Source organism: Anastrepha ludens, chromosome 2 (genome assembly GCF_028408465.1).
Source record: "Anastrepha ludens isolate Willacy chromosome 2, idAnaLude1.1, whole genome shotgun sequence".
Lineage (NCBI taxonomy): Eukaryota > Metazoa > Arthropoda > Insecta > Diptera > Tephritidae > Anastrepha > Anastrepha ludens.
In genome coordinates this window covers 127895720-128184077 of record NC_071498.1, presented here as the reverse complement: position 1 = coordinate 128184077, position 288358 = coordinate 127895720, and the positions used below count along the sequence as shown (strand labels likewise).

The 288358-nt window shown below is 38.1% G+C and overlaps 3 protein-coding genes and 3 non-coding genes across 9 annotated transcripts; 2 read left to right on the top strand and 4 right to left on the bottom strand.

The window, feature by feature from the left end:
* Nucleotides 1-104359: 104359 nt before the first annotated feature.
* On the bottom strand, nucleotides 104360-104432 carry Trnak-cuu (transfer RNA lysine (anticodon CUU)). The gene has a single exon. It is a non-coding gene; the product is annotated as a tRNA-Lys (tRNA).
* Nucleotides 104433-109613: 5181 nt separating this feature from the next.
* LOC128859527 (serine--tRNA synthetase-like protein Slimp) lies at nucleotides 109614-111597 on the top strand. Its single transcript, XM_054096437.1, has 2 exons — nucleotides 109614-110040; nucleotides 110122-111597. The coding sequence occupies exons 1-2, from the start codon at nucleotides 109720-109722 to the stop codon at nucleotides 111205-111207; spliced, it is 1407 nt and encodes a 468-aa protein (XP_053952412.1). The 5' UTR covers nucleotides 109614-109719; the 3' UTR covers nucleotides 111208-111597.
* A 6353-nt stretch (nucleotides 111598-117950) lies between these two features.
* Nucleotides 117951-212899, bottom strand: LOC128855317 (transcription factor IIIB 90 kDa subunit). The gene is made up of 7 exons (XM_054090124.1): nucleotides 212111-212899; nucleotides 211944-212048; nucleotides 130220-130369; nucleotides 125281-125507; nucleotides 118716-119485; nucleotides 118524-118648; nucleotides 117951-118449 (listed from the first exon to the last, which is right to left on the bottom strand). Exons 1-7 carry the CDS (start codon nucleotides 212550-212552, stop codon nucleotides 118301-118303), a joined length of 1968 nt encoding a protein of 655 aa, XP_053946099.1. The 5' UTR covers nucleotides 212553-212899; the 3' UTR covers nucleotides 117951-118300.
* Nucleotides 122119-122191, bottom strand: Trnak-cuu (transfer RNA lysine (anticodon CUU)). The gene has a single exon. It is a non-coding gene; the product is annotated as a tRNA-Lys (tRNA).
* Trnak-uuu (transfer RNA lysine (anticodon UUU)) lies at nucleotides 125625-125697 on the bottom strand. Its single transcript has one exon. It is a non-coding gene; the product is annotated as a tRNA-Lys (tRNA).
* Nucleotides 161441-207058, top strand: LOC128855316 (BTB/POZ domain-containing protein 6-B). Of its 4 annotated transcripts, none has more exons than XM_054090120.1 (7): nucleotides 161441-161606; nucleotides 191765-192331; nucleotides 203268-203789; nucleotides 203854-204004; nucleotides 204086-204302; nucleotides 204488-204945; nucleotides 205009-207058. In XM_054090120.1, the coding sequence occupies exons 2-7, from the start codon at nucleotides 191944-191946 to the stop codon at nucleotides 205544-205546; spliced, it is 2274 nt and encodes a 757-aa protein (XP_053946095.1). In that variant the 5' UTR covers nucleotides 161441-161606; nucleotides 191765-191943; the 3' UTR covers nucleotides 205547-207058. The 4 variants fall into 4 exon arrangements, with proteins under 4 accessions (XP_053946095.1, XP_053946094.1, XP_053946098.1 ...); XM_054090119.1 differs by having other exon boundaries at nucleotides 161441-161950; XM_054090123.1 differs by lacking the exons at nucleotides 161441-161606; nucleotides 191765-192331 and adding an exon at nucleotides 201386-201773.
* Nucleotides 212900-288358: the final 75459 nt, after the last annotated feature.

Genomic DNA, 288358 nt, shown 5'->3' with positions numbered 1-288358 from the left:
TTAAAATATTTGCCCGACGGTAGCAGAGCAGCTGGAAAGAAAGAAAGAAGAAAGTTGAGATGATTACACCTCATCCTCCACACAGCTTCTGCAGCGTGGACTTGAAGCAATCCCGAGCCTCATCACATAGACACCTAACGGACAATTTCCGTTAAGGATACCCATCAACTTCGAGAGCTACGGCTTTGTTAGCCTTAGAAATTCCCTCGAGTGCTCCCCATTCATCCATTGCCAGAAGGAATTACCACAATTTTGCGAACTAACCCAGCGATTCTTAAGGGAACCCCAATCCGTCCCTCCAGAATCCCCTGTTTAGCCAGCTTATTAGCCCAGTAGTTTCCCTCTATGTCGATGTGACCCAATGAATTAAAAATCAAAGTATTCGGAGACGATTGGGAGAGAAGTCTGGCATTCCCGACTAATTTCGAACACGCAAACAAAGAGCCCAAGGCCGTAAGTGCCGCCTGGCTGTCGGAGTAACTAAAGAAGTAAGCCACCAATCCACTGCTTCCTTAATCGCGGCTACCTCCGCTTGGAAAATACTAGAGTGGTCCGGAAGCCTACAGTTGAGCTTCATGGGGAGCTTGTCGTAGAATACTCCCGCTCCAAGCCTTCCGTCTAACTTCGATTAATCCACTAATATGTTTACCATGCCCTGACTCCAAATTTCGCACCTTGCGCACTCCCCCTCTAAGGAAACATGAGTGGAAAAAGATCCGCTCGGACCCAACGTAGGTGTTCAATAATCCAGCACCATGGGGATAAGCTCAAAGTTTTTAAGAGCGCTAGAGTGTACGTCGCTTAAGTCAGGCTTATGGCCTCAACACCTCAATCTGATTGCGCGCGTGCAGCAGCAGTTTTCTCCTGTGATGTCCACGTGCACTCAGCATAGCGTTAAGCGCTAGAGTAGAAGTCCTCCAAAGCGCCCCACTAATTTCAAGGCGGGCAAACCTTTGGACCCTCTCCACCTCTTAGGTGATGCCGTCCTTTCCCGTGAGTTCTACTAGACAAGGACTTCATACAACAAAATTGGCTTTATAATTGTGTTTTGTAAGGAGAATATAACTTTAGGCGAGAGACCCCATTTTTTGCCGATTACATCCATGCAATGCAACTGTTTCCTTCCTAATTCTCTCTTCAGTGTTGGGTTTTCACGTTAGCCCTCTATCAATCATGAATCCCAGGTACTACACCCAGTAAGAGTTCACAAAGGGAGCGCTCACTATTCAGGGGAGTTCAGCTCTAGGTATTTTGCTCTTTTTTTATCCTTCTTCACTCCGCTCGGGAGCATAGGGCCTCCATAAGACTCTGGCGTCGTACACGGTTGTGGTCTGTTGGTTCTGGGCGCCGTTCCATATGATGTCATCATCTGCTAGTTTGCGCAACATCGATCTTGGCCAAGCGATCTTTGGCCGACCGCGACCGCTGCTCCCTTGCGAGTTCCAATCTCGTGAGACTATCTGGCGGTTTTCTAAGCGTGTGACCTATCCATCGGTTCTTTCTCCGTTTGATTTGTCGTAGGATGGACTTCTCATTTATTACCTATTCAGCGCGCCTTTGCTGGTGGTGTTTCTATTCAATTCTATTCTACAGTTTGTAACTTCTGTGTGATGGTGTTGCAGATCAGCCATGCTTGACTTCCGTACAGCAATACTGACTTCACACATGAGCTGAATATTCGCAGCTTAAAGCGCCTAGAGATTTGCGAACTCACCCATACTGTATGCAGTCGTCCGAAGGCCGTCCTTGCTTTTTTTAGCCTGCAGTTTACATCTTCAACTGCGTCGCCGTCTACCGCGATAGTGCAGCCGAGTTAGCAGAAGCTTTCGCGAATTCCTCCGAGCACTCGTCAACCATTATAGATATTGCTTTATTATGGTTGACTCTCACAGCCTTCATCTTGAATATACTGACCTCCAGTCCAACAACGTGACTACTGACTAGTAGCAGCATGACTAGTCTGCCCACCTTCGCTTGCATGTCAGTGAGTTTGTGGGAGAGGAGGCAGATGTCATCACCGAGGTCCAGGTCCTCAAGAAGACTTGTGAAACTCCATTCGATGCCTCTTTTATGTAGGGTCAATTGGCTCATAGCGTCGTCTTTTTTAGGGTCTGGGTATTAACCACTGTTAATTTATAAACTCCTACAATATCTTCTTATACACCTATACACTCCGTTGCAAAATTATAAACGCACACCTTTAAACTTTTTAACCAAAACTTTAAGAATGTTTCTGAGTATGTCCGTGAGGTAACCAATATTACGTCAATTGAACAATATTTACATATAATTTGTATTGACGAACCTATCCATTCTACCAACCTATCTATCTCTCTACACATATAACGCTCTGTCTGTCCACATAATATAAATATTAACCTTGCGGAACAATATTTTCTTTGTTTTGTGCTTTTTACCTTTTAAAAATGTTTACTTTGATTTCATTTCTTATTGCGAAAAGTGTAAAAAAGAAACGACAACAATCTGAATAATGTATTTTCGTTTTCCAAACGCACTCTACTTCCGTAACCACAGTGACACGCTTGTCAGTTTTGCTCTTTCTCACTTTTTACAGCTTTATTGCCTGGCGTGGAGCAGTTTGCAATTCAAGGAGTTGAAGAATGAGAATTTACTAGCTTTGTTTGTTCGAGTGCGTGTATGAGGACTTATTTATTTACTTTTTTATTATTATTTTTTTTTATTATTATTTTTTACTCACGTATGTTGACAGCGTGAATGTTATTCAGCGCTTTAACACATTTGTTTTTTCAAACTGTTTTCCATTCTTTATCTCTTTTGCTTTTGTTCGCTTGAATGTTAAATGTTTTCCTTAGGCTGCTTTTGCTTTTATTTGTTTGTTTTCCATCACTTTCATGAGCATTCATGACAATAGATTCAACACGTGTTGCTTTGGACTATTATCAGTAAAAATTTTACTTCAATTCCATTGAGAGATATTGAAGGGCTACGAAGAGGGACAGATTTTCAGCGCGAAATGTTAAAAATTGGATGCTAGTGCCATTGCGTGGCAAACATCGATTTCGCTAAAAAATAAACTTTTCCATTAATTGGGCCTAGATAGGCGATTAACACAATAAAATGTGTAGAAAAAAAGTAAATAAATGTCAATAAAAATTAGCACTTAAAAAATTTAATCTTGATAGCGCGAATGTTGCGAATATTTGTAGATTTTTAGCAGCAAGAGGCGAGAAACTTGAACAAATAATGACAATGTATTAAGAAACGGCGTCTCTTTATTGTCCAGTAGTATTTCTAGCACCAGTTCCGTTTTGTCAGAGTTGACTCGGAGGCCACTTGCGGCCCAGCGACTGAGTACAGGCAGTGACCTTTCCAAAATCTCAGGCTTGACTGGGGAAACTGTCCCGATACCATTAGGCCCAGGTCATGGGCGTATGCTACTGCCTTATTTAATATTATCAGAACTTCGTCAATAGCAACTAGGGAAAGGACCAAAGGTCAAAATATTTGGAAATATTAAGAATTAAAAAAAAAATCGTGTGGAAGTTATTTAAAAAAAAAGTTCAATATTTTCAAAACAAATATTTTCATCTTTTTTTTCTATCCTGCTCTTTCTCATAACCTGTATCTTTGTCGCCTTTGCTATCCTTTTCTTTCTCTTTACCTGTACCTTTGTCTCTTTTCCTATCCCATTCTTTCTCTTTACCTGTATCTATGTCTCTTTTTCCATTCTGCTCTTTCTCATTACCTGTATCTTAACTTTTCTCTTTATCTTTATCCTTACTCCTTCTTCTGCGGGCAAAAAATAAGGTGAATTTATTTGTCAAACTTCGCGGGATTAAAATTTCTCTCTAGTTATTTTTTTCATGAGTTGGCAGCACTGTTATAACATCTGGGCCAACTTTCATGTGAATGTCATTATCAGTAATATATTTACGCTTGTGTTTACCAAATGACCAATAGTACATTTTTCGACTTTTACAATGTCTGATTTGATTGAGCAGAGAAGTGCCATCAAATATTGTTTGCGGAATGAAATTTCGGCTGCGGAAACGTCTAGCATGTTGCAGAAGGCGTTTGGTGATTCGACCATGTCGCAGAAAAATGTTTATAAGTGGTACAAAGACTTCAAAGAGGGTCGAGAACGTGTTGATGACTTGGAGCGCTCCGGACGACCATCTACGTCAACTGATGACCAACACGTCAATAAAGTGAAGGAGTTAGTGCTCAAAAATCGTCGGTTGACTGTTAAACACCTTACTGATGTGATCGGAATATCAGAAGGATCTGTGAAAACCATTTTGAAAGACCATTTGGGCCTATGAAAAGTCAAATCTCGTTTGGTACCGAAAACTCTCAATTTCTTGGAAAAAAGAATGTGTGTGAAACATGTGATGTGTGTGAAACAATGCTTTCTGACTATCAGGACAAGCTCAAATGCATCTTTACGGGAGATGAGACTTGGATTCATGCTTACGACCCTGAAACAACCGACCAATCAAGCGAATATCGTGCTAAAGGCGAGGCCAGACCGAAAAGAGCACGTCAAAGTCGTTCAAAAATAAAGGTCATGATGACAGTTTCTTTCGATGCACTATGAATTATGCGTCGTTTACGTGAAGCAATTCATCTGAAAAGACCGGAGTTATGGGCCAACAACTCTTGGTTTTTGCATCACGATAATGCACCGTCTCACACTGCACTCGTTCTTCGTGACCATGTCGCCAAAAATTCCACGCATATCGTTCCGCAACCACCGTATTCGCCCGATTTGGCTCCGTGTGACTTCTGGCTATCCCCAACACTCAAGAGACCACTCCGGGGAATGCGTTTCGAGTCGATTGAGGAGATAAAAGCTGAATCGAAAAAGGTGCTGATGGCTAAACCGGAAACGGACTATTTGGCATGTTTCGGGGATCGGAAAAATCGTTGGCATAAGTGTATTTCATCGAGAGGGGATTATTTTGAAGGGGATGAAATTGATTTACCAGAATAAAGATTTTTCATTTTACATCCAAATTCACCTTACTTTTTGCCCACAGTAGTATATAATACCTATAACATAATATATATTATACGAGGTGTGTTCAAAAAGTATCGCGAATTTTGAATTTTCGCAGGTTACGTATATCCGAATTTTGATTCTTTTGTGGCCGACGAGTTCGGTCATTTTGAATGTTCAGTTAATTGTTGACAGCTGCTTTACTTGCACGTGTTTCGGCTCGTCTTTGATTTTTACCTATTTAAAAAGATGGATCAAAGAACCTGTATCAAATTTTGTGTGACGAAATTAAGGACGCGGATGCATTCCGAATGTTGACTGTGTCATACGGAGAAGCTACTTTGGACCAAAGCAACGTTTATCGGTGGTACAAAATGTTCTCAGAAGGCCGAGAAGATGTGAACGACGAAAAGCGTGCCGAACGCCCGAGCACTTCAACAACAGAGGAAAAAATTGATGAAGTTAAGAAAATGGGATTGGCCAAACCGTTAGAGAAGTGGCTGAGGTCCTAGACATATCGATTGGCTCGTGCAAATCTCATCTAATGAGATGTTGGACTTGGTCCGCGACGACCCAAATTTGCTCCAGAGGGTCATAACAGGTGACGAGTCGTTATGACGTGGAAACCAAAGCTCAATCATCTCAATGGAAGCTGCCGCACGAACCGAGTCGGAAAAAGGCGCGCCAAGGAATATTACCTGCAAGTTATGCGCAATTTTCGTGAAGCAATCCGCCAGAGGCGCTCGGATTCGTGGAAGGACACGATAACGCCCCTGCTCACACATCGCTGCTTGTGCACGACTTTTTGGACAAAAACAACACACTTATGATGCCACAGCCACCGTATTCCCCAGATCTGACGCCCTGTTCCTTTTTCCAGAGGCCCATGAAAGGACGAAGCTACGCTACGATTGACGAGATAAAGACGGCATCGAAGGAGGAGCTGAACAAGATAAAAAAAATGATTTTTTGAAGTGCTTCGAAGATTGGAAAAAACGTTGGCACAAGTGCATAATATCGCATAGGAATTAGGTTGAAGGGGACAAAATAGATATTAATGAATAATTATTAATATTAATGAATAAATAAATACTTTTTGGAAAAAACACAATATTCGCGATAGTTTTTGAACACACCTCGTATACAGCAATTCTTAGAGCAGTACCAAGGTTGCGATTTGTTCGAATTACATGTACGGCTGCCATGACGCGTGAGGCTGCATTAAAATCTTTAGCATCTCTTGACCGAAGTCTTTTTACAGCAAAATGTATGTCTTCCTTTTCACCTAAAGCTCAATCATCTGCTCAGTTTAGCTTATTATTCATTTTTTATTCTCAGAACTTTACTATTTCTTGCTTTTTTAATACACTCTTTCATCATTTTCTTACAACTAATTTGCTCAGCAACTAAGCAAACCTTCTTTTGCTCGTAATTCTATGCTGCACTTCTTCATCCGCCTCTTAGCTGATAACTGTACCTTCAGTTTCTATAAATGCAGCCCACAAAGCGAAACTCTACAAAGCTCTCATTGGCAATAACATCAGCACACATACGTATAATTTACTTGTGATTGCACTTAACGAGTATGCAGCCATGCTGCTGCCTCTTTCATTACAGAAAAACATCAAATATGACGCATTGCTCGCTTCTTGAACTGCTTACCTTCATCTTTAGAATCAACAGCAGCAGTAGTGGCAAATTATATGCGGAGTGAATTGCAAGCCATATTTTCCTAAAAACCAACTGACAAGATGTTGTCGATGCAATTGACTCGTATTTCTGTTGCTTCTTTGAATCTATACAATAAAAGGTGGCTGTGTGCTGCACCTTTTATTCCATTGGTTGCCATAAACAACCATCTCCAGCAGCAGCATTTGTTCTTTACTGGATGAATAAAGAGGCTTTGAGTGAATTTCTATCGTAACTATTTTTATGGCTTATCTTTACACTACGATGACTTAAGAAGTCGTTATTGTATATGTTTTTATGGAAAACTTCTACAGGCATGTGTAAGTGATGAAGATAAATTTAGAAATAACTTGATAACCGTACTTACTGTAACAACAATTGCAACAACTTCTATATTTTGAAGCTTCTTCCACCACCAAAGGGAACTTCATTGGGTGCGTACTTATTAGAATACTGCCATCAGGACAGCCACGGTATGCCTCTTGATGCCTCATCTTCAAAGTGAGATGCTCAGCAAGCTATTCTTGCTGGATTGCTAACGCAGAAATCATACCTTCAGGCACTTGCTGGAAGCTGCGCCATCCCGTAGAGGAGTCTCGGATTGAACACAACTACAAATACTGAATCAAACAGTTCACAGAAATAAATTAGAAGGCATTTATCGCGAGTCTCTTACAGCTCTTCTAAGCCCCCGACTCTCGAATGCCGCCATAGCAGACGATGAGTTACCTCGTGAGACCCGCATAACTTTGGCTCAATCACGTTCTGGATATTGAAGTTGATCAAACTCCTACCTATGCATTCTGGCACATCGCCTAACCGAACTTAAGGAGATGAGCTCTGCGCTTTAAGGTCTGTCGGGCTTAAAATCAATTTATGCCTAGACGAAGGTGATGAATCTGGCAAATAAGATGGGTGGGTGTGTGGAAATTGCAGCTAACCGTACCGAAACCGTGAAGGAATTTACTTTTCTTGGCAGTAAAGTAGCCCCGGGCGGATGTAGGCATGCGCGCCCGAATCGAAAAAGCTATAGGGGCATTCGGCTTGTTGTACACTGTATGGCGAAACAACAACCTAAGTTCCAGTTTAAAGGTTAGTCTCTTCAAGTCGGATGTACTGTCGGCACTGCTGCACAATAAATATATCTTTAAAACCACTACCGAAATTAACCAACCGCTTACAAATTTTTGTCAACCACTGTCAAAGGATTATATTTCGAATTTTCCGGCCAAAAATAATGCCATACAAACAATTGCTCGAACAAGCAAACATGGAGCCGCTAGATATTTGGATTAGAAGGCATAAATGGAAGTGGATTGGTCAAACTTTACGCAAGGAGGACGGTAACAAAACTGGTCAAAAGAACTGTGGTTCACGAGACGGCTCAACTTGGGTTAAGGTGGAAGCAATTATCCAGTGATCGGACGAGATGGCGGGTAGGTTGTTGGTGCCCAATAATCCGATTGGGATTCAAGGAAACAATGATGAGTATGAAGCGTTTGAAGGAATAAGTTAAAATTTATAACAAAAGCAAAACATAGGAGGAATTATGAGCTGTCTTGAAACGATTAACACAGCAAGGTTTTTATGAGCGCAATTATACTGTAAACAGGCAGCTCTGTATTTATATATTCATTTATTTTTCGCTAAATGTTCACCCTCTTTCTCCAATTTAGCATTCCTATCAACGTGGAAAATACTGCGAGTCGGCACTGCAAAAGCTTGTTGCTAGCCATCTCAAGAGAGACTACGCATCTTTTTGTGCAGCTCTGCTAGTAGGCACGGCCTAGACCGGGTGCTAGTGAATTGGATTAGTTCGATGCTGGCTCAAAGAATCATTACGATGCGAACAGGAGAACATCTTTTAGTGTCATCCGAAGTTAATAAAGGCTGCCCCAAAGGCGGCGTGCTGTATCCATTGCTCTCGAGCACGGTGATCGAACCTCTACTCACCACCTAAAACGATGCTGGATTGCACGCACAAGCATATGCGTATGACGTTGCCTGTTTGGTAACAGGCCCTTCGCTAATGAACATCTGTAGGAAAATGTAGAAAACTCTAGATGTGATTGACACTCTGCGAATGGGTTATCGGCAAACTCTACCAAGACTGGTATTGTCCTCTTCCCCAGAAGGAGGAAGCTTGATGGACTCGTTCTGCCTGAGCTAAAAGGAGTCACAATCCAACGATCCAAAGAAAGCAAATATATTGGAGTAATCCTCGATAGGAAACTCCTTTGCAAGTCGCACGTTGAGAAAACATAAGGTCTTTCTCCTATCAAGATCCTACAGGTCTACGCAGCTATGATGAGACCTATTACCACCTATGCTTCAGTGGTAAGAATGAGTTGACTCTCTCTCGTGGGAGTCAGGAGGACCTTACACAATACACTGTGGCCATCTAGTGCACCGGACCTTTTCCGACTACTTCAGGCCCGGCACTAGATGCTCTGATTGGTTTACCACCACTTGATGCTTTCATCCAAGGAGAGGCTTTGAAGGCCGTCTACAGGCTGAAACACAATGGGAATTGGTGCGGCCACTATCTGGCATAGGGCAACAGAGTAGGAATGGACTTCGACCCAACGATCCTTGACATGCCCCTTGACTCCATGCTATCCAGAGTCGTGCTTGTCAAGAGATACAGTGTGGTGCTTCCAGAGGCTCAACTGTGCTCAAACTCAGAAAATAAGCCCGGCAAATACTATTTTCGCATTTTCACGGATGACTCCAGGACCGAGCTCGGCTCCGGCTCTGGAGTCTACGTGAAGTCCAGCGGGACTAAACTGCATTTTGCTCTTGGAATGCATACATCTGTCTATCAAGCGGAGGTGTATGCTGTTTAAGAACCGATGGACTTCGTTGTGGAAAATAGATGGATAGGCAGATCTATATGTGTCTGCAGCGACAGTCAAGCTGCGCTTATGGCCTTAGACAGCCTTCCAACCACTTCAAGAGTAGTCGAGCCCTGTAAAGCCAGGCTGAACTATGTCGGTAGATATAATAGCCTGATGCAAACATGGGTCCCGGGACATGTGGGTATCGCGGGTATCGCGGGTAACGAGATCTCTGACACTTTAGCCAGAATGGGCTCTGAGGCCAACTTTCTTGACCCGGAGCCCGTTCTGCCACTCCCTTCTGCAGCTATCAAATCCACGGTTAGCAAACGGGTTACTCTAACCCCCAAGCGAGCTTGGTAGGCTGAGAAAGGCTGCAGATGGACAAAACTGATGTTACCTGTCATGTCCGACAGACTGTCGTAGTTCGTTTTGTCGCTAATCAGAGACTGTAGGAGGCTGGTGGGACTGTTGACACTTTCTATGGCCAAAACACATGGAAAAGGTGGGCACCTTAGACAGTGCACTCAGCTCAGCAAGTGGAGAGGAGGATAAGACGGCGGACAACTTTCTGTGCGTCTGCCCCGCCTTCCCTCGAATCAGCCTTGAGGTCTTTGGCACTGATTTGTTAAGAAGCGACCACCATGGCTCCTTGCCACCACAAAATCTACTCAGATTTCTTCGGAGGTCGACTTAAAGAAAATTAAAAGGGGAATCCGAGAGCAGTACGGTGGACTTAATGTTGTCTGAGTGCTGTACTTGCTAGTTTGTGCCGACAAAAAAAAAAACAAAAATGGTTCGTTCAAACAATAGTCTATAGGGTTGTTTGGACCCATATCGAGCATTATGGCCGAATGTTGCCCTTAAATTTAGGGTGGTGAAGAATAAAAGAGTATTCAGAGCATGAAGGGGTGTAGTTCTAAGAGCGCCGCTGATGCATATAAGCGCCTAACGCAACTTAACAAAACAAAAAAAAAAAAAACGAGCTCAAATCAATGGACTTAGCGCGCGATATGACGGTTGTTTCGGGAGCTTTTTGACGAAGATGGTATAAGCAAACAAACATGTTTGAGTATTATTACCAACTATGCTATGCATGCCATAGAAAGTTTTCTATTTTTTGTTTTTCAAATGAATAGCCATAAGCTTAAATTGTAACAATGAAATTCCATGAAAGCAACACCAGCCACATACATTGGCACGCGCTTTCTTGAAAGATACTGAAAGCTATGCCCTGAACACAAGCAATGCTTGGAAATTTTCAAGAATTACTGCATCTCTGTCGCTACTTTTATTCTAACCATGTGAACCATCTTTTGTTGCTGATTATCCTGCCTAGGAGTTCAAGTTGCTTTATTTCCCCATACAAATGCTCATTTGGCACGACTTGTCTTTGTTGTTGCATTCGTTGCATTTGTCTCAAAAACAAAAGTGCTTTGACTCTCGCACGCACTTTCCAGATGTCAGTTTCTACTCGTATGTAGTTAGTTGGCACTTTCTTGCTGCTGGCATATAACCGTTATTGCAGGCTGTTCTTAGCTGCCAGCCTAGGTAAGCGACGATCGGCGGCGGTCATGCGGAAAATACTTTATGTCTAATGAGAGTTATTCAGTGTAGTTCAGAGTATAATATGTTGTAAAGGTAGGATTTAGTGTCAAAGGAGTTGAAGAGGAATTTAAAAGTACGGGTATTCTCTATTTGAAAATACTTTTGAATACTTGTGGATATGAGACAAAATCAAATCGTGGGTTTGCGTTAGAAGCAAATAACTTGCATTCAAATAAAAAACTACGTATATATATATATATATATAATTGGCGCGTACACCATTATTGGCTGTTTGGCCGAGTTCCTCCTCCTATTTGTGGTGTGCGTCTTAATGTTAGTTCAGGAATGGAGGGACCTATTGTTTCAACCCGACTCACAATGGCAGATATTTGTTATGAGGAGCTTTTTTTATGGCAGAAATACACTCGGAGGTTTGCCATTACCTGCCGAGGGACGACCGCTATTAGAAAAAACTTTTTCTTCATTTTGGTCTTTCACCGAGATTCGAACCTACGTTCTCTCTGAATTCCAAATGATAGTCACGCACCAACCCATTCGGCTACGGCGGTGTATTATTTACACTTACTATAATATGAACTATGACATACATTCACTTATGCATACACACGCACATCGAATGCAAGATCTTTGAAACCACCTAACCAGAATTTACGCCTCTTTAATTAACCTTTTTCAAAGGCTTCCCACTTTTTTCAATATATTTTTGCAAAACATTTTGCTTCACTTCAATTTCATTGCTACACTCACGCTCGCACACACACACACACGCTTGCCCTGAAGTGCACTCATCTATCTGCATGACACAAAGCCATTCGAATTATCTTGATTGCAATTTTATTCATTCATTTGTCGCAGCGTCTCATTCAAGTGACTCCAACGCTTACAAACGAACGCGCACAAACGCATACATATAGTACAAGTAGACATGGTTGTGTGCAGAGAACTGCATGCACATACGCGCACTGCAAAAAGACGTCGATTGCTTCACTGTACAGCAATTCGTGAACGCGCATTCACTCAGTCGTGCGCAATGAAGCTCTTCAACGCTGACTTTTCTATTCCGATGCCGATTTTAATTCCAATTCGAATTGCTCTTACCCTGACTGAGCGGCAAAAACTTCGCCTACGTTAAATGCAATGGCGGTATTTCCGCTACAACCACTTCCCCCCACTTCCCTACTAAATACATAGCGCCTCACTACACAGCATTTAAGTTTGCCTAAGTAAGTGAGTGTGCCTTTGTGCATCGTATTTTAAGCTAAGCGCTTAATTGTCTTTTAAGCTTCTTCTGCGAAAGCATGTCTCTCTCTTTGTCACTGCCACACTGCTGGCATATGCAATAGCAGTAAATCAGTACATATATGCAAGTGTGTGTGTGTGTGTTGTGTGTTTACTTAGTTAAAGAAATATTTTTCCTTTAGCTCTTTTCTCATTAAGTGGCGACTCTGAATTGCTGCCGCCGACGTCGCTGCTTCAACGACAGATTTAGGCATTCGAGATTGAAAATCAACTTTACTGCTAATGAGAGTGCGGGGGCGATCGCAAGTGCGTATGTACGAGTATTTAGCATCAGTGAGTGTAGTCGAGTCAGCAGCACTTGCCTTGCACTCGCACTTTGTTAATTTGGCTGTCATGTGGCGCTACGAAAATAACAAAATCGAAGTAGTGGACTTTTTACTTCTCCCATTCTGCTGTTTCTGCCACACAAACAATCTTACTGAATAGCTTCAATGCAATGTGAAAAATTAATTTTGTGCAGCTTATGTGACAGTTAACCTAAATTTTTTTAGTAAAATTAATTAATTAAAGTCAGAAGAAAAAAAGAAGTTGTGTGGACACACCTCACAGAATGAAAACGGAAATTTATAATTGTTTACCATAGAAATGCATTGAAAAACAAAAATTTCCAAGTATATCTTCTTCTGTTTTAAGCGTTTCTTCCACTCAGTTCCAGGGGTTGGATGCAACGTTCCAAGCAAAAGCTGCCTACGTCGGCTCAAGGAAAAATAGTTCTATGGAATAGAAAAAACTCACATAGCCAACATTTTCATTTAATTTTTTCTAAAAATGTTAAACTAGAAATATCAAATTTTGAGTTATGTGATATTGGTTGGAGTATATCCTTTGTTTTTGTGACAATATAAAGAAACAAAAAAATCAAACAATTTATTTTTTTTTTTGGTGATTGAGGTTCAAAGTGCCACCACACAGCCAGCTTTCTGCTATAGACTCGCCTTCTTATGTCTCTGTCTGTGAGTCCTCGTCTTTTTGTACGACGTCGAGGTCTATCTTTTTTCTCCGTAATACGCCTTCAACGTATCTTTTAACCGCATTCCAGTTATCCTCGCGTTCAAGCAACTTTTCGATCACATTGGTCGACGCAATTTCGCCAATCTGCTCCCTCAGAGCCTCCACGAGCCATCCGTCGCAAATAAAGAACGTGTATGCACCTGAGGTCACTAACCTTACCCATGCGCTATTGGTATTTCCGGAAGTATTCGTTGCCCGAAGAGGAACTGTGCCATGAAATAGTTCACTTACTCGGAATTCCTTTGAACCCACGTACCTATTGCAGGAATGAGCTTCGCCGTTCATTTGTCACTCAATTCAGTGTCCCATCGGCTTTGCCACCCATGCATGGTTTAGCCGCTCTGTCCAGCAGTGTTAGTGGTGACACTTATAATCCCACGCATCCACTCGTTCTCGGGCCATGAGGTCGATAGTTATCTCCCCGCTGATCACAAAAACTGCTGCGCCTGAGATAATGCGGTAGACTGAAGTAACTCTAAATGCCACTGTTCGTTGTACAGCCTCCAATAGGTTAGGTTGGCATGGTTGCCAAAGGAATGAGCACACTTGGACGAGGAAAAACGGTTTCGACCTTTGTGGTATCATTATGAAGGAGGTGTGGTGAAAGAGAAAGACCGATGGGATGCAGGGAGAGGGCGGGGAGAGGTGGTGCTGGGATGATTAGGAGGGTGGGTTTATAGTGTCTGGACTACGGACGATGACTGTGTTGACTGTTTGCGTTAACCGCTTTGTGCTGCTGATCAAATTCATCAGATTTTTAATGTCAACGCCAGCTATATCAGCAGGCGTAGCAAAGAAGTAAGACCCACGATGCCTGGATCTTAGCCCCGCCAGAGCAGAGCAGCTAAGGAGAAGATGCTGAGATGATTCCACCTCATCCTCCACACATCCATCGCAAAGAGACTTGAGGTAATTCCAAGTCTCACAGCATGCATGCCTCGCGCGTAGTGACCTGTGAGAAAACCCACGAGATTTGAGAGCTGATGTTTTGATGTCGCCCGAGCGCCCCCGGTCCACACGTAGCCAGAAGGATTTCGCGACCTTACAAGTTTGTGTACTTGCCCAACGCTCGCTGAGTTGGCGCGATATCCATCTTTTCAGGAGCAGACCGCAGGTAGTCAGGGTGATTCCAATTCTCTCCCTTCGCGGGGAGATCACCTCACATGTCCCTTGTCTGGCCAGCTCATCCGCCTCGCAGTTTCCCGCAATGTCGCTGTGACCAGGAACCCAGATGAGGCTAATGTCAAAGAATTCGGATGCAGTCGAAAGTGAGGTCAGGCATTCCCTGACAAGTTCCGAAAGGTGGTGTAGGGCACATCGCCTCCGCGTGGTGCACCTTGGGTAGCGCTAAATGATCTGCGGCCTCAACGGTCTTCCCCGCTACGGCACAGACAACCATGGGACCCTTTAAGGACGACTACACACTACGGGTTTGGATAGCGGCTTCGAGCGGGGACCCACTCAATAAACAATGAATAACAGAAACACAACAACAGCCTCCAATCCTTTGCAGTTTAGCGCATCTACCCATAATTCGCTGTCTGGGCTGATCCCCCGATGTTCGCCTTAGTCTGCTCAGCATTTCCGTGATCTTCGTTGCTCATAAGCGTGCCGTATCCTAGGGTTTTTGAGGTCATAGGGATGTGTCGCCTAGTTGCATGCTGACCTCGAGTGTCATGTGGGTTCGTATGATCAGTATTACTTCAGTCATATTTTTAGCGAGCTTCAGGCTACTGTCCTCAAGCCAATATTGGGTCCTTAACATCACTTTGTTCAGCTTCCTCATGGCATTCACAAGATATGTGTCTTTTGGGAAAATAAAGCAATAAACATAACAAAATTGAAAGCCATGAAACCATGTGAAGGCCATGTATCACCAAAAGTGATCAGAAAGTTCCCAGAATAACCACCAGGTGGTGCTCTAAGTAAACTACTTTTAGTTCTGCTTTCTTTTTTGAAATTGACATTTGGAAAAGTTACGCCGTCAACAACGAGCCTGAGAGTACTAAATTGTTTGATGATACTCTTAAGGAACCAAGCTACAGCGTCGGCCATATAGCGTTTCCTTTTTGAACCACCTATTTTTTTGAGAATGGTAACACAAATGAAATGTCAAATGTGTTCATAATTTACTTAAAGGTTTGACATTTACGAAATGGAACGCTATACGCTTGAACAAAATTGGGAAATATTGAAAACCTATTTCCAAAGTTGCGAGTCTTCTTCTTCTTTTCTGATTTTCAAATCGGTGGCTACGTCAATAAGCAAAAGTGTCGGATTTGGGGCTCAACAAATCCACACGTTACTGTAGAAAAGCAAATGCATCCACAACGAGTCACTGTTTGGTGCGGTTTTTGGTCTGGCGGCATCATCGGCACATTTTTTTTCGAAAATGAGCGAGGAGCCGCGGTTACAGTAAATGGCGAGCGTTTCCGTGACATGCTCAACGAGTTTTTGTTTCTAAAAATTGAAGAGGATGACATGGACGACATTTGGTTTCAACAGAACGGTGCAACTTGTCACACTGCCTAAGTTACACTCGAACTTTTGGCTACCGTTTTTGAAAACCGAATAACACTAGTCTACAAGGAAAAGTATCCGAAATAATTTAAACTAATATCTGCTTCTCTGTCCATGCAAAATTCGGATTGATAACTAAAATTAATTTATTAGTTTGAGTTTTCGAGATATCCTAACCTAAAAGTGCAAAAAACCCCATTTTTGCCCATATTTGAGGTTATGTAGCCTTGCAGATGTTTTCTTTCACCAAAATTAAAGGATGGCATCTTTAAATACAATCCTTCTTTTTTCAAATGGCGTTTTGTTTGCTCAAATATCATTTTTTTTCGCAGAGATATCGCATTTTGAAATTTTCATGTTTCGAAATTTTCCTACACCTGAAAATCGATTAAGATAACATAGACATGATATAGTCGCTTACTAATTTTCTTGGGTTTGAGGGCCTGAAATATATGGATTAATAGTATGTAAATTTGGAGTTTGTGGGTAAGCCTGCTTGCGGTATGATAGGGGTGGTTTCTAGGGGTTAGGGCTGTGTGTGACTCGGTACCCAAAGGTTAGATAGTGTAGGGATGTGGTGAGTCAGCACACTTATGGTGTGAGACAAAATTTTAAGAAAAATAAGACTAATAGAGCAATTCTGAGACCAGATTTGGATTCAGCGCATCATAAACCTTCGGAAATATATAGTCTGGTTTCTGGGTCTGAATGTTGGTTAAATTTTGTCGGCCTGTGTAATCAGCCGAAATTCCGATATCAATTGGCCGCCTCGGAGCTGTGATTTAAGCCCGTTGAATTTTTTTTTGTGGGGAGCTGTTAAGGACAAGGGCTATCAAAAAAGTGCTTACAAATTGGGTTGATCGAATGGCATACTGTAAAGCCAGTCGTGGCAGTCATTTGAACATTATTATTTTTCATTCATAAATGACAATGTTCAATCTTCAAAATAAAAAAAAAAGTTTGCAAAAATATTGATTAGTTTTTGTTTTTTATAGCCGATTCAAAAAGCAAAATTTACATGGCCATTTTACGTGTGGCAGAAAATATTGTGAGATCGTGAGTCCATCAAAGATGACAAACGTAGTGACAAACCGCCAACATCAAAGACTGATGAAAACATCAATAAAGTGAAAGAAGAGTTGATCAATAACCGCAAGCTAACCATAAGACAGCTGGCAAAGGACTTGAATAGTATTCAACATTGCTTATAAGTCAGTTAATGATTTAGGTTTGTGCATGTTGCTGCACCTGAATTTCATGCAAAAAAAAGAACCGCGTTGATATCGGCAAAGACATGATCTCTAAGGCTGGATCCCACCCAACATTCATCACAGGCATCATTACTAGAGACGAGACGTAGGTGTGTGAGTACGCAATCCAGACAGCAGGCGAGTGAGTGGAGAACTCCGAATAAACCAAGACCAAAACAACTCACGCCTCTTTCAGTTAAAAAAGAAAGCGATGCACCACGGTCTTGTGCACCACAAATTTTTGTCAGAAGATCAGACATTTCATAACGACTATTATTTGTGCGCTATGAGACGTTTACGTAAATAAAATTCGTAATTTTTTTAATAACCAAAATATTCCATTAAAAAATAATTTCGGCAAATATATGGCAAAACAGCAGATCCTGTGGTCAGCGCGAGCTTAATACACCATTTGGTTTTAAAATTCTTGGCAAAATGCGACTTGCCTGATGAACTGAAAGAAGGTGTGACCTGAAAATCCCTAAGAACGGCAATCTGATGGAATGTAAGAACTGGAGAGGCATTACCATGTTTAGTATGATTAACAAAACAATCGCACAAATCATAAACAAAAGACTTTCAGCGATGCTGAAACCATAACTCAGACAGGTACAGGCGGGGTTCAGAACGAACTGTTCATACATCGACCACATCAACAGTCTCCGAGTTATCGTTGAACAGTCAGTTGAGTGGAGAATTTATAGACATCCAAAAAGAGTTTGATACTTTTCATCACGACGCTATTCGTAACGCACTCGAGTGCAAAGGGGTCCTATCGACCGGGGACCGGACGCAAGTTGTCGGATAATGCATAAGAAACTTCTGAGTGATAACATGAAAATATTAGCAGGGGTACGACAAGGATTTGTTCTCTCGCCACTATCTTTAACATCGTTTTGGACGTTGTCATGAAAAACGCCTCGTCATTTGGAGGCGGTAGTGCCTGGGGACTGCAAGGGTGCCTAGTGGATCTTGACTATAGAGGCATGGAGCCCCAGCGAGGATTCAAGCAGTGTGAGAAGCAGTTGAGAAAGACGGCCAGAATATCAATATCCAGAAAACACACAGGAAATACGCAAAATTTCTCAATTTATGTTGTCAATATCGCAGATGTAGAATCTTTCTGCTATTTAGGTAGCGCGATATCGGACGCTGGCAGCGTTATATCGCTCGAACCTCGATGATATCAAAAGCCGAATAAGGAAAGCTGTGGCGGCGTTTGGCTCTCTGCAAGCAATTTGGACCGCATCGCACATTTCACGGCGCACAAAACTGCGAATTTTTAATGCCAATGTAAAGTCGGTTTTACTTTATGGTTGTGAAAGGTGAAATGCGATGTCAGCCGACACAAGCTCAGTACAAGTTTTTATAAACAGATGTCCTCGAAAAATTCTCAAAATATTCTGGCCAAATATTATCTCGAATGCTGACTTATGGGGCAGAACCCAGCAGAAGCCAATACAATTAGAGATCCGAAAGAGAAAAAAAAACAAAGGGGGCTGGATTGGCGATTATCTACGCAGAGGAAATGGTGGCTTAACGAGGGCCGCCATTGGCAAGAACCCCCAAGGAAGTCGCAGACGGGGAAGACCAGCGAATCCTGTAGACGAACGCTGTAGTCAAAAACCCGCGCAATGCAGCTTAACTGGAATGAAGTTAACAGATTGACGCAAAACAGACCCGAATGGAAGACATTCGTTGTGGCTCTCTGTTCCTCACTGGAATTCAAGAAATTTAGGATGATAATGGCAAAAGAGCCTATGATGGATCTGCTAAGTTAAAAGTAGACATACATATTTTCCTCCTTTTAAAGTGTTTAAATAAAATCATGCTTTAAATGTTAATAAATTAATAGAAAGAGTTTATTTTTTGTCCCTCTATTTAAATTACTAAGTCGAGGAAAAATAATCAAAATGCGTACAACATACTTTTTGACGTGCATGAAAGGTTTAACTGTTCCTAATATCTTACGTTTTTCAAATGTACGAGTGATTTATATCTACAAATATACCTTCAAAAATAAATCCCGCTTGCTAAAATCGTATATTTATTCAAACAAACTTTCAATCCATTTCTCTTTAGTAAACTAGACAACCGCTTTGTGCCCGCTTTCACGCCCCATTTTCCAGCAATTAACAAAATGACAGCACAAACTTTTAGCTAATTTGGAACGGCATCAAAAATCCAACGCATAGCGTTTTTTGTTATTCTCCAGCAAAAGTACTGCATCTGCTGTGACTGTGCTTTGGCTGCGAATGACGACGAGCTGCCCGGCTGCGTTCATGTCCATCCGATATCATCAACACACACACACACAAACACTTTGACTCACCAATTGGCGTGCAGCCGCTCTTTCTACTATTTTTATTGTAGCATCAGTGAGAAGCATTTCTACACAAAGATATGTTTATGTGAATTAGCATGCAGGTATGTGTGTGTGCACTCAAGGTTGGCACTCTGGGAGGGTGTTAAATTCGGGGGTCTGCTTTAGCTGCTGCAACTATAAGTAATTTTTCTCGGCATCAAACTGAATCGGCTGAGAGTATTCACATTGATTTTTGTAAATATTTTTTTTTTTTAATTTTTTATTTAAGCTAAATATTTTTTTAATTTCATTAATTGCTTTTTATGTATTATGCAATATTTACTGATATTTTATCTATTTTATAATATCTGAGCACTTCTACACTGTACAGCATTTTTTGTTTTCGGTATAACTGAAAATTGAAGAACGGGTAAGGAAGGTGGAAATTGCTCTGTATGCCAGGAAATGTAGGCTTAAAAGAATATGGGGTATATAAGGCGGTTATACGATCAATTTACCCCGCATTGGACACCTTTTTTAAAACTTTCCGCTGGGCACCCAGGGTGTCTGGCCTTTTCTTCCTGTTCGAGGATCCTATTTAAAAGATTACAGCCATAAATTTATAGCAAATTTAATTTTAGGAAGTTACATGGAAGTTCAATTCGTTAGCTACAATAGAAATATGTTAAATTCTCGTCCAAAGTCGAAAAGCCAGTCTGGTCATACCCGGATCGATAGTTGGTGGAAAGCTCTAGGGAGAGATTACAATATCAAAATACTTGGCAGAGTACAAAGATCAGCCTGTACAATAACGGTCGGTGCAATCAGATCATACCCTAGGGAGGCTCTTAACGCACTGACACTCGTTATGCCAATAGATCTGCATATCAAGAAGACGGCAACGATGAATGCATTTAGCTTTAATGAACCGGGCCACTGGAAGGAGAAAACTTATGGCCATACCAGTCTATTACTGTGACAAACCCAGTATACCTCGAAGAGGACTGACTACATCGTCCCAGCGGTGACTTTTTATAGGAATTTTGCCACACTCTTTTCATCTCGAGACGAATGGAGTAAGAGACTTTTATTAAACCCCTTCAACACTTCAGTTTACACAGATGGTTCAAAAATGGCCCGTGGTGTCGGATCTGGTATATATTCTCTAGGCGGAAGTATTGGCAATAGGAGAAGTTATGGTTACTAATCGCATACTTTTCTTTAGGGCTAAGCTGTAATTCAGGCACTGACTTCAGCCACAACAATCTCTAAACTGGTGAAACAAAGTAGGAATAGCCTTCCCACCTTCATATCCTCGGACCGGCAAGCGGCAATAAAAGCGCTAGAATCTAAAACACACTCATCAAAAACAGTCTTAGAATGTTTTAAACTTCTAAATGGCGTATCTAAGTGCTATAAAGTGCCACTTATTTGAGTGCCAGGCCACAGGAATATAGCAAGGAACTGCAAGGCAGATGAACTTGCTCGAACCGGTATAACGCTCGATCTCCAACCGGATAAGACGCTGATACCCATGCCTATAGCCACTCGTAAATTACTTATAGATAGTGAAACCATCAAAAAGGTAAATACAAGTTGGCAAAACCTCACAACATGCGACAGACAGACTTGGCCGAAATAGAACAGCGGTCGATCGAAGATCTTGTTAAGACTTAACAAAGAAGCTATAAGAAAAATGATAGGGGTATTAACTGGTCATTGTTTAATAAGCAGCCACGCTAGAAGGTTAGGACTCCCGTACTTCGTTTTCTGAAACAGTCAGACATATTTTATGTGAGTGTGAAAGCTTAGCTATGAGAAGGCTGCGCACTCTTGATACAGCATTTTTAACCAATGTAGCGGACATAGCCCATCTAAAACCAACGAAGCTCTGCTCGTTTATTAAAGCTACGGGATGGTTTGAAAAGGAACCCGTAGGGTAAGGATAAGCTTCCAGTGGTATCACAATGGACTTGCGAAAGGTCTAAGTGTGTCGTTACGACAACCACCCAACCTACTTACCTACCTACCTTACCAGCTTGAGTTTAAACCGTAACAGTACCTTAATCTGGGTCATTGGAACATTGAAAGTAACGAAAAAGCAAATGAAATGGCAAGAGCGGGATCTGTCATGAAAAAAAATTTAGCACAATCGCACAGTCAAAATCGGTATCTTTTGCAATATAAGAGTATCCTGCCATAAATGTAGTCAACCGGAAAAAAAGGAAACTATCTTCCACTTCGCTTTTTAAAAATCTCGAAGAGCTGGCCGGTATAGACATAAACAACTTTATATATTAAGATTTCTTAATCGCACAGACTGGATATAGTCGTGAATGAATAACCTGTATAACTTGTTGCTAACGTCGATGTGGCAACATAATGTCGCGGAACCACTAATTGGGTTTTTGGTGAATCACCACTTCAGCCCACCAATAAGGTTGAGATATAAACCATTTGGGGTATTTACTTTTTGCTTGGAGTATTTGTTTCTTCTTCTCGATTGACGCGATAACCGCTTAACCGATTTTGTCCGAGTTTAACAAAGTGCACTAGTCGGTTCTTTCTCATGCTAACCAATGCCAGCTGGAAACACCAAGTGAAGTCAAGTCCTTCTCAGCTGATCTTTCTAATGCATAGAGGACTTTCTCCCTCTACTACCACCGGCTGGTACCGCATCAAGCACTTTCAGAGCGGGAGCCTTTGTATTCAATCTGACGACACACAACTAAAAGAGGTCAAAACATTTTCCCCAAAATCTTTCTCTCAAACACGCCAAGTCACACCTCATCGGATATTGTCATCATCCAAGCTGCACTATACGTTATGACGGGCGTGATGAGAGCCTTGCAGTGTGTTCGTTTTGTTCGTCGGGATAGGACTTTACTACACAATTGTCTACTTAGTCCAAAGTAGCACTTGTTGGCAAGAGAGATTCTTCGTTGGATTTCAAGGCTGACATTGTAATCGGTGTTGATGCTGGTTCCTAGATGAAGGGAGTCTCGTACAACCTCGAAATCTCAATTATCAACAGTGACGTGGGTGCCGATATGCGAGTGCGCCGACTGTTTGTTTGATGACAGGAGGTACTTCGTTTTGTACTCGTTCACCACCAGACCCATTCGCTTTGCGCCTTTATCCAGTTTGGAAAAGACAGAACTAACAGCGCGGTTGTTAGATTAGATTAGAATATTTATCAGGTTTGTACTTCGACCTCATAGTCTTTTGTGCACTGTACTCATCACAGTACCTTATCCAGACCCAGTTCCCTTTTTAAACTCAGGATGGAGCTGGGTTAGATTGAGCGTATGTGCGTTTCATCTGACTGCAGTTGGCCAAGATGACTCAACTTTCTCCGCGCTATAGCACTGCATTCCAGGAGAAACTGCATTGGAGTCTGCTGAGATTGGTCGCAGAAACGACAAAACTCCGTAGACCAAACTCCGATCTTGTGCAGATGACTTCGCAGTCTGCAGTGGCCTGTGAGAATGCCCGCGAACATTCTCAGTTTAGCCTTGGGGAAAGTTATAAGTTTTTTAAACCTCTTTTAGTTGTACCCTCCCAGTAAGGATTTCGCCCAGCGTCGCCCCATAGTTTGGTGCCAGCAAACCTCTTTAGCCATAGTTTTTCACTCCTAAGCTTCATCTTGGTCGTGTGTTGTCCCAGGGCAAAGAAGGCTTCGAGTCCTATTAAAGGCGAGGCGCAGCCTCTTTCGCCAATGTGTTCGCTATTTCGTTGCCCGTTATATCCCTGTTTCATGGCTCAAAAAGGTTGTTAAGGCCTATAATATCAATATCATCGGCATACGCCAGCAATTGTACGTTGGTAGTTGGTATTTGGTGTAATGCTGAATTTTCAGAAGTTCAAAAGAATCCGAATGAAATACAATTTTATAGAACGAGAGTACAAGTTTTCATATTTGAAAAAAAAATATTAGGCAAAAAATATCATTAAAAACCCCCTTCCTTGCTAACAAATTTCTGGTTACGCCAATGTGAATGTACCTAAATACAACAGTGTATACATTCGCTTTGTTATTCCTATATTGTCACGAATATTTTCGGCGCCAAGAAACCATTCTCTTAATTTGCTGCATTTATCAAGACGCAACAGCAACAATATAACCGAACAACAATAATAAGCACAGGGAAAAAAATCGTTTTGCCAACAAAGCATTGGAAAGGAAATTCCCTGCCCCCTGGAACTAAATGAAAAGCCCGTGCAAAAGCAAGCGAACGAGTCGCTCTTCCATTTCTTTCAACCTCTGCACATTTTCGAGCTGGTGATGCATTTGTTTTTGCACACGTCGCATGCAAATAAAGTTGATACAATCTGAAATGAACGAAAGAAATTTACGAATAGAGTCGTAATTGAAATGAAAAAGATGTACTAGGGAATAGCTTAGGCAAGCAGCTGGAATATGTACAACAATGTACCAACAACAACTCAGTAATAATGCCTTGAGGCTGCAGCTATCACAGTTTAGCAAATTACTCGCCACATACAATTCACCATTCACTTCGCTCGAAGCAGCCGCTGTTTCAAACTGCTCTGATTGTTTTTTGGCTGCAAATGAAATAATTGTTTTTGCGCCTTAAAGTAGGCTAAACGCATACTTACTGATTTATATGGCAAACTTTTTCACACATTAGTTTGGCAACTCGCAACTTTGAAGTTGCACCAACTTGGAAGCTGTTCATATTTTCCAACATGCATTCGAACGCATACACGCACACATACACAAATACCCTTGCATGCACACGCAAAGTGTGTCCACTTGAAGACTTAGCTGGGCGTGTGGGTAAATTCTCAGTTGCCGCATCGTTACAAAAACTTTGTTGCCTCACTGTGGCTGCTTTGGTGTCGCTGCTCGGCGTAGCTGCTGCTGCTGCTGCTGCCGCTGTTGTGTTGGAAATTAACGATTTGGCAGGCTGGGTTGCAGTAAATTTTGTGTCATTTGGAAGTTATGGCGTATTTCTTGCGCTGCGCTGCTTCGTCACTTCAAAATAGTTGTAAGATAGAACAAAAAAAATAATAGCGAACACACACATACATACGTAAAGGGGGATAAGTACTACTACCTCTATACACAAAATGAAATGAAACGAAAATGATTAGTTAATTCGTCCGGTGACGCAAAGTTACAAAAGTTTCTTTCGACGTATGAAGCAGACAAAAAGAACGCTCCTAAACTAATTTTGGCACTCCAATAATTTTTTTACCAAGCAGAAAGAAACATCGCAGTTAGTGTTCGCTTCGTTAATTTATTATCGGCAGTAGCCTTTTTACTAATAGGACTATGAATAAGTTCGTGCGGTTTTTTTTCGAAATTTGAAACTTTATTGACGTAAAATGGTTACAAATTTAATATTCAAAATATTGTCCATCGCTTACTACTACTTTTTCCCATCTTTCTGGCAATTCACGGATTCCCTTTGTGAAAAATTCGGTCGGTTTTGCCGCAATCCACGAATCGATCCATTTTTTGACTTCATCGTAATTACGGAAGTGCTGGTCAGCCAGGCCATGTTGCATCGATCGGAAGAGATAGTAATCGGATGGCGCAAGGTCTGGACTATACGGCGGGTGGGGTAGGACATCCCATTTGAGCGTTTCTAAGTATGTTTTGACCACTTGTGCAACATGTGGCCGAGCATTGTCATGTTGCAAAATAACTTTGTCGTGTCTATCGGCGTATTGCGGCCGTTTTTCTCGCAGTGCTCGGCTCAAACGCATCAATTGTCATCGGTAGACATCCCCCGTAATCGTTTCATTCGGTTTCAGTAGCTCATAATACACAACACCCAGCTGGTCCCACCAGATACACAGCATAACCTTCAGGCCATGAATATTCTGCGCCGACGTCGATGTTGAAGCATGGCCAGGGTATCCATACGTTGCCCGACGTTTTGGATTGTCGTAATGGACCCACTTTTCATCGCCAGTCACAATTCGATGCAAAAAACCCTTTCTTTTGTGCCGTTGAAGCAGTTGTTCGCATGCCATAAAACGGCGTTCAACGTCTCTTGGCTTCAATTCATACGGCACCCAATGGCCTACCTTTCGGATCATTCCCATGGCTTTTAAACGTTTGGAAATGGTTGATTGATCAACTCCCAAAGTTTTTGCAACCTCTTCTTGCGTTTGAGCCGGATCTTGATCGAGCAATTCCTCCAATTCGGTATCCATGAACTTTGGCGGCGCACCCTCGCGTTCTTCGTCTTCCAAGCCAAAATCACCACTTTTAAAGCGTGCAAACCACTTCTGGCACGTTCGCTCAGATAGAGCATGCTCACCATAAACTTCCACCAAGATACGATGACTTTCGGCTGCTTTTTTCTTCATATTAAAATAATGAAGAAGAATTCCCCGCAAAAACACATTATTTGGCACGAAATTCAACATTTTCAAGTGTGGTAAAAATATTGTTGTTTACGCTTCAAATAAAAAACTTATACTGACGTTTGTGCCTTACGACAGTAGCTCTCCAATGAATGTTTGGAAATGTGGATCGATGGAATAATAATCAAGTTATGCCATCTGTTGTAAAACCGCACGAACTTATAAATAGACCTATTAATTCCAAAATATGTTGTGTTATTCTTTGTTTCGTTTAAGCAAAAGTGAGGTCGAAAATGTTGCAACAAAGGCATCGATACTCAACGGCCTTTCAAAAAATGCGCCTAAATAAAAAAAAAATAAAATATACACAAATTTAGATTATTTTAGATGTCACTATTTTTATTCATAATACGGCCCTCGCTATTCCAGAAGCAGGCCTTTGGGAGACCATACCAGGAGGATGGGGTGGCCGTACAACGATAGATGTAAAAGCTGCATTCACGGAGAATCGAAAGAAACAGTGTTTCACTATCTGTAAGAGAGCCCACGACTGGGTGCTCTACAGCATAGAATTCTGGGAGAATTTTCGATGGATAACTTGAAAGAATTTACGGAAGAGAAAATAGACGACATAAACTGATTCGTTGTCAAATAAAGATGGTTCGACTTATAAAAAGCAGTGGTTCTACAAAAGGTAATATATATCAAAATAGTTTCGAGATTTGTTCATTCCTGCAAATTTTAATGTAAAAGTGTTTAAAGGGAAATATCTTCAATTCTTTTTAATACTTTTAAATATTCCTTTTTTTTTAATTTTTATATTAAAACTATAACATCAAAACTACAAAATGTACTTTTTGAAAAATTTTTGGAAAACAATATATTTTTAGTTAAAATTTTCATAAAAATTTTTGTTTAGTAATTTGGGAAAAGTTTTAAAAAATATTTCTCAAAAAAATTTTACAAAAAAATATAATTTACTTCAAAAAAAATTTGTATTCTAGGATAGGTTAAAATGGCTGCCCAAAGAGTGAAGAAAAAATCGTATAGGGTGTGCTTTTTGTAAAAAACATAAAAATATTTTCCAAAATTTTTAACAAAAAAATATAATTTTCTTAAAAAAAAATGTTTATTCTAGGTCCATTTGTTCATTGCAAAATATGTAAGTTGAAGGAAACTAATATAACGGAGCAGAGGGTTAAGACAGGGTTGAGTATTACAAACGATAACTGAGTTGCGGTAGTGTTGACTGCTTTGTCAGGTGGTTAAAACCCAGGCCTGCTATATCAGTAGGCTTAGCAAGGAAATTAGAGCCAACATACCTAAATCGTAGCACCGCGTCAGCAGGTCAGCTTTGAAAAAGGTGCCGAGATGACTTTACCACATCTTCCACACAGCGATGAAAAATACAGCATGCATAACTCACGGATTGTGTCCTGTGAGAATACCCACTAAGTTCGAGAACTAAGATTTTGGCAACCTTAAAAGATCTCCCGAACGCCTCCGGTCGACACGTCGTCAGAAAGATTTCGTGTACTTACCCAGCGCTCGCTGAGTTTATGTGAACCACACCCTTCCAGGAGCAGACCGCAGGTGGTCAAGGCGATCACAGTTCTAGCCTTTCGCGGGGAAACTACCTCACAAGTTTCTTGCATGGCCAGTTGCTATAACCAGGTACCCAAAGAATTCGGATGCGATCGAATGTGATGTCAGGCATTTCCTGATAAATTTCCGCTTGGTTATCGGAGTAAACATCGCAAACTGGCTCAACGAATGGATCAAGTTAAAAAAACTCGAACTTTTCGTCAGAGGAACCCGTATATTGCCTAAAATATGGAGTAAAGTTGTAGCTTTAAATGGCACATACTTCACATAATATTATGTACTATTTGATTGTTTAAGTAATTTCTAGCTTTGGCTAAGAAAGGATGGAAACCTATTCCCATACCCAATATTTACATTCGTGACAGTTATTACACGAGTGAGCAGCCAATCAACTACTTCTTTAATCGTAAAAAAATTTATAAAAACGAATAAAAACCGAAGATATTTGATTTTAAAGATCTATGCCACAATTTCCAACCTTGAACGATTGAATATATAAACATTAACAGTTCGTTTCGAAACTCTTTCGGTTTTTTTTTTTTAAATCTTACGTATACTCAAACCCACAAATAAACCACTTTTTAGAGGAATTGACGACAATGTTCAAGTACTAAGATCACTTGACACGGAATCCCTCAGGCGTGACGATATATTAGTTTTCGTTTCAATTACTTTTGCTTGTGCAGAACTTCTTCTCATTTCATAACCTTTAAAATGGGCACTTCACACCTAAGAAAAGCATCTTAAAACACTTTTTTCACAAGTGTCTTCTGCATATTCTAGGAAATCGGACTTGCAACTTTCCTTGTTTATTTTCGTAGATTGAAAATTTGTTATGAAATTTCGCTTCATATCCCATTATCATTCATATCAGAATAATTTTCGATAGCACGAAATGAAGACATGTCTACACTTGTTATGCCTGCAAAATTCACACAGCTATTTAAAATTACAATAACTGGAATGCTGTTGAGCAAGATGCTTTAGGCGCTCATACTCTTTTTGGGTGTTTGACCGAGCTCCGCCTTCTATTTGGAAGTTGAGTCTTGATGTTGTCCACAAGTGGATAAATGTAACGATATTAGCTGCATTAAAATTAGAAGAGACTTAACTGTGCCATAAAAAACCTAACGAGGTTTTAGAAAAAGCGATCCACCTTCGAGCGATTTATTCAATTGGCCTTATCTAAACCTAATTTTTCTATGTCTGCCACACTGAAAATATATATAAAATAGATGATGGACATCAGGTTGCCAATATTGTTTCGATCAACAATGGACTGACTAATTAAATTACTTGCTATATTTTGCTATAGCGGACAGTTTAGTTTTTAGCACATTCTGGGGCTTATTATTCCGTAATTTATATGAATACACGGTAATACTAGTACCAAAATTGTGTACCCTTTTTTCCTGGCTAGTGCCGGACAAGAATGTGTTCTGAATTTTTAGTAGGTGATATCTCCTCATTTTTGTTTAGGTGATATCTCCGTGACCTGTAAGGTAACCAGTTAGAAGTCTTAAGTCTATTCTGCCGAGCGAAAACATTTCATCAGAAATTCCTTTGTCTGGCATTAAAATTGTTTGGCTTGTCGATGGCTTATTGAATTTCCCCAGTGTTCAACGAATTTCTTCTCCTCCAACTTTCTGCAAAATTCGTTAATGTTGCCTTTTGTAACTCTACAAAAAGACCCAGGGCCACTTAGAAGCATGTTTGCCCCTTATTTAACTAGATGATCAGCCATTTCATTTTCCTCATGTTCAGGAACCTAACCTAATAATACTGTGTTTAAGTTCTCCAACGTGTTAAGAAGGTTGAGACAGTCATTTACTTTTTTCGAGGCGATTACAGTTTTTAAAAGGGCTCTCAAAGCCGCCTGACTATCTGAAAATATTTAAATGTGGATTTCTCTCACGCCGTATAATTCTGGTAAAAAGCACTTCAAATATCAAATATTGATGCGAGTTATCTACATTTTACTTGAATTGGCCGTAAGTGAACCATTTCGAAAGCTATTGATTTCAGTTCTGATACGGCAAATGTTAAATATTGATGCATTGCTTTTGTTGCTGGGTTTATTGAATTTCATGTTATCACTTTATTGAGTTGTAAGCGAAAAATGAAATACATTTCGTGCGACTTTACAAAGGTGATCTAAAAATATTATAAAATTCCGCAGTCTAATATTCATTCGTTTTTTGCAACGAAGCCATACATAAATGCATAAAGGCGAAAAGAATTGGCTGTTGTGAATACGGAAGCAATAAATATGCAGGCAAGCAAATGTCGGCGCTCTACAAAGCCAAACAAATATTGGCATGCGTTCATGCAACACACATGTAGATATATATGAATGTGTGCATGTAGATGTAAGTGTGAAATTATGTACGTATGTCAAGTGTAATATTCACGGATGAATCTTACCTTTAGGCGACGAGTTGCATGCGTCGGTTTGGGTGTACTGCTGGTACTCGACAACGGTCATTTTTAACCGTAAAGGGCTTTTATTGATCATTTTTATTAATTTAGAAACCTTTTAACTGTAAGTGGAAAATAATTGGACTTTTAAATTAACATTTAAAAAAGTGGTTATACATGCCAAAAAACTATTTTTTTGTAAATAAAATATTATTTGTCCTAGATTAGGTTAAAATGGCTGCCCAAAGAGTATGCAAGAATGCTTATGTTGTGGAGATCGTGTCATATAAACAAATTAATTATAAGTTACCTAAGTAATAATTTCCCCGGTGGTCTAGAGCTCGAAAATTTAGGGTAGGTTAGGTTAGGTTTGGCCGCCGCATCGCACATAGAGACAGCGATGCCACTTAGACCTCGAAATGGGTGCGTTGTGAGCCGCAGGGACTGGGCTACATTTCTCCTTCCATATTGAATCATCCTGAGCTTTTGGCAAAGCGTAAAAGGTTGTTGATAACTAAAGTGTATACAGGGTTGGATTGAAAAGTAATAAGCCTTATTTTTTTAAGCAGTTTTATTAAACCTTTTGGCTTATACAACTAATATTCTTCGAAATAGGACCCTTGAGCGTCAATACACCGCTGATAGCGGTCCTTCCACTGCAGGAACATTTTTTAAGCTCATCCGCCGGAATCGCGTTCAATTCGGCTGTCACAGTTTTTTGGATCGCCTCGATGGAGTCGAAACGCCTCCCCTTCAGCTTTATTTTCAGGCGCGGGAACAAGAAGAAGTCCGGTGGAGACAGGTCTGCGCTGTAGGGAGGGTAGGGAAACACCGGAACCCCCATCTTGGCCAATGCAGAGGTGCAGAGGAAGGCGGTGTGCGCCGGCTCATTGTCGTGATGAAGGGTCGTGGACGATGCCTCGAGAATCGAAAAAGATGATCAGCATGGTTTTGACCTTGGATTTCAACATACGCGCCTTCTTGGGTCGTGGCGACTGGCTCGTGTGCCACTCCGCACTCTCGCTCTTGCCCTCAGGATCGTACTCAAAGTATCAGGTTTCATCTCCTGGGAATTTTATCGAGTACCGTTGCTCCAACGATCGCTGCATTTTCGCCACTGCAAAATCCTAACACACTTTTAAAACAGCTTTCACGCGCGGAGCGATATTGACTGCACCGCTGTTTCCAGCGAACTGGGACCGGTTTCTAGTGGAAGGGGAAGTTCCAACGATCATTTTCCCCTACCAGCCGATTCGGTTGATCGCTTGGCAGACGCTCCGCGTGGCAAGGCTCATTACTTTTCAATCAAACCCTGTAGATTATCTATATTCATTAAGAGGTAGGGTCTTAAATATCGGTTCCTGCTTCTGGAGTCGGACATGTGCAAAAAAGATGTAGAATTGTTCCTCCTTCATTTCTGCAGCTACGACAGAAATCATGAGTGTATGCGCCTAATCTCCTTGCATGATTTCCTATGAGACAATGTGCTGTGAGGGCCCCTACTAAGGTCCTGATTTGAAGTCTACTCAATTTTCTAATATTCCGTAGATTTAACCTTGGCCATGTTTGCCTAGTAATTTTACAGGTATTGGCACTAATCCACGTTTGATTAACAGAACTGATTAGAGCGTCCATAACAAGATGCTTGCGAGAGGTAGCTCCATAAAATTAATTATGTTTGGCATACAGGTACCTTCTCTTGCAAGTTGGTCAGCCCTACAGTTCACTGGTATATCTCTGTGGCCTGGAACCCAGCAAAAGATAATACAATATTGTTTGTCCATCTCATTAAGAGATTGTCGACAATGTAAGACACTCCTTGATTTTATTTGGAATGCATCCAGAGCCCGTAGGGCAGCGTGGCTATCTGATAGAAGGCAGATATCTGTTGATGATGTTCGGTGTATCTTTAAACAATTTAAGGCTTCATGAATAGCTTTTATTTCCGCTTGAAAAACACTGCAGTGATCCGGTAGTTTAAAGGATTCACTGATAAAAAGCTCTTTGCAACATAACCCTGATCCTACACCGGTGTCCATTTTAGATCCGTCCGTGTAGATCTTAACGGGTAAGTTGGGTGATAGGTCTTATTCAAGCCATTCCAATCTAGAAGGGGCTTTCATTAAGAAATTCCTTTCGAAGCAGAGAATGGGAGGGTGATAATCACAATCACTGGGTATATCCCTATAGGAGTTTAAGATGGTTGAACGTCCATTGGAGACAGTCGTCCATTGTGAGCTCGCTCTGAGCCTTAAAACGGAACAGGCCGCTGAGTATTTGCAGAAGAGATCTAATATGTAGTATGGGCCATTGCCATTGATGTTGTGAACAACATATTAAAATTTCAGACGGTTCTGGTGAAATGGTTTTTGTTTTTTTTTTTTGACAACACCAGGCCGAAAAAAGTACTTTCGAGATAAATGAGTTTAAAGTTTGAGGTACAGAAGCGCGCGGACCGCTCTCTACCTAGTCAGTGGGCTGCAGAAGTTATAATATTGGGAATTTCTACATGAAAATTTCCTGGTATATTCTTAAGATATTACACATTCGAAATATCGAAAGAACAAAAACTTCATCATCATCATCAGGTAGTGATTACAACTCAGGGTAAGCTTTAGCTTCATCCACAGTCCTCCTCCAATCTGCACGGTTCATAGCAACAGATCTCCAGCTCTTAACTCGTAGCTTTTTCAGGTCGGCTATGGCTTGGTCAAGCCAGGTTAACCTTGGACGTCCTCGGGCGCGGGTCATGAGACAATTCGTTGATAAAAAAGATTTTTAGGGCGGCTGTCTTCTATGCGCACAGTGTGCCCTAACCATCGAAGCCTTTGGGATTTAATGTATTTCACGACGTCTTCTCCCTGGCATAAGTTTAGCAACTCATCGTTGTAGCGCATTATGGGGCCAAATACCATTCGGAGTACTTTTCGTTCGAAAACTCTTAAGCTACTTCCGTCTTCGCTTGCCAATGTCCAGCACTCGCAGCCGTAGGACAGCACCGGTAGTATTATTGACTGGTGGAGGCGGAGTTTACATTCACGTGTGAGCAGTTTGGACTTCAGCAATTTTGTGTGGGCGTTATATGCTTTTTTTTGCCGCCATTATTCTGTCTTGTATTGTGTCGTAACTACTGTTGTCATTTTTTATTAACACTCCCAAATATTTGAAGTGTTGAACACCTTCAAAGGTTAATGTCCCGATTTGGATGTTTTCAGGATTTCGTCTTTCTTCGCTGCGGGAGACCTTCAGATATTTAGTTTTGCCTTCATTTACGAGAAGTGCCTTTTATATTTCGGGAGTTGGCAACCCTGGTGTTGCAATCTGGCAACTGACAGCTGTATCGCAAAGTTTGACATTTTTTGGCTTTTACGTACTCAGAACGTTTTGAAATACCAGCGCTATTTGTGTTGTTTTCAGTAACTTAAACATTCATCTCGGTCCAAAAATGGAATTAAATCGTGGACATTTTCGTGCGATTATTTTTTACAACTTTCGACGTGGATTAACTCAGCAACATTGCATGGATGAACTTAATTCATTTTTTGGCCATGAAGCTCCATCAAGGACCAGTGTTTATCGAAGACATGGTGGTCGTAGTTCACTCCAAGGCGAATTTCGTGAAGGTCGTCCAAAATCAGTTGTTGTTCCGAAAACCATTGATGCTGTGCGCGAACTGATATTGCAAGATCGTCATGTGACCTATCGTGAGATTGAGACAATCTTAGGCATTAGTGGGACCAGCATACATTCAATATTGCATAAACATTTGACTGTCAAAAAAATTTGTTCGCGTTGTATCCCACACAATTTGTCAAATGGTCGCCTGTTTTTTCGGAAAAACTGGACATTTCGCAACCGTACCACCATAACAACGCAGAACAGTAAATTCTGAGTGGTACACAATCATTTGTTTGCCAGTTGTCTTCCAAGAAATTAGGAAAACCAATCGCCAAAGACGGATCACTCTTCACCAGGACAATGCGAGCTCTCACACATCGGCTCAAACAACTGCATTTTTGAGCACCCAAAACATCGAATTAATGGGTCATCCGCCGTATAGTCCTGATTTGACACCGAATGACTTCTTTTTATTCTCGTACGTAAAAAACAAACTGAGAGGTCAACGTTTTTCGACACCTCAAGAAGCGGTTGCGGCATTTAGAATGCATGTTTTGGGAGTACCTCATTCAGAGTGGCAAAAGTGCTTCGACAATTGGTTCAAACGCATGCAAAAGTGTATAGATCTTCGTGGAGAATATTTTGAAAAACAATAAAGTGATTTTCGATGATTAAAATTTGTTTTTGTTCTCTAACGCCGACATATAAAAGGCACCCCTCATATTCTAAGGCCTACTAATTTTGCACGAAGTTCAATATTACAGAAGGTTTCAATGAGATATCTTTTGTTCCTTGCCACTATTGCGATATTATCATCATGATTTTTTGAAATTTCTATACCACCGGGTGCCCTTAAGTACCGGCGATGACTTTCCCAGTAACCGTGTGTAAGTATGTCTGGTTGGTCTTGATTGCTCTATCACGTTTCTTTCCGTGGCTTCCAACACCATACTGCAATTCGCTAATAATTTATTTAATTTTATGTGAGATAAGAAAATACTAAACACACCACCTTGAGTGCTGAGGTAAAATATTAAATAGGCCATGTAATACAATATCTCAGATTTCAATATATTAATTAACTAAATTTTGTATGGATATTTAACCACGAAAACTAAATATTAAATATCAAATTTTTCATATTCCAAAATGCTTGATTTATTTGTTTACTTCATACAAAAGTAATAAATTCAAATTATTACGTAAGCAATACTTCACAGATGAAAGAGAGATGCCAGCGGTGGCGGTAATTAACCCCAATTACATTTGAAGCCACACCAACTATGCCAAATATGAGTACCTACACACAGGCATTTATACATATATATGTATTTTATGCTTTAAGCACAAAGTGCAAAACGATTATGGCAATTTATTTCTACATAACAGTACAATGCGGAGCCAGTAACTTTGCATTGTCTTATTGTGCAAACAAATGCGTTGTCACCTGCTTTGCCACCACTCGAGCTAAATGCGGCGAAATCAGAAACTCAACTACAATACACCTGCAAAAGTATATTTAGGTACACAAACGCACACACACTTAATCAGAGCTAATGCGCACAGAAATACAGGAGTCGCAACAATTTGCATAATCAAATAAACGCAATGACAACTCACAAGTCGCAATCCAGAGGAGTGCAGATGTACATACATATTCGCCTATGCACCCTGCAGAGAAATTTCGGATTTAGAAGAGAGAAGTCAACATTAGATGTAGTCTCTTTAGCAATCCAGCTCGCAACGAATGCAATCAGCGGTAGCCATTCGCTAAATGGGACCAAAAGTCTTTTCTTGACTCTGCAAAACGGGCAAGAACCTTATATGCCCTAGAACAAATTGAAATATCCACGTAACTGAGGAGAATATCGCGCATGGCCGAAAGCTATGGTACAGTACATCAAAGGGACGAAACAGCGTTGCAATCACGAGTAGTGTTCCACAGGGCTCTGTGCTCGGACCATTTCTATGGAATATACTGTACGACGGTGTTCTCCATGTCAGGATTCCACAGGGAACTAAGGCTCTGATTAGTCTACCACCACTTGCTGTTGTCATCCAAGGAAAGGCCTCGAAGGCCATCTGCAGGCTGAAACACAATGGGAATTGGTACGGCCCCTGTCCGGCATTGGACAACAGAGTAGACATGGGCTTCGATTCAATGATGCTTGTCATGCCCCTTGACTCCATGCCATCCAGAGTCGTGCTTGTCAAGAGATACAGTGTGGTGCTGCCAAAGGCTCAACTATGGTCAAACTGAGAAAATGAGCTCGGCAAACACTGTTTTCGCATTTTTACGTGCTTCAAGACTGAGCACGGCTCCGCCTCTGGGGTCTACGTGGAATCCAGTGGGATAAAACTGCACTTACCTCTTGGCTTGTATGCATCTGTGTTTCAAGCGGAGGTGTATGCTGTTCAAGAAACGATAAACTTTGTTGTGGAAAACAGATGGAGAGGCAGATCTATATGTGTATGCAGCGACAGCCAAGCAACGCTCATAGCCTTAGACAGCCCCCCAACCACTTCAAGAGTAGTAGAATCCTAATAGACTGATGCTAATAGACTGATGCTAACATGGGTCCCGGGGCACGTAGGTAGCGCAGGTAACGAGATATCTGACTCTTTAGCCAGAATGGGCTCTGAGGCCAACTTTTTTGGCGCAGAGCACGTTTTGCCACCCCCTTCTGCAGTTATCAAAACCACGATTAGAAACGGGTTACTCTAACCCACAAGCGAGCAAAAAAGTAGGCATCTCAGCCAGTGTACTCTACCCAGCATATGGAGAGGAGGATCAAACGTCAGACCACTTTCTATGTGTCTGCCTCGCCTTCGCTCGAATCAATCATAAGGTGTTTGGCACTGATGTGCTAAGAAGCGACCACCTTGGCACCTTGGCACCTCAAGATGTACTCAGATTTAAAGAAAATTATAAAGGGAATCCGAGTACAATGGATTTAATTGTGTGTGAGTGCTTTTCTTGCTAGTCTGTCCCGACAAAGTAAAAAGCACAAACAAAAAAAGGTAATTGGCTTCGCCGACGAAATTGCGATTGTGATAACTGCTAAAAGTTTAGGCGATATACGCAAGAACGCGATCCATGCAGTCCTAAGCGTGCAATCTTGGCTAGCACAAAATAGTCTAGACTTAGTGCAACACAAGACCAAAGCCGTCTTTATATCCAGCCAAAAAAAGCCAGAAGATGTCTCTTTAAGAATCAGAGGCTCTATCAAGGCTGATGTTAAACGTACGAGGACCAAAATAAAATCGCCGTCAGCTTCTGGCTAATGTCGCCAAATTTTGTGTGGTGCGTCAATTTAGGCGTGCAAAACGCATCATGTATCATACTTTCGAGGTCTACAGACTATCTTCTGGTTGTGTCCGACGTTGCAGCTTTAGTAATATTTTTTTTTAGTTTGCTGGATGAGGTAGGGTTCCAAATGCCTTCGTACTTACAGCGACCGTAGTCAACTGCGTCGTGTGGTATGGCCACTAAACGATCTCTCCTCTCCTTCTGGGGAGACACCCTTCCCGGAACTGCTTTCTATATAACTTCGGGAGGGCAGAAAACGGCATCCACAAAAGACTAATTCTATTCACCCACGTCTGGGTCCACCACATTTGTTGGCAGCTTTCATGCTATAGGCTCGTCTTCTTGTGTCTCTATCTGTGCAGCTTCGCTTTGTTGCACTGTGTTCAAGTCAATCTTTTTTTCCGTAGTACTTTCTCGATGTATTTCTTTACCGCGTTCTAGCTGTCCTCGCGTTCGAGCATTTTGCTGATTATGTTGCTCGGTGCGATGTCCAGTATATGCACTTGGAATTGATTCCCTTGCCCATGCGGTATAGCTATCTCCGGAAGTATCCGTGGCCCGAGAGGAATTGAGTTAAGAAGTAGTTCACTTCCCCGAAGTTCCCTTGGTTCCTTAATTCCTTAGTAAAATCTGGCATATACTCGCTACACGTATTAGCAATGGAAGTTGCCCAAATAGCGAGAACATGGAGGCCTATAATCTCGTCTACTTGTGCAGCATTCCAAGAGAATTGCATCGATGAGTGGCAAACAAGGGGGGATAACTCTGCAAAAGGGCGTTGGACACAGAAATGCATTCCCTATCTAAAGCTTTGGTTGACGAGCCCACATGGAGAAGTGGACTTTTACCTGATCCAGTTGTTGGTTGGACACGGCTGCTTCAAAGTATATTTATACAGGTTTTACCACGACGGCAATCTCTACTGTGACGAAAACGTAATTGAGAACGTTCACCACATATTCTTCAGATTCTCGCTCCCTGCAGGGAAAATAGCAGTTGTGAGCTTGAAACCATTCATTCGCTTTTCAGCTTAACTGGTTAGTGTTCTATCTTTTTTCTATGTTAGCAAGTGATATTTTTAGCAGGGCGATGTTCTACGAAATATAGCGCAGTCTGGTGGGCACATAGTGGCTTCACAAATGCTTTTCAAATCATCTCATTCATCTCTACCCTGACTTGAAACCACGTCGTACTAAGTCCGGTGGCGCTGATCTAATTACTTACATTCTGCGGATTTCGTAAGTAGGTTTCCGTAGTGTATGTCCTATCAATCTTCATTGGAGCTCTCGTGTTTCCAAATGAATCGTTTGTTGTTTACTGCGCCTAAGCAATTCTTGATTTACCACCCAAGTATCTGGCCACCACATAGAAGGAATGACTCTGAGACTTGAAATGATAAATGTTTGAAGCTTGTTTGTGCTTTCCACTAGCATGTGCCATTTTTCGCTTCCATAGAGTAAACTCGATTTCACATTAATTGAAAATACGAACTTTAGTTTCTTTCAAAATATACTTAAGACGCCATATTTTCTTTAGGGAGTCAAAAGTGCTCCTTGCTTTGCTTATTCTGCTCTCAACATCTTGGATTGCACCTCCGTCCTGTGTAATTTGGCTGGCTGGATATAAGAACTCATTGGCTCTGTCCGGCCATGTGTAGCAAAATACAAGTCAAAATATTAGTTTCTAAACATCCATCCTATTCGATTCAAGCATTTCAAAAAATCTGTTTAATAATAAAAGCATATAAATAATTTTCTTTTTATTGAAAGTAAATGAAACTTCTTTCAGGTGCAGTAATTGGCTGAACATTCAAAAATGTATTCAAACTCTTTAAAGAAACTAATAAAGACTACTAACAAAATTTAAGTGACTCACTTTTGGAACACAAAACATTGATCCTAGTTAAATTTCGGATTAATTTTTAACAGATTACGCGTGATTACTGTCAAATAAAATATATAATATTTTCAGTATTCATTGCCATTTCATTATCTCATCGCCTCAAGAACGTTTACATATCGCAAAATTATTATTATTATTATTATTATTAAAATCGACGCTCTGTGAAAAGTGTTCATCGCGCACTCAGGTCAACTTATAGCGTTCAGCAATTAGGCCTAGTTTTGGCTTAATGACTACGTCAATAAGCAAAATTGCCATATTTGGACTGAAGAGCAACCCAAAGCCATTCAAGAACAGCCATTGCATCCATTGAAAACAACCATTTGGTGCGACGTATGGATTGGAGGAAACATCGGCCCATATTTCTTCAAAGACGAGGCTGGCGCCAATGTAACAGTGAATGGCGAAAGTTATCGCACCATAATAAACGACCTTTTGATACAGGAAATTGAAGTCCGTCATCTCCACAAGACGGCGCCAGTTGACATACAGCCCATACAGCCCGGAAAGCAATGGTTTTACTGCGTCGTCTTTTGGTGCGTAATTTATCTCTCGTCTCGGACCAGTGGATGACCACCAAGATAGTGTGATATCACACCTCAATGCAACCTCCAGAATACTTTCCCGATAATATTTCGCGCGCCGATCTGCGGTTACAGCTTCCTCCTGGTGGCCAATCGATGACTCAAATTGTCGTATGAACGGTCGGTCATAGAAATCCTATCGTTTTGGGAATTTACAAATTGCTCAATTGGAAAAATCATCTCGTCAGAAAACGCAATGTTCGGAAATTGACCGCTTTCGGCCAAGCGAAGCAAGTCCTTCGCTCTCTCAAAACTGACTTGTTACTGCTTTGGTGTGAGATCATGCGCCTTTTAGATCTTGTAAGGCTTGACTTTGAGATCGTTTTTCAATATGCGGCAGATGGTATGGTCAGATATTTTCAGTTCTTTCGCCATTTGATTGGCACTTCATCGGCGATTTCGTTCAAGTCGCTTCTTCACTTTTTGAACCATTTCACGTGACGTTGCAGTCTTTTGATTGCCACCTCCATGACGTTTCGAGATGCTATCAGTATCATTGTAACGAGGAATGGTGCGATAACTACAAACTTTATTTACTGTAAGGTGCTCGAGCTCACGAACAATCGCTGGTTGTGATTTTCCACTCAAATATAATGCAATCACACTTTTACGTTTGAAATCCATTACTGAAAACAAACAAATACTCTGGGCTGACATTTAGCAAACTAATAGACAGCTGATGCCCGTGCATAAGCTGCGTGAGCGGTCTGAAGTTGGTTACACTTCGAGTGCCGGGCCCTGTACAGTACAATCCGCGATTCGTAAGTATAATCAGAAGATTGCATTTTTGAATTCAACCACTTGTTTGAATACCGATTCTGCAAGAACGTTGCTCATGGCAGATTCCCCTCTTTCCAGTTCGTCTACTTTTTCGTTTTCCTCAATGCTCCGATGCACGGCACCCACATTAAGGAAACATTATGGTTTTCACTCAAGCTGGTAAGGCTATTGCTGCTTTGTTCTAAAGCTTTAAGGGAGCTTCTCTATTATATTAAATAATATTATAAATCCGGTCCTCTAATCTCACTGGCTTCTGTTGCCAGGCTACATATAAAATGAATCAATTTTACGCAAATAATAATTAATGTTGCCCTTATATGTTAGACTTGGATATGGAGATTTTCAAATATGTGAATACTTTAATCAGATTCTACTTATACGTACTCCTCTAATCATCGCAATGCATTGATGCACCCAAGTACGAGTTTTAAACTTTGTTATCTAAAAAAATATCAACTATCCATCATCAACTAGCAAAAATCAAATTCAGACAAATTAGTAATTTTACGACTGGTTTTATTCTAGTCAATGGCAAACTAGTATCATTTCGTTTACTTTCAATTACAGTCTGGATGGCACGATATTGAAAAAAATATAATAAGATAAAATAAAGGGTGTTTTTTTTAGAGGTTAGGTTTTCAAGTTGGCACTACTTTTTTCGTAGATGGTCTTTTTGACAGCTGTCACTTGATTTATGCTCAGTTTGGTTTGCCATTTCATAATGAATAGACTTACACCTGAACAACGCTTGCAATTCATTGAATTTTGTCATAAAAATTCGTGTTCTGTTAAGAAAGTTTAAAGTCGAAAAATTTTGTTCAGCGATGAAGCTCACTTTTGGTTGAATGGGTATGTCAATAAGCAAAATTGTCGCATTTGGAGTGAACATAATCCACAAGCCATTGCTGAGACGCCGTTACATCCTCAAAAAGTCACTGTTTGGTGTGCTCTATGGGCAGAGGGAATCATTGGTCCATATTTCTTTAAAAATGAAGCCGGCCATAATGCTACAGTCAATGGAGAGCGCTATAGAGCCATGATTAATGACTTTTTCGTGCCAGCCAACGCAACAATCGATTTATTGAAGGAAACTTTTGGTGAGCGCATTATCTCGCGCCGTGGACATGTGGCGTGGCCTCCAAGATCGTGCGATATAACACCGCTGGACTATTTCTTGTGGGGCTATGTGAAGTCGCTTGTCTACGCAGATAAGCCCGAGACGATTAACGTCTTGGAAGAAAATATTCGGCGCGTTATTGCTGACATACGGCAAAAAGTGGTCGAAAATTGGGCCTCTCGGCTGGAATTTATTCGAGCCAGCCGCGGCGGCCACTTGCCCGAAATCATTTTTAAAACATAATGGCAAACCCTTATCTTTATAATAAAGCTAAATTCTTGGCCATAACATTAAATTATATACGTTTTATTTCATCTTGAAAACCTAACCTCTAAAAAAAACACCCTTTACTTGAAAGAAACTAACTTTTGTGGAGCATGTGGACCATATTGTGGCTAAAGCATTTCCAGTGAGTGGGTTTATTCATAGAAACTCCGAAGATTTCTCTGATCCAATGACTTTAAAAGCGCTGTATGTTTCGTTGGTACGCAGTCTCCTAGATTGTTGTTGCCTACTTTGGAACTCTTATCACAAAACTCATTCAAATAAAATATAAAGAGTGCTAAGAATTTTCACTAAGTTTTCATTATCCAAACTGCATTGGCCAAATGGTTTTCCCGATTATTTGGTTAGGTGTAAACTATAGGGTGGGCCATGTAAAATTTGCTTTTTGAATCGGCTATCAAAAAAAACTAATCAATATTTTTTTTTTTTTTTTTTTGTATTTTGAAGATTGAACATTGTCATTTATGAATGAAAAATAATATCGTTCAAATGACTGCCACGACTGGCTTTACAGTAGGCCATTCGATCAATCCAATTTTTAAGCACATTTTCGATTGTTTGGGCGCCAATTTTATGAATGGCAACTTCGATTTCGTGTTTTAAAGCATCAATCGTTTCTGGATGGTTCGCATAGCATTTGTCCTTAACGGCTCCCCACAAAAAATAGTCCAACGGGCTTAAATCACAGCTCTGAGGCGGCCAATTGATATCGGAATTCAAAAACGGTAGCCAAAAGTTCGAGTGTAACTTTGGCAGTGTGACAAGTTGCACCATCCTGTTGAAACCAAATGTCGTCCATGTCATCCTCTTCAATTTTTGGAAACAACTCGTTGAGCATGTCACGGTAACGCTCGCCATTTACTGTAACCGCGGAAGAAGAAGAAGAAGACTCACCACTTTGGAAATAGGTTTTAAATATTTCCCAATTTTGTTGAAGCTTATAGCGTCCCATTTCGTAAATGTCAAACCTTTAAGCAAATTATGAACACATTTGACATGTCATTTGTATTACCATTCTCAAAACAATAGGTGGTTCAAAAAGCAAACGCTATATGGCCCACCCGTTATTAGGCTTGCAAATCTTATCTCATAGAAGAAGTTGCTATTCAATAATGTTTCTATACATATAATGTCCTTAATGGTTTAGAGGAGTGTAGTGAAATTTACGATGAGGCAGGTTATAATCTTTAGGGCAACCAGTATTTGAACTAAAATATTTTCATACTAGTTTGGCTGTACCCTGCAGGGTAGTAAATAAATAACTATGTGTTTGTATATGCAAATAAGTGCAAAATCGTTTCGCTTGTTCATGCTTACGTGTAGTTGAAAGCTAGAAGCATTTGTTTTTTAAATTTTTAAATCCTAAAAGCAAGGAATTTTGGAGCAAGAGCTTCTAGCTTTTGTATTGAGTGAAACAGTCAGCTTGGAGATGTGCAATGTGAATGGCTTTCTCTGTATGCCATACACAGCTTCTTGTATATAAGAGTTTGTTATGAAATTGTGTAGACAGTCATACAGGCTCACCAAAATTCATCACTATTAGTATCTATTTTCTCGAATTTATAAATTAAGCAAAATTCTTTATTTTTAACTTGCATCTCTATACTTGGTCGGCCATTTTGAGTTGGATGTATCTGTACATTTAAGTGTATGGGTATTAATGCATTTTTGCATTCAACTGCTGCAAACACAACGATAAGACTTGAGCATTTCCACATAATTACTCTAATCGCAATTGGTGATATTCGAAAATTCAGTAAACAAGATTAATTATTCGGAAAGGAAGACCGCATGACATGAACATTAGGATGCAACGAAATATATTTTAAATTATTTTTATCAATTTTTATATTATTTATATAATTTTTGTACGTTAAGAGGTGCCCGCGACACTCTTGATTTTTGAAAAAGCCTTAACTTCAACTTTCACATATTAATTTCCCAAAGTCACATATGCAATTATGAAATGTATTGATAGTTGTATACGATTCCGACTATTTTCCCAAATTTGATTAGACTGGAGCACCTCGAAACCTATACCAAGGAGGTAATTTTTTGTAATTTTTATTAACTCTTTTAATTCCAAAAAATATATGGAAAAAAGTGCTTATACCACCGCGCACCACAATGAACATTCTTGGGCATAAATATTAGTCAATATACATAGATATTTGTCTAATATATGAACTTAAATATGGCAAAGTGCTTATACTTTAAAATGGATGTGCTAAGGCTGATCAAATATAAGATATGTAAAAAGTTTTGAGCGTTATTTTGGTTATTTTAAACTTTTTTTCAGATACGATTTCATCTTTATTTTAAATATAATATAAAACTCTACCCATTCATTTCCACAGACCTCTTTAAAATTCAGTTTTTACGAGCATACCATCAAATAAATTTTCCAAAAGCCTGAAAAGGTAATAATCGCCGGTGCCAGGTCTGGTGGCATCATCCGTTTGGATGCCTCGCCAAAAATAAATGCGGTTTGACAGTGTGCCGATAGAACAGAACACTTTTCCAAATCTCGTCTCTTCTTGTCGATTGTTTGCTTTAATCTATTAATTGAATAAATTATTAATAGTAGAAATTCGTATTGAATCGTTGAGCCCGACAAGAGTAGTTCATAGCATCAAAACCTTCTCGGAAATTGATTCAGGCCTGACTTATTGCAATTTACCGACAAATAAGAATTGCAAGGTACAACGGGTCGTTTCTAATGGCACCAAAGTATTGAACTTCTTCTTGACTCCAGTTTCTACTCAAATTCTCAATGTCGGCTTGGTTTTCAGAATAGTTCAGTCAACAAAATGATCCACATTCATATGCAGATTGAAAAAAACCCAGCGGAATACTCGTCCGCTGTTGCTCCTGAGTTAGTGTAATGTATTTTTGGAACTCATTTTGTACTGACAATATAAATGGCGGATGTTTATTTCTGCATTTTTTTAAATTTACAAATGTGCATCTTCGCGAATGCCTACCTGTTGTGCAAAATTTATAAAAATTCGTAAAATGTTCAAAAAAATTGCAAAATTTGTGATCACAACTTTCAGAAAAATTTCTAGTAGCAGTTTCTTGGCCCATTCAATTTTTGGTATAACAAAATGCAAGCTTGAAGGGGCTCAATTATCTCGCATTAAATTTTTGGTATTTTTTCCCCCCTTCACAATGTTGTTTATTTTTTCCGAATAAAAAGCAAATTTCGTATATTTCTTATATGGAGAAATTGCGTAGCATCGTTAAAGAAAAGAGTTACATGAAATTAACGAAATTTTTCACGAACCTCTTTGAACGAACTTGCACTTTGTTGGACTACAATTTAATGCGCTATGAAACTACTAGTTTAAAAAAATGTTTTTTTATTTATCTTAAATTGTTTTGTTCTCTTATTTTTTTTAACTTTCAGTAAATAATTTTTGCATTCGTTTTTTTAAGCTTTTCTGTAAATTATTTTTACCAAATTCTTCAAATTTGCTATACTTTTTTTTATTACTTTATTCCTCATACTGTTATATTAATATTTTTATTCATAGAATTTTTTTTTTTGAACTTTTTTTTTATCAAATTTCTTAAATTGATAATAAATTTTTATTTACCGGAAACTACTTTATTTTTTATATATTTTTAATTTTCGGTAAATGAAATAATTTACATCAATTTATTAATATTTTCTGTGAATTATTTTTACCACATTTTTTTTTATATTTTCTGTAAATTATTTGTATATTAATTTTTTCACGTTTTTTGTATATTAATTACACAAAATTTTGTATAGGATTTTGGCTTTATTTAGTGTATATTAGTTTATTTCTCGTACTTTTTCTAATTTTCGGCAAATAATTTTCAGATAAATTAATATTTTCTGGAAATTATTTTTTTAAGTGTACTCAATATTATTTTATACAAAATTTCTTTAAATTTAATATACATTTTTTTATTCATCCCAAATTATTTTATTCCTCTTATTTTTTTTAATTTCGAGCAAACAATTTTACATTACTTTTTTTTTAAATTTTTGTAAACTATTTTTATCTTAATTGTGCAATATTTTCTGTAACTTATTTTCATCTTTATGTTTTTACGTTTTCCGTATATTATTTTTACAAAATTTTGTCTTTATTTTTTACGTTTTTTACGTTATTATTTTACCAGATCTCTTAAATCTTTACATACATTTTTTTTATCGCAAACTATTTTGTTTTTCTTATTTTTTTATTTTCAGTGAATCATTTTCTCATTCATTTTTGTATTACATTCCGCAAATTATTTAAACCTACTTTTTAATATTTTCTTTTTAAAATTTAAAATATTATTACCTCATTTTGTATTATTTTCTGTAAATTACAATATTTTTACGAAATTTCCAAAATTTTCCCTACATTTTTTTTGTTATTTATCATCAATTATTTTACTTCTCTTTTTTTTAATTTTCACTAAATAATTTTCGGCAATTTCGTTTCCTTCAACACCGGAGTGTCCCGGAACCCATATCAGTACAAGCCTGTTTTGCCTTGCGACAGAATTAAGCTTCTTCTTACATTCTTGAACAATCTTTGAGGTTTGCTTCGCGTTCTCCAGGGCCTTCAGTGCAGTCTGACTGTCCATTGCTCACACAATGGAAATCTGACATCAAATTTCCTTCCAAAGGGAACTATGGGTATCAGATCGTCTTTAGGTGCCAAAACAGTGGATACTGCTCAGATAGCATCTTAAAGATTTCTCTGTGTGTCAAAGTTCCATCTTCGTGCCAGAAACCATATTTATGGAGTCTACACATTGCTTTTATTGCTTCCTGTTGTATCTTAAGATCCAAGAGGAGCAAATCAAGCATAGCATTTAGGGCATCGCCAGAGGTTGTGTTCATGGCACCCGTGATGCATAAACATACACTTCTTTGCAGCCTGTTTAGTTCCCGGAGTGTGGACTTAACCATGCTCCGTCGCCACCAGACCACAGAAGCGTAAGTGATGATTGGCCTGATAAGTGCTGTGTATATCCATAGGACCACATCAGGTTTCAGACCCCAGGTTTTACCAAAGGCTCTACGGCATTGCTAAAAAATCCTCAATGCGCGATTTACCTTCAGTGAAACGTATGTCTCCCAAGTCAGCTTCTTATCCAAGATTACTCCTAGAATTTTAACTTCATCGGAAAGACCAAAGGTCACACCTTTCAGTGTTGGAAGACTGAATCCATCCAATTTCCGTTTTCTCGTTAACAAGACTATGGTAGTTTTGTTCGGATTAACGGAAAGACTTTGTTACATGCACCAGTCATCGAGTTTATCCAGAATTCTCTGCACTTTCATATAAAGCCTTCTTAAGGATTTATCCGATGTTAGCGCACAGACATCGTCCGCATATGCTTGGACATGAAAGTTCCGAGTTCCTGCATCTCCGCTAGTAGAGAGTCCACGACCAAGCACAACAGCAGCGGAGAAAGAACACCTGCTTGGGGACATCCTTGCTTGGCCCTGACGGTGATATGTTCGTCACCATCGGTTAACAGGCTAAATATTTAATTCATTTTACAAAAAAATTATAAAAAAATGAACCAACTTTTTCAGCAAGTTCAAACTTGCACTTTGTTGACTAAAATTTAATGCGCCATAAAACTGCTTACTTGAAATTTTTCTTAAAATTCGAATCAAAAAATTAAAAATTTTGATAGAAATTTGTCGAATTTTTATAAATTATATATAAAGTTTTGAGCTTGAATTATTTTGGTATTTTTTGTAGAACAAACTATATTTTTATAGAAAAATAATTTAAATTAAAAACTAAATAAATAAGAGCATAAATCAAAGCTTATCAAAATATTGAGTTCCCACAAATATTTATTTCGCTGGCTGTATACATATAAATTTACATATGCAGAAGGTACATCTACAAAATGTCATCCATAACTAATGATAATTCGTTATTAATCTACGTAAATTGAAGTACTTAATTACTGAAGAAAGTAAAGCAACAAAATGTTAATGAGGAGTAAGACAAACAGCCAGAATCTATTTATAAATAAACTGAAAGTGAATGTGAATGCGAAGGTAAATCTGAATGCGCCTGTGAATGTATCTATGCGGCAGCAAAACACTACCATCGAAGCCTACCGCACTCTAAGAACTATTTATAAACCGCTAGGCACTTTGTCACTGGGGAAAACGTAAAATATACGAATAGTCTTATCTCAGTGGCGGCAAATCCTAAATGTATTCAAGTGCAATAATTAATCAAAATGCGAATACTTTGCTTCTAGATGACCTGAGGGTAAATGAGAATTACGCAGAAGCACCTTTTAAGGGAACAACCACACGTTAGCGTCCATGCTAATTAATGATAGTAGAGTAAATTAATTGGTAGTTAATCATTTCAGAAATATTTGTAATTAAATGTGGGATTACTCCCAATAGAGGCACATCCAGTTGCAGGCAAGTGATTCCAAGTGAATGTGTAAAGATTTGTGGATGTGCATATATGCCAATTACAGCCACATTTTTAAGTGATTGCTCTGCTTACTGCTGCAGCACCAACCGCTCGTGCAGAATCGACAGATTTGCTGCAGATAATAAATCTCAGTTTAGGAAATGTTGCGGACCAATGCACGACAATACATCATACACATATTTAAGCAAATAAATTTTAGTAAATCGAGTAAGAAGTAAAAAAAGAGCGGTCAGTCAGCCACTGCTCAGCCAGCCAGCTACGGATGTCAATATGTACGTATGTGTATGCATGTGATGCGTGTGACAAACGGCCAAACTATTAACTGCAAAGCATGACCCAAGTGAAAACCAAATACATACATATAAGCTAAGGTAGAAAAAAAAGCAAATAGAATAAAAGCAAAACCTACATAAACATCGGTTAAGGTAAAGTAAAAGTAGCACAGAGTTAAGAGGATTATTTTTTTTTTTTTGTTTTTTGCTCTCAACTCTCCTCTAACTCAACTGAGGATAAATGAAGGCAATTACGTAAATCGATACCTCAAATGAAACCGAGCAAATCGAACGATTTAACTGCATAGGAAACCAAAAAACCGAAATTGATATGGACGAGGTGCACCGGGAAAGCCAGACTATTTGAACTATTTAATAAAAGGATGAAAGCTTGACAAAAAGAAAACAACACAAAAAAAAAACAACAACCATAACGAGAAGCTGACCATCAACGGCAGCTGGTAAAAAGGTAGCAGCGTAAGGAAGTCATAAAGTGCGGCTGTAGATTTGCATATGTATGTGCGTAGGTGCCCATGTACTCATATGTGGAAAAGCAACCTTTGCATGCGCTCTGCAATGATGAATCGTCTATGGGGTCGATTAAGAAAAAGCGATTGACCGCAGCTAAGGAGCAAATATAACGAAGCAAAAAATAAGCATAAGAGCAAAAACCTGCTTGAAAGCAAACAAAAAAAAAATAAAAAATACAAAAATACAAAATATAAAATAGAAAAAAATAAAAAATAAAAAATAAAAATTTAACTCAAAGGGTTATAGAAAGTTGTTTACAGACATATGAGCTAGTTAAAGATTTGTTTGCAACAATACATATAGGATACGTGTGAATACAGTTATGGACACTAAAATCTGGACACTTGAAATTCTCATAATTTTTATTGCAATTTGCACACCTCAAATCTTGGATGGGTATGAATAGCTACATATGCTTTAGCTATTTTTATATAAAATTCCGAAAAAATATTTACTTATTGAATTTATTGTCCCCACTGCACTCTGGGTTTAGACCTAAGCATAGCTGCTCTACGGCTATGATAAAAATATGCAGATGCAGTTTGACAACGGTAACTTTTCTCTGTTTTGCCCTCGGGATTTCTCTGAGACATTTGATTCGGTAAATCATAAACAGCTGAAGCACTTTTTTGGATTTTCTGATAACTCTGTCAAACTTATTATCGGGAAGAACTCAAAGCTTAGTGTGCAAAGCCAGCTTCTCCATGTCTTGTTTTGCTGGCTGCGGTGTGCCGCAAGTTTCTGCCCTTGGTACCCTTTTGTTTAGTCTTTTTGTGAATGATTCATTCGATGTGTGTCAGTGTTCCTATATTTATTTCTAAGTTTATTTCAACTCCTAATAAGGACACTTACTTACGCACCCTGCGTCCAGGGTCGCCTGTTTTGAGAAACCTATGCCCAATACCATAGCTCGCAAATAACTGTTGACACTTTTTCGTTGTCCGCAAATAATCAGTTCACACAATAAAAAAGGCTCAGACAGAAACTGTTTTTGTCGCGTCTGGCTTAGCTCGCTCGCGCTCTGAGCGAGACAGTTATTTCTGTTTTCCTTTCGCTCAAATCACACACTGATCGTTTGCTTGAGTTAATTGTCTTTTGCGTATGTATGGGTAAACATACGCGATTGTTGCGTTCTTTTTGTTTGCATTATACATATTAATTGCATTTGTGAATTCAATGTGTGCGGAGCATTATATTTTTTGTGAAAAGGGAAGGGACGAAAATAAAAAAGTTAATCATTTTTTTAGATTTATTGTCGAAGAAAATAAAGAAAATGTTCTAGCGGTTGAAGCTCCTGCATCTGAAGATATAAACTTATCATTATCTTCAACTTTTTCGACGGCATCCTCGGCTAAAGAGAAGACGCTCTTGTCGGCATATTTGGATGATGTCCAGACAGTGTCAGAAATCAAAGAAGATAATGTCTCTGCAAAACTTATAAAAATGTATGCTGAAATTGAAAGTTTTGACGCAATATATAAAATATACACGCCAATATTTTGGAGTTTTTTAATGATCTCAGACTTAAGTTGCCATATTTGAGTGCACTCGCGCAGGTTGTTCTAGCACCACCGGCAACTCAGGTCTCTGTAGAGCGAGCATTTTCTGCCCTTCATTTTATTTTAAGTGAAAGACGAAGCTCTATATCTGCTTGTTTCTTTTTTTTTTTTTAATTTAAAGCTACCGAAACTTTAAGTTAAAAAAGAAACTATATTATTAAACAAAAAAAAGGTTAAAAAAGGTCACTCTGAGAAGATTTTAGTGCTAATGAAAATTTTTTTATTCTTATAAAATTTGATAATTTGAAAGAGCAAATTTAATTTTTGGCTCCATTTAAGGTTATGCAAAAATATTAAATGCCCCTCTCTCAACTCTTCTTAAGATTGAAAACCTTTTTACACATTTTAAAAAGCCTTTGAATTTATTGAATGCGAATTAAAACCATAGAGGTGTAATCGTTTCTTCCGGTCATCAATCCTTAGTGAGACATAGGACATTAAGAGTTATATTCATTGTAAAAATAAACAAGAAAATACCAGAAAATACTAAAGAAACCATACTGACATTTTTACAAAATGAGTACCTTATCTAGTTACATAACCTCAACAGAGCAAATAAGTCATTCCCTTAACAAAAGAGTCTCGCTTAACAAAAAAAACTCATAAATTAAATTGTACATAAGCATAACACATTTATTTAAGAAAACGCACATTTCAAAGACAATTTGTCACGCATACAAAGTTCTTTAAGTGATTCAATAAAAATGTGTTGCGTTATTTTCTTTGAATGGGCATTTTAGTGCGTTTTTATATCCAAAGCTAGGCAACACTGCAGTAGCGAGAGAGAGATTTGACTGCCGAAAGCAGAAGAACACCAACAACACCTGCAATCGCGGCAATGTCACCAGATGTTAAAAAAAAGTAAAGCTAAATAAAACTGAGTGAATTATTTAAATAATTATTAAAAAATGTATATTTTACAAAATTATAAACATGACATTTTAATTAGAACAGCTAGAAAAATGTCATGAAGAAAGAACTAAAACTCCGAGACAAAAAAAAATAAAAATAACAAAAAAGAAATGCTAAATCAAGTTACGAAAATGGTAATCTGGCCATACTGGAGCTAAAATCACATAACTAGTTGTCAAATTCGCTGAGCGCAAAGTAACGGGACCACGATAGGCGCCATCTCATTATTCTTTCCATCATGAGGAAAAACGATCAACTGTCATTTGCGAGCTATGCTCAATACTCTTCAGCATAACTTTCCATTTCACGCTTATTTTTGCGGCTAATATGCTCCACGAAATTTGCGACGGCATTCCATTTTCTTCGTCTATCATCATTTTCTCGATTATTTTTCAGGTGTAAATCCACCAATAGCTCGTTGCAGACCTGTTCTCTCTATTTTCCACCTCTCGCATTTAAAGAAGGTGTGCTGCGCATCATCGTACTCAGTATCCCCATATATTCAGTTTAGTAGGCTCACTTTTCCCATTCGCCACAAGTACTTGCGAAAGGACCCATGTCCGGACAAAAACTGTGTGAGGTAATAGTTAACCTCATTGTGCTTGCTTTCTACCCACTTTTTTAGATCGGGTATTAGTCTCGCTGTCCATCTTCTGTACCCTTCAGAATTCCCTTTTGTTTGCCAAAGTGTGAGCGTTTGAGGTCTTATATCGGAGAAGCATGGTATTGGGATTCATGAGATTTTTGCCTCCCATCTCCGTTTGCGCTCTTGTGCTAGAATATCTATAGGGATGGTTGCGCTGATAACTGACACCGCTGCTTCAGATACTGTTCTGTAAGAAGAAGCCACTCTGAGAGCGCAGGTGCGTTACACAGATTACCGAGTTTTCCGCCGGCATTGTACCCTTAGCGAATCTGCCCATATTTCGCATCCGTATAAATTAATCGAGCTCGTCGTATCCATTAAAAGTTGTCGCTTTTTCTACGTTGGACCTCCAAGGTTTGTCATGAGCTTACTTAACATGCCGCTTACTTTGGCAGCTCTTGTCACAGCATGGTTTATGTGCGCCCAGTAAGTTAGCCTTGCACTCCTAGGTATTTGACCACTCTTTTTGTCGATAAAGTCACATCGAGCTCTTGTACATCTACTTCTAATGGAATACGTTTGTTCGTTAGAAGGATTAGCTCTGTTTGTGGCCATCTTCTAGCCATTTCTGAACTCGGATCATCACCTGTAGCTTATATTCCAAAGTTCAGATCCGAGTATTGATCCATGGGCCGCACCTGCTGTTATTTGTTTAGTCTTACATCCTTCTCGCGTTTCATATAAGAGCACGCGATTGGTTCGATAGCTTCGAATAATCTTTAATAGATTATTCGGGATCTTGAATTTTACCTTTAAGGTTTGAATTAAGTCGTTCCAACTTAAACTGTTGAAAGCATTTCTAATATCCAGTGGGGCTAGTAATACTAAGCATTTGGAGTCTCCAACGAGCATTGGCAGCATTGATAAGGTGCCTATCTACTAATAATTTTCTGTATGTTGTGTTGTGTTGTGCCTTTCCTTGCAAGTTCATCTGCTTGGCAATTACCATCAATATTTCTATGGCCTGGCACCCAGATCAGGTTTATTTTAAAATATTGCGATATTTCACTGACTAGTACAATTTCAGAGCTGCCTGACTATCCGAGTAGTTATATATTGTACTTTCCTCGTAGTTAGGGGTATCTTCTTTAAGAGCAATAACCTCTCTCTTCTGGCGATACCTTTTTACTGAAAGACAGTTCAGTGATTAGGCAACCGAAAGGATGCACTAATGCTGAGCTTTTCAGAGTGTACACCTTCACCAACCTGCTCATCAAGCTTAGATCCGTCGGTAAATATACTTGACTATTTTTTTACTGTCCGAGGCGCTTTTTGAAGGGAATATTGTAGTAAAGAATCTTATAAAATGAAGCCCTACACGGTTATAGAAATATGTATCAGGTCAGTCCATAAATTCGTGCGTTTTTTAAAGTTGGTTTTAAAATTAATAAAAAAAATGTTTAAAGTATTTATTATTCACTAATATATTTTCCTTCATTATTTACAATGTCTTCCAAATTTTTAATTCCCTGCTCAAAAAAATGTTTGTCTGTTTTTCATCACCAGTAACGATACGGTTAAAAAAACTTTCATTTTCAAGCCGTTGCAGCAGCTGAGAACACACATTCACTCTCTGCTGAAGGTTGGCGACGGAAAGTCTATGCGCAACCCATTTTCGCAGCTTTGAAACCTTTCTTAACTAAACCAGGTCCTGTGAACTGTTCCATGCGATGAATTTAACCTCTTAGCTATAATATCGACTCTCAAATTTGGCTCAACTTCCACGAGTTCGAGCAAGGCGTCGGAGTTAAAGACGACCAGCGCGCGGGGCATCCTCCACGTAGCTATTAGCACTTCGGAATTTTGAAAACCACTTTTGTGCAGTCCTTACACTCACGGTATCCTCTCCGTGAACAGCTGCTGCTCTTTGAGTACGAGCCAATCTGTTCACAATAATATTTGTACAAAGTGTCGGCCACCATATTAAAATTTCAGTACAAACGGTCTTACCACTGCTGAGTACAACCAATGTACCATTTCGGGAGATAAACCCCAAGTTAACCCTATAGTTTCCTTGCATGAGTAAAGTGTGTTGAGGCTCTCCTCACTCTGTCTGCTACATTTCATTTCCACTTTAGCTTTTTATCTAATGTCAAACCTAAATAGCAAACACTCTCGCTGAACGACAAGGTGACTCCATTCAATGTCGGAGATCTTACATCTAGTAAACGATGTTTCCTAGTAAATAAATCCAGTTCAGTATTGGTAGCGTTCAACCTAGTCCACATGACGTCGACCATTGGTCTTCTTCTTTATTGGCGCGATAACCGCTTAACGATTTGCCAGTCGTTTCTTTCTCGTGCTAACCGGTGCCAATTGCGACACACCAAATGAAGTCAAGTCCTTCTCCACCTGATCTATCCAACGCAGAGGAGGCCTTCCTTTTCCTCTGCTATCATCAGCTTGAAATACTTTCAGAACCGGAGCATTTGTATACATTCGGACACCATGGCGTAGCCGCTGAATCTTTATTTCAAAATTTTCCGTAGAATCTTTCTCTCAAAAACTTCGAGGGATGCCTCATCGGATATTGTCATCGTCCAAGCTTCTGCGTCATACTCAATTGTCTACTTAGTCCAAAGTAGCACTTGCTGACAAGAGAGATGATTGGGCTGCTTCACTTAATAAGCTCTGCATAATTTCACAGAGTACTGCGGCCGCCGTAGCCGAATGAGTTGGTGCGTGACTACCATTCGAAATTCAGAGAGAACGCAGGTTCGAATCTCGATGAAAGACCAAAAATAAAGAACAAGTAATAGGGGTCGCTCCTTGGCATGCAATGATAAACCTCCGAGTGTATTTCTGCCCTGAATAAGCTCCTCATAAAAAATATCTGCCGTTCGGAGTTGCCTTGAAACTGTAGGTCCCTCCATTTGTTGGCCCAAACATCAATTGGCATACCACAAATAGGAGGAGGAACTCTGCCAAATACCCAAAAAGGGTGAATATATGTTCAGAAATGTTCCTCTTACAGCTAAAGCAACAGCATCCGCGCAAACAACAACGCACGATCTCCTCTCTTCAAGGCTCTTGACTATAATTAAAAAGTCTTACGGATACAGCCGCATTTTAATAATAAAACGAATTTTTAAGGTCTTTAATATCCTTCAATTCGAATATTTTTAAAGCAGTATTTTTGCTGCTTGAAAATTGATACTAGTTCGAGGAAAAATTATAAACTTCCTTTATCTAACTTTATCGCTAATTTTGTGAAGTGGTGTAGTTTTTGTGTCGAAAAGGTAAAATTTTAGTTTTATCACATTCGCTAATTTTTTCATGATTCGGCATTTTCCACACACTAAATTATGGCAAAAAAGTTATATGAACTAAGCCTCTTGATTCCGACAAAATGAAATTGTAATTGACCGCTACACAAGTGTGCGGATTTTAATGTCCACTGCTGTACTGTCTGTACTTGTGCGTATATGTATTAGAGACGCATTTATGAGGCTATGTGTGAGCGCAAATACTTATACATATGTATATGTATCACTAAAATCAAATACCAAATCATTTGCTTATTGTCAAAGCATAAAAGTGAGTGCTTTGCTGTGTCGCTCTGAAACTTTCATGAAACGAATATATAATTTGTTCATTGGCACTTAGAGAGTCACATCTATTTACAGTGAGCGAAATTTGCTTAGCCGCGATTGCACACCGAGAAGAAAATTACTATTTATGTGTAGGCTCTTAAAATTGTTGTTATTGTTAAATTAATTAATTAGTAAATAATAAGCAGTGAGTACAACTACATTAGCCCAAACAAAAACCTAACTGTAGCGAGATACTAAAATGCTCGCACTAATTTATAAATTAATTTTTTTTGGTGGTAAGTCATCCGCTCTTTTTGAGTTTTTTTATGAATATATTTTACACTTAAGCTTACAGGATCCGGTACCCGAAGTGTAACCAACTTCAGACCGATCGCGCTTTAGTTGGCTAAATGGCAGTCCAGAGTGTTCACAAGCCGAGAGTAAACGCGAAAAAAAAATCAGTAGTAGATTTCAAATGTAATAGTAGATTTCAAATAGTAGTAGATTTCAAATGTAATAGTGCGATTGCTTATCCGTAAATCAGCACGACTTAGTAGCTGGTAGATCAACCATCACCAATCTTACAGTTTTCTTCAGAATTTTGTACGTCTGCTTTTAATGATAGGCTTCAGCCGATGTCCTGCAAACTTCGCGCAGGCTTTTAGTAAAGTCAGTCACGAATATGTGTCCTGCTGTTTGTGGATCTGTTAACTGGATTTACCTATCAGCTCATTTCGCACATCCAATCGCTTTCACGAAAATTCACACTAAAATTCGGCAGAAAAAGTAAAAGTTTCCTATATCCGGTTCTTGCCTACTTCTACACCTTTTTTATGAATGCTTGCTTGTTTTTTACTGTTAGGTTAGTATGTTGTTGTTTATCTGCTTATTTCTTCCCTGAATGATGGTGATTTACGGTACGGTAGCAGGAGCGTGGCATTAAATTTATGAGCGCACATAATTTGCATATGTCTCACGGGCGAAACACATGGTGACCAACAACAACAACAACTATCAAATAAATATGTTTAAATCCCTATACCATCACCATTAACACCAGCAATGTGTGCCGCAACAACAACAACAACAACACATGCAATTAATCACTCTGCAACTGATTGTTTGGCGGAAATGTGTCGGTTGCTCCAAATGCCTTGACATGGCCCCAAATATCTGCACAAGGAGTTGAATTTGTTTGAAATCACATTTGTTGGTTTGCCTAACGGCTTGCGGTAAATTAATGGTTCCAGCAACAATATTTTCACCCACACACACACATTTTCGCCCATACGACCACAGGAAGGTATCAGTTGCTACAACTTTCTAACCAACACTTTTGCTAATGAGCAACGAAGTTAGCATCGTTAGCTGAAATTATCATAATATCATAATTTCTCCATTTGTAAAAAACAAAAAAATAAAATTAGATAATCCAAATTTGTTTGTTGGAAGTTCGCAGAGCGGAAGATTAATTAATATTTTTGGAAAACAGTGAATATCTGCTGTGTGACACAGTCTGGTGAATGTATTGTACACACACACACACATATGCCCATCCACACATGCATGCTGGGCTGAACGACTAAGCTGGGCTCTAAGCTACCGTGGGGGTCGGCAGGTTGCGGATAGCCGGAATGCCTGTAGTAGCAGGTTAGTTGCGAAATAAGTTTAAACGAATAAGCAATCCCCGACAATGAGCGGCCAGAAGCGGAGGAGGCGGCTAAATGATAGCCCATCCGATGAGGCTCCCGGTGACAAAAAAAAAAAAAAAATCCAGGCGCGGCGGTTTCCATAGTGGACGGCTTCCTGGTCAGCGTCTGTTCACCATGTAAGGTGCGGCTGCTAACTGACCGGTATATGCCGTGGCGCACTGGGAGTCTCTCATCACTTCAAGAACCATCTCTGTTGTTGAAGTGAAGGGAGTGATGTGAGCTTGCTCTGCCGAGGTGTTAGCTGCGGGGTGTATCAGTGACCAGCCCCTTCGGGCCCTAGTCAGGGAGTGTGTATTGGACGCAGAGGTAGTAGTATGCGTTGCCCCGGGTGAGCTCCGGTCCGTCCGTGTTTTCCGGGACCGGTAAAGCGAAGAACAGGCCTCAGGGAACTGGGGTAGGGGCACCGTCCCCAAGGGTATACCCGTTCCTGTTTATTTCGGCCCGCCCCCCTACACACGATGCGCTGGTAAACAAAAAAAAGAATGGAAAAATCTATGGAAACACAAACAACAGCAGTAATATTTATGGAGCCATTATGGGCAGCGAAAATGAAAGCCTGGAAGAGGCTAACAGAAAGGTACCAGGTGTAAGTGGATCGAGTGATCTACTAGTGGACCTAACTGAGGAGTACAAGACCCCCAAAGGCCGTATAATCACGGGGGCTGATCCCTTTAAGCGTGCACCAAATCTGGGACGGAGTCCTATCAAGACGCTCAGTGTAGAAAGGCCTGAGAGAGCAAAATCGTCGCCACCTGCGCTGCAAGAAAGCAATGAGAAAGCAGCACAATCGAGTAATGATACCTTAACGCTTCTTGGTGAGATGATTGGGAAGTTGACTGAAGCAATGCGTCTACCGCAACGCTCGATTAACAACAACATAAAGGAACTCCTCGAAAAGATCACTAAGCTACACTCGAGAGCCCAGGAAGAAGCGAAAAGCAAGGAAGCCAAGCGAAACGTTCCTGGAAGTGTAATGGCTGAAGGCACACCGAAAAGACCACGCGACGATAAGCAGCCGGGCAGAAAAACGCCACCCAAAAAAAGCAAGACTACACACGAAGAAGAACACAAAGTGTCAGCAAGTGCAGACAAAAAAGCCAAAGGAGAGAGTAATGCCAAGAGGACAAACGGGGTTATGGAAAATGGCTGGATGAGTGTCAAGGGCAAACCAGCCAAGAAGAAAGTGACAAATAAACCACCCCCGAGGCCGGATGCGATTGTCATTGCGCGTGCCGGAACAATGACATACAGTGACATTCTCAGGGCGGTTAAAAAAGATGGTGCCCTGCAGGAACTCGGGAAAACGTTACGCGTATAAGAAAGACGGCCAAAGGCGAAATCCTGCTTCAATTGAAAAAAGAGCAGATGGCCAATACAGGAGTCTACCAGAAGAAGATTGGTAAGGTGCTAGGTGACCAGGCGCAAATCAAGGTCCTAACCCACGAGATGTTGGTGGAGATCCGTGATTTAGATGAAATCGCAACCAAAGAAGACATAGGTGAGGCAATACGAACGCAAGTTAAGGAGCTTAACCTATTTAGTGCAAACGCAATAAAAAGCGTTAGAGCGGCGTATGCAGGCACGCAAACAGCGGTGATAAGCCTACCAGCACTGGACGCAAGGCGACTGCTTGAGAAACAAAAACTCAAAATCGGCTGGACGGTATGCCGAATAAGAGAAAAGCCTGACTTGAGGAGGTGCTACAGATGCCTGGAGTATGGACACCTAGCGAGGGCGTGTACAAACGAAGACGACAGAAGTCAGAACTGTCTCAAATGTGGAGAAAAGGGTCACCAAGCAAAAGTATGCAAAAAAAAGGCCTTCTGCGGAGCTTGTAAAAGGAATGGAAGAGAAGATACAAGCCATCAGATTGGAAGCAGAAAATGTCCCCTGTATCAAGCGGCGTATACTAAAACCAAAAAATGAGGATTGAGCAGATCAATCTAAACCATTGCGAGGCTGCACAAGAGCTCTTAAAACAAAGGGTATACGAAAATAAGGTGGATGTTGTGCTAGTCAGCGACCAGCATAAAAACCTAAACGCCGGAACGTGGGTCTCGGACAGGAAAAGTAAAGCTGCTATTTGGGCCTGTGGAGGAAATACCCTGCAGGACAAACCGCACACCCACAGTGATTACTATACCCGAGCAAAAATATGTGGCATATATTTCTACAGTTGCTACGCGCCACCGAAACTGACACAAGCAGAGTTCGAAAACCTGCTGGATGAACTTGTGCAAAACGCTCGTGGTACCACACCAAACGTAATTGCGGGTGACTTCAATGCGTGGGCCTTGGAATGGGGTAGCAGATACACCAATCAAAGGGGAGATGCCTTGATCAAGGCATTCTCACTGCTTGATGCGGTTCTGCTAAACACTGGGGGAAAAAACACCTTTGAAGTGAATGGTCGCGCATCAATAATAGACATCACTTACGCCAGCAGGGCGCTAGTACGATCAGCAAGCTGGCAAGTGTGTGATTTCTACACAGGCAGTGACCACCTTGCCATTCAGGTGGACTTTTCGCATGGAAAAGAAGCCGTACAGAAAAAACAGAATAAGGGCTGGAGGGTGGAGACGCTTGATGAAGAAATGTTCCAAATCATGCTAGAAGAGAACCCGACTAACACCAACGATGTGGAACTACAGGCGGAGCTGCTAGTAAAATATGTTAGCAGAGCTTGCGATGCCGCTATGTGCAGGAAAAGACAGAGCGCTCCCAGAAAGCCTGTATACTGGTGGAACGAGGAGATCAACACCCTAAGAAGCGAATGCAAAAAAGCAAGGCGCCTTTCCCAAAGGAGTTATGGGTTGGCAGAACACTGCAGGCTCCGCGAGAACTACAAAAAGAAGCGGAAACAATTAAAGAAAGCCATTAAAAGTAGCAAGGCAGCCAGCTTTAAAGAACTGTGCCAGAATGTGGACGAAAACCCGTGGGGTGATGGCTACAAACTCGTTATGGCCAAGGTCAAAGGAGGCAGGGGACAGGCACCAACTTGCCCCATTCTTTTAGAAAAAGTTGTACGTACACTCTTTCCAAAGCAAGACATGCAACCAAGCCAGACACAGTCCCACGCAGCAGAACGCAGTGTCACAATCAGTGAAGCAGAGGTGATTTTGGTGACGGAAAGTCTCGGCAATGCTAAGGCACCAGGACCTGACGGCATTCCGAACAAGGCACTGAAGATAGCTGTCAGGCGCAATGCAAAGCCATTTGCAGAACACTTCACCAAGTGTATAAATGAAGGCATGTTTCCGAAAGTATGGAAGAACCAACAACTAGTCCTACTTCAGAAACCGAATAAGCCAGCGGGTGACCCAAGTTCTTATCAGCCACTCTGCATGATAGATACTATGGGTAAAATCTTGGAGAAATTAATCTGCACGCGCCTGGAGCAGCATCTGGAGAAAGTGCCGGCTGAACTATCCGAACATCAGTTTGGTTTTCGAAAAGGTCGTTCAACCATCGACGCCGTCAGGAGGGGGACAAACATTGCAAGCAAGGCTATTCAGGGTGACAGGTGGATGCATGGTGATAAAGAATACTGTGCAGTTGTCACTCTGGATGTTAAGAACGCATTCAACTCGGCATACTGGCCACATATTATAAAGGCTCTTGAAGAAAAAAAAAACCCAGCATACTTAGTACGGGTTATAAACAGTTACCTGTCGGAAAGAGTACTTCTGTACAATACAGATGAAGGCCCTAAAAGATATGCAGTGACGGGCGGAGTACCGCAGGGATCTGTGCTGGGCCCGATCCTATGGAATGTACTATATGATGGGGTACTGCAACTCCCAATGCCGAGGGAAGTGCAAATAATAGGATACGCAGACGACATTGCGTTAACCATAGTCGCCAAAACAATCCCTCAGATTCAGAGTATCTGCAGCGAGGCCACAACGAAGGTCAAACAATGGCTAACGGCGGTTAAACTACAGCTAGCAGGGCAAAAAACAGAAGCAGTTCTCATTACGAGTAGAAAAAAGTTAGAAACGACCACACTAAACATTGATGGGTTTAACGTCACAACACAAGCGGCACTACGATATTTGGGTGTAATGATCGATGCTCGACTAAGCTTCAAGGAGCACATTAAAAAAGCATGCGGAAAGGCAGCCATGGTGACGGCGGCACTGTCAAGAATCATGGCCAACATCGGTGGTCCCACTCAGAGTAGAAGAGCGCTCCTGGCTAAAGTTACCCAGTCTACGCTCATGTATGCAGCACCCATATGGGGTAAAGCCCTGATACAGAAAACATACGCGAAGAAGGCTGAAATAGTTTTTAGACTTATTTCCCTTAGAGTTGCCTGTGCTTTCAGGACAGTGTCGTTTGAAGCAGTATGTGTCATATCGGGTATCATGCCACCAGATATAATGGCCTCTGAACTGGGTAGAGTGTACGACAAAGCCAAAAGCCTAAACAGGAAATTAACGGCGGAAGAGCGTAAAGAAGAAAGACTGGGGAGCATAATTGAGTGGCAAAATCGCTGGGACCTAGCGACAAAAGGGAGATGGACGCATAAACTCATCAGAAGCGTACAGGCTTGGGTTGAGAGAGGACATGGTGACACAGATTACTACCTCACACAGTTCCTGACGGGGCATGGATGCTATAGAGAGTATCTCCAAAGACTCGTTCACGAGGACGCAGCTGACTGCTCGTTCTGCGGCAACGGTAGTGAGAACGTGGAACATGTCTTCTTCTCCTGCCCGAGATACGCATCTGAAAGAATGTGCATTGAAGAAATCATAAAAGAAAAAATAACCCCGGGCAACATTGTAGATCACATGCTGCGGTCGAAGTTGGTGTGGGCCAAGATGAGAGAATGGTCCGCAAATGCGTTACAGGAACTGCGAAAAAAGGAATGGGAACGCAGTAAAGAAAGAAGACAAAGAAATAATGAAGGCTAGACGGAGAAAGAGATAAAAGTGAAGAGCCATAATGGCCAGCTTGGCCCTGCGATGCAATGCTTAAACGGCGGTACCGCAGGGCAAACTAAAGCTACAGAGGTCGGAGTTAGGGTTTAGTACGTAGGTGTACTGTTTCGCAAGTCCAGTTTAGTAGTAATACTGACTGTGCGTGGTCCCGAATGAGGTGCACCCTTAGCGATCAGTATGAATCGTGCATGCCATCTATATTGACGGTATCTATGTAAGATTCCCCCTTCGGATCAAAAAACAAAAAAAAAAAAACATGCATGCTTAAGAAAATTTGTATGTGATAAATTGTGTTTTTCAGATTTGACGGGCTTTAATGTAAACTACAACATGTGGGCATATGAGGCGAGTGGCAACTCGTAAGCATCGTTAGAAGTTTTGAGCAAAGCGTTTCTTTTCATTTTTAAACTGCCAACTAAAGTTAAAACCAGGGGCTGAAAATGTGTACTATTTTAAAATTTCGTAGAACAGTTTTGAATATAGAACGCCACATTTTTTGATGTTCTTTATGAATTTTGTAAAATGTAAACATTTTTGAGCGATATCTAAAAAACTATTGTTAAGAAAGTTTAGACCTTAAAAAATATGCCCTTCAACGCCTTTTTCAAAATTCAAATCATTTTCGGAGATACAGCGGATTTCGGGACGTGGCTCTAAGCCGGCCGAATGGAGCGAATCGTACAATGAACGCCAGATGTTACCGGACGACTTAAGGACTCGTTCTTTCCAGAAAATTTTTGTATCCCACACAACCCTTATTAATTCTATACATATATATATATACTTTATATAGGTCTATTTATAAGTTCGTGCGGTTTTACAACAGATGGCGTAACTTGATTATTATTCCATCGATCCACATTTCCAAACATTCATTGGAGAGCTACTGTCGTAAGGCACAAACGTCAGTATAAGTTTTTTATTTGAAGCGTAAACAACAATATTTTTACCACACTTGAAAATGTCGAATTTCGTGCCAAATAATGTGTTTTTGCGGGGAATTCTTCTTCATTATTTTAATATGAAGAAAAAAGCAGCCGAAAGTCATCGTATCTTGGTGGAAGTTTATGGTGAGCATGCTCTATCTGAGCGAACGTGCCAGAAGTGGTTTGCACGCTTTAAAAGTGGTGATTTTGGCTTGGAAGACGAAGAACGCGAGGGTGCGCCGCCAAAGTTCATGGATACCGAATTGGAGGAATTGCTCGATCAAGATCCGGCTCAAACGCAAGAAGAGGTTGCAAAAACTTTGGGAGTTGATCAATCAACCATTTCCAAACGTTTAAAAGCCATGGGAATGATCCGAAAGGTAGGCCATTGGGTGCCGTATGAATTGAAGCCAAGAGACGTTGAACGCCGTTTTATGGCATGCGAACAACTGCTTCAACGGCACAAAAGAAAGGGTTTTTTGCATCGAATTGTGACTGGCGATGAAAAGTGGGTCCATTACGACAATCCAAAACGTCGGGCAACGTATGGATACCCTGGCCATGCTTCAACATCGACGTCGGCGCAGAATATTCATGGCCTGAAGGTTATGCTGTGTATCTGGTGGGACCAGCTGGGTGTTGTGTATTATGAGCTACTGAAACCGAATGAAACGATTACGGGGGATGTCTACCGACGACAATTGATGCGTTTGAGCCGAGCACTGCGAGAAAAACGGCCGCAATACGCCGATAGACACGACAAAGTTATTTTGCAACATGACAATGCTCGGCCACATGTTGCACAAGTGGTCAAAACATACTTAGAAACGCTCAAATGGGATGTCCTACCCCACCCGCTGTATAGTCCAGACCTTGCGCCATCCGATTACTATCTCTTCCGATCGATGCAACATGACCTGGCTGACCAGCACTTCCGTAATTACGATGAAGTCAAAAAATGGATCGATTCGTGGATTGCGGCAAAACCGACCGAATTTTTCACAAAGGGAATCCGTGAATTGCCAGAAAGATGGGAAAAAGTAGTAGTAAGCGATGGACAATATTTTGAATATTAAATTTGTAACCATTTTACGTCAATAAAGTTTCAAATTTCGAAAAAAAACCGCATGAACTTATTCATAGTCCTATACTTCTACATATTATATATACCTGGAAATAAATTGCCGATTAATCCAGAGTGAGTAGACTTCGCCGGGGCCCGAAACATGGTAGTCTGCAGCACCAGATTCCAGCATAAAAAGATACACCAAGCTACCTGGCTCTCCTCTGATCGAAAAACGCGAAACCAGATCGATTATGTTGTGATAGATGGAAGACACGCTTCTAGTGTGTTAGATGTACGTACGATCCGAGGACCCAACATCGACTCGGATCATTACCTTGTTGCAGCCAAACTGCGCACACGCCTCTGTGCAACAAAAAACGTGCATCTACCTACGCAAAGAATGTTCGACATCGAAAAGCTGCAATCACAACAGACAGCCAGAAGATTCGCCACTCGACTCTCACTCCTGCTCTCAGAGAGCACTGCCCAACAAAACGACATGCACGAGCAATGGAGCAACATTTATCGTTCCCTACGCACCGCCGCCGAAGAAGTAATCGGATTTCGGCGAGCCCAAAAAACAATTGGTACGACGAGGAATGTCATGCTGCAGCAGAAAGAAAGGGTGCCGCCTGTAGAGCCACGCTGGGGCCACGATCGGGTGCAACGCGAGCCATGTGGGATCGCTACAGAAAGCTAAAAAAGGAAGAGAGACGTATTATCCGAAAGAAGAAACGAGTGCGAAGAGCTTGAGATGCTGGCCAACAGGAACAACACCCGAAAATTCTACCAGAAAGTTCGGCGGCTTACAGAAGGTTTCATCACCGGAGCGTTTTCCTGTAAGAACAAAGACGGCGAACTGGTGACTGACATCCAGAGCAATCTTAAATTATGGAGGGAACAGTTCTCGAACCTGTTAAACAGTGATAGCTGCGCATGTCACAGAGAATGTGAAGATCCCGATACGACAATCGTTGACGATGGAATTAACGTTCCGCTACCCGACCATGATGAGATGAGAATAGCGATAACGCAGCTAAAGAACAACAAAGCCGCGGGCGCCGACGGACTGCCGGCGGAGCTATTCAAACATGGCGGCGAGGAGCTGGTAACGTGCATGCATCAGCTCTTATGCAAAATATGGCCGGATGAAAACATGCCTGCTAATTGGAATTTAAGTGTGCTCTGCTCAATCCATAAGAAGGGCGATCCTGCAATCCAACATCAGATTAAAGAAGTCTTCTAAATTTCGCCTATAAGGTTCTAGCGAGCGTATTGTGTGAAAGGCTGAAGCCCACCGTCAACCAACTGATTGGACCCTATCAGTGTGGCTTTAGACCTGGAAAGTCTACCATCGACCAAATATTTACAATACGCCAAATCTTGGAAAAGACCCATGAAAGGAGAATCGACACACCCATCTTTTCGTCGATTTCAAAGCTGCATACGACAGTACGAAGAGGAGTTATCTGTATGCCGCGATATCTTAATTTGGTATCCCCACAAAACTATTACGGCTTTGCAAGATGACGTTGCTCAACACCAGCAGCGCCGTCAGAATTGGGCAGGACCTCTCCGAGCCGTTTGATACCAAATGAGGTTTTAGACAGGGTGACTCGCTGTCGTGTGACTTCTTTAATCTGATGTTGGAGAGCATCGTATGAGCCGCAGAACTTAATCGCTCAGGCACAATTTTTTATAAGAGCGCACAATTGCTGGCGTATGCCGATGATATTGACATCATCCATAACCGCACTGTTAGTTCTGCCTTCTCCAAACTGGATAAGGAGGCAAAGCGAATGGGTCTGGGGGTGAACGAGGACAAAACGAAGTACCTTTTGTCTTCAAACAAACCGTCGGCGTACACGCGTATCGGCACCCACGTCACTGTTGACAGTTATTATTTCGAGGTTGTAAAAGACTTCGTCTATTTAGGAACCAGCATTAACACCGATAACAATGTCAGCCTTGAAATCCAACGTAGAATATCTATTGCCAACAAGTGTTACTTTGGACTAAGTAGGCAACTAAGCAGTAAAGTCTTCTCTCGACGAAGAAAACTAACACTCCATAAAGCTCTCATCATGCCCGTCCTAACGTATGGCGCAGAAGCGTGGACGATGAGAACATCCGATGAGGCGTCACTTGGAGTATTTGAGAGAAAGATTCTGCGGAAGATTTTTGGTCCTTTGCATGAGCTTTAGAAGGGAAGGACTTGGCTTCACTTGATGTGTCCACCTAGCGTTGGTTAGCACGACAAAGAAATAATTGGCGTAATTTGTTAAACTAGGCCAAAGTCGCGCAAGCGGTTATCGCGCCAATCAAGAAGAAGAAGAAGCCGGTAAGTGTAATTAGTCACAGAGTGTATAAAATTTCTAAAAATCCGTAATTGCAGACACGAACCTTATTTCAATCACTAATACTCTTGCAAAAACCAGTTATACCTATACTAAATAAAAAAGTACGAATAGCATCCCAAACTTGAACTCACACAGTAGATTAAAATCTCGTTTTGATGCTTATAGTTTTGAGGTCAATGTCACAGTGGCCTGCGCTCCACTCAAGCAACCTTTTGATAAGCATTTTTGAGAAAAATTCTAAGCATACCAAATCGAGCTCAAGGTTGCATAAGCTCAACATTTACGCCAATGAGCCCAATAAAGTCATAACTTTTTGCTTAATTCAAATATTTTATTATAGATTTATTGCTAAACAAATGCCCAAATGCAGTGTTGAATTTAACTCGTATTAAATTAATATTTGCGCTTTAGCTTAGTATGAAATTTCAAAGGAATTTGGCCGGGTTCAGCAAAGTTACTGCCTGCCAACTTTATCGCATAATAAGTATAAAAATTAATTAATAACACAATAATCGCATCAGCAGATTTTTATATTTCATATTTTCCCCATTCATTGATTGTATTAATTTTTGTCATATTAATTATTATTTTCACCTTTATTAATATTATTCATACATCATTTATTTACATTGCCTTGAATACACGCACGATATCAGTCAAACTCCAATGGCTATCAACGGGAAGTTGTTTAAAATAAATTCATAACTTTCTCCATCAACCAATCAAAAGTCAATATAATATGTAATAGGTATATAATACACACAGTTAAGCCGTCAACGAGCATGTGTTCGACGTGCAACGTCCATCAATTAAACGTCACACGGACATATTATAAATGCCCAGTACACTCCCGATAGGAAATTTCTAAGTTGGTGAGTGGAACTTATACGTCTCTGTTATTGTAGTTTCTTACCGGAATGAGAGTGGTGTAAAGGTGATCATATTAAATCACGTTATCTAAGACCAATTTTTCAAACATTTTATAGCAGTTATATTTTTTAAGCAGGTACTTAGAAATATAATTTTTAACAGTTTTTTTTTAATTTTACACAACTATTACTGTCTATCAAGTAAAACTTTGCATGGTTTGACAAAATCAAAACTCAACTTAATTTTTTTATACTTAATCAAATTAAATTAATACTCAAATGTCTTAAAAAGAATTGTGTTCTGGGCAAAAGTTTTAAATCAAATAGGATTGGCTTACAATTTGAAATGGGACGAAACGGTATTAAAATTACCAACAGGCTAAAAATGTAGAACACTTAAAAGTACGGAAAGAATATATAAAGAACTGGATCATGGTGTAGGTCAAAGTTATTTAAAGATGACATAGAAAAATTGTAAATTTCATGGATTTTTACAGCCAGAATTATTCACATTATTTTTAATGGCCTTTACAATAAAAACTGCTCCATAATATGTTTCAAAAAAAAAACAATTTCATTTTTTGGTTTCAGATCGATAGATTAAGAGTAATAAATAAAGGGTTCTTCAATTGGGGCGGGTCGATTTTGGCACCCTGTGGCAGCCATTTTGTTTTGGTGACATCTGTCAAATCTTTTGTTTATTATTCAGTTGTTTATGCCAAATCCTCATGGCAAGTTACACGATTGAACAGTACGTTCAAATGATAAAACTTTATTATCAAAATGAGTGTTCATTAACGCAAACGTTGCGCGCATTTCGCCCATTTTTTGGTAGACGTGGTGGCCCTTCAAAGTCGACTCTTCAACGTTTGGTGGCCAAATTTGACACGACCGGGTCAGTAAACAATCAGCCGAAACCCGTACGTTCAAGGAACGCAAGATAGGCAGAGAACATTGCCGCGGTCCGTGAAAGTGTACAGCAGAACCCGAGGCAGTCTATTCCTTGCCGTGCACAAGAACTTGGCTTTTCGCAGACTTCAACTTGACGAATTTTGCATCGGGACTTGGGCCTACACCCGCACAGGATCCAACTGACCCAGGAGCTCAAAGTTGATGACCATAGACAACACCGTTTGTTCGCTGACTGGGCTTCGAATCGTTTGGAAGAGAACCCCAGTTTTGGGCGAAAAAACATCTTTAGTGAAGCGGCGCATTTTTGGATGAATGGCTGTGTTAACAAACAAAATTGCCGTATATGGGACGACACCAATCCACACGAGGTTCACCAGGTGATAATGCATCCTCAAAAAGTTACCGTTTGGTGTGGATTTTGGGCCGGCGGCGTCATTGGTCCGTACTTTTTTGAAAACGACAGTCAACAGCAAGCGCTACACAACGATGATAACCAATTTCTTATGGCCCATATTGAACCATATGGACCTAGACGGCGTTCCAGCAGGACCGCGCTACGTGCCACACAGCAAACGCCACGATTGGCATTCTGCATGAACGATTTGAGGGTAAGGTTATCTCTCGCAGGGGTGATGTGAATTGGCCACCAAGGTCATGCGATTTGACCCCGCTAGACTGTTTTCCTGTGGGGTTTCTTGAAGTCTCAGGTATATGCAAATAAACCACAATCGACCGATGCTCTAAAGGTGAACATAACACAGGCCATCGCTCAAATTCACCGGATCTATGCGGATGAGTCATTGAAAATTGGACCACTCGGATCCGTTCCACCGTAAGAAGCCGAGGCGGGCATTAGAATGATGTCATATTCCACACTTAATGGCATATATGCGCCTTTCAAATAAAAAATAATTTTGTCAATAACTCACACACAGCTTGTTTTATTCCATTTCAACATCTACCCGCCCTTATTGAAAAACCCTTTAGAGCAGTTTGGGATCTCGCTCCGTAGGCAGCCGGCAAGAAATGATCCTGAGCCGCCATTTTGGAAAAAAAATAAAAAATTTTTTTTTGTACTCCCGAAAAGTTAAATAAAGTTTTGTAAAAGCTTCAAAATAATAAAATTATATTATTTTATCACCTTTAAAAATATGTTAAAAAATGACCGATTTTGAGGCTTCTACATGGACTTCCCCCCTTAAGGGGTTATATACAGTTAGAAGGCCGAATTTTTCAGAATTTTTTCTGAGAAAACTTTTAAATTTATTGATCTAAAAATGTGTACCCATATTATGTTATCTTTTAACTGTATTTTAAGACTTAGTATTAGTAAAAATACTTATTTAGAAAGAAGCTACAGCTGATCTCCAGGAGCTCCTCTGAAAAAATACGTTTTGCGGTGAAGACTATATCTTTGAACTGAATCCACTGAAATTAAAAAACTAAACAAATTTCGTTAAAGTAACACTAAATCTAGAAATTAATCGGGAGTAGGCAAAATAAATTTTTTTGACAAAACGGCGGTTTCTTAAAAATATCCATTTTTGATAAAAATTTCGGCCTTAAATTGTTAATAAAAAAATATTTATCGGTGAGTGAAAATCGTCGATTAATTACTAAAAAATATATTTAAGAAGCTCGTATTAAAATTTGAGACTAATCGGTTTAGCGCTTTTCGAGTAATGTTGGTCACCGACTTTGAAAACACCATTTTGAGAAAAACGTGTTTAAAGTTTGACTTGTACTTTCAAGCACTCTAAAATGCCTTTTCAAATTTGCGTGTAACTTCGAAAATATTCTCCGGAACGATATTAAATTTTCTGTGTGTATTCTTAAATATAAGTATGTGCATTAAGAAAATAAAATAAAAAATAATCGATACATTTAAAATTCTAATATAACTCTATATAACCCCTTAAATGAGAAGAAAACAATCCAGCAGTTTCTGGGATGATGCCCAATATTAAAACAATATGGCTGTATTTTCTTTGGAATAACCATCCTTACTAATACCGAAATAGTTCGTGCGCTAAAGAGTGTAAATGATTTTTACTGGTGCTCTAAAATATAGACAATTTATTATAGATTAATAGTTTTGTAAATATATATAAACCTAGTTTTTTCGGTAGATGGCTTCTAAAGTCATTCCCGTGGGCCCATTTAAATGAAGCAAGAAATATTGTAAATAGAGTCTAGCGCAAGCGTCATCTTGGTGCCCGTTTTGCATGCTGGACAGCGCCGGGAAATTGCTTCAGAAACTCATACAGCGCAGACTTACAGTGTCTGCTGAGAGTGCAGGAGGTATTACTCAGCAATTGTGCCACGGACTGCGGTTTAAGTGTAAGCCCGAGAAAAACTGAACTGATGCTATTCACCAAGAAAACCAAGGTACCAAACTTGAATCTCCCAAAACTAAACGGCGTCAGTCTCACGCTAACCCAACAGGCAAAATACCTAGATGTTATCCTAGACCTCAAACTCAGCTGGAAGTCCAACGTAGAGTACAGGGTAAAGAAAGCGAATATAGCACTTTACACGTGTAAGAGAATGTTGGGTAAAAAATGGGGTCTCCAACCAAAACTATCCAACTGGTCCTATACAGCCATTGTAACGCCAATACTAACATATGCGGCACTAGTGTGGTGGCCTGCAACAGAAAAGAAATACAACAAAACTAAGCTGAACAAGATACAAAGAGCAGCGTATATCTTAACTACAGGAGCACTTAGCACCAGTCCTACTGAAGCGCTCAGTGTACTAACTCATCTACTAAAGATAAAGAATTTGCTGCTATACTTGGACCTCGCTAAATGGATCTGAGTTAGATAACGAAAAAAGAACATCATCACACCGGTCACTTATTAGGATTATTTCAGTGGAAATACTCAACCTCTGCAACAACAACATTTTGTTATATATGATTAATTTTTTACAAACTACAATTTTCACTAAAATTCATTTAAAATTTTTTTTTATATAACATAAGATTTTTTTATTTATAATTTCATTTATAACTTCACACAATTTTCATTGAAATTCTTTTATTTTAATATGAGATTATTTATTTAAAATTATTTTTACAACTACTCACAGTTTTGACTAAAATTCATTTATACATTTTTAACTAAGCACAATTTCCACTAAATTTTATTTATAAATTTTGTTTATTAATATGCGATTTTTTATAATACCTTTTAGACTCCTTATAGTTTTCAATAAAATTCATTTCTAAATTTCTTTTTTGTGGAAGATAACACTTGTTTATTTGTAATATACCTTTTCAAATACCTACAATTTTCTCGAAAATACATAATAAAATTCTAAAAATTTCAATTATTTTATTTCATAGAAACGGATAATTTTTACTAATAAATACAAGTATTAATTTCATATTCTACCACTCGGAATTCACAGAGAGAACGTCGGATCGAATCTCGGTAAAACACCAAAATTAAGAAAAAGATTTTTCTAACAGCGGTTGCCCCTCGGCAGACAATGACAAACCTCCGAGTGTATTTCTGCCATGAAAAAGCTCCTCATAAAAATATCTGCCATTCGGAGTCGGCTTGAAACTGTAGGTCCCTCCATTTGTGGAACAACATCAACACGCACACCACAAATAGGAGGAGGAGCTCGGCCAAACACCCAAAAAGGGTGCACGCGCCAATTAAAAAACAATTTTTTTTTTTAACCAACAATTGTTTTCTTTTTCTATTCTTTCTTGATTTCATATAAGGATAATCTATAAGTGCATATAACTTCCCAGGAATATCCGTTCTAAAAATCTCACACAGAAACTTATTAGGTAGGACCAACACTGGAAATTCGCTCTAGACGTGAAACACCAAATGAAAGATTTTTGTTTGTCGGCATTCAGTAGCAAACCTTTAAGGGGTTATATACCTTGTGTTGGACTAAAAAATCGAAAACTTTTTTATACATTAGCATATTCTAAAAGTACATCATCTTAAAAGAATAAATTCAAAAAATCATAATGATCGGAGCACTAGAACGAAAGTTACAGACCGTGGAAGCGCGCAAATTATCCATAAATGAAGTGCACGCAAAACTTTAGACGCGATTATCTCGAAGTCGCGTTTTTTGAAAACTACCGGCGCGGTGATCATTATTTATCAAAAACGATTTGACCGATTTGCATGAACTTTTTTTTTTAATTGTTCGAAGTTCCAACGTCGTAAATCTGAACAGTTTACTTTTGATAAATATTTGTATAGTTCGCTGGAATTAATTTTTTTAAATTTTATAACCACTCAAAAATCATTTTTTTTTTTTTGGTGCAAAGCGGTTTTGATATTTTCATATTCATAGAAAAAATTTTTTGGGTAAATATACCGTTCAGATTCACTAAAAAACATTTTTTTTACAATAATCATACAATTTTTTTGATTTCAGTTGAGCTGCTCATGCGCTACCGTGATCACTACAAGCCTCTTCTAAAAAACAGCGTTTCGGGGGAGGGGCGATATCAACAATAATTTTTTTTTTGTTTTTTTTTTTTGTTTTTTTATTGAAACGTTATAAATATTTAAATACATTTCATTCTATTACACCCAGTTCACAACTATCAAGTAATATTACAATATTTTATTAAAATCGACAGTATTTACAGAAAATACGTATATAACTGGAAGATAGCTGACAGAAATTTACATATATTTGTCAGTCATCAAAATTTCTGGAACAAGATCATTTGGTTTTTTTTGGTCATCTAAATTGGCAAGTCGCCGAGCCTCCGGGTTAGTATGTTTTTCGAGCCCTTCGGTATGAGCTACAGCGTAATGTTTGACAACTTCTGATACTAATAACGTCTTGAGGCCACGATGTAAATCAGTGTTCCTCACATACCATGGTGCGTTTACTGCGTTCTTTAGAAACTTGTTTTGAAATCGTTGTATTTTTACGATATGAGTTTGTTTGGCACAGCCCCATAAGTCCGCACAGGTTTCAATACTTGTTTATAAATTAAAAGTTTGTTTTGTATGGAAAGAGGAAACCTCCTTCCAGTAAGCCAGTTTAGTTTTTGCATTTTGAGGTTTAATTCCACGAGTTTTATTTAACGTGCTCTTTCCAGCATAGTTTGGCATCAAGCGTCATCTCTAAGTACTTCGCCGTATTGGAGTAAGGAATTTTCGTGCCAGAAATATATACAGGATGATATTGAATTTTTTTGTTTGTAAAATCCACATGAAGTGACTTGGCTTCATTAAGTTTTATACGCCACTTTGTAGTCCATTCGGTGATTTTGTTAACATCTTCCTGAAGTTTGCGAGAGGACTGTGTCTCATCGTCTCCAATTGCTAAAATGCACGTATCGTCAGCAAAGGTAGCTATAGTGCTAGTCTCAGAGACCGGTAGGTCAGATGTGAAAAGCACGTAAAGTATAGGGCCAAGGATACTGCCTTGTGGAACCCCGGCTTTAGTTCGCTTTAGGCTTGAATAAGAGCTATCACACTTGATCCTGAAATCTCCGTTATTTAGATACGAAGTAAATAGGTCCGAAAACTCCCTTGGAAGCAAGATTTTCATTTTATGGAGTAGTCCGTTATGCCATACTTTGTCGAAGACCTGAGCAACATCGAGAAATACCGAAGAGCACACTTTTTTCTTTTCGATTGCTTCTTCTATCACATTTGTGATCCTATGCACTTGTTCGATTGTTGAGTGCTTTGCTCGAAATCCGAACTGGTGCGCAGGAATAAGGCGTTTGTTTTCAATCAAAGGCTTTAACCGCTGCAGAATTATTTTTTCGAGTAGTTTGGACATTATAGGTAGCAAGGTGATCGGACGGTATGATGACACTTCGTGAGGACTTTTGCCAGGTGTTGGTATCATTATTACCTCTAAAATTTTCCAGTACGTTGGCACATATTTTAGCTTAAGGGGTTATATACCTTGTGGTCCGGTGAAATTAGCGAAAGTTGGGTTTTTTTTAAAGATATGTAGCAATAATTTTATTGTATAAAAGTTTTTATTATTGGATATTACAATGTTTAAAGAAAAAAAAAAGGCTTTGTTTGTGTAAAAATATTTAAAAATGGCGGAGTTATGGCGTCTTCCCCCAAGACCCTTTTTTTGGAAGAGGCTTGCGGTGGACGCGATTCAAGTCCACCAAGTCAACTGAAATCAAAAAATCGAAAAGATTTCATTAGTATAGGGTTATATCTTCTTAGTGAACGATCAATATATTAAATATTTTGATTTTTGTGAAAATAGGAACATGTTTTTAAAAAACTCCACTTCTACAGTCCTAAAATTGGCATTAAAAAATTCATATCTGCAAAATAAAAATTTATACATAAAAAGTTGATCGTTCACTAAGAGGCGACATCAATTACGAACAATTTAAAAAAAAAATTATAAAAATCGGTTGAATACTTTTTTTGCAATCGCGTCCACCGCAAAAGCATTTTTGGAAAAACACGTTTTTGAGATAATCGCGTTTAAAGTTTCAAGCGCCGCATGAGGCCGTACGCTCAGGACGTGACGACGCACAATTTAAAACGCTGTAACTTTCGATCTATTGCTCAGATCTCTATGAAATTTTTGGAAAATATTCTCAAGGGATTGTACTTTACGATAAAGAAATAAAATTTATTTTGATTTTTTTGAAAAACACAAGGTATATAACCCCTTAAGGCATGCATTTATAATTTTTGTTATCTTAATCAATGTTTTTTGAGGAATATTATTTAAGGTTTCAGCGGTGATAAGATCGAAGCCGGGTGCTTTCTTAGGTTTCAGGAGATTTATTTCACGCTTTATCTCTGCAGGCGAAGACAAACAGAACTGGTTTTCAGCTTGATGAATATCTGTAAGCAATGGTGGTTGATGTGCTTCATGAGGCTTAAATGATTTTTCTAAGTGATCAGCAAAGACTTACGTTTTTTCAATATCGCTCTTAGCCCACAAGCCATTGGGTTTTTTAATTGGAGGGTTTTGTATAGTTGGTATTTCATACATTTCCACAGGTAGTAGTCAGTACTCTTTTCCACTGTTAGTTCCTGTATACAGTGATTAAAGGATACATTTTTTAGTTTATTAATTTCTTCTCTTAAATGTTGAGTCATTTTATTTAACAAAGTTTTTAGCGGTGGTTGTCGGGTTCGTTGCCACTTTTTTCTTAACTTTCTTTTTTCGGCGATAAGGGAATATATTTCATTTGGATAACGAAGTCCAGCTTATTTGCTGTTTGAGTTGGTGTGCTATACCATGCGGCATTTTGGATTTGTTGGGTAAGCAATAATACTTCTTCGTCAATATCATTATGTGACGAGAGTGTATTTTGTTTTTCAATCAACAATAAATAATAACATTTTTTAAAATAAAAACACCAAAATGTATTCTTCGAGAGTTATCCTTCAGTATGATATATACCTCATTTGAATAAAAGTTCTAGAATATATTTAAAAAAATTATGACAATCGTCCATTTTGACGGGCTCACAAGGTATATAACCTCTTAAGCGTATTTCTTACACGAAAGAGTTTCTCATAAAATAAATATGCCGTTCGCAGGTGGCATTAAATTTTAGGTCTACCTTTGATTTTTAATTTTTTTTTTTTTTTTGGTAATTTTTAGACATTTGTGAAAAGTTAAGAGAGAGGATTAAATAAGATCAAACTGTAAATATTTATACCAAATTTGCGGGAAAGTGCAGTTATTCCATGGGAACATTTCCTATTTCCTGCATGGCGGTACATTTTTGTATGTGTGAGTATGTGTGTGTATGCGTGTCAACGTTAGTAGCTGGCATATTTGCCAACGGCTCTGTGTCATCACACGAGCTTTATAATTCGTGCATTTCGCAAAAAACAAAATTGGTTTAATGAAACGTATGCGTATACATATACATATGCAACACACACACATATATATACACATACATACAAGAACTGCCTTTTATCTCGTCACGGCTCGGCTTCGACGTCACTTGCGCCACTTAAATGCAATTTAACGTTAATTACTTAATGCGAAAACATAAATAATATCAAACAATAACACCAACAATGGAAGCGTTCAGCTATTTAGTTTTTTGGTTTTTTATTTTCGTAATAAATTTTCATGTAAATGTGCGTTAAATTCCATTTACTCATCAACAGCAAAAGTGGTAAGCGGAAACAAGCGAATACACACACACACGCACAGAAGAGGCTACACATAGGAAAACACACACACACACACATACATTTATTTATGCGAAAAAGCACGCACTTACTAGTTTGCAATGCAATACTCTGACCGCTCACACAACAGCCAATCGCTTCGGTCAAGGCTTCAACACTTACCGCTACTCAGCCACTCTGGCGTATGAGTGATATTTAAAGCGGCGCCCTCGTTCATGCAATGGTAAACATTTTTTTTCTTTATTTCCATTTGGAACATTTACCTGCGGTTTAAGATTTCTGCCTAAAGTTGAATTTAAACTCCATTAATAACGGAGCTGCACTTGCGCCTGCAACTACAGCAGTGGCGACGTTGAGTACTCTCGACCGCACGTATGTATGTATGTATGTGTAAAATGCACATTCCCTTATTGCATATTTATTTATTTATTTATTTTAATGCATTTAAGTCGTAAGCATGTGGTTTAAGCAATACACACATAAATAAATTTTTCACGCACTTATTAAAAGAGCAAAACAAGCAAAAAAAACTGCTGCTTTTGGCCCTGAGTTGCCCTTTTGCACTCACTTGTGCGGAGAAACGCTGAGTATCCACTCAACTACCAACATACAAGGGCAAACCGTTTGCCTGTGTAGTGGAGACGAGGTGAATGGGTTAAGTGTATGAATCTTTAAACGATGCAGCATTTCAGTGACTGCGTAATACTTTAAACTGCTTAAGTCTACGAGTATCCATAACTGTCAGCAAGATTTTCAGCAAAGCACTAACATCGTTTATAATACGAGTATATATACCAGTAAAGTGCCTAAACACACAGCTTTGTAGATATGGTAAATATATATGTGAATGTGTGCATGCATGAATATACCCCTAAGTGAAGCGCTTACAGCTGAGCTCCTCGCTTAACTTCACTACCCTATACACTCCACTCGTCTTCTCTCTCGGTTTTTTGGCCATTTAATGCAAATGCAGTGAAAATATCACCTTTTACTAGGTCACATATGCATCAGAGGATCCACTTACATTTGAATTTACATTGTTGTTGGCATTTCATGGCCACTGCACGTTTGTATGATAATTTGCATCACTCATACGCCCTGTGCACCCGCCCGTCTCTCGCCGTGTATACCACAAAAGTTAAGCGCCAAGGTTGGGTTTAGAATTGATGCTTTTGAGGGAAGCAAATATTTAAGAATTTTCGTTTTAGTTTTTAATATTTTTTTAGGGAAATAAGCATACAATTTTTTCATGATGCATGTTTGCACATTCTAAAGGTATTTACTTGTATACAAACATTAACGCTCAGCTTAGAGAAACACTGAGTAACTAAAATAAATAAATAAATAATTGACGCCTACACTTCTGTTCGGTGCTTGACCGAGCTCCTACAACTATTTGTGGTGTGCACCTTGATGTTGTTCCATAATTTTGTTACAGGGACCTACATTTTTAAGCCGACTCTGAACGGCAGATGGTTTTTTATGAGGAACTTTTCCATGGCAGAATACACTCGATAGCTTGCTATTGCTTGCGGAGGGGCGGACTTTTTCTATAATTTTGTTATTTCATGCACGAAGATTCAAACCTACGCAATCCCGAATGGTAGTCACGCACCATCCCATTCGGCTACGACGGCCACTGAATAACTAAAAATACAAAATGCGCTAGTTAGTATACATTAGAGGAATTTGGGACGGAAAATCAAGCACGTAAATGTTAATTCAGCTAATTTTTCTAGATTTAACTTGCAATTGGAAATCTCAAAAACTATTCTACAACTGGAAAGGATTCATAAGTTGATAAAAAATTGGTGCTTTCATGCATCAATGCCCGCGTGAATGTAAAACTTTCCTTCACAAGTTTCAATTACAATTCCAAATCCCACTTACTGACCAATAGATTCAGATAAGACCCCAGACTTAATCGAATTCTTTATTGTCAGACGAATTTCGATCAGTTTGGTAACTGCAGAAAATGGTTCAGTTCTCAATTCAGACCATTCACCCATTTTTATGAATATCAGCAGTGAAAACAAGACTAATGAAAAGAACTGTGAACTATTAAGTAAACGGGCAGAAATTCTCGGGCATTTAACTAGATCTCAGACTTACGTTCTGGGCCCGGATACGGCACGCGGCTACTAAAGCAGCGAAAATCACGTGAATGCTGAGCAAGCTAATGGCGAATATTGGTGGATCAGCCCAGAGTTAAAGAAGGTTGATCATGACCATCCCAAAACAGCAATACTCCTGTACGGCAGGTAAATATGGGGAGTTGCACTAAACTGCAAAATCAAACACAAAGCACTGGAGGCTGTACAACGAACAGCGGACCAGAAACACACATATCAGAGAACAGCCTAGGCAGCAATGAACTTGCCGAAAGCCTTCGATGATATGAAAATTACCTGAATGCTCGACAATCTTTAGAAACAGTCTGAAAATCATGAAGCTAAAAGCATTAAGTGAGAAATACCACAGTATTGTAGCATTTTCCCACGATTATTTAACTTCTACATCTCGATGTTCCCCTTTCGAAGTTTCTCTGGACCTCATATACCAATGACTTTTTTTTGAAAGGGATTGCTTTTTTACTGGATCGCTTATAACTAAACTCAAGATCAATAGTAAACTTTAATCCGTTTTATCTGCTCTTTATCCCATTAAGTAAGTTCGTTTTTGTCTGGTTAGGTTAGGTATATCTGGCTGATCTGAATAGAAATCACATGGACCACAAGGGTTCGTAGTGTTACCAGTTTTGTTGGAGTCCTGTTAAACACAGTTCGTGATACATGTTTTGACGAGTTTTAATAAACAGTTGAAATCTTTGCCACAAATATCCATCAGAGATGAAAAGTATAGCGATCACAGGCAGTTGTAACGAGTTCTGTTAGAACAGAACAGTGGCAAGGGAGGTGTTCGAGCGTACCCCTTTCTACTTCGCATAAGTTACACGTGTCGTTCTGGACCAATCCCATTTTAGCTATGTGATATGGAATGAAACAATATCCCGTCAGTACTCCAGCCAATATTTTACATTCCTTCCTTGGGAGTGATAAAATAAAGTTCGTTGCTTTCGTGTTGCAAGTCTGTAGCATTATTTTGCCAATCCTGTGCAAGGTCAAGGCTGCCGTGCTTCCAGAGTTAACTCCTCGTTTAGTTCGGTCTTAAAAACTCATCCTTAAACAAGCGGGTGTCTGCCTTAGCAAGCTCGCCTCTATTCCCTTGTGTCCTGGTACCTAGTAAATTGGGACCTGACTGTTCTCCCAGAGCTCGTCCATTTTGGATGTACAGTGTTGCACACATTCCGAGCTAGTCATTACAATCATTTTTACTTTAATAGAAGCTTAACTATCCATGAAGATGTTTGTGCGAGTGTAGAGAGGGTAGCAGCATAGATTTGAGCTTGAAATATGCTACAATGATTAGGACGCCTGAAGGACTTTTAGATATCAAACTGCGGATATAGCCGCTCTTACTCTTGCCGTCATTTAGGATCCATCTGCTGAGAAATTGTATGCGTGGGGATCGCATACTAAACCCTTCCGCCAACTATTCTATTGTACTGTGGGCAAAAAGTAAGGTGAATTTGGTTGTAAAATGAAAAATCTTTACTTATTCCTGTAAATCAATTTCATCCCCTTCAAAATATTGTAATCCCCTCCCGATGAAATACACTTATGCCAACGATTTTTCCAAACCCCGAAACATGCCAAATAGCCTATTTACAGTATAGCCATCAGCACCTTCTTCGATTCAGCTTTTATTTCCTCAATCGACTCAAAACGCGTTCCCCGGAGTGGTCTCTTGAGTTTTGGGAATAGCCAGAAGTCACACGGAGCCAAATCAGGCGAATACGGTGGTTGTGGAACGATATGCGTGGAATTTTTGGCGAAATGGTCACGAAGAACGAGTGCAGTGTGAGACGGTGCATTATCGTGATGCAAGAACCAAGAGTGGTTGGCCAATAATTCTGGCTCAAATAATATTCCGTATTAACAGTTTGGCCAGGTGAAAGGAATTCATAGTGCACCACACCAAAAAACTGTCATCATGACCTTTATTTTTGAACGATGTTGACGTGCTCTTTTCGGTCTCGCCTCGCCTTTAACACGATATTCGCTTGATTGGTCGGTTGTTTCAGGGATGTAAGCATAAATCCAAGTCTCATTTGAGCTTGTCCTGATAGTCTGAAAGCATTGTTTCACACACATCAACGCGACGACTTTTTTCCAATAAATTGAGAGTTTTCGGTACCAAACGAGATTTGACTCTTCGTAGGCCCAAATGGACTTTCAAATGGTTTCATTTCCTTCTGATAATCCGATCATATCAGTAAGGTCTATAACAGTCAACCGAAGATTTTTGAGCACTAACTCCTTCACTTTATTGACGTGTTGGTCATCTGTTGACGTCGTTGGTCGTCCGGAGTGCTCCAAGTCATCATTACGTTCTCGACGCTCTTTGAAGTCTTTATACCACTTATAAACATTTTTCTACGACATGGTCGAATCACCAAATGCCTTCGGCAACATGCTAGACGTTTCCGCAGCCGAAACTTCATTCCGCAAACAAAATTTGATGGCACTTCTCTGCTCAATCAAATCAGACATTGTAAAAGTCGAAAAATGCACTCTTGGTAATTTGGTAAACACAAGCGTAAATATATTACTGATAATGACATTCAAATGAAAGTTGGCCCAGATGTTATTAACAGTGCTGCCAACTCATGAAAAAATAACTAGAGCGAAACTTTAATCCCGCGAAGTTTGACAAATAAATTCAAATTACTTTTTGCCCACAAAACCAGGGCTCTTGGCAAAGTTTACTTGTCGAATAACGTAGTCTGACCTACCGTTTATGTTCACTATGTTACTGTGACCAGAAAGTCTTTATGAGAATTGTCCAGTCATCTTCATGGAGCATTTTTTTGGTGGTGGATGTGTAGGGCTCCAGACTAGCCACTTTTTCTCTTTTTTTTATTATTTACATTGTAAGTAGTCAATAAATTATAAACTAAGAAACAATTTGGATTTAATTTTGTCTGCACTGCTCAAAGCTTGCAGAGAAGTGATCTACGGCGTGAGTTGGTGCGGTTTTTTTCGTTTCAGCCTTTCTTTCCATTTACCGGGATCAATTAGGGTTAAGGTTTCGCTATTTACATGGTGGCGTAGTCTTTCCATATGAGACTTAGCGTTGATGTTGATCGAAGTGGCAACCGATTCGATGCCAAGGTCGCGTTCGATATCGGTGTTGCGAACGTACCAAGGTGCATTAGCGCATCGTAGTACCTTATTTTGGAATCCTTGTATAGACTTTATATTAGTTGAGCTTGAGCAGCCCATAGCTGTATCCCATAGGTCCAAATTGGTTTAAGCACCTGCTTACATAGGGCCCGCCATCTATCGTTACGGAAGTAGGTATTATTTGAAGAATGGTAACACTTAGCTGTCACCTGATTTGACGGAAAATTAGTTTTATTCTTCCGCTGAACAAAAATGGTTGTGTATATGCTCAAAGAACGCTGGGAAATATTACGACATTACTTTGAAAATTATGGTAATGTTGCAGAATGTGTCAATCTTTTGCGCACTGTCTTCGAAGATCGCATTATCAGCCGAAATTCTGATATCGTTTGGCCGCCTCGGAGCTGCGATTTGACGCCGTTGGATTATTATCTTTGGGGTTGCGTCAAAGACCAGTGCTATGCCAACAAACCAGCAACAATTGATGCACTGAAGACCAACATACGCGATGTCATAGCTGAAATACAGCCGCGTACAATCGAAAATGTGTTGAAAAATTGGACCGATCGTATGGGATAGCGCATGACTAGCCGAGGCAGCCATATGAATGAAGTTGTATTCCATCATTAACCGGAAGGATTGTACTTCAAAATAAAAATACAGTTTGGAAAAATATTGAGTAGTTTCTTTTTTATAGCATTTTGAATTCCGTAATGTTATATGGCGGACCCTTTATAAAAGAATTTTATTGTATAGCGATAAGGCTGATTGGTTGCCCATAAGCCAGTACATATTTCGAAATCTGATTTCTAACTGTTCTTTTTAACGTGAGCATTCCATCTAAGGTTGGGATCTAGTGTCATATATACCTAAGTATTTATCGTTGTTGTGATACGGGTTTTGCACGCCGTTTATGTATTGTGGCAGATATTGGATTTTCTTCTGTGTGAAATCTAAATGAACCGATTTTGTTTTGTTTAGTTTTATGCGCCATTTAATCGTCCATGGGCTCCATTCTCTAAAATTTCCTCATTTTTCTCCCTTCTTCACCATCGGGAGTCTCTGCTCTGCAATATCAATGGCTACGCTATTTACAACCAGAATTCAAGAGCTCAAGCTGAAGTTAGACATTAAAACAACTTTTGCCCATCGTTTGATCTAGTGAGCATCGAATATAGGAAAATCGAAATATTAGTCCCTCATCAGCTCACTCCTCTACGTTGGTCGCCAAATCTCTGCTTTAACTCACGCTCCGTATGAACTCTATGAGCTTTTACAAATACAAACAACTACAAGGCTGGCGAGATTTGCATACATACACAAGCACCGAAAATCTCATAGACTTTGTATAGACAAATTTTACAAAACTGCAAAATTTCTATATTATTTAAACAGCAAAGTATCTACCTTTCTCAACCTTAAATCTTTTCTTGCTCGTAAAAATTTTAAGTGTTTCAAAATTACTCCATTCCGAAATTAATGAGCAAAATCAGAATATAGAGATAATTAATGCTGCCTGCTACAATTCGCCCCGAAGTTGCCATTCAGTGCTGATCACGTGCTTTGGACGACCCAAGCGATTTAGCAAGACTGCTATGCAGGTGGTAATAACTAAGTGGCAGTGATGTACGTTTGTACCTGTGCAGGAGACATCTATTTTGATGCTGCTCATCATCATCAGCAGTTGAATCATCGTACATTCTTCGCCTGTGTCAGCTCATTTGTATGAGTCACCTGAACGTGAACACAAATAGGTCTTCATTTACACACACATACGTAAATACATTCAGAGACATTTGCCGCTTGCGATGCGCGTGCGTGCACTGGGTGAATGCGAGTGAAATGTATTGGAGTGTAGTGGTGTGCTTTGCAGGTTTGTTGGTATCAGGGACGTCAATTTTCGAGGCTTTGTTGATTCCGGGATTCCGGTACGCTCACAAAATTTAGGGGTTTTGATTTTGTTAATGTTTCTTGCTAGGAAGTCTAACAGAATCAAGAGGGGATTCTCGGTTTCAATGTATGGGGTACATAATTTACAGAAGAGCTGCCATACAATTTTTTTTTTTTCTTATTGTGAAGCAGGAAAGACTTCAGAAAAATTGAAAATTCTAAATTTTAACAAGCAGCCATTTTTAATTTTAAAAGAATTGGTTCAAATTTTATTGATTAGTTTTATTCACTGACATATTCTTTAACTAAAACCAGAAAAAAAATCGAATCCTTGAACTAGCATTTAACCAACTTGCACGTAGAAAACATTTTTTTTTTAATAATCTTTAAAATCAAATAACTGAAAAATGCTTAGACTATGGACATATTGTCATATAATTAAATGAATGAGAAATTACGAAAATAATATGTTTAAATATCTACGATAATTTTTTCGGGAGCCCTTTATTTCACAAATTTTTCAAATTCTTTTTTTCCAAAAAAAAATTTGCTTGTTTATTCTATTTACGAGTGGCATAAACGCTTCAGAAAATATCGTGGATCCATCGAGGATGGCGAACGAAAGCTGATAAAAAAAGTTGATGTTGAAGTTAAGCAGCTGCTGGCAGAGTATTCGAGCATTGCTTATGGATCTGTTCAGAACATTATAGATAATGATTTGTGTTTGCGACGTGTTGAGACAAAATTGGTCCCAAGGGAACAGAATTTCATGCAAAACAGGACCGCGTATCATTATTCGTGACGATCACGAAATGAATACCATCCAACAGCTCCCTACAAGTCAAAAAAACCACTACGGGGAACCAGTATTAACAGCCGAAAGAAAGTAATGGAAAAATCAAAGACGGCTCTGATGGCTTCACCGAAAATAGAGTTCCAGAGAAGTTTCGAGATCTGGATCAAACGCTGGCGAAAGTGCGTTGCAGTTGATAGGGAGTACTCGGAATGGGGAGAATATCACTTTTGAGGAATTAACTTTCATTTTGAATTTTCTGAATATATTCCGGGAACTTTTTGATCAAGATGTACGTACTCATAAATATTTTAAAAGTCGTTTTTGTTTTTACTTGTTTTTTTGAAATTTTGGTTAAGAATTCTGGATAGGCCTTATTCTTATTGCCTTAGATAAAAAATGTATTAAAATGTTTGTTAGAAATGGAACTCTAGAACTTTGAAAATCCTATAGAATCGTACATATATTTCTCAGTTAAGAGTTCAATTTGCCCGAATCAACACGGATTTGTATCGAGTTGTTCTACACTTACAAATCTAGCTGTCTTTAGTGAGTATTGTAGCTCTGCATTCTCTTCTGAGTGCCAAGTTGAGTGCATTTACACTGACTTTCCTTAAGCCTTCGACAAATTTTCACGCACGGTGTTGATCGAAAAGTTCGCTTACCAGGGTTTTCGTTCTACTTTTATGCAATGACTTAAATTCTATTTGATGGGTTAGGAGCAGTTAGAATTTTAAAACAATCAAATTTCTTTTTTTTTTAATTTACTTAAGGTCGGCGGACCAATTAAAAGGTCAAAAAAATCGATTTTTTTTTTCCTGAAATCAATAGCTTAGATATTCAAGAACATGAGACACAAATATTCAGAGTTAAATTCCAAGTATTTGCAGAGCTACAGAGCCGAGCGTAGTGCGGCGTCGAGCAACCGTGCGCTTATTGTTGTAGTTTGAAGCGCGTTTTCTCGGCTTTTCATTTTCACGATTTTACCTAATTTATGTACACGATTGTAAAAAAACTAAACGAGCTATCCATTTCATTCAAAATGCGTTATCTTCAGTATTGTTTTCTCTTCTATGTGAACTAAAAAAAACATCCAAGAACTTTTTTTAAGCGACTTTTTTACCCAGTTGAAGAGTTTTTTTTTCCTTGAAAAACCACTTTTTTTCTACGTTCCCCAAAAATTCGAATTTTACGTGTTTCTCCCAATTTTCTTAGTTCACATCGAAGATAATTACATCAAAATTAATAATCTTTTTTTTTTTTGTTTTCAGATGAAAATTGCAAGTTGTATCTTGTACAGAAGTTGGATACTTCAGTGGCAAGGCGCTCTGGGAATCTATTGATAACTCGGCTTACAATATATTGTTGGAGATTGTACAAATTTTTTTTTTAGTTCAAATATATATTAAACTATCCCCAAAACTTCATTTGGCTAATTGTTTTTTTTTCTCATCCTACAACGCTTCGCGAAAACTACTGAATTTAGGACATCTAATTGGCCCGCCGGCCTTAAAGTATGATATCTTAAATATATTGTGTGAAAATTTGAAGTGATTCCGACAAATACTTTTCAAGTTATTCAGCAATTAACAAAGGGCGCTCGGGTGCTGATGAGCTCCATAGCAAAACTTTAAATGCGTTTTTTCAAAAGTATATTTTTTGAACTGGTGATCACTGTATCTTAAAAACCGCTTGGTAGATTTCAATAAAATGTATACTGTTTTTGAAAAACATAAGAAACTCGTGTCGGATCGCAAGATTTGTTTTTTCAAAAATTTTGATTTTTTTTAAACAATTAATTGTCGTTTTTTTCACGAAAATCTGATAAATATTACCTGAGGCCGCCATGTTAATTTTGAAAAAAAAAGCTTCGATCAGGCACAAGATTATCTATTAATAAAACTAATTTCTGTTGCCCGATTGATTTTAGAAGGATATCCAAGGACTTGTGATGATCACCGCAAGACATTTCTGGGACAACTTTTACAATTATTAATTTTTTTTTTGAAGTTTTTTAAAATCAAGTCGAAACATTATATATTAATGCTATGCTGTTTTTTTTTTTTTTGTAAAATAAAGCAATTGACTAGCAAAGAACAATTATTGAATATCATCATTTTTTCGGGCCTCTGACTACCCCTAACCCTTTGAGTCGAAGGCGGTGTGTTGTCACAATCGATGATGTTCAATATGAACATTTTTGTGCCATCCCTGGATGGATATATTTGATTTCTGACAGGGTAGATGCTTAGCCTGCCGCTATCAGTCCTAACGAGTGGGAATGCTCACCTGTGGTTGCTTAGTAACACCGCCTTCTTACTGCTTGGAGCGCCATCTGTGTATCACGTTTTTCTACCAGAAGAATCGCACAGATGGTTGGGGACTTCGCTAAAGTGGTGTGTCTGTGCTATTACCGCGGCTACCCGCTTCCTCTAGCTGGCGCCACTCAACGTTTTTGCTCGTTTTAGCAGCCACAACAAAGCAAACAATGCTGGCTATTGTGCGGGATGTAAAGGATGGAAAGAATAAGTTTTTGGGTTTGAGGAAGGAGTTTTTTTTTTGGTTTTTAGAAACAGAAAAAGTAGATAAATTTTGAATAGTGCGAGGATTGCTTTACGTGGGATTCGTGCACTTACGCTTGATTGCCGTTGGTCAGTCGTTAAGAATACTGCTGATATAATGAAATTCCAATCCGAACTGGATGAATTATATTATTGATGCTTAAGATCACATCTATCTTTAAATATTAAAAAAATCGTTCATGATTATTTTTCAAAATCACGCAGTTTATTAAAAACTCAGTACAGCTTCTCTGGAGGAATCTTGCAATACCTTCAAGAATTTAAGGATCTTGCCGTTTTCTTTCATAATTAATTTTCATTCAACAGTCATATTAATTTTGTCGTTTCAAGGGCGTACGCTATATTTGGTTTTTTTTTCGCTCGCATCTGGAGTATGCTGCAGTAATTTGGCACCCTTCCCCCAGTTCCACATTGATAGGATAGAGCGCGTGCAGAAGGTGTCTCTAAAATTTTTCTTACGTTTATTACGCTTCTCGGATTCTAGCCTTCGTTTAGCACTGATCAATTTGAAATCGCTGGACAAAAGACGGTCAATATTATCTTGAACTTTTACTTGTTGCATTATTCAAAGAGTTCATGATTATCCGTCACTTTTAGAAGGAATACATTTTAATGTTCCGCTGAGGCAGCTTGTAATTATTTTAAGCTTTTCACAACTTTGACAGCAAAACATCGACAATCTCTGGATTTTAGTCGTCTTTATAAACGTCTTTGGTACTTACACCCATTCGAAGTGTTTGGCCGATGTTCTTTCACAAATGGAGTGACCTACAGTTTTAAGCTGACTCCGAACGGCAGATATTTTTTATGAGGAGCTTTTTCATGTCAAAAATACACTCGACCATTACCTGCCGAATAGCGGCCGCTTTTCCGCTGTTTATCATTTGGTATTTCGTTGCCGCGGTTTCGAAACTGTGCACTTCCGAATGGTAGTCACGCACCAACCCATTTGAATCAACTAGTCCCAGAATTAAAAAAAAACCGAGACCTCGGGATTGAAATCTTTAGTTGGTATGCCAGCGGCACAAACTTATAACAGTACATACTTCTATGTCAGTGTGCCAAATGTAATGTAATAAAATGACGAGCGCCGGCTGCCTGCATTCGGCTAGTGACCCAGCCAGTTGGCCAGCCAGCCGTATCTGCAACTAATTTCCTACTACGTTTGCTGCTTACACTAGCCATTGCCGCTGTTAGAGCGGCTTATGTTTGCGGCTGAGGCAAATGCAAATTAGCAGAGTTGAACAAATTGCACACTTCATTGTTTGATACGACACATACGATGGCATCGTCATAATGCCGCCAGTAGACACACACATACATATATATACATACATACATGCATACAACTCTCACAAGGATGCAACAGCGCTTTCAAGTAGCTGTTCATGTTGACGGGTGTTTAATATGCCAACGCCACACGACACTTAGCAAGCCAGCTAAATGGCTGCCAGTCTGGCCAGCAGGTTCTATTTGATCATTTACATGCACATACACATACACATGTACTTGTGTATCTGCTTAAGCAGTGCGTGTTTGCTTACTTGTGCAAGATTATGTTAATTATATACAGCATAAAATTGTTGCAAGTTGCCAACTACAATTGTATTATAATATGGAGATTTTGGCTCGTCAACTGACTGTGTGCCACTAAGCAAAATTGATGATTAATTAGGCAAATGAATGACGATTTGGACAATTTGAATGCTTTGTGTGCGGCATTCTAAGCGCTTTACACGCAGTTGCACATGGAAATAAACTGTAATTCATTTCGTTTTGAAACTTCAAGTGAATGGACATGATTGTCAAGAAATCTTAACTATTTATTTGACAGATTGATCGAACTAATTGAGACAAGTTAAACGCTTTTGGATTCAGTACAGCATCAATTGTAGGCAAGTGGTGAATAAGGACGGCGCGGGGGGATGTCTTAAACATAACTTTAATGCATTAATTGTTACTAAGCATTCCAAATTGCTTGTAATAACGGTCACTAAGAAGACTGAGACCATAGAAAGGACATTGCGCGGTTAAACAGGACTGGCAATAGGTTGCTCACTAGTTACTGAAATGGTCTCAATTGGCTGCGTAGTCACATGTACCGTTTGTATTAGTGTACTGAGGCTGAATGCTGGTTTTTGTTGAACCATTTTTTTTTACTCAACCTTGATTAAAGATTGAGAGAAGTGAACCCTCGTATAGTTGAACAACTAAGTGTAAGGAGATCGTCTACAAAGACCTTTACCATCCGTTAAGAATTCTAAAAGTTCGGTGGCTGGGTAGATAGAAGAAATTCGTCAGAGAAAAAGCTCCCTTCATTCTCACTATACCAATGTTAAATTCAGTATAGCGGTACGCAGATGACGTCTTTTCTTCCTACCGTGAACACAATACTCGCTTACTCGGCAGACTTTAAAGAAGAAAGTGCAATTTGACATTGAATTTTAAGGGGGAGTTGCGAATTCGTGCTGCGAAAATTTTAGACAGAAACGAAATCCGCTAATTGTGGCATGTGTTGGCATTTTTGTAAATAAAGTAGTTTTAAAAATGGAAAGTGTGCAGTTCAAAAACAAGATTCTTACTACCGTCATTGTGACGATAATGGACTTTTCATCATCCGACAATGCCGACGATGGAGTAAATAAAATGTTGTTCAAACTTGAAAGAAAAAACAAACCGGTGTGTATACAAATACTCTTCGAAATTCAATTAAATACGAAATGAAGCAAACAGTGCTAGCTTACACAGAAAATAGTTCGAAACTCATTTTTATATTTCAAGAACTGTAGCATCGCGAATTTTACAGCAATTTTTATCTGACAGAGGACTACCAGAATGCGCTTCACAACTATTTCTAAACTAATAAATATGTATGAGTATAGTAACAATGCTACTCAGGAAGTACTCCACAGTAAGTCCGAAAATTATACAAAGAAAAATATATGGAACATCGCTTGATGTAATTGAAAAAAGTAAGGCCTAAGTTACGCCGGTGTGCAAGATAATAGGAACGGGACGACTTACCAAATACATTTTTTCTTTGTATTTAATTTTTTCTTTTTGTAGAATTATATTTTATAAAATCATACTTTTTTCAAAATTCACAAAAATTTACCTAACTTAAAACAATGCTGACCAAATTTGCTTAATTTTAAATATAATTTTCAAACTTATTCTAGGTATGCAATTTTATAGCCCTTCGAAGTTTAGTATAATGAAATATAAATTCAAAGATGGTAGAAAATCGCGTTGTTTCTTGGATTTTTTTTTTTTCATATTCTATCCAGGTGGTGGATAGGGAAGCCCTGGCATCACACGAGTGACCTTCACTGATGGGTTAGGTTCCAACACTCGTGTGATGACTCAGAGTTCGCACAAAATCAGGGTGCCGTCCGCGAACCAAACTGGCTAGGGAGGAGTCTTGAATTAAAACCATCATCTGCAATGGGCAACAGTAGGACGAATACTCCAGGTAGAACACACACAAGTGGCAATCCACCCGCTTTAGCGGCATGGGGATGGATTCTAGAGGCCCCAACCAGTACCCAAGTCTCTCAGCTGTATGAACGAGGATGGCTTTCGCAATCTCCTCTTCTTCAGAGACGGAAAGTCATTTTCCAGTTACAGAGGGCCTGCGTTGTGAAGTCACTGCGGTGGCGGCACGACCTCCCAAAAAAGCCGGGAAATCGAAGAGCTTGGCAAGGAGGGAAAGGAGAAAGCGGCTGGCAAGGCTCATGTGACTCTGCCGGTCCTTCTGCGTTTGTTATCTTCCAAAAACCTCGGTCGGCGGAAGTCACATCCACGGAAGCTATAGAGTCCTCGGTAGGCCCCGGCGCTCCCAGACTGTCTGGCTCTCGAGGTAAGCGAAGGAAGACGGTGGCTGAAAGTAGTACACCTCCCTACGATCACAGTCTTAGCGCCACTCAATGTGACGGGACATGGGTCCCAGGACACGTAGGTGTCGCGGATAACGAGATCACTGGCTCATTAGCTAGAATGTGCTCTGAGGCCAACTTCCTTGCCACGGAGCCCGTTCTGCCACTCCCTTCCGCAGCCATCAAAGCCACGGTTAGCGAACGGGTTACTTTAATTCACAAGCGAGCTGGGCAAAGTGCTGTACTTACTAGTCTGAACCGACAAAAAAACACGTAAACAAAACAAAGGCTGTAAAACCACATATGCAGAATTCTTCTAAGAACTCTGAATAAAAGTTTATATATTTTTCTGAAATTTGTTAAATTTTTATGAATTTTGCAGGAAGAGTGAAGTTTGAGTTATAAGGTTTTTGTAAAAAATTCCATATGCTTTTATAAAAAGAAATAAAAAACTTGAATACAAAACAAATTTCAAATTTGTTGTTCCGCCGCTCTCTTATTATTTTGATGAGTTACAATCACATTGTACAGAATCTAAAGGTAGCGTCATCCGAAAACCGCTACTTTATTTTTCACGATTTTAACAACCGTCATCACCATCATCATAGTGCCTCGAACACCGTCGCGGAACATAGAGTCAAAACAAAATTTTTCCACTTCGTTCTGTTCCCTACTTCTGCTTTTACTTGCTCCTAAGTAAGGTTTTTCTTTCACTTTCGATGAAACGGCGCCATGAGGCTCCAGGTCTGCCTCGGCTCTGCTGACCATGGGGATTCCAATCAAGAGCTGATTTCCGTGCTTCCCTTGTGTAGAGTAAGGCTGAGCCACCACCACTTGCGCTCTCTGCTTTCTGCTTTTGAACGGTTTCTGCTAATAGACACCATATTTCACAAGCATAGAGAAGAACAGACTAAATATTTGAATTGAAGATTCGAAGTTTGATATGCACGCTGATTTGTTTAGACAGCCACACTGATCGGGGCTAGCAAATGCATTTCTTGTTTTCTGTAGCCTTATGAAAACATCCCTTTTGCACCCTCCGTCAGTTTCAAGAAGACTTCCAAGATTTTTTGGTTGACGTCATCGCTTGAAATAAAATAAAACAAATAAGCGAAACAAACAAAGGACGAGCGATTACTTGTTTGCGAATATTCAATGAATGACTTGATAATATTGTGACTTCAAAATGTGCGACTTTCAAAGTAAACAAAATAACGAAAATGAAGTGCCACTTGTTGAGTTGGGAAAGCACGAATTATAAAAATATAAAATAAATAAACATGACGCCGTGGTGTGTATATAATTTCTTGAATTTCCTGTCAGTTTACTCTTCCTTTTTACGAACAAGTAAATCCTCTTCTTTTTGTTTGTGCATTCTCGGGGCATGACGTCACAGCGGGTTCGGAAAGCGCAATTCAAGGCGAATCTTTTAAAAGTTGTATCGGTAAATCAGCTGATTTGTTCTTTTTTCGCCGTGTCTAGGTGACTGTCAGCACAGAATGAAACACGGCGAATTCATTTCTTTTTTTCTATTTTGCCACTACTTTACCGTAAAAATTAAATGTAGAAAACTTTATTGTTAGTCTAGTGCCACCGCCTTTAATGAATGCCCCTTGGCGCAATCTTGTTTTCTATTATTCTTGGGTTTAGATTAGATTAGATTTGTGGGGGATTGGACAAATCCTATTCTTGGATTACTATGTGGTGAAAGAGAGAGATTTGCTTGTCCGTAAATGAAAAAAAAAATTAGAAAAATTAGTACCTTTTTGAGAAAATTGTTTTCTTCATTTCATGACGTGATTGACTTTTAATGTCTTTTTGAATGCACAGAACTAAAACCTTCCACAGAAGAGTTTCCCTCAAAAGTATAATTTATGAAAGTTTGATTTCTCGATAAATCTTTTTGCTTTCATGAAAAAGTGCTGCGCTTCAAAATGTTACATTAATCAGTTACAGCAACCTTGATTTTAATTAAACTTTTAGTGGAATTCCTCGCGAACGTAACTGTTCATTAAGCACATAAATCCAACGATGTGTCGCTTAACAGGCTCTTAGCAACGCCAATAAATCATTTTACCCAACTAAGCCTCATAATAATATTCGCTCCGATGCATTACGATAAATTTTCCGTTTTTTGCGATCATTTATTTCACTGATTTTTTTTTTTTTTTAATAAGTCTCCCTTTAAACCACTTTCTAGCAATAAATTTGTGTGCGCATTTTTTTACCAAGCATTTTTTGTAATTAATATGTAAACTTACTTTGCGAAAAAATTATAATTTATGTATGTATTTAAGTAGCATAATTAATTAAATGTGTTGAACTTACGCATCTATGTAGATATGTAAATAGTGTGTGTATACTCGTAGTAATACACTTACCTATACATACACAAGCAGTTAATGTACATGTAAAAAGCCTCAAAGTCAATATTTGTCAGCCCAATAAAAAATCCAAAAAAAAAAAAATTAAAAAAGACGAATGTTACGGAGTGCATAAAGTTTTTTGTTATAATTTTTAATTAAAAAATATATGGCGAATGTCGCTACTAGGCCAGTATGGGCGCCAATCTCATTACAAATGCAAACAAAAACAAAAATTGTTGAGTAATCCAGTTTGACATCGCTTTAGTCATGCATTCGCATTTAATTCGCTGCAGTATTTTTTACCACATACATTTTTTTTTTGTTTTTGCATATGTATGTATGTATATTTATTCATGGTGGTTACACAAAACGAAAACACAACAAAAATTATGCACTTTTATGCGATTATGTAACTTTATTTGCGCTGGACCATTTACTGGTTCATAGCTGATGTCATTCTAGTGAATTAGGGGCGAAACTAAATCGCTGACTTTCACTTTCCCAAACAAGGAACTAACAAATTTTCTGCGATGTTCTAATACTCGTACATAGAAAAAGCCAATTAGAAAATAATGAGCATTTTTTTCATTGGCAGATGCTGCGAATTCAGTGAACCTTAGCTACTTAGAGTTACTATGTAGGTATCATAGTTAGATAGGTACAAGTTGCAAACCGAACCTTGAAGGGTGGATGAATAGGAAGCATAGCGATATTGACTACTACCTAACTCAGATACTCACCGGGCACGGCTGCTTCCTTGAATATCTACAACGTTTTCAGCTGGCCAACAGCCCTTTTTTCCCCGAGTTGCTCGAATACAGTCGAGAGCGCAGAACATGTGGCCTTTCACTGCAGACGATTCAGTGAAGAACGAGCAATGATGGCGAAGGCATTCGAACACCCGCCATCCCACGCAAGATTCGTCCAGGATATGTGCTCGACCATCACTAAATGGGACGCCGCAAAAACGTTCACGGCTACAGTCGTGACGAGGCTCAGCCGCATTAATTGGGAAAGGAAAGCCCAGAAACGACAGCAGCAGTAGACGCAAAAAGATAGACTAAGTATTCAATACTATTAAGATACTAAATTAATTAGGTATCAAGACCAGCTAGATTATTTTTTATGCAATGTGCTTAATTCAGCCAAGCCATAACCCGACAGTTCCTAGGAAAAAAGGAAGGAAAAAAAAACAAGCAAACAACCTTATAAATATAAAGCCTATTCGTTGATTACAAAGTTTTTGGTACCTTTGCTAGCAGGTGGACAGTGGAGATGAACTGTTTTAGACAAACCGACGACAGACACAAACGCTTGAGCCAAACACTCACAACAGTACCGAACTGAAGACAAGACAATAGTTTGTGAGGACTATTGCATTTTCTCAGATGTTTAACTCCCCCACAACCGCTTTTGAAGCCAGTGGGAGAAGAGAATTCTATCGATGGCGTAAAATCTCCATACGCCCACAGGAGCGGAACCTGGACGCAGGAACCTGTTGTGTCAATAGACATAAACGCGGCTCCACCTTGAAGAAATGCTAACGCGGTTCCAGGGTGGAAATCAGTCGAGGAAGAGGAATTTTATAGTGTTAGTGGGAGCATGCCCCACATACCATTGGTGTGACGGCACCTTTGATGATGTTTCAGACATTTTGATTTACACCTCCTGACTAAAAAAAAAACAAAAAACAAAAAAAAAAGGTAGAAGTTGCAGTCGGTCTTTAAACCAACTCACTTTGACCATTGCCGATCCATTGTGATACCACAGTAGCAGTTTACCTTATGCTTCTCGTGAACCATTTTGTTTTAAGTGCAAACCCTTTGATCTGGCTGACGTTTGTATCCCTGAGATCCTCAATATAACTCAAGAACAATGAGCCAAAGTATCAAAACGCATGCCATGCGTGACAGTAACAGAGAAGATGTCTGACAGCTTCCTCCTTCTTTTCATATTCTGCAATAATCGAAATGAGGTGCATTTAATCTTTGAGCATATCGACCTTGTAGCGAGTGGCCTGTGATTAAGGCCATTAGCAAAGAAACGTTCTACCTTGACCGCCTTTAAGCGCCTGACGACCCATTCTGGTTAAATTCTTTTTGTAGCATTACATGTCAGACTATCAAGTGTATACCAACAATCCCCATACCAAGAGGAGGGCGAGTGGTAGTATCTTACATTTTCCTGGTATGTTATGTTCTCCGAAGTTCATCGAGGGACGAGCAAATTTAATGAAAGCCTTTTGATTTCATTAGATTCCTCTAATGATGTAAAAAATTATGAGGAGCAAAAGTAAACGACTTAGCAACTAAGTACTAAGTAATTGATACAAGTGCTAAAGTAGAAATAGAGTAGATATTGATAAATACGTACTAGGTTGTTCAAAAAGTTTTGCTGTTCGATAAGAGAGAAAATGTTACTAGCCTAATTTTTGTCTTTTTTCTGTTATGTTGGCAAAGGTTTAAAAGTCTTAAAGACAATCCACGTCAATGGCGTCGAAAAACAGCAATAACACCAGGAATGGTAAAACACTTAGTTTATTTAAGAACGAAGAGCACCGATAATAACGTCAGCCTTGAAATCCAATGAAAAATCTCTCTTGCCAACAAGTACTACTTTGGACTAAGTAGGCAACTGAGTAGTAAAGTCCTCTCTCGACGAACAAAACTAACACTCCATAAGGCGGTGGTCCTAACGCAGAGGCTTGAACGATGACAATATCTGATGAGGCGTCCCTTGGAATGTTTGAGAGAAAGATTCTTCCGACGATTTTTGGACCTTTTCACATTGGTGACGGCGAGTATCGTAGACGGTGGAACAATGAGCTTTTCTTTTTTTTAAGTAGTGGGTGTAAATCAAAACATTATCAAAGGTGTCGTCACACCAATGGTATGTGGGGCATGCTCCCACTAATACTATCTATAACATTCCTCCCCCTCGGCTGATTTCCACGCTGGGACCACGTTAGCATATCTTAAAGGTTGCCTCTACAGTGGCCTGAAAAGGCAGGGAGGAGTGAATAATATGGCGTAAAGTCTCCATATGCCCACAGGAACGGAACCTGGACGGAGGAACCTGTTGTGTCAATTGACATAAACGCGGTTAAGTGAAACATCGAAAAATGTGCAATAGCCCGATACTCCCAAGCTATTGTCTTGTCTTCTGTTTGGTACTGTTGTGAGTGTTTGGCTCAAGCGTCTGTACTGATAAGCGTAATGTATAGTATACATAAACTGTGTTATTTATAAGGTTTTTTTTTGTTTTTTCCCTCCTTTTTTCTTCCTTTTTAAAACTGCCATATTATGACTTAGCTAGATTAAATGCACTACTTAAGAAATAATCTGGCCGGCCTTAATACCTAATTAATTAAATATTTGAATAGTATTGAATACTTAATCTATCTTTCTGCTTCTACTGCTGCTGTCGCTGTTAATGAGCTGTATGAGCTTTACGACGACATAGACATAGTGCAGCGAATAAAGATGCAGCGGATTTGTTGGCTGGGTCATGTCGTCGGAATAATAAACGGAACAGGAAGGCCTTTTCTGCATTCAAAAGATCAGATGGAGAAGGACTTGGCTTCACAGAAAAATACAGGATATCGTATTGAAAAATCGTCGAGTGAGTGAAAGAGATTTAGTGGAATCCCAAGGCATCTCATTGGGTAGTGTAAGCAGGTTTGAAAATGGGAGCCGCATTCGCTAGCAATCGAACAAAAACACATTCAAATGCGTCTTTCTCAGCAACATTTAGAGCGTTGACAAAAAAAAAGTAGATTTTGTGCGTCGATTCATGACTTTTATATGAGACCTGGATCTATTACCATGACCCTAAATCACAACAAGTGCCTAAAGAGTGGTGTGAACCTAGTTCTTCGGCTCCGAAACGAGTTCGTGCTCAGAAATCGACAAAGAAGGTGTGCTAGCATCAGGTTTTTGGGATGCAAAAGGAATTTTATTTGTGGTTTACTTGCAAACTGGTGAAACAATAAATTCTGAATATTATTGTAACCTTTGAGAGCAGCTGAAGGAAAGAATTGGTGGAAAAAGACCCAGTTTTTAAAGGAAAAAAAAATATTTTTCATCATCTCAATTCACCATGTTGCAAGAGCATTCTCACTATGGCTAAAATCCATGAATTAAAGCCCCAATTGTTGATGTATCCACCGAGCCCACCAGATTTGGCCCCTAGCGAACCCCATCTGTTTCCAAACTTAAAAAAGAATTCATGCGTGGAAAGCGTATTTCATCAAATGATGAGGTCATAACAGCTGTGGGCGCGTATATTGCAGCCCTTCCTGATTCTCACTTCAGGGATGGTATTCATAAATTGGAATCTCGTTGGAACACAGTATGTTGATGTTCAGAGAGGCTACATATAACGAATAATAAAGTGTATTTCAAACCATAAAATTGTGTTTTTCTTATCGAATCGCAAAATTTATTGAACAACTATAATATAAATTCTTTAGCTCACACATATTTCTGAAATGTATAAAAGTTCGTGGGAAAGGTACTTTGCTTTCTCAAATATTTTTCTTTTATTTAGTATTAGAGCCGATATTTAATTTTCAACTACTTTTTACTATCTTTCATTTATTCTCCGTAATTTGATCAAATATTAAATATTCTCAACTAACTTCAATCAAAATACAATAGAATTAGTCTTGAACTAGAAATTTGTAAGTCTAACTATCGTATTTCCCGTTTGTCCTGCAGGGTATTTATGCACAAAGAAATATTCAGACATGCTCACACTCCTGAGTTTGCTTATACCTAAGGGGTTTTTCTACATTTTAATTCTTAGTTTGTATTCATAATTTAACTGATTTTAGGCGCCATCAATGCTGTGGTTATCGAATAAAATTTATCGCTCTACAATAATGAATTTCAGCGATAAGCAAATTAGTAAATGCGTTATAATTAAAATTAAATCATAAATGGAAGAAGTAATTTTTTTGTTTCTTTATTTTACAGTTTTTGAAAATCCAATACAATTTTTTATAGTAACAGCAAAGTGACGACGATTTTGTTGTCGCAATCTCTGATGTTTTGTGCGAAATGATTTTCCTTGGTTCGAGATTCGAAAAGTTAGTGACCATTCCTGCATCGGAGAATTAAGAGGCTAACTAATTATTCCATGTAATTTTAAGGATAACTTGATTCATACTCATATTAACTTACCTATGTCTCATTATTTTTTAAATGAGCAATTCTGGATAAAACTTTCCTTTATCCGTTTATCAAAATAAAATATTACGTGTCAAATGTAGAAATGAAGAAAAGTTTTTACTTTTTAAATTTATCCATAAAAATTTGCCACCATCTTTTACTTATACAAAAAATGTATATATTGCAATATTGGTATCAAATGTTAAAAGAAGAGTCTCTACCTTTCAAATTTAAGCCGCCTTTTGCTTATCAGAGAAATCGAAGCTATAAAAAACAAATGACGGCTATAGACGTATACAATTTTTTAAGAAAAAATGCAAAAAATATAAAACTTTTAATTTGTAAGCATGAAATCTTCATTAAACTCCTCAAGAACTAACTAACTTTGTTTAATTTCAATTTTTTTTTTTATTATATTAGTATTTTCATTGCAACTAGTATAACATTACATATGTATATACATATACTAACGAGCAAGTTTTGTTACAAATAATAATAACAATAATATGTTAATCCTCAGCAAAATACAATTCATACTTTTAACTGATTTTTATTTATTTATAATTTAAATCGAGAGGTTTTACACGTTTGAGCCTTCGTTTCTTTTTGTATTATCGTTAAGAATCAAGGCTTCATTGTTCACATGCTTGCTTAGTCGCTCTGCGAGCGACGTTGCAAATTTCTTTATGGTTGCCGTAACCGAATCAATATTGAGGTCACGTTCTAGATCTTGCGTCCTAATATATGATGGAGCACAAACTGCATGCTTGAGTGCCTTAGTTTGAAATTTTTGTATTTGCAATATGTTAGTATAGCTGGTGCAATGCCATAGCTGAATCCCATAGGTCCACATAGAAGAGATAGAGATAGAGAACTTGTTCGTAAAGCAGTATCTTATTGTGTGCGGATGAAGCTGATTGCTTACCCATTAGCCAACGCATATTTTGGAATTTTAGGTCCAGTTCTTTACTTTTCTTTTTCACGTGCGCACTCCACCTAAGTTTTATTTCGAGTGTCATACCTAGATACTTTGCTGTATTAGAGTATGGTACTTTAATGCTGCTTATGTTTATTGGCAGGTAGTTGCTCTTTTTGTTTGTAAAGTTGATGTGTGCAGACTTTGTTTCCTTCAGTTGAATGTGCCATTTATCTGTCCAATTGTATATTTTGATTATAGCAAGCTGTCCAAATTGGTGTGTTGGTATTATTTGTTTATTTTTTATGATATTGCTCAGGCGCTTTATCAAACATTTTTCCAAAAGTTTTGATAAGTTGGGCAACAGTGATATTGGTCGATATGATTCTACATCGTTTGGAGGCTTTCCTGGTTTTAGAATCATGATGACATCAGCTATTTTCCAATAGATTGGAAAGTGTTGCAGCTTAACACAAGCATTCATAACACCGCTTTACACACATTCTGTGCTATGAACCAAATATACTTTTTCGGAAAGGGGATAAAAAATAAAAATACACGTATATCGTCGATTTTCATGTACACGTCACAATTTTTTTTTTGTATTTTATAACTTTAAACGAGCAATTCTTGTATGCATATCTGTATAGCCACACGATCTCAGGATTAGCTTAACGGATTTGAATGAAATTGGGCACAAAGATAGTGTATCACATTTCTAGACTTTTCACCTAGGTGTTGCCACTGACAATGGTTCACAGGGTTGCCACCTGTTCGAAATTAAAAAAAAAATTGCATGAGATATGCCGATGTGGGTATCAAAAGAAAGGTATTTCACTCCGCATTACAATAGAGATATAAAACCCCGAATTTTTTTATTAATTTTATTATATTAAAATTAAAAATTGTTACATTACAAATTTTAATGCTTTTAAAGAAACTTAGGCCTTTTATTTTTGCGTTTGTAAGCATTTGTGTCAGTATCGCGACAAATAGACCAACAGTATTCGCCAAGCATATGCGTAATGTCTTATCCTTTAAAGCGCTTTTCAATAGCCGCAATGTCCTGATGGAACCTTTCGCCATGTTCATCGCTACAAGCTCCTAAACCACAGGGAAACAATCTAAATGATTGTGAAAGAAATTGATCTTTAACGACATTAATATGCCCATTTCGCCATATACCGAAATCATTTCTGCAACAATATTATTATAATTGTCAGCTCGTTTGTTGCCAAGAAACTGCTCAATAACGGTAACTGTGCCTTTCCATGCACGTTGTTCGATAGCATTCTGCGGACCACTGAAAGGACCTTAAATTATACACATCCTTAAAAAAATAAAGTTACTAAAAGCCTTCGTAAAAAAAATACCTGCATGAATCTTTGCGCCGCTCAGTTTCGGAAAAATATTGCGCAAACTTGCAATCGCCTCGCCCTCACGATCCAGTTTTTTATCAAAATTTGATACGACACCGAGCTTAATGTGTAGTGATGGCAAAATGATGCGAATAAGCCACAAACGTAACAAAAGTTATTTCGAGTCGGGCACTGCATTTTTCGTAAGATGAAATATACAGAAAGACGTTTTCGCGCAACAGAACTTAAAACAATTGTCAAAGTATACGTCTCCTAGTAGCGCAACTGTCAGATGATCGGAACTTCCGGAACTGTAAAAACATACAAACGACACAGAGTGTGTTGTATGAAACAATAAATTAAAGGTTAATAACTTGTTTAAAAATTTGGAGTCCCTTCAAGTTATGCCGAAAATTTAGAAAAAAAATTTTTTTTAGAAAAAAAAATTCAAAAAAATCTGAGAATTAATAAATTTTTTTTTTTTAATTTTACATAATAAAAACATTTCCACGAGTCTGCCTGCAGAAATACAGAGCGATTTGATCACGGAAAAAGGGTTGAAAATTGATCCAAAGTTTTTCACACAGGCGGACTACGAGCTCTATATTTTATACATAAAAAAAATGCTGACGTGTACATGAAAATCGCCGATGTACGTGTATTTTTATTTTCTCTCCCCTTTCGGAAAAAGTATATTTGGTTCATAGGACAGAAAAAAGTTCGTTTTTGTAACGCAGTGTTATGTTTGTTAGCTTTGTTTGAGGACTTCGGCAGTTATTAAATTAAACCCCTGAGATTTCTTCGACTTTAACTTTTGTATCTCGGCGCACATCTCATCTTCAGTTATGGGTACTATATCGTCATAATTGTCATTGGCTATGCCATCATTATTTAGTATTGGTGATGTGTCGCTATTGGGTGTAAAGATTTTTGCTAGATAATCTGAAAATATGTTTGCTTTTTCTATGTTGGTTTTCGCCCATCCATTATTGCCTACTTTGATTGGTGGATTATGGTTAGCTGGCTGTTTAAGCTTTTTGGTGCATTTCCATAGTGAGTAGTTTGTGTCTCTTTTATTATTTAATTGATGTGCGTAGTTTGTAATTATAGTGCGTAATTTCAAATGAAACTTAGTACTTTAAAGTGTATTTAATTAATATAATAAAAACAAATAAACTTGGATTGCTAGCTGTTAAAAAAAAACACTTTAATTTGTATGGAAGAAAACATCAGTACTTGCGACAACCGCGAAACTTGCACCGATCCCAGTTTTCATTACGTGCAAGAATCGAATTTCTACTGTATACGAGTATATGTATATAATTAAAATCAATCTCTTTTTTTCCTAGGTGTATACGCATTTTTTTCAAGCTTATAAATATAAGTAGTTCTTGTCGCTATTAATATACGCACATATAAGTGTATATGAATTCTCCCGTATTATTTACACATGTGATAAATGCAATTGCCGCACACTGGCCAGCGAGTGCAGCAGAATTGCGGATAAATGGTTCAGGAGTGAATAAATCGCATAAAATGTATTGGCATTTATTATTTAAATTATGATTGAGTAAAAGTAAATTGAATAACGATGAGCCATTGTGGTCGAAGTGATCACAATGGCATGAATGTATGCTTATACTCGTATGCGTATATTTGCGTGCTCAAACAAAGACATACACAAACCTGCATCCAAGGATATCATAAATTCGAGTATGAAAGTATGTATGTTTGTATTGTGCAATAACAGCTATGTGCCCGTAAAGCACATTGAATTAAAAATATTCCACACTGCGAAGCTTCGGTATTTTTGTTTTACCAAAGCAAAGAATTGCACTTCGTTGAGGATGTGAGCTTCGAAACTCGTCAGTATAGATTAACCAATTAAAGTAGTATATTTTGGCTAACAAATTTTATTTTATATATCTTCAGCACTTTTATTAAGGGGTTAGGGGTAGTCAGAGGCCGGAAAAAATTATGATTTTAAATAATATTTTTTTTGCTATTGTGTTGCTTTATTTTACAAAAATATCATACCTCGCTATTATCTCAAATGCTACGACCAATTCAAGTCATAATCGGCAAAACTACTGAACTGGGAAAACTGGAATACCTATAATCGATCTCGTATTATGCAGAATTTTGCTTTTTTGTAAAGTTCATACTCTTCCTCTTCCAGATCTCTTAAGATTCATCAATGAATCCAAGAGATTTGTGGAAGAGTGACCTCAAACAAATTTATCCGTCCTACCACCCACCTTTTATCTTTCCTATCTCTATTCTTTCTACTAAAATCTATCCGGGTGTAGTACAACGGTCTCCGACTTAATGCTGGGACTTGCCCAACCTCCCACAAATCTAATCTAGAATAAAGGACTTTCACATATTTTCGCTAGAAACTGCTCCTCATTATAGGCTTTTACCACAAACATATTCCATCTGCTGCTGATTGTTTTGACTGCTAATGAAGCCCTCCATTCAGTACTTCTATTTGTTCACAAGCTTCCACTTTAATAAAAATGTATGTATTTATGTGCAAGTTGGTGTATTAGTTGACACCCCCAATAAACTACCAACAACATGCGCACACACCTACAAACAATTTACCCCACGTGAAAGCTACAACACAATCCGAAAAACTGATCGGAAAAAAGTATGCTTTGATATGTAACAACAAAACCTGAAAAACTGGTTGAAAAAAGAGTAAAACTATGAGAGTTTTTAAAATAAATTCAGAAAACATAAATTTGGAAAAATTCAGAAAAAATTAATTTAGAAAAATGCAGGAAAATTAAATTTAGAAAAATTCAAGAAATTTAAATTTAGAAAAATTCGGAAAAATAATTTAGAAAAATTCATAAAAATGTAAGTGGTGAACAAAAAGTTTGAATAAAATGTGAATTCAAAAATGAAAAAAGTGTTTTTATTTAATAACTTAAAAATCAAGTCACAAACACAAGGAGATTAAGGACTTGACTTGATATTGACTTACAGGGGCTCGAGTTTCCGCTCAGCTGACAGACCAGCGCAAGTTTAGAACGGAAGCTCATTACTGGCACTGAGTTTTAACTACAGCCCAACTCCCATTAGTGCTGTAGGGTCTCCAAACCGCTCTGACCAAAACTAAATCTTAAAAGCACAAAATATTTGCTTGGATTCAACAGATCAACTACCAGCGTCCTCACAAGTGCTATAACGGGTCACTGCACTATTGGCACCCTAGCCAGTAGAAATGGCGTATCTCACAATGATTTCCGCAGGAGATGTGGAGATGAGAAAGAAATTGAGTCGATACAACACCTCCCTTGTGAATCTCTTGCACTTCAAAGAAGCCGTGCCCAATATCTTGGCGCTTATTTCCTTGAAGGCCTGGGAAATTTGCAAAATGCCTCACCGGAGCAACTAATTGCCTTCTTGAAAAGATCTAAGAGGTTTAGGCAACTTAGTTAGGGGATGGAAATCAATTGCAGGTGTAACAATAGACCTTAGGGCTACTTAGTATTTTGTCTAAGACAAGCTGCCTGGCTAATCAACTACCATTAAATGACAAGGTAGCTGTTCGCCTTGTTTCCGAAAGCGTTCCACATTCGGTGTTTCAATGAAGCGTAGGTGCAGATTTTTGGCGATCAGCCCAGCATAATTCACCTCTCAGCACCATTTAGCGTGTTTTCTTGAGTTATACCTGTACAGCTCAGTAACACGAATACTCAACAAACTTTTTATATGGAAGAAAACATCCAATTCCAACAGCAGAGCAATTGTAAGAAGACAACGTGATTTTTGAACCACTTCATACATATGTATGTACATATGTACACATATGCATGTATATACTTAAGGTAAAATTTTGTACCAAAAACTATTTAAAAACAGCAAAATATTAAAAAAAAATATAAAAAGGAGTCGCGCCCAACGTGGGGCTCGAACCCACGACCCTGAGATTAAGAGTCTCATGCTCTACCGACTGAGCTAGCCGGGCAAGTGAAATCCAATTGCCAAAAGCTTCACATAACACTAGGCAGAGTTGAAATATTTTGCACAAGCATTTTTCTTCCATGATCTCTTCTATTTATAGATCCTTTTAGTGCTACCATATCAATGATAAAATTAAAATATTTGTTAAAATTGAATTAAATAAAAATATAGCAATTCTTTTTATTAGGTAAATATAAATATAAATTATTATTATAATTCTGTGATATTACCAAAAGCAAAAAAGAAAAACTGCGTATTATGCAAGGTGGTGCGAAATTTTGTTTTTGATTACATTTTTAATTAAATAAAAAATTTTATTTAGAGTGGCGAAAATCTTTATTTTGACCTTTGCCTTTATGTATTCTTTACAAAGTCTAAGTTTTCATTAAGTATAAATAAATTTACATACGTGCAAGACGGCGCAAAATTAATCATCCAAATTTGTTTTTGAATAACTTTTTTACTGAATAAAAAACAAAATTACAATATTTTAAGTGGAGGAAATATTTTTTTATTTATTTATTTAGAAGAGTAACAGTTATTAATAACTATGCCACCTACGAAATAAGCACTGGCTACCAGGGCCTTCGGCTTATGATATTTTAAACTAAGGTAATAAAATAGATAAGTTAGTTAGGATGAATTGCGTTTCCAGTGTATTCCAATACTGGGCAGGTGTCGAGGAGGTGTGTTGACGTTTAGTCGTCTGAGTTGCAAACAGGACAGTCTGGTTTGACAGTGCCGTTTAGGATATGAACATCGGTGGCTATAGTGTGACCGATTCGAAGGCGTGTAAATACTTTGAGGTTCTGAGAAGACATGTCGCACCCTAAATACAAAAGGGTCACAACTCAAAATACTAAGATTTTCAGGAGAGACGAAAAACGTTTTATGTAAAAATTATTGTAATATTTAAAGAAAATATTATTCCATCATGAAAATATATAACATTGAAGAAGGTTCTACTATATTTTTTTCAATTTTATATTATGTTTGCGAAAATAAAACAAAATTTTGATTTATGACTCTTTAACTGAAATTTTTTCGATTAACTAGTGATATTATCTTAAGTTGTGCCTTTTTAACTGATAAAATGTTTTAATTTTATAAGTTTCCTAACCTAATTGAACTCACTTTTTACAACTAAAGAGGCACAATGCAAAATAATATACCACGAAATTTATCACTTTTTACAGTTATAGAGGCAGAACTCAAAATAAAACTCTTTATGTGTAATAAAAGTAATCAGCTGTTCTTGAGCCCATTAACGCAACTAAAAATAGTTCTCTTTAGTTGATCGTGCGAAAGCAACACACTTGACATGAAAATAGACATAACTGTATTTTTCCAGTTAAAGAAGATAGTTATGTGAACGAAATATTTGCAGCAGTTAGAAATGTGCACTCTGAATTAATTTATGCAAAAAGCTCAGTTTTGGAAAATTTTGAGTTGTGACCCTTTTGTATTTAGGGTGCGATGTGTGTAGGATATATGGGTTTGATGCTAGTAGGATTGCACTTTTTGTAGTGGTGTTGGTAATTAACCCATTGTACTATTGTACGTTTCCTGAAGAGATTTTAGTATAATTTTCCGAATATCTTTGATAATAAAATGTGCACTAAAGTGAAAGGGTTCTGGGGCGGCTTCTTTGGACCTTAACGCCCTCCATTGATTACCATTTTGTATACTGCTGCTGTCTAATACACAAGTGTCTAAATCCTCTGATAAGGTGATTCATTTTTATATGATAATGCGCCTCCTTGTATAAAGCAAGTCTAATTATTATTATTACAACTGGATCGGGCTGATTTTATTTATTATTAAATTTATTAGAAGGATCGGTTCGATAACTTTTTATGAGTAATTTGATAATTCGAAAATTTTATAATTTACTTAAAATTTTAATATTTCATATATTTTTCAATTTGACGCTGATCAATGAAAGAGTGAATTTTGATGACCAGAACAGAGATGTATTCTATAAGAATTTTTAGCAAATTTGCCAAAGACACTATGGGTCTAAGAAAATTCGAATATAAGTTTCTAAGCTTTTACTTAAGCAATTTTTTAACGATTTTTTTTGGGAATTAATTTTTGTACTTTAATTTTTCAAAAGAAAGCTGCGAGGGAGTGCAACAGTGAACTTTTATTAATATAACATTTTATTTAAAATAAAAAATTTTTTTAAAATTACTTTTTCATTTAATTCAAATACTTATTGCTGTTAATTTAATTTATTTTTCATTCAATTATAATTTTCATTCAATATCTGATGATTATAGCTGAAAATGCAATCTCTCGCTTCGATTAAGATTTAAAGTAAATTAAAAATCAAAAGATGGCATACCTATTAAAATGTTTATTGTTCTGATTACAAATAACAACAAGTTTAGTAGTAGGCGTTTCGAGAAAGAGTTTTAGTGCAGCATTATAACTGTAAAAGATGCTATTTATTAAAAAAAAGAAAATTATTTTTTATTATTTTTAAAAAGATATATAACTTTTGTACATTAGCTAAGCTACAGATGATGAACACCGTCTGAGGGCATGTTTTACAAACTTTACGAAAAAATTACATTGAAAACAAAAACAACTATCTCATTTTATGTTGCTGCAAAAAAGAGTAAGAAACATAAATTAATAGTGCAGTTAGATGAGTGTCCAAAAAACGAACTAGCATTATGGCAAATAAAAAAATGAAAAATATAAAAAAAATCGGTAAAGCCGGAGCATAGGATAGGATTAAATGGTTTCAGTCCAGAAATATTTGGTGAACAGAATTTTAAGTCCTCGTAGCTTTGTGCTGAGGCAAAGAATCTTAACTCAGCGAATAATCTCTTGTTTGGCATAAACGCGTCTCGTTAAGGGGTCCCGGTGGTCTAGCGCTCGAAAATTTAGGGTATTTTCAGGACTTTTTTACAATAAAAAACTGGAAAAATTAAATTTAAATTTCTTAGGCTTTTTATTTAACTTCTTTTACAAACAAAAAGGAAAAAAATGTACAGTACAGAATATAGCTATGTCCCGCTACTAGAAAACAAAAAATATTTGACAAAATGGTGCGGGTTTGAATTTGACACTCGAAAAATTGGTTTTTTTTCAGTTTTTTAATAAAAAAAATTCGAAATAATTGGAATAATAATAGGATTCTAGTACGGACGACAGCCACTATGTTGTCAACAACATACAACATATTAAAATTTCAGACGATTCGGATGAAAAATTTTTTTTTTTTTGAAAATTTGTATGCCACCCTTTATGTATATAAACTACACACGTTCGATATAAGGACATCAGATTAAAAAAATATACAGTAGTCAAACAAAACTGCCGTTATTTCAGCTCACACTGAAGAGTTCCAAGCAGGCAGACATAACAAAATGCTGCGAAGCATTTATTCGTACACTTTCAGCTCATAAAAATTTTGCTGCAAAAGTAATAGTAAATATAGTTTGTGTTTTTACTAATTACTAATATTGCTGGAAACGAAATAAGATTGGATTTTCATTGAGATCTCATTTCAGATATTAACAGAAAGAAGACATTGGAGTTCCCCAGACGCTATATAAATGAGCCAGATTCTTTTTGCGAAAATGTCATATTCAGTGGTGAGTCGAAATTTAATGTTTTCGGATCAGATGGCCCTCCAAAAGTTTGACGAAAAGAAAATACAGAGCTGAATGAAAAAAATCGTATTCCTACAGTTAAGCATGGAGGAGGAAATGCAGTGGATTAGGGGGTGCATAGTTGCATCTGGAGTAGAAAAAATTATTTTTATTGATGATAAAAAGAACAAACACCTGTATTTAAGTATTTCGAAGAATACATGATAGTGCCGTTAAATTTGGACTGGGTGTTAAAGGGTTCTTGTTTAAACAAGACAATGACCCAAAACACTCATCTTAGGTATATTGTGCAAGAATGGTATATTTACCACTGTAAACAGCTTAAAACTCCAGCTCAATCACCGGATCTGAACTCGATTGAGCATGTCTTGGAGTTCCTAGAAAGGCGAATCAGAAAGCACAAAATACCATCAAAGGCATCATTAAAGATAGCTTTAAGTGTTGAGTGGGAGAAAATTGCAGCTAATAAAGCCAAGGTATTGGTATAAAGTATGCATCGACTTTAGGAAGCAATTATAAAAGCTAAAGGTGCCCCAAAAAAAATACTGAATACTCGTTTTTTCTTTAATTTTTTTAAGTGAAACTTCAGGCGTCGTCGATGGGCGAGCGAGAATGGGGAGTAAAATTTCAAGGCCATGCAACGTTTTGGGCATTTTCGTTTTGGGCATTTTCGTTCTGCGAGAGAGAAAAAAGATATAACGTAGTGGAAAAGGAGATATACTTTAGGCTATTTTTCCTGAGTTTTTCCTTGTGGTTGCTAATTTCTAGTGAGAAATAACACTGCCTACTTTTTGGAGCTTGTTTGTTGGTGCAAACTTGTGGGTAATATATTTTTGGTGCCTACTTTTTGGCGTTATATTTCCTTGGTGCCTACTGTTTGGGGCGTTTTTGGTCCCAATTTTTTTGGAGTTTTTTTTATGGTGCCTACTTTTTGACGCTTATTTCCGTTCCCTGGCTAGTGCTTGGTGCTTGTGCGTACTATAAAGTGCTATCCATTCCGGCGTCGGATTTATTGGTAATGCCTTGCGGTAATTTGTGCCGTTGCTGCGGTCCTGGAATCGCTGCGTTTGTGCGGCTGATAAACGCTCGGAGTAGTGCGCGTTGTTGCCACGGCTTGTGCCCGGCGTTTACCTACACCGCTCGACCGTTCTCCGTTTTTTGTAAATTTTGTCTATTTGTATTCTCTGCAAATGTTGTGAATTTATTTAGATATATATTCTTTGTCTTTCTCTCTCTCTCTTATTCACTCTCGGATCTCTCTCTCTCATTCTCTCTCGGGTCTCTCCCTTTTTCTTTGTCTGTCTTGAAAGTTTAACTTCTATTATGCGCTACACGCACTTTTTATTTACTCTGTGCCCCTTAATTAAAATATATTTATAGTCTCATTTAGTTTATAAGTATTCCATAATAAATTTTGTTCAATTTAGAAATAATTTCTTTTTACACTCTCAGACCATAAAATCCTAACTTACATGATAGTATTTTTCCCCCTTTCTGACACAGTCTGGCAGCACTAGGATTGCATAAACAAAAATCAGCTGTTCACATGGAATCAAATCAGCCAAATACATAGTTACGAAGCATGCCGGTGCAATTACTTGTATAACTTTATTTGTAAATAAAAATTATAGCGTATTAGTTTTGTTATAAACGTAATAAACCAAAATGGTGCATTTAATCACATTCTCTGCTAAGCGTTTATTGACAAATGCCAAGCGGCAGGCAATTCAGCGTGGCATTTCTGCGCTGTACATAACCGGCGACAAGGCGAAAAAGAACTACGCGCCTCTTCAGCCGTATATGGATTTTGAAGGCACACTTAAAAATTCTGCTCCTCTCGAAAAGAGTATAAAGGCTCGAGAATTACAGATAAATCTCAATGAAGTAAGAGGCAAATACGAGAAATTTCACAGCTTGCAAAATCAAATAAAACAAGTGGAGACTGAGCGTGAGGCACTGTCTAATAAGTTGAAAGAACTAAATAAAGTGAGTAGAAACATAATTTTTATTCATGATGCAATTAAAAACTTTCCCCGCATTTCTTTTCTTTTCATTTCTTTTGCTCAGGCGGGCAATGCAACAAAAGACGAAATCGAGAAATTGAAAGAGAATGGCATAGCACTTCGAAATCATTTAAAAGCCCTGAAAACTCAAGGCTATCCAATCGAAGAAGATTTCGTTCACTCATTCTTAAATTTGCCAAATATCTTACATCCGGATTGTCCGCAAAACAATGTCGAAAAGGTGCTCTATCGCAGCCCAACACCTCGCTGTGAGGAACACCGGCCAACGCATTTGGCGAACAAAGAAGAGATAATTTTTCAAAACAATGATCGCTACTACTTGTTAGGCACGCCAGCAGAGTTCGATTTGTACAGCATGCAAGCATTGGCCAATTACTTTGCTGAAAAAGGTGGTTTTCTGCCAATGGCAAATCCAGATTTTGTGCGTCTAGTGCTTTTAGAAGCGAATGCAACGCCACTGGAAAAATACCACCTAGTAAAGGAGGAAGATCTTGTCAGTGAAGTTAATCGTGCTTATTTGACAGGCGGTGCTTCTTTCGAAAGTTTTTTAGGTGCCTTTGCGCGTTTAGTGGTATTCCCCACGTCTTTGCCAATACCGTGCGTGGCGGCTGGTAGAAATTACGAAAAAATCAAAAGTACAAATGAAGGTACGCAAAACCTTTTCACTGCCACCCAAAGCAACGCTGTACAAACGTTTGTGGCAACGCGAACTGCTGAAGAAGCACACGAAAAAATGGAGAATATCTTAAATTTAGCTGTAGATTTTTACAAGGAACTGGGCGTACATTTTCGCATAATCTATGCGGACGCTAGCGCGCTGACGAATTCCGAATGTCTGCGTGCAAATATTGAAATGTATTCACCGGCGGAGCAACGTTACATATGTGTGGGACGCGTTAGCAATTATGGCGATTATGTTTCGAAACGGATAATGTTTTGTATACGTGAAAAGAATAATTACGAGTTTCCGCATTTAGTGGGTGGGCCAGTGCTGCATACAACACGATTAATAGCTATACTAATGGAGAATGGATTAAAGCTGGAAGATTGCAAGTTACTTGGGGATCCAGGTTGCCAACTGGAAGCTAGTAATACGGCTATGAATGAGTTTAAGGATTTATTCAAATAATTTTTAATACGAATTTTTTTCAATAAGATTCTTAAGACTTAAAGTGTCTGCTGTTGATGAATTATAATTAATTTGTGCGCAGTTTTTCTAGCAGCCCCACTAATCAGACCAATGCAGTATAATAAATAAATGCAACAAATGCACTTAATTGCTGTCGTAACTCTGCATTCTGATTTATGGCTGAATGCGAAGCAGGTTACCTTCATAGAATAGTTTCTGTGTAAACGAAAAAAAAAAGCAGGTAAAAAATGGTAATGCATACGTCATACCTAATGCAGTACGTGCAGGATAACTGTTATATTTTCAGAGTATTATTGCTTTAAATTTGCTAACTGGTTTGTTGTTGTGTTGCAGTACATAGTAGTCAATAAAATGTATTGATAAAAACTATTTCATGAGACTCTCTTTAAAGGGAATTATGAAAATCAAGAAAAGTTTTATACTAGTGCGCTCGGCGGTTTATCAGGGTTAGAAATACAACAAAAAGTTACTATTTGCGTGTGCAAAATATTTCGTTTCCAAATTTAGATTTTTTTTATGATCTTATTAAAATCGTAAGTAATTTTTATTGAACTAACACATTAGTGCTTTAAGAGTATAGAAATTAGTAAATATTTGAGTGTAACTTACCAAATGATAAGCAAAAAAACTTTGTAAAAAGTGGAGCTTATGCTATAAGAAATACTGTGAGAGGTTACTAGTTTTTAAATCTTTTATAAATAAATCAGTGCTGCCAATACCTCGGGAACAAACGACTTGTTGTTTAATAGGGCTGTCACAATGGTAACTTTGCGACCGTTGGGGCAACGCATATGACTGACGCGACGTGTAAAACGTACCGTTGTGGGACAATGAAAGTATTGCCGCATATAAACAAAAAATAAGATGTTCTTGTCGTGAAAGCAAATATTTACTTTTTATTTTTAAAAGCTTAAATGATAATAAAATTATTAGTAAACTCAAGCAAACGCAGCGCTAGCAGCAGAGGCTTTCGGCTGGCTGGTGATGTGTGTTAGATCAGATACGACGAAGTAGGTCGGTATCCTTTAGAAATGTGTAAATTTTTTTTATAATATGTTGTCTTCCGTGGCATCTTTTAAAAGTTGAAGAGGATCTCTATTGCTGAATTGGTGATGCCTTTGAGAAGCAAGTTGTGGGCAGGATAGCAGTAGGCGATGCGCACTGGCTGTGACTTGGCAGAAGGGGCAGGTGTAATAGATCTGCACTAGTTATTACGCTGTGCCCAATATGGAGCCGTGTGTGTGGGGTAATGTGGTTGGTGGGTACCGATGATGGATAGTTCGGTTCTGTACGTTTGGGGTTAATGTTCGAATAATATAAAACGAATATTCACGAAGTAACTTAGTTTGCCTCTGTTTATGAATAAGTCGGTATATATCGCTGGGTAGTATGACTTCGGATGTGATTGTTGGTGTAACGGTAATGTCCTTGGCAATTGTATCTGCCAGTGTGTTACCCTGGATGCCGGAGAGCCCAGGTATCCACATGATTTTGATACTGTCCGATAGGAAATTCGTATGTTTTTACTACAGTCGATGATTTTGCTTGACTTGTTGTGGTTTTGGGTGGCTTGGAATCAGGACAAACTGTCGGAGCAAATTACGTGATTACCCTTGCTTTTGGCGCAGTATTGAACGGCTTGTTATATAGCGGCTGCTTGAGTGGTGAAAATCGAGCTGAATGAAAATAGAATGCCCAGGTTTCCACGACAGTCGGTTCTACGTTATCGAAACAACCCGGATATATATCCGGCCAGGGACTGTCACTCCAGCAGCATTCCCCGTATGTAAGTATGGGGAATGTTTATGCGGTTACAACAACACTAAGCAGGCCCTAACTTAATTAGCACTCTGGAGCAAATATTATATTTCGTTGTGTATAAGGAAGTTTTTGTTGATTGTGAAATATATTATAAAATTAATGCGTATTGAAGCGAAAGAGAGCTTCAATAGAGTTTATAGAAGTCGTAGAACGTTAGTGCAACCATAACCTAGAAATAAGGCCGCACATTCATTTTTCATGACAGCTTTGTTAAGCCTAGCCTTTTCTCTACTCTTTCAAGCTTTTATTGAAAAAAATTAATTAAATTCCATTTATTTTCTGCACTTAATTTCATTATGTGTTGACGACGCACTTGAAGAAAATTCGACTAGACAGATGCAAGCAGCCATTATTTACAACATGTTAATTAAGGAATTAATTAATTAAACATGTTATTAACAATAAAAAAATAAGATTTTTTTCTCTAATGGAAATACATAAAATATATTTGATATTTTCATAATTTTTTTTGGCTTCATCAAAAAGGCGTGAGTCACTGTACGTCGGCAAAGCGGAAAGTGAGCTGCATTAAATTACATGTTCTGGTAAGGCGGTGCGACCTAAAGAGCTATAACCACACTCGCTAGCGGCAAATTTTACTCGATAACTTTGTTGTTGCTTTGGAGCATAGAGATAGCGAGCGAGGAAATGGCGAAAAGAACAGGCCTTTTGTCTGGCGGCAGTGATGTAGCTGGCTACAACAAAAAAAGTGCGTGTGGGCTGGTATACATAATAGAAGTGAAACTTTCAAGGCAGACAAAGAAAGAGGGAGAGACCCGAGAGAGAATGGGAGAGAGAGAGAGAAAGGATATATATTTAAATAAATTCACAACATTTGCAGATAATACAAATAGACAAAATTTACAAAAAACGTAGAAGGGTCGAGCGCTGTAGGTAAATGCCGGACACAAACTGTGGCAACAACGCGCACTACTCCGAGCGTTTATCACCCGCACAAACGCAGCGATTCCAGGATCGCAGTAGCGGCACAAATTATCGCAAGGCAATACCAATAAATCCGAAGTCGGAACTAGCCAGGAAACGGAAATAAGCGCCAAAAAGTAGGCACCAAAAAAAACGCCAAAAAAATTGCGACTAAAAAGCTCCCCAAACAGTGGACACCATGGAAATATAACGCCAAAAAGTAGGCACCAAAAGTATATTTCCTACAAGTTTGCACCAACAAATAAGCGCCAAAAAGTAGGCAGTGTTATTTCTCACTAGAAATTAGCAACCACAAAGAAAAACTCCGGAAAAATAGCCAAAAGTGTATCTAAGATATATATAAGGTATAACTCTCCCACTCCTTATCCTCTACGTTACATCTTTTTTCTCTCTCGCGGAACGAAAATGCCCAAAACGTTGCATGGCCTTGAAATTTTACTCTCCATTCTCGCTCGTTCATGAACGTCTAAGAAGCTTCACTTCAAAAATGTTACCCCTCATGTGCAGAATCTTCTATCCCCTTATAGGGCGTGTATGCTGGGTCAAGTGGATTTATGTTGCATACGTGCCGGCGTAACTTGTAGAATGCAAAGAGTGTCTAATGAGAGAAATTAAAAATTTTCGTAGCAATATATTTAATATATTCATTTTTCATTTATCGACAAATTCTTTAGACTTTTTTGCTATAACAATATGTATGTATTATTTTTATAAAATTTGATTGCATGAAAGTTGTTCTAGTGGCTTTTAAGTAATGACTCCATAAATTATTTATTTTTTATTTGAGATGGTCCGTCATATTGTAATTTGTTAGCCGTAGGTCTACGTTAAAAAAAATTCGACTAATCTTACTTTTAAGGGTCGATGATTTTGACCCTTATGTATTTTGTACATTGTCCATAAAAGAGTTTAGGCCCTTTAAAAAATTGCATCTGTCATGCTTTTTGGGTTGCGTTGGAACCAATCTCGCATGCTTGGCAGGTGATGAATAAAGTTCTTCGACAGGATTTCGCCCCATGTCGAAGAAGTTGGTGGGTCACATAGCATTCTTTGAAGATGTAATGCTCGCTCCCACGACAGTCGGTTCTACGTAACCGGAACGACCCGGATTTATATCCGGCCAAGGACTGTCCCTTGAGCAGCATTCCTCGTATATGTATATGTGGGGAATGTTTACGTTGCTACAACAACAACAACATGTAAACTTTGAGTAGACTAACAGCAAGATCACGAAAAAATTTCTTACGACTTTGCTTGCCTCTTCAAGTTTGATAGTTTGGATGAAGATTTATATAAATTACGAAAGCATTTAACGCAGAAATATCGATAACATTGGGAAAAGCACACATTGGTCAACGGTTTGTTTTTCGTTTCGAACTGAATCCCCAAACATTCTGTGGGCATTATCAACACCACCTTTCGTTTTATTGTAATGCTTCTTCTATTTTTTTGGAGTGTACCAACCACAGTTTAATTCCTCTCGAGTGATTTCTTTTTCAATTTGTACGATGCAAAAAACTTGTCCGTTGTGGCGTTGTGGTCTTTAAGTTCTTCAACTAAATAAAACTACGCGTTCACCTCGATTCCTTTCAGCCACAGTTCCGGCTTCTTTTCACAAATGCGGTTGAATTCGCCAAACGTATAAAGACTCAGCATAAGTCAAAGCGCATTCATTAAAGTTGGTGGCTCTAGGCCAACAACAATGTTCTGTACTTTGATTGTCAAAACAAAGTATTGGGAAACTAGAAAACAAATAATGAATTCGCATGGTTTCATTCCGGGCTGACAACCACATGAACACGGCGAAAGAAAAAAAATGAGAGCTGATTTACCGATACCTCCTTTAATAGATTCGCCTTGGCAGAAGTACAAACCCAAAATTTGGAAGCTTATTTCTCCATTTACTTGGCATATATTGTCTGCATAAGTAATGCGTCGAATAAGCAACGAGAAATTGCTCGTCAACTGTAACACATGAAGGTGGATTATAGTAAAGAGGAGCCAGTTCAATCCATTTTGTAATACATTTAAATGTCTCTTTGGACATAAGGCGGTCAAAACCTGCGTCAAACAAATCTTTGATTTGTTCGGATTTAGATCTGTGAGGAACAGTAACTATTCAAGAGTTTCGGAACAAACTCTGCTCCACTTCCAGCTGATAAATCTTCTTTACGCAATTCTTCTAGCAAACGCGAAAGTTCTTCATTCGACAATTTGTTGTTGTTGTTGTTATTGTAGCAGCTTACTAAACCTTCTCAGTGCAATGCAGATTACCGGTCGTCAGCATTTAACTCATCTAACGGTAAGCCCGGGAAACTTGCTGTTTCGACAGGTTGGGTCCAGAGGCGGAGAGATGTGGGTTGGGTTGATCGGGTGCCCGAGTGGGTTTGATGGGGCATGTGAGAAGGTGGTTAGTATGTTAGGCTTGTTCGAGCTTCAATCACAACCGCAGTGTTGAATGATTGTGAAAGTATCACGTTCGATGTAAAATTCTGGCAACATTGTCAAAAGCATCACGTTCGAAGTGTCAAAAATTCGGCAAATATTGCGCGCGAATACAAATAAATCGGCATCAACAATTTTTTGTTTGCCGAACATCAGAAAAGTATTGGTTGAGCAATTGCAACAGTGTTGCAAATTGTCATCAGTCCAGCAGTATTGCCGCTTTTATTACGTGCCTCGAATAAGCCCGTTGTTGTTGTTGTAGCAACATAAACATTCCCGATACTTATATACGGGGAATGCTGCTGCAGTGACAGTAACGTAGAACAGACTGTCGTGGAAAGGAAGGTGTTTAGTATCGTGCGAGATGCCTTCACATGCTGGACATATATTGAGTATGTGGGGGGTGGTTTATGGGCTGGAGTTATCATTGGACCGTACTTCTTCAAAATGCTGCGAATCGTTACGTATCTGTGAATGGTGAGCGCTACCGTGAAATGATATCCAACTTTTTTTTTGCCCAAAATGCAAGAGCTTGACTTGCATGACATGTGGTTTCAGCAAGACGGTGCCTGCCACATGCCACACAGCACGCGTAACAATGGACTTGTTGAGAGGCGAGTTCGGTGAACATTTTATTTCTCGTTCGGGACCTGTCAATTGGCCACCCAGATCGTGCGATATGACGCCTTTGGATTATTTTTTGTGGGACTATGTTAAAGCTCATGTCTTTTCAGACAAACCTGCATTTTACGCATTGGAAGACAACATTAAAGCAATTATATGTGAGATACCGGCCGAAACATTGGAAAGAGAATGTCAAAATTGGACTAAGCAGATGGACCATTTGAAACGCAGTCGCGGTCAACATTTGCATGAAATAATCTTCAAACATAAAATTATATGGACTGTACTATGGATTTAAATAAAAATTTCATGCATTTTTCTGAATTTTACGTGTGTTTTTTTGAAAAACTTTCCTATAGCTCTTAAAAAATCACCCTTTAGGTGCTGTATGGGGGATATCTGGAGGCAACACGTCGCTTTCCTAATAGCAGTGTAATGGCATGTCTAGAGCTTTGTCCACAGCGTATCACTAGTCTCGGGCGAGCAGACGGGCGCAGCGTAATTTAGAACTGGCCGGTTAATCGCTTTAAATGTCGCCAGCAACAATTTTTTGTCTTTGTCCCACGTACTGGCGGCAAGCGATTTAAGGATATTGTTGCGGTTTTGGACCTTAGTAGTAACTTCGATTCTCATGAAAATGACAGCAAATTATCAAAGCTGACGCTCAAAATTGTGGCATTATTTACAGTCGGCATTGGTGTGTCGTCGACTTAAAGCTTGAGCTGTAGTTTGACCTCCTTTGTCCAGGTGGCAAAGAGGGTCGCTGTGAGCTTAGTGAGGGAAAGTTGTAGAATCCTCGCAGTGAAAAAGCGAGAAAGACTGATGAGGTAATCGTTAACTTTGGCGCACAGGCCATCAATGCCATCGCCCGACACCAATATCGTACAATCGTTAGCGTAGGAGACCAGGGAGATAATTTTACATGCGTTTACAGATAAACCACGTGGATATAAGAAATAAATGAAATTATTATGCAAACCACGTCAAAATATGGCGGACCCAATATGTCAAAACTAAATATAAACAAATATTATGAGTAGTTTCAAAAATATTTAAGTTTAAAAAAATAATTTGTTCGAAATCGAAGTCAACGTAGGTCTACGGCTAAGCATAAAAACATTATTTATCAATAGCTGCTAGCAAACTTTCTGTAAAGTTATTTTTTGTTTGTTCGTAACGTAAATACATAGTATTCTATATGTAATAAATAAATCTAAAAGTGTTTCTTCTGCCATTATTAGTAATTGTCCTCTTCATAGCCATAGTAATCGTCCTCTTCGCCATCGTTCAGCATATCCTTGAGTGAGGAATATTCGCGTTCTGGTTCAGGCTCCACCTCGGCATCGGCATCTGCCTCAGCATCGTCGACAAATTCATCCAAATCATCTGTAAAAATCAAAATAAGAAAATAAAGACATGCATATTTTAATACTTTCAAATTGAACTCAAAAATAATTCACCATTCTCCACCACCAGCGGTTCCTGTTTCGTGGGCGTAGGCGGCTCCTTTGCCACTGGCAGGCCCATTTCAAGTTTAGGCACTTTGGATGCTGGCCCACCAATTGTGTAAGCTGGCTTGCCGCGGCTGCAACAAAACAGAAAAATTAAATTAAATTCGTTTTATGAAACAGCATAAATTCATTCGAAGGCACCTATTCTTTTGTTGAATCGGCCCTGTTTCCACAATGATCGGCACATTCTTTACATCGACTGCTTCGGACGCACCAGCCTCCGCCTGTATTGTGGTGCTGCTGCTGCCACCAGCTGCACAGCCCTCCGTCAGTGTACGCAAAATGTCATAATTAATTTTGTTTGAGATCTTCTTTTCCTGCAGCATCTTCTCGATAGCCTCGCCAGCGGTGGTTGAGGGACCGATAGCCTTTCGACGTGGTCGTCGCTTCTTCTTCTCCGGTTTACCTTCTTCACGTTCTTTTGCCAAACGCTCCTCTTTCTCGCGCATTTCTTTTAGGTATTCGGCATTTAATGCATTCCACATATTGTTTTTGTACTCGGCCTCTTCGTGCGTCAAAATGTAATTGTTGATCTCCTCATCGTCTAAGCCTTCCAAATCTAAATCATCCATGACCTCGTTCTCTTTGGACCTTTCCGCTTCTTGCAGTTCGCTCGGTGCTGGCCGGCACATTGACTCGATGTCTGGTTTGAGGCCATTTATAACAATTTTCTCTGGTATTTTTTGTGGCACTTTAACTTCGGGTGTGTCGGCCAAACATTCTTTGATTGCCTCGAGATTGGATTCTTCAATGAAATTTGCCGATTCGACATCTTCGAAATCGACATCATTAGCGATATCGCCCACACCGCCCGTCAGCCGTTTAATTGTGTTTTTTTGCAAGCGTTTGAGATCTTTTTCGAGGTGTGTATCGATTTCCTTTTGTAATTTCGATAATTCATGTTCTCCGATCTGTGCGTGAGCGACAAAAAAAAACAAAGCAAACGCATTAAAAAAATAAATTAAAATATATATATATATATATATATATAAAAAAAAAAAAAAAATGTTCTTGATCGATATACATATGAAGTGGGCAGTATTGGGAAAAGGAATCCGTCTTCCAAATGTTCATATTTATGACGTCAGGATTTCGAGATTTTTGAACATTTTTGAAGTGATTTACTAATTTTTTCAGCAAAACTGTCTAAACCTTCATTTAGCGTTCCCACACACAGTCGGTTGCGTTAACGGAACGACCCGGATTTATACCCGACCAAGGACTGTCACTTCAGCAGCATTCTCCTATATGTTTGGGCGATGTTTATACGGTCACCACAACAAACCTATATTTAGGATTCGCTTTTTTTTTCAAATTTCACAATTGACAGAAATATAACGCAGAAATGTGATAATAAGGTCGACCCTGATTTATTTTACTACTTCTTCTAGGGTCGCTATAAAAACTGAGAAGGAACTTGGAAACATTCGAAGAGGACTTTTAAAAATTTTTTGGTTAAAATTTTTGATATATTTAAAAAAAAATAAATAAAAAAACAAAAAAACACAATAAAAAAATAATAAAAAAATAAAAATAATAAGAAAAATAAAAAAAATAAAAAAATAAGAAATAAAATATTTTTTTTTTAAATACAAACAAAAAATAAAAAAAGCAACAAAATATACTATAAAAAATAAACAAGAGTCTTGAAAAATACAAAAAAAAAAATTAAATAAAACAAAATAATATTAAATAAACAAAAAATTTATAAAAAATATCAAAGAATATAAAAAAGAACACAAAAAAAAGAAAAAAAAATTAAAAAAAGAGTACAAAATAAAAAATATACATATATGTATATAAAAAAACAAATGAATATAAAAGATTATTATTATTATTATTAGAAGGCCACTATGCACTGCGACCAGAATTGATCTATTGCGCAAGGCCTATTTTTGTAACCCTAGAGTTTTAAGCTTTTTACAAATTTAAGCACAATTTTGGGTTTGTTGTTCCAAAGATTGCATGGAGATACTGCGGTACCAATTAAAAAAAATAAAAAAAAATAAAATTAAAAAAAAGTAAAAAAAAATAAAATAAAAAAAAATAAAAAAAAATAAAATAAAAAAAAATTAAAAAAAAATATTAAAAAAAGTATTAAACCAAAACAAAAACAGTATATTAGAATAACAAAAATTATTAAAAAATAAAACAAAAAAATATCAAAGAATATAAAAAAAACAGCAAAACAAATGAATAAAAGCAATATAAAAAAAAAACAAATACAAAAAAATACAGGGTGAACGATATGAAGTGTTACCTATTCAAAACACCAAGAACAAAATTGTTCCAAAATTATTACAATTTTAACATTGTATATTCACTTTAGCTCGATATGACCACCTTTTGCCTTGACTATAAGCCTTCAAACGGTCAAAAAATGAGTTGGATGCTGCACGAATGTGATCTTGAGGTATTTTGACCCATTCTCATATAATCGCTTTTTTCAGCGCATCCATACTGGCATATTTTTTAGTCCTCACCTTACACTCCAAAATGGACCATCGGATTTGCGTCTGGCGAATTCGAAAGCCATTGTGTGGACGAAATGAAGTGTGGAACACGATTTTTCAACCATTCTTAGTTCACATGAGCTTTATGAGACAGTGCCGAGTCCTGTTGGAACGTCCATGGTCTACGACCGAAATGTTTGCGTGTCCACGGCTCTAAAGCAGCTTCTAAAACATTTTCCCGATTATAAGCCGCATTCACTTTGACACCAGGCTCGATAAAAACGGTTCGAGAGCGTCCATCAACGGTCACTGCGGCCCAAACCATTACTTGCGATGGGAAATTGCTTCGAGTGGCCATACGTAGGCTCAAATTCTGGTATGAGCCTTCGGTCAAGTAAACACGATCGTCTTGAGTGTTTATGAACTACTCAATTGGGAAATTTTTTTCATCAGAAAACACAATGTTAGGAAATTCGCCATATTCGTACAAGCGCAACAACTCCTTTGCTCTTTCGCACCGAACTTTTTTTGCTGGGGTGAAAGATCGTGTGCTTTTTGGAACTTGTAAGCCTTGAGCTTGAGCTCAAAATTCAACAAAACTGAGACGCAAATGCTTTTGATGGCTTATAAACAATATATTGAACTGTCATTAGAACAATTTTGACGTTGATGTCATGAGCTGTTTTACACAAACAAGCAGTGTGAAGTTGGTAACACTTCATATCGTTCACCCTGTATATAAAAAAAAAATTAAAAACAAAATAGTATGAGAAAAAATTATAAAAGCGTTAACGCCAAAAAAGAATCAAAAACCAAATGAAACAAGTACACAAACTACTAGCGAGAAGTCTGGATTTAAAAATAAAAACAGTTTCTCTAATGATTTACCGTTAATAGATACCTCGAAGAAATTTTTATGAAGACCAACCGAACATCAATTCTGCATATTTATCTCGAAAAGCTTTGATTTCCCGGAATATGAGTCTATTCCAGTAAAACAAGATTTAGAATAAGTAAAATGTAAATAAGAAAAAAATGCTAAATAATATTACCGCTGTGGAAAAAAGTTGTTTAAATAAAAAAAAACTATTCGCCCAACGTGGGGCTCGAACCCACGACCCTGAGATTAAGAGTCTCATGCTCTACCGACTGAGCTAGCCGGGCACTTAGAGATCAGCTGGCAAATATGCTTTAACAATACTAGCCATCATTTCTACTACCTACATGATTCTCTTAAACGGCACGATCATATGAGAGAATCTAGTTGGCTCTCTTACATTTGTGAGAGAGAGAAAATGTATGCAGAATTAATTCCTATAAGCCAAAACAATTAAAGGCAAAATAGTTTAAATAATAACTAAAATAAATAATTATTTACAACAAAACCGACCGTTTCATAATAGGCACGCTTGACAAATTTTGCTCTTCTGCTTCCGAACGTAACTCCACAACAAAAACTGCGCTGCTTTAACACATACATGCATACAATAGTGTGTTCTACGAAGCAGTGATGCCGACGCTTATTATCATGCGAAGATCTGCTCAACAGTGTTGCCGTTTTGGTTACTTTGAACCAAAGTTGGTTATTTATTATTTTTTTTTTGTTTTCAGAAGCATTTGGGTTATTTGGCTATTAGCTACTATTTGGCGAAAATTCGTAAAAGTGCATAGTTGAAATTGTTGGACTATATTGAATTGTACATTTTCATTTCACACTTTGGCAACATTTTTATATAATACAATGAATTGTAACGCATGCTTTGGCAGCATTTTTTATCGAATGGTTGGCAGAAATGAATGGCAATAACTTTTGAATCTGCAAAAATAAATTAGTAGATGCAGAACGTAAGTTTTCGAATCTTACAGGTGATAAGACTAAGCCTCGAAATAAATTGAAGATAAAAACTTTTCCAGGCAAAATGCTTTCAAAGAAACTTGCTAAAAAGTAATTTAGTGGATGAAATTTAGACCCCTCGGAATGATTTATAATACATTTTGAACTTCGCACCAATATTTCTTTTTTCATTTCATTTAAACGAATTGCTTTTTATAATTTTGTATTTAAATATTTGATAACTTGGAAATTATAAAAAACGTACTTAAAAAAAAAACATGAATTTACTTTACCTTAAAAATGGATTGGAAACAAAATTTTTATAGTTCGCACCGCGTAACTACAATTTATTTATTAATCTATTTTAACTTATAAAAATGCAGGCTGTTAAAGAAATAATTGGCGCGTACACTTCTGTTAGGTGTTTGACCGAGCTCCTCCTCCTCTTTGTGGTATGCGTCTTGATGTTGTTCTACGAATGACGGGACCTACAGTTTAAGTCGACCTCGAACGACAAATGACTTTATGAGGAGCTTTTCATGGCAGAAATACACTCGGAGGTTTGCCATTGCCTGCCGAGGGGCCAGCGCTATTAGAAAAAAACTACTTCTATTATTATTATCAAACACGGAATGCAGGTAGTTACAGGACTATATTTTCTCCGCTATGCCTCAAATATGAATTTGCAAAATTTCCAATTTTGAGTTAATGGATTGACTTGATGAACCTTAAGCTTTTCCTTTTGCACGAAAACCCAGAAAACCATGTGTTAAAAGAACCGCAAATAATTTTTTATATTAGAAACCAAACCTTCTAATTTTCATTTTCCAACATTTGCATTTTCACACGTTCATGTTTATGGCATATGGGTTACGATATGTTTTAACATCGATACATTATTGTTGAGCTGCTTATTATTTTCACTTTGCTTTGAGTTTTTAATAAATACTAATTTTATCATTGGAGACGTAACATAATTTTTTTTCCTTTACTGTACTTTAAAAATACATAATTATGGTTGAAAATAAGTTTTTGTACACAATTTTAATATCCCGGATATTAATTTTACATTATTTTGTCTTTTAAGAAATTTGAAGCCAAAATCAATTTAGGCTGTTTAAAATTTTATTCAAATTTTTTCCATAATTTGTATCCAAAAAAATACTGTAAAGCAAAATTCAGGACTGCTCTCCTTAAAAATTAATTCTTCAATATAATTTCAAACTTTTATATTTCCATACATAATAATAAATTTTCTTTTAGGTGAAATTTAAACTTCAATTTATAAAATTTAAATTTCAATTTATTAAAAATTAAGTTTTAATTTATTATTTAATAAATTCCTATTTTGTCATTGAAAACGTAACACAATTTTTTTCTTTATACTGCTTTAGGAACTACAGAAATATGGTCCCATATACACAGAATATTAATTTTACATTATTTTGTCTTTAAAGAAATTTAAATACACAAAATTAAAGAATATTGTAATGCAGAATTTTGGACTGCTCTCCTTGACCCTCCTCCCGGGTTTGGCCAGAGGGGCTTTTTCGACTTTGGACGTGAATTCAACATCATATTTTTATTATAGCTAAAGACTTGCGATTACAGGTAGCTTCCTAATATTAAATTTTCTATCGATTTATGGATAAACCTTTTAAAATGGATCTTCGAATAGGACAAAAAAGGACAGACCCGGGCGCTCAAGCGATGGTTTTAAAAAAGGTGTGTTACGGAGGGTTGAATTTTAATTTTTCAACGTAACTTCGAACTTTTATATTTTCATACTGAAAAAAATCATTTTTCATTTAATTAATTTTTTGCTTTCTAATTCTAACTCAAATGTTAATAAAACTCTAAGCAAGAAATTAAGTGAATTAAAGTACCTATCGCTTATTTACTTCGATAGCCTTTAAACTAACAAAAAACAAAAAAAAAAACAAAAAGTTGAGAAAAACCACTTCAAAATTTTATTATCTCCCTATATACATATATAACCATGAATTTTTCGCCAGCATAAAATAAAAACTTTTGGAAATTTCAGCATAATTATCTAAAAAAAAGTTGTTTTTGTTTTTGGATTATGACACTATTGAAGTAAATGTTCGAAATATTAAAAATTTACTGCTCCAAAACAATATCTACTTCCACTTCTTCACCTATTAAAAAAAAATCCCTTTTCCTTACAATTTGCAACTCAAATGCATTGACAACACTGTTTGCATTCGACGCGTGAGCGATTTATTCTCTTCGTTCTCTCATCGTTTAACAAATTGAAATGCGTGACTGTGTGAATTTCAGCCAGCGCTGATTTACTTACTTACATACTCGTACACACAAACATATGTCAAATAAATATACCGCTGAAACCCAATAAATGCACAGCTGTAGCTGTATTCCAAATTTCACTTATACTCACATCTTTGATACGATCGCGATCCTTTTTACGTGCCGCTTTAAATGCTGGCGGATCTTGCTCAGCCTCCAAATCGACAGACATGAATTCATCCAGAGTCAGAGCGCTAGATGGAGTGTCGGCGAATTCAATCAATCGCTTGCGTACGGTAGATTCGTGTATTTTCACAATGCCAACAATATCTAAAATCGTACGGCTAAATTCGTGCATGCGTGCGGCAATCAAAAGTGCTAGAAGAATTTAAGATTATATTTTATAAGTAGATTAGTAATTATATTTTCTATTTTGTGCAAATAATATTTTTTTTCTGGAGCTGCTTCATATTTAATTATAAAAAAGAGAATTGCCGCCCGAGCAGGGACTTGAACCCTGGACCCTTGGATTAAAAGTCCAATGCTCTACCGACTGAGCTACCCGGGCACATAGAATACTTGCATTTTCTATTTGTTAAGAACGATCGGCAATGAGTCACAACAGTTCAATGATATTTGATTTGAAATGTGTTTGTTGAATTTTGGAATTTGTAAAATATTTCCTATATTCATTTATAAATAGTCATATAAACTATTTAAAAATTTGCGCTTTTCCTGAATCAATGTTTATGATAGAATTGATTAATGCAGACAAATACCGTGTGATGGCCGGTTTTTAGCTTTTGGTTTCTTAATGAATTCAATTCTTTATTATAGATTTATTGACAGACCAAAATATTTTCAGACTAAAATCTTCATCATAACAGGGCAATTCACAATTAAGTGCAAATACCATGGCATTTATAAATTGTGATTGCAAATAAAAAAAACTCGCACCCTTTTTAATTCCAATAGAATTCTCGTAACTGCACCAAATTTTGCGTAATTTGATTTTAGAAATTGTATGTAAAAATATATTCATCCAAAGTATGAATCTATACCAGCTTTATTCGATGTCTCGAATTGCAAAAACATTGTAATTTCGGATGCTTCGATATTTTTTCTGCTGCTGCTTACATCTACGATACTGGGCAATTGAAACAGGATTGGCTTAAATCAACTTTCATAACACTACCAAAGGAATTAAACGCGAAAAAATGTACTGAATCCAGATTAATCTGTTTAATGAATCATTCACTAAAAAATTTCCTTAAAATAATACACAAACGAATACAGAGTCAACGCCAAAGGTGTCAAAAAAAAACCATTCCATCTAAATTGACCCGCCCAAATATACATTCTGTCAAAAATTATTCATTTAAAAAGCGCGCGCTACACAAATATCTAAATTTTTTTTGCTGGAATGTTGAAACAACTGTCCTCTATAGTGTTGCAGAGTTTGAGCGTGATCTTTCAATTAGCTTGTTTTTGGCATTTAATTATATCAGTCAACCGCAAGTGTGCTCTGCGATTTTCACTATGGATAAAAATATTGAACAAAGATTTTGTCTTAAATTTTGTGTTTCGAACGGAATTTCCTGTGCCAAATCATTGTAAAGGTTGCAGAAATCCTATGGCGAGTGTATTTTATCAAAAACACGGGTCTACTAGTGGAATAAGGCTTTTGCAGAGGGTCGAGAAATCGTGGAAGATTTGCCTCGATCTGGTCGCCCATCAACGTCTCCAATGGATGAAAATGTCGATCAAAACTAAAAGTCAAGGAAATGATGCTGGAAAACTATCATTTAAGTTTGAGGGAGGTAGCTCGTGACCTTAGCGTATCTCACGAATCAATTCCCAACATTTTACACCATCCATTGGGCATGGGACGCGTGGCTTCTCGACTCGTTCTTAGAGAGTTGAATTTCTTTCAGAAAATTCATCGGAAGAAGATGGGTGAAGACATGCTTGAGGAAGTGAATTCGGATCCAACGTGTATCCAGCTCATCATAACAGGTGATGAAACGTGGGTATATGAGTTTGACATGCAAACCGGTCAACAGGCGGCTATCCGCATGAGCCAAAATCCAAAAAACCACGTCAAAGTCGGTCAAAAGTAAAAGTTATGCTATTTGTTTTCTTTGATTATCCTGGTGTTGTGCACTCGGAATTCCTTCCAAATGGTTCTACGGTAAATAAAGAATATTATGTGGTAGTTATGCGACGTTTGAGAGAGAATGTGCGTAGCAGACGGCCCAATTTATGGACAGAAAACTCATGGATCTTGCATCATGATAACGCAACGTCTCACAAGGCTTATATTGTGAACACTGTTTCGATCAAAAACTTGACAAAGATCATCGAACGATCACCGTATTCACCGGATTCAGCTCGCTGTGACTTTTTCCTTTTCTTAAAACTTAAATTGCCATTCCGCGGTCGCCGCTTTGAGTTGATAGAGGCCATTAAGTAGAATTCACTGAAGGAGCTGAAGAAGATCTCTTCAAACGCGTTTAAAAGGCTGACTGAACTAGTCGTTGGCATTTGTGTATTGCTTCGAATGGAGCCTATTTTGAAGGCGACAAAATAAATTTTGATGATTAAACAGTTATTTTGCGTTTTATTGCACAATTTCCGGCACTTTTTTGACAGAATATACGCATAGTATGCATATGTGTGGGTATATATTTATATATGTACTAGCGGACCCGACAGACTTCGTTCTGTCAAATAGATTTTGAATGTGGCAGTTTATATTTCGACCTTAAGACATTTTTACTCTGCTGACTCACACACACCGCCCTATCATCATGGTGACGGTTCTGTTCAGGAGAATTAAAGAAATGGGTCAGCTCGGGTGATGGATGTCTGCCAGAGGGCTTCAAACTAAGAGGGGAACTTAAGGTTCAAACCTGATTGAAAAATAATCTAAAGGGATAGTGGGAACCTAAAGGTGACAAATATTTATAAAGTGGGTGATTCAATGACAAGTCATAGAGATAATTAATTATTTATTATTATTATTATTAACATAGGGTTAATAAACGATATAATAAAGAATCATGAAATAAAACGAATATAAATAAGTATTTTCAGTAATCGCTTTGTTGTAAATCAAGTGAATCATAATTATTAACAAAAATCTGTTTTATTTTTATTGTAGTGCTTTATGATAAACAATGTTTTTTGTATGATTACCCGGTGAATATACAAACAAATCTGATGGTTTTCCAACATGGGAACAGGCAACATACAATTGACTACGTAAGAAACATGGGTTTTCTAGATTAATACCACAAACACCTAATGCTTGCCCCTGGGATTTATTTATCGCCATAGCAAAAGCAAGCCGCACTGGAAACTGTAGTCATTTAAATTCAAATGGCACATCAGTCGGAATCATTGGGATGTGTGGTATCAAAAAATCTTCTCCTTTATATTTACTTTCCTTTCAGTATAGTTGCTCCCATCACGTTGTTCAATAATTTTTTTATCGCTAACCGTGTGCCGTTGCAAAGACGTCGTTGGTTGATATTTCTCAACATTATAACTACCGATCCAACCTTTAATTGAAGATTGTGAGGTGGCAATCCTGGTAAATCCAGCGATTTTAAAAATTCAGGCGGATAGTTGACGACATCATCTTGGTTTGTAGCCGAATCAACTGATTTATATATCCTCAATTCGCCTGTAATTTGTTCTTGAATTTCGAAATTTAATTCATTTACTTCTATGTTTTTTTGCAGCCAATATAACCCGTTCGCTCAACCAATCATGGTTTCTGTAATTTTAAGCAGCATCTGGAAACACCGTTTGAATAAGTTCATCTTTTGATCGAGTTAACTGACAAAAATTTTGAGCAAAGTTAATGCAACCAGTCAAGGTGTCTATAGGAAATTCGCCATTACCAATGTCAATGAGTTGTTTAGAGAATATGTCTCCATATTGGTCATTTTGCAACTCGACACGTATACTCTTGCTTAAGCGTAATACCTTGACATGTTTCCACAAATTGGAGGACTTTAAATATGCATTGAGTTCATCAGCTGGCGATGATTGTGGAATCACTGGCAATGTTTGACGAAGATCTCCGGCTAATAAAATCATTGCACGACCAAATGGGTTATGATTGCTCCGTAGATCTTGTAAAATATGTTCGTCTTCTGTTGTTCTTAAAATATATATGGATTTTTTCAGCTCTGCATGATTATTCTTAGAATTTATTTAACTATTTGTGAATGAAATCATTCCTTAACTAGTTCTGAAACTAAAACAAAAGAAAGAATATTGCGAGGCCAATCAAATCTATAACTCTTACATTTTCTGACTTTTCAATTTGGGCTGGTTCACGATATTATCACTTTTGTGTGAACGCATTAGATCCTCCAACGCGAACGCGCATTATTTGTATGGGGAAAAGAAAAGGGCTGCTTTAGGGGTTTCCCGGAAATTATTCTAATTTTTCTCGCCGTACAAACCATCCTTGGACTTCAAGGAACATTAAAAAAAAAGAATTGTTAAGATTGGTCCATGAGTTCTTGAGTTACGCGCTTACCAACACATTTTGCGATTCATTTTTATATTATAGATTATATATTTTATGACTTGTTCAATACAGCATATTTTCTTTGTCCTACTGAAAATAATAAGCCAAATACGTTTATTTTTCTCGCATTAATAAAACGACCTTTACTGATATATAATGTGAATAGGGACGTATAGTTTGCCGCAAGTCGTAGGTACGAATTCTTAGCTGAATGATATGTAAATGTTTAAGGAATCAGAAAATATGCTTAAAATTCCAGGAATTTGTGATAAAGCCACGCCTACAAGAGAAGGTTTGTAAGTATGTAAGTATGCAGTTAATTTTAATTAAGGTTCTTAAACAAAACAACCGGTAATGCCATCGATTTCAACCCATCAAGCTTTGATAAAAATAGATTTAAGCGACTTGCTAGGAATGTATGCACACATACATAAGTATGTAGTATATGTATGTATGCATAGGAGTGTTTTAATTTTATTTATGTACATACATACACGTGCATGTGCATGCATTCACTCAATTAAATTCACCGTCATTAACTTACCAGCGCCACATAAACCGGTCGGTCGGCGACCTGAGTGTAGCGAATCCTTTTTCATGCGTTGAACGATGCGTAACGCTGTCATGGAGACCTCGTGGGTTTTGGCGCCGAATTGCAGCTTGTTTGCGAAGCGCATGATATACAAGCAGGGATCTAGAGGAGAGAAAAAGAAGAGTGAGTGGTGAGGTGAATTCAACAGATGGAGAAATAAATAAATAAAGAAATTTTTATGTTTGTCTTGTGAATGTGTGTGTGGGTGTGAGTATATACAAGAAATACACCAATACGGAAGTTGCGGAGCCTTGAGCACGAAAAACGCACAATAAAAACAAACAAACGAAAAAAAAGTAATAAATAAACATAAAAAATATAACAAAAAATCAATGATAGCCAGCCATTTGTGTTATGGCGTTATACAGCATGAATGATTAAGCAATTTTTCGAATTTTTTTTTTTATTGAAGTATTCTGCTATACTTCTTTTATTGAAGGGGATTCACAGCTTATATTTATTTTTATATAATTATTTTTTAAGTTTATGTAACCGTACATGTATCAAGCATCTGTTCAACATCTTGCGAATCGTAAGACCTTTTTATAAAATTTAAAATTATGAGTAAACCTTTCTTGGACTTAAGAAACACAAAAAAAAAAAAAAATTAAGGAAATATATTTGATATGATGTAGTCGCTTAAAAGTGGACTTAACTGTATAAGAGCTATTTGTGTATATATAAACATATGTATGTATATAGCCTCACCTACTATGTGGAGTAGAGTAAGATTTTTTAAAACTCCCTTTATTGGCTTTTGAATCAAAAAGAATGAAGACTTCATACCATATCATTTCTTTTTAGTTTATATTTTTTAAAGATCATTTATCTAATAAGTGGCTAAAAGGTTATGATTTTTTCCGCTAGAAATCTTTGAGGTTAGGGGTAGTCAGAATTAAAAAAAATTGAATTTTTTTTGCATTTTCTCGGGCGCTCCGAAGCGTTCGAGAGCTAGTAGCTGGCAGCAGCTGCACTTTAAATGCGTTTTTTTTTTCAAAACTATGTTTTTTGAACTGGTGATCACTGTAACTTAAAAACCGCTTGGTATATAAAATGTATACTACTTTTGAAAAACATAAAAAAGTCGTGCCTGATCGAAGGCATTTTTTTTGCAAAAATTTCGATTTTTTTTTAACAATAATTTGTCGGTTTCTTTCTTGAAAATCTGAAAAATATTTCCTGAGGCCGCCAAATTGTTAAGTTTGAAAAAAAAGACCGATCAGGCACAAGATTATCTATTGATAATTAATAATCTCCAAGGACTTGTCATGATCACCGCAAGGGACTTCTGTAGAAACGGGGTATACACAAATAGCGATAACTTTTACAATTATTAATTTTTTTTGTATTTTTGCTAAAGTCAAGTCGAATTATAATGTATTAATGCTATGTTTTCAGTTTTGTAAAATAAAGCAACTGACTAGCAAAAAAAAAAATCATTGAATATCATCATTTTTTTGGCCCTCTGACTACCCCTAACCCCTTAGTGAGGCACGTCTCTCCATGCACTTGCATAAGTAACATCGAGTTATACTAAAAGCATCGATTGAAAGTGATACTACGCTTTAGAGAAAGTTCAGTGATTGACCAACTGAGTGCTTCAGCATTCCAAAAAGAAATCCATTATTTTCTCGGTGGATATCTCGTAAAGTATCGATCAAACCATTCACAGTTGTCAAGGTAACATTTCACACTAAAAAACGGTAGGCCCTGAAATGGTGCTGTTTCGACTGATTGGGTACAGAGGGAGAGAGGTGTTAAGTGAGTGGGTTTGATGGGGCATATGAAAAGGTTGTTAGTATCATGCGGGGTGCCTTCACATGCTGGACATATATTGGGTATATCGGGGTCGATTAGAGAAAAGTAGGAGTTTAACCCACTACAATATCCAGAATGCAATAGGGCTAAAGTTGTGCGGGTTTCGCGAGGTGGCTGAAGCTCTTCACCTGCAATGTGTGGTGGTTGAACTCCAATAACGGGAGCTTAGGAAGGTGATGACGAGTCTCCCGATAAATTTGGTTTATATGTCAGTATAGCGGCAGTTTTGCCATCAATATTCTCCGAAAATGCCTCTATAACCCTGAGCTTTTATATATATTAAATGGATATATTATTATCATAAACCCCCGTAAGATAATCTACATTTTTTGTTTTGCATTTCCTTGTCTGGTTGTCTGTCCGTTAGAGCAGAAATTTTTTACTTGCATTAACATTTCACACTTAGCCGTTAAGGCGTTAAACGACCTGAAACGCTTTGCTAGTTTCATCGAAAAACCCATATTTTCTTATGAGCATTTGATTTTCGTGCCATTTTTGGAAGGTTACAATTCGCAAAAATTGTGTAGCTTAAGAACAAAAAGCTGTTATTGTCATGTAAACAAAAATAAAATAAGACAAACAAAAACAGCAATTCTTCATTAAGACAAGATACTTGCGAACTTTTCTTCAAGCAGCGCCAAAAAAGCAGAAATTTATTACAATCGAACCGGCCGCCTAGTGCGACAAAAAAGTAGAAACTGAGTGTCAATTGCTGACTAAGTTGAACACAAGTTCGTTACTGAAGTCTTTTGATCTACGCTCACTACAACATTTTGAGCTTTCAGATTTTTGCAAACATCCGCTTAAATAGGCAGGCGCTTCTTTGCATAAGTGAATTTAGTTGTTTTTCTTTTCGTTTTTTTAACGAAAAAAATGCAATTTTTACTCAATCTGTCTTTTTCTACTTTTTTCACAAATTCTTTTTATATTTTTATTGCTGTCACTTTACCCACTCGCTTGTTTGTGTATGTTTTGCATGTTTTCGCTACGAATGAGTAGAAGATTATCGAAAAATGTATTGAGAAGCAAACAAAAAAAAAACAAAAAATATTAATGAGTGAAATAAAAACAATTTCAAAACCAGTCTGCAATGTTGCATTCATTTGGTTTGTTGTTGCGCCTGGTTATTCGGCGATGGGCAAGCGACGACTGCGCACTTGCTCAAGATCGGGTTCAAGATTTTCTCCGCTGCAAGCGGCGACTGCGGCTGCAATCAAGCGGCAACAGCGCAGCCCCTACTTTAACATAGGCTAAGTACTGGCCGCTGGCCTGCAAGCAGCTGCTGCGCCAAACATTACTGCAAGTGTCTCTCTGCTTGAGTCAGTTGCTCTTTCACTGACGTGCATATGCAGTTGGCGGGTTGCTTAGTGGGTCGGCTCAGCCGCCGCATTGTCGATTCGTCGTTCGAGTTAATGCCTTGACGAGTTTGTGCGTTTTTGTTTGTCATTCAAGGTCAAATTCTTGTCTTGCCTCTTGGCTTTTTTGACTGACAGTGTCGACGACGACATGTTGTAATGACACATAACTGTTAAAATTTTGTTTATTTGTATTACGATTTTTTTGTTAACAGTGAATTTATTGCGTTTGCGAATATGTGCCTAAAAAAAATTATTTTATTAACTCCAATTCAAATCAGGCTAAAATAAGATAACAAGATGATTAAGATATTTTTTGGAGAAATTTAATTTATAATTTACAGGGCCGTCGAGGTAAATCCGGAATGTTGAACTTAAAAACGAAACTATTGGATATTTACTCAAAAATAATTTTATTTGCACTTAACTTTGTATAATGTGAGTACACATATCATAGTTGAAAATTATTCAATGTAACTTCCATCTCGTGCAATTACCTGCTCCAGCCGGGACCTGAAGCGCCCACATGCGCGAGCTACCTCCTCTTTGTCCATTGTGGTCATCACTTCCTCGATGGTTGTCTTCAGAGCGTCCTTAGTGTTATGAGGCTCCGCGCTAACTTTTGCTTCAACTGTGCCCCACACGTAATAATCAAGAGGATTACAGTCTGGGCTTGAAGGTGGCCAAAAATCTGGTGACCAGTGGTAGGGTAGGTTGTTCTGGAGCCAAGCCTGAGTCTTCTTTGCCTTGTGAGCAGGTGCGGAGTCCTGCTGAAACACATATTCACACACAGCAGCCACGCGGTCCATCCAGGGTTGCGTTTTTTTGCAGCCAAATCACTCAATTATCTCTTTGGGGCTTTTTCCGGCGCGAAGTGACTCTAGTATCGCAGCTCTTCTATCCTGCTCTCGACTCATCGTTTCACTAGCACTTACTCCGGCACTCCAGTGTCAATCAGAAAACAATACACTAAAAATATGTCCCTTTATCAGCGGTTTTAGACTTAACGCTACTGCTCCAGAGCTTTCGAAATGTTTTCCGGATTTACCTCGACGGCCCTCTATAATATATAATTTATATATGCGAGTATATTTATAAATATATATTTCTATTCTTTATGTATCCTCATTTAAGCAAAATCTGTCCAACAAATTACGAGTATTAACAAGAAAATATTGGATTTATGCCTGGTTTGTGCTATAAGTCATGATTTAAAAAATTTTTTTTTTTAGTATTTTCACACCCCTGATTCAGTGCATCCTTTTTGCATGCCTTTTTGTTCTTAATATTATGGAAAAAAATGTAATCTATACAAGGTGGTGCAAATTTGATCATCGAATTTGGTTTATGAATAACTTTTTTACTAAATAAAAAAGATTATTTTGAGTCATCGAAATTCTTATTTTGTTCTTTACGAATTCCTTTGCTTGTCTGTTTCTATACTGCAGCTGTCTAGCTCATAAGTGCTACGTACCATTTGCAAAAAATGTTATAAATCTTCCGATAGGGTGATTAATTTTGCGCCACCTTGTATATATTCGTTTGGAGAAAAAGAAATCCATTAATTTTGCGTAAATGGTTTGAAACTGTTTTTTGGTCGATCTTAAGCTCCTGAACGATGCTACGACTGCTAATATGTCGGTCAACTTCGAATATTTCTGTGATTGTATTGACATTTGCGGCATATCGATATTTTCTTTAAAATCAAAAATGTCTGAACGAAATCGACGAAACCAAAATTGCTCGTAATTAGCTATTACATCATAATAGTCCGGGAGCCAGGGGTCGATTTTGGACTGCGTTTTTATACCGTTAAATTCTTGAAGACTAGCATCTACCATCGAAAGCATTATATGCGACATTAAACCTCCTTCCGGTAGATCTGCAGGCAATATATAACGCACGCAGTGCGGCAATAAGGCTGAACACTCTAAACAAGTGGTCAAACACGGATTATGGTCACGGTAAAATCCTGGCTGGCACTTTGGGGCTTCCCGGACTGGTGGACTATGCACTCCCGCCTATACTTGCCATTACAGCGTTTACGACCCTCCTACCCTCAAGGGAAGAGTGGGAACGGGACGATGTGAGACAGGGCGAGTCCATCCATGTATACACAGATGGCTCAAAGCTCGAGGGCAGGGTGGGCGGAGGTGTATATTCCGAACATCTGGGGATCTCTTTCAGCAATAATAAATGCGGTATCCGGAAATGATATCTACATTTTCACTGATAGCCAAGCGGTGATAAAATCCCTCAAAAAAAGTCGACAACCTCCAAGGTAGCCAGGAAATGCCGCACATCTTTTAACGAGATGGCTGAGTCATTTCACCTAAAAGTAACATGGGTTCCTGGCCATTGCGACATTGAGTGTAACTGCAGAGCCGATGAACTAGCGAGACTTGGCACCAAGTTGATCGATGAGTACATATGGTAGACAATTACAAAGGCATACCTTTACAAACATGTAAGCTACATATCCTTGAAGAAATCGTAAGGAAAGCAAACAATAGATGGCACAATGAAGCCACCTGCAAAATCACCCATCAACTGTGGCGGACTCTCAATGCTAAACGCACAGAATCTTTGCTAAGCCAAAATAAGCATAGTCTTAGCACACTGATTTCAGTCATAACGGGGCAATGTCTAATAGGTAGGCACGCCCAAAGAATGGGTGTGCAAGCACATGACTTCTGTAGAAGTTGTCTTGATGAGACAATTTTTGAACGAATTGGAATTGGAATTGGATCTGCAGAAATAAGAGGTATTCTAAAATTTTTGAAAAACACACACTGGTGTTAGGAGAAATAGGGAAAGCTCCCACGCGGCATCACAAGGGGCTATGAGCCTGAGTGTGTCCCACAGGACAACCGCTTCAACCTAACCTAACCTAATGTCAACAATACACACAAAAAATTTGAGCCGGCATTAAATTTTTTTTTCGACACGTTTTGCACGATCCCATGCACGTACCCACCGCTACTGGATCAGCTGACGGTTGGTTTCGTCACCCTTTGGATGGCGTCTGCCTTCAGTAATATATTAAAATCAATTGGCATGAAAAGATGAGGTCAAAATGACCCCTGGTTTCCGGACTATAAACACCATTCATAACTTTAACGGCCTGGCTTGCATTTTCGAATTTTCGCATTTATCAAAGAAAAACCGTAAAATCTACGGAATCCTCTCTTTGTTGACTTCCATTATTGACACCCTGTAACTCACAACTGAATGGAACAAACAAAGAACAGCAAATGAGTTTTTCAGTGTGAAATGTCACCTTGACAACTTTAAATCGCCTGATCGATAATTTACGAGATATCGATCACTGATGTAGTCAGAAAATAAGGGATTTCTTTTTCGAACTTATTACGATATATTCAGCAATTCGTGAAGAACACAGCGGGGAACATTTTTGTGGAACCTTTTAACCCTCTAACTCCTCAAAAGGTGGTCACTTTTTGTCTCTTTTGTGACAAGCGACCAAAAATACTCATAACAAATGGTTATAACGGGTTTAAATGTGCTACACAAATATTTACCTTACAATTCTACTAAAAGCCTCTAAATACAAAGCTCAAAACTAGTAAAAATCAAAAATATGGCAAAACAAAAAATATGTTTTAAGAGTTAATTTCGTGCGTGTATAAAAAAAATGTTTGATAAAATTTAAATTTATGATCATACATGGTTGCCAGGTTGCTTGTCTAAGACACTCGGTGGCCCTAAGGCCCATTGTGATACTTGCATTTGATTTCTATCGCCTAACTAAGTAGCGTAAATCACTTAGATTTTCTTAAGAGGGAAATTGTTACCCTCAAATGAGACATTTTGTACAAAGATCTCCCAGACCTTCGAAGAAATAATCGCTAAGATATTTGTACGGCTTCTTTCAAGAGCAGAACATGCACAGTGGAGGTGTTGTACCGACTCAATTTCTTCTTCATCTCCTGCAGCAGTCATTGAGGTACAGCCATTCCACTGGTTAAAGTGCCAATCGCGCACTGAGCCGTTATGGCACCTGCGAGAACTACATCTCTTGAATCCAAACAGACGTTTTGTTCTTTTAAGATACAGTTGTGGCCAGAGCGCTTCGGGGACCCTGCAGCCAGTAGTCACAGACCAACTTCTATTGGTGTTCGCGATTACGCTCAAGTCCATCGCAGTGTATAGTTCATTTACAGGAATGCTTATGTCTGCTACCACTCGCTGTAGGTCAAGCTTAGAGCTTTTCCTTGCACACTCATCCCTTCTTTCATTTCCCTCCACTCCAGAGTGACCGGGGGCCCAACAAAGTGTGAGGCTGTGTTATTGGATAAGCCAGAGCGACCTCCCGAATTTTCTTTAATACATCATACAGTTGATGTGGTAAGGTTTGCTAGATCAGTGGGGGATCATGCAGCCAGACTCAACCTCCTCTTCAATGCCATCTGCAGAAGCTGTCAAGCGGAGGGTGTGAAGGAAAGTCTTTTCCACTACTTATGTGAATGTCCAGAGCTAGCTAGGGCACGACTTCGCTCCTTCGGAAAGCCTTACTTACAGCAAATTAATGACATCTCAGACAGCGAGATAGAGAATTTTCTGCTTTACTTGGACTTCACTAAATGGACTTGACTTAGAAACAAAAAAAAAAAAAAACACATTATCACACGAGGACACTGGTGGTAAAACGGTGCTGGTCACTAATTAGGATTATTTCAGTGAAAATACTCAACCACTTCAACAACAACAACAAGGTTCGCCGGAGGTAAGTAAGTCCATTAGTCTTATCATTTTTGCTGCTTAGTCAAAGTTGCCGTACACTTTCAAATCGCCGATATACGTAAATTTTTTTTGGCCTGTAACCTTAAAAACTAGATTTTGTTGCAGAGGGTTATTTATAATTGCATTTCTTTTAAATGAATAGATGTACGCGTATATGTGGACTTTTTTGGTGACTGATTTTCATGTTTGTGAGTGTTTCCGTTTTTTTTAAGCTAAACAAGCAATTTTTTCCCCGTGGATTTTAACTTTAAAATCATTAGTGTGCATGAACGTGCAAAGAAAAAAACGTAAATCCAATCTAAGAGCTCTACAAGCGGAAATATTTGCCACGCTCACGTATTTTTAATTTACTCTAATGCCGTTTTTTCATGTTCTTATACCCGTATCGAAAAAATCACAGCCTAACCTGACCTTGCCCAACAGTGTTTGGCCATTGGACGCACACATACATGCACATACCTACGCACGCGTTTAAATATATGCTCGTATGTGCTTAGTGGCATTATTTTCAGGCAGACTACGCAAATTACCTTTTTTCTTTATTTTATTTTTTTTTTCGAGAATATATAACCTAGAATGACTTTTTGACACCACAATTCGCACGGCGCATGCATAAATTCATCAATGCTAAGCCAAACCACAGCGATCAGCGATATCTACTCAATGACAATATGGACAATATTAGTCGCACTACTTCGCTTGAATATTTACTTTTGATTCTTGAACTTTAGCAGGTAAAACGAAACCAAAGCGCGAAGCAAGCGATTTGCCTCTAAAGAACAGAAAACACAGTTAATCGCTGATCTCTACGTGTGGCTGACTGTGTGTGTGTCTGCGTGTGTGTGCGTGTGTTAATTTCTCATGCACATGACAGAATTTTTCAGGGTCACTGTTTTTCGTAGCAGAAAAAACAGCAGCAGCAGCAGCCACAATAGCAAAAACAAAAACTGAGCAGCTCAAATGCAATTATTTCGAAACACACGAAATAAAATGCGAGTTTTGATTTAAAGACTTTGAAAATATAAAAACCGATTTTGTCTTAATGTGTCTACAGTGCTATTATTGGTAATGTTGTTAACGGTACATTTTTTTGTAATGCAGAATAATTGGTTTTTAGATTGACATTGAAATTTCGATGCCGTTGAACTCGTTTTTTAATTGTAATAGAAGAATAAATTTGGGCAATCGACTCAGAATTATTTTGTAAACTTGAAGTGAGATGTATTTAATTTATTTCATTTCAATTTATTTATCATTAAATGAGTAAACAATATCGTAAGTTCGAAATAAATTGCTTTTGAATTCATAACAACAGCTGAATACTACAAAAAAGCAGATTAGGAGAGGTTTTTGAATAGGCATAAAGCGGGTAGAAATAAAATCGTAAACCTTCACAGACATACTCGCAACAACAACGCAGTAAAATTTTATGGCAAACGGATAAACTGGAGTCAATAAATTAAAAAAAAAAATTAAATTAAATTAAAATTAAGAAAAAACAAGCTTTTATAAATAAGATTAACGGTCGGTCAGGTAGTTAAAACAAGCGCTGAAAAGTCCCGGGCCTAACAAAGAAAACAAGTTTCTTTTTTTAATTCAAAATTAGCTTTAATCATCAACTTAAATTCCATCAAGAACAACGCAATTATTCCAGCGCCGCTCTAACATTTCAATACCATTTTTGTGGAGCGATTTATCTTTTGCCTCAAAATAGGCTTCAGTTTCAACGAAAACCTCTTCATTCGAGTGAAATTTCTTACCGGCGCGCATTTTTTTTAGATCTGCGAACAGCTAGTAGTCGCTGGGAGCCAAGTCTGGCGATTTGGGTGGATGTGGGAGTAATTCGAAGTTCAATTCATGTTGTTGTTGTTGTTGAAGTGGTTCAATATTTCCCCTGAAATAATCCTAATTAGTGACCAGCACCATTTTACTACCACTGTCCTCATGAGATGATGTCTTTTTTTGTTTGTTTCCAAGTCAAATTCATTTTGTGAGACCCAAGTATAGCAGCAAATTCTTTATCTCGATGTCTGAGATCTCATTAATTTGCTGTAAGAAAGGCTTGCCGAAGGAGCGAAGACGTGCTCTAGCTAGCCCTGGACATTGACATAAGTAGTGGAAAACACTTACCTTCACCCCATCCGCTTGACAGCTTCTGCAAATGGGATTGAAAGCGAGGTTGAGTCTGGCAGCATGATCTCCTACTTTCCAATGCCCTGTAAAGGTTGCAGTGGCGCGAGAGGTGTTTGGTCGAGAACATCCGAACAGGTGATTCGTCCTTTCGATTTTGTATGACGGGCATGTGTTTTTTGTTGTAGGCCATATAGCGTATCCTTTTTGAACCACCTATTTTTTTGAGAATGGTAACACAAATGACATGTCAAATGTGTTCATAATTTACTTAAAGGTTTGACATTTACGAAATGGGACGCTATACGCTTGAACAAAATTGGGAAATATTGAAAACCTTTTTCCAAAGTGGTGAGACTTCTTCTTCTTCCGCGGTTACAGTAAATGGCGAGCGTTACCGTGACATGCTCAACGAGTTGTTTCCAAAAATTGAAGAGGATGACATGGACGACATTTGGTTTCAACAGGACGGTGCAACTTGTCACACTGCCTAAGTTACACTCGAACTTTTGGCTACCGTTTTTGAAAACCGAATAATCAGCCGAAATTCCGATATCAATTGGCCGCCTCGGAGCTGTGATTTAAGCCTGTTGGACTATTTTTTGTGGGGAGCCGTTAAGCACAAATGCTATGCGAACCATCCAGAGACGATTGATGCTTTAAAACACGAAATCGAAGTTGCCATTCATGAAATTGGCGCCCAAACAATCGAAAATGTGCTTAAAAATTGGGTTGATCGAATGGCCTACTGTAAAGCCAGTCGTGGTAGTCATTTGAACGATATTATTTTTCATTCATAAATGACAATGTTCAATCTTCAAAATACAAAAAAAAAAAGAAATATTGATTAGTTTTTTTTGATAGCCGATTCAAAAAGCAAAGTTTACATGGCCCACCCTGAAAAAAATCGGGTCTTTCTTTCTGACACAGACTGAAATATTGAAAACTTTAATTAAAATTATTTTTTATGTCGTTGCCACCTAACATTGCATAAACAGATTTAAAATATTGCTTTTAGCGCAGCGAGAAAACGAAATTCCTCTCGTCATTAAACAAACAGTAGGCGAATTCGCGTATAAGAGACTTCGTTTGTCTAGAAACTAGCATTAACACCGATAACAATGTCAACCTTTAAATCCAACGGAGAATCTCTCTTGCCAACAAGTGCTACTTTGGACTAAGCAGGCAATTGAGTAGTAAAGTCCTCTCTCAACGAACAAAACTTACACTCTACAAGGCTCTCATCATGCCCGTCCTACCCTATGGCGCAGAAGGGTAGACGATGACAACATCCGATGAGGCGTCACTTGGAGTGTTTGAGCGAAAGATTCTGCGGAAAATTTTTGGACATTTGAACGTTGGCGACGGCGAATATCACAGGTGATGGAACGATGAGCTATATGAGCTTTATGACGACATAGACATAGCGCCGCGAATAAAAATCCAGCGGCTACGTTGGCTGGGTCATGTTGTCCGTATGGATACGAACGCTCCGACTCTGAAAGTATTCGATGCGATACCAAAAACTTAATTTTAGAAGCAAGCGAGGCCGCAGCCGCCTGTTACTTATGGTATAGGTTAGTTTAGTGAATCCACAGCGATCTCACATCGATCCGAGAATTGATTCTAGTATTGTCTAAGATTTCTGAGACTGTTCGTCCTTCTTACACACAAAATACGTTTGTCACCATAGACGCTGCTGTTCCTGATCACAAATACTCGTGTAATTATGTGATGTGATCTTTAGCAGACCATTATTCGGCTATGCGCGAATTTGACAGAATCACCTGATGGGCTGATGTTACTTGGGATATCCCATCCCAATCAACGCAGAAATCAACCGATTACACTTCATTGACGTCTGAAAACCGAGTGTGTAAAATGATTGTGCAGAATTCGGCCGAATCTCTCAAGTGACGCGGCAGCCGAAGTTATCTCACAATTTTCTTTTTCACCATAGTCAAAGAGCAAACCAGGTAAATCTATCGCATTCAAATAATAGCTTTTGTTTAACTTATTAGGCAATCCCCTTTAAAAAAGAATATTAATTTATTTCCAAAATACCCGTCTTGTTTTTGGTACTGTATATCATACGAGTAAATACAATACGAACTCACGGCCTTCAAACTAACAGCACTGCATAAACGCAGTCGGTCTACGTTTTCATTGTATTTAAGATGACCACTTAAACTATGCATTGCACCCACTGTAATTACGCCTTCTAATTAAAACATTTGTTTAAGCAACTGTCTTTAAATAATTTCCGCAGCAATTTTATCTTCGGAAAAATAATACAAAAACTAATTATGTATTTAGAAATAATAGGATTGTAATTACTTTTTCACTGGCAATAATTAGCTTCTGAGAGTTTTTAGTTATTTTAAAGATGTTTGTAGCTGGTTTGCTTACAAAGTAATCGCTGCCCTATGAGGTATTTGGTACCAAAAGTAATACAATTCGTAAATATTTATTTATTCATTTACAGGGTCCGGCACTCGAAGTGTGAATTAAAAAGGGCATAAATTTAGTTTGGAAAATTACTTTTATTCAATTCAAAGTAAAAAATGTGTGAAAATAATACAAAATTAAGAATCAATTTACTTTCGCTCGATATGACCACCTTTCGCCTTGAGACGGTCCAGAAACGAATCGCAGCTGCCCGAATGTTACTTGTAGGTATTTTGGGGAACTCGCGGACAATAGCTTTTTTCAGGGCCTCGGACCTTGCTCTCCAAAATGGCCCAAAGAGAATACTCTACCGGATTCGCGTCTGGTGAATTCGAGAGCCATTGTGTGGACGTTATGAAATTCTGAACGCTGTTTTTTAGCCATTCTTGGTTCACTTGTGCTTTGTGAGACGATGTCCTGTTGAAACGTCCATGGTTTGCCACCGAAATGTTTGTCTGCCCACGGCTTCAAATCAACCTCCAGAATACTTTCCTGATAATATTTTGCATTTACCTTGACGCCAAACTCGATGAAAACGATTGGAGAGCGCCCATCTGCGGTTACAGCGGCCCAAACCATTACCTGTGGCGGATGCTGTCTCCTGGTAGCCAATCGATGACTCAAATTCTCGTATGAACGGTCGGTCAAATAAACTCTTATCGTTTTGGGAGTTTACGAATTTTTCGATTTGAAACATTTTCTGGTCAGTAAACACAATGTTCGGAAATTGACCGCTTTCGGTCAAGCGAAGCAACTCCTCCGCTCTCTCAAGTCTGACTTGTTGCTGCTTTAATGTGAGATCATCCGCCTTTTGGATGTTGTAAGGCTTAACTTTGAGATAATTTTTCAGTATGCGACAACTCTTGCTAACAACTTTTTGGCAGATTTCTGGATACGAACTCTGGATACCACTTTTTAACACCTTGTTTTGATTTAGGATCATGGCGATAGACCTAAGTCTCATCCATAGCGATGAATCGACGCACAAAATCGACTTTATGATTACGAAAACTTTCTAAATCTTGCTGAGAATGTCGCATTCGAATGTGTTTTTGTTCCATTGTAAGCGAATGCAGTACCTATTGTGCACGCAAACCCAATCCTTCAGTCAAAATATTGCTACAATGAGACGCCTAGGGTTTCCACTAAATCTCTTTCACTCACTCGACGATTTTTCAATACGATATCCTGTATTTTTTCCACGATTTCAGGTGTTGTTGTTTTACGTCTGATTTTGGACGTCCTTGACGTGCATCATCTTCAAGACTTGTACGGCTACGTTGAAAATCAGCAAACCATCTTTCTACTGTACTAATTTATGGCCAAAAGTGCTTATACGCTTTCAACATTCGTTCATAAGTTTTTAAACCTTTTAAACCTTCAATAAATAACAATTGAATCACCGCACGATACTTGATTTTTTCCATTGTAGAAAATACTGTGACACGTCGATGCTACACGGCTTGTAAACAAAGAATGAATTCACAGATTGAAATAAAACATAGCAAAAAATATTTTGGATAGTAGCAATGCCTTCTTTGATCGAACAGCAAAAACTAATTAAACAACCAAGTATACGAGTACGTAGTGAAGAAGTAGCGATTAAAAGAATTAAACCTTAAACCAAGCGCATTCGTTTTCCATATTTTATTGAAGTGAAACTTCTGAGGCGCCGATGGACGAGCGAGAATGGAGAGTAAAATTTCAAGGCCATGCAACGTTTTGGGCATTTTCGTTCCGCGAGAGAGAAAAAAGATATAACGTAGAGGAAAAGGAGAGAGAGAGAGCTATTCTTTATATATATCTTAGATACACTTTAGGCTATTTTTCCTGAGTTTTTCCTTGTGGTTGCTAACTTCTAGTAAGAAATAGCACTGCCTACTTTTTGGCGCTTGTTTGTAAGTACAAACTTGTAGGAAATACAATACATTTTTGGTGCCTACTTTTTACGTTACATTTCCTTGGTGCCTACTGTTTGGGGCGTTTTTTTGGTCTCAATTTTTTTAGCTGTTTTTTTTTGGTACCTACTTTTTGGCGCTTATTTTCGTTTCCTGGCTGGTGCTTGTGCGTACTACAAAGTGCTATCCATTCCGATGTCGGATTTATTGGTAATGCCTTGCGGTAATTTGTGCCGTTGCTGCGATCCTGGAATCGCTGCATTTGTGCGGGTGATAAACCCTCGGAGTAGTACGCGTTGTTGCCACGGTTTGTGTCCGGCATTTACCTACACCGGTCGACCTTTCTCCGTTTTTTGTAAATTTTGTCTATTTGTATTCTCTGCAAATGTTGTTAATTTATTAAGATATACATTCTTTCTCTGTCTGTCATCCTCTCTCGGGTCTCTCTCTCTCTCTCTCTGTCTCTCATTCTCTCTGGGGTCCCGCCCTCTTTCTTTGTTTGCCTCTCTCTCTCATTCTTTGTCGGGTCTAGCCCTCTTTCTTTGTTTGCCTCTCTCTCTCATTCTATCTCTCTCTCTCTCTCTCTCTCTCTCTCATTCTCTCTCGGGTCTCTCCGTCTTTCTTTGTCTGCCTTGAACGTTTCACTTCTGTTAAATGTACTACACGCACTTTTTAATATAGTTAGTTTTTAAGAAAATTTTACTACTATATCTGCAAAAAAAAGTCAAAAATCAGAGAAATTTTCAAGTAAAACTTGCATTTTGTTAAACTTATATTGAATTCACCATAAAAGTGTATACCGAAAATTTTTCTAAAAATTCTGCATAAAAATAACGAAATTTTAATAAATTTTTTTTTTCATTTTTATGAACTTTTTACAAAGTTTGGAGCATTGAGTTATATGGTTTCTGTTGCAGAATCCACTACAATTTTATAAGAACATAAAACAAGAAAATAGTTAAAACTTGGTAATTCGGCAAATGCAGGCGTAAATGTTATGCAATAGCAATTTGAGAAAATTTAGCAAATTTACAACCAAATTTTATACAAAAATCATTATAAGCGGGTAAGCGACATTGCAACATCAGCAGCAGTGGCATATGGTGTATGTAGGTATGTATGTACATATGTATATAAAAAATTGTGATGCAAGAAAATGAAGCGAAGACGAAAAGCACGCGGTGAGCAAGGCAAGTGCTGCAGTGGCGAAGTGGCAGCATTAAAAAGCCATTAGTAAATAGAAATGCTTAAAATAGCATTTACAATTTCATCACATGCTTGTATAAACACACACACATACATATACGCAAATACAACTACACTCGCTGCTGCAAATCAGAATATTTTCCATCTTATATGAAAGTCATAAAACATTTTTCAACGCGACTGAGAAAAACGGAATAAGAAAAGTAGAAATAGAAAAAAATTTCCAAACCGATTGAAAGAAAAGTGCAATTCATTTAAGTTTAATAAATACTAATGAATGTAGAGGAGAAGTGGGGGCAAGAGAAAGTCCGCATATAAGAGCATACTCTCAACAACAGCTGAACGAGACAGGCTGGCCAAGTCGCAAAGCAACAAAGTTCACTACTTAAACGATTATCAAATTAGTGTAAAGTGTTCTGCACTAAAATGCAGTAACTTTCACGTCAACATCAATGCCAGCAGCTGCAGTCAGTTAGTGGTGGATGGATGAAAATGTTCCAGGGCAGCCGCTTACTAAAGTAACTAAATGCGAGTTTGAGCGCCTCAAAGTATGTCAAGCATTTGACATGCTTTTTGACAAACACAGCCGTTACTCCAGCACCAGCCACCACCGCCAAGGCTCTGCCGACTGGCAGCGCTAACTAGACGCCTGCCACATTCATACAACTCAAAAACATATATATATATATTATATATAAAAAAAAATTAAAAAAAAAACGTAACAAAATGTGAAATGAACGGTACGCCGGCGGACATTGAATGCAAGTACAATTCAATATACGTAGTGCAACCTTAGTTGTGTGAATGAGTAGCTGCGCATGTCAGGCGCACTTAGTTAGTCAGCCAGTCAACCAGCCAGCAACCGAAGACACCAACGACTTGCTGTGTCATTGCCAATAAAAATGCATTCACTTATATGAACTTTTGGCGCTAAGTGAGCTAAAGTGCCCAGCAGGCTTCGTCTGTCATGAACGTCGTTTGCAGCAGCATCAAGCAGCCAGAAAATCTGTAGCAATATGTTTCCACCAACGCACAATACAAACTCACACACGAATACCACAAGCAATTTGCGCGCATGTAAAATTTGTGTTCAACGTCCAAACTTCCTTCTTCCACTACATTCCATCTTTTTTTTCGTGCGCTGTAGTGGGAAAAGTTTTAATTTTTTTCCTAATCTCTTCAAAAAAAAATAAATAAAAATAAAATCGGAGAAGCAGTCAACAGTTTTGTTGCAAATTGATGACGACCTTTGTAGATTGAGTGCTGTAAATAAGCAGCAAAAGCAACTTGCAGTTTCAGGCTGATGGAGTTTGCTAAGTAGCAATAAATTTGGAAACATTTTTTTGTTTATTTGTTTGTGGGAAAAAGTGGAATACGATTTGTAATAGTTCAGAAACTGAAAGTAATGCGCCACTTTCTCGTCTTCTTAATATATACAATATAAGTAGCGGGTGTTCTTTTAGCTATCGATATTGATAATTATGGTTTCACAGCTGAGAATAGGAAACCGTGTCGACATTTCTGTTCTGTAAAGTTTGGCAAGTTATCATGAGTCGCTTAACGCTTCCAAATAGTGGAAATTTACTTTGAACAAACAAAAACAACAATCTCTTCACGAAATTCATTGAGCGAAGTGTTGAAGAAGACGTCGAAATGTCGACTAGTAGTCGTGCTCAAATTGTTGGCCTTTGTGCGACGACTATATGAAAAATTTTACTTAAAGATTTTTGGGTTGCATGCCTATAAAATACAGCCGGTGCAATAATAGAAGCCAAATGACCGTCGAATGCATCGCATTTTTGCTGATTTGGCTCATTTAATGGTTTGAGGAATAAGTTCATAGCGTTTTTATATTTGCGTTTATTTTACAACGATTTGTTTGCTGTTTGGCAAAGGGTAGGTATTCAATCGATAGAACCTTTTTTGCTTCACAAAACTATGTTAATTGTATTTTTGAGTTCTTTAATTTCATATTAGTTTTGTGGCTTAGAAATGGAATACCCAGGAGACAAAAATCAACATTTTCGACACCTGCTCTTCTTTGCTTTTCAACGAGGTCAAAAACCTGCCGAAGCAGCCCGGGACATTTGCGACGTGCATGGAAAAGGTGTCGTAGGAAATGCAGGACGTGCAAGGAAACGCAAAGTTAAAAAATGACGACTTTGATGTCGACGACACGTCCCGCAGCGGAAGATCTTCTGAATTCAATGAAGAACGTCTCAAATTACTTCTGAGAGAGAACGGTAGCCAAACCGGTCCTTAATTGGCGGAAAAAATGAGCTGCGATCATAAAACGATGCTCAATCACCTTTATTCAATGGAATTTATTTCAAAGTGGGAGCCGGGGTGCCTCACGAGCTCAACGAAAAAACAAAAAAAAAAACCTTCAAATTGGTTCTCAGCATCTCGCCCGCCATCGAGCAACATGCGGTCATAAACAGCGCTTTTTGTACCGCATCCTAACGGGAGATGAGGAATGGTGTCTATACGAGTACATCAATATGAAGCAAAGAAAGGACTGGGTGGCGGCAGAAGATACGCCAAATTGGAGAGACAATCGGGATCTTCATCCAAAGAAGATCATGATATGTGTTTAGTGGGACTGGAAAGGCATGGTGCACTGCGAAATGCTCGAAAAGAATGCCACAAGGAGCTCTTTATTGCCTAGCAACACCGCGTGAATGAGGATATTCGACTGAAAAGACCATACTCCTTCACGACAAACCAGGACCCATGTTGCACAAGTCGTCAAAGCCACACTCCCTCGAATGGAAGGTCATTCAGCATCTGCCGACCGATTACGACCTTGTCCACTCCCTGTCAAATCATACGAAGGGCGTTACCTTCGATAACAAAGAGGTCCTTGAAAACTGGCTCAACAACTGCTTTGACCCCAGACCAGGCGATTTTTAGCGGAACGACATCGAAAAATTCGTCGAAAGGTGGGAAGAGGTTGTAAACAGCAACGGCGAATATTTAAGTGATTATCTGATATAATTATTATTTTTTGTTTAAATAAAAGTCTTCATTAAAAATGCTACGAACTAATTCCCCAAGCTAATAGATTTATTATTCAGATTTATTGAAAAAAAATTGTCAAAAATCGTACTTTTCGAATGGACCACAGCACGTAATAGTAGCATAGAAGCCGCGGTGGATATATGTATGTAGGATATCCTATTAAAAAAATAAATGCCATGAAATTATCTACCAAATTATAAAACAAATATGTTTATACCAACAAAATTTCTGTTTCGTTTTATCATTTCAAGTTCTGAAGCTCTTAAAAAAATACCCGATATATATATAAAATTATGTTCTTCTATTATAAATACAACCAATCGATAGTTCAATTTAGTTCAAGTCCAGTAGTTTGTATGAAATTATGTCGCACCAAGGAATGTTGTAAATAATTTTGCTTATTTAGCTATAAAAAATGTGAAATAAACCTAAACTTAATTCTGTTTACAAATAAGCTACGAAAAAGTTGCATATTTCTCTTTGCATTCAACTAGGAAGGTTAATATTGACTACTGATTAACATAAAAAATTCTTCGAGTGCATGCAATTGAAAGTATTGGCAGTTTTTGTGATGTAAATTTCAGCTTCAAAAGCCAGTCAGCAAATTAAATTTGTAGGATATAAAAATTTTTGTAGACATTAAACAAAATGTATTTCTCTTATTAAGGCATGCCATAAAAGGGGGTTTAGTTTTAGATACTATGCGGCCGACATAGCTGATAAGGTTGGTGAGTGGCACCACCAGTCGGTTGAGCATCGATCTGAATATGAAAAAACAAATGAAAAAGGCGAATTTCTTTAATAACAGGCAATGGCAAAACTACCAGTACATATCTGTCAAGAAAAAGCTGCTTAGCGTCTCAGAAAAAACCATTTCTCGGCCTTAAACTGTAGATCCCTACTTTTGTAGAGCCATATAGAAATTGAAGGAGAAGAAGCTGCTGTTTTCAAGTGAAATAAAAAGCACTAAAATCATAAGTTTTTTTGGAAAATCTGTACCACTAGAGAAACTTAAAACCATCACTTCTAAGTGGTAAACTAGCATTTGTTTGCTAAAAGTGCTCTGTTAAACTTGATGCAGTGATATCTGAACGCAGTTGTTAGATAGGCAACGGATTGCGGCCTGTCTGTGAATCATCTTAAGACGGAGCTCGTCTTATTTACGAGGAAATATAAAATACCCAGAGCTCAACTTCCCTCACTAAGGGGCGCTTCTCTGATGCGTTCTGACACGGTGAGGTACTTAGGTATTATCGTTGACCGCAAGGTTATTGAGGAAAGAGTGAGGTGAGAGAGAATAGAGTTGTTTTTTTAGCTATATAACACTATTGTAAAGCCTGTCTTCTTATATGGAGTGATAGTTAGGTGGAACTCACTAGAGAGGACGACATTGGTTAAGAAACTGGAGAGAGTTCATAGGTCGGCACTCATTGGAATCAGTGGGGCGCTTCGAACGACTCCTACTCTGGCGCTCAACGCAATATTAAATGTGGTATCCGTAGACATCGCAGGCAGAATTGCCGCTACGCGTACCGCAATCAGACGTAGGGGATCGGGCTATAAGCTCAACCTCACTTATGGGCACCCAAGCATCCTTAGAAACTTCGACTTCATCTCCCTGTCAACGGATCAGTGTGTACTCTCGCTTAGTCCCACCGGAACCTTCTCCACTCATATGCCATCAAGGGAAGAGCGGACGGGGGGGCTACACTTGGGGACAGGGTGCGGTGAACTTGTTCACGGATGAATCGAATCTGGAAGGAAAGGTTGGCGGAGGAGGTTTTTGCGAGGAGCTCCCCATCAGACTCAATTTCAGATTAACGGACCACTGCAGTGTGTTCCAGGCAGAGGCAGTCAAGGAGGTAGCTGATTGGCTGCTCGCATGGATACTAACAGTCAGGAAAATAAATATTTACTCCAAAAGCCAAGCGGCAATAAGGGCCCTTGGGTCAGTGACATTGCATTCGAAACTTGTCAGGGAATGCCTGACCACACTTTCGACTGCGTCCGAATTCTTCGACATAAGCCTCATCTGGGGTCCTGGTCCCAGCGACATTGCGGGAAACTGTGATGCGGATGACCTGGCCAGACAAGGGACATGTGAGGTGATCTCCCCGCGAAAGGAGATCATTGGTATCTCCTTGACTACCTGCGTCCTGATCCTGGAAAGATGGGCATCGCGCCAATTCAGCAAACGTTGGGTAAGTACACAAACTTGTAAGGTCGCGAAATCTTTCTGGCCACGTGTGGACCGAGGGCCCTCGGGCGAGGGTGACAAAATATCAAATATCTCGAATCTCGTGGGCTTTCTCACAGGTCACAATGCGCGAGGAATGCATGCTGTGAGACTTAGAATCACCTCAAGTCCTTTTTGCGATGGATGTAGGGAGGATGAGGTGAATCATCTCAGCACCTTCTTCTTGGCTGCCCCGCTCTTGCGGGGCTAAGATCCAGGCATCTTGGGTCTTACTTCTGCTGATATAGCTGGCGTTGACATTAAAAATCTGATGAATTTCATCAGCAGCACAAAGCGGTTGACGCAAACGCAGCACAGTCATCGTTCGTAATCTAGACACTATAAACCCACCCTCCTAAACATCCCAGCACCATCTCTCCCCGCCCCCTCTCCGTATCCCATCGGTCTTTCTCTCTCCCCTCACCTCTTTCATAATGGTAACACAAAGGACGAATCCGTTTTACCTCGTCCAAGTGTGCTCATTTCTTGGGCAACCATACCAACCTCACCTAACCTCGCTAAAAGTTTTCGGAGAATTAAAGAAAACCAACCGCCATTTGATATTTTCAGCTAACATTACTGTCAATCTGAAACATTGTGGGAGTCTCTCTCTCTTTATGTTATGCTTCAACCGAACAGCGAAATGGTGTTCTATTTTCTCTCGGCGTAATCGAAGTGACTCAACATCCAGTCAACTAACTATAGTCAACACCTTTTAAGTATTCGATTTATTACACAAAAAAGAGGTTGTCTGTAAAGTCGGTTTACTGACGATAGTTTAACGTGACAACGTCATAAGAAAATATTGATGGAATGGTTGCAATTTTCAAAACAAAATTTTAATTTTATTTGTTTGATAGATATTTTGTATGGATATAGAGGAGGAGGTAAATGGAATTGCAATGAAATAGGTCAAGTTACATTTACACAAACGTGAAAAATGACGAAACATTTATCAAATTCATGAAAGATATCTTCAATTTCGATTGTGCATCAGACGTTAATAAGTCAACAACACTAAGAGGCACCATCATCGATTTGCCTTTTTCAAGACACTTTACACTCGAAACACTCCCTTTCATTTCCTACTTTTTCTATATATTCTCAACAGAGAATTGGTTCATTACCATGCACACAGGAAGAAGGCATATGCAAATACAAGTATGTGAATTTATTTACAAATGCGCATATACATACATATACATACATATATATGTTCACTCAAGTAGGACAGAGCCAGATGTCACACGTTACCGAACGCGGGGACCGATTGTGCTCTTTGTCGTTCGTTCCGCGCTCTCGCTTGCAGTTCAAGCACATTAGTTTACATTTGCTTGCGTACGGAATAGATTCGTATATTTGATATGTCCATATGACTTGTATGCATCTTTACATATAGATTTGTTCTTTTTGAAAATTGCGCGAAATTGTATATGTACAATATATGCATGTTTATATACATATATTAGTATACAACATATCTTATAAGGTATATGGTAAATATTACCATACATCTTTTCCTTCATATATAATAAAAATAATAATAATAATAACATTAAAACAACAGGTATTATTAACAAACTTGGTTTTATTTCGAATTCTTCAGGTAAATCAAATTAATAATAATCAATAAGAAGGCATATGCAAATACAAATACGTGAATTTATATATATACATTTGCGCATATACATACATATATACGCTCACTTAAGTAGGAGAGAGCAAGATGTCGAACGTTGCCTTTCGTTTGCTTTGTTGTTCGTTCCGCGCTTTCGCTTGCAGTTCATTCAAGGTAACGACAATAAGCAAGGTAACGACAAATGAGCAAGGTAACGGCAATGAGCAAGGTAACGATAAATAAGCAAGGTAGCGACAAATGAGCAAGGTAACGACACATTTTTTCGTGCGTGCAGCCTGTTAAATCGAATTATAAGACGTTATCACGTCAAAAAGTTTAAATCAAAGTAAATCATTGAAAATTTATCTGTTTTACAATTAGATGACTCTCTCGACTCAGCAGTGACAAATATAAAGGTGTAAAACTTACATTTGACATTTATTACGCAGCGCGAGAGCACCAATAAAATGTGTGTGTAAATCAAAGCTGCGTAAAATGACTAAGGTAACGCAGAGAATATGCCATTGAATCAGAGCTGGTCATTTCATAGGCTCCTACGTTCACACGTACACGACAAAAACTGCGTTGCTTTAACACACACATTAGCGTAAATTAATTCTTTTTAGGAATATAAAAATAAGTTAGTAACACTTAGGCTATGTTCTTCATTATTCAAAGTCACTAGTCACTTCAAAAACTAACTAACTACCAGAGAGTATACATAGTTAGAGAGTTAAAATAACTACAGTTAGACTTACTATGATACATATATTCGTAATTTGAGAGGGAGAGCGAAAGGGGAAATTACAATTAAATATATATGTAACTCGTAATCTTTGAAGTAGTGATACCGACGCTTATTGGTTTGCTGTAATGGAGATCAATGAATACCAGACTCTCACGCAATCAAGTAGCAACAACTATTTGACGGATGAACACTTACAAGATCTCTTAAGGATTACTAGAAATGAACATGAAAGTAATATTGTAGCAATAATTAATAATTTGAAAATTAATGCATTTCAATTTCATGGTTTAATTTACATAAATGAAAAATGCTGAATTTAATTGCCTTAAAATGGATTATTTATTTTAAGTTCGAGCTTTTACACTTACATACTTAAAACTCAACTCTCAATTTTCATTTATTTATTTCATTTATACACAAATGAGCCTAAGTCTAGTCTTCTTTAAATTATTTAATTCGTTTGAATCAAATTTAAAAGATTAATAAGTTTTAATTAAACTTTTCGCTTTAATTCTAATACAAATCTGAACGCTTTAGGTACACATTTATTTCATAGAAACTCTGCGTTTGGAGCGAATTTAATTTTGTGGGCAATTAAAAGCATTCGATTTTATGCCACAATTCATTAATTTCATATTATTCATGATATATGCTTCTAGATTATATTTAGGTAACTTTAGGCAATTACTATTAAATACAAAAAAAAATTAAACAAATAAATTTCATTTATAACAAAAAGCAAAATATTAATAGTTTAGAAAAATTGTGTGTTGCAGTGTTATATCCCATTAGATTTTGGTATAATAAATCTCAAGTTTGTAGTGGCTCAAAAATCGCGTCGATTTTTGTCATTTTTTTTTTACAATTGAAACCCTTTCTTGCTCTCACAATGTCTTCTAAGAAATATAGTTCAATTATTTTTGTTTTATTTTGTAAATTTATGAGGGTAACAGCAGATAATAAAAATGTATATTAAGAAAAGAAAATATTGAATTTAAAAACGAAACTCGCACTTGAAAGACCCTACTCTAGAAAATCAAAAGAGACAACCACAAATGCTATGTGATAAGATTGATTGTACGCGATATCAACTAAATCAAGGTTTTAACTGATTTGTAAGACTAACGAGCGCACATAATACACCTCAACCAATACATATGTACCTATACATATATACATATATGAATGGGTAAACAATGATTACCTGCAGTGCATATGAGAGAGCAACTATGCTAATGTAAAACCGGCAAAAGGAGACCTATGTAAAAACTGATGGCGATAATAGCTTCTCTTATTAACATTTCCTGTAAGTAATTTGTGTTACGAGTGTAACAGAGAAAACTGAAGAAATTTAGTTGCCGAGCGAAAAATACTAGAGTAAATAAGTGAATCAAAGAAATCAGGCAAATTAACAGATAAAACATGATAAAAGAGAGGAGGTACTTGAGTTAGGTATTAATGCTAATATATGTAGCTCTTTGTTTATTGGGTTGCACATTAGGTCAAATGAGCGTTTTTGCTGTGCAAAAGTGCTAAGAATGAAAGCGCCGTTTTTTTTCGCAATTATAAATACTTCAAAACAAAGGTGCGTGGATTTTATTTTCACTTAATAAAAAACACTCTTACACAGCACGCGTCAAAGTCAATCGACGTAATTTTTCGTATAAATTTGTTTGCGATGCTTGGTGCAGCGCTTGGTGAACTTTGTGTCCGCGTTTCTCGAGTTGTGTTGAAAATAATTCATTTGTGTAAAATGGAAAATAAAGGGACATGTAAGTATATATATGTATTTAATTAAAACGCTTTATATAGGGTTCTTCAATAGGTGTGCTTCAACTTTTTTCCGATAGGGAGGGCGAACGACGCAATATTTTTTATTTTTCGCTTGTCATTTGTAAACTTCATTAGTATACATTTCATCATGGAACGCTACACACTTGAGCAACAATTGCAAATCGTGCAAATTTTTTATGAAAATAATCGTTCTGTTGCTGCTACTTTAAGAGCATTACGGCCATTTTACGATCCATTTAACAAGCCGTCCCGTTTTGGGGTTATGTGAAGTCATTGGTCTACAGCAACAAGCCGGCGACGATTTGTGAGCTCAGAGCCAATATTGAACGCGAAATTGCTGGAATTTCGGCCGATTTATGCAAAGGAGTGGTCGAAAATTGGGTTCAACGATTGGACTTCGTAAAACGTGCACGCGGTGGCCATGCAAATGAAAACGAATTTCATACTTAAATGTATATGTTCAAAGTCGATAATAAAAAAAAATTAGTTAAAAAAGTCAAACCGTTTGTGTTTTATTCAAAAAAGTTCAAAAGTTGAAGCGCTCTTACTGAAAAACCCTATATTTGTGTTGCTATATTTGTTAATAACTTATTAGCCTAGACTCTATAAAATTTTGATCCCATTTGACCTCTTTCAAATTAAAAAAAAAGGATGGGATGCTATTTAATGAGTTATTGACAATTTATTTCAAATTGCAATTTTTTGAGTTTTAAGAGTAATTCCACTTTTCTTCAGGCATATTTGGTATAAAAAAAACACGTTTTGATTGACATTCAAAAAAGAGAAAAGATTGATGCCGTTTTTAATCATGTTCTTAGAAAAATTAGGGGCATTAATATTTCTGATGAAATGAAGAATGATTTAATACAAAAAATACATTTGTTTACTGTAAAATTAACGCAAAAGTGGAAAAAATACCACAGGAAGATCTTTAAGGATCAAAATCATACCATCTTTTTTTGTCAAATTATGAGCAGATTTAATAGAATCACTAAAAACCACTAAATGCGGCCGCACTTGTGCTCAATGCATTAAAATTTACAAATATTGAAAATGAAAAACTATTTTCAAAAACCGAAACGATGCTCTATATCAGCAGCAGAGCTAAAAATCCTTAACTTAAGAAGTCTTAGATATTTTTTTAATCAACTAACTCCTTTGATTATTATTAAGTTCGACAGCCCGGAATACTTCGTTGGATATAAAGGGTTTTTCAGTTGATGCTAACCTTACGACCTAAATCCAAATCGAGCACGCCCAGAAGCTAAATTAGCTCTACCTTAAGGCTCGGTTCCCTCTCCTTCTCTAAGCTAAACATCCACACATTAGAGACAACTGAATCTGTGACCGATGAAGCAGTGCCACCTACGATCATGGGAGAATTTCGGCGTCATTCGGAACAGTGTACAAGAAACTTCAAGGCCGCGCATTTTGCATTGTGTATAAGATTGAGATATTTATTCAAACGAAGCTCAATCCCATAAGATCAAAAACCAAAGCCTAACGGTTCTACGTTCCCATAACAACCCGGATTTACATTCCCCATGCATACATATTTGGGTAATGTTAATGAAGGTACAACAACAACCACAGATAGAGACGAGTGTTCGCTTACTTACTTATATGGCCTGATAAAGGATCACAACCCGTTACCAACTGCAAAAAAACGCGCCGACGTCTCTGCTTTGCGCGCCCCTTCTCCAATTTATTACATCAAGCGATGATAGGGCTCCCTTGAGCTGGTTCTTCCATTGGAGGTAAGACCATCTGAACACCTTCTTTGCTGCAGCTTCTGTTCAGCATCCTCGCCATGGCCCAGCCAGCTCAAGCGCTGTTCGCTAATTGGGCTTTAGAGAATCTGACTACGACAGCCGTGAGAGTACTTTTGGCTCAGACGTAACAATTGGGCAAGCAAGTGAGAGAATGGCGTATACGGTAAATTCGCTCACAAGAATGCCTTGCTTAAGCAGTCAGTGAGTAAATTTGTTTATTGCTTCCAAAAAGAAATTACCAATTATCACGTCAGTTCATAAGCTGATTCGGTCAAATTCATCGAGGGCTTTAGTATCCCCTCCATCGTGTGTAAAACCAGATATTCTCCATGTTCGCCCCAACGTCACAAAAATCAGTAGGGGACCATGCCATGCCAAATGTTTACATTAGTGGAAATATCAGAAAACCTTTCTAAATTGCAGCAGATCACAGTCTACGTATTAAAAGTTTTTAATAACTCCTTCACAATTAATATTTTTATTGCAGTTTTATTTATTTATGAACTTTTTGCGAGCAAAAATCACTCAAATATTTCTTCAGCAATGTTTGTTGTTTTAGGTTTGAGTTGGTCAAAAATGAGAGATATGCATTTGAAAGGCAGCAGAAATTCGCTGCTCTTTCACTTTGTTACGCTCCCTCTTTTGCTTACTCTTTAAAACTCTGCGAGTACCCGAACAATTTTAATAATTCGCAAAAGTGTTTTTGTTAATTAACAAAGTTAGTGTAGATGTGTTAATTCAAAAAATTAAGAAAAAAACTATATGGATAATAGCAGAAAGAGAGATGCCATGAAGAAGAGTGACGCGAAAGACCAAAGCAAACAAACGCTTGCGCACCTGCCTAAGTAACAAATTTTATAATCAACTAATTGAGAAGGTAGCTTAGGTGGTGCAGCGTGACGTATGCGTGTCGTAGAGCGCACAATCAGCTGTACTATTGACTGTGTCGCGTTGCCACTTAACATTATTACCAACTTGATTGATTTTTCTAAGAGTGTGAAAAGAAAATCTTAATAATTAGTTGGCTTGTTTTTAAAAAATAAATGATTGGCGCTTAAACCGCTGTTAGGTGTTTGGCCGAGCTCATCCTGCTTCGGTGATTGGCCATTGCTTGCTCTCGTTCATATTTGAGCAGAAGGTATGTGGTTCACAACATCAATGGCTATCGCCCGTACTAGAATATTCAATTATTTCGTATTTTTTTGATTAAAAAACTGAAAAGCATCAAATTTTTCGGGAAGGTCAACTTCAGCGCCGTTTTTAAAATTATTAACCCTTTATAAGGCAGAAGGATTCAGAGTAATAAAATAACTTGCGCTTACATTTTTGGCATGTTTTTATTTATATAACAAAAATAAACTTAAAAGAAAAACACTAATTATTTCGGAAGTTTTGGAAAAATAGGTGGTAAAAATATTCCCACTGCCCGTCAACAGAACCACATGCAAGCTGAATTTGAGACATTATTTTCTATGAAATTGTGCAAAACAAGGCGTGATGCAAAGAGGGACATTACACTTGCTGCATTTTATTTTGCTACGCTTATCTTTGACCTTTGTGCTGCACAATTTACAGCGTCGGTAAGTCTCCAACTCTACTGGCATATGGTCACCTACGTTTACAAACCGCAGTTCTTCAGGTACTGCATTTACAGTTTTTTGATATACCTCTGGGCATGCTATGCGTGATTTCTTGCAGATATATCTAGGCCAGCTTGATCTTCTTTTTCTGCTGCTATATCCACTAATCAATCCTCTGGCAACAGCCACCCGAAATTCTAAGTTGGTAAGCTGTTCTACTCTCGACGTTAGGGAATATAAAATGAAAGAGTTTGTCAAACTTGCGTCCACCAAGAAGTAGAATATCCGCAACCACCAGCGTTTACTTCTCCTTCCGACAGCATACGTCCCCTTCACTTGGTCAAAACGGTCGACACCGCCCATTCTTTTTGTGTATTCTTTCACTACCGTAGGACAACTTACAACTTCCCTGGTGCCATTTTTTTGCGTTCTTTGTACAGTTGTTACTTCCACTTTAGGATGAAATGCAGTTGTCAACAATAAAACCTCTTTAGTATATTGCCACACAGTAAATGCTACATCTTGTTTAGTTCTCTACTTGAATGCACCTTTTTTCAACTTTAGGCTTTTGTTTCTGCCGTTTCTTTTTGTGTTATTTTTTATTATGGCACGTAAAATTGCTTTATTTCTTCTTACTGTTCCAGTGGCATAAATATTTTTTTCATACAAGTACTGCATGAGAGAAAAATCGCAAAAAAAGTTATCGAATGTAACATGAGACTTGAAATCTTCCTGTGCTAATTTACTTGACAATTTCTTTACGACATTAGCCCCTAGACCCTCTTCTGTTCCTTGTCCTGTTTTACCTGTATATATAATATTTCATAGTTATACAAGTACCCTGTGCTACTATCACAACAGCACCACACTTTATAGCCCCTTTTTATGGGCTTTAGCGGCATGTACTGCTTCAAACTGGACCTTCGTTTGAATAGTATCATGCTCTCATCGATACAAATTATCAAAATTTACATCTTCTCTACTTGGTTGTTGACAATTATCGTTCAAATGCAAAGTCTCTAAAACTTTCTTGAAGAGTTTTACTGGCATAACTTCAGCTATTTCATTCACACGAAATCCAGGATCCGATGACCAATATAAATCGATATGTGGAAGAATATGATAACCCATTATAATGAGAATACCTAAAAAAGCACTAATTTCCTGTGTGTCAACAGGCTGCAATTTTTTTATATTTTGCTGCTCCGCATACAAGTTTGTCTGAGTAACAATCAAATCGAAGACTTCATCACTAAAAAATTTTTTAAATGCGCTACTGGACGTGCTCTCCTATTCAATAAATACCGAGGTTTTATTGTCACCTTATCAAATTCATCGGGATCTGGCCTGGATGTCCAGAAAACCTTGCCCCATGACTCAACTTCACATTCAGATTCATCAGTCAATTCTTGTTCTAAGGGTGATGATGACTACTATCAAAGGCTCTTCTGGCTGCGAATTATCTAATTGTGAACATAGTGCTATTGTAGATGTACCTGACTCGGAACAACTGTTAGGTGTAGAATTCAAATGAGTGGGAGAATTTTGTAAAAGGTCACTTGAATCAACAAGTGCTTGAAGTAACCGTTGTATTGTATTCACGTTGAACTCTTCTGCCTCATCAGACTCAAATCCGTCTTCTGGGCCATCATCGGGCATGTCCAACATCTGCTCAATATCATTTTCATTCAAATAGCGCGGCATTTTTCATGAAACCCTGAGAAAAGAAGGAACTAGTTCAACAAATGTACATAACACGCCACGGGCAGAGGGAATATTTTTCCCACTGAGTAAAAAGTCTTCTCACATCTAAATACGATAGTAACTTGTAAGGTAAAGCAAACAACGTGTAGAATAAACATAAATACATAATAAATAAACAGTTTCTTACCTCCTTTCAAATAAAAAATATGAAGATTCACGGAGTAACAAATTTTCTTTCAAAATTACCGCAATTTTTGACAGCTAGTGCCGCCAAGAAAAAATATGTCACACAAACGTCATTTTTTTTTTTATAATAATAAACCAGACCTTCTTAGTTGCCAGTGCAACAAATTAGGACTCCTTTGATAACTTACATAAAAAGATAAACAAAGTTTTTGTTGGTGGTAAATATATCGCCTCTGCCTTAAAAAGGGTCAAAGTTAAAAGAAAAAAAAATGTTTTTTCATTTTGTACTTTTTTTCCTTGTTCACTCCTTTCGGAAGCATAGGGCCTCGACAAGACTCAGTCGTGCGTTAGTTTTGTTAAACTACAATAATTTGATTTCTGTTAGGGTAGGTGATTAGCCTGCCGCTGCTTTCGTATATAAAAGAAGTTAAATAAAAAGCCTAAAAAATATCGTTTTTCATTTTTTATTGTAAAAAAAAATTCTGAAAATACACTAAATATTCGAGCTCTAGACCACCGGGACCCCTTAAGTCAAATATCATATCTTCTATTTCTATTTAACGTAGTAAATAAATGATGTGTCAATGATTGCACTTAGCTGACTCAAAATTTCACGCAGACTTTCCGGCGAGTCAATCCAAAAAAAAAAGCAACAACGATAAAGTCAATTCAAAATCAAGGTTTTTTGGCCGCTTTCTTTGCCTGCTGTGTTTGGCCACAACTGTGGTAAATAATGAGTATTTCGCGAGCGTACCGATGCGTTTGTTTTTTTGTAATTAAACAAAATATTTCTGCTTTGGCAACGCTGTTACCTAAACACACTCATACTCGCTCTCTGTTTCTGAGCTCAGCACAATTTCGTGCTCAAGGCAAATCCACACTTCAGTGTCACACCGATCGCAGCGGCAACGAAAAAGTCAGCAACATTTTGCTGCTATCTCAGCATTGTTCATAACGAAATCGTACGTTGACTCGAACGAGTCGTTGGATTGGTGTTCGATCAGTGGATGGCGTGATCAAATCAAACGCCTTAAAATCAAATTTCGAAGCGCATAGCAAAGGTGAATGATAAAATTAAAAAAATACACATCAAATTTATTTTTAAAGAAATAGTGTAGAGCAGCAGTAAAACGAAGCGCCGCCAACTGCAAAGCTGACTTCTATGCGCCGGTCGAAGCAAGTTTAAATCGAAAAACCAAACAAAAAATCAGTGTCGAATCGGGTCGAGTGCGTGCGCGCCTGCATACCCCAGACGTGCAGACGTGGTCAAGTGCGTCGAGTGCAGCGGCGAATAGGCGGTCGGTCGGTCCGTCACTCGATCAGACAACACCAGTCGGGCATTTAGTTACACCGATTTTGATTCAATCTATACACCCAGATAGGCATTGTAAAGCGGAACGAACGGGTTAGTTGGTGTTATTAGCATTTCCATGTAAATGCAGTTTTGTTTTTGTTTACAAACATTTACATTTGTATGAAGTTTACAATCCAAGTTTACGACCGCCAAATATTGACTCGGTTAGATGTTGCTATTATTGTTGTGGCAGTGACAAGTGGTGCAAATGGCAATTAGTGTCCTATTGTAGCAAAAAAGGTGAAAAACTGTAGGCGGGTAAACAAACATGAAAAGTGCAGAAATTTTTAAATAATTAAAAACTCAGAAATGTACTTCGATCAAACAAACGTAAGGGTTTAAGTGTAAGTTTAAATTCTATGCGGACTTTAAATGTGCGATAAAGAGATCGGCTTAGATAAAAAATTACAAATTAAACATTTTCGATAAAACTTAATGAAGCTTAAATGAATTTAAAATGAAAAAAAACTATAAATAAGAAAAAAATAAAATGTATTGTAAATAAAAGAATATAAAAAACAAAATATATAAAAATAATGTAAAATAAAATGGCATAAAAAATGAAGCTTTTTTGAGTTTACAACGTAAAATAAAAACCAAAAAAATAAGAAATCAGTAAAAAACAGTAATAAATACAAAAAAAAAATAAATAAAAAAAAATTAAAAAATATATAATAAAATTAAATAAAGTAAAATAAAATGGACTAAAATCATGACGATTATTTACTTAAAATAAACTGAAGTAAACTATAATAAAATAATAAAAATTTTAATTAATTAAAAATCAGTCTGATAACTTCAAATAAAATAAAATGGAATGAAATAATGAAGCTTTTTTGAGTTTACAACGTGAAATAAAAACCAAAAAAATAAGAAATCTGTAAAAAAAGTAATAAATAAAAACAAAAAGTAAAAAAAAAATTAAAAATATATATACATAAACATTAAAAAAATATATTAAAAAAAATTAAATAAAGTAAAATAAAATTAAAAAATAGGCCGAAATAAAATCATGAAGATTATTTGCTTAAAATAAAATGAAGTAAGCTAATATTATAATAAAATAATATAAAAAATAAATTAAATAAAAAATCAGGCTGATAACTTCAAACAAAATAAAATGGAATGAAATAATGAAGCTTTTTTGAGTTTACAACGTAAAATAAAAACCAAAAAAATAAGAAACCAGTAAAAAACAGTAATAAATACAAAAAAAAAAAAATAAATAAAAAAAAATTTAAAAATATATAATAAAATTAAATAAAGTAAAATAAAATGGACTAAAATCATGAAGATTATTTACTTAAAATAAAATGAAGTAAACTATAATAAAATAATAAAAATTTTAATTAATTAAAAATCAGTCTGATAACTTCAAATAAAATAAAATGGAATGAAATAATGAAGCTTTTTTGAGTTTACAACGTGAAATAAAAACCAAAAAATTAAGAAATCTGTAAAAAAAGTAATAAATAAAAACAAAAATTAAAAAAAAAAATTAAAAATATATATAAAAAACATTAAAAAAATATATTAAAAAAAATTAAATAAAGTAAAATAAAATTAAAAAATAGGCCGAAATAAAATCATGAAGATTATTTGCTTAAAATAAAATGAAGTAAGCTATAATAAAATAATAAAAAAATAAATTAAATAAAAAATCAGGCTGATAAGTTCAAACAAAATAAAATGGAATGAAATAATGAAGCTTTTTTGAGTTTACAACGTAAAATAAAAACCAAAAAAATAAGAAATCAGTAAAAAACAGTAATAAATACAAAAAAAAAATAAATTAAAAAAAATTAAAAAATATATAATAAAATTAAATAAAGTAAAATAAAATGGACTAAAATCATGAAGATTATTTACTTAAAATAAAATGAAGTAAACTATAATAAATTAATAAAAATTTAAATTATAAAAATCAAGTCGATAACTTAAAATCAAATAAATTGGAATAAAAAAAAATAAAAATCATTTTTGAACTTACAACGTAAAAAAAAAATACAAAACAAAAAAATAAGAAATCAGTAAAAAAGAGAAAAAAATAAAAAAAATAAAGGGTGGTTAAGTTTCAAGGGCCGGTGTTGATTTTGAATTAAATACAATTTTTTTAAGGAAATTATTGTAATTTCTCTTTATTATGATAATAATGGTATGGCTCAATTACGTATGGAATAAAATATCGGCCAAATGGCCGCCGCGGCCTCGATGGCACACCACCATCCGATGGTCCAAATTTTCGATGAGGCATAATTGAGGTTCTATGCCGTTAATGTGCCGAATTATCTCATCCTTTAGCTCTTGAATTGTTGCTGGCTTATCGTCGTACACCTTTTCTTTCAAATAACCCCAAAGAAAGAAGTCCAACGGTGTCGTTGACGTTTAGGTGTGGTTCACATTCAACATCGGCCCTTGAAATTGAACCACCCTTTATATAAAAAAAATTAAGTAAAGTATTGTAAAATAAAATCAAATAAAATAAAATAAAGCAATAGGCCGAAATAAAATGGAATAAAATCATGAAGATTATTTACTTAAAATAAAATGAAGTAAACTAAAATAATGACAATTTAATATCAAATAAATTCCGATAACTTAAAAAAAAAAAAATTGTAAGAAATAACAAAATGCAATGAAGTAAAGTAAAGTAAAATAAAATAAATTAAAATTAAGAAATAAAATAAATAAAAGTAAAAAGAACTTAAATTAAATTAAAATACACAAACAAATAAAATATTATACAAAATAAAGTATTTCAAGTAAAATAATATTAAAATTCAGGCCGCTAGCCACTTTTGCTAGTTGCCTTTATTGTGTAATATAACCAGTTACAATTAAATCTCATGTAAATAATTAACTATATTAAATAATAAATAAAATAAATAATGCAGGCGAACAAAAAAAATATAAATCCAAAAATATATCGAATTTTATAATAATAAGAAAAAGATGAATGCAAACAAACCACGATTTAACCGCACAGCATCAGGGAAGCCCCTAAGAACCAGTTTGAAAGAGTACAGTACTCCATCAAATCACGAGAAACACCAATAAATTTGTAAATTGCGCAAAATGTTAACATCTTCAAGCATTAAATACAATTTTTTTAATATATTATCATGTTGAAAAAAATTTTTTATACAAAAGGAGTCATTTATGAAACTGAAATTGAAATGAAATTCAAATAATATTTTCGGTTTGATAAAATGTTTTTATTATCATGTTGAGAAAAATTGTGCTAGCTTCAGAAGTCCTCACTTTTTTATACAAAGGGCGCCATTTATGAATATATATATTAATATTTTATTATGGCATGTCTTTCGGAAATATGCACGTATGTATGTATATATTTTGCCACTAATAAGTAGTTTTCTTTAATGAAGAGATAAAATCGGATTTTATTCCAATGTTTCTAGTTGCTATTTTTATCTACGTATGAAAATTAGTAGGTGTTAATCGGATATACTTTTATGTGCATAGAAGTGTATATATGTATATAAGCACATACACACGGACATATGAGTATTGATACTTATTTGCGGCATTGTGTATAAAAATGATAGACTACGAGTGCAGGTATAATAATTTAGAATTAAAGTGATGCATTAGGATTTTTTAATTAAAGTGTTTGAGTAGCAATTTGAGCAGCGATAGCAAATTACTTCACAGAACATAAAAGATTATAAAAAAAATATATAAAATATAAATGTATATATAAGTACATATGTTTATCTTATTTTCGGCTCTGAAGATGTTCTTTACTGAAAACTGGAGCTTAAACTACGAAGCTAAGAAACGCTAATGTCATTTTGAAAATTTGTCCAACCAACTTGTTTGGCGCTATTAACTAATCACTATGAATAGATGGTCGTTGTTGTTGTAGCAGCTTACTATGTATAGATGGTCCAACAAATGGCTACAAAATAATATGCATAATTTATTATAATTTTTTATAAGGCTATTAAAGCTAAAATACAGATAAGTAGCTGCGCTTGAAAGGGGAAATTTTAACAGCTTCTGCTCAGTGGTTGGCTACCGCCGTAGCCGCCTTTGTTTGTGTGTTTTGATATACAGAGAGCAAGTGATGGGATTCATCGTCACTTCGGGCATAAAACACCAAAATCATAAACAAATGTGTGTGTGTGTGTGTTTTTTAATAGCTGTACTATTTATGCCGTTAATGGCAAAGTTCAAAGTGCCTAAGCACATAAAAAGTGTTTTTTTTTTACGAAAATTTAGCTGTATTTTGAAGTCGAGCAAGTAGCGGGGAAATTAAGAAGCTCACTAACAAATTAGCGGAGAAGTTCAGCTTGCACAGCTGCATTGGTTATATGGTTTATACTTCATTGTTATTGCTTTCGGATTACATTCTTGAGAAAAGATATTTGATTATTTTGTAAGAGGTGCTGCACTTGCCAAGCGTGGCAAGGAAGTTATTGGTATCAAAAAAATCAATCAGTGGCAAAAATCATTGCTGGCATTTGAATTGGGTCATCGAACGTATGAAAGTTTATAAAGCGAGTCATACTATATGTAAAGGGTTTTCCAATAAGAGGTGTTATTTTGATATTCAAAGAAAAATGCTATTTTTTAGTATAAATTATCAGTTGTTTATTTAATTATAAAGAGGGTGGTATGCCGTTAGTAGTGGAAAATAACATCAGGCAAATGACCACCACGACCACGCTTACAGGATAATATCCTTTCCATGAAATTTTGCATAACCGAATTGCAAAGTGGCCATATGCCCTCGTTAGCCTCACGAATTCCATCTTTGAGGTCTTGAATCGATCCTGGGCTGTTGGTGTAGACCTTCTCTTTTACGTGGCCCCAAAGAAAAAAGTCACAAGGTGTTAAATTACAAGTTGTCCAGAGCAATGCCTTCCAATTCCGGCCATAAAAAATCGTTAATCATCTCTCTATAGCCTTTTATATATTTAAATAACACCTGTTATTGGAAAACCCATAAGTTCTCTATTGAACAGAGTAATTGCAGGATAAAGATACTTTTTATTTGGATAATATTTCTATTCCAATACTAATATAAGCTAATAAAGTTTGTTGTGAGAATGCTGACATAAGAATTTATGTAGTTACGAAAGCTTGAAAATTTTCAAATATGTGAAAAAAAAACCGGCAAAAAAATTTTGAAAAATCAAAGTGATTTTTGGGCCACTTGAATATATATTAGCAATATATCTATAAATTGATTCAAAATGAAAACGCAATACGCTTTATAAAAATTCAACGAATCAGATAGCTAGGCACATTTACAGAATGCCCAAATGAAGAGCTGCCAGTATAGTGTTCCATAGGCAAGTGGTTGCACAGAGTGGTCGAGGTAGACCAAAAACGCTGGATTGATAAGGTCACAGCCGACTTGCGGAAAATGGAGTTCGCAAACTGGAAAGGCATAGCCGAGCATCGATCGGAGTGGAGAACCGTGTGGTGGAAGCAATGATCTGCACACAACTGTACTGCTATTGATGATAATATCTATAAATGTTTTCCTTTAACTCCCAGTGGAGCATAGGGCGCCATGGCCATGTGGAGTTGCCTGTATCTCCAGGGGGCGGATAGGGGAACACTCGGCAGACATGCAAGGTGGGTGGAAAACAAAATACCACTCGCCACATTTGGGCTGCAGGGCAACCCGAATTCCCATTCAAGAACAGCCACTACATCCATTGAAAACAACCGTTTGGTGCGGCCTATGGGCTAGAGGAATCATAGGCCCATCTTTCTTCAAAGACAAGGCTGGCGCCAATAAAACTTTTTCACTCCGGATAGTGAAGTCCGTAAACCCCACAACATTTGGTTCCAGCAAGACGGCCATTGCGGCTACTTGCCATGCATCCCGTGAAACAATGGGTTTAGTGCGTCGTCGTTTCGGTGCGCAATTTATATCTCGTCTCGGACCATTGGATTGGCCACCAAGATAGTGTGATATCACATCTTTGGACTTTTATTTTTTTAACATTCGAGGCTAAAGTTACTAAAATTATTCACGAGATACCCACCGAAGTGCTCCAGCGAGTCATTCAAAATTGGCGTTTACGGATGGCCCAATTAGGGCGGAGTTCCAGCCCACATTTGAAAACGATTACTTTTAAAAAATTAATGTCATTAACGATTCTCTACAAAAATAATAAAGACTGTCCAATCAATTTGAATTTTCGTTGTTTTATTTCAATTTAAATTCCGATACCTCTAAATTGATCACCCTTTAGCAGGTATGTTCGATGAGGAAGAGCATGAGGAAAGAGGAAGAGACAATCTTACACCTTCTGTGCCCATGTCCTGCTCTATCCAGACGGAGATTTGCTATTCTAGGCAGACCTTTTTTTAACGAATTGGAAGATCTCAGTTCCGCAGAAATAGGAGATATTCTAAAATTTTGAATCTTTGAAAAATACACAATGGTTTTAGGAGAAATAGGGAAAGCTCCCCACGCGGCACCACAATGGGCTATGAGCCTGAGTGTGTCCCACAGGACAACCGCTTCAACCTAACCTAGCCTAACAGGTATGTCAGTAGTTGCCGTAATTGTTGATACCGAAATTATTTCTGAGACAAAACCTTCTTAAATTCATGGAAAATTCAATAAACCTGTTGGTGCATAATCATAGTCCCGCGCTAAAACCAGGTTTAGTTAGATTTCCACCATTCAAATTATTTTTTTTTGTGTTACTTAGTAAAAAAGTTATTAAAAAAAATTGGATGATTAAGTTCGCGCCACCTTGTATGTCTATAATAGGTGGCAAAAATTTACCAAAAATGTTGTTCTCAGATCCAGTGTTTTAAAAGGGATCGCGCTGCTGGATATAGACAAAAATCGGTCAAAGTTAGACTGACGGCCTAAATTCCAATTATAGTTAATAAAAGTTAAACCTCTAACCAAATATCTCGCTATTTCTGTATTATGTTTAAGCATACGAGGATCGTTTGAGAAGTCCGTGGAAACATAAAAACTGTTAAATTGCTTGGCTTGAACTTTTTTTATTTTTCGAAATAGGAGACTATTATTTTGTGTATGAGCCACTTCGTCCAACGTTATTCCAGTTTGTTGATCCCTTCCGAATAATAGGATTCGTCCAAGTCGGAAAAATAGCCATCCGTTTCTGCAATCACCTGCGTGATTTGAGTAAAATCTTTTTCACACCAGCAATTTCTTCAAATCGGGGAGCAAATAGTAGTCCAAGGGATTCGAAGGAGCCAAGTTTGGAGAAAAGAGTGCATGCGAAACGAGTTTTAATGCCATTTCCATTAATTTTTGTGACCGCAACAGCTGAAGCGCGAGCTGTCGGTGGGGTTGTCGTAATAAAAAATTAAAATCACTCGTCTTGCTCGACTCCAACGAATGCCAAACATAAAGAAATCGACCGACCTGGATGAAACTTGGTGTGTGCGCTTCCAAGAGATGCTAATAACTGAACATAACCTCAATACACGTCAGTCTCCGTCCATTTCTCTGACCTTGCACGGACTTTTCACACAACCCTGGTATGCACCTATACCAGTCGATCAGTAAAGTCCACAAGCCATGAAAATTAGTATTCTTAAGAGACTTTGTGATTATGTGATTGTCTGAAAGGCAGTGATTAATAAAAAAAAAAAATGAAAAGAAAAAAAAAACTACCACTCGATGGTACAAAGTCTCACATAAGAAGCAGAATTAGGAGCGATTTTTTTCTATCATACATTTGCATAAACTTTAAAAATGTGATTTTTAATTTTATCAAAGAGAGAAGGCAAGAATTAGCATAAGCATAAACTTGTGTATGTACCTACGTTTGTGCCTTTATGGATTGGTAAACAGTCAATCGCTCAATGGCTCAATAACTCAATAAAAATCGTCAAAGTCAAGGTGAGCGCAGAGCAGGTTTTTCCTACTCAGCTTCTTGCAATGCGATGGAGTCCATACCATGGCGCTGAGCGTTTGTGTTTGGTATTTAAATGCTTTAAACTATACGTTGACAATATCACGTGGCTACTTAACACAAACTGACCGTTCAGAAACAGACAAAATTTGTGTGGTATGCTCGTGCATGGTAGAAGCTCACCGTGAGTATGCCATGTATGTGTGTACATATGTACTTGTATATACATATACACGCATGCACATATATGCCCTTCAGTAACGTTAGCTTGGCTTTTGGTTATTGGATTCTATGAGTTAATTAAGAATTTAAATAAGTTAAAGGCCACTCTATAAAGAAAAAGTAATCAGCATTTGTTCACAAATTATCAGCCAGCACTAAAAATAGTAATAAAAAAAAAAAAAAAAAAAAAAAATAGTACAACAATGCGCTGAATATGCTGAGAACCTTCGCTTTGCCATTTAACTTGACAACTTTCAATACAAATGCCGCAAGAGAAATTACAAAGCAAACAACAACAAAAAAAACAAAAAAATATTTACAAACCGAAATGCAGAATATTTCGCACTTTGCTCGCCTGCATGAATATGCAATTATGCATCGCTAACGGCCACTTGAGAGCGGCAAGTGAAGAGGCCACTCAGTGCAATTGTGCATATTCCAAACCGTATAGCGTTTTTCTTCCAGTCCCATTTGGAGAACCTTCACTTAGCACACACACACACAGACGTATTAACGTACTTTAGTACTATGTACGTATGTGCATATGTATGTGTCTGTATGTATGTGGCGTGATTATTTTAGCAAATCATTAATTTTGTTGCAACATGACTTTAAGAAAAAATCATAATCAACATTTCACACACACACACACGACTTAAGATGTGAGTGGGAACAAAAAATTGTTTAACAGTGATTGTTGATAAATCGAATGTAAAAGCTAAGGGTTCATTTGGCAGCTGTGATTAAGCAGATTTTAGGGAAAAATCTAACATTTGCTGTAGTTTTTCAACGGCGGCAAGACCCCAAATTACACAATGCCGTTACGGCACTTTAAGTCAAATCGATCAAGTGATTTAGGTTGTTGACAAGTGGCAAATGCGGTTGGCGCAAATTAATCGTTCAAGCGTGAAAAGAGCGCAAGCGCTACCTTGTGATTATCCAAAATGAAATACATACGTACATATGGAGTGGCGTTAGTTGGTTGCAGTACTCAATAAATTTAGTACTTTTGTATAAACTTTAAATGGCGCTTTGCTATTAGAGACAGAATTTGGACAGCAAACTCTGGGCGCTTGTATTGAACACTAAACACTGTTGACTATTTTCTTAGACTATTTTCTAAAATCATGCAAATTTGTGTGAAAGCATACTAACACGACATATTTTAATAAGAGTAAAGCGAGTGCACTTTATACACAGTGAAACAAAAATAAACTGGGGCCCTTGTTTCTTCTGACTTCAATCCTTTGTAACTTGAGAATGGTTCTATCAATTTTCAAAAGGTGAAAGACAATATAAAGTATGCAATTCAGTGGTTGATAGTCCCCGTTTATTTATTTCATCAACAAACAAGAGGCTTACAGACTATTTTATGGGTAGATACAAATTGAAACCTTATGAAAAGAGTCTTATAAGTAGCTTCTTAAAAGTAAACTTAGAGTAAGAGAAATCATAGACTAAGGAAACCTAAGACCTTCTGAAAGGACCATTCATTCCATAAAAACTTGTGGCAATACCCACAAAAACAAATCATTACAACGGAAAATGCGAAGACCAAACACATCAACAGGAGAACACGCCTAGACTCTAAGGACATTCGATTTATTAATAAGCAACGAGACCGATAAGACGGAATGGGATCAATGAATTTCATCGAGCGCAAAGCAAAACGCATAAAAGCTCTCTGAACAGACTTTAATCTATTAATATAGACTGCAATGAAACGGTCTCTAAAGGAATACCGCGTATTCTAACCTGGACCGAACTCAGGATACGTACAACAGATTGAGAGTATAGGGATCAGAAAACGAAGAACTATTTCGACGAATTAAGGCTAACATTGCGCACGATTTAGAAAGAATAAAGTTTATGTGGGTGGGATGAAGTTGAACTTGGAGTCAAAATAGACACCCATGCCTTTTAATTCACTAATTGTCTTTAGCGGCGAGTTTGAGATAAAGCTTCTGGACATTTAATTTCATAATAGATTTCCAGATCGTCCGGGTATAGAAGAAAATTACACAATGAAAAACAGGAAGAAATGTCGTTGAAATTTTGAAATTTGAAAAGGTCGAGCCAAGTAGCACCACGAGATTTGGTGGCTCCTAAAACACTCAGGCTAAAAAGCCAATTGTATTTAAAGCTCTGGAAAGGGGGTTGACAGTCAAGGAGGGAATGAGAAAAGTATCAGAGAAGGAGATAGGAAAGAATAGAGACAGAGATAGAGATAGTTAGTCCTGTAAGAATTTTCCAGATTCTTTGGCAAATCTGTAAATATCCTCCAATTTTAGAGAACGAGTATTACTCATTCCCATGACATCGAAACCCAAAACTCGTAGCCGTGCTTTAGCAAAGGCAGGACACTCACAGAGAAAGTCTCAGTGCTATCCGCCTCCTGCAAGCATGACAGGCACACTGGGTCCTCAATGATTCCAAGGTGGTCATATGCTGACCCCATGGATTGTGCCCTGTAATGATACCGACCATCAACCGAATGTCTTTCCTTCTAAGTTTAAGAAATATCGTTAATGAAGAGAATAAATAGTAGCGGACCTAGGGCACTACCTTGCGGAACACTACACGAAGCAATAAAAGAATAAGGCGATACATTATCAAGTCAAACGACACAGTGCCTATTATTGAGGTAGGAAATTAACCACTTAAGAAATTGAGAGTGAAAGCCGAAACGCTCAAGTTTAGCAATAAATATTGCGTAAGATACCCTATCAAAAGCCTTAGAGAAATCTGTATAGATCGCATCTATTTGACAGCCTCTTTCAAATGTTTCCAAACAGTCCTCTGTACACATCCTTTAGTTACACATCAACTAACGAGCAGTACAATTTTGGTAATATAATGAGAATTTTGTGTAGAGATTTTCATAGCGCCTTTCTTAAGTTAACAGTCATCATGCCAGATCATGTGGTTTGATTCGCTGGACTCATCGGGTTAGGCCTGAGGTGTTAACTTAGCTTCCTCATGCTAGCTCCATTCCACCTCAGTGCTCAGATCTCAATCCCATTGAGCACTTGTAAGACACGCAGGTACCTTTGAAGCCTGATGAAGTGGGCTTCTGCTTGTTTTTGAATTTCTTCAGCGACTGTAGGGATCTCGCGATGGGCACGATGAATATCCTAAAAGTGCTCAATGGAATTGAGATCCGAACGCTGGGAAAAATTTTTGGGGCAAAACGTTGCTGGTAATTGTAATTTTTCGACAGTTTTGGGAATATTTTGCTCCAATATTTTAAGATGATTCATTTTAGTAATGTTGTTGTTGCTGTTGTAGCAGCATAAACATTCCCCATACATACATATATGGAAATGCTGCTGAAGTGACAGCCCTTGGCCGGATATAAATCGTCCGGTAACGTAGAACGACTGTCGTGGGAACGTCATTTTAGTCATAGTGCCATTCGCCGTCACTGCTCCCCCAATCTGCACATGCCCGCCACCATGTTTCACAGCACCGACCACCTCAGACGGATTGGGCGCTGTACCTGCTCCTCTCCAAACAAAACTGCGGCCATCCGACCCAAATAAGTTGAATTTCGAAATTTTTAAACGTCTTACACACATTCATCCTTGAAAGAAGGGACTTTTTTCTAGGCTTTGCGCTCTGTACAGGTTACTGTGCAGAAAATTTCTGATTGTTTGTGTGTGTACGTCCACAATTGACGAATTCCGAGTGGTTTGGCAAGATTAACTGCAGAACTTTTCGGATTCTCGTTTATTAAACGTATAATCCTTTTCTTGGTCACATCTGAGTTAATTTTAGAAACTCTTTCAGTACGACTTTTTCTAGTTAAATAATGGTTTTCATTATATTTTTTTCAATATATTAAATATTGTCGAAGAGCTCTGGAGAATTACACACCAAAATAGCATCAACAGTGAAATAAAGAAAAGAAAATATGGACTGATAGGGCATACTCTGCATGCCGCCTTGACTTGGAACCCGCAAGGAACGAGAAGAAGAGGCAGACCATTGATGACTTGGCAAAGGACTATCCGTGATGAAACTGGCAAATCGTGAACTGAGTATTATGTCTAGAAATAGAAATGTTTGGAAGAAATTAAACATATTCAATGCAAATGATTTCTTAAAAATCTGTGAAAAATTTCCCCCAGTTTTTTTTTTTTTTTTTTTTATCACTGTGCCTTATCATTTTACCTTTGACACGGGACATTTATATTTCAAGGAGACACAATTTAGTAATCCTTCTCACAAACTGTGTTAGAAATGAAAGAATATTAGCATAAGTGTTCAGTTTGCAGCCAATGGTACCTGATAGCGGTTATAAGTCAATAACAGTGACTGTTGATTGTTAGCTGTATGCGGGCGTAACTAAGTATTTATTATGTCAAAAACTAGTCACGACTCGTAATTTACGTTAATGAATATTTTCTGATAAATCACAAATGTAATTGAAGAATGTCAAATTAAATTAATATTGACACTTGGGCGAATTTGTTCATGATATGGCGTATTTTTGTTTTTTTTTTTATACTAAAAATTGTAGAAGCGCAAATAATTTTAGTAATTAGAAATGCATTATAAAAATGCGTAAAGATATATGCACTTATCTACTTATTTTTAGATAAAAAAATATTATTTTTTGTACGTATTTTTGGGCAATAATAACACAGGTCAACAACGTTTTGTTTTGGAAACTTTAAAATGCGATATCTCAGTGAGAAATAAAGATATTTAAGCAAACTCAACGGCATTTAAAAGAGGAAAACTTATACTTTAAAATACTATGTTTACTTTTTTATGAAGAGCAAAATCTGCGTAGCTACATAACCTCAAAAATGGGCAAAAACAGCGTTTTTTGCACTTTTAGGTTAGGATATATCAAAGTCCTGACGTGATAGAGCAATTTAAACCCCGGATTCGGATTCTACGCAAAAAATTACTTCGAAAATGACCCTACACTTTCCTAGAACATTCCGAACCCATTTTTTTGCAGACCTGTGTAATTTAATGCCACAGGCTGAGAATAAGAATTATGGTTTAGAATTTCAACTAAAAATAATAAATAAAAATAATTAACTAAAAAAAATACTTTTAAATAATAATAATGATAATAGTTAACATGTAACGCAGCATGCAACTATAGCACCGGGTAGGTAGGTGAAGCAGTTGAAGTACCATTCTGGCACTATCCACTAAACCGCCGGGACTTATAGACAAGTTTTGACATATATCTATTTTTTTTAACTAAATTTTTTTTTCTATGGAATTATAGAGCATTCGCTTCCAAAAGTCAAAGAAATCAAAGTATCAAACTTAAAAAAAATTAAACAAATGCCCTTCAAAATGTCTTACTATTTAATCCTAATTTTTAGAAAAATTTCGAGAACGCAGTTTTATAGCCCATTAATAGAATAAAATGTTGGTCTGAAGTGGCTCCAAAATCGCGTTGATTCTTGATACTTTTTTTTTGAGTTTCGTAAATTTTCGCTATATAACGAATAAAAGGTTGTCAATAAGTCGCGCACAACTATTTAAGGAATGGACACGAAAAATAATATATGTATTATAGATATATATATATTATTGAAGTGAACCTTCTTAGGCGTCGATGGACGAGCGAGAATGGAGAGTAAAATTTCAAGGCCAAGCAACGTTTTGGACATTTTCGTTCCGCGAGCGAGAAAAAAGATATAACGTAGAGGAAAAGGAGAGAGAGCTATACCATATATATATCTTAGATACACTTTAGGCTATTTTTCCTGAGTTTTTCCTTGTGGTTGCTAATTTCTAGTGAGAAATAACACTGCCTACTTTTTGGCGCTTGTTTGTTGGTGCAAACTTGGAGGAAATATATTTTTGGTGCCTACTTTTTGGCGTTATATTTCCTTGGTGCCTACTGTTTGGGCGTTTTTTGATCCCAATTTTTTTGGCGTTTTTTTTTGGTGACTACTTCGCTAGTGCGCGTTGTTGCCACGGTTTGTGTCCGGCGTTTACCTACACCGGTCGACCCTTCTGGGTTTTCTGTAAATTTTGTCTATTTATATTCTCTACAAATGTTGTGAATTTATTTAGACATATATAATTCTTTCTCTCTCTATCTCTCATTCTTTCTCGGGTCTCTCCCTCTTTCTTTGTCTGCCTTGAAAGTTTCACTTCTGTTATGTGCACTACGCTACACGCACTTTTTTATATATATATATATATATTTGGCACGTACACCCTTCTTGGGTGTTTGGCCGAGCTCCTCCTCCTAGTTGTGGTGCGAGTCTTGATGTTGTTCCACAAATGCAGGGACCTACAGTTTCAAACCGACTCCGAACGGCAGATATTTTTTTTGTTTGTTTTTGCTTTGTTTCTTATGAGGAGCTTTTTTTCATGGCGGGGGTTTGCCGCCAGCTGAGGGGCGACTGTTATTATAAAAAACTTTTTCTTCATTTTGATCTTTTACCGGGCTCGGAATCCACGTTGGCCATGCTAAACAAAAAACTCATATGAGTTCTTGTCTTTATAAATAAAATTGCGCAATGTAGATTTGACTTCGCTCATTAAGCGAGGGGCATAAGTTTTTGTTACGGTATCGGCTGCTCTCTGCCAATTCATTTTAAACTGCCGCTTATTTTTAATTTTTAGTAATATTCTTTTAACAATTGCCCAATATTCTTCAATGGGTTCCAATTGTGGACAGTGGGGCGGGTTGTGGTCCTTTTGAACAATATTTAGCCCGTAGTTTGCATACCAGCATATGGCAAGAGCACTATAATGACACGATGCTAAATTAGGCCAGATCCGAACTGTTTTATGAATGGGAGCAAACGTCTTTGCAAACACTCCTTCAGATAAATTTCTTGATTTATAATGTCCATGGTAATGAACTTCTAGCTTTTCATGCCATACTGGCAGATGTCTTGCAAAAGCAAATATTTTTTAGGGAACTTTTAGAACACAACATGCCAATTCCGCTTCGGGTCGCTCGCTTGCTTCTTGTTTTCCTACGGAAGTACCATTTTAATAGGAACTTTTTGTTGACAAGTTATTCGTGTGGTACTGACAACATCTGACTTTTTCGTGAGACCGGACTTATACAAATATCCAGTTTTCTGGCTTATCTTCACTTCCTCTATCCCACCTCCATCCTCGGCCAAACACGTAACAGAAGTGTACGCGCCAAATTTTTATTTATTTTGTTTTATCCTTTCACGTTCTTATTACGAGAACATAACCCACCACTTTGCTATTATTATTATTATTCGACACTGTATTGGGTCCACAAACATTTTTAGTCGCCTACTTCGACTTTTTTCTTTGGTCGACTTTGGTCGTAGAAGTCCCAAATGAAGCATCAAGTTTTCACTTTTTACCTGTACTTTGAATCGCTGTAACACACAAGTGGTGGTGCCACCCAACACAAAACTGTTAAGGAACTTTTCAACCTTCAACTTTTCAATAAAAATTTTTAGAATTTTTCTGGGTATGCAGTTTTAGAGCTCATTGAATTTTAGTATTCAAGTGACTACAAAATACCGCTTCCATACAAAATCCATGCTCGATTTTTTTATATGAAAGAAAAGGCCTTGTACAGTCAACAATAAAAACAAAATACGAAAAATCAAAAGTAATCACTTGAAACTTTCATTTTGTTATACTAAAATTTAAGGGATAGCCCATACCTGCAAAACCTAACTCACAACCATAAAATTTCCATTTTAATTATGCAAACAAAGTACTTCCTTTAAGAGAGAACTTAATCTGATAGTAGGTTTGCTCAATTCTAAAAAGGTTTCATTGCAACAGGGGTCTCATCCTAACAGTAGGAACTATAATTAGCCTCAGAATTCTCGTTAGAGACTTCTCGCAAACATAGACGCCATATTAAATATTAATATTAAACACCTCTTCTTCTCGTATTCATTCGACTACTTTCAGCTGCATCTTTTCTTTGAATCGAAAAAGAAAGCCAATACTTAACGCAAATGCTGCTCTTTTGTTACGCACACATTAACAAAATTATAATGTTTACACTTCGGCCAATGGGCACATATTAGTGACTAACTAAAGCCATACGGTCAAGCATTGCTATTGAGAAATACAGAATGCGGCGACCGCTACACGGCTCTCAGATGGCTGACAGCATCACGTTGCCAACCTAGGCACAAAAGATATTAATCAAGAGTGGAAACAATTTTTTAGCTGTTCTGTTTATTTGTTGTTGATTTAACCCATTAAATCCCAACCTTATATAAAACAATTTTTTTTTTAAATGCGTTTATAAAACGTTTATTGAAATAGTGTAATTAAGCTCCTTAAAAAAAAAAAACACGAAAAAAAATCAAAGAAATGCATTTTTTGGGCTGTACCCAATCGAGTACAATGGGATAATATGTATATACATTGTCTGTATATGAAAATATGGAGTATTAAATAAAAAGACACTTTCAAAGACTTCCTTGGTTATTAGTTCGGTTAACAGTATGGAAGTTTTTGAAACATTCTCTCTCCACGCAAAGGGCTACATTGCATAACTCGCAAATCCATCGAATTCTTTGGTGGCACTCCCTGCACCTCAGCTGATTCGATATCCTTTTGGGAAAATGGTTATATGAGGAACCAGCTATTGATGCCGTTGTCGATTGTTTTGAAGATATGTCCCGGATATTATAATTGCGTAAATAATTTCGCACAATTTCACGTTGGTATTGCAACAAGTCGCATTGACTCTTACTTGCCATTTTATAAAGCTTCCATGCGTTTACTACGCACGAGCTTATCATTGTGGAGAAAAGAGGCCACCACCATTTCTTTCCTCTAAACTTTATATTGTAAGTATTCAAAGCTTGGTCGTGGAGGTCAACTCCTCCCATTCCTGAGTTGTATTCCGCTATCAACTTCGGCTGATGGGCATTCACCTTGCGCCTCTCTTGTCTTGACCATCGTTTGACGGTATGTAAAGGTTCAATTCTATCAAAGTTTGTTCCCACTGTCACAACGCTATTGTCATTCCACGTCACAAAAAGTATTCCTGAGTCAGAAAACCTACAAAATTTGATACAAAACAACTATTCAAATAAATCATTATGATAAACTTACATAAAATCAAACGGGGAGACCGTTGCTTGTTTTGTAGTTCTTTGTTCGTTTTCAGAGGACATTTTTTGGTCCGCCGTTCACGAACAGTCCCAGTAGCCTTAAATCCTTGTTCTTTCAAAATTCTAAGAAGGTCATATGACGTAAAGAAGAATCGAAAAATACGATTCCAAGGTTGGAATATCATCACGCAATATATTATCCTCTTCAATGTCCTCCTCGTCTGTGTCACAGTGGGTATTTGGCGGTATAATAGTGAAGTCGAAGTGACTACGGTCGCTTGATTCAATATAGTCGGTGGCCGCAGAAAGGTTATGAAACCTCTTTCCGTAAAACTTTTTTACATCCATTACCAAATCTACATGAAATATGCACACAAAATATATATGAATGTTCCCACTGTACCCATGCGAGTACACTAGAATTTAAACCTACCGAAATGCACTTTTCCACAACTTTTTTCGTTTTTTTGGTATAAAGTCTACAAATTATATGTATTATGAATATTACAACACTGACCTTTTTCCGTGATAACTTAGATTTTGTCAAACAGAGAGCTTATTGCAAACTAAACCATGAAAAGAAGAAAAATAGCAAAGGTGCACGCAAAGACAAGTGAATAACGGATAACGGGACTCAAAAAAAAGAAGGAGAAACATGTGTATTCCTTTTCGACATTGCTCTGTGTTATAAAGTGGCGAGTACATTTAAAAATTTGTAAGCGTTGGCTTTTGACGTCGTTTCGAAAAAGATGCTTTTTCTGTACTCAAGCGAGTACAATGGGATCGAATGGGTTAAATGCGAAATCATGTGACACGGGAATTATAAAATGAAACCCAAAATACCCAAACAAAATAATTTTACCTACATAAATCGCTACCAAATATTTTCTTATATTTCTAACATTGCCATACAGAGAGACTAAGTCACTGTTGAAAAGTATTTTTCAAAAAAAAAAAAAAAACAACACGTATGAATATAGAATGATACTGAAATTAGTTACACTCATAAAAAGAGGTGTTAAGTCAAACCCTTTAAACTCACAACAGTGCAACGCTGCATTCGCAACATTAGCTGTTGAGCTGCAAGCAAATAACGCCAGCACAACAACGTTAATGCCCCGATTGCCTAGCCGAGGGTATTTAGGGCATATGCGTTCAAAGAAAAAGCAACAACAAGAACAATAGCATAAAATCAACGACCGCAAAAAATACGCTGCGAACAGCAAAAACATCAATCAACAATCAATTGAGTAACACAAAAGTTGACAAGTGTCGAAATGGTGTTTTGGTCAGCATTTTAAATAAAAATAAAAAACAGAATAAGAGGAAGCAATGCAGGGCGACACATGCAGGCGATAATGAAGTGCGTAGGGAAAGAGAGCGAGAGAGTGAGAGGCGCGATGTTTGGTTTTGTTTTGTTGGAAATACTGCAAGTTGGATAATTATAGAAATTAAATACAATAAAATGCAAAGAAAGTAAGTAAATATACAATAATTATCAAACAATGATAATAAAATGGAAGACAAATTGAAAACGTGTGAAAAGAAAAGGTGTAAATTTGTTGACAAATTTTCGTGGCCAACTACTGGCGGACAAGTGCGGTAAAAAAAATAAAAATGAAACATAAAAAAAAACAATTTGCGCTCACCTCACTCTATTACACGAACTTGCTTGCGGGAGTCGTTCGTTGGTTAGCGGGAGTGAAGTATGAGTCCGAGTGTGTTGGTGTATGTATTGTGAGCGGTTGCGGCTTTAAATAATATTAAATAACGATCAAAAACGTATGAAATAATCAGTTTGCTTTAGCTGTGTGCGTTTGTTTTTATTGGGTTTTTTTTTTGTTTTTTATTTTAATTTCTAATTTGTTTTTATTTTTTATTTAAATTTTTTATTTGGTTTCTTTTTTTATTTCAATTCCTTGTGCTTATTATATCGAGTTGGGTGGTTGGCACAATTACTGTGTTGGCGACAGTGTGACATACAGTGGTAATCACTTTGTAATAGAATTTGTAGACGTTAACTAGGTAAACAACGAAATTTTCAGTGAGTATATGCATAAGTAATTAATTTTATTTACATATCTACATGCTGATTATACAATTGATTCGGGTAATAAATAGCAAACGAAAAAACAAATCGGTTAATGAGTACGTCGGTAGAGCGGCAAAAATTTATATTCGTACATCTTTAAATGCTTACTAAAAAAACAACAAATTGTATAATAACAATTCACTACGATTGCGCATGCGCACCAGGGCGCGTATGAGTTAGCACGATTTAAATGAATTAAAAGCAAAAATAATTCACAACGCAATACATACATACATACACACTTACATGAACAAAAAATTAAAAAAAATCAACCAACATCATTGCTCGAGACATTGCCGGAAACAAAGTTGGCATACCAATTTCATCTTCTGGACTACTGCTACCGACTACTGCCGTTTCACTACCCACCGCCACCACCAAGTCTCCGCATATGCATTTTATGTATTTCAAACACATATCGGGCCGGTTGGCAGGCCAGCAGTTGTGGCCAAATGGGTGAAGCGGCGGTGCGCAAGAATTCAAACGCGTGTAGCATTTTAATTCGATAAAAAAAATTACAAAAAAAATCACATGTACCTATTTGTACAACTTAAGATACGAAATGGCAAGCAGAAAAAGGGAGTGAAAATTTATACTTCAAAAAAAAAAAAAAAAGCACGCCAAACCGACAATAAAAACAAAAGGTTGCTTTTGCTGCCGTTGCCTTTGCGTGCGCTGACGCCATACTGCGGCTACCGCTATAGCCGTGATGACGAAGAATAATGATAGCTTTGGGCGCTGAAATGTGATGACGTTTTTGTTAATACATTCAAATTCACCTTTCATATATGTCTATGTGATATGTATGTGTGTATGTATATTTCTACATTTATTTTAATTCACACATTGCTGCCACAATTTACAGCTATTGTTTTTGCACTGCACTCTAAGTAGCGCATAACCAATGCAAAACCAAAATATATGCGAGAAAAAGCTGAAAGGTGTTGCATAATATGCGCCAGCATCGGCGCGCCACGAGTCGCACCAATTCCATGGCCAAGAAGACGGACAGCAAAGAGCTCCGCTGGTAAGCAGCCAACAGCGACACCACAGCGGCGATAAACAATAAAACCTTTTTTGTTTTTGTATATCAACAATAGAGTATTACATATATACATACATAGGGGAGTTCGTGGCTGATTATAGTAGCTCAGGTGCTGTCGTTTTTATTGCTGCTGCAGACCGAGCTGGAGATGAAGATGACGACGACGACGACGACGATGGTGATGATGATGTAAAATGAAACATATGAAAACCTTTAAACGACGTTCAAAAGGCGAAGAAACAAAAAAAAAAAAAAAATGAATACATATACAAAGCTACTCACATATTCAGATCAGATGCATATAAAAATGAAATAAAATATCCGCATAGCTCGTTCGAACTTTTTAGGGCAAATTAAAAATAACTCTGCTGCATTCAAATAAAATGCAGTTAAGTTTCGAGCTCAGTTCGCTTGCAGGCCACACACCATAAATTTCAAAACAATGGGAATGGGTGTTTGAGTGCGCGCAATAATCAACTGCAATAGCAAATTGCGAAAGCAGAAGACTGCTGCTGTACATTTTTTTTTACACTCAATTAAGATATTATATTAAATTTTAAACATTTATGGCTATTAAATACCCAATCAATCAAATCAATCAAAAATTATGCAAAATATAGCTGCAAGCACATTAGAAAATTATGGTAGGTTATGAAAGTAAAGGGTGCGCCAACAGCTGGTGATGTTTGTGATAACAACTGAACATAAAATCTCCACGGTGCAAAATGAATCGCTTTACGCTTCGTAATGTTTCGAAATAAACAAAACTTAGTAATGTTCTATTGCGAGTTATACAAAAAAAATTTCAGCCGGGAAAAAGCAACAACACTGCATTGTATACGTGAATACAGAAGAAAGTTCAATATCAAGTCAGGTCTATCAAGTCATATGGTTACAGTTTTACAATTGTTATATGCAGAAACTTCAAACCAAGTGTGGCATAATGGGGAGCTTTCACAATAATCATCATAAATATTCATTGCACTACAGCTCGTTGAGAGTCTTAGCGTCCTCCACAATTCGTCTTCATATGTAACATTGCGGTCCATAGTCAGACTACGATAGTTGTCCACTCCTATGCTTCTTAAATCGTCCTCAACCTCGTTTAACCACCGCTTCCGCGATGAGTTAAAAATTAGACTACTACTATCAATACTACTTCAAGTTCGTTCGGTCAGCTCAACCGAGAATATTGCGGCTAGTGCCAACAGTGTGCGTATGAACTCGATAACATCAATTTGTCACAAATCTCAACGATTCAGCATTAGTCGCACTAGCCGACAGAAAAAACTGCATAAAGGCCAGTGCATAGCCAGTTATAAGTTTCAAATAACTCAGAAATTGAGTACACATGACCATCAGCTTAGGTATCGCTCTTACCCTACAGGTTTTAAAGGAGCTAGAAATGGCGGAGATTTTGATTGAAAAATAACATATTCGAATTAGACGAAATTTAATCTCGACAGCTACATGAACAAGTGAGAAATCGCCATAATTCAAGCTCGTAAAATCCACTGGCAGTTATGTAATATACATAATAAGCGTAGGACTATTTGATGGAGGTTGTGAGCACCGTCAATATTACTGAATTTTCCATCGAAAATATAGACGGTAAGAACACTACAATGAGCGGAGAGCAATGAGGCGATAAGCTAGCCAGCGTATTGAAGAGTTAGATTTGTCGGACAAGTCTCCAGCAATCAATATTTTGCATACTAGGTTCGATGATCATATCATTAGTAGTTTTGGTGATGTCAGCGGGGTTCCAAGAAGTTACGATTTAATAAAGTTAACCTTTTTTCTATGGTGTCGTTAGCTCGACAAACGATGCAGGTGCTTAAGCCCAATATTATTTGTACTAATATTGAAATAGATGCCGAAACTATCGGGAATGTGCTGCGAAATTGGAAGGTTTACTTTCTGTAATAGAGTGAAAATCGTTCAAAAATATTGAGCGGCATGTTTTTATGGTATTTTTTCAAAAGAAACCAGTCCATGGCCTACCCTTTATTTCAGTTTTATTGTACATATAACTAAATCAACCCGGAAAAGATGGCGTGGATACCAGCTAAATTTCTGCAAAGAAAACTAGGCTGCTACAAACGTTTCGAAAACGTTCGAACTCCCTCAAAATTTGTCCCAGTATGTAGGTTGAAATAAAATTCTGACGCAAAGAGGAACAAGCTTGCACTTACAAGTAACACCAGGCTAGTGAGGTGTTTAAAGTAAGCAGCTAACAATGAGGCAAATGTCAGTTATAGGTCCAGGTTTTGCCGGAACTTTTAGGTGGCTCGGGGGGCACTTGATGATAGAATACCAAATTTGACTTTGGTTGACGAACTTCGGCTGCCACGTCCCCGGGCACTCGGTAGCAGAATTCTGCCTGCTCATTTCACATGTATTCACACACTCGCCCAATCAGTCGTTGTTCAGATGACAACGAAGCAACATTAGTGCATACTGCGTTGATTTTTTCGTATATCACCAACAGAAGCTCAGTTTTTTTGTAAACAAACCGCTATCTTGGTTACGCCAGCCAATCAAATTTCTTCAAATCCGCTGAGAGCCGATTAACGATCTCATATTGACCTCACCATCTAAATTTGTTTCTCTTCATGAACGGGAGAATTGTACAAAAAAAAAAAAAACGCGGAAACCGTTGATGTAGGCTTTGGAGCTGTAAAATGCACTTAGTTATTATTCAAAACAGTCGAACAGAGCAGTATTGGAATTCCTTATCAAGCTGAAAAGGAAGGAAATGTGATCACTGTTTGAGCTGATGACGGCATTTGCTAGAATAACTAGACGTGCTTGCATATCCCTCAAGAGATTTCCCAGATCCCAGGATGAATTGTGACAAGAGTAAGCCTTGTAACAACAATCTTTTCTTCCCGTTTTTCCATTCATACTTCCTGTCTTAGGTCCCAAGTACAATTAGAATAGGTATATGAAAGAGTAAATGGGTTTTCAATTAAGATATCTTAGTGCAGCCATCAAATCCCAATTAATTATGGAATAAATATTTCACATTCTGCCCAAAAGGACATATGCTTCTTAACGCTGATCAACAAATTGAGTAGCAAACAGTTTCATGCTGTCTCCTAAGTGCAGATGGTTTTTTTTTTATGAGGAGCTTTTTCATGGCAGAATTATATTTGGCGATTTGCATAGCTTACCGAGCGGCAATCTCTATTAGAAACATTTTTTTATATGATTTGGTGGGTGCCCAGTGTGGGCAGGCTTCCGAACCCGGGCCCTCCCAAATGATAGTTACGGACTAAAATCTTCGGGTACGGTGGCCGCTCATCGCAGCAAATAACAACAAATAATAATATAACAAAATACAGCAACGCTATCGCATCTACTGGCTTAGTCATGTTAACCAATATGAACAAGTCTGCCGGAATTAGCAATCCGTTTATTTATCACTACGTAGAAGGATTCTAGTCGGTGTTTCAATTAAAATTATTTATTTTAATATATTACGTTTTTTTGTTTTTAATAGTAAACTTGAGCATACATTTGTATATGCACCAACACATTAACCCAGTCCAGCGTGGTATGCATTGTTAGGAAGCGGCATCAGTTACAGCGGAAATTATTTAATCCAAACATAGCCACAAGACCTCAAATATTTGCTAAAGAAAATAATTATTTTTTGTTGTTGTTATATTTATGATACCTATTACGTAAACAAACTGTCCAAAAGACGAATAAAATGTTACACTTGAAAATTACGGAAAGTCTGACGAAGACGGAAAAGGCGAAGTATATAGAAGGTAATGCAATGCCAATCAAAACAAATGGCATGTAATGAATGTAATGAGTATGGCCAACAACACAACAACAAGTACAAACAAGAAACAATATATAGTACAATAGTAGTGGTAATGTATTTACAGTAGCAACGAATACAACATCACAGGTGATCATGCAACTTCCTGCAGCGTGAAAAATTTAATTCAGGTGAAAGTCACCAAAAACGGATTTGAGGAAACGTGATGCTTCGGTCAAGAAATAGCGATCCATGTAGTCATCACATATGCATGCATACAAACAAGAAAGAGTGCAAGTGAATTTTTTGAGACATGTAGGTATGTACTCGTATATGAGAAGTGATATAAACGGAATATCAATGGAAATAAGGTACAATAATAACAAAAAAACAAAGGAATAATAAATAAATGAAAAAATAGGTAAAAAATTGAAAAAAATAAAAAAATATAAAAAAAATAAAACAAAAATTAAAAAAATAAATAAAAACACAAAAAAAAATTAAATAAAAACACAAAACCAAAATGAATTAAAAAAAAAATAAATAAATAAAAAAATAGAAGTAAGAAAAAAGTAAGAAAACAGAAAAAATGAATAAATAAAAAAAAAGTAAATAGAAAAACAAAAATGAGTAAAGAAATAAAAAAAAATAGAAATAAGAAAAAAATAAGGAAACAGAAAAAAATTAATAAATAAAAAAAAGTAAATAGAAAAACAAAAATGAGTAAAGAAATAAATAAAACTGCATAAGTTAAGGGATTACATGGGTTTCGTGGGTTGAAAAAATCGACTTTTGTTTTGACTTATTAAATTCTACAACATCTCAAGAATATTATGTTAAATTTTAAAGTCGATCCGATTTACAGTTTCGGAGATACAGCCTTTGGAATGTGTGCGCTCCAAGCCACTTTTATTGTTACTCAAAACTTTAAACGCGTTTTTCTCGGAACCGTGTTTTTAAAGTCGGTTGCCAAATGTTCTTGAAAACTACTCAACCGATCTTGATGAAATTTTACACAGGTGTTCGAAATACAATTTACTCGTGCTTGAACGAAAGATTTTGTTTTTTTTTCAATTAAAAAAAAAAATAAATAAATAATTGGCGCGTACACTTCTGTTAGGTGTTTGGCCGAGCTCCTCCTCCTATTTGTGGTGTGCGTCTTGATGTTATTCCACAAATGGAGGGACCTACAGTTTCAAGCCGACTCCGAACGGCAAATATTTTTATGAGGAGCTTTTTCATGGCAGAAATACACTCGGAGGTTTGCCATTGCCTATTACAACTATTTAAAAAAAAAAAAATGTCAAGCAAATTTTACCGAAATTTTCATTTTTTTGCAAAAATGTCTGCCAAAATTCCAATTTTTACTTTTTTTTCTTTCCTTCGTTCAAGCACGAGTTTATGGTCTTAACTAAAGCACTTATTTTTGTTTTTTTTCATTTTTTATGAGCCTGTCAGGAGTTATGCTGACAACGCAGACGCACCTTTTTTTCGAGGGGTCACCGGAAATGACGTCACAATGGATGAGTTTTAATTTTTTTTTTTAAACTTTCAGAAATTATTCTTTAAATATGTATCTATACGACAGAAGAAAGTTTGAATTAAATACATAATTTTTTACATAGAAAAAAAATTCTGAAAATAGGCCTTTTTTCCCGACGATACATGGGTTTCCCCTTAAAATAAAACAAATATGTTTCAACTAAGTACAAAATAATAAAACAAAATATGATAAAATTAAACAAAACGAAATGAAATATTAGTTTAGGCAAAAAGAAATCCATTATTTTCTCGGTAAATGGCTGTAGTGATCGATATTTCGTAAGGTGAGGTTATACTGGCTGGCCGAAGCCACTCAGAGACCATACGATATCGTGTAAATTATCGTCCAAACAATTTAAAGATTAATCGTTGTCAAGGTGGCATTTCACACCAAAAAATTAAATTCTTTTGCTGTTTTTTGTTTGTTCCATTCAGTTGTAAGTTACGGGGTGTTAACAATGGAAGTCAACAAAGAGAAAATTTCGTAGATTTTACGGTTTTTCTTTGATAAGGGCGAAAATTCGAAGATGCAAGCCAGGCCGCTGAAATTGTGAATGATGTTTAGGTGCCGATACTGAACAGCTGATTACGTGCAGTTTTGGCTTCGTCGACTGCGTTCAGACATTTTTCATGTTAAATAAAATGCCGATAATGCCGATAAAATCACAGAAATAATCTAAGTTGACCGGCTTGTTAGTAGTTGAAGCATCGCCCAGAAGTTAAAGAGTGGCCATAAAACAGTCTTAAACCATTTACGCAAACATTTTGCGCAGAAACAATGGATTTCCCCCCCAAAACTTATATTATATAGAATAAAGTAATATAAGAAATAAAGTAAAAAAATATATAATAAACTTTTGCGGCTTCTAGCAAGATGTAGTACATCCGTAACAATGAGTAATTTATTTGTATATCGGGCTCAATTTATTTGTGTTTGTCAGAAGTGAAAGTTCACATTATAGCTGGCCGAGAGAAGCAGAAGATTGCGCATATCGGGACACCACTACTATTGATGCTCAGTGAATTGACAGAATCAGGGGTGGAGCTTTGTTTCTGTAGAGTTTGGGAGTTTCTATTGATTTGGCCTACTCTTCCTTTTCACAAACTAGTAATTTTCCCTCCTTTGGTTATTACATTTTCGGGTCATGACGTTGCAGCGAATTCGGAAAATGCAATATTATATTCTATCATTCTCGAAGGCGATATGAGTAGACCAGCTGATTTGTCAATCGGTGAAAGAGTGCACATTAGGATGTCAGCACAAAATGAAATGACGAAAAGCCGTTCCATTCAAACCCCCATCGTATGCTTCTAACTCCTACGGCATGTCGGTTATTTGATGTAGCCATTGTATGAAACTTTTTAAGTAAAAAACACGTTTCTTCTTTCTATTTTTTTGCCTGGCACCTGGGTGTAAATTTGTGGCAGTCAATTGTGTGATAGTGCGAGTGCTTGGTATTTTCACTTGAGCTTATTGGCTGGGTTTCTTTGACTTAGAAAATTTACAATAAACATTTTTTTTAATATATATCTTAGACATGATAATGCTTGTTTATTGGGAAATATCTAAATTATATTAGTACGACATTTTTCAGACTTTTTGATACGATTTTTTATGAAATTTAACCATAAACTTCTTCTATTCGCTACTTTTCTGCTCGCTATTTCTACTCAACTAGCTTCACTAAAAATTTGCATACGAAAGCAACAAAAAAGTTATCGCGCAAGATTCGCCGCTAGCCAGTATGAATGATTATACCTCATTCAACTGGTATAACTCACTATTTTACAAACAAATACAGTTTTATGCAGCTCTATTCCAGCGTTGCCGAGATATGTTCATTTATACTAGTTGCTTCATCTATTCGCCACTTACTAACGCTTGGCGAGAAGATGTCTCATGTTACATAAAATAATGGATTAGGTGATTTCAGCTGTGAACATTTTTTGACCTGCCGTGATATTCTAATGTACAAAACGCTGTTCTGAGTTAAGTGTCACCACTTTTAATGATAACAAAGTTATCGTTATAACCTAATAGCATGTTTACACGGGCATTCCCAAATATGTTGTTCGCTCACTCAATTACTGTTGAAAATCTTTCTGTTTAAACTACCGATTCGTAATCAGAATTCATAGTTGTTCGTGCTTTTCCAGTTCTTTCAACCTTTCTGAAGCAAGTGATAATTTCATCCTATTAAGAAGTTGTTAGAACTGCTTTTGCAACTGGAGATCCAACCGTTTCTTTGGACTTACATTGGCCCTTCCATCAATTTCGAAGTGCTCTTTGCTATAAATTATTTTTTGATGATTTTTGTTTTTTTTTATTCTATTATGCAAAAAATTATTTATTTATTGGTTTAGCTTTAAGCTCCCGTTAAAAGTTAGACAAGACAATGATTTGTACATAAATTGTAGGGTAATTGAAACTGAAATACCGACCAAGGCTTGTTTATAGAAGGTGGTGTGATTAGAGTAGTTGATTGCTTATCAAGAATGATAGAATACACAATTGCACCTTCCGAATTCGCCGTGTCGTAAGAGCCCATGAATAAACGAGCAAAAGGAAGGACAGTTACTTGTTTGTGAGGAAGAAGAGTGGGCGAAAGCAAGGCAAACAACGAAACTTAAGAGATTATACGCACACGCACATACTTTCTGGCCACGGCGTCTTTCGCATAAAAACGCAAACAACAAATTGCATCTGGAGGATTCATATTAATTTATGCTTTTACACACCGCATTTCGTTTTCATTAGTTTGATTAGTTTAAAACTCACAAATCAGAATATAACCAAGTCATGCAATGAATTTTCACAAACACGTAATTTTTCCTACTTTTGATTGTTTTGTTCGTTTGCTTTGTATTGCGAAGGGAGCTGACGTCAGACTTATCAAAATCGCGAAAAATGAAGTAACTGTATAATATATACTCAATTCGCCTTGATTGCTTGTTATTCAACTCGCCCTTAGTTTTATAAATGTCAGTAAAACTAAATGACGAAAAGTCGTTGTTGTATTCTGATTGCGCGCCAAACCAAGACGAATGTGGTGTTGGTAAATCAGCTGATTTGTTTTTTTCCCCCCCTTTCGCTGTGTCCATGTGACTGTCAGCACAGGCGAATTCATTCTTTGTTTTTCGATCGTGATTTGAAACGAGAAACACACAATGATTCTGACGAATTGGGGACATTCGTTAGAACAAGTCTTCCGCATCGATGTCAGTACCATCAACTTCACCATTCAGCATGGAATACCCAGTGAAACAACCACATATAATTCCATCGATACTGTGGAGAATCAATACGAGATTGTCCACTATCCAACTGAATTCTTGAATTCGCTTGATTTGCCAGGCACGCCGCCGCACGTTCTTACATTGAAAATTGGCGTATCCATCATTTTTCTTCGAAACATAAATCCACCACGACATTGAAACGGAACCAGACTCTCAGTCAAGAAAATGATGAACAATGTTATCGAGGCAACAATTTTGACAGGAAAATTCAAAGGTGAAGACGTACTGTTGCCACGTATCCCAATGATCGCGACCGATATGCCATTCAAATTCAAACGTTTACAGTTCCCGGTGCGACTCGCTTTCGCAATGACTATTAACAAATCACAAGGACAAGTGTGGGGATTAATTTCGGAGAATCTATGCTTCTCACATGGACAGCTCTATGTGGCTTGCTCACGTGTCGGAAAACCTTCTGATTTATACGTCTACGCACCAGATATTGTGTAGCCCACAGCACGTCAATAAACATCGAATTGAAACTAAAATTTGTAATGTCACAATTTTTTCGAAATAAGCAAAATCAATAAAATTGTTAAGAAAGAATTGAATATTTGTGTACTGATTTTTCTTTAAAGTTATTTTTCTTAAAATTTTAGTTGTTGGCGTAGCAACGCGCGCCGGGTATAGCTAGTTTTATATATTTGTCATTCATTCAATTCTTTTATTGTCTTTATCTTGACAGTTCTAGTTTTAAAAATGTTGTTGTTCGTATGCTACCTTGAATGGATTCGTCTTGCATGAGACAATTCGTGCTCAATATTTTTACTTAAATAAAATTTTAATTTTTACGTAAATAAACGAACTACTAATGCGTGAGCGAATTATGAAAGACGCCGTCGAAAGCTAATTTATTTATTTTGCATTATTAAACTCAAAAATGTTGATAATCTCACATATGAAGCCCTAGCGAAACACTAAAGTGATACCTCCTCTCTTTCTTTCAGATCGCACAATAATATAAAATTCTGAAATTTGCATACTCGCTTAACTTCTAAAGTCAACAAATTACAACAACTGCCAAGCTAAGAAGTGATACATCTACATACATACATATAAATTAGAAAATTATGAATTTTAGTTTTATAATGACATCGGCGTTTGGCTGCTGTGCAGCATGTAGAAGATGATCGAAGCCTTTGCTAATAATTTAAGTAGTTATTTGGGTCGACATCTATTCTATTGGGCAGTGTCCCAACCGGAAGTGAACGGTCTCAACCTGCGTCTCACCGAATTAATTAACAAATTCCACGGCCCACTTGAACGTGGCGTTCAGGTGTTGGACCATCTGCTAACACTCGAAGAGGAGGATTTCAATGGCCATTGGGGCAGCGCATACACGCACAACTATGAGCCGGAATATGCGAGCAGTGATGGCAATCAGGAGGTACTACAGCCGGCAAGCCATCGTGAAGAACTGCCAACAGCAGCCAGAGTGTTAGCAGCGACGAGTGGAAATAGTGGAACTAATAACAACACAAACAACAACCGTATCTCCTCTTCAAATTCAAATAGTAAGTTTAATGAAATTAACATGAAACTAATAATTTTTCGATTTAGCCACTTATGGATTTGTGTGTGTAGGCATAGAAACCACATTCAAGGTATTTAAATTTTTACCTGGAAATTGGTAATGAATTTCAGTAGAGGTCAACAACTTTTTTGGTAGCATTCAGACAGATATGAACTGCCAATAAAAGTGGAAAATTAGTATGATAAGTTCAGCTGACGAAGATGACAACAAGAAAGAAGAATATAAGGAATACTCAATTTTACTATGTATCACGTTTGTGTGAATAAACTGAGCAAACAAACCTCCGATGCAATTCAAAAACACTCTATTTTGGTATTTAAATTCAAAAGACATTTGTGTAAAAGATAAAATAGAGTTCATTTATTTTTTATACCTATTGGACTGGTGAGCCTAGCGTTAGCTTATTAGGTATTTAACCCTCCGTTGGACACCTTTTTTCGTACTAATCGAGAATAATTTTTAAGAGGTTATATCCACAAATCGATAGAAAATTAAATTTGAGGAAGTTACCTGGTAGCTCAAGTCGTTAGCTAAAATAGAAATATGTTAAATTCACGTCCAAAGTCGAAAAAGTCTGGCCAGACCCGGGTGCCCAACGGAGGATTAATCACATAACCGTTGCTTGTAACAGAAATGATGAAGTGATTCAATTCAACGATTTCGCCTATTTCGACAGTTTTAGATTTGTGCCATTAAGTCATGAAATTCTGAATAGGATTATATCTTGGACGAGATAAACCAAACAGCATTAGACTGTTAACCGGCTCTCGGCGAATTTGAAGCAATCAGCTGATTTGCATACTTAACAGAGGATGTGACGGTGGTTTTTTTACGACAAAACTCACATTGTGTTAGGGATATACGAAAAAATCAACGCTGCCATTGCTCATGTCACATCGTTGCGTCTAAACAACAACTGATTCGATGAGTGTGTGAATGCGTGTGGTAAAAAAAATTTAGAAGATGTGGCCAATATCAGCCAATTAGAGAAATTACGTGCTTGTGAAAATTCAGTAAATGGCTTGGTAGTATTCTGATTTGTGACATTTAAACAAAGCAAACTAATGAAAACGAAGTGCCGCGTGTTAAATTGTGAACGACGAATGAATATAATGAATGAACCTGATAATCTATCATCCTTGGTGTAAAAAAAACGAGCACAATTCTGCTGCCGAATTCCCTATGACGTGGCAGCCAAAGTTACTCACACAATTTTCCTTCGGATCGCCAATCGTGTAATTTATCATACTTGCATCTGTGTAGGCAACAACCCGAATGCCTTTCGAAACAGTGTGAAGCATAGAGTCAGCAACGGGTCAAGTAGCCAAACCACGAAAACCGCGAAATTCGTGTTTTTCGTGCAAAAGCGCTAAGTGTGCTGCCGCGATGTTTTGTGTGCCACGCGACGAATAACGTCTGTCCACAGCTCACGCTTGTGGGAACTACTTCAGTCATAACGACTTTTCTGCTTCAGGCGTGAAGCGAAGGCGTTTAGAGTCCAGAGGCAGTACAAATATAGATTGCCACATTTTTATAGTGTTAAAAACTTAGTATTAACCGCTCCTAGCATTACATACCTCATGGACTTTCATTCGCTATAAGACAATACCCATATAGAACGTGTATGAAAATCCTTAGAGCTTTTTAATAATTTTAAGAAAAGATGTATGTTAAACCCCCTCCGCTTTAGGACTCAAAGTGCAATAAGTTCAGATTTGGCGATAAAAAAAATTCCTTGCAATATGGGTTTGATAGTGAAACAATTTTCCTCGGGCCATGAGCCCAAATCATTTATCACGTCTAAAGTTCACATTCAAATAGAGGCTTCACAAAGCAGGCTGAAACACAAACCGAGTAACTAAGAAAGATGCATTTTAATACACTTGTTTCGTAAATGTTGAGTTCTATAGATGAACTTCTAAAAGAGAACCAAGACTTAAGAGAACTAGAAAACAATTTAAGGTTGATCTTTACCCGAAACCAATAAGAAAATTAAGGTCTTAAAAAAATTTTACTGGGACACTGAAGACATAGTAAGCTCTGCTATCACCATAAAAGCGACTGGTTCTAGGGCATAAAGGCACCTCTTAAAGAAAGGATTTCCCCTGTCCTGTCTCTCAACGCTTAAAAACTGGGTTCGAACATAAGATTGTGTTCAAAGCATCAGCCATTTCATGAGAAATTCGAACCCTAGCTTTGAAGAGAAAACATTTGAACAAAGTTTTGAAGCAAAAGCAATCCAAAAAAAAAAGAAGATAACTATGACTAAAAAACTCAAAAAAGGAGCTGCTTTATTTCAAACTTATTTTTTTTATAATATACTATTTTACAAAATTTTGATTGAAATATCATATGAAATTCTTAGGTACTTTTACCTCATTTACTTCCTATGGGCCAAGACGTATTCATTAAAAGTGGTGGCACTAGACCAACAACAATGTTCTGTATGTTTGATTGCCAAGGAAAGTATTGGCAAAGTAGAACACAAAAAATGGATTCGCCTTGTTTCATTCTGGGCCGACAGCCACATGGACACGGCGAAAGAAAAAAATAAGTCAGCTGATTTACCGATACCACCGTTAATATGTAGATTAACCTTGCTATGGACTGATGGAAGCAAACTACTAACACATAGAACTCATTTCATACACAAATGTGAAATAAGCTTTATTGCCAATGGCTGGCTCATTGTGTACACTGATGTATGAAGTAGAAATTCCGTCAGCCCACGAACTGGATCAAATTTGAATCAATTGTTATTTTTGTTTTTTTTTTTATTTAAAATTTCTGTTTTATTTAAAGCTAATTTAATTGAATGGAATATATTTATTTTTTACAACATAATTTTATTCGATCCTGTATTTCTCGTTGCGATTGATGTGTGCACCCTTCATGGATTCAGAGTAGTTCTCTGAACTCCACTTCCTCAATAAATTTTAGTGTTTATCCTATTTTATATAGTTTTATATCCTTCTCTGGTAAAATATGTTTACCCAGGTGTTTATCCCGCTTATGCATCAGTGCTGGGTACGAAACCGGCAAATGCTTAGCGGTTTAATCCTCCTCCCTACAGAACCTGTGAGTTTCATTGGAATATATTTCCAGGTTGGTAAGATGATAATTCAATCTACAATGCCCTGTTCAAATTCCTGTGATGGCTCTAAAATTATTCGCCTTTAATTCCATACAATCTTTGGGTAAGCAAATTGGGTAAGTTTAAAGCTACCTATCATTGATTTTTATTGCGATAAATCCGATAGATTGTCCTAATATGATTTCTTCTCGTTTTTTACTTCCGCAATAAAGAAGGAAGCTGCAAAGTGGGAACACAGCCCCGTTCCTCTGTAATTTATCTGTAATTATCTGCCATTTCGTTCCCAGCAATTTCTAGATGTTCTGAAATCCGTAGGATACGTACCTGATTGTTTTGGCCTAAGATATTCAGCTCATGAAATCATTCTAGCACCAGTTTTGAAGTAGCTTAGAAAGGGCTGAGAGCCTTGTTTGCTGCCTGGCTGGGTATCAGTAAGGACTGTTGCTGTGTTACTGTTGCTTGGTTGCGTTCCCGCTTAAAGAGAGCGCACTTTTCTATTACCAGCGGCGACAAACCTCCGTAAACTGTACACACGCCACGCCTAATTTGCCGATTATATTTTCAGTGCACCTCCGTAAAAACGCATTCAAAATGCTTCACACAAAATAAAAACAAACACTGCTCAAATAGCAGCTATGGGAGTAGCTGTAGAGCAACAGAAGTGAGAGTAGCAGCGGTCGCTGGAGTAAACATGAATAATTTCGCACGTAGCACTCCGGCTGATTCCAAGTTTTCCGCAACTTCTCCAACTACAGAGAGTGGTGAACATTGTTTTTTACTATTACCCTGAGCTACTACTAGCAATACCGAAACGTAGCTTGAAGCGGAGTAAAACAGTTGATTACGCGTTTTGCTCTACCTGCTCCACTACTCATCTGTTCACGTTCAGAGTAGTAGTGAGAGCAAAAATGAAAACTAGGAATTAGCGGCGCAATTTCAATCACTGCGCATAGCTCCTGCCATGCATACTCATAGTAACTTCGCTAGTGTTAGTTAATGACTGTTTGTTTCATCGAGCAATTCTCCCGGACTACATCCAGTGCAGTAATTTCAGCGTACATCCGCAATTGATTTACACCTCATACTAATTTTTTTTCAAATGTTCTACCCAAGAATTTTACTTCCTTTTTTGTACTTTTACCTCCATTTCATCTAAGTAAATTGCTTTTGGCCTCACAAGTACACACAAACAAATTTTTCATAGTCAATTCTTGCTTAAACAGTTAAGTGTTAGTCTAAGAGAACTACAGATATCCCTTGTATAACGCGGTCTTATACAACGCGGTTTCGATATAACGCGATTTGGAAAAATTAGGTTTCAGTACGCGAAATTTAGGCTTATATAATGCGAAGGGGAAAATACATAATTATAAAATCTGGTAACACTAATTTGCGTACCACATATTTATAATATGTAATGTATTTTTAATGTAAACCGAGAATTACCCTTTTTTGCCTTAGATAGATAGAATAGATATTAATCTAGCACCTTATTACGAAATTGAAAAGGAGCTTAAAAAAACCACCCACCAAAAACTGATAACAGATTTTGCAATTATAAAACCAGTAGAAGAACCACAAGGTCCCATAACTAGTTTCTTATCCAATAGCGAAAACTATGTTGAAGAAATATCTTCTGATGAAGCTATTGCTCCCCCAAAACGCCCACGTGCAAAGATCTTTGAAGACAGTGAAACAGATTAATTACCATATGAAGTTTGAAGAATAACAATAAAGTTTTTAATAAACCTTTAATTTGTTTTAGTTTGATTTTAAATTTTTTGTTTTGTGTTTTTAATTGTATTATAAAGTCTGAACTTTAGTATTGAGTTGAAATAGATGTGCATCTGTTATTTTGTATGTATTTTATTTAAAAAAAATCCTATTGGAACATAACCCCCAAATTTATATGAAAACTATGTTTTAGATAACGCGGAATTACATAACGCGCAATTCTTCTGGAACGTAACTATCGCGTTATACGAGGGATACCTGTATTTTATCTTTGATTGACGAGTTGATGAGGAAATGGTCAAGCTTTTGCTTACCGCCTACTCTCTTCTGTCTCTAATTAAATTTTTAATAGCGCGGGGTGTGGCGCATGAGACCTTGTTAGCGTTTTGAAGGCCACAATCACTAAAATTTTAGTTATTTGTTGATTTATCAACAAAAGCAAAAAAAACACTGAAAACCTTTGACAAATATGGAAAATGGGAGAAGGCAATGAGAAGAGTCAATACTTAAAGCGTAGACAAATAGCGAACAAACCGGCCAAACAGTAAAATTAATGTATTGATAAATATAAAGCATATTTTTAACAAAACCTTGCATAATAGCAAAGCGAAGTGAATATATTATTGAAACCAACTAAGTACGCACAGATACGTGCAGAAAAATTGGGGCAAATAAAAAAATTGTTGTTTTATAGTTTTCTTTTGCACGTAATGAAGTCGCATTTCTTGCGCCAGAGCTGTCAAATTATTGTGTTATTTTCTCAACAGTTGTATTCTGACCAGGCGAATGCGTGACGTTTCCTGCGCTCTACGAAAAGTGAGGGTGTCTCATGTGATATATGGCCCAGTACGGTTTGATTATGATAACTACCGCATTCGATACAGACAGACTTATGTTGTCAGATACATTAAAGCGCAAAAAATTCGATGGTACGGTCACATTCTGCGAATGATCAACCAAACAAGGCTACAAGGCGGCAGAAAAAAGGTCTTCTCAGACATACTGCTGGCGGCATCTCCTGACAAACAGCGGGAACTTAGTTGCGCGCGTAATAAATATTGATTTCAAGAACATTGAATGAATAAAAAATGGAGAGATAACATAGAAGATGTCATAAGAACTATGGGCATATCTGATGCCAAAAGAAAAGTTGAAGACAGAGGGGAATGGCCATGGCCCGGAACAGCCGTATTTATATTCGGCCAAGCATTCCTGCTATCCCTCCAGCAGCATTCCACGTGAATGTATGGGCAATATTTCTGCTGCTACCACAACAACAGCAACATTATTTTTACTTAGGTATTCACCTTTACCTATCTATGCAAAATAAGTGCCGAGGATCAAAAAAATATCAGCTTAGCATTTGCGACAGGGTTTCAAAAATTTATAAGTGCTGCACTACTACGCCTTTTATTAGGTGCCTCGAATGAGTCCACACATTTATGTTCTACAAAACTTATTTTGGTGATTTCTTAATATATCCTAGGAGTGATAGTCAGTGATATTCATTCCCACGATAGTCCAGCATACATCACCGGAATGGCCCAGATTTCAAAGTATTATCCAAAAGTGTACGTGGAGATTATCTGAAAGAATCGGATCGCACTACTTTCCGCATAACTGGCTGATTATATCATATATAAGTTAAAAAACAACAGGGTTTTTCTATCTTAAATAACAATATTTTCTGATTTTCCTTTTAGAGCAGTAAAACCATATGCAAATAAGGGGAAAATACCCATTTGGTCCCCCGCCTCTTTTAAAAAAAAGGGGTATAAGGGGGGGGGGGGGGGGGGGGGGGTATTCTACTTTCTAAAAGTGAAAACCTCATTTGGCGGCGGCTTATAGTTTTTAAGTTATTTGAGTTTAAAAATTGTAAAATTGACCAAGAATCCTCCTATTTTGGTTACTACAACCAGCCGAAGTGCTGCCAGACATCGTATAAATAAACAATTTTAGAAGATAATAAATGAATAGAAATACAAAATTTTACAAATTATTTCTATATTATATACGTCTATTCATATATATATATATATATCGCCGCAGCCGAAAATTTGGAATAAAAAATCGTCTATGCTGTCCACAGTATTTTTGCGTAAAACTTTCTTCTGCGTAGGCGGCCTTCGGCCGCACTTCAAAAAAATAACCCTCATCAGTCCAACTCCGGCTACGCAATCCACAGTATTTTTGCGTAGTACTCCTTTTCGCGTAGGAATTTACGTGAAGCGGAACTGTATTTCGAAAATCATATCGATATTGTATTTATATATATTTATGAACTCAATATATACACCTTAGAGGTTGTAAACCCCCATTCCCTCATTATTCTAACAAAAAAGAGTGTGTGGAAATTATGTTCCTATGTTGCTTCGTTTTCAATCGCATTCTATTTTTTTATTATTTTTTGCTTCTGGCAGCACTCCATTCAGCCATGCTTTTCAGTTATTGTAAATTTAGCTGGCGCGTCAAGTGCATAGATGACTAGATGTGAAACTCTTTTTCTCGTGAGAGCGCTGAAAAATGTGCATTTTTTATAACATTTTCCAATATTGCCACACCGGTAGAAACATGAATTGGGTATTTTTTAAACAAAGGTCTGGACTTTTTAGTTTCCACACCACCATTGAAGTTAGTATTTAGTGTGCGGTTGCCCAATAGCCTTATATCACTCGTAAACACCTACATATACTAAAAATAAGCGCAATCCGTATGAAATATGTACATAAATAAGCCAAAAATTTAAAAATTTATATGTAAATGAAATTATTTAAAACTGATATACATAAGTAATTTAATAATAATAAAGTTATGAACCCGAAAAACATAAGTTATAATTAAAAACATCACTTATTGCGATTTTTTAATATAACACCGAAATTGGGTAACAAAAAACAAATTCTCAAACAACGAACAGAATAAGTTAAAGCAGATTACCTTCAATTTTTGTAAAATATCTCAAACACAAATTCAGTTCCCTGACCTACGCTTTTCAACCATAGAATATTTACGTATATACAAATTTACATAAACCAACATACAGTTTTCAATAAAACTACATTATGTACATAAGACTAATTAAAAGTAGAAGTCGAATAACGAGCTTTGGATTATACAAACTCACTTAAATTAAAATTATTACATTTCAATTGAATTAATTTCAAGAAACATAATTATAAACATTTCAACACGTCATTTCTCCATTAAGCAAAAACGAACTGTTTTCGGCGGTTTTCGGTATTTTTGGCGCGTTTCTTCTGGCAGTCTGCCATTTCGCCTATCAGCTGTTCAAAATCCCATAATGTGTGAGTGCTGCCAAGTTTTGAAACGTCCTCATGGGCGCGCTCTCTCTCAAAATGAATAAGTTTCACATCTAGTTATCTATGTCAAGTGTTTGCAAGTTATAAATGCAATTTAAATTGTTAATTTATGGTATATATCAATAAAAAGAGTTAAAAACGTGTGTGTATGTTAATGTTGTTTGAATATTTATTAAAATAAATGTGATAAGTGCACTTATTGTATCAAAATTTGGTGAAGGTAAAAGACAAATTTTATCAACAAATAACTTAAAAACTATTATTAACTGAATAGTGTTGGTGCTAGTTTTAGCAAAATAAGCTCGAAATCAACATCTCCTATGAATTTCATTGGAAAATTCGTAATATTTCTCTCAAAACAAGTGAGGGGATACTGCATGGAGTCGGAGCCCAAATAAGTTAAACTAAACGTTGAAAACAAACATTTTTTTATAGCAAGCAAATACTACATTTTTGATATAACTCATTTTATTTTTTCAAATCATGCAATTTTCGACTTATGCCATACTTAAGTTTTTACATTCAGCATTCCTACACATCTTGCAACTCTGTTAACGTACACTATGACTATTCCACTCATACACATTTGCTGTGAACATTGAAAGTAAATCTAGTTCAGTCTGTGCTGCCACACACCACCAGTTCAAGAAAAAAAATTAAATAGCTTTATTATTTGACAATAAAATCGTCCATGGCTGTACTAGCTTGTAACGGTGGATGTAGTAGCTTTTAACGGCGGTAACAAACGCCGTAAAAAATATATAACATTTAAAAAATATTAAATTGCAAGCACTTACCGCATCGAACTCAAATTAAATGCTGCGGCAGTCTCCAATAAATTGGCAGCACTAGCAAAGCCCTAATTGTCGTTTCTCTTATGCACGAAATTCTCAAAGCAGAAATGCAGTGCAAAAGCAAATAGTCTTGATTGAAATGTATTAAAAATGGCAGCGATAGAGAAAACTTATGAAAAAACAGTAAAAGTGTAGATAAATAATAATTTTTATGGAACAATTGTTAAAGAAAGGAAGAAAATACTGTTGCTTTGAATTATTATGTTCGATATTGATTTGTTGGTGCTTAAACAATTCCAGTGATTTCCTGTGAAACCATTGCAAGTTTTTGTGTATACTTTTATTCCCCCCACCAATAATACTCAATCCTTGGTGCAGCACCTTTTTCAATGGCAAATAACAGTAGGCTTTCGCTGAAGTCTATTAACAAGCGGAACCAGGAGGCGATGTCGCATTCACAAATGAATGCCTGGATAAATGGTAGGTGTAAGAGATACTTGCCAACAGCGGATTGCTATAAATAACGAGCTACATATTTTGTTTAACTAACTACATACATATATGTATGCATGCAATGAACCTTAAGTTGCATTCGTATTGATTTTTTTCACGACTCCATTGCAATTTTCTGCTTGATATGTGTCGGTAAGCGAATATTGTGGGGACAAGATGAAAAATGAGTGCGTTAAATTGAAGTAGTTAGTGAAAGTTTAGGCAATTCGACGAAAAGTATTACAACGAAGGAGATGAGTTTATTTCGAAAAGGTGAAAATCACATTTTTGAAATAAAGAATAGTATTACTATGTAAAAACATAATTTTGAGTTTTATTACAAAACTGGGACACTATATAACAAAAGTTAAAGTGATGAACTTAGACATAACTCTAACCAATTAGGGCTTCGGCGCAGGTGCGAACATCTGCCAGTTAAATTCTGAAATGTTAAGCAGGCATAGTGCAATGTCTGAATGTCATAAAGAAACGCATGGTTCTATTGGCCAGAGGAGTAAACTCCAAAACATGAATTGTTGTTGCACGAACTTCATAATCATCAATGGTGTACGAGTAATAACGTCACTTGCTTTGTACTAAATTTCATTCCATTTGTTTATTGTACGATCACACGCTTGAAAGCAGATGTTTTTCTTGCTGCCAAAATGTTACAGGTGAACATTTATTCAGTAAAAGATTGCAACTTCCCCTCCAAATGAAATGTCACTATGTCTATGCACACCGATTAATAAGGAAGAAAGAATCGGCTATGTATTTGGCCCCAGAGTTGTATCATATTTAACGAGAAATTTGGCTTAGATGGAAAAATGGTAAATATGAAAATGATTAGGCACGAAAGCATTTAAAAATATTTCTTTCCAAAAAAGTTATAAATATATGAATATAACAGTGTTGGTTAGATTTTTTTTTGTATATTTTTAAATGAAAGACGGTCAGCCGACGCGTAGGAAAGACATCGGTGTAACAGGAGAAATGCAGAACTGGACAATGCACGTAGCTGCCGCGCATTTCCTAGTAATAAGCATACACGGAAAAATTAACCGACAATTACTGATAAGCTAAATTTTCTATACACCCTCAACGTTCAATCGATTTAAAATAAAATAGGCATATAGAAAAACTCACTTGAGAGAAATACATCAAATGCTGAGCGCCACTCGGATACATCACAACAAAATATTAACCTATTTTTTTTTTTTTTTAAATATATATTTTGAAGATATTTAAGCATATAAACAATCTAGAAAAAGGAAAAAAGTTAGAATTTGACTTGTATAATGAGTAAAAACACCACCAAGTCAGCGGCATTTAATAAAGCGGCGAAAGGGAATTTCGATTTTCGAAAATTATTTCGTGCTAACACAACTAAATTGAATTGTAAACATGCTCGTGTGTTATCTAGGTTTCAAGTTTACTAATCTCTTATCTACACAACTGTGTTTGCAAATATTATCGTTACAGTGGAAACGCTAAACAATGGCAATAGTCTATCGCCGCCATACAACAATTCCTCAAATTGTCACCATCAACAGCAACAACGCAGCGCCATGGTTGCATTAGGTGCTGGTTCCTCAGCAGGTGGTGGCGGCAGCAGCGGCGGCGGCGGCAGTGGATCTACTAGCGGTACTAGCAGCATTGCAACGGGCAGCGGTGAGCATAATATACAAATAACGCAGCCAATCAGCGCACCGTCGTCGCCACTTGCATCGCCGGGTGCTATTAGCACTTCAGCGCTCTTCTGTTTGCCATCGAGTTCATCGAATGCTATAACTGGCGGTAGCAGTAGCAGCGGTGGTAGTGGCAGTGGTTCATATGTTTGTACAGCTGGAGCGGCCAATCAGTCAAACAATTCAGCTACAAATGCAGTTGATACGGCCGACCCCAACTGGCAGGCCACCAAGGCGACGGTACTCGAGCGCAACGCCGCTATGTTTAATAATGAATTGATGTCGGATGTAAAATTTGCTGTGGGAGGAGAATTCGGTATGTTACACAACTCAATTGTAAATGTTCCAAAGTAAAAGTGCTTTTAAATTGTTTATACCAGCGGATTGCGTGCAAATTATACCGGCGCATAAGTATATCCTGGCCACGGGCAGTTCGGTGTTCTACGCTATGTTTTATGGTGGACTGGCCGAGAACAAACAGGAAATTAAAGTGCCTGACGTCGAGCCATCAGCGTTTTTAACGCTGCTAAGGTATAGCGGTGTATTGAAATTCAAATTGAATATTTTATATATTAAGGTGTTTGTTTCCCTTTCTATTGGTTTTCCCTATAGATACCTATATTGTGATGAGATTCAATTGGAACCTGATAACATTTTAGCTACGTTGTATGCGGCCAAAAAGTATATTGTGCCACATTTGGCACGCGCTTGCGTCAATTATTTAGAGGTCAAATTGACAGCAAAAAACGCCTGTCTACTTCTCAGTCAATCGCGTCTTTTCGAAGAGCCCGAGTTGATGCAGCGTTGCTGGGAAGTAATCGATGCACAAGTACGTAAATACACTTATTTTACCCTTCAATATAGCGCCCAAGCAAAATGATAAGCGCATTAGCTTAATAGAAACCAGTTTATTATTAATATTATTTATTTAACGAATTGGTGTCCTTTTGTGCCGATTATTTATCAACTCTTTTTTGGGCTTGTGCTAAATATTTATCTACTTTACGCTTATAGGCCGAAATGGCGATTAAATCGGAAGATTTTGTTGACATCGACCTGAAGACATTCGAGTCGATATTGTCGCGCGAGACGCTCAACTGCAAGGAGATCCATCTCTTTGAAGCAGCGCTCAATTGGGCTCTGAATGCTTGCCAGAAAATGGGAATTGATGCGAATTCACAGAATAAGCGCAGCATGTTGGGTCAAGCATTGCATTTAATACGTATGCCAACCATGACGTTGGAGGAGTTTGCAAATGGCGTCGCCCAAACGGGCATACTCACATCACAAGAGACTATTGATATATTTTTGCATTTTACCGCACAATCCAAACCGCATTTAAGTTTTTCAACACGCCCGCGTGCCGGTCTCAAAACACAAGTCTGTCATCGTTTTCAGTCATGCGCTTATCGCTCGAACCAATGGCGTTATCGCGGACGCTGTGACTCAATACAGTTCTCGGTAGATCGTAGGTAAGTATTGGACTAAGTAAAAATTATATTACTATTTTTAAGCAACACCTCTTATTCCCCTAGAATTTTCATTGTCGGTTTCGGCCTGTATGGTTCCTCGACTGGTGCTGCTAATTATAAAGTAAAAATCGAACTGAAACGTCTCGGACGCACCCTCGCCGAAAATGAAACAAAATTTTTCTCTGATGGCTCAAGCAATACATTCCATGTGTTCTTCGAAAATCCCATACAGATTGAGCCCGAATGCTACTACACCGCCTCGGTAATACTGGATGGCAATGAGTTGAGCTTTTTCGGCCAAGAGGGCATGTCCGAAGTGTGCATGGGCAATGTAACATTCCAGTTCCAATGCTCATCAGAGAGTACAAACGGCACCGGCGTACAGGGTGGCCAAATACCCGAACTGATATTTTACGGGCCCACAATTGTGACGGCCTTGAATTCACCCACTAATTCGCTGTGCCCCACGCCAATCGGAGCTGGTAGCAGCGGCGGCGACACGGGAGGTAGTGGCGCCTCGGTTGGCGGCGGCTTACACGTAAATTGTGATGACTTATTAGGCAGCGGTGGTAGTGATGGGGGTGGCGCCTTGAGTGCATGAGAAATGGCAGAGTATTGCAAGGGCGATGAATTGGAGCTATTTTGAAGGTGAAAACAAGGAGAACAAATAATGGCAACCTATGGTTTTTCAATGTGAAATTTAGTGTAAAACTGAGATGAATAAATAGTGTAAAGCAAGAAGTGAGCGAATAGACAACCAAATACAATTAAATACAGGCATTATTTACAAAAATACTTGAAACAAAACAAAGCAATGCCGAAATTTTATTCAGCGCGTAGGGCAATGTGAATGTCAAAACATTGCAGTTAAAGATGAAACGAAAAAATTACATAAACTGATTAACATTTACAAAATAATTCATTAAAGTGTCTAAGAAAAGTGTAAGCAAAGAAAAATAAGGCAATCAAATTTGGTAAAAACAAATTCTAAAAGCATAAAAGAAACACTAAGCAAAATATATAACTGAAATATGTATTGCATACGATTTTGAAAGACTTGTAGAATGTAGTATTTTGGATGAGACGTAAACGTAAACGTAAACCTGGCAAAAAAAAGTAAACAAAAAAGCAATTGCATATTACATACCTAGTGGAAGTCATGCATTTGACATAAACGAAGAAAGAAACATTTTACTACAAAGTTACTTATTTATCTATATTAGTATTTATGAAATCATTAACTACGCAGAGCCAAGTTATGAGTAGGGCGCAATAATATTATATTTAAAATTTGCATACATATTGACACACTAATACACATATACAACCATATAAATGCTGCTTAAAGGGCAAAATAACACCTTTTCCAATAGTTTTTTCATATACCCGAAAGGAAAGAAGAAGAAGAAAAAAGTAAAATTAAAAACAAAAAAAAAACAATTTATGCTTATCTAAAATACCATCTATTCATACATTTGAAACTAGAATGCAAAAATATATGCACAGTTTTTGGCGAAAGAGCATTAATGTAGTCAAATGAGTTGAGTTTGCAAGCAGTTAAAGAGTTTCATTAGTAAACCAAATACAATTATAACTTATAGTCGAAGAAATATTGTAATTAGCGCACTCTCGTAGAATTTTAGCGTTTGTCTTACGTGTATTCGAAGCGTACATACATACATATAATCACTACCGGAAAAGTTAATGGTTTTTAATCTCTGTACAACTGCATTGTCATCATTTAAGGACTTGCATTTATTTTGAATTTTTCACTGCTTATTTGTTTTTGTTTGTTTTTTTTTTTGTTTTGCTTCTCTTTGGTTGTATGGTGTTGTTGCGTTTCAGTCTTAAGATGGAAATAGAAATGGAAAGGCCAGCAAGCAGTTAATGCAACACTCAATCAATGCACAAATTATAATATAAATGATTTTTGCTTAAGTCAAAAGCAATTTTGTGCTTTTTGCGCTTTTATTTTATCTAATATGCTTTTTTGTACGAAAAGGAAGGATACTCCTTTTTTTAGTTTCGGTAGCTGCTATGTAGTAAGTTCTTTTTAATCTCATTTAATCTAAACTATGAATAAAGATATTAAAGATTTTTGAATTACTTTTAATTGCCTGTTTTTATTATGTCGATTGGTCCACTGCAATAACGGCACAACTCAAATTATAACAACAATTTTCAGTAGAGTCAATCAAAGCTTTCACTTTTCATAGATTAATAATTATATGTTTTGGAATAAATGCGCTCCCAGTCAGCTTGGTAACAAGTAAACCTATCGAGGTCGATGTTCCAGAGGAAAATTTGGTTATTTATGAACCCAATCGGCCGCATGGTTGCTAAATGGTTGGTGCGTGACTACCATTAGGGAGTGCGCAGCTTTGAATATCCGTGCATGAAACAGCAAAATGATGGAAAAAGCAGGCAGGTCCCTCTGTTTATGGAACAAACTAAAGACGTACGCCGCATATAGGAGGAGCAGCTCGGTCAAGCACCCAAAAAGGGTGTAAGCGCCTGCCATAAGTTCTGTTACAAGTTAAGTCCATTGCAGACATGAAATTATAATACTTTTTTAATGAAGTTAGTTTTATTTAATCATGCAAATATTAAAAACAGAAGTTTTTAATTTCCATTCGAAATAGACGCAATTTGCTTTTACACAAGCCTTCAAACGATTAGGCCATTCAGCTATTGGATTGACGTCGCTGTTCGAACCAAAGATTATTTGAGACTCCACCGAAGAAGTTGCTGGCATCTGTCGAGTCAAATTTTGTTCTTTTCTTCGCGCTGTCAAAAGATGACCAGCTCAGCGGAGATATTTTCTAATTAGTCTTGACATGTATCTGGTCGATACTTTCATTTCCCTGAACATGAGTTTCTTCTTTCTAAGGGGATTTTTGGAATTCTTTCTCGAACGCCTTTTATGGCTGCACTGGTTCGAATCACGCGAAGACGACCACTTCTTTTTCAGATTGTCACTTCAGACTTTTTGTAATGCAATCATTGGGATTTTCCTTAACTCCCCCCTGCATTATTAACAAGCGAAATTTGCCACGAAACTGAGTAGGAAATGCATACGAACAAAAGCAATTGTAACGAACTTTTAGTAACTTTTTCTCGCCGTATGCATTGTAAAATTTGTCACAGAATTTATGGCAAGACTAAGTATAGAGGTTCAAAAAATAAGAAGGGTCCAAACGGAGAAGGGTCTTAGGTGAGTGGGTATAAGGGGTGTATTTCACATAAGTGGTGGTTCCTGCGGTAGCAACCCGGCAGGAATCGCTACTACGTGTATGGTGATTCCACTAAAAATATCCCTCCTCTTCTCTTGGAGTTTTCCCTCCACCGCGGGACTGCTTCCACATTGCTTCGAGTTAGAGGGCCAAGACGGCGTCCTAAGAAGGGCACTTACTTACTGACCCTGCGTCCAGGGTCGCCTGTTTTGAGAAACGTATGCTCAATGCTCTTCAACATAAGTTTTCATTTCGTTGCAGAGCTGTTTTCTCTATGTTCCGCCTTTCGCATTTAAAAAAGGTGTGCTCCGCATCATCATACTCAGTATCTCGTTGCTGTGCGAACGGGCTATCGGCAAATCCCGCCAAGACTGGTATTGTCCTCTTTACCAGAAGGAGGAAGCTTGATGGACTCGCTCTGCCAAAGCTAAAAGGAGTCACAATCCAGCTATCCAAGGAAATTAAATATCTTGGAGTAATCCTCGATAGTAAGCTCCTATGGAAATCACACGTTGAAACAAAGGCATCCAAAGCACTGACAGCTTTCTGGCAGTGCAAAGGTGTCTTTGGGAAAACGTGGGGTCTCTCTCCTAGCAAGGTCCTATGGATCTACACGGCTATGATAAGACCCATTATCACCTATGCATCAGTGGTCTGGATGAGCAGACTCTCTCTAGTGGAAGTCAGGAGGACCTTATCGAGACTACAACGCACTGTGGCCATCTGTTGCACCGGAGCTTTTCCGACTCCTTCAGGCCCGGCACTAGATGCTCTGATTGGTTTACCACCACTTGATGCTTTCATCCAAGGAGAGGCCTTGAAGGCCATCTGCAGACTGAAACACAGTGGGAACTGGTACGGCCCTTGTCCGGCATTGGAACACAGAGAAGGCATGGGCATCGATCCAACGATTCTCTCCATGCCCCTTGACTCCATGCCATCAAGGGTCGTACTTGAAAAGAGATACAGGCTCAGTTGTGGGGAGACTCAGAAAATGAGCCCGGCAAACACTGTTTCGCATTTTTACGGATGGCTCCAGGACCGAGCATGGCTCCGGCTCTGGGGTCTACGTGGAATCCAGCGGGACAAAACTGCACTTTGCTCTTGGAATGCATGCATCTGTGTTTCAAGCGGAGGTGTATGCAGTTCAAGAAGCGATGAACTTTGTTGTGGAAAAACGATGGAGAGGCAGATCTATATGTGTCTGCAGCGACAGCCAAGCTGCGCTTATGGCCTTAGGCAGCCCTCCAACCACATCAGGGGTAGTGAAGTCCTGTAAGTCCCGGGACACGTGGGTATCGCGGGTAACAAGACCTCTGACTCCTTAGCTAAGATGGGCTCTGAGGCCAACTTCTTCTCCATATATGCAGTTTGGTAGGCTCACTTTTCCCATTCGCCACAAGTAGTTGTGGGAGGTAATAGTTAACTTCACCGTGCTTTCTTTCTACCCACTTTTTTAGATCGGGTATTAGTCTCGCTGTCCATCTACCGTCCCGTTTAGAATTCCATCTCGCCTGCCAAAGTGTGAGCGTTTGGATTCCAATATCCGAGAAGCGAGGAACAGGGATTCCTGTGATTTTTGCCTCCCATCTCCGTTTGCGCTCTTGTGCTAGAATATCTATAGGGATGGTTCCGCTGATTACTAACACCGCTGCTTCAGATATTATTCTGTATGAAGAAGCCACTCTGAGAGCGCAGATTGCAGAGTTTTCCGCCGGCATTGCTATGCTCCTTAACTGGAAGCATAATAACCTTGCTGTGGAACTATTCTTCGGGATACATAAAAACGCATCCCGTTTCGAGCTTCCTCCATTGCGAATCACTAAAGCCCGGTCACCAGATGGCGCTACAAAGCTCGGAGCAGACCAGACGGTCGCTTTATATGTCGCCAGCAACATTTCTTTGTACTTGTCACAAGTGCTAATGGATAGCGATTGGATGATCTTGTTGGAATTTTGGACCTTAATGGCCATTGGGGTTGTACGCGTCGAGAAGGAGAGCAAACTATCGAAGGTTATTCCAATAGTTTAAAGCTATTTACTGTCGGTATTAGTGTGTCGGTGATTTTAACCTTCAGCTTTAGTTTGAACTCCTTCATCCAGGTGGTAAATAGGGTTGTCATTAGCGTATGATATCAGTGAAACTTCCGCTGGTGGTTGAGGAAGCTTCGATATGTAGAAGTTGAAAAGAAAAGGTGAAGGGATACCACTCTGCGCGTTCCTTGCTTTATTCTTCTCTGTTTTGAGTTTTAATCTCGAGTGTCGACCACACAAGTAACTTGCGGACCCATCTGCAGTCTCGGCGGGAAGGTCGGCTGGTGAATATCATCTCGTGGCGTGGAATGGCTAACTGCATCGAAAGCCTTCGACACGTATGGAAAATCTTTATGCTGCTATTCCAACAATCCAGCGAAGCTAAAAACCGGCCAGTCATTCGCCTTAGAGGTTGCCAGCAAAGTTTCGTTGTCATTGGGTATGGTCTTGAGTAACTTGCGGTTTTGGACAATAGTGCCGATGGCAGTTATATGCGCTAAATAGAGCAAACTATCCAAAGTGATAACCAACAACTTAGGGTTGTGGACAGTCAGAGTTCATTTGCCATCGACTTGCACATTCAGTTGGAATTTGAACTCTTTCAGCTCATGTCGTAAAAAGGGTCACCGTGAATTTAGAAGGAGTGTTATACTCCGAAAAAGGGAAGAAGCGTGGAGGATAATCAATTACTTTACAATTACAATTTGAATCGATCGATTTACAACACCCATCGATCAATGACGACAAGCGGTCAACAAGGCTTTGTAAACTATCGCAACAACAATAATAAAGCCAACAACGTCAATATGGAGCAATCATTGGTGTAAGAAATCAATGGCCCTCTGGTATTGAGAGAGCTCCAAATGGATGAGCTGAAAAATAGGAGGGCATGGATATCAACGTATGGCAACTCACTCCTCCTTCGTTTAGATATTGGATCTCGGATTTCCGAACATCTCGTTGTTGTTGTTGTTGTAGCATTCCCCGTGCATATACGAGGAATGCTGCTTAAGTGACAGTCCTTGGCCGGATATAAATCTGGGACGTTCCGGTTACGTAGAACCGACTGTCGTGGGAACGAACATCTCCTGATATGCTGTTCACTAGACAGGGCTAGTTTACTGGGGCGGCAGCCCTTGGTCGGGAAAAACCCAAGTCATTCCGGCAACGTAGAACCGGCTGCCATCTCGTCTTTTTATTCGACGAAGAAAAGGTCCCATGCGGTAGTTTACGCGTTCAAAACCCACTGTGGGCATCAAACCCCAAATGGTAGAAAAGGTTTGTAATGAAAACGATTGCCCCCGGCGGATAATGACAAACCTTCGAGTGTACTTCTGCCTTGAAAAAGCTACTCATAAATCCCAGCTGCCATTCGGAGTAGACATAAAACTGTAGGTACTTTCATTTGTGGCACAAGATCAAGACTCACACCATGAATTAGAGGAGCTTGGCCAAACACACAACAAATGATGGGCAGGCAATTATATACATTAGCACCAGCTGCATTTGTAATGTCTGATAGCGTTTCAAAAACAAAACAAAAAACGGCAGGTTCTAGTTATTGTCGTACCTTCATTTAAAGTGGTTATGTGCCATGTATTGATTAACTTCATATGATATTTAGATATGATATTTAGAAGTGTAACACAGGTGTAAGAAGCAGTTTTGTTTTACTTCTTAGGAAGATACTTTGTTACTTGCAATAGTAATAAAAATTATTTTTCTCACTCACCGACAGAGGGAATGTTGATGCACAATGCGTTGGACAGTTTTAGATAAGTGCGACCCAATTCGTAGGAACAAATTTGTTGCACGTCACTTATGTCAATTAGTAAATCTGCAAAATATAAACAAAAATTTACAGATTACCGCTCACTTTGCTGCATATCATCCACTTACGTGATGTGCCTTCCGTACGGCAGGTGATGTACACACAAGCAGCGTAGATGTGCGTACTCTTACGGCCACGGGTGAGATGACGTGCCAAAGCCATTTTGAAGAAATTCAAAGCAGTATCGATGTAATGCTGTGTTAACTGCAGCTGTTGGCACAAATGTGTTATCTCCTTTTTGGCTTTTTTGATTGTTACCTCCCGCGATTCGGTACCAGAACCAACTTGAAATTTACCATAACCGTAATTGGTGGCACCACCGGTTGACTCGGCGGACACGAATTGACCTATCGCCGCCGCACCGCGTCCAACCTCTTCGAATTGTATCTCGGAAACGATAAGCGAATCTTCAAGCACAGAACCGCAATTTGTGCAGACGGCATCGCCACGTGCATTGTCCTCTTCGATGTCGGTGGAACCACAATTGCGACACTTTAAACCGGAAGACATTTTCGCACTTGGTTAGTGAAAAATCAGTGCTTTTGGGAATCGTATACAATTCGCAGGTTGCTAAATGAGTTATTAAAGTTTGATGTCTTATAATTAAGTAAATGCTTTTTAATGCAGAGTGGAATCCGTTGACATGCTGTCAGCTGTTTGCCCTTGCTCCAGCACACAAACTTGTTTACGGTGGCGTTAACTTATAAAATTATCTTCACATCACTTTCCAATTATTTCAAAAATTAATTAAGTTTCACACAAATTCTGTGTTTAGAAAACACTATTAACCGTCAGGCGATTGCAAACAATATTTTCGCAAAGTGAATGCTGCAAATTGTCAAAACATTGGAGGGCATTTGTTTATTGTGGATCTTATTTACAGGTGATTCACTTGAACGGTTGCATTTAGTGTAAGCCAAAATGTGAAATTTTTTTTAGAAAAGTACATATTAAAATATATTAGTATAATGTAACACGCTTTGAAAAAAGAGGCTGCAAAGGGGGGATGGAGGGGTGTATCCTCATCTTATAACTGAAAACCGCACACTCCGGAGGCTTATCGTTTTTAAGTAATTTATTGTTAAATTTGTGTAATTTAGCCAAAAGTTGGTATTGCCTGACACCTCAATTAGGAACATAGTTCGTATCCACAGACTGAAAGGATGTTTGCAAACTGCAGTAGTTTTTGTTTAAAAATGAGAAATACTTTTGAAAATAAAAACACTGATATTTATGAGGAAACGCATCGCAGGATGTTAAACACAGCAACGAAACTTGAAAAGAATGATATAAAAATATCATAAGATATAGTAAAATAACTAAAAACCAAACCAGCGGCCGCCGTAGCCGAATGGGTTGGTGCGTGACTACCATTCGGGTTTCAGAGAGAGAACATTGGTTCGAATCTCCGTGAAAGACCAAAATGCAGGAAAAGTTTTTTCTAATAGCGGAAAAGCTCTTAATAAAAATATCTGCCGTTCGGAATCGACTTGAAACTGTAGGTCCCTCCAAATGTGGAACAACATCAAGACGCACACCACAAATAGGAGGAGGAGCTTCGGCCAAACACACAAAAAGGGTGTACGCGCTAACCGAACCAATGCTTCGATAAGCTTTATAAAGGGGTATTTTTTTGCATAGAACTTTTTTTCACGTGGGTGGCCTTCGGCCGCACTTCAAAGCAACAACCCGCATCAATCCAACTCCGGTTACGCCATCCAACTTCGGGCAGAGAACGTAAATTCATAGAGAAGGCGCAGGAACGAATGGACAGGTTAAATGTCAAAACACATCAAAACGAGGGTAGGAAATTAACATAAGAGAGTTAACATAGCGGAGCGTAGTCAACATAGCGGAGCGTAGTCAACAGAAATAAATATAGCGTTTGCATTGAAATGTAAAATGCCATGATTTGATGTTAGGGAAAAGACAATAACAGCAGACTTGTACATTTTTCTTTCATGCTTATTTGCCGTCGGCATTTTGCATGCGCAAATGGATTATTTCTTGTGAGATGAATAAATTAATTCTAAGTAACGCAATAGCACCGTAGGCCTAAGTAGCTAGAGTGCTCTATCAGTTAGTGTTATATTTCATATTTCTCTAATAAATAATAATAATAATAATTCTAAGTATATGCATGCACGAATATGAAATTTGAAGTAACTCATTGACTAAATTGTATTGAATTTAGGTCTATTATCAAAATTATTCAAATATCATAACACAAAAAATAACTTTGTAAACCATTCATTTACATCAAGGTTTATTATTCAGCAAAGTGTTGAATTAATATAACATCTACCATCCATATTCATGTGGGCAGAAAAAAACATGACTTGCCTCAAAACCCAGCTCATACACCTCTCATACAGATCTACATATAAAGAATTCAAAGCAAATAGACAAACGTATGCAAACATATTTCTAATATACATATGTATGTATGTATGTATGCAAAAATCACATTTCTTTTTCATGCTTATTTCCCGTAGGCATTTTGCATGTCTATGTATTTCTTGTGAGATGAATAAATTAATTCTAAGTATATGCATGCATGAATGTGAAATTTTAAGTATCTAATTAACTTAATTGTATTGATATTAAGTGCATTATCAAAATAATTTCAAAATATCCACATAAAAAATTGGCTTTGTAAACCATTCATTTGCATCAAAGGTTATTATTCAACAATATGTGTCCTTTTTAAATTTTTATATCCATATATATGTACATTCATATACTAAATAGATATAACATCTACCATCCATATTCATGTGGGCAGAAAAAAATCTTGACCTGCCTCAAAACATAGCTCATATGTATCTACATATAAAAATTTAAAAGCAAATAGACAAACGTATGCAAACATATTCCTAACATATGCAAAAAAACTCATCTAAACGGTATTCGCGTACATATACATATGTATGTATGTATGCATATACATATGAATACATATGTTGGGACAACGTACATACATATGTACGTAAAGGTTTCTATTCTAAGCAAAACAATGAATATTCGTATATACCTACATATAACCGCACATACTTACTTTATGCCTCTACATGTGTATGCTTCCAAAACTAAAATTCTAAGCCTAGCGACTACAAGAACAAAATGCATTCCTAGGAGCTGCTGCGGCCATGATTATTTAGCCGCGACGGCGCTGAACAGTTTCAAATATTAAAAAGCACAACAAAAACAAATTCATTGATAAGTTCGAGCTCATATTTCTACGAGCAAAGTACTTTCATTCATAAAACGAGCCGTCCATATGCCAATTTTCACGACCATTCGAAAATAGTCAATATTGGAATATTTCGCGTTGAATTATTTGTCAATATTTGGTAAATCTTGAATTTTTGTCAAGTCGAGTGGCCGCGGCTCCGTATATATGTATGCATCAATATATGTATGTAAATACATTTGTGTATATGTACAATGCTGTGCCAATGAATGTGCGCTGCGCCTATGAATGCGCGCTGGATTTCTTGATTTCTGTCGCAAGTGCTCGCAACCTCATATGTATGTATGTCTATGGAAGTTTGTAGGCATGTATTTATGTGTATGCGTGTTTGCTTTTGCACGTCCATATGAACGATTTTTCATATGCAGATGTTCATTTGATTTAGCTGAACGAATATATTGATTTTGTAAGGAAATCCTGTCGAATTAAATTATTGGTATATGGTCATTTAAGTTCTTCTTACCAAATAAATATTATTATCCTTAAGAAAATGAAATACTAGTTTTTTTAATTTTAATTTTTTATTTTTATTCACAAGTAATTTAAGTACTCTTATATGTATATGTATGTATATATATTACAATACTATAAATAATAGGTATTTACATTTCCTGAAATGAAAACAAAAATTATATAAAATTGTGAAAGCACGAATTACGAAATTGTTCTCATACTATAACAATTTCTCACACGACTTCGATATTGACATCGATTAAGTCAATGCGATTTACCTGATTTTTAAAACACTACTCTCAATCCATCGTGATTAAGTGAAAATTGTAGTGGTTTAAAAATCTAGGCTCAGGTGCTACCTGAAAAAGAAGATAAAAGGAAAACCTGAAAGATAGAGAAAAATCTGAAAGATGCAGAAAACCCTGAAAAATAAAAAAATCTGGAAAATAGGAAAAATAAATATAAATGAATACATATAAGAATAAACAATAAATAAACGCTGGTTTTACTCCTCAGTCCCTAAATTCCAGTCTAAATTAATATCATCATCATCTTCGCAATTATTGCCTTTGTTTTCGAACCGCTGTCGTAAAATTTTCATAGATATCAATCGCGCTACTATATACTGTACTTCGTGTGCTGTGGGATGAGTATTAATACCCTGACTAGCTCGGACCCGATAAAAGAAATTTTCTAGACAATCTTGGTTTAACTTTCCAAGGAAAATAAATTTTAAATTTTGATGCTGTTGAAAAAGTTCTTCGCACAATTCCAGCATCGATTTTATGGTAGTACGAAAACCTTGGATACATTTAATAGTGGAATATGCACGCATTGTAGACATTGGACTAAAGAACTCGAAGTAACTTAATAGTCTTTTAACTTTGCCCCTATCATCCCGCTTCAGGGGAGACCTTAATGGATTTGTTGACTGGAAATGCTTTGCATCGAGTTCATCAAAAAGATCGTTCATTTCTTTAACAAATATCTGCGTGGGCTTGGCAAAATTTATCAAGTTTTCGTCATTACCAAATAAATTTTGACTACACATCATGTCAATACCTGACGCTACCGAATTGCTCAATACTTGTGTTGCGCGTGAAACGCTCATTTTTTCGAAAATGCTTGGATAAATATGAGCCTCCGTCAATTTTGGGCAAATTTTAAAATTGGAATTCTTTTGATCAATATCAAATAACTTCCTAATGACCTTAAAGCTTGCAGTGCCATGAGCGGTTGGAATATCATATTTCATAAATACATTACGGATGGACTTTATGAGATGGCAATAGTCAAACATACAAAAAATTTTATTGTTTTCGTGCATGAAAAAGGTGTTAATTTCAGAAATCTTCAATTGATTAAATAAAGTTATATTCGCGGGCCCTTGATCGCAAATCATAACTTTTATATTCAGTCCAATTTTCGTAATTGCGGAAATGTTACTCATCACAATTTGATGTAACTCTGTACCATTAAAACCATTTTTGGAAATATAGTAGGAAAATACATACTTCCACTTAGAGCACAACCCTTTAACCATAAAAACACTACATTTGTTCCCTATTCTGCTTTGACGTTGGCCTTCCCCATGGTCCACAAACCCATCAATTATATCCCTACTTTTATTATAAGTAAGATCCGGCTTGATGCTCATTTCATCAAATAATAAAATGCATATGCGTTCTGTGCCGGACATTTTGCTAGCAATTTTGCTTAAATTGTTAACGACATTGGCATCGAAACCTGGAACAACATACCTGATGGGGCGCCAACGCAAAAGAGATGATTTGTGTGGTAAACAAAAACCTAGATCGTCACGCATAAAAGAATATGCTTTAGTGGACATATAGTTCAAATTTTGTGCCAATGCCTTTTCGTCCTCATTATACCAACCTTTTTTGGTACTGACGATCATTTTTGCAAAAGTTGCTACAACTTTCTTCCGCAATTATTGCACGTTTCAACAACTCAGAATATTTATTTTTTAGGTCATTATTTTCTTTTTCAAGCTCCTCAATACGTTTATTGAATTTGACCGCGTTGCTCTGATAATAGCGAGCAGACTGAGCAAACCGTTCGCGAGTGATTGTGGTTTCTAAGTCCACGCAGATCTGATTACTATAACTAGCCTGCCTGTTTTCCTCTAATATAGAATATTTCTCAAACTCTTCCAGAGTTAAATCTTCTTCTACTTCCTTAACTACCTTACTATAAGTTGCAGTGGCGGGCGGGCAAACCCAATCAGAGCCAGCACTAGGCGAGCGACTTCTATTTACTGGCTCTAAATTGAAGCAAGGAAAAGCCCCTTTCAAGAGTTTATATTTTGTAACCAATGTGGGTTCAAAATGGCGTTGGCAAATAAAAACCCTGTCAGTGCTTGACACTTGCACGTTGCAAGCCAAGGCCCAATTCTTACGGGTATCTTCGTCCCTAGGAAACGCAAAAAGTATAACTTTATCCTTAGGCACGCAGCTCTCGATACATCAGCTCTTTTTTTTCTTTTTTTCGGTCCACTTGTTCGGTGGGACATCATCATAGCCTAATTAAAGTTTTTATTTTAATTTTTACAAAATTTAAATTGAGGTATATTCAGTATAATCATATACATATATAAAACAAGAAACCGCACCCTCCGGGGATTTATAGTTTTCAAGTAATTAATTGTTAAAATTGTGTAATTTAGCGAGAGGATATTGTTGTTTTGAATACAAGTATAAAAACCAGTAAAAATGCGTTTGTGACCATATATTTTATGAATTGAAGTGAAATTTAGAACAACATACATACATAGTTGTATTATGTACCAATTTATAAGTGTATTGTATTAAAATGCGTGTAAATATTGAAAGATATAAAAGTTTTTCATGAGCCACTCCCTTACATCTCAACCAAGTTTCATTAAATAAATCATTATACTTGGCTTCAAATTACCCATACGGCATTATCCTACACCCGATCCTTTAAATTCAAAAGTTTTTTATAAATATGTAAATAAAATAATGAGAATGTGCGCATTCAAGTTCAATTGGTTACAAGCAATCATAAGAGCTTTTCAATATTTGGCGCAATTTTCATATATGTACATATGTATATACATTTATCTAATCAAAATCAAATCTAATGCAATCATACATTTTTTCCAATATTTGGCGCAATTTTCATATATGTAAACCTAAAATAAATATGTCCTTTGCTAATATATGTATATAAACATGCATACATAAAATTTCGCGCAATTTTCATAACTTAATTACATACATATGTCCTAAATTACGCGCAATTTTTATAAAAAAACGAAAAAGAACAAATCTGTAAACATGCATACAAATCATATGGACATATCAAATGAACAAATCTGTTCTGTACGCAAGCAAATGTAAGCTAATGTAAACTACATTTTTTCACACTTGCGTATCACTCTCTCCCTCTCATTTCTCTCCGGCAGCCATATTAATTAATTTCCTACTGTTAACTTGTGCTTTCCTACCCATATTTTGTTAGGAGGAACGGGCCGGGACTGCGCCTTCTCTACGAATTTACGTTCTCTGCTTCGGGTACGACTTCCATAATATTTTGGCTGAGTTGTGCAGTGTTGCCACCCATTTGCTCTTCACAATAAATTTAGTGCTTTTTTATACAGGGTTTTCCAATAAGAAGTGCTATTCCCGTAAAAGATCAAGGGTTTCGTTGCTTGTGTGACACGTAGCGCCGTCTTGTTGAAAATAAATGTTGCACAGATCAATACCATCCAATTCTGGCCATAAAAAATCGTTAATCATCCAGCTCCATGTTGTTCCAGCTTCATTTTCGAAAAAGTAAGGTCCAATGACTCCGCCGGACCATATACCTCACCAAACAGAGGATAGAGAGGCTTTTCAACAATAAATCTTGAATTTTCTGAGCCCCAGATCCGACAATTTCGCTTGTTGACGAAGCCATCGAAGTGGAAATGGGCCTCGTCACTCAATATGATTTTTCGATCGAATTCCGGACCCTTTTCATGCATTCCAACGACCCAATCAGCAAAGACACGACGTTGTTGATGATCGGCCGGTTTGAGTCTCGTGTTAACTGGACTTTATAAGAACAAATCTTTATGCAGAATACAATGTAATGATGTTTGTGGAATGCATAATTCCAAAGAACGACGAGGAATGGACAAACCTGGGTTTTCTTCAACACTTTCGGCTACAACTGCAATATTCTCGGCTGTTCCTGAGTGACGTGCACGTGTTTTGTTCGAGTTTTACGAACCGTCTCTGCCAAATTTTCACCATTTTTATAGTGAAATTAATAATTTCAATGCGTTCTTTAAGCGTGTATCATTCCATTTTTGTTAATGGCATAGTTTCTATAGCTTCAAAAGTGACATCTACCGAAATAGTGGGCTATTCAAAATAACACCTGTTATAGGGAAAATCTTTACATCAAAGTGCGAAAATTTTAAGTTTGGCGTTTGTTTCTTATTTTTAACTTAAATCCACCGAAACTGTAAGCTAAAAAAAATTGTATTATTAAACAAAGGAAGGTTAAAAAAGTCACTCTGAGAATATTTTATTGTTAATGAAAATTTGTTGATTCTTTTAGAATTTGATGTTTTGAAAGTGTAAATTTAATTTTGTACTCCTTTGAAGATTACGCAAAAATATTACATCTTTTTCTCTCAATTCTTCTTAACATTGATAACTTTTTTACTCATTTTAAAATGCGTTTGAATTTACTGAATGCGAATTAAAACGAAGAGTACCTCATCTTGTTACATAACCTCAATTATAGCAAAAAAGTCGTTCTCTTAACAAAAAACTCATAAATTAAATTGTACATAACCATAAGCCATTTATTAAAAAAAAACGCACATGTTAAAGACAATTTGTCACGCATACAAATTTTTTTAAGTAATTCAACAAAATATTGGTATTTTATTTTCTTGGAATGGGCATTTTGGTGCGTTTTTATATCTAAAGCTAAGCAACATTGCAGTAGCGGGAGAGAGATTTGACTGCTGAAAGGAGAAGAACACCAACAACAACTGCTATCACGGGCAATGCGACCAGATGTTAAAAAAAGTAAAGCTAAATAAAACTGAGTGAATTATTGAACTCATTTTTAAAAACTGTATATGTTACAAAATCATAAGCATTATATTTTAATTAGAACAGGCTAGAAAAATGTCATCAAGAAAAAACTAAAACTCCGAAACTAAATAACAAACAAAAAAATGCTGAATCAAGTCACGATTTGTCACGCCATTTGTAGTTTGGCCATACTGCTGCTAAAACGACGCAGCTCATTGTCAAATTCGCAGAGCGCAAAGTAACGGTACCATTATAGGCCATCTCTTTATTCTTTCCCCCATGGTAAGGAGGCACAATAACCCCCATCGCCATTATCAACACTGAACTGAAATACTTAATTTTTGTTCATATTTTTATTTTCATTTACAGGCATCCGGCAACACTATACTGCTGTCAATTTCAATGAATGGTTATTCGCGGTTAAAAGTGGAAAGTGGTGATATCGGTAAATGCGTTTGTATTTAATTTTCATTCAAATATTTCGAATGGAAGTATAAAAATACGTAAACGCGCGCGTGTGAATGTACATTTTGTGAATTTAAGTGAAGTTTAGAAAAATATTCATTGTAATGCGCCAAACTATAGTAAAGTTCCTGAGGGCACTAATTGCAAAAGTGTTATTTCCGGAATAATTGGGAGTTTTAAATGTTGCTCCGGAACCACTCCCTCGGAACCACTTCCAAGTTTTATTATACCTACTTTGCAAAAAATTGCCCATGTCACATTATACTAAATCCAGCCCTATATGTAAGTAAATATGTATTTAAAAAGTCCCGTACGTAATCTTAAAAAATTCATTTAAAAGTACGTTCACAAAAGTAATCATCCGTTCACATATGGCAGATTAGCAGCAAAATTAACAATCAGCTGTTAATACTGCTTTGAGAGGTTTTTCTTCATAGAAATTGCTTTCATAGAATATTTTCGAATTTTTGGTTTGTTTAATTATTATTAACGCAATGAAGAAAAGACAAGGAGAAGGAATAGCTAATTTAATTGCACAATTTGCTGCTAGTAATAGACAGCGGGAGGAAATCCCTCAGGTTACCAAAAATTATGGCAGCAATACGCATGCGAAATTCGACATTAAATTTTATAATAAGCAATAACAGGCCAAAGCGTCTATGGACAACCGTTTTTTCTGTAATATGATTGCATAATTAATAATATCTAACACAAATTTTATTAGAGTTACGTCTACAAAGCTCTTTTCTTTACCGGCATACATTTTATATAGTTTTTACTTTTACGTTTCTCCTTACATTTGTAATTATTGATAAAACACAAGCAAAAATTATGCTTATAGTTTCAGATTATTTAATAATCTCGGATTTCGAGAGAGAAATTTAATCTGGCCTTTTAACCACGGATTGCGAGTTAATCTTGAAAAAGTAGATAATCTAGTAATATGTGAATTGATTTCATGTCAGATTTGCATTGCGTGAGGTTTAACGGATATTTTCTTTACCGATGGGTCCAAGAATGAAATAGGTTCTGGAGCCGGATGGTACTTAAATGAGAGTAATAGGTATGATTGCACTATGGCGGGAAATGTCAACTGTTTTCCAAACGGAAATTTTTGCTGTCCTGAAAGTCGTCGAATAGATAATCGAGAGGAGATGGGGTGTGAAACAGACTGGAGTTTTCAGTGATAGTCAGGCTGCACTGAGGACCCTGGGGAACGCGAAGCAAATCTCAAAGATTGTTCAAGAATGTAAGAAGAAGCAAACAGAACAGGCTTGTACTTATATGGGTTCCAGGACACTCCGGTGTTCAAGGAAACGAAATTGCCGATGAATTGCCCAACCGTGGATCAGCGGCTCCCCTACAAGAGCCAGAACCAATAATCGGAATCAGTTCAGCAGGAATCATAAAATGGATCAGCGATTATGTATGCAATTTACATAAAGAGCGATGGTCCGATCTAGAACGCTGCAGAACTGCAAAGTGTTTTGCGACATGTCCGAACAAAAAACTGTCAAACTTTCTACTAAAACTTGGAAGGAAAGACGTACGGTTGATGGTTGGTATTATTACAGGACACAACCCATGGGGTCAGCATATGACCACCATTGGAATCATTGAGGACCCAATGTGCCTGTCATGCTTGGAAGCGGATAGCACTGAGCCCTTTCTCTGTGAGTGTCCTGCTTTTGCTAGAGCACGGCTACGAGTATTGGGTTCCGATGTCGTGAGAATGAGTAATTTTCGTTCTCTAAAACTCGAGGATATTTACAGATTTGCCAAAGAATCTGATAAATACGCTACCATTCTATCCGCATATAGCAAGGAAATAAGAAAAGTTAAGAAGGGTAGCTTTTATAATGAAAGGAGGTTCATTGGGGATAAACTGAGATCACAGGGCGTTGCAGATTCCGCAGTCATCTGCACAGGATGGCCCACTGACCCTAGTCGTTTTTGCGACCAATCCCAGGAGAGTCCAAAACACCTTTGTTTTTTAATGTGACGCTACATCAAGAAATTGCTTTTCCTTTGCAATACGGCACATTTCAATTGGCTCATCCAAGGATTACAATCGTGGCCGACTTCCCAATTCCTTTAAGAATGCAAGAATACTGACTGAGGTAAATTATTTATGTTTATAATCTTTAAATTTCAAGATCGAGGATTATTGTTGTTTCTGAGGTAGACTAACAAATTTTTTGAGGATCAGTAAATTTTTAAGTATATTGGATTATCACTTCTTTCTGATTACTTCGATTTGTTTGAAACATGGACGATTTTTTTATTTTCAAATTTGTTGCGAATTAGTTACTGAAGTCAACTTTAGTTCTTGAGACCATGCAATTTTGAAATTCGGAAGCTGTATTATACCAAGATACCATATAACAAAAACCTAAAGTATCGACAAATTTCCTCTTTAGTGCATTTAATTTCAGACACAGACTCCAGGCTTATATGTAGTTTCTTTTGCAACAATTCAATCAATTTAAAACCAAAGAACGAACTTAATTACTGTATTGGGCTATTTACCCTTTGAACATTTTCTATATGTAGAAACTTTTCGCGTGGTACGTCTTTTACATGAAATTATTTCTTCCTCCATCGTATTGTAGAGAAGTCCACTTTCTCAACTACAAGCCGATCGGCACACTCTGTAGGTTCTTCAGTAGTGATACCTTCTAAAAAGTTAATCTCGATTTCTTTATATTTTTCCGAATTTTTTTTTTCAAATTATTCTCCAAAAGCTTCTCTCTTTCATCAAAAGACTCGGTTATAATGTCAGAAAAATTGATGCTGTGCGTGAAATTCCAAGATCGTAATGCCACTCAATGTAATATTGAAACATGCTTGGGTATTATTTTTAAATGTTGTATAGATCCGTTGAAAATATTTAAAAATCGCTCGAAGGCATAATTTGAAAATCGCCCAAAAAGGACTCTTGTGATCAATTGGTGTAAAGAAATATTGACTAAATTCAATCGCGGTGGATCTTTCAAGATGAGTTAAGTCCTATAAAACTTGTTCATTTCGTAGCCACCATTTGAAGTCGTGGGAAAAATTTGGGAAATTTGAGCATCCGAATTGGTGTCCCCCACTGATATTGTGCCCTCATCAAAGTTGTAAAGAATATAATTTAATTCTATAACCGCGTAGAACTTTAGTATCCACCCTAAGCACTTGTAATCTATCGGACCATTCGTTATTAGATGGTTTCCCTAGGACTACTTTGCATTTGTGCAACAGTGTAGGGCAATGCTCCAGTATGCGCCTCGTAGTTTTGACTTTGTTATGCAGAACTTCGAGGTTTCACACGAATAAATTCTCTATTTATTCATGTAATATTTCAGTCTACAATCTCCTATTGGAATTACCGTGATCACTTATAAGTTGTTCTGGAGAAACTAATGCAATCCCTTAAGCGTTTTCGGCTATAATACCTAGTATAATAATAATACTTTGGAGTGCTTTAAACCTAGTCGATTAGCCCAGCATGGTTCCTACAAGGTTCTTCCTTTTCTATTGTCAGGGGGCAGTGCCTCTTTGCACAAACCGCAGGAGGGTGCTGGATCTATAAGTGAAGTTGATGGGTTCCATTCGAAAACCCGACGATTCGTATTCCATTTCCAAATCGCAAACGTTTAATGCTCTACTTGAAACTTATTTTTTGGGTAGTAGAATGTGCGCTGAAGTGCGAAGCAGCATTGACATTAACGGTAGCGATGATGGGATATCTAAGTACAGCTGGTATAATGCTAGGCAGATAGTGACAGAGGAATCGATAAGCTTTTCCTTATCTTCTTTTAAAAACCTTAAGTCCCGGAATATCTCTAATAATGCTGAAGAAAGAAGGAGACATCAGACTGAGGGCCTGAAAAGGATCTCCATAGCTTATCTTGTACTTGGTCACATACCATCACAATTGCGCCGCGTAAGAGTAGTTTTTATTCCGAAACCAGGAAAAGACTATTCCCTAGCTAAAAGTTTTAGACAAATCAGTTTGACATCGTTCTTGTTAAAAAGTCTAGAACGAGTGGTAGAGAACCATATTCGAGGTATTGCCGGAAAACCCTCTTAGTAGAAATCAACAAGCTTACCAGAGAGGGAAATCATGCGAACACATGGGCGCGTTCGTGGACATTGAGGGCGCTTTTGGTAATGCAACTTTTGGCTCAATATATTCCTTTGCCGACCGTCATGGAATTAATCAAACTATTGTAAAATCAATACATTCCATGCTCTCTGAGAGGCTGCTAACCGCTGGTGAGAACAGTGACGAACTAACTACCGTCAAGCCCAAGCAAGGATGTCCGCGGTGTTGCTGTTCTTTCTCCGCTGTTGTGGTGCTTTGTCGTAGATTCTCTGCTAACGGAGATGCAGGAACCCGGATTTCATGACCAATTATGTGGGGACGATTTCTGTGCGCTAACATCGGATAAATTCTTAAGAAGGCCTTGAATGAAAGTGCAGAGAATTCTGGATAAAATCGACGACTGGTGCACGAGACAAGGTATTTCCGTCAATCCGTACAAAACTACCTTAGTCTTGTTCACGAGAAAACAGAAACTGGATGGATTAAGTCTTCAAGCACTGAAAGGTGTGACAATCAGTATCTCTTAGAAAGTTAAATATCTACGAGTACTCTTGGATAACAAGCTCAGTTGGGAAACACATGTTTCGCTGAAGGTGGATCGCGCACTGCGGATCTTTCAACAATGCCATAGAGGCTTTGGCAAAATCTGGGTTCTGAAACCTGCTGTGGTCTGGTGGATATACACAACACTTATCAGACCAATCATCACCTATGCCTCTGTGGTTTGGTGGATACGGACTATGGCTAAGTCCACACTTCGGGAACTATACAGGCTGAAAAGAAGTGTATGTTTGTGCATTATGGGTGCCATGAGTACAACCTCCGGCGATGCCTTAAATGCTATACTAGATTTGCTTCCATTGGATCTTAAGATACAACAGGAAGCAATAAAAGCAATGCTCCATAAATATGGTCTCTGGCGCGAAGATGAAACTTCGGGACACAGAGAAATCTTTAAGATGTTAACTGAGCAGTATCCACTGTTTTTGCCACCTAAAGACGACTTCATACCCTTAGTTTCATTTAGAAGGAAATTTAATGTCACATATCCATTGCGTTAGCAATGGAGTAATCCAGAGTGCATTATAAGAGGTTAAACGGATATTTTCTTTACCGATGGGTCCAAGAATGAAATAGGTTCTGAAGCCGGATGGTACTTAAACGAAATTAATAGGTATCAGGTATAGGGAGGAATGGCAACTGTTTTTCAAACGGAAATTTTTGCCATTCTGTAAGTAGGATAATGGATTATCGAGAGGAGATGGAGTGGGAAACAGATTGGAGTCTTTAGTGAAAGCTGGGCTACGCTAAAGCCCCCGGAGAACGCAAAGCAAACCTCAAAGATTTTGCAAGAATGTAAGAAGAAGCTTAATTCTGTTGCAATACAGAATAAGCTTATACATACATATGTGGGTTCCAGGACACTGCGGCATTCAAGGGAATGAAATTGCCGATGAATTGGCAAACTGTGGATCAACGGTTCCCCCACATAGACCAGAGCCAATAATCGGAATCAGTTCTGCAGGAATCGCGAAGTGGATCATCGATCATATACGCAATTTACACAAACAGTGCTCTCGGCCTCAATTTGTAACATTTCTTATAAAACTAACTGTACTGCTGTAAATGTACCTACTGTGAATAAATTGAATTTACTGAAATCTACCTTCTAAATAATAAAAAATAAATAAAAATTTGTATTTTAAACACTTTACTTTGAATAATTATATGGAATCAAATAATTTATGCCACTTCGTTTTCCATACTCCCACTCTGTCTCAAACGGCCTCAATTACGCCATTCGTTACCTCACCGTTTGATCTTATCAACAACAAGCACTTAACCATCGACCGACCCCCAATAATAGCGAAATAAGAATATTCATTTTTTATACACTGCGCTGCTGCTGGACTGTCATTGATACACTTTGCATACATCTACGGTTATGTAGCCTGGGAGCGTACGTAGAGACTTTTCCACATCAACGAGATGAAGTTGTCCAACATGTTAATCAATCCGGCGGCTTCTGTCCCGTCGCGAGATACATGGCAGTGAAAAATCAGTTCAGAGGCAATAAAGGAAACAAAACAAACAAAAAACAAGAAAAAATATCCGCATTAAACTACAGCAACTGTGTTCCTCAAACTAAAGTGACGCTGACAAGGTTTCAAGCTGATCATCAGTCGACATGGCCACGTTGGCATGTCTTCAAATTGCGAGACGGTTTGAATTTCTAAAAGTTCTATATTTAATACGTACACACACACACATACAGGCGCTCCATAAGCAAATGAGCTGCAGCACCGAATTGTAAATATCTATACATATGAAAATACTAGAGATCGATTTCAGCCGAAGCCGAACCGAAACCGAATCGAACCTTTTAAAGCGCTCAAGTAATAAACAAGCAATTATTTTCTAAAAATCCAGCATTTTTATATTAATAATGAAGCAAATCAGGTATATGAGTCTCATACACATTAATTTCAGCTCATACAGATAAAAAGTCTTACAAAAGTTACGGCTTTTTTGAAGTGAAACTTCTTAGGCGTCGATGGACAAGCGAGAATGGTTTTGGTTTTTCAAGGCCATGCAACGTTTTGGGCATTTTCGTTCCGCGAGAGAAAAAAAGATATAACGTAGAGAAAAAGATACACTTTAGGATATTCACGTCTCCCTTTTGCGCGGTGCTTCGTCTTTTCTTCCGCTCCTACACTAAGGATCTAGTCTAAGCCGTACGACGTTACTCGTATTGTAGGAGCAAGAGAGAACCACGTATACATTATATACAAGGCGTTATAATATAACAGAGAGAGAAAGAGAGTGAAGCGTAAACATACTGCACTAACACCATATTACTATGGTAGAGCGAAAGAGAGCAACGTTGATATACCACGTGTATTATTATTAATTTTTGTGATTTGTGATTATTTATATTTATTAAAATTTGTGTTCTGTGATTATTGAACTGCATCTGTGAAGAATTATTATGTAAGAATAATTACACTATTGAAATTTTTACAAAATCCTTTCCAAAATCCAAAAACCTTTTTAGCATCACCAAACACTGACTATTTTTGTAAATTTTGCCTATTTGTATTCTCTGCAAATGTTGTGAATTTATTTAGATATACATATATATTCTCTCTCTCTCTCTCTCATTCTCTCTCGGGTCTCTCCCTCTTTCGTTGTGTGCCTTGAAAGTTTCACTTCTGTTATGTGTACTACGCTACACGCACTTTTTTATTTGTATGTCATCTGTGACTCTATGATAGAACAACGCGTTAAAATTATTGAAACTTATTATGAAAATAGACTATCTTCAAGAACTGAACGACTGGGCTCTGCAACACAAACTATGTTTTAATACTAGTAAATGTTATCACCTAACGTTTTCCACGCCATGAATCGCCTTTCGTCAACTTTTTTTTTTTGGTTTTACGAGGAAGAAGCATCAAAAGCCTTTACCCTGCCAGTGTAACCCAAACCCTTTAACCCAAGCTAAACCATTTATCGTCAATGTACCGAACCCCTCCCGGTACAACCGTTAAGTAAATCGTTGGTAAGGCGGTTGAACCCTAGACTCTACGTCAGTGACTCTTCACATGCAGTCCGTCAAAATTTGCATGCACTTTAATCCTGCTCTAGCGTTGTTTATTCCCGAAGGAAACCACCCCAGTTGGGCCCGTCCACCTTCTCCCACCATACTTGTAACACTTCGACTTTAGAGTCCGCTTCTTTGTCAAGTATCGTCTGTTTAGCTGCCGCTAACTTCGTGTATGTCTGCATGCTTTAATGGATGTTGCATACCGCTGATTGCCGACGAAATTTTATCCCACCCATACTTTGAAGACATCATGATGTCGACTATGTTTCCTGGTACTATTGGATCTTCTGATTGTGCAGCTAAATTGCCTCTGATATTCGCAAATCATGGGCATACGAAAAACACATGCCTTGCATCTTCCTCTTCGTCAACTTATTATGTTTCAAATGTAACGCTTGTCTCAGTCAATGAAATTCGTGAGCTTGGTGTTATTTTTTAATCTTCTAATGAACGTGAACATTATCCATATTAACTCTATTATTCCGAAGACATTTCCCAACTTAGCTCTTAGAAATATAATGCTTTAGTCCGTTCGAAGTTCGAGTATGCCACCGTAATCTGGAATCTGATGTATTCCTCACATTTTCTTAGAATTGACAGAGTTCAACGTGGGTTTGTCCGTTCTGCTCTTCAACCTTTACACTTTGATAGTCCCTTGTCATCCTACAGCGCTAGGTACACCGCTTATCAATGTTTCATCACTTGAGATCCGACTTGTTCAAAGCTTAATGTTTATATACGATATAATATCTGGTACCATTGACTGTTTAGATCTACTACAATGTTCCTAATAGAGTACTGGAAACGAAATTGTAGATGAGATTGCCATTATGCCAGATTGCACTGTTTACATACAATTCGAACAAGAAAACGACGTACTGAAACCTTTGAAACTCAGAATGGTGGCAGGAAATGGTAACAGTGAATGACCAATTTTCGAAGAAAATCATCTTCAGTGATGAGGCACATTTTCACCTCAGTGGATTCGTCAATTAGCAGAATTGCCGCATTTGGGCGAATGATAATCCAAGAATGATTGCCGACAAACCAATGCACCCACAAAGAGCGAGTGTATGGTGCGGTTTATGGGTCGGCGGCATCATTGGGCCGTATTTTTTCCAAAATGAGGCCGGTCAGGCAATTACTGTGAATAATGTTCACTATCGTGAGATGATGACCAACTTTTTATGGCCCGAATTGGAAAATATGGATGTGTACGATATGTGGTTTCAACAGGACGGTGCCACTTGTCACACAGCTAACGAAACAATGGATCTTTTGCGCGAAAAATTTGATGACTGAATAATCTCACGTCGCGGCAATGTCAATTGGCCGCCAAGATCATGTGATCTGACATCGTTGGATAAGCCAGCATACGTCGATAAGCCAGCAACAATTGAAGAGCTAAAGGATGAGATAATTTGGCACATTAACGGCATAGAACCTTAATTATGCCTCAGCGTCTTTCTTCGAAAATTTAGACCTTCGGATGGAGGTGTGCCGCCGAGGTCGCGGCGGCCATTTGGTCGATATTTTGTTGCATACGTAATTGAGCCGTACCAATATTATCATAATAAAGAGAAATGACAATAATTTCCTAAAAAAATTGTATTTTATTCAAAATCAACACCGGCCCTTGAAACTTAACCACCCTCTATGTAGACTTTTGTCATACCGCTTCTTGTTGTTTTGATAATTTTTTTCTTACTAAGCAAGTGAAATAATTTAATTTTTGTAAATTTATGAATAAATATGAATTCCAAAAAAAAAATTACATTCGTTTTTTCAATTATTGCATACCTTCAGGTAAATAGGAGAATGTGCTGCTGTATGTAGACTTAAGTCCTTCACTATAGCTGGTTTTCGGCACTGAATAATTGTTCACTAGCCATATCCGATGGACGAGCAAATGATAACTCAAACCACCAAAAAAAAATTGAGTTTTGGTGCCAGTTTTAAAAAATGTATAATAATATAAATTAAAAGTTTATACGATTCTGAAAAAAAAAAAATCAAAAATATTCTACCAAATTTCGTCTCTTTTTTCGTCGAAATCGCACCGAAACCGAACTGTAATATTATGGCCGAATATGGGCAAATCCAAAGTTCGGTCATGCTCTAGAAAATACTTAAGTATTTTATATATATTTGTGTGCAACCAGAACCAGCTCAACCCGGCCGCTACCATCGCTGCAGCTACTTCGGCTGCTGCCACAAGTTGCTGGTTGTAAGTGAATTTCAGGGCTCGTAAATATCGTTAAGCCCTTATTTTAACGAAACGGCAACATGTTGTGCATTAATTAGACAGCAAACTGTGAGGCGAAAAGGGTACAAAAAGTAAGGTAGAAAAGTTCAGGGGAAAAAAAAGAAAAATTCGTATTTAAAAACAGAAAAATAGAGGAGGTTAAAAATTACCTTTCAAACCATGGGTGGTGCACCGCAGCGCCACCAACGAGCCGCAACTTTGTGAAAAATAATCAATTCATAGTAGAATCGGCTGCGCCTGCGCAACGCTTTCGTATCACTGTCCATTTGTTTGTTTGCCTGTATGTTTGCCTTTTTTGTTTGAGCAGTGGACCGTCAACGAGCATGGAATGTATTCTTTCTCGATTATCTGCAACTTGCAATCAAATGCAATTAAACGACGTTAATTGGCTATACATACATACATACATACATATGACCAAGTGTATGTACTTGTTCATTTAAGCAGTCACTGTATTCCTATTTGCAATTGTTTGCAGAAAACTTCGTTTTTTTTTTTTGCTTAGTTTTGATTCTGTTACAATCGTTTTTTTTTTCTTCAATTATTTGCCGATTGCGAATCTTGATTAATCACCCAATGCACAATTGACTGTTGGCTTCGTCTGCAGGCTGTGCAGAAAAACAAGTTACTGTTTATGCTTCAAATTATGTTTTATGCAAAGTTCTCATATTGAAGTTCAAATTGGATATATTTTTTTAATTTTTATGCATACCTGAGCGACAAAGTTTGCCGTGGAAATGTTGCTTATATTTACTACTTTCTTCGTCTTCTTGATTGGCGCGATAATCGCTTAAGGGATTTTGACCGAGTTTAACAAAGCGCGCCAATCGTTTCTTTCTCGTGCCAACCGGTGCCAATTGCGACACACCAAATGAAGCCAAGTCTTTCTCCACCTGATCTTTCCAACGCAGAGGAGGCCTTCCTCTTCTTCTGCTACCATCAGCTGGTACCGCATCGAATACTTTCAAAGCCGGAGCGTTTGTATCCATTCGGACGACATGATCCAGCCAACGAAGCTGGAAGCAACACTATGCACTACCTGGCTTTATTCAGTTTTTGAAAGAGCTGACTTTCCCGCAAAACTGGAAGGCACGCAAAGGCACGTTAGAATTTTCACGTTGAGACACTGAAGTTTCACAAAGGTTAAAAGTTAAAAAAATCATTAGAATTTTTAAATTTCCCGCGGTTTATTAGCAAGCCCGATTTTTTTTTAACAGATAAAATACTTCAAAGACGAACTTAAAGATTTATTTTAAGTATCCTCGACAGAATTCAAATGCAAAAATTGCACTAAGTAACAAACAGCCTTCATACCATTCGTTTGCTGTAAACTTGGCTTTTTTGATGAGTGAACTGTTGGAGTAAAATATTGTATTTAATGTTCATTTGTTCACGTTGTTCAAGTGTAGTTTTGGTAAGTGATTGGCTGAGACGAATCATACTTCACCAAGGCAATGCGAACTCTCACGTATCGGATCACGCGAGAGAATTTTTGAGCACTCAAACAAGCGAGTGAAGGGCCAACCAACCTTAAAGCCCTGATTTGCCACTTAATGATTGCTTTTTGTTCCTGAACTTAAAAAATTTAATGTGATACCAACGCCTGAAGAAGCTGTAGGTGTCCTTAAACAGCTCGCTTTGCAAGTATCTACTTCTAAGAGGTAAAAATGCTTTGAAAAATGCTTAGTTCAAAGGGTATTGACTGCCAAGAAGAATATTTTAAAAAACAATAACGCCATTTTCATTATTATTTTACTGTGCTCTCATTATTGGGCACAAAATATAAAAGGAAATCCTCGTATGAGCCGCTTCCATTCAATAAAATACTTGGATTTCTGCTGTCAATAATGAACTGGTTTGAAGAAGACAACCGGGTGTGTGTGTGTTTTTTTTATCAAGATAAGAGTAGACCACTCACATCTTGTGCCACGAAATAGAAGCTCCGAGGACCGGGATGTGAGTTTATAATTCATCTGCCATATAGTCCAGGTCTGGCATCAACATTTATAAAATTTCTCGTTGGTACAAAACTGACGTCAATGGTGGCTTACGAATGTATTGAAAGTGACGTCTATTAACCAGAAGAATTACAATTTATATATGTAGCATCCGTATGGTGCGATTTATGAATTCTCTTGCGAAACTTTAAGATTTAATTATGAATTCCTTCTGTCTCGAATGGATCATAGTGCCTCAGGTTTCGGTTATAGAACTAAAGGGCCTTTTCCAATATGGTTGTTTCGACAGATCACGCGTGACTACTGCCTAACTAATGGCTGAAATTTTGGAAGGTGCACTGGCTACACTCAGCAGGTGGGCCGCCAGTAGCGGTCTCAGAGTCAACTCTGACAAAACGGAGTTGATGCTATTCACCAGAAAATACAAGCCTCCGCCGTTTAAGCTTCCTAGACTTAACAACCAGTGTCTTACACTTTCATCGGAAGTCAAGTATCTTGGTGTAATACTTGACCCCAAGCTCCACTGGAAGCTGCACATAGAAAATCGAGTTAAGAAGGCTAATATAGCCTTCTATGCCTGTAAATCTATGTTCGGCAAAAAATGGGGCCTCAAGCCACGTGTCGTACTCTGGATGTACAACTTAGTGGTTCTGCCAATTTTGACATATGGTTGCCTAGTTTGGTGGTTAGCTCTTCAGAAGGGCTACAACTTCACTAAATTAGAGAGAGTGCAGAGAACTGCATGTGTGGGCATCACTGGTGCCTGCAGAACATGACCCACCGCTGCGCTCAACGTTATACTCCACTTAATTCCTGTGGATCTGCAGGTTAAATCCATTGCTGCTCAGAGTGCTATCAGACTGAGGGAGTTTGGCCTTTGGAGACAACTCCCTGTTGGGCATAGCAGCATCTTGAAGCAGATCTCCCCTTCCTTCTCTGATATTCGCACCGAGCTCTCCATCCGCAAACTGTGCTTTGAGGGTTGTGCTAGGGCTATCTTTCCGAGCAGGCAAGATTGGAAAGAGGGGAGAGTTGTTGCGGATATAGATGCCTCTGTTTTCACTGACGGATCCAAAATGGAGTCTGGAGTGGGAGCGGGGGTCTACTCCAAATCAACCTATAAACTGCCGGAGACTAGCAGCGTCTTTCAAGCAGAGGTCTTCGCGATCCTGCAGGCATGCAAAATGCTTCGGGATCGCTGTTGGGAGGGAGACATAAATATTTTTTCCGATAGCCAAGCTGCAATCAAGGCACTGTCGTCGCCGCATTGCTGCTCTCTTCTCGTAAACTCCTGTAAGGAGGAACTTAAACGCCTCGAACGGGCAGGAAACATCTCCCTCATCTGGGTTCCTGGGCACAGGAATATAGAGGGAAATGAAATTGCCGATGAGCTTGCCAGGAAGGGGGCGGCAGAACCGAGTCCAGCTGCCCTCTTCTCAGACATCGGTATTCCCTTGGCCGTCGTTAAAGGGAAACTACACAACTTCTTTCTAAGAAAAGCGCAAGACAGATGGAGGTCTGTCTCATCGTGTGCCATTTCAAAAGCACTATGGCCTCAATACGACATAAACAGAAAGCTTAAGGTGATGGGAACCCCCCGCCATTCAATTTCCAAACTCATCGCGGTGATCACTGGCCACTGGGTGATCGGCACTCACGCGGAGAAGCTTGGAATTCCGTACAACCCCCATTGCAGAAGCTGTGGGGATCCTACAGAGAAAGAGACTGTGGTACACTTTCTCTGCAGATGTCCGGCTTTGGCGGCTAGGCGCTTGAGATTCCTCAGCGTCCCCTTTGGGGATGACTTGATGAAATTCTCCAGCCTAGATCCCTTTTCTCTCCTCCGCTACATCAACAGCACTAGATGGCTGTAGACGGTCTTATCTCCTCCCTTAATCCTTTCACAGGTAGTGGTCCACTCTATGGTATCAAAACGGCACGTAAGTGCTACTTGTAGCGTACCTGGGGTACTCTTGCCATCTTACCTACCTACCTACTGCCTAACTAAATACATAGTTTTTTTCAGTATTCACTGGCATTTCATAATGAAAAGACGAACACCTCAACTCCGTTTACAAATCATACAAATGTATTACGAAAATCGATGCTCGGTGAAAAGTTTTCAACTTATTATGTATGCCAATGAGACCCACTTTGGTTTAATGCCTACGTCAATAACTAAAACTGCCATATTTGAGCTTAAGAGCAACCGTTTGGTGCGCCCTATGGGCTGAAGGAATCATTGGCACATATTTCTTCGAAGGCGTGGCGAATGCCAATGTAACAGTGAATGGCGAACGCTATCGCGCCATGATTAACGACTTTTTGATGCCGGAAAGCTGGAAATTGAAGCCCGCGATCTCCACAACAACACGGCACTGGTTCCAACAAGACGGCGCTACTTGCTACAAATCTCATGAAACAATAGATTTACTGCATTGTCGTGAGTCGGTGAACAATTTATCGCTCGTCTAGGACCAGGAAGTCCTCCAGCGAGTCATTCAAAATTGGAGTTTATGGATGGCCGAATTACGGCGCAGTTCCCAACATTCCTTAAGGAATTATTTTAAAAAAATTAATGTCATGAATGGTTCTACACAAAAATAATAAAGAATTCCCAGTCAATTATATTAGAATTTTCGTTTTTTATTCCAAGGTAAAATGCGATACTTCTAAATTAATCACCCATTATTTCCATATAAACAGAAATACTACATCTGCAAATCCGGGTACGACTTGGAGACTGCATTCCACACGGGTTGAAATTCTTGTTTTTATGTCTGTAGCCCGAAAAACATGAAGTAGATCCAAAAATTACAAGCATAAGAAAGATCTGGTGAGCTCCACGGGTAAAATGACCAGATTTCCATTACATATGGCCGCTTCTAACCTGAAGAATAGACGCCTTTTGCAGGTGTTCGCTCCGGCACAGCTGTTCCGAACTAATGAAGGCCTTTTAATTGTGTATGCTAAAGCAGCTTCTCTGAGGTGCTCCCTCTCGTTTTAGTCCTGAGCAGGTCTCTCACGTGAATTGGATACCTCGTGCTGTTGTGGTTGTTGTTGTTGTTGTAGCATCATAAACACCATACGTATACAGGGAATGCTGTTGAAATGACAGTCCTTGGCCGAATATATAGTAAATACGGTTCCGGTTACGTAGAACCGATTGTTTGAAGATTTCATAATCCACAAAAAAAAAAAAAAATCTGACTTGCTAGAGAAAAGTAGAAATGCGGAAAAAGTGGTATTTCTATTATAAGTGAGCATACTTTCATATTTATTTCTAGTAAATTGTTTGAATTTTTTATATTAGTTGGGGAAAAGGAAATCATTATTTTTGTGTTAAATTTTTGCGCAAATAGTTTGGAACTGTTTGCATCTTTAGCAGCTGGGCGATGACGACTACCTCACAGAAATAAGTATATGTGCAAGGGTATTTTCAAATGAAAAACTATAAAGAAGCAGGAGAAAGGTTCAACCAATAATTTTAGTATATATTTAGGAAAAATAGGAACAAAAAATTATGCAACAAAAGTTCAACTTGACTAAACATGTTAAATTAAAAAAGAAATTAAAATAACTTCATATGCAATAAGTATATATGCATTAACCTTTCTTTATACTTTTTTTAATGTTTCTAAAACTTTCGATTTTCTAATAATTAATATGTGGAATCGCCTATCTTATCCCACTCTTTCACTAAAGCACCTTTCAGGTCTTTGATTTTCCCAAACTACCCACCGGTTTTTTAAATACGGGCCGACAATATTCCCCAGAGGTCCTCAATTTGTTTAAAATCGGGACTTAGTGCTGGCCAATCCTGAGCTGAAATTTTTCTTGACGATAGGAAGGTCTTAGTTAAACGAGCCGTATGGATTGGGGCGTTGTCTTACTGGAAAGCCCAGTCGTCTCTGCATATGTTTCCAGCAAACTCAATGAGGACATCCTCTAATATTTCAACATAGAATTCTGCGTTGGTTCTTGTCGGAATAAAACAAATTGGAGACTTTCCACCTTGTCCGAAAGCGGCCCAAATCATCAAAGACCAGCCACCGTTGTTCCGCTTATGGCGCGTTTGCCCTGGTTGCCTAAGGTCCCGCCAATATTTCTGGCAATCATCTGGACCATCTAAGCTGAATTTTTTTTCGTCCGAAAATGCAACGTTTCGGAATTCGTTAGTACAAAATTTATAGTAACAAGCCTTAATAGGGCGTGCCAATAGTCTTGGTACCGGCTCCCGCAAACAATATTTAAGTGCTCCGTCCTCGACCAAAATTTGATGTATTCGTCTATCGGTGACCTTAAGACTTAAATGGTGTTTGATTTCCTTGCAAGGCATTCTTTTTGAGCAGCCAGACGAAGAATTTCTCGTTTGCATGCGCTGTCGATGTTAGTGGATCTGCCGCTTCGGTTGAGTTGACCATATGTTTCTGGATTTTTAAGAAAGTTGCTGATGGAAGCATAGGAATGCTGATTTACTCTAGCAGCGATTTCATAAATACTTCTGCCATTTTCGCTTAGCCCTTTAATTAGACCACGCTCTTCAACGGATAAATGTCCTCCACGTTGCATTCTTCAGATTAACCCATCCATAATTTAATTATTCTTTGTTCAAAAGAAGTAATCTATTTTACTTACATTTTTCCTTATGATACCAATGCAAATAACACAAAAATTTTTGATAACTTGCTCTCAGTGCTTGCCAAATCAATACTGATCTCTGATTGCACATACCTCTACTTATTTTATATGAAAACTAAATCTCGCAACACAAATTTGTAATAACGGTACTAAGAGTAATGACTAATGAATAATTTTGCAACCGAATAGTTAAGTTTGACTGCAAATGCAAAAATGTACCGTCACTATCAAGAAAGATATCGATATAAAAAACTTTGCACATATACTTATTTCTGTGAGGTACTAACAGGCCGGTCAACTGCGATTATTTTTGTGATTTTGTGAACTTTTCGACATTTTCTTTAACATTTCACGTAATTAGCTGTTACAGTATTGCCACCATAAACACCATTCACAATTTCAGCGGCCTGGCTTGCATTTTCGAATTTTCGCCCTTATCAAAGAAGAACTGTACCGAATTTACTCTTTTTGACTTCCATTGTTGACACCCTGTAACTCCCAGCTGATGGAACAAACAAAAATAGCAAAGGAATTTTATTTTTTTAGTGTGAAATGTCACCTTCTCAAGGAGCATAAAATTTAAATTCTTTGATCGATACACGTAATATTGATCACTACAGCCGTTTATCGAGAAAATAAATGATTTCTTTTTCCCCAAACTAATATTTATATTTTGCTATTTCTATTAAAATTTATCATATTTATTATTCACAATTTTAGTTATTTTTATTTAATAATATTTAATTCTTGTTATATTTTAATTCGTTGCTACAACATTTACTTGGCACTTCTTGAGTTGATTACACTTCCTTACGAATACTTTTATTAAAATAGTTAAGTAAAGTAACAGGTATGAGTGTGGCTCCTTCACATAATGACAAACTAACTGGTAAGTCCACCTATCGGCAAAAGTTTTGATACATTCGCCGTGGGAAAAATGTGGCATTGCAAGGAAAGACCCAAAGGTAAATTAGTGGGTATGGATACTGTACCTGTACCTGTATCCGAACCCCCAATTAAGCTTAATACAGGGTCTAGTAACTGTGGTCTGCATTCGTAAAGGCTCAGTAGTGCTGGAAAGGAATTTATAAAAATTCTGTAGAAACAATTAATTAAATATTAGGTTTATGTACCTGTTAGCAACAACAAGACGCAAATTAGGCTGTAAACTTTCGACATTTCGGATTTTAGTGTAGAAAACTGTTGAAAAATGTTGACCGAATGAATGAAGTGCTTGCTAAGTACTTGGTTTTATATTTACCTATAATAGCTGGGGTATATCGCGAAGGTGCGTGCAGCTTTACTTATGTACGCAAGAAATGCGCTCGTTTATTGCAAGATAGTCACAGCTAAAAACTAAATGAAGTTAAAGAACACTCAGTACAAGCAATTTAGTTAATAGTAACATTGAATCGGTTTTTTGAAAGTTGCTTCTGGAGTTATGACAGTCTTTTGACAAACGCGCATTGTGCGCTGGTTGAAAGTGCAGTTCGGCACGTTTATAGTGGGTGAGAAAGATTATTGTTTTGTTTTTTCTCTGCCAAGTGAAACAATTATGTAAAATGTGTGCTGCAATTTAGAAATCTGCAGGTGGCCAACAATAGAAGGCCTACGATTTCATGTTTTACAAGATATTCGGCCGGGCTTCTTCTGTCATTTGTGGCGTGCGGCGTGATGTTGAACTACACATGGAGAAGCCTGTCGTTTTATGGCATGTTTTATGATAAGCTTTTTCTTGACGGAAATGCAGCCGGTGGCTTGTCATTGTTTGCCGTGGGGGGACTGCTATTAGAAAAAACCTAGGGGAGTATTCATATTATCACGTAATAAATGAGCGGAAATGGGGCAGGAGTTGCAGTAATTTACAATTAATATTAGTACACTAAGCAAAATAGTATATGGGACGAACCAAGTTCATAATTTTTTTGCTGAAATAGCTGTATAATATCTTCTTGAATTGCCTTATAATGTAAAGGGTGATCAATTTAGAGGTATTGGATTTTAAATTGAAATAAACCCCCGATAATTCAGTTTGATTGGGCAATTTTTATTATTTTTGTAAAGAAGCATTCATGACATTTTATTTTTAAAGATAATCACTTTCGAATGTTGGCCGTAATTCGGCCATGTGTGAACACCAGTTTTGAATGACTAGTTGGAGGACTTCGGTCGGTACCTCGTGAATATCTTTAGTAATTTTGGCTTACAATGCCTCAATCGAAACTGGTTTATCCACAAAGCATTTAGACTTTACATACCCCCACAAATAATAGTCCAAAGGTGTGATATCACACGATCTTGGTGGCCAACCAACTGGTCCGAAACGAGCGATAAATTGTTCACCGAAACGACGACAATGCAGTAAATCCATTGTTTCCCGCGCTGTTTGGTAAGTTTTCTTGGAACCAGTGCCTTGTTATTGTGGAGATCACAGGCTGCAATTTCTGGCTTTCCGGCATCAAAAAGTCGTTTCTCATGGCGCGTTACCGTTCGTTACATTAATACATTCAAGCTGTTATGTTAGCGGCAGCCTCGCCTTTGAAAAAATATAGGCAGATGATTCTTCCAGCCCATAGGCCGCAGCAAACGGTTGTTTTCAATGGATGCAATGGCTGTTCTTGAATGGCTTCGGGTTGCTCTTTAGTTCAAATATGGAAATTTCGCTTATTGACGTATCCATTAAGCCAAGAATGGGCCTCATCGTTGAACGGTTATGTACACCATAAGTTGACCTGAGCACGTAATGATAACTTTTCACAGAGCATCGATTTTCGTAATACATTTCTACGATTTGTAAACGTAGTTGAGCCGTAAGTCTTCCCATTATGAAATATCAATGAATACTGAAAAAAATTATGTATTTAGTTCGACAGTAGTCATGTGTGATCTGTCAAAAAAACCTATTGGAAAAAGTACTTCCAATGTACATAGTTTTAAATTATTATCTTGTCGAAGCCCTATGCGCCCGGGATGAGTGAACAAGGAAAGAAATAATAGCAGAGTTAAGAATAAAGCCTTACTGATGAATTTGAATACTAAATAACATTTTTTCGATGACACACCAATTCCGACGGTAAACAATCTCTAAATTTTGGGTGTGACCTTTGACAGTTTGCTCTCCTTCTCAGCGCATACAACCGCAACTGCTACTAAAGTCCAAAATCGCAACAAGGTCCTCAAGTCGCTTGCCGGCGGCACTTGGGGCAAAGACAAAGAACTGTTGCTATCGACATTTAAGGTCGACCGGTTGTAAACTATGCTGCGCTTGTCTGGTCGCCTGGAACTAGCGACACGCAGTAGATAAAGCTACAGACATGCCAAAATACCGCCATTCGGACAGCGACCGGTTGCCCCCTATTCAACACCTTCACAACGAGGCGAAAATGCTCCCTGTAATGGATTGTAAACTGCTCAGCAAGCAGTTCCTGCTGGGATGCTTCGCCAGGTTTAACCCTTGGAGACACCTATTTGAGCCAGAGCCGCCTCCTAGGTGCGTCAGGAGACACCTTTTAAACTATACCGACGAGATCTGATAAAACTGACAGAAATCTACTGGACCAGACAGTATTTAGACAGCCAATAAACGACATTCACTGGGAGACCGTCACCACCTTCTTAAACTCCCGCCCTTTGAATGCCGTAATCGGAGACCAACCACCGCCTATTGTAGATGAAGACCAGTGAAACACGTGTAACACTGCCACAACTACGTTCTGGATACTGTAGCAGGTGAAACTCCTACTTATCCAGAATTGACCCCGACATACCAAACATATGTCCGGCATGTGAAGATACTCCGCACGACACTAACCATTTCTTCACATTCCCCCTTAAACCTACTAATCTAACATCCCTCTCCCTCTGGACGCAACCCGTCGAAACATCTTGTTTCCTGGGCCTACCTTTAGATGAGCGAGACGAAGACGACCGGTGATATACCCTACACTGACGGGGCTTCTATTACTGTTAAAACAACAAAAACAACAACAATAAATATATAATATATAAAGATAGGATTGAAAGAAAGGTTGAGCCTGGCTGCATGATCCCCTACCTTCCAGTGACCTGTAATGGTTGCATTTATACGTGAAATGTTTGAGCGAGAGCATCTTAACAGGTAGTTCGTCCTCTGGGTGCTGTACGACGGCAATGTTTTTCTTGTTGTAATACATGTAGTTAGTTGCTTCCACCTTCTTTCGACTAAAGCATAGTAGTGTGACGCAATGGATGTTTTTATTGTAGTGAATGGGGTAGCGACTGCAATCGCCTCTGTTAGGTCTAGTGACGAACCTTTTCTTGCTAGCTCGTCTGCTTTCGCATTACCCTCTATATTGCTATGTCCGGGAATCCATATCAGAGTAATTTGAAGCCGATGATCAAGCAACTCTAGTCCGTCTCTACACTGTAAAACTAGTTTGGATAAAATGGAGTTGAAGTCTAAGGCCTTGATAGCAGCTTGACTGTCGGAATAGATAGCTACTGTTGCACCAATTTCTTTGTAGGGTTTCAGTGATTCGCAAGCTTCTTTGATTGGTAATAGTTCTGCCTGGAACACGCTGGCATAGTCAGGAAGTCGAATTGATTTGGATAAGTTGAGCGGTTCCGAATAGAGGCCAGCTCCCACACTATAGTTCATCTTAGAACCGTCAGTGTAGATTTCGACAACAAATCTACCAATCACTTTCTCTTTCCTCCATTTGGCTTTCGGTGGAAAACGTACCGTAAAGCCTTTCTTGAAGTTGAGGTCGGGGATTGTGAAGTCTGATTTGTTTTTGAGCAGTGAAGGTGCCTGTAGAAGGATCTTGCTGTAAGCGTACGACCTTGTTGTCCCGCTTCCTATATCTCTGAGTCTCACCGCGCTGCATGTGGCGATTGTTTTTATATATAAGTCTAGTGGGAACAGATGTCTTAGCATGTTAAGTGCTTCAGTAGGGCTGGTGCTAAGCGCTCCTGTGGTTAAGATGCATGTTGATCTTTGTATCTTGCTTAACTTGGTTTGGTTTCTTTTTCATCGCGGGCCACCAGACTAGTGCCCCTTATGTTACTATAGGTCTTACAATGGCTGTGTAGGACCAGTTGGATAACTTCTTCCACAGAGAACGTTGATGGTCTAAAGAAGTCTCAACCAACTTCTTAGACAAAATTAGTATCATTACCTTTTTTGATTCCTTTCTTCGTCTTCGTTCTGAAAAATTTACTCGTAAATTTCCATTGCGAAATTTTGCAAAAGCGAATTTCTCAGCACTCAAATGAAATTAACACACCAATAACTCTCACCACAACGAAATCGAAAGCGAAAGCCATTCATGCATGCGTACGCTAATATATTATAACTACATATGTATGTATGTGTGTGCACAAGCAAACTTGCAACTGATACTTGCAACATGACAACAACTTCATTTTGCGTGCCCTGATTTCTCTGCAGCACCAGCGGCAATGGTGCGAATGCGACAAGATTTGCTGACACAAATGAATTGCAGTGTGCGCCAATAAAAATAAGATCACTACAAAAACAAAAACAACAATAAACGCATAAACCTGCAGTAATATGAAGATGAAAAAGATAAAAGAAACAGCAGAAGAAGTACGTAAAGACACACAGCCATGCATATAAAAGTTGTCAGCTGCTGGGCATTACAACACCAACAATTGCCCGTCACTGGATAGCTGTAACTAAATAGTCGCACAGACAGACCGAAACGAAGTCACATTCCACGGCATCAGGAAACATTACAGCAGTCGATTTATTTACGCGTCCAACGGAATTTGAAACCACGCCGCAACAGCGAAATACCCCCTTACCTCTACATGAAATTCCGGGGCATAGCAGCAGTTTGGGTGCATGGCTACGACTTCGACTTCAACTTCGGCGTACAACTTGCAATCAATTCACGGCTCTGTCTTTAATCACCATAAAGAGTTAAACGTTTGTATAATTTGTGAATGTGCACTTGTGTGTGTGAGCTCCTATGCGATCTGTTGTTTTTATCAGCATATTTGTTGGAGTGTTGTTTATCTAATCAACATCGGCAACAGCGGGCGCCCAAGCTGCACGCGTGCGCACCACAACGACAGGTAGTCTGCGTTCGTAGCCGCAAATGGGCAGCACTGCGCGCTCGCAAATACTCGTATCTATAGATATGTGCACGACGGCTTATCAGCCGCTGCCAATCGTCAGCCCAAGCGCACACAAACACACTAGACAGCCAGCTTAAAAGTCGAGAGAGAGAGAGAGCAGGTGAATTGGCACGGGGAGGGGACACTTATGTCTATTTATCGGTCGATAGCTGTGCATTTTTACCTAATTTGTGTTCATTTATTTGTTGATTTTTCACATTTTTTCTGCAGGTGCAGGTTGGCTTAATTGGAAAATTCATGAAAATAACAAGAGTTCGTGATAGAGGTTGAGGGGAGGGGATACCCGGTAATAGCTTGAAACACAAAAAGAAAACAAACAAAAAAAAAAAGCGGATTGAAATGCAAAGGTGACAACATGTGGGGTTGAACACGTTGCACATTAGACGCTGTAATGGTCCGAGCAACTTTGGATGTGGACAGCGAATTTTTGCGAAAATATGCAAATGCGTGGGCCGTTGACAGGTAAGCGCAAATAAATTGACAGATAAGTGCGGAGATATGGCTCTGAGACAATGAGTTGTGGTTAAAAGGTCTATTATTTATAATTTGCAACAAAAAAATCAACCAATGCTGAGTAGAAAATGATTTAGGCTAGGCTGATCAGATATTGGTTTTACGTGGTTCGTTTTAATTCTAAAACGAAAATAGGGGATTTTAACGATTTATCAGCCTCATAGCAGTTGGTAGGTAGGTGGGGTGGCTGCCGCAATGACACACTTAAACCTTTCGTGGGGTCATTGTGATACCACTGGAACTTATCCTTACCCTATGGGTTCCTTTTCAAACAATCCGGTAGTTTTAATAACCGAGCAAAGCTTCCCTAGTTTTAGATGCGCTATGTCCGCTACATGAGTTGGTGCATGAGTTGTTGCGTGACTACCATTCGGAATTCCGAGAGAGAACGTGTGGTTCGAATCTCGTTGAAAGATCAAAATTAAGAAAAAGTTTTTTCTAATAGCGATTGCCTCTCGGCAGGCAATGACAAACCTCCGAGTGTATTTCTGCCATGAAAAAGCTCCTCATAAAAAATATCTGCCACCCGGAGTCGGCTTGAAACTGTAGGTCCCTCCATTTGTGGAACAACATCAAGACGCCCGCCACAAATAGGAGGAGGAGCTCGGCCAAACACCCAAAAAGGGTGTACGCCAATTATAATATATATACATATATATGTCCGCTATATCAGTTAAGAATGCAGTATCAAGAGTGCAAAGCCTCTTTATAGCTAAGCTTTCACTTTCACATAAAAGGTGTCTGACTGTTTCCTCTTCTTCTGTGTTAACACAGCTTCTACAGAAAGCGAAGTACGGGAGTCCTCACCTTCTAGCGTGGCTGCCTATTAAAAAATGACCAATTAATACCCCTATCATACCCCTACCATAGGAACATACCAATGAGATAGCGGATGAGCTAGCAAGAAAAGGTTCGACACTGGACATAGCAGAGGCGATGGCAGTCTCCACCCTATCATGCTTTAGCCGAAAGAAGATGGAGGCAAATACCTACATGTATTACAACAAAAACACATAGCCGTCATACAAAATCCTAAGGACGAATGACCTGCTAGGATGTTCTCGGCCAAACATTTCACGCATCACTGCAACCCTTACAGGTCTTGGAAAGTAGGGGATCATGCAGCTAGACTCAATCTACTTTTCAATCCTATCTGCAGAAGCTGTCAAGCGGAAGGGGCGAAGGAAAGTCTTTTCACCTATTTATGTGAATGTCCAAGACTAGCCAGGGCACGACTCCGATCCTTTTTCCTACAGCAAATTAAGGAGATCTCAGACATCGAGATAAAGGATTTGCTGTTATACTTGGACCTCACTAAATGGGTCTGACTTGGAAACAAAAAAAAAAAACAAAAAAAAACCTCATCACACGAGACAGTGGTAGTAAAACGGTGCTGGTCACTAATTAGGAGTATTTCAGTGGAAATGTTCAACCACTTCAACAAAAACAACAACCCCTATCATGTTTCTTATAGCTTCTCAGATGCAAAGCCAGCCCATTCTTTGTACATGTACCATGATTTTTTTTAATATATATCTTATCTACAGGTCTTGCAATCGCTGTGTAAAGCCAATATACGATAGATGGGGAAATACCCCAATTTGGTCCTTAAGCTGTTTACAAGAGTAAAGTGCTATTGTCGCTCTTTTTACTCTGTCTTCTACATTAGACTTCCATCTTAGTTTTTTGTCTAGTATTAGACCTAAGTAGCGGGCCTCATCACTAAATGACGGTGCCGTACCACCTAGAGTGGGAGGAGTTATTTTTGGAATTCTATGTTTCCTAGTAAATAAGGTGAGTCCAGTTTTGTTAGGATTGACGCTTGACCCATTTGCTTTTGACCACTTTTCAACCATGTTTAGTAAATCTTGCATGACATCACAAAGTGTATTGGGAAATTTCCCTCTTACTACCATTGTAACATCATCCGCATATGTTCGATGTGTTGTTCGCTCTCCTCTAGGCTCTTTAGCACGAAGTTTATTGCCAGCACTCAGAGGAGAGGGGACATCACTCCGCCTTGAGGTGTTCATTTATTGACTCTTTCCTGATCTTGGAAGCCTCTGGCGTTGCGATCACAAATCTGCTCATGAGCATGTTTTTGATGAACTCAACCAGAGCCCCGGAGATCCCGAAATCAGTCAGTGCCTTTATTATGGTATCCGGTAGAATGTTGTTAAAAGCGCCCTCGATATCAAGAAAGGCTACCAATGTGCATACCTTATTGTAAATTGACTTCCCGATTTTTGTAACAAGTGAGCTAAGTGCCGTTTCTGTAGATTTCCCTTTACAGTACGCTTGTTGTGAGATACTAAGCTTGTTAGGGTTGATGTTAGCCTTAATATGCTCTTCTATTATTCTTTCTAATGTTTTTAATAAAAAGTAGGATTGGCTTAAAATCCTTGGGTGTTATGTGTGAGCCTTTTTCTGCCTTAGGAGTAATGAAAACTTTTACTTCTTTCTATACTGATGGAACAATTTTGAGCTTAAGAGCATTTAACCGTTTCCCCTTCCAGCTTTATTTGTTCTTTTTTCAGTGAGTTGAAAAAATTCATCTCGTCCAAAAAACGGAAATAACTCGTGAAAATTTTCATGCAATGATTTAATACCATTTTCGACGTGGATTAAACAGGAGTGCACTGATGAATAAACTTCGATTTTTGGCGTCGAAGCACCAAACAGTGACTCTGGTACTGGAATGCTAGTACAACGAGTTCCAACGCGGCCGCCGATCCTTGCAGGATGAAATTCGTAAAGGTCCTTCAAAAACGGTTACTGTTTCAGAAGTAATCGATGCAGTGCGTCAATTTGTAACGCAAGATCATCATGTGATATATCGTGAGATAGAGGCATCCTTAAGCATTACTGGGACTGGGACATTTCATGAATAACAAATCTTATTGAATACTGCATAAGTTGACAATTGCCCCAAAAAGGACTTGTATGATATGAGCTGGAAACAAAACAGCAATCGACTTTAGGGGTGCTCCAAGACGAGCTTTATCAAGCAAGAGCTTGATACCCCAATCGTCGACGACGGAGAGGATCGTACGAGCCGCAGAACTTAATCGCTCAGGCACAATATTTTATAAGAGCGAACAATTGTTGGCCTATGCCGATGATATTGACATCATCGGCCTTAACAACCACGCTGCTACTTCTGCCTTCTCCAAACTGGATAAAGAAGCGAATGGGTCTGGTGGTGAACGAGAACATAAGGAAGTACCTCCTGTATGGCGCAGAAGCGTGGACGATGACTACATACGATAAAGCGACGCTTGGAGAGAAAGATTCTGCGTAAGATTTTTGGACCTTTACACGTTGGTAACGGCACATATCGGGGATGAAACGATGAGCTGTATGAGCTTTACGACGACATAGACATAGCGCAGCGAATAAAGATCCAGCGGCTACGTTGGCTGAGTCATGTCGTTCGAATGGATACAAACGCTCCGGCTCTGCAAGTATACGATGCGGTACCAGCTGGTGATAGCAGAGGAAGAGGAAGGCCTCCTCTGCGTTGGAAAGATCAGGTGGAGAAGGACTTGGGTTTACTTGGTGTGTCCAACTGGCGTCGGATAGCATGAGAAGGAAAAGACTGGCGCGTTTAGTTAAATCCGGCCAAGATCGCGTGAGCGGTTATCGCGCCAATTAAGAAGAAGAAGAATCTTGGATAAGAAGCTGACTAGTGAAACACATGTTTCGCTGATAGTTGATCTCGCATTGAGGATCTTTCAACAATGCCGTAGAGCCTTTGGCGAAACCTGGGGTCTGAAACCGGCTCTGGTCTGGTGGATATACACAACACTTATCAGACCAATCATAACTTATGCTTCTGTGGTTTGGTGGAGACGGACTATGGCTAAGTCCAAACTTCGGGAACTATATTATATAGGCTGAAAATAAGTGTATATTTATGCATTATGGGTGCTATGAGTACATCCATCGGTGATGCCCTAAAGCAATGTGTGGGCTCTATAAATATGGCCTCCGGTACGAAGACGGAACTTCGGGACACAGAGAAATCTTTAAGATGTTATCTGAGCAGTATCCACTGTTTTTGCCACCTAAGGTTGACCTCATACCCATAGTTTCATTTGGAAGGAAATTTAATGTCAAATATCCATTGCGTGAGCAAGAGCAATGGAGTAATCCAGAGGGCATTACAAGAGGTTTAACGGATATTTTTTTTACCGATGGGTCCAAGAATGAAATAGGTACTAGAGCCGGATGGTACTTAAACAAGTGTTGTATGGGTTCTAGAATTATATGGGTTCCAGGACATTGCGGGGTTCAATAGAACGAAATTGTCGATGAATTGGGCAACTGTGGATCAGCGGTTCCCCCACAGGCACCAGATCAGCGATTATGTATGCAATTTACATAAAGAGCGATGGTCCGGTCTGGAACGCTGCAGGACTGCGAAGTATTTTGTGACAAGCCTTGTGACAAGAAAACTGTCGGACTTTCTTCTAAAACTTGGAAGACGTTCGGTTGATGGTCGGTATGATTACAGGACACAATCTATGGGGTCAACATATGACCATCATTGGAATCATTGAGTACCCGATGTGCCTGTCTTGCTTGGAGGAGGCGGATGGCACTGAGTATTTTCTCTGTGAGTGTCCCGCATTTGCTAGAGCAAGATTACGAATTTTGGGTCACGATGTCATGAGAACATGTAAATTTCGTGCTCTCAAAGTGGAAGAATATTTTCAGATTTGTCAAAGAATCTGGACAATTCTCACAGGTCTAACTACATCTACTCCTCTATTCTATCCTATCTTTTTCCTTCTGTTATTTCTCTTTTTTCCTCTTAGACTATGTACTCTTTCACTTTCCAGAGTTTTAAATACAATGGATCTTTTAGCCTGAGTGTTTAAGGAGTTGCCAAATATCTCGGTGCTTCTTGGCTCCACCCTTCAAATTTCATTTCAATTTCAAATAATAAAGCAGCCTGAGACAATTTTAAAGGTGTCACAAATCGAAATGCGTCAGGTCGTAGGCAGAAGCGGGAACTAGTACTTATTGTACTACTTTTATTTTTTTGCTAAAGAATATACAAAATTTGTAGCAAATAAATACTCGAGTCACTTTACCGTATATTTCATTTTAGATGTTTAGAGATTTACCCACCTACTAATTATGTTTGCTGCCATTACTGTCATACAAATCCACCAAGAGGCAATCAATTTGGGTAAGCCGAGCGGAAAATGAGAGCGTGAAATAGTGCTGAGATTCTATGAAAAATATAGCATTGCAAGGAAGTGACATGAAAAGTTAAGTATATTTATTTTTTTGAAGACATAGGTATAGGGGAGTAAGCAAACTAAAGTATGCATTAATTTTAACACAACGTAGGTAAATGTGAGAAATTATTTTCTAAATTTTATTACTTTTTACTAAATTGTTCTCACAAAATTTCTAGTCACTCCTCCTTTCGAACAAAGCTATAAAGTTGAAAAAGTCAGTGAATTAATTTATTGACAGTACATGCGCACTTTTCTCTATATGCACATAACAATAACAGCACCAACAGCAGCGGCAGCAGCCTCAGTAACATTAAACGGTTATGCCAAAACGTGCAACATAAACAATTTAGTTTTCATTGCCACAGTTAAGCGTCAGAAGCCAAGCGCTACAGCGCAGAAAAGTTCGAACCTTCGAAGAAATTTCACAAAAATTATACGTTGCCAGTTACAACAAAGATGTTGCCGTTGCGGTTGCTGTAGCAGTGGTTAAAAAATGAACAGCATTAACAATTCATTTTGAAATTTATTTAGCAGCCGCCGTGTACGCCCCAGCACTTGACTATCAATAAAATGAACATCATAACTAACACCAACACATTTACATTCGTAGTTGACTGAGTGGAAATTGGCTATGGTCGCGATTGCTGTACTTTTGTAGAAGCTGTACTTTGGAAATCACCTTTGTATACGGAAGTTAAAGGGTTTTTTAATAAGAGGTATTATTTTGCTATTCAAAGAAAAATGCTATATTTTAATATAAATGGTCGGATGTTTATTTCATTATAAAGAGGAAGGTATGCCGTTAATAATGGAAAATAACATCAGGCAAATGACCACCACGACCACGCTTACAGGACAATATCCTTTTCATGAAATTTTCCATAACCGAATTGCAAAGTGACTGCCCTAGATCCTCGATAGCCTCACGAATTCCATCTTTGAGGTTTTGAATCGACCCTGGGCTATTGGCGTAGACCTTCTCTTTCACGTGGCCCCAAAGAAAAAAGTCACAAGATGTTAAACCAGAAGATCTCGGTGGCCAATTGTGATCACCTCTTCGAGAAATAACATGATCCGGAAACTTTTCCCGTAAAAGATCAATGGTTTCGTTGCTTGTGTGGCACGTAGCGCTCTCTTGTTGAAAATAAAGGTTGTCCAAATCAATACCATTCTATTCCAGCCATAAAAATCAATAATCATCTCTCGATAGCGCAATCCATTCACCGGTATCACCTGTTATTGGAAAACCCTTTATTTTGTACTGGTTCTACGAGGTGTCTCCTTTGGCACGTTTTTTCTTTTTTCGGGACAAACTAGCAAGTACAGCACTCAGAAAATAAGAAGTTCATTGTATTGCACTCGGGCTCCCCTTTTAATTTTCTTTAAACCTACCCGATCTTCGAAGAAATCTGAGTAGATCTTGTGCAGGAACTAGTATTTATTGGGGTGCCAAAGCGCCAAGGTGGTCGCTTCTTAACAAATCAGTACTAACTACCTCAAGTCTGATTCGATCGAACGCCGGGCAGACCCACAGAAAGTGGTCCGTCGTCTCATCCTTTTCTCCCCATGCTGGGCAGAGTGCACTGTCTGAGATGTCTACCTTTTCCATGTGCTTTGATCAATGAAAGTGGCCCGCCATCAGTCCAACCAACTGCCTACACTCCCTTGTGTTTAGTGACAGGAGGAACTGCGACAGTCGGTCGGACATGATACGTAACATCAATTTTGTTATTCTGTAGCCACCCTCAGTCTGCAAAGCTCACGTTGAAGTAACTCGTTTGCTAACCGTGGCTTTGATTGCTGCAGAAGGGAGTAGCAGAACGAGCTCCTGGTCAAAGAAGTTGGCCTCAGAGCCCATCCCAATAAATTAACGTAGCACCAGTCGTTCATTGTAGATACTTTAGGCAAATAATCCATTGATAAAAAATGGTAGCCGTAATCTTCGATCATCACAGGTTGCAATTTCGTCCAAACCACTCTGGTAGGTAGGTAAAGTGGCAGTCGATCTATACACCAACTCACTTAGACCGTTTCAGATCCATTGTAATACCACAGTAGCAGTTTACTACTCGTTAAACTATTTTGTTTTAAGTGCAAACCCATGATCTGAGGTCATCAGTATCTAATCGTTGTCTGTTCGAGAACCGCCCACCAGATTATAATCTCGTAAGAAGGATAGGTCTGATAACGGTCCAATACAGCCGGTGAGAGTTCTCCGGAGAAAGACCCCACCTGCGTCCTATGATCTTTGTGAAAGAAAGCAGTTCTCGTAGCTTTCCTTACTCTGTCATCCACATTCATGTTCTAATTTAGTTTTTTGTCAAGAATTACACATAAATATTAGGCGCTATCTCCTATTTCTAGCCTTGCACCAGTTAATGTTAGCTTCATAAATTGTGGAATTTTGTAATTCCTTGAAAAACGAACTCAGTTTTCTGATTGTTCACACTCAAACCGCTATTGAGACAGCCTATTAGGAGCAGTTTGCATTAGATCGCTTGAATGATATTTTCTACATGTGGCAATATCGACCGCCGAGCATCAAAAGCAGATCGTTGACCGTCAGGTTCTACAGAATTCTAATTCATTCTTTGCTATTTTAAAGTTCTACTACTACAAAATGGGGCAGTTTGTTACTTCAATCGGTCATTACTATTTTTTCGTCTTTTTTGACATTTTTTGTTCACTTGGGAGATGATCGTCTTCATAGGTCTCTTTTCTTGGTTGAAATGGTCGAATCAATGAAATTTCTTCAAAGATTTCTGGCGACGTATTTCCTTTTCGAACAGGGACTTTAATCCCAGATCTATATATAATTGGAGGGAAAAGAACCAGACAGGTGGAAAAAGGTGCGTTGGATTGGAGGATGACGACCAAAATGTCAATTTCCGTTCGTATTAACTGCTTCAAGGTACTGATGAATTTCACCAGGTGTGCAATATTTAAACCCGCAATATCCGCTGGTGTAGCGAAAAATTGAGAGCCCAGATGTCTAAATCTTTGCCCGACGAGTGCAGGGCAGCTAAGAAAAAGACGCTAAGATGATTCCACCTCGTCCTCCAGACAGCTTCTGTAGAAATTACTTGAAGCAACCCCAAGTTTCAACGCATGGACTCCTAACGGACAATGTTCGGTAGGAATACCTTCCAAATTCGAGAAATGCGGTTTTGTTAACCTTAGAAGTTGCCTCCAGCGACTCTGATCTGCCCATGCCCAGAAGATTCTCGCAAAATTACACGTTTGTGCACTAGGCCAGCGTTCGCAGAGTTGACGTAAAGACCATCTTTCTAGGAGCAGACCATAGGTTTTCAAGAGAACCCCAATCCTCACGTTTTGCGATGAAACTGTCTCCAGGGTCTCCTGTCTGGCCGGCTCATCAGTCCAGCAGTTTCCCTCTATGCCACTGTGACCGAGAATCCAGATGAGCTAAATATTGAAGTACTCGGATGTAAAGGGGTTTTCAATTGGCGCGGGTCGATTTTGGCGCCCTGTGGCAGCCATTTTGTTTTGGTGACATCTGTCAAATCTTTTGTTTATTATTCAGTTGTATATGCCAAATCATCATGGCAAGTTACACGATTGAACAGCGCGTTCAAATGATAAAACTTTATTATCAAAATGAGTGTTCATTAACGCAAACGTTGCGCGTATTGCGCCCATTTTTCGGTAGACGTGGTGGCCCTTCCAATTTCTTATGGCCCATACTGAACCATATGGACCTAGACGACATGTGGTTCCGGCAGGACGGCGCTACGTGCCACACAGCAAACGCCATTTTATTCTATTTCAACATCTACCCGCCCTTATTAAAAAACCCTTTAGTTGAGATGCGGATGTACAACGCAGTGGTTTTGCCAATTTTAACGTATGGGTGCCTGGTTTGGTGGGAAGTATTTCCCGACTAATTTCGAACGCGCAACGAACCCAAAGCACTAATTGCCGCTTGGCTATCGGAGTAGATATTTATATCCTTTACAGTAATTACGGAAGTAAGCAACCAATCCACTGCTTCCTTAATTGCTGAAACCTAAATTTGAGCTCGATGGGGCCCACCAAGTCCTTCGTCTAACTGCGAGCCATCTGTAAACATGTCTGTCATGTCTAGGGAAGTGGTGGCTTCGACAGTTTTTTAAGAGGAGGTTTTTCGTGACAGAAATACATTCGGAGGCTTGCAATTGTCTATTGCGATTAATATACAATAAATTTCGTAACAGTCAGATTCATAAATACATCCTTGTTGATACTGGAGAGGTGTAAGAGTTCCTGGTATCCGTCTTCGTGACATGGCTATGATCATGAAGGATACTCAAAATGATCGGAAGCGAGAGTTCAAACGGGCATCTTACAGTGCAAGTCTCTAGATTTTTCAAAAATCTCTGAGTTCGTTGTCTCAATCGGCCCCACCTAACAGCTGGTTGTTTTCAAATGACTCTCTAACTTGCTTGCATGGACTATATCATTATAACTTTTTATTAAAGTGGCTGGAATTGATGAACGAAATTTCCAGCGCAAAAGTAAATTTTAATTTTCTTTTAGTTTCACCACCTCATAGAAGAAGTGATTGTTAATTATTTTACAAGTGTTCATTGAATGCATGAAATATGTGACAATGTTTTTACTTATACATACATACATATGGATCTACGTATATATCTTTGTTTATGACAAGCAAATAATCCCTCTTAATTTCCGAATACCACAAAGTAATTTTAATATTTCGCGATCCGCGCAGTCAATCCGGGTGATGGGATTTCAAATGGCGATTATACGGCTCATGTAACCAAAGTGCAGTGCACTGCTGTGCACACACACACATGCACGTATGCGATTAACATAACGACAGTCAGTCAGTCAGCTAGTAAGCAAACTGGACTTAATGTTGGTTGGCGAGTATATGAAGTTGGGTAAATCTGTGGCGTCTCAGCACGACACCGACACGCTGACGAGATTGTGATGGCAGTGGAGACAAAGTGACGCCAGCCAATGCGAAAATGTTGGAGAGGCTTATGAAACCGGTTTGAATTGCAGATGAAATTAAGTTTAAGTATTTTTTATGCTTTTTATGCAGTGCGGCATGCAATCATATATCAATAAATTAATCACTTGAAAGCGAGTTTGTGGCTCAAGTCGTTTTTTAGCGGTTAGTACACAAGCAAAGGCTTGTTGAAAACTAAATCGCTGGTCATCAAATGATGCTGCCATAAGCTGCTGCCGTGCTGTGATTTGTTATTGAGATGGGGATTGGAAAATTATTACATATTTTTATGTTTAAGCATAAAATTTTTGTATTGCATGAAATGAAATGGCCCGATTATGGAAGCGAAAATATAAATTTTTTTCTTAAAATCACTTTTTTTCTTTCTTCACAAGAATGGACTGGAACCCGCAAGGGAGTAGCGCCCGCGACCGGCCAAACACCACTTGGCAAAGGTCGATGTTACGCGAGCTAGCAGATACTGAAATAACATGGGACGGCCCAAAAACAACAGCCTAGAACCGTGTACGATGGAAAAGTCTTGTTGAGGCCCTATGCCTCCGAGTGGAGTGAACAAATAGTCTTTCTTCAGAGTAATGTATTCAATCTAGTGGCTCTTCAATACTTTCAAGCAAAAAGTAAACCTCCTTCCAGTAGATATGCAGGCGAAATACTTTTATCGCTTGCAGAGTGCCAGTGAGATTGAATCCCTTATGTAAGTCAAACACGGGCTACGTTCACGGTTAGATCCTAACAGGTATTGCGGAGCTCCCGTCTACAACTGCAACCATAACGCTCACACCACTGAGCGATGTAAGACAGCACGAGTTCTTCCGTGTATACACAGCTTCCTGACTATTGCAGTGTCTTTCAGGCTGTACTGATAGGAAGAGATACGTGGAAATGACATCTACATGCTCACAGTAAGCCAGACGGTGATAATATACCTCACAAAGCAGTCGACAACCTCCAAGCTAGTCATGAAATCCTGCAAATCTCTTGACGAGACGGCTGAGTCATTTCACCTAAAAGTAACATGGCTTCCTGACCATTGTGACATCGAAGGGAACTGCAAGACCGGTAAACTTGCGAGACTAGGCACCAAACTGGATGATGAGTATGCAGATGATGACATGCAAGCTGCTTATTTCTGAGAAAATTGTAAGAGCAGGGAATGAAAGGTAGCGACATCGACATATGAGACGGCCCAAAAACAACAGCCTAGAACCGTTTTGCAGAATCGCCTGAAAATTATGATCGATCTCAACGCTAAAAACGCAGAATCTCGGCTAGGTCAAAATAAAAATATTCTTAGCACACTGAATTCCGTTATCACAGGGCACTATCTATGTAGTAGGCAGGCACGCCTACAGAATTAGCGTGCAGGTATATGACTTCTACATATTGATTTTAGGAGATATAAGGTTAAGGTCTATGGCTTATGACCTAACCTGCTACAACTTAACCTTTAGAAAAAGTAAATTAAAAAAAAAAAATCGTAGGCTTCAAAATTGGTCTCTGCTTCGGTGATGACCTCATCATTGGACATGCATTTTTTCCCTGGAAGAGACTTTGTATTTTGAAATAAATAATAGTCAGCTTCAGATGTTCAGAAAATCGAGGATGGTGAACAATAATTCTTCCATTTTAAACGTATTCGCCTGATATGGCTCCCTGTGGCTTCTACCTATTCTGAAAATTGCTTTTGATGGACTGAAGGACATTCCGGCCAATGACCTGAAACACTCTTTCGAAAAGCTTTTAGATCACGCAAAACAGTGTATCGAGGCCAGAAGGGACTATTTTGAATAAATAAACTCGAAGTTATCAGAACAAAGCACCTGTCGTTTCTATTTTAGCTGAGTCTTGTTTATTTTGGACCGCACCTTGTATACCTATCTGTACCATAAATTCTAGTAAAACCAAAAAATATTTTTTTTTACACAAATGCATTATAAATTCTATATTTACAACTACGTACACACACAACCTACCGCAGCGTATTCCACAAAACACAAAGTCTCCAACCTTAAATCCATCAACTCTTACTCGTATATAACCTGTGGACACTTTTATGATCTGACTTTATGTATTTACTAATTTTTTTCTTTTGTTTCTCACGCCACGCCCATTGTCTGGAAAATCATTTTAAATCACATAATTTCTAAAGCTTTCTACAATTTAAGACGAGTGAGAAAAACTTAAATGATCATAAAACATGCAAAGCGTGTTTGAGTCAACGTTCAGCCGCATTGCGCTGGAGATGCAACAATGCAGAACTGTCAACAATGCAACTGGTAAATAGTTTTCTTTTTTGTGCACTAGGGCGTACCTTAAATGGGTAATAACTTTATTTTAGCAAACATTTTTACGTTAGCCAGCCCAATGCAATCCGTGCACGACGGTGTGCATTAATGCTGCGAGAAAGATTGACTTTTTATGAATGAAAAATTTCTTATAAGTCTTTCGCTTGAACTATAGACTCTGGTTTAGACCGGGAGACATGATATTTCGTGTTTTTTTAGAAGATTTTTGGTCCAAAGCTTACATTAAGAATCCCTATAAATTATAGAATTGCAAACGCATTTGCTATGGGAAGTTTTGTCCACTATAGTAGGTAGTACGAGAGATGTAAAGGAATCGAGTACTTCTCAATTAAATTATTGATATTCATTTGATTGTAATTGCAAGCGATTGCAATAGTTTTGGTAACACTAAGAATAAGAAAAATTTGTTTTAATTCTTTCTTTTTTTCTTGTTCACTCCTCTCGGGAGCATAGGGTCCCGACAAGACTCTTCCATATCGTGCACGGTTCTGTGCTCTTGTTTTTGCACCGTCCCATGACATGTCGGCATCTGCTAGTTTGCGCAGCATCGATCGTCTCCAAGTGTTTTTTGGTCGACCGCGACCTCTACTCCTTCGCGGGTTCCAGTCTAGTGCCATTCTCGTGATGCTATTTGATGGTTTTCTCAATGTTTGACCTATCCATCGCCACTTTCTGCTTTTGATTTGTCTAAAGATGGGTTCCTCGTTCGTTAACTACAGTGCGTCGTTACTGATAGTGTTTGGCCAGAATATTCTGCAGATGATGCGGAGTCATTTGTTGATGAAAGATTGCAGCCTCTGTGTGATGGTGTTAGAGACCCGCCATGATTCACTTCCGTACAACAATACTGACTTTACGCTTGAGCCGAATATTCATAGTTTAGTGCGCCTAGAGATTTGGAAACTCTCCCACACTGTATGCATTTGCCCGAATGCCGCCCTTGCTTTGTTTAGCCTGCAGTTGACATCTTCTTGCCGTGAAGATGCAGCCGAGGTAGCAGAAGCTTTCAATGAATTCCACCGGGAATCCGTCAACAAATATCTGCTTTGCTTTACTGTGGTTAATTCTCATGGCCTTCATCTTGGCGATGTAGACCTCCAGTCCGACAGTGCGTGCCAGCGCGATTTGTTTGTTCGCCTTCGCTTGCATGTCAGAGAGTTTGTGAGAGAGGAGGCAGATGCCATCGGCGAAGTCCAGGTCTTCAAGATGACTAGTGAAACTCCATACGATGCCTTTTTTGTGAAGGGTCAGTTGGCTCATGACGTCATCGAGGACGATGGCGAAGAGAAGAGGCGACTGGGGACAACCTTGCCTTACGCCTGCATTGGTAGGGAATGGATCGCTGATATCGCCTTTGTGAAGCACTGTCAGTTCGGAGTTATCGTAGAGGGGTTTGGTGAGGCGGATTATCTTGGTGGGAACTTCCGTTCTACTCAGTGCCAGCCATATTGCGTCTTGTTTGATAGTGTCGAACGCCTTCTTGAAGTCTATGAACAGCATGTAGAGCGGGGAGCGCCACTCAACTAATTGTTCTTCTATAATCCGAAGTGTGTTGGCTTGGAGGGCGAAAACCAGCTTGCTCGTCTCTTGAAGAACGTTCAATATCTTTGAGCCTACTTTGTATGATCGCGTCTACAATTTTGTAGAGGGTATTAAGTAGGGTTATTCCTCGCCAGTTGCCACAGTTGCCGCAGTCACGCAGGTCGCCTTTCTTGGTCGCCTCGTAAGATGATGCCTTTTGTCCAGGACGGAGGCAGCTTTTCATGCTCAGGCGGCAGTGATGTGAGGATGAAGAATTTCCGCTGATATTTGCGGCCAACTTATGCCAACTTCGCCCTTAGCTTTGTTGAGCTTCAGCTTCTTTTTGAGTTATCCAGGACCAATCGTAATATGAAGAAATGTTTTGTTAGCCACTGGATTTCAGTCATTGCGCTATGAGACGGCGGAGTATTTTTAGGGCAACAAAGTATAGGGACTAGGTAAATCTATACAATTTCGCAACTAAGTTTGTAATGCAATAGTAAGCAGCATTCTAAATTTCGGGGCATCCCTTTGCCTTGAAAATGCCGCCTATCTGTTATTTCGATAAAGCCTTTGAGAAAGCAAAATGGAATTCGGTACTTCGATGGCTTGGAATGCTAAAATTTCGACATATTCAGGAGTTTGATCTAATATTTATTTATTTATTTCGTTAACCTAAAATAATAAGGCGCTCAATTTTTTTTGCCGGCGACTACGCGAAGCCGTGGGTAGTCCATTTGCACAGTAAAAATGAGTCTGTATTGTGTAATTAAAATTTTTATAGGAGCAATGTTTTGTACTCAACTTGCCTACTGTAAAGGCAGATGGCAGAGTCTGCTTTGCATACAATTGTTAATGACATCGAGGTGTCGCTCTATCAGAAGGAGTTCACTGTGGGCGCCTTCCCCGACATTGAGGGGGCTTTTAGCATTGTCCTCCCGAAGGCAATCACCAGGTCTCCGGTTAAACTAGGAGTCGGAATCGAACTTATTAGGCTTATCCACAAGATTCTTAGTGAAAGAAGGGTCGCGGCAGAATGGGACGACGCCGGCAAGTGAACAGAGGCATTCCGCAAGGCGGTGTTCTATCGCCACTACCCTGGATTGCCGTACTTAACGACCTGCTGGAGGAGCTGGAGAGGAAGGCTGCTAGGTGATTGCCTACGCGGATCACGGGACACTTACTGTGAGAGGGAAGTTTTAAGATACTCTGATGGAATTGATGCAGGGCTATCTGAAACTAGTTGTGAAATGAACCGTAAATTGCGGTTTTTCGATAAATCCTCTCCGTCTTATTTACGAGGAAATATAAAATACCTAGAGTGTTTCTCCCCTCAATAGCGGACGCTGCGTTGGGTGCTCTCCGACAAGGTGAAGTAACTTATCCTTGACAGAGGTCTAACGTGGAAGCCAAACATTGCGAAGAGAGTTAGGAAGGCAACAGTCGCCTTGTATGGTGCAGGGGTGCTATCGGCAAAAGATGGGGCCTCTCGCCTAAAACCACTTTTTGCCTTTATAATACGATTATAAAACAAATCTTGCTGTACGGATTCCTTGTCTGGTGCAACTTGCTAGAAAGGATGGCATCAGTTAAGAAGCTGTAGAGGGTATAAAGGTCTGCACTCAATGGAATCAGTGGGCCGCTCCGTATCACTCCTACTCTAACGCTTAACGCTATGTTAAGTGTGGCACCCGTGGCCATTGTAGAAAAAACTACCGGTGCGCGCGCCTCAACCAGACTAAGGTGTTCGGACCATAAGCTAGACTCAAGTTACGGACACTCTAGCATTCTTAAAAATTTTGAGTTCATCCCCATGGTGCTGGATCATTGTACATCCACGCTAGGTCCGAGCGGACCTTTTTCCACTCATATTCCCTCAAGGGAGGAGTGGGCGGGGTGTAACATTTGGCGGCAAGGCATGGCAAATATGTTCACGGATGGCTTGAAGTTGGACGGAAGGGTTGGTGGGGGCGTATTTTGTTAGGAGCTCCCCATCAAACTCAAATTCAGGCTTCCGGACCACTCTGGTATTTTCCAAGCGGAGGTATCCGCAATTAAGGAAGCAGTGGATGGGTTACTTACTTCGGTAATTACCGTTAAGGAAGTAAATATTTACTCCTACAGCCAAGCGGCAATGAGGGCCTTGGGCTCGTTGTTTGTGCGTTCGAGATTGGTAGGGGAATGTCTGGCTTCTCTCGATGGCACCCGAATACTTCGATATAAGGCTCATTTGGGCTCCCGGTCACAACGGCATAGAGGGAAACTGCTGGGCTGATGAGATGGCTAGACAGGGAACTTTGTAGACGGTTCGAAATGAGAGGATTGGGGTGCAAACGTGCAAGGTCGCGAGATCCTTCTGGCCACGGGTAGATCGGGGACGCTCGAGGGCACTTCTAAGGCTAACAAAGTCCCAGCTCTCGAATTTGGTTGGTCTCCTTACCGGACAGTGTCTGTTAGGTGTCCATGCGGTGAGACTTGGGATTGCTTCAAGTCCGTTCTGCAGAAGCTGTCTTGAGGTTGAGGTGGAATCATCTCAACACCTCCTTCTTAGCTGCCCCGCTCTCGTCTGCCAAAGATTTCGACATCTGGACACTTATTTTTTCGCCTGCGGATATAGCGGGTTTAAATATCACACATCTGGTGAAGTTCATCAGTAGCTTGTTGCGGCTAATTACGAACGTTAATCAGTCACCGTCGGCGGTGTCGTAAGTGCATGGTCGTCTTCCGCTGATCCCAAGGCTCCTTCCCTTCTCCTTTCTTCTTTCCCTGTATGGCATCACAACGGACGAATTTTGAATATTTGTCCAAGTGGGCCCCAAGCTAGGGCAGACATTTAACCTAACCTGATGCGCAAAATACGTTCAATGATTAACGTTTTTATGAAATATGGAGCACCCTAATAGACTCGTACTACACAGTACACAGTTGCTAGTGTGTTATGCAATGCGTATTGCCTGTCGTAAATCTATTTCCGTCATTTGTTGTGTAATTACTCATGTTGTTATATGACATTGGACACAGCCTTTTCGTTAATTTCTACAATTTCTGTATTTCTGTGGTGTTATAAAGAATAATTAGAGGTTATTCTTGACTTGCTGTGGAGTTAGCTAATAATTATCTTTAGCTAAATAATAGAACATTAAGCACTGCACTTAAGGAGGAAGTTATTTTTGTCTGTTTTATAATGTCGTGCCATTATTCCTCATAACACAGAGTTCATCAAAGTCATATGCATACATACATACATATATAGGTGGCTGTGAAAGATCTTATTTTCTAGCTAGAACAATTTGATGAATTTAGCCGTCATTTATTTCTTTAATTAAAGTTGAGCTTCATACCGTAGATAATAAAAAGCTCGAAGCCAAATCAATCAAGATAGGATGTTTTACTATAGAAAAATACAACGTGGCACAAAATTATTCATCATTAATCATTTATAAATTTTGCACACGACGTCGTACGCCAATCATATTTGACTTTTGGCTGCAGCATACAAACAGACAAGCATTGGAGCGCGTAACGACCAAAATAAAGATTTCCATCACTCAAAATAATGTTTTTCATGTAGTAGAAAAGTTATTCGAAAACAAAATTAGATGATTAATTTTGCGCCACCTTGTATGCACTTAAATGTAGGCGCGCATATTTTTATTTATAAAGCAGCCGATAACCGAAATGAGCTTAAGGTAAAGTATATACGAAATGGTAGTGGGCAACCAAATAGGCGTCCGGCACTCGGCCAAAGGGGCTGATTGGCTTAATGCAACAACAAAACGCACTTGAAGTCAAAATATCACTTATTCGCTCTTCTGTCCTCTAAAAAAAGTTTCATTGGCAAGCTAGAAATATATTTTTGGCCACTTAAAGTTTACGACACACAACGGGACGCCACTTAGGATGCTTTTGATAACCCGAAGCGAAGAAATCCTCGGTCAAGTCTTCTGTAATTTTCAACTATTTTTCCTCGTTTTCACTGCCTTCCATATCTGCAAATAATGAAAAGGGATAAACATATAATTCACCAATGTACTAGGTTGTTAAATAAGTTACCCGGATCGTTTGAAATGCACTTTATTATTCAGTATAGGCTCCCTAAACATCAATGAATTTGTTCCAACGAGATGCTAGTTTATGGATTCTATCCTTGAAGTGAGAGTCAGGAAGATCTGCAAAATACGCTCATTTGATGAAAAACGCTTTCCACGCATGAATTGTTTTAGGTCTGACCAAAGGGGCCAAATCTGGTAATTGCGGTGGATGCTCCAACAGCTCTTTCAATGCGGTGCATTGTCCTGATGAAAAATAGTTTTTTTTTCTTTTGCAAACTGGATCTTTTTTCACGACGTTTTTTCTTTCAGCTGCCCTAAAAGGTTTCAATAATATTTAAAATATATTATTTTACCAGTTTGCCAGTAAGCCACAAGTGAAATTACTTTCGCATCCCAATAAACGATGCTAACAACTTCTATGGATACAAACTCGTTTCGAAGCCAACAAATCAGGTCCATACCACTCTTTGGCCTATTGTTTTGATTTAGGATCATGGTGATTGTTCCAAGACTCATCCATAGTGATGAAGCAATGCTCTAAACCCACTTTATCCTCTCGAAAATAGTTTAAATATTACTGAGAAAGTCGCATTTAAAAGTGTTTTTGTTCCGTTGCTGGCGAATGCGGCACCTATTATGCACACAGCTTTCAAAATATTGCTTATACTGCCCACTGAGATGCTTAGGGCTTCCACTAAATCTCTTTCAGTCACTCGACAATTTTTGAATACGATTAGATTCATATGAAGAGTGTACCAACATAACAAAAGACACATTTAGGCTTACGTAGCAACGCCATCTCTTATCGATCAGCAAAACTTATTTAATAACCTGGTAAGTTTTATTTTGCCTTCAATCATAATGGTAGCAGTTTCCATTAAAAATTCAACTATTGATTGCTTTGAGCTTTTACGCGGCTTGGCTGCAAAACTCATAGTTGAAAAACTGAGCTCAACTGATTTTTTATTTTATTTATTTCTTGAAACAATTCAAAATAATGCATTCAATAATCAATTACAATGTGTAGTTCAAAATTGGTGTACAACTTTAAAGATGTGCCGCTCTAGGTTCGACCATAAGGTGGAAACTATCCTCTTGCTATGTCTTTTCCCGTACGCGTAATCCTTCATTTGATTCCATGATCCAAAACTCTTGCTTTCAGCACACATTGTACTCACCCAAGCCATCTTCGGTCGACCACGCGCTCTTTTCCCTTGCGGGCTTTACTCAAAACCCATTTTCGCAATGTTCGTTAGGCGTGTTAGAGGCTCTACCACCGTTTTCTCTATATGCATAAGTTTTGTATTGGCCATCTTTAACTTCAGGCCCATTAACTGTGCGTTTTCGACGAGATTTTTTCTTTGTTTTGTTCAGCGAATGTGACAGAAAACATGTTTCACAGCTTTCGAAAGGATTCCATTGAATTTCATCCGGAGCTTCGCGAACTGTTTTCCTCAAAACCCCGTACAGCACTATTACAAATAGTAGAGGTGATAAAACGCTCGGTTGGCGCACCTTTAAAACGGATACCCTATTTTGATCAGAGAGATAGATTCGAAAGGATCCCAGAGAAATATGCAGACAAGCCTTCGATTGGAATCCGCAAGGCAAGTAGAAAAAAGGACGCCTCAGGTACACTTCGAAGAGAACTCTCGAAAAAGAACTTAAGGCTGCGAATAAATCTTTCAAAGAAGTTTAAGTCATCGCGAAGGACCGTGACCGTTGGAAGGGTTTTGCAGAGGTCCTATGTCCCATCAGAGAGGACAGGAGTTACGAGAGATGATCAGAGAGCGTTTCTATTGATGACGTCGAGGGCACGCTCGAAATCAACAAAAAGAAGAAATAGAAGGGAGTGCGAATCTGCCGACTGCTCGAGCAGCTTCCATTGTCGTAGTGGATAATGCACTTAATTTTCGGAACACTTACGGAACAACGCTTACACTAAAGGCAGATCTACTGAAACTGCACTTCACTCGCTTGTACTAAACATAGAAAAGGCGTTAGAATATAAGGAGTATGCTCTAGGAGTATTTCTAGATATATCAGGGGCCTCTAAAAACGTGACGAAAGATGCTATTTTAAATAGTATAGAGTTACTTAATGTACAACCCGCGGTTTTTCTATCGATAAGGCAGCTATTAGCTAGCAGGAAGATAAGAGAGGAGTGGGACGATACGCCGCTATTATGGCTACTTGCAGCAAATGAACTGCTCAAGAAATTTGATGGAGGGACACCAAAACTAGTGGCATATGCAGATGACATAGCTAGAATAGTTACGGGAAAGTACCTGGACACCATCAGTAATATGATGAACAACACGTTTGAAACTGTACACAAATGGACATCTCGCGCAGGGCTAGAGATAAACGCGGAAAAAACGGACATGGTACTTTTTACCAGGAAGTACAAGGTTCCGGCGTGGAACCTCCCGAAACTAGGCAACAACGAACTACTTCTCAAAGATCATGCAAGGTACCTTGGAGTAATGCTAGACAGCAAATTGCTGTGGAAGCACAATGTTGAGGAAAGGGTGAAAAAGGCTAGTAATGCGCTGTATGCATGTAAAAGAATGCTGGACGTTACTTGGAGTCTATCACCCTCTCTGATCCATTGGTGCTACACGGCGGTAGTTAGACCGATATTGCTGTATGCGGCCTTAGTATGGTGGACTGTGAGATACTTAATGCCCCTAGCCGCAAACAGTAGGCTGGATATCTATTGGGTACCTGGTCACAAAGACATTATGGGGAACGAAATAGTAGATGAGATAGCAAAAAGTGCTGTTAGACTACCATTTGAACAAGAGAACGACATACCAAAACCGCTAAATACTATATACAACGAAATGGACGACTACATGAAAAGGCGAGTGGAAGCTAGGTGGACTAATTTGACCACATGCAAAACTGAAAAAGTCATGTGTAGAACTAACAACAAAAAACTGACTCAATTCGTACTTACGCTCTCGCGAAAGGACTGCAGAACTATTATAGGTATGCTAATAGGTAATAATCTATTGGCTGCATTTGCGTACAACATAGGTATTGCTAACACGGACAAATGCTGAAAATGCAGAGAGGATGTGTCGGAAACTTTAGAACACCTTCTGTGCGTCTGTCCGGCATTATTAAAACACGTTTAAAATGTCTGGGGGCCTCATTGTTTGAGGGTCTGGAGGACGTCTCAAAAGAGGATCTGCCAGCTCTGCTTAGGTTCGCCAAAAGCGCTGACATCCTACATGATGTCTGCTTTCGGTATTCATAGAGGTCGGTCTCCATCTGGTATCGCTAGGGACCAAACGATCTATGCGTGGCTTATGCCAACCACCTACGGGAAAAAAATGTTGGTTTAGGGTGCATTTAAAAGCTTACCATTCCTCATGTTGGAGACAACTGATTTTACTTGCAATTCTTTGTTTGTTTGCTTTTACATTTTCTGATGATGCTTGCCTTCTACTTTCTTGCATTGTAATCGTTCCTGCTCCTTCTTTGCCTACATCTGTCGTTTCAAATTTATTGAGTTCATACTTTCTTTTACTTACTTCTTATATTTCTGAAGCTCCAAATTTTTATGTTCATATTACATTAAGTTAATTTTAATAATTAGTTAATTGATAATAATAAGAATAAACTAATTAAATGCTAAATATTAAATTAATTAAATAATAAAAAATAATGGACACCAAATTGAATCAATAAACTACTGATTTTAGTAAATTTCATATATCAATTGTTTTCCCATTCAACTGCAAGTCTTGTAATGCGACTGATTGGTAATACAATTCCCAAAGATCTCATCTCCCTCCAGCTTTGAGAGCCGCACTTATGGGTGCATTTAAAATCTAATAGCGTACAACATAATCGACATACATACATACATATGCACTTCTGCATCAAAATTCAACATATAATTCAATTCATTATACACTGCCCATAGCAAAAAGGTTAATCGCAAGCAAAGCAAAGCCAATCAAACTTGTTCGAAAATGATTTTGTCACATAAATTTATTGACAGCAAAACACTTTGCCGCTACCAAACTCGGCTACAACGACGATTCGTGCTCGCTCGCTCGCCCAAATATACAGTAGCAAATATGGCAATTGGGCAGCAATTTATCTGCAACTATCAGCTGTGGCAAATGGCTGGAAGTGAGCCGCAAAGTCCGCACAACGAGTTACACTAACAAAGTTGAAAATTTAGGCGTAAATATCCTTTTATGGCATATGGCTCAGTTATCGGCGGGCGGATATTCAGTCGTGGGAGTGTACATGTGTATGTATGTAAGTATAAAAGTATAAAGTCATGTTGTTGTTATTGTAAATTAATGGCATACTGCAGTAGCCGTCACAAAGCACTGCAATTCCATTAACTACTACGTTGAAGATAAATTTTCCTTTTAGTACATTTGATATGCCGCTTTCGGTTCGCTCTAGCGACAGTTCAATTGAAGTTTATTGCATTGAAATTGCTGACTATGAAAGTAAGATACTGCCAATTTTGTGGATGCAATTACTTAAAACAAATTATCACACAAATTTTTCAAGAAATTTCTTTTGAACATTGGAACGTCTATACTTGTATATACACGCCGCGAAAAATCGATAGCACATCAATATTTTGACCGGGTTTGGTATTTTTTTTTTTTTTGCTTTGAATATTTATTATTTTTTTGAAGTATGTCCATCTTGAATGTGGCATAATGGCTAATTGAGAAAAGGTGGCGGGGTAGCAGTATTGTAGTGGCAGTCAAGCTGCACTGAAAGCCCTTGCTAAGCCACGTTGCTCTTCGAAGTTAGTCGTTGAATGCGAGACCAAACTGAACAGTGTTGCAAAAGACAACAAAGTTCGTCTTATTTGGGTACCTGGACCTTGTGGTATTACAGGGAACGAGTTGGCTGATAAACTGGCTAATGAAGACTCTGCAAGTATGCCACTAGGCCCTGAACCCTTTCTAGGTGTCAATTCCACATCGATTTAGCTATGGATTGACGACTTCATGAGGTATACCCACAAAAGTCGTTGGTCTGAGTTGAACTCGTGCTTTGTGAAAGAACTAAACAGAACCAAATAGCGAATTTTCTCCTAAAACTCAGCAGAGAGGGCCTGAGAGTTCTGGTGGATGTAATCACAAGGCACAACGCCTATAGTCAGCATATGGCTGCCATGGGAGCCGTATACAACCCGATATGCCTATCCGGCGTTTTCCAGAATCAGACTTAGGATGTTGGGTTGCGATATACAGAGTATGGATAAAGTTCATACTCTTCCTCTTCCGGATGTCTTAAAATTCATCGATGAATCCAAGAGATTTGTGGAAGAGTGACCTCAAACAAGTTTATCCGTCTTATCACCCTCTTTTTATCTTTCCTATCTCTATTATTTCTACTGAAATCTATCCGGGTATAGTACAATGGTCTCCTGCCTGAGTGCTTGGACTTGTCCTACCCCCATACAACTCGAATCTAATCTAAAAGGGTCATTGCCTAACAAAAACCATATCAGTTCAATTTTGAAATTTTATAAAAAAAAATTACAAATACTTCACAAATTCTTTATCCAAACTATATGGTTTTTAAGTAGAGTTCTTAGAAAGATTTTTGTATGCCATTTTATTCGACGACAACTCCCACTTCTCTGCTCGCTATGTTCGGGCTCTGCTCGTTTGACGTATGCATGTGAAAGCAACAACAAAAGGTCTGTTCTATTCGCCACTTCTCTGCTCGTCTCACTTGACGGAAAATTTGCATGAGAAAGCAACAACAAAGTTATGAAGCAAGATTCGCCGCTTCCGAGTATGGCTAAACCACATAAATCAGGTATAACTCTCTCTATTCAAAGCTGCTAACTCTCGTTCAAGAGAGTTTTATTAGACCACTTTCATGCAATTTAGGGAGACTTTTGTTGCTGTTGTTGAATTGGGTACAAAATTCGGTTAATTTTTTATAATTATTTTCTTTTCAACCGCAATTTTGAGCCATTTCAATTGAATAAACTATGAAATTGCACACAAAAAGTGTTTGTAAAAATTCCAATGAAAAACTGTGGACTTGTAATGAAAAGTTTGTGGAATTTTTCTAATTTTTATAAAAGTCTTAAAACTTGGATTTATATGGACTATGATTCACAATGAGCTATAATTTTACAATGAAATAATGCAAATTAAAAAAGAGAAAGAAAAAGAGTCAAAAATGGACAAAGATTTGCTCTTTAATTGTGGTGAACAAGAAAACTGTGAGGGAAACTTTGGCTGCCACGTCACTTGGGGATTCGGCAGCCAAATTCTGCACGATGATTTTACATGTATTAACACACTCGTTCAATCAGTCGTTTTTCAGATAGCAACGAAGTGTCGTTGGTCGCTTTTTTTAGTATACCACCAACACAATGTGAGTTCGTTTTCTAAACACATCCCAAGTGTCGTTAGCCCATCTGCTGATTATGTCAAATTTGCTGAGAACCGAATAACGGTCTGCTAAGTAGCATACCTCTAAAAATCTTTTCACCATGAAAATAGCGATACCCTATCGTTTGTCGCGTGATGGCACACGTATAAATATCTATACATAGGTATATTGGTGATTCAGGATCGCAGGGAGGGGTGTATGTAGACTTCTGTCGGCCACTGAATTTTAGGTAACGTAGTTTTATTGGGAGGGAGAAGTATGTATTCACTAGTATTCATTCATGCATACACTTCAGTATTCTCATATTGACCTTCGAACAACTGTTTTTAAAGAAACCAACACCGGATGCTTTTATATACCGAAAATCCAGAGATTTGCTTTATAAATAGATAGACTCTTTATTTTCTTTTGATTTGATTCTAACAATGATTAGGGTAAAACAATTTATGACGACTCTGTGGTCGTCTGTCGGAAAAATGTACTAAAAATTGAGTAACGTTCTGTCAAAAAAGTACCGGGAATTGTACCATAAAACGCAAAATAATTGTTTAACCATTAAAATTTATTTTGTCGCCCTCAAAATAGGCTCCATTCGAAGCAATACACATATGCCAACGATTAGTCCAGTCATCAAAGCACCTTTTAAACGCGTTTGAAGATTCTTTCTTCAGCTCCTTCAGCGAATTCTTCTTAATGGCCTCTATCGACTCAAAGCGGCGTCCGCGGAGTGGTAATTTGAGTTTTGTGAAAAGGAAAAAGTCACAGGGGTCTGAATCCGGTGAATACGGTGGTTGCTCGATGATATTTGCCGAGTTTTTGATCAAAAAAGTGGTGCAAGATCCATGAGTTTTTTACCCACAAATTGGGCCGTTTCCTACGCACATTCTCTCTCAAACGTCGCATAGCTTCCAAATAATATTCATTATTTACCTTAAAACAATTTGGAACGAATTAAAGAATTCCGAGTGCACAACGCCATGATAATCAAAGAAAACGAGTGGCATGACTTTCACTTTTGACCGACTTTGACGTGGTTTTTGGGTTTCGGCTCATGTGGATACATCATTATGTGCGCTGGATAAACATTGGGACCGAATTCACTTGCTTAAGCATGTCTTCAGTCCCCTTCTTCCGATGAATTTTCTAAAGGTAATTCAATTCTCTTGGAACGAGTCGAACAGCGACGCGTCTCATCCCCAATTGATGGTGTAAAATGTTGCGAATTGATTCGTGAGACACGCTAAGGTCACAAACTACTTCCTTCAAACTTAAATAATAGTTTTCCAGCACCATTTCCTTGACTTTTAGTTTTGGTTGATGTTTTCATCCGTTGGAGACGTTACTGGGCGACCAGATCGGGGTAAATTTTCCACGACTTCTTGGCCCTCTGCAAAAGCCTTATAAAGGGTGGTTAAGTTTCGGGGTAAATTTTCCACGACTTCTTGGCCCTCTGCAAAAGCCTTATAAAGGGTGGTTAAGTTTTAAGGGCCGGTGTGGATTTTGAATAAATACAATTTTTTTAAGAAATTATTGTCATTTCTCTTTATTATGATAATATTGGTATGGCTCAATTACGTATGGAACGGCACACCTCCATCCGATGGCCCAAATTTTCGATGACGCTGAGGCATAATTGAGGTTCTATGCCGTTAATGTGCCGAATTATCTCATCCTTTAGCTCTTCAATTGTTGCTGGCTTATCGACGTACACCTTTTCTTTCAAATAACCCCATAGAAAGAAGTCCAACGGTGTCACATCACATGATCTTGACGGCCAAATGACATCGCCGCGACGTGAGATTATTCGGCCATCAAATTTTTCGCGCAAAAGAGCCATTGTTTCGTTAGCTGTGTGACAAGTGGCACCGTCCTGTTGAATCCACATATCGTCCACATTCATATCTTCAAATTCGGGCCATAAAAAGTTCGTTATCATCTCACGATAGCGAACACTATTCACAGTAACTGCCTGACCGGCCTCATTTTGGAAAAAATACGGCCCAATGATGCCGTTGGCCCATAAACCGCACCAAACACTCGCTTTTTGTGGGTGCATTGGTTTTTCGGCAATCACTCTTGGACTATCATTCGCCCAAATGCGGCAATTCTGCTTATTGACGAATCCACGGAGGTGAAAATGTGCTTCATCACTGAAGATGATTTTCTTCACGAAGTGCGCGATATGCATTTTGATTGGAACGCGCATTTTCATAATAAGCCTGAATAACTTTAACGCTTTGCTCGATTGTGTATCTTTCCATGGTTCAAATTGAAGTAGTCTAAAATTGAACAATGTCAGATGAAATGCAGAAAATAGCTTGACGTTTAGGTGTGGTTCACATTCAACATCGGCCCTTGAAATTTAACCACCCTTTACCACTCGTAGACCCGTGTTTTTCGTGTTTTTGATAAAGCGCACTCGCCATAGGCTTTCTGCAACATTTTCAATGATTCGGCACACAAAATCCTGTTCAAAACTCAAAATTTAAGACAAATTTGTAGAGCCAAAAACAAGCTAATTGACAGGTCAGACTCAAACTCTGTGACAACATTCCAGCAAAAAAAACTTAGACATTTGTGTAACGCGCGCTTTTTAAATGAGTAATTCCCGATATTTTTTTGAACGGAAGTACACTTTCAGCATTCACTCATAAATTTCCGTTGCTTTTAAACCTTCCACAAATAAAAATTCAATCACCGCAGGATACTTGATTTTTTCCATTGTAGATACTAAGTAGCTTGTGAACAAAAAATCAATTGACAGATTGAAATGAAACTTCTCATACGTTCGTATGATGAGTGTAGGAACACAACAAAAAAAAAAAAACACACACAATTAAGGCTAGTACCAAAGCCCTCTCATATCGAACCGCAAAACTTGTTGAAGAACCTGGTATACTCGTATACTTCAAGAATAAGAGAAAGAAGATTGCGCCCATCAGAGAGTGCGTGACGTCACGTTTTTCCGGTTGTGCAGTGTTGCCCACTATTTGCTCTTCACAATAAATTTGGTGCTTTTTGATACCCAAAATGCGAAAATTTTGAAGTTTTTTTCTTTTTTTAAATTTAAAGCTACTCAAAATTTTAAGTTAAAAAGTTTAAAAGTGTAAATTTAATTTTTTGATCCTTTTAGGGTTATGTAAGAATATTAAATGGCTCTCTCTCAACTCTTCTTAAGATTGAAAATCTTTTTACACATGGATTAAAACCATAGAGCTGTAATCGTTTCTTCCGGCCATCAATCCTTAGTGGGACATAGAGCATCAAGAGGTGTATTCATCGTAAAAATAAGCCACAAAACACTAGTAAATACTAAAGAAATCATACTGACATTTTTACAAAAAGAGTACCTTATCTAGTTACATAACCTCAAATATAGCAAAAAAGTCATTCCCTTAACAAAAAGTCTCGCTTAAACAAACAAAACTCATAAATTAAATTGTACATAAGCATAACATATTTATTTAAAAAAAAAACACACACATTCTAAAGACAATTTGTCACGCATAGAAAGTTCTTTAAGTAATTCAATAAAAATTTGGTATTTTATTTTGTTTAAATGGGCATTGTAGTGCGTTTTATATCCAAAGCTAGGCGACACTGCAATAGCGAGAGAGAGATTTTACTGCCGAAAGCAGTAACAACAACACCTGCAATAGCGGGCAATGCCACCAGATGTTAAAAAAAAGTAAAGCTAAATAAAACTGAGTGAATTATTTAAATAATTATTAAAAAATGTATATTTTACAAAATCATAAACATTACATTTTAATTAGAACAGGCTAGGAAAATGTCATGAAGAAAGAACTAAAACTCCGAGACTAAATAACAAAAAAAAAAAGAAGCTAAATCAAGTTACGAAAATGGGAATCTGGTCATACTGGTGCTAAAACCACGTAACTCATTGTCAAATTCACTGAGCGCAAAGTAACGGGTCCACGATAGGCGCCATCTCTATATCCTTTCCATCATGCGTATACTTATATGTTTTTACTTATCAATACTCAGTTGAGTGGCTCTCACTTAACATCAAGTTGGTGAAACGCCTGACTTTTCACATCTTCTATAGTTTGCTAAATGCTAATGATAAGACGTTGGTGCAAAAGGGTTCCAATTCGACAACACCTACTATAAAAAGTTTCAAAGAAAGTGCGGCCGAAAAAAAATATGCATTTTCTTAAGTTCAACAAGAAAACTGTATAAAAAAACTTGTATTTACATATTTTTGATGGTAGTTTTTTTCTATTCAATACTGTGTCTACCACAAAAGTGTTCACATCTAATAGGAATGTTTTTGTGAGCAATTTCTTATCCGTGCGTATGTGTATTTATATTTTCTTCTTCTTCATTGACGAAATAACTGTTTAAGCTGCAATGTGCGCTAGTCGTTTCTTTTTCGTGCTAACCACCGGCAGTTGGATACAGCAAAAGAGGTCTTCCAATATATACCTGCTGGTACTGTAGCGTTGATGTGTAGGGTTGGTGTATGACAGGATCGAGACTTCGGTCACGAAACGTTTTTTCCAAAGCTGATCGCTCCAAATTCTGCCATGAAAAAGCTCCTCATAAAAAACCATCTACCGTTCGGAGGCAGTGTAAAACTGTAGGTCCCTTCATTTGTAGAAAAACATCAAAAGACACACCGCAAATGGGAGGAAGAGCTCGGCCAAATACCCAAAAAGTGTGTAGGCACAGCCCATCTAGCGCATTGTTCCTTCTCCTGCGATAATCGCTGTCACCTACGAACAAAGGTCCACAAAAGGCTTCCGCCAAATCTTTCTATCATACTTTTCAAGGGACGCCTCATCGGTTATTGTCATCGTCCAAGCTTCTGTGCCATACGTGAGGACGGGCATGATGAGAGCTTTGTACTACTGTGGGCAAAAAGTAAGGTGAATTTGGTTGTAAAATGAAAAATCTTTATTTATTCTTGTAAATCAATTTCATCCCTTCAAAGTAATCCCCTCTCGATGAAATACACTTATGCCAACGATTTTTCCAATCCCCGAAACATGACAAATAGTCCATTTCTGGTATAGCCATCAGCACCTTCTTCGATTCAGCTTTTATCTCCTCAATCGACTCGAAACGCGTTCCCCGAAGTGGGGTCTTGAGTTTTGGGAATAGCCAGAAGTCACACGGAGCCAAATCAGGCGAATACGGTGGTTGCGCAACGATATGCGTGGAATTTTTGGCGAAATGGTCACGAAGAACGAGTGCAGTGTGAGACGGTGCATTATCGTGATGCAAAAACCAAGAGTTGTTGGCCCATAATTCTGGTAATTTTAGACGAATTGCTTCACGTAAACGACGCATAATGCTCAAATAATATTCCTTATTAACAGTTTGGCCAGGTGGAAGGAATTCATAGTGCACCACACCACGAAAATCGAAAAAAACTGTCATCATGACCTTTATTTTTGAACGACTTTGACGTGCTCTTTTCGGTCTGGCCTCGCCTTTAGCACGATATTCGCTTGATTGGTCGGTTGTTTCAGGGTCGTAAGCATAAATCCAAGTCTCATCTTCCGTAATGATGCATTTGAGTTTGTCCTGATAGTCTGAAAGCATTGTTTCACACACATCAACGCGACTACTTTTTTCCAAGAAATTGAGAGTTTTCGGTACCAAACGAGATTTGACTTTTCGTAGGCCCAAATGGTCTTTCAAAATGGTTTTCACAGATCCTTCTGATCCTATCTACCAATAGGTATTCAAACTATACGGAAATCATCTTCAATACCTACTTAACAATGTGTGCAAGTTTGGTTTAATTCGGTGCAAAGACACGGCGGGTCCACGTTTTGGCATATATTTCGAGACCCTAGTCATCAATAGGTATGAAAATTACCCCGTATTAAAGCACTTATCAACAGCTTTCATTTGATACCCATATTGTACATACACAACCAAAGGTTACCCGGGTCCACGTTTTGACCTATATCTCGAGACCCCAGTCACGTAGCGGCATGAAAAATACTCTGTACTAAGGCATTCACCAACAGCTTCAATTTGATATCCATATTATACATACACATCCGAAGGTTACCCGGGTCCACGTTTTGACCTATATCTCGAGCCCTATCCACCAATAGGTATCCAAACTATACGGAAACCATCTTCAATACCTTCTTAACAATGTGTGTAAGTTTGGTTTAATTCGGTGCAGACACGGCCGGTTAGCGAACACACACAAAAAGTTGACTTTATTTTATATATAAGATTTTTTTCAGGTTGTGTCCGAAAAATCAAAATATCTTACGGAACCCTATTTTTTTCCAAAATAAAATGTAATCCATGTTACTCTTGGATAATGCAGTTTTCGAATGGTGAAAGAATTTTTAAAATCGGTCCAGTAGTTTTTGAGCCTATTCGTTACAAACAAACAAGCAAACAAAGTTTTCCTCTTTATAATATTAGTATAGATATTACTGATAATGACATTCACATGAAAGTTGGCCCAGATGTTATTAACAGTGCTGCCGACTCATGAAAAAAATAACTAGAGCGAAATTTTAATCCCGCGAATTTTGAGAAATAAATTCACCTTACTTTTTGCCCACAGTAGTAGAGTGTTAATTTTCTGCGTCGAGAGCGGACTTTGCAACTCAACTGCCGAGTTAGTCCAAAGTAGCACTTGTTGGCAAGAGTCCTCCTAACATATGCATACTTTTGTTAATATGTATGCATTTGCGTACTAAGGTGGTGATAATTATTTTTTATCACCAACTGGTCTCCCAGCAATTATCAATAATGTCTTTTTTCTAGTAAATTTATGGCTACACGCTGGTAAATATGCGTTTTCGCTAGCTAATATGAAGCACTAAAACATTATTCATAGCGTTTAAATTATCACTAACGTTTAAGCGGCACTTATGAATATGCAAGACAAGCATACATACACACATTCATACAAACATACACGCAAATGTACACAAATTTAGGCATGCAATACAAATTTCCATTCAAGCAAACATATGTGTGTATGTGTGTATTTTTATGTATGTATGTATGTGTGTATTGCATATGTTTGTATGAATTTCATGTGTATTGTATATGTATGTATGCATTATATAAGTATGCAAGTACGTGTGCGTTATGTGAACTTCACGTTGCACAGCTGCGGCACCGAGCCCGTGTCAAAACGATTTATGTTCACACTTGCCGCTGCTGCTGCTATTAAAATCCATACATCCATACATACAAACACATCTTGGCGCTCACATACACTTGCTAGTACCTACAATCATACATTTATACAGATGTTTGTACAGGAATGTTCGTATTTTTGTAAACTTAAGAGTTAAAGCCAACGGTTAATGGCTGGTTGCAATAAGCGCCAAACATTCGCCATATTGTCATTACTTACAGCACTCACACACACACAAGCACACAAGCACACGCACATAGGTATCTAGCGAAGGTTGAAATACTTAACATTAGCATGCATGCAACATGCAACATGTGCAACATTTGCAACATGCGGCGACGTTGTCGTGTGTGCATTAGTTGAACTCATGTTTTTTTTTTTTCATTTCTCTGTTTTTTTGTATTTGACTCTTGTTTTTGTAGTCTTCTTTTCATGCATTAGAAGTGTGAAAAATGTTAAAAAATGCGTAGGCTGCATATGAATGAATGCCACAATCAGTTGTTAACGTTGCACGTACGATTTATTTATACGAATGCACGTACGGTTTGCCTCGGCTTGTGAGGCATTATCGATTGTTCGTTTTGGTTTTTTGCAGTGGCGTGTGGCTGCTGTGACTGCTGTTGCGGTAAATTGTTGCACAAAATGTAACGGTACTTAGGAATCAGGTCAGAAATAAATATTCATGCAAGCAAACTGAAGCAAGAGTATGAAGTGTAAATATCTATGAATGCAAGTACAGTATCTGTTCAACAAAATATGAGCGGTGACAATTTCCTGGAGGATTTTTCTTTGAAGACTAAAACAAAAGCCGAGGTCAATAGAGCATACAAGACAACGGCTCAACTTTCTGGTCCAGAGTGAGATTGAGTGGAGGTTCCAGTTTTAAATAAAATAAAGCCTGTCTTGAAGCTGTGACATAAGTCGCAAATTACTTTGCCAGCAGAATGGAGGAACAGTGCGCCACTGATTTTGTGCATCCCAGATTGAAAAATATATTCTCACCTTCAAGAGTAAAGGTTGAGTGAAGAAATATTCTACTGTAAAAAGATACGGGGGTTGCTATTTATAGTTCTGGCCTAACAATAGAAAAATGAACATTTGTGGGAAAGTTTTTTTTTAAAGCGTGGTCAAGTTTCAAGGGCCGGTGTTGATTTTGAATAAAATACAATTTTTTTAGGAAATTATAATCATTTCTCTGTTTTATGATAATACTGGTGTGGCTCAATTACGTATAGAACAAAATATCGGCCGAATGGCCGCCGTGGTCTCGGCAGCACACCTCCATCCGATGGTCCAAATTTTCGATGACGCTGAGGCATAATTGAGGTTCTATGCCGTAAATGTGCCGAATTATCTCATCCTTTAGCTCTTGAATTATTGCTGGCTTATCGACGTACACCTTTTCTTTAAAATAACCCCAAAGAAAGAAGTCCAATGGTGTTGTTGACGTTTAGGTGTGGTTCACATTCAACATCGGCCCTTGAAATTTAATCACGCTTTAGTGGGCGCTGCCGAACTGGAACTCTACAGCATCAACGACTTATCATTAGCATTTTAGCAAACTATAGAAGATGCGCAAAGTCGTGCATTTCCCCAACTTGATAAGTGAGAGCCAGTCAACTGAGTATTGATAAGTAAAAAATAAAAAGTCTTTTAGATGTATTTTGCGTCAGTGACAGAGATTACGTCAGTCATATTGATCAGCTTCCTATGGCTGGAGTTTCTGACCACGAGAGGATATTCTTATTCTGCAACATCCAGTTCAACAGACAAAATCAAGTAAAGGGGTTATTTTTTAAAGACTTTAAGCTTATTCAAAATGATCTCTTAAATAAGGAGGCTGCCGAGCTTAATTGGAATATGTGTCGGTTATTCACAATAGTGGATGAAAAACTGCAACATTTCAATGGTTACTGAGCCACCTATTTGATAGGTTTGTGCCGTTGCGTTAAGTTAAAGTCCATGGAAACAGGAAACCGTGGAAATGTTTAAAGTATTTATTAATCAATAATATATTTACCTTCATTATTTAGAATGTCTTTCCAACGTTTAGGCAAATTTTTAGTTCCCTGCCCAAAAAATTGTTTGTTCTTGGAGCCAAAATACGCTTCGATATCACTTTTTATTGTTTCTTTTGAGGAGTAGTTCTTGTTACTCATATGGGATTGAAGTCCACGGAAAAGGTGATAATGACAAGATGCAATATCCGGAGAGTATGGTGGATGCGGCATTAGCTCCCATCCGAGCTCATTCAGCTTGCCTAATGTTTGCCTTGCGGTATGAGGCCTTGCGTAGACGTGGTGAAACAAAACTTTGCGTCTATTCACTAAAGATGGTCGATTTTTTTTAAGTGCCTTATTAAGGTTTGATAGCTGATGGGATTAATAATCAGCAGTTATCGTCTGGTTTGGCTACAGAAGTTCATAATAAGCAATATAGGCCATATCCCACCAAATAGACAGGAGAATCTACTTGGGGTGAAGGCCATCTCTAGGGGTCGGTTCTGGTGTTTCATCTTTATCTAACCATTGGCGTTTGCGAACAGGATTATTGTGAAGGACCCATTTTTCATCACCAGTAACGATACGGTTCAAAAAACTTTCATTTTTAAGCCGTTACAGCAGCTAAGAACACACATTCACTCTCTGCTGAAGGCTGGCGACGGAAAGTCTATGCGGAACCCTTTTTCCCAGCTTTGAAACCTTTCCCAACTGAACCAGGGGACTGTGAACAGTTCCATGCGATGAATTTAACCTCTGAGCTATCATATCGACTGTCAAATTTGGCTCAGCTCCCACGAGGTCGAGCAAGGCGTCGGAGTTAAAGACTTCAGGACGACCAGCGCGCGGGTCTTCCTTCACGTCGCAGTTACCACTTCGGAGTTTTGAAAACCACTTTTGCGCAGTCCTTACACTCACGGTATTCTCTCCGTGAACAGTGTTTATTTCTGCACTTTTATAAAAAAAAATACAAAATACGTATGCCTCTTATACGCGTTCGAAGATTCCATTTGATTTTTTAATAACACGTGCTTTTATCCGCGATTATAATCACTTGTTGAATGAAAAATATATCAAAGAAAATATAACTAGTTCCGTTATATTCCGCGAATAATTTTTTATATGCAAAAATCGTGAAATTAAGGGTAAAATACGCACGAGCTTATGGACTGACCTGAAATAATTAAGTTTTCACTCACCTCATATACATTTCCGTATCTCTGGAAGATATCAAATATAACAAAAATAAAATGCTCTACCGCTCCTCAGCACTTCAGACCAATACGCATTTTACTTGCCCTATCGAAAGTATTTGAAACATTTTTGGAGCGACAAATTACCTGCTACTTGGACACGAATAATCTGCTGAGTAATTTCCAGTCGGGTTTCAGAAGTCTGCATAGTTGCTCCACAGCTATGCTTAACATTTTTGAAGGTGTTCGCTCTGCTTATGATACAAACTACCTAACAGTGCTAGTATTACTCGATTTTTCAACGGCTTTTGATACTATTGATCATAAAATTTTACTGCAAAAATTGTGCAATCACTATAAGTTTGGAGCATTTTCTCTGCAACTAATAAAAAGATCTACCAGATCTACCTGTCAAAACCAAAAGATCTTATTGAAGATTTGATAGCAGGGCTTAATGAAGACCTCACTCGTATTTCTCACTGGTCCAGATCTAACAACTTGAAATTAAATGAGTCAAAGACGAAGGCGATTGCTATTTCTCATTCAAAGTATGACCTTAGCTCTTTGCCGCCATATTGCTTAATGAAGTAAATATTAACTTTGATGACATAGTAACTAACCTGGGTTTCAGAATAAGTACAATACTATCATGTGTTGACCACGTAAACCTTGTTGTAAACAAGATATATAATATTCTTAGAAAGCTACAATATATTGCACTGCCTACTTACTGCCACGGCAAACTAAATTAAAACTTGTTAGATCGCTCATTGTTCCGCATGTATTAAACTCATCCGCCGAAGTCCGGAGGAGACAGGTCTGGGCTGTAGGGAGGGTGGGGAAGCACCGGAACCCCCATCTTGGCCAATGCAGAGGTGCAGAGGAAGGCGGTTCACATCTTCGTCTGTTTGCGTCGTCGAAGGCCCTCCAGATCGCTGTTCGTCTTCGACGTCCTCCCGGCCTTCCTTGAACGACTTGTGCCACCGTTTTACCTGGGCACTGGACAGAGATTGGTCCCCGTAAGCCTCCTTGAGTAGCCCGATGGTTTCGTTACTCGTGTTTTTTAGCTTTACGCAATATTTGATCGCGATAAGTTGTTGCAACGATCTCTGCATTTTCGCCACTGCAAAATCCTAACACACTTTTAAAACTGCTTTGTTGACTGCATCGCAAGCATCACACTCGAGCTTGACTTGTTTACAGTAGTACAGAAAACAAACTATGTGACATATCACGCTGAAATTTGCCATGTAAGCTTATAAAAGTCCTACCAAAAAACAAAAAATTTATTTTTGCCACATGTCATCCGCGGACCGTTTTATTGCTAACGTCTCGTTCATATTTGAGCAGAAGGTACACACAAAAACTATTGTACCTGTATAAAAACATTAAACAATGTTAATGCATCCGAACATTGAAACTGATTGTTCCGACTTACATTTACCTGGAATCAGCTTATAACAAAGCTTATAGAACAAGCAACTTTTAATCCCCCTTCCCTTCTCCCATTCCCAACATCTATCTCTTTTTCTCACTTACTATTCTAAGTTTAAGTCTATAAGTTTATAAGTTTAATAGTTAAAATAGTTTTAAAATTTAAATAGCATTTTTATGTATACCATCCCCGCATTCTAGAATCATAAGAAGATGTACTACCACAAGACTTTGTCTTACTATGTACAAAACAAAACAAATAAATTGAAAATTAAAATTGAAATTGAAAATTGAAGTATCACTCACAGTCATTGATAAGCATTGCAGAAAAATTTGACAAACTAGCGAAAATAACTTAGTGATGCGTTTTCTGCAAATTTATTAGCACTTCCTTTTACCAAAATTTTTTACTTATCACTTAACATATTTCATTTTGCAAGGTTTAGCATTATTTTCTTAAAAATAAATTTACCTGAAATGGCAATGATAAGCAACATTTATTCAGTCTGAATGCAATAATCAGTGATTTAACAGGTGTTTCCAAAAAATTATGATATAAAAAACGAAGCTTCGATTCGAACTGTCAAATTTATATTTCTTCTTCCTTCTCTCTCTCTCTTTCTCATACTAACCGAAGCCAGTAGAACACACAAAGTGAAGCCAAGTCCTTCTCCACCTGATCTTTCCAACGCAGTGTAGTCCTTCCTCTTTCTCTGCCAACACCCGCTGGTACCGCATCGAATACTTCCAGAGTTGTAGCGCTTTTATCACTTCGGACAATTCATAAGAGGCAGAAAATTCAGAAGTGGAGCGTGTTAGAAGGGTACCTATTTGTATTTATGTTCTAATGAAAAATGAAAATTGGTGGTTGAAAACGGTTTTATTGATTTTCAAAATATTCTCCGAAGTGGAGCGTGTTAGAAGGGTACCTATTTGTATTTATGTTCTAATGAAAAATGAAAATTGGTGGTTGAAAACGGTTTTATTGATTTTCAAAATATTCTCCAGAGTACCAATAGACTTTTGCATTCCATTGAATCAATTTTCGAAGTACTTTGTCCAGTCGCGTTTGAAGGGCGTTTTTTAAATTGTGTGGGATCTAACGCGAACACATATTTTTTACCACAAGGTGATCACGCAAAATCTTATTAATGTTCGTCGTACTAATACCCAAGTATGCCGCAATCTCGCGGTATATGACATGACGATCTTTCTCAATCGTTTCTAGTACAGCATCGATATTTTTTGACACAACTACTGATTTTGGCTGATCTTCTCAGCATTCGACAATGAGCGAATATCGACTACGAGAAAATTCATTGTATACAATTTTTATGGTGCTAAATCCATGCTTTTTTGTATTGCTAATACACGAAATGAAAATGAAAAAAAAAAAAAACGAGAAACAAATTAATAATTTTAGTTTATCGATGCATTCTTGTTTTGCTAATCCACAAATTAAAAATTGTAATTAAAAAATAATCGCAAAAAAGTTTTTATTTTTTTACAAAGTTAGTATAGCTCACGTTTTGGCTCTAGTTATGGTAAAATAAAAATATATCAATCTTTCCAAAGTCAACGTCAGAGATTAGAAGTGCGCAGAAATATAAATAGCAACCCCCGTATACACTAATTGTTTCCAATATAACTTTTAACTCTATTTGCATTTACCCAATCTTTTAATTTCTTATTTCGTTATCGTTCTTAATTTGTTGGACAAACACTGTACTGTGAAGATATATAAGTTGAAGAGATTTAAAAGTGGAGATTTCAAGTACTGAAAATATTGCAGAAGTATTGGCTTATGTGACTCAGGAATTTATGACAATAGGGCTACGGAAAAAAGATATCTTCATTAAATATTGAAGGGACTATAACTCGTGGCTTCACAAAAAATTTAGCAGAAACAAAATTTCTTATAAATATGTAAAATATATGTAGCATGCAGGGCGTTAAGAAGCTGGATGCAAACACTTGAGGGAGTGATAGAGTGAACATAATTTACTTGATGACTCGAAGCCACGAAGGCCGAAGCACGATAATATAGATATGTAACAAATTTAGTACGAGAACCTATCCCCAGTTTCCATCTACCGCCTTAACTTAGTTTTACCCTCAAAATCGGTACGCGCGTGCTTTATTATATATTTGAGTGAGCTTCTTCTGCAATTTGTGGTTTGTATTTTGCTGTTTTTGTACCATTAGAACCATCCTCTTACCAAGGCAATGAAGACGCCATTAGTACGCTTAAGGGGACAGATACCTGTAAAATTTCGAACTTTTTTCTTTTTTTTTCACATAATGTTAATATCGTCCCCTTAGTACAATAATAGCCTATGTGCTCATAGGCTATTATTTTTTTATTGAATTTTTGGATTCTCCATCGTCGATTTTATATGTGGTCAAAATTTTGTCAAATTCTAGTTCCACAAAGTGGGTCAAAACGTCAGTCAAAAAATAATAAATATTTACAGACATAACGAGATTTGAGTGAGAGCTACTTTTCACAAAAAGTTTGAAATTCATTTTCTCAAAACATCAAAAAATTTATAGGCTATTTTAATACTAAGGGGACGATATAATCCTTTAAGAATATGTAAAAAAAATTGTATTACGTAAATTTAAGTATCTCTTATATTATAGATCGTCAACCGTGACGATTCTATTCTTCGCGTTCGAGCGCTGGGAGAGGAATTCTCATGTATTCAAACTTTAGACGCGTTTTTCTCAAAACTATATTTTTCGAATTGGCGTACACGATAACTCGAAAAGTTACTGACTGATCTCTCTGAAATTTTCCACACATCTTTTTTATGATATTATTTTCTATGTGAATTTACAAAAATAATTTTTTCGAAACAAAAATAGTAGGAAAATTCGCCCCAAAATTCATTTTTTCAAGCATTTTATTCCGCGAACTTTTTTTTTCTATTTTTTTTAAATTCATATAGAAATTGTGACATTAATAAACAAAAAAATTTTTGGTTGTTTGTATTCAGGTCACTGACGCCGATGCTAGAATGTCCGCCGATTGAGAAGCACCGCTGCGACCTTCTTGGAAGAATTGAGTGTACATCCGCCATTTAAATGATTAAAATAAAAACAATAATTCTTTTGTTACTTTAATGTATAAATAAACTGTATGCCAATTTTGGAAAAAATATTTTACCTTCTTCACTTTAAATAATTTTAATCAGGGAAAACATGGCCGTTTTCAGGTATCTGTCCCCTTAAGAATTATAAGAGCTGTGGTAGGGAATCAATGCGGAATTGAAAAATGTCACGAATACAAAATTGTGCAATGTTATCTTTCTATGGACTTCAAACAAGGGTTTGACAAACTTAATCGAACTGGGGCAAAAGTGAGAATTCAAGCTAATGTCACCAACCGTTTTGAAGTGATCTCAGTTGTAAAACAGCGAGATGCCCTTTCATCCCTGCTTTTCAACCTGGTACTACACGCTGTTATAGCTGATATATGTAGATCCCGGAAGCACAATTTTTTTGCAAGTCTACACACATTATAATTGTAGCCAGAAATAAACAGGCTCTGAAAGAGACATGCGACTAGAATCAAGAGCTAGGGAAGTGGGTCTTATCATCAACGAAGGAAAAACCAAATAACGGGTGATTTTTTAGATATTATCTTTTTAAATAGTTGGTTTAAACAGTTGACGCACGTTTCGTGTTTTGTTTCACTGTCGAACATCTTCAGTTTGGTCTATAATTTAACCATGAATCGTCTTACAAACGAACAACGCTTGTAAATCATTGAATTTTATTATAAAAATGCGGGTTCTGCTAAGAAAGTTTATCGCGCGCTTCTTCCATTTTATGGTCAGTTTAATCGACCCAGTGAAGCGGCTATTCGAGCTATTGTGACTAAATTTAGAACCAAATTTACATTATTGGACATCAAACCACCAACCCGCTTACGTAGGTTAGGTTAGGTTAGGTTAGTATGGTTGCCCAGAGAGTGGGCACACTTGGACGAAGAAAGGTTCGTCCTTTGTGGTACCATTGTCAAGGAAGTGAGGAGAGGGGAAGGACTGATGAGGTGCAGGGAGAGGGCGGGGAGAGGTGGTGATGGGAAGTTTAGGAGCGTGCGGATTATGAACGATGACTATGTTTGCGTCAACCGCTTAATGCTGCTGATGAAACTCATCAGATTTTTAATGTCAGCGCCAGCTATATCAGCAGGCGTGGCAAAGAAGTAAGAGCCAAAATGCCTGAATCTTAGCCCCGCCAGGGCAGGGCAGCTAAGGAGAAGGTGCTGAGATGATTCCACCTCATCCTCCATACATCCCGCACAGAAAGGACTCGAGGTGATTCCAAGTCTCACAGCATGCATTCCTCGCGCATTGTGTCCTGTGAGAGAACCCACTAGATTGGAGAGCTGATGTTTTGTCAGCCTCAGAAGCTCACCCGAGCGCCTTCGGTCCACACGTGGCCAGAAGCATTTCGCGACTTTGCACGTTTGTGCATTTGCCCAGCGCTCGCTGAGTTTGCGCGATGCCCATCTTTCCAGGAGCAGACCGCAGGTAGTCAGTGGGATTCCAATTTTCTCCCTCCGCGGGGAAATCACCTCACATGTCCCTTGTCTGGCCAGCTCATCCGCCTCACAGTTTCCCGCAATGTCGCTGTGACCGGGAACCCAGATGAGGCTGATGTCAAAGAATTTGGACGCAGTGGAAAGTGAGGTCATGCATTCCTTGACCAATTCCGAATGCACCGTCATAGACCCGAGGGCCCTTATTGCCGCTTGACTATCGGAGTAAATATTTACCTTCTTGACTGTTAGTACACATTTGAGCAGCCAATTAGCTGCCTCCTTGATTGCGGCTACCTCTGCCTGGAACACACTGCAGTGGTCCGGTAGCCTGAATTTTAGTCTGATGGGGAGCCCTTCGCAAAAGACTCCTCCGCCAACCTTTCCTTCCAACTTCGATCCATCCGTGAACAAGTACACCAGGCCCTGCCACCAAGTGTAGCCCCCCGTCCACTCTTCCCTTGGCGGGATGTGAGTGGAGAATGTTCCGGTTGGACTAAACGAGGGTATACATTGGTCTGTTGACAGAGGGATGAACTCAAAGTTTCTAAGGCTGCTTGAGTGCCCATAAGGGAGGTTGAGCTTATAGCTCCAGCCCCTCAGTCTGATTGCGGTACGTGTAGCGGCAGTTCTGCCTGCGATATCTACGGGTACCACATTTAACATTGCGTTGAGCGCCAGAGTAGGAGTCGTTCGAAGCGCCCCACTGATCCCAATGAGTGCCGACCTCTGAACTCTTTCCAGCTTCTTCACCAATGTCGTCTTCTCTAGTGAGTTCCACCAGACTATGACTCCATATAACAAGATAGGCTTTACAATAGTATTATACAGCCAGAAAACAACTCGAGGCGAGAGGCCCCATCTTTTACCAATTGCGCCCTTGCACCCATACAAGGCGATTGTTGCCTTCCTCACCCTTTCCTCAATATTGGGCTTCCATGTAAGCTTGCTGTCAAGGATAATACCTAGGTACTTCACCTTGTCAGAAAGCATCAGAGGAGCGCCCCCTAGTGAGGGAAGTTGAGCTCTGGGTATTTTATATTTCCTCGTAAATAAGACGAGCTCCATCTTAAGAGGATTCACCGACAGGCCACAATCCGTTGCCCATCTAACAACTGCATTCAGATATCCCTGCATCAAGTTGTACAGAGTATCCAAAAATTTTCCTCTAACAATTAGTGCCACGTCATCCGCGTAGGCAATTACCCTGCAGCCCCCCTTCACCAGCTCCTCCAACAGATCATTTATCAGCATACTCAGGTGACAGAATGCCGCGACTACCAGCACAGGTGTCAGAAAAGTCGAAAGAGTAGTGTGAAAAAGAATTTGTCCAAATCCGAAAAAAGCGAGGGGGTCGTCATCGTTCAGGAGGCCGTTGAGGCCGCAGATCAGTTAGCGCTACCCAGGGTGCACCACGCGGAGGCGATCTGCCCTACACCCCTTACGTAGAGTGCGAACTGAAGAAAATATCGCAGCTGTATCGGCCAGTGTTAATGACGGCCATCAATTATCGATTCGTCGCCGTTCGCAGCAATAGGGTCTCTGTTACTCAACAACGTGGAGAATTTTACGAAAGAATTTAGGTGTGAAGCCTTTCAAAATACAGCTGGTGCAAGAATTGAAGCTGAACGACCTACCGCAAAGCAGAATTTTTGGTGAATGGGCTCTTGGAAAGTTGGCCGAAGATCCACTTTTTTATCGAAAAATTGTGTTCAGCGACGAAGCCCATTTTTAGATCAATGGGTACGTAAATAAGCAGAACTGCCGATTTTGGAGTGAAGATCAGCCAGAAGAATTGCAAGAGCTACCAATATATCCAGAAAAGGTCACAGTTTGGTGCGGTTTATGGGCTGGAGGTATCATTGGACCGTACTTCTTCAAAGATGCTGCAAATCGTAACGTAACTGTGAATGGTGAGCGCTACCGTGAAATGATACCCAACTTTTTTTTGCGCAAAATGCAAGAGCTTGACTTGCATGACATGTGGTTATAGCAGGACGGTCCCACATGACACACAGCTCGCGTAACAATGGACTTGTTGAGAGGTGAGTTCGGTGAACATTTTATTTCACGTTCGGGACCTGTCAATTGGCCACCCAGATCGTGCGATATAACGCCTTTAACTAACCTTGTGGGGTTATGTTAAAGCTCATGTCTATTCAGACAAGCCTGCTTCAATTAACGCATCGGAAGACAACATTAAAGCATTTATATGTGAGATACCGGCCGAAACATTGGAAAGAGTATGCCAAAATTGGACTAAGCGGATGCACCATTTGAAGCACAGTCGCGGTCAACATTTGCATGAAATAACCTTCAAACATTAAATTATATGGACTGTACTATCGATTTAAATAAAAATTTTATGCATTTTTCTGAATTTTACGTGTGTTGTTTTGAAAAACTTTCCTATAGCTCTTAAAAACTCACCCTTTATATGGAAGACAAGGCGGAAAAAAACTTACAAATCGACAGCTATAGCTTTGAAATAGTCAATGAATTTAGACACCTTGGAGTTGTACTGAAAGTACAGAAAGATAAATTAAGATTTATTATTTTTTATGGCCGGAATTGGATGGTATTGATCTGGCTAACGTTTATTTTCAGCAAGACGGCGTTACGTGCAACACAAGCAACGAAGCCATTGATCTTTTACGGGAAAAGTTTCCGGACCGTGTTATCTCTCGAAGAGGTGATCACAATTGGCCACCGAGATCTTGTGATTTTATACCTTGTGACTTTTTTCTTTGGGGCCACGTGAAAGAGAAGGTCTACGCCAACAGCCCAGGGTCGATTCAAGACCTCAAAGATGGAATTCGTGAGGCTATCGAGGACATAGGGCAGCCACTTTGCAATTCGGTTATGGAAAATTTCATGAAAAGGATATTGTCCTGTAAGCGTGGTCCTGGTGGTAATTTGCCTTATGTTATTTTCCACTATTAACGGCATACCTTCCTCTTTATAATGAATTTAACATCCGATCATTTATATTA

Bases quoted from the DNA above. Each gene is read 5' to 3' on its own strand.
- LOC128859527 (XM_054096437.1), top strand. From the start codon at position 109,720: ATGGTGCATTTAATCACATTCTCTGCTAAGCGTTTATTGACAAATGCC. The intron at 110,041-110,121 runs GTGAGTAGAAAC...TCTTTTGCTCAG, and splicing joins AGTTGAAAGAACTAAATAAA to GCGGGCAATGCAACAAAAGA.
- LOC128855316 (XM_054090120.1), top strand. From the start codon at position 191,944: ATGATCGAAGCCTTTGCTAATAATTTAAGTAGTTATTTGGGTCGACAT. The intron at 204,303-204,487 runs GTACGTAAATAC...TTACGCTTATAG, and splicing joins GGGAAGTAATCGATGCACAA to GCCGAAATGGCGATTAAATC. The intron at 204,946-205,008 runs GTAAGTATTGGA...TTATTCCCCTAG, and splicing joins CAGTTCTCGGTAGATCGTAG to AATTTTCATTGTCGGTTTCG.
- LOC128855317 (XM_054090124.1), bottom strand. From the start codon at position 212,552: ATGTCTTCCGGTTTAAAGTGTCGCAATTGTGGTTCCACCGACATCGAA. The intron at 130,370-211,943 runs GTGAGTGAGAAA...TCTCTCCTCTAG, and splicing joins CATCAACATTCCCTCTGTCG to ATCCCTGCTTGTATATCATG. The intron at 118,450-118,523 runs GTGAATTATTTT...TGATTTTTACAG, and splicing joins ACCGCTGGTGGTGGAGAATG to ATGATTTGGATGAATTTGTC.